At 35.3% G+C, this 288,358-nt stretch overlaps 14 protein-coding genes and 3 long non-coding RNA genes across 26 annotated transcripts; 4 read left to right on the top strand and 13 right to left on the bottom strand.

Annotated features, from left to right (window-relative positions):
- Window positions 1-5,606: 5,606 nt before the first annotated feature.
- On the bottom strand, window positions 5,607-9,488 carry LOC106158777 (uncharacterized). The gene is made up of 5 exons (XM_086996602.1): window positions 9,356-9,488; window positions 8,502-8,618; window positions 8,116-8,229; window positions 7,619-7,759; window positions 5,607-5,762 (listed from the first exon to the last, which is right to left on the bottom strand). Exons 1-5 carry the CDS (start codon window positions 9,438-9,440, stop codon window positions 5,749-5,751), a joined length of 471 nt encoding a protein of 156 aa, XP_086852728.1. The 5' UTR covers window positions 9,441-9,488; the 3' UTR covers window positions 5,607-5,748.
- A 19,754-nt stretch (window positions 9,489-29,242) lies between these two features.
- On the bottom strand, window positions 29,243-38,983 carry LOC147759349 (uncharacterized). The gene is made up of 5 exons (XM_086998236.1): window positions 38,779-38,983; window positions 33,031-33,161; window positions 32,598-32,711; window positions 32,102-32,242; window positions 29,243-29,469 (listed from the first exon to the last, which is right to left on the bottom strand). Exons 2-5 carry the CDS (start codon window positions 33,113-33,115, stop codon window positions 29,456-29,458), a joined length of 354 nt encoding a protein of 117 aa, XP_086854362.1. The 5' UTR covers window positions 33,116-33,161; window positions 38,779-38,983; the 3' UTR covers window positions 29,243-29,455.
- A 2,156-nt stretch (window positions 38,984-41,139) lies between these two features.
- On the bottom strand, window positions 41,140-44,001 carry LOC106158779 (uncharacterized). The gene is made up of 4 exons (XR_015331298.1): window positions 43,891-44,001; window positions 42,909-43,022; window positions 42,339-42,479; window positions 41,140-41,186 (listed from the first exon to the last, which is right to left on the bottom strand). It is a non-coding gene; the product is annotated as an uncharacterized LOC106158779 (long non-coding RNA).
- Window positions 44,002-44,226: 225 nt separating this feature from the next.
- LOC147759348 (uncharacterized) lies at window positions 44,227-48,744 on the bottom strand. Its single transcript, XR_015331265.1, has 5 exons — window positions 48,639-48,744; window positions 46,384-46,514; window positions 45,242-45,358; window positions 44,664-44,777; window positions 44,227-44,359 (listed from the first exon to the last, which is right to left on the bottom strand). It is a non-coding gene; the product is annotated as an uncharacterized LOC147759348 (long non-coding RNA).
- A 9,526-nt stretch (window positions 48,745-58,270) lies between these two features.
- On the bottom strand, window positions 58,271-72,692 carry LOC147759347 (protein eyes shut-like). The gene is made up of 6 exons (XM_086998146.1): window positions 72,537-72,692; window positions 69,783-69,906; window positions 62,070-62,186; window positions 61,657-61,770; window positions 61,086-61,226; window positions 58,271-58,443 (listed from the first exon to the last, which is right to left on the bottom strand). The coding sequence occupies exons 2-6, from the start codon at window positions 69,871-69,873 to the stop codon at window positions 58,430-58,432; spliced, it is 477 nt and encodes a 158-aa protein (XP_086854272.1). The 5' UTR covers window positions 69,874-69,906; window positions 72,537-72,692; the 3' UTR covers window positions 58,271-58,429.
- A 13,657-nt stretch (window positions 72,693-86,349) lies between these two features.
- LOC147759346 (uncharacterized) lies at window positions 86,350-92,323 on the bottom strand. The gene is made up of 5 exons (XM_086997395.1): window positions 92,246-92,323; window positions 88,138-88,268; window positions 87,284-87,400; window positions 86,858-86,971; window positions 86,350-86,501 (listed from the first exon to the last, which is right to left on the bottom strand). Exons 2-5 carry the CDS (start codon window positions 88,220-88,222, stop codon window positions 86,350-86,352), a joined length of 468 nt encoding a protein of 155 aa, XP_086853521.1. The 5' UTR covers window positions 88,223-88,268; window positions 92,246-92,323.
- A 4,251-nt stretch (window positions 92,324-96,574) lies between these two features.
- Window positions 96,575-101,066, bottom strand: LOC147759345 (uncharacterized). Its single transcript, XM_086998250.1, has 4 exons — window positions 100,761-101,066; window positions 100,293-100,406; window positions 99,805-99,945; window positions 96,575-96,754 (listed from the first exon to the last, which is right to left on the bottom strand). The coding sequence occupies exons 1-4, from the start codon at window positions 100,843-100,845 to the stop codon at window positions 96,741-96,743; spliced, it is 354 nt and encodes a 117-aa protein (XP_086854376.1). The 5' UTR covers window positions 100,846-101,066; the 3' UTR covers window positions 96,575-96,740.
- A 14,223-nt stretch (window positions 101,067-115,289) lies between these two features.
- Window positions 115,290-117,895, top strand: LOC106179456 (uncharacterized). 2 transcript variants are annotated; one of them, XM_086997790.1, is made up of 4 exons: window positions 115,290-115,877; window positions 116,266-116,413; window positions 116,884-117,016; window positions 117,701-117,895. In XM_086997790.1, exons 1-4 carry the CDS (start codon window positions 115,809-115,811, stop codon window positions 117,843-117,845), a joined length of 495 nt encoding a protein of 164 aa, XP_086853916.1. In that variant the 5' UTR covers window positions 115,290-115,808; the 3' UTR covers window positions 117,846-117,895. The 2 variants fall into 2 exon arrangements, with proteins under 2 accessions (XP_086853916.1, XP_086853917.1); XM_086997791.1 differs by having other exon boundaries at window positions 116,199-116,413.
- Window positions 117,896-118,010: 115 nt separating this feature from the next.
- Window positions 118,011-121,272, top strand: LOC106152980 (uncharacterized). The gene is made up of 6 exons (XM_013526735.2): window positions 118,011-118,077; window positions 118,437-118,534; window positions 118,801-118,895; window positions 119,099-119,238; window positions 119,986-120,072; window positions 120,297-121,272. Exons 1-6 carry the CDS (start codon window positions 118,011-118,013, stop codon window positions 120,365-120,367), a joined length of 558 nt encoding a protein of 185 aa, XP_013382189.2. The 3' UTR covers window positions 120,368-121,272.
- Window positions 121,273-121,491: 219 nt separating this feature from the next.
- Window positions 121,492-128,593, bottom strand: LOC106168584 (uncharacterized). Its single transcript, XM_086997981.1, has 8 exons — window positions 128,405-128,593; window positions 126,251-126,366; window positions 125,625-125,874; window positions 125,131-125,376; window positions 123,538-123,671; window positions 122,587-122,815; window positions 122,034-122,243; window positions 121,492-121,723 (listed from the first exon to the last, which is right to left on the bottom strand). Exons 1-8 carry the CDS (start codon window positions 128,445-128,447, stop codon window positions 121,545-121,547), a joined length of 1,407 nt encoding a protein of 468 aa, XP_086854107.1. The 5' UTR covers window positions 128,448-128,593; the 3' UTR covers window positions 121,492-121,544.
- Window positions 128,594-136,293: 7,700 nt separating this feature from the next.
- Window positions 136,294-143,270, top strand: LOC106179455 (F-box/SPRY domain-containing protein 1). Its single transcript, XM_013563082.2, has 3 exons — window positions 136,294-136,903; window positions 139,000-139,075; window positions 140,052-143,270. The coding sequence occupies exons 1-3, from the start codon at window positions 136,322-136,324 to the stop codon at window positions 140,159-140,161; spliced, it is 768 nt and encodes a 255-aa protein (XP_013418536.1). The 5' UTR covers window positions 136,294-136,321; the 3' UTR covers window positions 140,162-143,270.
- Window positions 143,271-144,173: 903 nt separating this feature from the next.
- LOC106152987 (integral membrane protein 2B) lies at window positions 144,174-155,845 on the bottom strand. Its single transcript, XM_086996892.1, has 10 exons — window positions 155,485-155,845; window positions 154,057-154,233; window positions 149,942-150,118; window positions 149,351-149,461; window positions 148,831-148,972; window positions 148,039-148,074; window positions 147,434-147,490; window positions 146,980-147,024; window positions 146,590-146,634; window positions 144,174-146,347 (listed from the first exon to the last, which is right to left on the bottom strand). Exons 1-10 carry the CDS (start codon window positions 155,563-155,565, stop codon window positions 146,262-146,264), a joined length of 957 nt encoding a protein of 318 aa, XP_086853018.1. The 5' UTR covers window positions 155,566-155,845; the 3' UTR covers window positions 144,174-146,261.
- A 171-nt stretch (window positions 155,846-156,016) lies between these two features.
- On the top strand, window positions 156,017-215,998 carry LOC106179461 (deoxyribodipyrimidine photo-lyase-like). 2 transcript variants are annotated; one of them, XM_086996891.1, is made up of 11 exons: window positions 156,017-156,206; window positions 156,609-156,799; window positions 157,249-157,422; window positions 157,862-158,007; window positions 158,505-158,687; window positions 159,268-159,426; window positions 159,799-159,997; window positions 160,918-161,070; window positions 161,429-161,550; window positions 162,237-162,396; window positions 215,807-215,998. In XM_086996891.1, the coding sequence occupies exons 1-11, from the start codon at window positions 156,175-156,177 to the stop codon at window positions 215,953-215,955; spliced, it is 1,668 nt and encodes a 555-aa protein (XP_086853017.1). In that variant the 5' UTR covers window positions 156,017-156,174; the 3' UTR covers window positions 215,956-215,998. The 2 variants fall into 2 exon arrangements, with proteins under 2 accessions (XP_086853017.1, XP_086853016.1); XM_086996890.1 differs by lacking the exon at window positions 215,807-215,998 and adding an exon at window positions 171,393-171,574 and having other exon boundaries at window positions 156,048-156,206.
- LOC106179460 (uncharacterized) lies at window positions 170,664-241,603 on the bottom strand. Its single transcript, XR_015331317.1, has 3 exons — window positions 241,546-241,603; window positions 241,033-241,191; window positions 170,664-170,714 (listed from the first exon to the last, which is right to left on the bottom strand). It is a non-coding gene; the product is annotated as an uncharacterized LOC106179460 (long non-coding RNA).
- LOC106161156 (uncharacterized) lies at window positions 217,221-222,748 on the bottom strand. The gene is made up of 4 exons (XM_086996677.1): window positions 222,172-222,748; window positions 220,342-220,962; window positions 218,524-219,579; window positions 217,221-217,267 (listed from the first exon to the last, which is right to left on the bottom strand). Exons 1-4 carry the CDS (start codon window positions 222,746-222,748, stop codon window positions 217,221-217,223), a joined length of 2,301 nt encoding a protein of 766 aa, XP_086852803.1.
- Window positions 241,604-255,047: 13,444 nt separating the features above from the next.
- LOC106179453 (ankyrin repeat and MYND domain-containing protein 1-like) lies at window positions 255,048-269,657 on the bottom strand. Of its 4 annotated transcripts, XM_086997582.1 has the most exons (19): window positions 269,509-269,657; window positions 268,715-268,934; window positions 268,034-268,128; window positions 267,576-267,722; window positions 266,980-267,258; window positions 266,199-266,609; window positions 264,928-265,899; window positions 264,395-264,535; window positions 264,041-264,142; window positions 263,411-263,518; window positions 262,835-262,966; window positions 262,388-262,495; window positions 262,014-262,179; window positions 261,415-261,574; window positions 260,634-260,723; window positions 258,222-258,376; window positions 257,683-257,810; window positions 257,025-257,140; window positions 255,048-255,619 (listed from the first exon to the last, which is right to left on the bottom strand). In XM_086997582.1, exons 2-19 carry the CDS (start codon window positions 268,905-268,907, stop codon window positions 255,616-255,618), a joined length of 3,507 nt encoding a protein of 1,168 aa, XP_086853708.1. In that variant the 5' UTR covers window positions 268,908-268,934; window positions 269,509-269,657; the 3' UTR covers window positions 255,048-255,615. The 4 variants fall into 4 exon arrangements, with proteins under 4 accessions (XP_086853708.1, XP_086853707.1, XP_086853709.1 ...); XM_086997581.1 differs by lacking the exon at window positions 255,048-255,619 and having other exon boundaries at window positions 255,631-257,140; XM_086997583.1 differs by lacking the exons at window positions 255,048-255,619; window positions 260,634-260,723 and adding an exon at window positions 259,621-259,659 and having other exon boundaries at window positions 255,631-257,140.
- Window positions 269,658-269,927: 270 nt separating this feature from the next.
- On the bottom strand, window positions 269,928-287,394 carry LOC106179463 (phospholipid scramblase 1). 5 transcript variants are annotated; one of them, XM_086996737.1, is made up of 9 exons: window positions 287,227-287,394; window positions 281,991-282,057; window positions 279,685-279,798; window positions 279,004-279,081; window positions 277,656-277,795; window positions 276,689-276,853; window positions 276,242-276,403; window positions 275,688-275,758; window positions 269,928-272,363 (listed from the first exon to the last, which is right to left on the bottom strand). In XM_086996737.1, exons 2-8 carry the CDS (start codon window positions 282,019-282,021, stop codon window positions 275,696-275,698), a joined length of 753 nt encoding a protein of 250 aa, XP_086852863.1. In that variant the 5' UTR covers window positions 282,022-282,057; window positions 287,227-287,394; the 3' UTR covers window positions 269,928-272,363; window positions 275,688-275,695. The 5 variants fall into 5 exon arrangements, with proteins under 5 accessions (XP_086852863.1, XP_086852866.1, XP_086852867.1 ...); XM_086996740.1 differs by lacking the exon at window positions 275,688-275,758 and adding an exon at window positions 274,786-274,867; XM_086996738.1 differs by lacking the exon at window positions 269,928-272,363 and adding an exon at window positions 273,591-274,202.
- Between the last annotated feature and the right edge of the window lie 964 nt (window positions 287,395-288,358).

The following is a 288,358-nucleotide window of genomic DNA, read 5'->3' as shown; positions in this document are numbered from 1 at the left end:
TAGTGAATGCAAAAAAAAAAAGACTCATCTTTTAGTCTGCAAACCCAAAACTATGTAACTTGAGGCAAACGGCAGATTTTTTTCCATTCTAAAACCATGTTATGGCAGCGATATGGTCGATCTGCAGCACCGATGGCGTTTTTTCACGTATTATTTTCCATAACAACTCTCACTATGACAGTGACTGACCTACATACTTCGCACTAAAATAGGGATTTCACAAAAAAGGACGGTTGTACAAATTTTTTATTCTTTTTGGCTCAATTCCAGCATATATAGTTGCATAAATTATATCAATATCAATAAAGTAAGTTTGTCCATTTTTTCTACAATCATTTCATTTTAGGGTACAAAATTAGACGATCTGCTTGAGAAAAATGCGTGTGCTATTTTTAGACATCTGATACAAGGTTTTCGTCGAAATTAAAATGTTCATTTTATATTGCGCGCTTACATCAAGTTCTAAATTTTATTCCTTGAAAGTTTTAAGCGAAATAATGAGTTGTTTACAGAGCTTCGTGGATTTACATAACAACTACGGATTTTTGAAAACATGGCGCGAAACACACGTTGCGGACTATTTTGTGCAAGCGCGTAGGTGTTTTTGTAATGATCACCGCTTACGCATTGATATGCCAGATCTGCGGACAGACTGCTACTGTTCTATTTTTCTTATATATATATATATATATATATATATATATATATATATATATATATATATATATATATATATATATATATATATACAAACGATTGTGTACTTCTCACTTTCAAATCAACTTAACGGGCGTTATTATATTATTTGGCTACATATTGGAATTATTTAGCCAATGGCTAAATTTAATCACTAGAATTTGGCACTTGCAGTATCACAATTACACAGAGAGGCACCTGATCTCGGACCATATAAGCTACTCTTGCATTATAATAACGGAACACTGGTTGACTACAGGTAAATGTGCAATCTGGAGGGGAGAGAACTCACCCACGCTGCATCTCAGTCCTTAAAAACCTTCGGGACATTGACACCGGAAGCAAAACAGGCCATATCTGTCCAGTACGCAGGTCCCGCGGTCGAAACATTTTCTAGAGTCGCACTCAACTGAAAAAAATACAAGGGGATTGAAATATTGAAGAGTGAAACATTTGGTTCATTGAGTGACATGGTTCAGTTAAACATCACCTTTAGACCTTATTAAGGAAAGTAGCACTAAAGACAAATATCTTCTGATACTTCGAGTAGAAGTTTTCATCACCAATTGTGCTACATAATATTATAAATTATCTCTCACAATTAACTAAAAATATTTTTTGTGTGATGCTCCTTAATTCCAAAGTACATTTATAAATAAAGAATTCTTACTGTAGCACGTTAATCCCTCCCTTTGTAGGCATCGTCGCTAGCACACCCATAGTTATCATCATTATACTTTATAGCTATCCTTTTACACATTTGATTCCGTTTTAATTGTTATCTGTAATTATTGAAAGTGTAAGCCATTTGCTTTACAACAGTTTGCCTTATAATCACAATGATGACTTCCATTTGGCGCTGGATTTGAAGACAACATATCATCCCTTGCTGTAAAAAAACTAAAAGATGACATAAAATGGCGTCCGATGCAGGGGATAATTGCAGTACGCAATAGACATACACGATGTTTTGACACGTGACCTTTAACAAGCACATCCCCATGCTATTTGTGTGTAAATTTGGTACTATCTGGTGGCGTCTTTTAAACAAAAGCACATAGAATTAGAGGTGGGACAACCTTTTTGACCAATGTTGTATATTTGAAATAAAAATGTTCGTAAACATGGAAAAAATGAAAGGATGAATGAATGAATAAATATGGGTTTCATCATCAGGGAATGCAAATCAATAAAATTATGACACAAATATCAAGGCAGATCATGTGAACAAGACACAAGGCACTTTTCAACTAGTGCATGTATACTACATATAGTTTTGCAAGAGATACAAGTAACAACTTTGATGAAATTTCAGGTTAGGCCAGGGACTACTTAAACTTTTTTATATAATTTTGATCTGGATCACCATATGCACCGAAAGTTTCTTAAAAGGACGTTTCACCATTGCAAGATATAGGGCCAATAATCTTGAGCCTTAAAATCATGAAATATGTTGTAATGTAGTCAAGCAGAGAGTTTGCTCACAACTGCACTTGCACCACAGTTTGGATACAATGCAATGTGGTATTTGTTAATGAAATATTAAAAAAAAAAAAATTAAAAATAATCCATTGACCATATCGTTTTGTCGTGCTAAAAACGACAAGGGTTCTATGTTAAGAATCATAAATGGTAAAACAAAAGAGATGTAAAAATTGCGGAGCAATAAAAATAATAAGATGCAATGCCCAAAATATTTTATTTTCAATACATATGCTTAATTGAGAATTTTCAATGAATGTCCAAATGAATATTTATTATAATTTTGGTTTTTAATATAATCAAATAAAGGTAGATCCCCTATTGCATATCCCGGGGTTTATCCCGTCACGTCTGAAAGAAAAGAAATATATTTCATGTACACCTAAATAAAACTATAGCTAGAGATAAAGATAATATATAACGGTTGGCTAGATTGTCGTTCACTTTTGCTTTGACTCTTTATTTAGCCCATCTTTTATTCACTTTAAAATATCTTTGTGAATTGGCTATCGGTTCCTTCAGATAGGAAGCAAATTATCTGGCGCATTCAATCCCAAAAGCTTCAACTTTTTCACTATAGTTCTAAGGGAAATAGCTCAATTTACAATCCAGGAAATTATAATTATCCATCCCCGGGGACAGGCCTATCAATAGGCACACTTAAATCCCAAAGCCCTAACGCACGTCCCTGATGATAGGTCTATCGTTTCCCTAAGTTTCATCTCTCTGATTCTAATGGCCAAGTAGAAAATTGTAGAATGCATTACAATGGGGATGGGTTCAATCTTAATTTTCACGCTGCAATTTTTGCCAACTCCTGCTAGACCATTAGAGCGAGATTTTAAAATTGGATATTGATGAAGTAGCAGCCCAATCTGTTAAGTGAAAATTCCGAAAATTCCGAATTGCCCGAAATGCCCGAACTTACCAACCCTAATAGTCTAAGAAAAGGTAGCAGAAATCATCAATGCACGGACGTACCGGCTCTCAGACGGGCGGGAAAACGTGATCTCTGACTTTTGTCACTAAACAGTAGGGAAAATAAATAGAATTGTGTACGTTGGCACTCACCCGAGACAGAATACTTCAAATTTAATACCACCTTAACGGGCATTATCAATTCCTTGTTTATAAAAGGTCCACCTAATCACTTGGGTTTGTTAGTTTTATTAAAATTTACAAATAGAGATAACAGGAAGAAATATCAGTCTATAGAGGTCAATTTAACATATCTCCTGGTATCAGTATTTGCGCTGATAAATTGCTTTGTAATTTCTTTGTCACTTTGTCACTAAAATGAGAGACGAAAGTCGATACTGTACAGTACATCAGAATTGTAAACTTGCAATTTTACATGTAGATGTATGTCACGCTGGTCTCTATACACTTACCGGTACTAGATTGACTCAGCTGAGTTTGACTGAGAAAGATGCACGTCATCAAGGCCAGAACAAGGCTCGGGCAGAACAACAATCACGTCACTGATTGGTTGATGTTAGATACAGTACTCTTTTATAGCACTTTTTTGCTGAAATAAAATAAAATAAACTATTCATAACAAAGTGGCATCATACAGGTTTAACATCATCCACGCTAATGGGAATACCATAACTGTCTTCAATGCTACATGTATCATTTGATGTACAAAAAAAAAAAAAAAAAAAAAAAAAAAAAAAAAAAAAAAAAAAAAAAAAAAAATTGCAAGGTTTCAAACTCCTCTGATATAAAACCAATATTTGGCCGAAAGTCAGGTTTAGCCTGCGGCCATAGCAACAAGCATTGATGGGTGTAAAAAAACTGGTTTTGGTGTTTTTGGACCAAGGTCTGCTGAAATATTTTCCTTGACAATGGTCACCTACATTTTTTCATACAGACAGTTGTCCTTTTCAGACAATTAGAATACATCGCCAGTGTCACAGTTTACCTTGTGATTATCATGACACATATGAAAACCCATCAAGTCGTGATACTGCTCATCTTTCAAGGTATTAAAATAACCGAATATTATTTAAAAAAAAAAAAACTTTACTAGTCATTTGCAGATTCTGTGAATACTCGCTGTTTTTCGTTTAGCAGAAATGCATATAATCCATTTGTCTCAGAAAACATACCTGCAGGACCGAAGAGCGTCCATTAGCAAGCCTGTACAATGGCAACGGCTTTCAAGTAAATTTTCTTGATAGTCTGTAGTCTGTATATATATATGGTTGAATTACTTGAAACAAAATTTTCACTATATTTGGTTGAATGTACGAAATAGTTTCAACAAATGGAGAGTGTCTATTCTCACACCTTCACTATCCATCTCTTAAAATTCTAAAGGCGGTTGTTAAAAGTGTGCTATCAGGCAACCATCTCCTTTATTAATCAGTATTTGGTATTTAAAGGTTAATTGGATTCCTGACCAAGCTTAAACTAAACATATTACAGAGGAAGCATTCCACTCCACCGGAAACACTGTCAGGGGAGGATTCAGATATATTTTCTGAGAGTCTTCCAAATTATTTTTATTGTTCCATCTAAGATTTTTGACCTTCTTGCAACAGCAAAAAAGTTAGATGCCCGTTAATATAAATTTGGAAAAAATCTGACCCAGAAGACAGTTTCCGTCCGCCCCTGGCTGAGATACATTCCACTGGCTATTTAGCAACGATCGGTGTACGCAGTGGATAAGATCACCACCAAGTTACAGAACTGCACTGATTACAATATTTCTCAGTTAACATAGAAATTACTTCGTTTTTCCTCGTTGATGTCAGCTCAGGAAATGCAAACTCTCCTCACTACTGATTATAATATACTGCAAGTACCGGTACATCAGTGTAGTTTTATATTTGACCTAGAAAATTTCCATACAGGTCGGGACTTCCATAAACACTCATGCAGCTTGACAAATATTAGTGTTGGGTAAAGCAGTAAAGGCAACTATTGCAAACTTTTGTTTTTGGTCTTTTTTATTACAATGATTCCCAACGAACTGACCCAATTGTTGCCATGATTATTTCTGATGAAATTCAGTCTCTCTCTCTCTCTCTCTCTCTCTCTCTCACACACACACATATGTGTTTAGTCTGTCCACCACCTAAACTGCTGGATGTGGACGAATTTGTAACAGGTAACCTAAAACATTCAACCAGAGTTTATGAAGGTCTATAACCAGATTGCGACATTATATTTGAATTGCTCAGTTGAATCAAATTTATGATAACCTTTTTCCGTGGCAGCGATCTAGCTGTCAGTTTTTTGTCCCTCCCTCTCTCTCTCTCTTTCTCTTCTATGTGCGTGTGTGTGTGTGCGCGCGTTATGGAATAACAGCCAAAATATTGCAACAAAGAGGCCTCTCTGTGATATTTTATTTGCATTACCCAGTTAATGAGAATAAAATGAGATGAGAAAATGAAAAAAGAACCAAATGCAATGCCCATATATCTATTTTCAATTGATATACTTAATTCATACAGAATTTTCAATGAATGTCCAAATTAATATTTTTAATAAACATGGGTGTTAATTTAATCAAATAACTGTGTATCCTCTCCTGCAATTTTTGGTATTTCATTTTCTGGTTGTTTATTCCGCCGATTCTGAAAGAAAAGAAATATATTTTATGGACACCTTGCCTCCGTTTTTATTTGAGCACATTGCGCATTCAGTAATATGTAATATATGTATGGTTATCGGTGACAAAACAACGTTGCACTTGACAAAATTGATTGCTTGTTATGCCCGCACCTTTTAGACAAAAGACGTTGCTTCTGATTCTCAATTCCTTTTACACTGTAATTTGTGCCATCCCCTCTTGTAGCACAAGAGTGAGATAATTTCGGTATTGATAGACTTTAATATTGTTTAATGAATCATGTGCATGGTTACTTTGGAATTTCATAGTGGATTGTGTGGCGGCATGTCCCTGGGAGTTGAATGATAACAAATTCTTTCTAACTTGAAATTTCAGCTAACTCCCCCTTGACCATAAGTGTGAGGTGAGGAAGTTTAAACTTTGGGAATAATTAGACCTGAGTTTCGCACATGGGGATTTTAGTACAGCTGGGATTTGATTTGTCAGTGTGGGTGGCGATTCTTAATTATATTTACATTGTGTTTTTGATAGCTTAAATTGTGTGCATGGGCATCCCTGCACAGAAATTTACTGCAACAGGGGGTTGGGCTGTCCCTGGGTGCGGTTAATCCTTCTTGTAATACCTTGTGTTTTTCCTTCGTCTCCTAGACTAACAGGCTGAGAAAATTCAAACATTGGTAATTAGAATATCTTTTATCAAGCATGTACATGAGCATTACGGGGTTTTAGTAACACCGGGGGTGATTGATATTATTATTTTTTTTCTTTTTCTGCGTCGTAATTTTTGCTTTTTCCTCCTGGATCATTAGAGTGAGAAAGATTTAACTTTAGGAATTTGGTAGACTTATCACTAGGGGTGTGCATGAGTCCTTGGGTTTTTTTGTGAAACAGTAGATTGGGCTGTCCACGAGGGGGGGGGGAGTCGATTCTAAGTTATTTCAGGCCCCCGTTTCACAAAGAATCTTAAATCCGTAGTTCACTAGCTCGAGCTGAACGGCCGATCTAGGTCGACTACGCCGCAGTCGACTAGGAGTATTTCACAAAGAATCTAAAGTCGTAGCTTGGTGTGCTTACCGTAGTCGACGCGCACGAGAAACTCTTCAAGAAAAGGAGGTGTAAAATTCCAAAAGTTTTACAAGACATGACGCTTCATGGCCTCTTTCGACCGGGAACGATCGTTTATCAACAATAAAAATCAGCCAAAACACAAACAAAGTTTGTTTTTGAACTTTATTGATTAGTTTAACTTCGATAAAAGTTCAAAGTAACAGTTAAACATTAGCTTGTCGTGGAACACTGCTGAAGGACGTCTAGTGGTCAAAAACATGAACAAACACGCGATCGGCTGGGTGAAGTGGCATTTTATTTTTAATTTCAATTTTTAATTCAAGGATATCATAACACAATATCTTGAAGGAGGTATGTTCTTTCCAAATTTTTGTTGTTTATGCTATCATTTACCGAGTTTTAGTTGAGCTTGCCGACTTAAGGCTCCTCCCGAGGAGGCTAGACATCGTCGACTAGCAGCTAAGAAAAAAACGACGTAAGCAGATTCTTTGTGAAACGGGACTTAGTGACGTAACGACTTAATTACGTTGGTAACCAAGCTCTTAGTCAGGGAAACCGACTTAAGTTTTTTTGTGAAACGGTTGCCAGGTTATGATTTCAGCTAACTTCTGCTATACCAAAATAACTGTTCAATCAGAAGAGTCGACTAACTATAGTCTAGGCGTCAAATAACGCAACCGTCCAATCCACTAATAGACACTGAGTAGATTAAGGGGAAATATTTAAGTGGGTCGGCCACATTTGACCGGTATACTAGTTAGTCCACTGTTCTGAATACGGCCTAAGACTTACTAGTGCAGTTGATTCCATCCCCGCTGTAACCCTCGTTGCAAACACAACCTTCATGATTTAATGCATTGCAGCTGTCATTTTTCCCAGGCAATGGAATTTTATGCGGCTTGTATTGGCAGTGGGCGTTTTCCCCACATTGTGCTGAAAACAAATAAAAAAATGTACCTTGACACTTGCCTGCAAAAATAAAAAATTAAACTTTTAAACCACCTTAATGGACGTCATTTCATGACGCATTTTCATAACGTCCACCTTATCACCTGAATATGTTAGTTGTATTGTAATTAACAAACAGAGATCTAGAGCCATATGGCTTAATATCAGTCTATAGAAGTTACTATTACTGGTTCTTGTTACTATCTTCTGGCATCAATTTTGCGCTGGTAAATTTGTTTTGTAATTTCTTTTGCTGCATGCTTCACAACTTAGTGCTATTAATTGTTATCCTTAAATACTCAGATACAGAATGCATGCAGTATTAGAAAGGCACGGTTTACCTATTTCGCACATTTTTCCATTACAACCCTCGGGACAAATACACAACTGTTTCGAATTTGTAGTATTTGTTGCACACGTTGCACCATTGAAGCAGTAACCCCATTTGCAATTACCTGAAATGAGGATATTACAATTAAGGTTTATAAAATGCTACGCATGCTATTTCAGTTTAGATATTTCAGTTTTTATATTTTAAGCATTGCACAGGTTACTAATCAGGGTAACTGATATTTATGGAATTCATTTTGTACAAAATGTCAAATGAAACATATATGTTGCCATCAATCGTTGCAAAAGTAAACTTGTTTTCTAATATTTTGCTATACATCACTACTCCCTGTTATCGACAAAGGAGGCTAGTAAACGTCACAAGGGCATTGCTTACGCAATTCGCATCTCTCTCCGAAATGCTTATCAAAGCAAATGCAATGAAAGCCAGACTGATCGTCAGGTTTATCGTCACAAAACCCACCATTATAGCAACTGTTAGACTCGCATCCGACTGAAAATAGATGTTATAAGGCAATTTAAATATCAGGCATGCTCTAATATTTCACACATATAGTTTAATTACTTTTTGAAATTCAAACAATTTGAATAGATAAATCATGCATATCTTATCGTTTTTACACTATAACGCCTTGAACGCCTGGACCACGTCTAAATGATTTACAGGTTTAAACTGTCCACACCATGGCCTGGTCATACCAAAGGCCATTATAATAATAATATCGGCTGTCTCCTCGCTTAGCACTCAGTATATTAAGATTGAAGTAAGGAAAATACCTAGTCATATGGCAGTGATGGTTATTGTGGATTCTTAACTACAAGAGGCGGATATACCGCAGCTTGGATTGCATTCTCCGCAGGAAGGTGGGAATGACTTAGAATTGAAAAGATCCATAAAAACAGGCATATGATTGTTGCAAACAAGCAATGTTGAGACCAAAATGCTGAAACGAAAATTGACATTGTATCTCAGAATTGCAAACATGCTACTGTACATGAACTCTCTTACGAAAATTTAGGATTTCCTATAGGATTTCCTATAAGATTTCCTATATAATTTCCTATAGGAAATTGTCCCATTTTCCTATAGGATCCTATAGGAAATCTTATAGAACCCTATAAGGAAATCTTATAATATCCTATAGGAAATCTTATGGGAAGGTGCCCTATAGGATCCTATAGGAAAGTTCCGTAAGGGCTTGGATGTCAAGCTGGTATCTATACACTTACATGTTAGACTCAGATGAGTTTGACTGAGAAAGACGCACGCTATCAAGGCCAGTACAAGACTCGGGCAGAACAACAATCCCATCATTGATTGGTTGATGTTCGATATAGTACTCTTTTATAGCACTTCTATGCTGGAATAGAATAAGATATTCAGATTTCAACATCATCATACAGGTGACAATATTTAAACTAAATCGGGCTCGCTTTCTTGAAAATATCACAGATTACGAGGCACGTAAACAATGCGATATGACAATATATTATCTTTTTTCAGGTGCATTGCAATTTGCAACCGAATGCTCATGGCAACATCGTTGCAGTTAACTGTGCGTGTGCGTGGTTCATCATTTTTACAGAGCGTCCAATGTAATTTAACATAGTATCAAGTGCTGGTTACGATAACATCCTGCTCAGCTTGGTAGCTTATATAAGATATGTTATCATTCTGTAAACCTGACAGAAAAGATGAAACTTAAACTCTGCCGTGGGATCTCAAGGCTTTTCGATCAGAATCTTTTTGTTTGCTGTAAATTTTCACGTGAAGAATACTTTGTTCATGGAATACTATTTAATAATAATAATAAGAAGAAGAAGAAAAAGACAAAAAATACACTGATGCACATTTTATAAAATCATGTTTTATCATATTATGCTTAACATTTTTCAACATTAAACATTTCAAAAAATAGCTAAGTCAATTGATCTGTGCAGTATATCGATAATAATAATAAGATTTACCTTTTCACTTTTTACACAAAATTGAAGCTAAACCTCACTCAGCATTCAGTTACACCGTTATCCCCCTCAGCGTGTTTTATCTTATGAGGCTGAGTACTACTCATCAATGTATCAGCAATAGCATCAGTCTCATGATAACAAGCATCGCGCATTGAATGGTGGGATTATAAAATATGTAACAACATAGATATATTACAAATAATATGATTTTGGAATTTTAGTGGTGTCAAACGCATAAAATGTCAATATTTGTAATTTTGATATCCCAAGAATGAAAGTACCTGTAATATATTGATTAGCTACACAATCAAATATAACTACATTATGTGTAATTGTGTAATGTCTTTTTCATTTTATGGCACGACTCAACTTTTGTCTAGTTTGAAGCTATAATTATACTTCCGTCTACGTAAATATTGCGTTGTGATTGCATAGATGTCAAGAAAGGAAGTGGAATTCATTGACATCGCAAATACTTGATTGCTATATTTGCAAGCAACAAACAAACAAACAATAAATAGGTCAATAAATAGGTAAATAAATAAATAAACTTTCATTAATAATCCAATGAAAACTGAAAGAAGGATGCCCCCCTTCATAAGGAAATAAATAAGCTGAAGTAAAAATAATGCTATGACACTGCTATTTGTGAAGCGTTTGTCTCTATAATAAATGGAAATAAAGTTAAAACATAATTATATAATAATAATTGATGACCGTACAATTGTAAACTGTTTTAGATAGTGCTCATATACAGAGCATATCTGTTCTCCTACTGACAGCACTAAAAAAATAAAAAATAAATAAAATAAATAAATAAATAAATAATAATAATAATAATGATAATAATAATAATAATAATAATAATAATAATAATTATAATCGCCCCTGTTTTAATGAAGTTGCACTTTTAACGTTTGCACATGCAGCATTTTATTAACTTGCACCCTTTTATTCAAATGAGCTTGTTTCACATTATACATCAGCAAGAAATCTTAGATCAGGTGAGTACCTTCTTTTTAAGGCGTGTAAGGCAAGATTGCATGGTGTCATACGGTGACAAGGCTTTTAAAATTACAGCACCTAGAGAATGGAATAATTTACCCATCAACCATAGACAAATTGTAGACCCTGGACATTTTAAAAAGGAACTTAAAACCTACCTTTTTATGCAATATTATTTTTGAATTCTTGTAAGAATTGTTTCTTAGTTCATAGTTTTAATTTTCACCTCTAAACCATTTTATATATCTATTTTATAACTTTAACAATTTTTCTTCTATCATTTTCCTTCTTTCATTTTATGACCATTAGTATCTTTTTTTCTTTTAATTGTGAATTTTATATATTCTGTAAAGTCTATTGAACATATGTTGGAGTTAAGACTATAAATAAATATTATTATTATTTATTTTTCCAGATACCAAAAATAACAAGACATATGGTTGTCAAAATACAAAGTACCTGTGAAGATACCAATATTTCACACCATTTTTACAAATTTAAAACATCAACCTCCTCAAAACTACCCTCATGACCAATAACATATTAAATTTTTTAATTGATTTGAGTCAGGCACTATAAAATATATACGAAAATTGGAAATATTGAGAAATTTCAATCTGGCCTCCTAAATGGATAAATGAACATAGTTGATAAAACGATAGAGGATTTGCTCTTCTTGCTATGAATAATCAAATCTTATTTTGATCCACGTATTAGGAATCTAAAACTTTACAAAGCACCACTTCTGGAACTCTTTCAGAAATAAAAAAAAAATGTTAACTTTAACAACATTTCGATCATTTAATTAAAAATTCTGAAAGTACGGCAAAAAAGTTAAAACTACGTTCTATATGAATCAGATTTTGAAAATAATGTATTTGGTTTAATGTTTTAAGAGTAAGGCTTCAATACCTACCAATTACAAGGTTTTCAACTCTCCCGATTTAAAAATAAATTGGCCAAAAATCAGGTTCTACCTGTAACTATAGCAACAAGCATTCTTGGGTGTAAATAAAGCTTCTTTTTTTATTGGTGCTTTTGGACCAAGGTCTGCTACAGGACAAAAAGTATGAATATCTTTTCCTTTACCTTAGCCACATCTATTTGTTTCTTACAGATATTATAACGCCGACGAGGTTCTGGAGTCTTCAATCATTTATTCACCACTTAATTTTCATACAATTTTACCCATATTTATACTCTAATTTTCCGTACTGATCACGCGTGTAATCATGTTCTTTTTATTGTTTATGGCGTGATTTCCAGAAACTTTCCATTGTCATGTTTACTTTACCATAGTACATTCCCTTATTAGGTAATGTCTAAGAACCTTGTTTTCAACTAAACTCATCCAAAATACTATTTGCATTACTCATACTTGAATCATGTCCAAAACTTAGTTATCATGTGATAAACAGTTGATCAAAATTAACATCTGTTATGAAATTGACCAATCACATTAAATGTTATTGCCTTGGACCTTTTCCATCTTCTTCTGACACTAAAAACATGTTCTACACTTGTTGACACTCGATTAAGCTTAACTTGCACTCAATATCACTCTAACTTTTCATCTATTTGATTTCCCTTTTATTACTAATTGTAATGAGTGTAAGGGTAAGTAATTAACTTTACAACATACACCCTTTCTTCAAAAGAATTCGTCCTCGAATTCTAAAACTTTACAACATACACTCCTTTTTGATTTTTTTTTTAAAGCAAAGCATATACTGAATAACATAAAATTCGCAAATCATTTAATCATAAACTCGTCATATTATCTTAATGAACTAAAAATATACTTGACATTAATTTGTTCCATGCATCAATGTTCAATGTATTTACAAACAGGACATTGTGTCATAACATTTATTGTAAGAACACAATTATTGTCATTTCTTGTTATCTTAATAATACGTCGTCTAAATCTATTATATGATATAACTTTATCCTTATTCAGTAGTAATTCAGTATAATATTTAACAGCAATATTTAAACGTCGTAGTAATAATATGCTAACTTTGACTAAATGAGTGACATTCCATGCATAATATATTGCTTGAATAATACATTTACCAATACCTGATGGTATTTGATGCAACATATAAACTATGTAATCTTCTGATATCATCATATAATGAGCAGAACCTATTAATTTTACAAAGTCCAACTGTTCATCTATAGAATTAAACTTTCCACAAAACATCAGTAAAATTGATTCGTTTATCACCTCAGAAGGAAATTTTATTTGAAAATTAGGTTCTCTTTTCTGTTTAAAATACAATTCATTTATGTATATTGAATGTTTACGTAAATTCTCAAAAAATTTAAAAGATAAGCTGACAATTCTGTCATCTATGTAAATATTATATACAAATTCGTCAGAATCTGAAAAAAAATAGAACATATTATAATTCATTCTAATTGATTAACAAATGTTTAATATCAATATTAAATACTTAACAATTGAAATAAAATATACTAATTATAATGACTACATTTTACATAATATATTATAGATAACTAAAATCAATATGTCAAAACTCAAATAAAATAGTGAATGATTTTAATAATAAGTATTATAATATTACATAATAGTAGTAATCTTCAAGAATCAAATTGAAAATAACTTTGTGCATTTCTCAAAGTCATTATCATGATAATAATACATATATCAGTGTTTGATATCAAATTAACAATCAAGAAAATTCAATCTTCAAGTCATGGAAATGTCATTTTATGTTTGTACACACATCTTCGTGTTATAACAGTTCACTCGCAAAAATCATTGTATTGTGTTGTATTATTAGACAAGAGTAGCAAGTCATGCCAAGTTTTGATCAAAATCATTCTATATTGTGCTCAAATGTCTCGAACTGAACATAGAAAAGTGCATTAGCATGTTTAATACACAAAAACGCATAATATTCGCTTTTAAGTAATCTCCTTAAGCGAAATGCTGTAAACGTTTTTAACGGGATAGCCTCTTCCAAAATAATGGTCTTTCGATTTATGAGGTTTGTAATTTGCAAACCATGCCAATTTATCATCAAATATGGTCTGTAAATTCCTTCAACTCTTAAAATATCAAACGAAAAATGATCACTTTGAAAAACCCAGTATTTTGGACAAAATGATAGATTTTTAATTGGAATTGATATACAATGTTCATTGTTAGAAATCTCTAAAACTAAAGTATTTCTTTTTGATTTGAAAAACCTTCTCCAGATTTGTTCTAAGATGAAAATCAAAACAATTATAATAATTACAATCTGCATTAATAAAATAATAAATGTTGTTGGATCTGTGGAATTTAGTTCCTTTGGTTTATAATTTGGCTTTGTTGTGGTATCTAATAACCAATGCGGAATAGTTGGAAAAACTTCATTACCACGTGTCTTTTTCATTAAAGCCACTATTAATGCCAATTGTCTGACTTTGATACTTAGGCCAATCGTTATCATGAACAATAAGCCCGATAATCCTAATGAAATCCAAATTTTTATCTCAGATGAATTATTTGTAGGAAATATTTCGTCTGCTAAAATAGCATCTGCCATTGAAGAATAGATTTGCTCTTGTCTTTTTGAAGCATGGGCCATTTTTTGTAGGCTCAAATGATCAATGGAATCTTTGGCGAGAAAACGGGAAAAGTTATGTTGAAATAATTGTAGAAGATTCGATTTCGAATTTAAGGGTTTATTAAATAAATCATTACTTCCAATTTTAGAAATTTGTTCTGGTGAATAAAAGTACTGTAATAAACCCAAATTAATAGGATGGAGCTTTGTTATTTCAGTATTGTTTTGACAACTTGATACTCGAGGTGGGAGATAAAAACTATCTAAATTCAAACTGCAAAAACAAGGGATTTGAATAACACAATAGTGACATCCGCTTAGTGAAGTTGTTGTTTTAGGACATCTGAGGGTAATGTCAGTTATGTTTATCAAAAGTAATTGGTTTGTCAAAACATCTTTTATCTGTGTTTTAACTGCATTATAAACAAATCGAAAATTACAGAGCAGCTGTATTTTATCTGAGATCTCTAAAAACAATGCAGCAGTGCAGTCTGGCTGAATAACAGACAAGAGTGGCATGTTATAACTGCAAAGTTTAAGATGACTACCTTTGCAATGTCTCCAAGTAAATTCATCAGGAATAGCATAATGTTGTCTATCTTTGGTGATGGCAAAATATTTAGGAAGATTCAGAATCTGGGATGCATGATTTGTGGATTGATTAAGTGGAACCGGAAACGTAATAACTTCGTACACTTCCAAAATATGTGCATTGGATACTACAGGGATTTGAAGATTTATAAACAATGAACGATTGAATAAACCGTATGTAAATTGTCCATGGTGGAAATAATATTTCGGGTCATAGTGAATTAATTCCATTGGGATTGGCATTGTACGTAACTCTTTTTTAATTCCGGTAAGTACTTTACTCAGTTCTTCAGGTGGAATTAAAAATGATGACAATTGTCCTTTTGTCAACTGAATGCATGCCATCAGTAGATTTTGAAATGAAAATAATAATTGAGAATTAGCCATTTCTTCGTGTGCAAACAATCTTGATATTACTGCTGCTAATTCACTATTTCTAGCATAAATGTTCAAATCAAAACTTAATTTCTGAGCAATTTCATGATTTTGAGCAATGGCAGATTTCATGTTTTCCATTCTGTCGTCTACCATATTTATGAATGAAGTCATTTTATGTGCTTGTTTAGTAAACAAGTTAATTGTACCCTTTTTAAACTTGTTAACATAATTTCGTAAATTTGTAACATCAGACTCACTAGAAACACCAAACAGCATTTTGAATAAATTACCTGTTGGTAACAATGATCTTTGACTTCTCGATCTAACATCATGCAAAGTAATTTGTGGCATCATATACAAAATTGTCTTCATGGTCAATCGTAAATCGTGTATTGTTTGATTTTTTAATGTTGATAATGTTCGTATTGCTTCGTCTATCCATATTTTACAACGTGGGTTTATCAATTTATTTTCCCCAACTTTACCATTAGGACATGGCGTTAACCTAGCTGGTATTACATCAATTCTAGGTAATTTTAACTCAAAAGAATGATACCAATGCCCTACGTTAAAAAAGTGCATCAGTAAATGGTCTAAACTCAATACCATAATTTATGCGTTGTTCCATCTTTGTCGAGGAAGCTGATGCAACGCTCATGATAGCGAGAATCCATAGAACCATTTCTTTGAAGGTCAATGCCATTGGCTTACAGCGAATACTGCTCAACTTAGCCTCATCTAAGAAAAAGAGAAGAAAAATAAAAGATAGGATAGATAGGAAATAGATATCCGGATATCATTTAGGGTTCGGTTAAGCTGTATGGCTGATATTTCCAAATTTTACATTTGACCTTGTGTACAGTATACCCTTTTTTTTTTTTTAAATGTGTGTGTATCTTTTTCTTTACCAGTGTATTGATTATCGAACTCACTCATGTTGAAGAGACTACTTTTTAATTTCTACGTTTTCTTCGTCTTCCTTGTAAAGTTTTATTAATATGATAATCTCTTTTTAATGCATCTGAAATATTTTCTTCGGGTTCCCAAGTAGGATTCTTATAACCCTTCCATTTTACTTTGTAATGTCTCTTTCTGTTTATATTCTTACAACATAACAATTTCTCTACTTCATAATATTCGTACGTATCTTGATTTTCGTCTGATGTTCGATCCAATTCTTTTGTTTCACGTTTATCTTTGTCTTGTGTTTCAATACTCGTTTGCTTCTTGTTCGTCTTGACTTGCTCAAGGTTACTGTCATTTAACCTAGTGTATTTATTATAGTCTTTAGGATCATAGTACATTTTTAATCTGTTTGCATGGACAGGTGATGTATGTTCTTTATGCGTTTTACAGTCTCTCAAATAATATGTGCAACCCGTAGATAAAATCTTCGTAATATAATACGGTCCTTTGTACTTGATGTACAATTTTGAACTTAACCCTTTAGGTGTCATTGGCGTATATATCCAAACTCTATCACCTATTTTATAAATCGGTTGCTTTGATTTAAGATCATACCTTGCTTTATATTGTTTCTGAGATGTTTCTCTATTCTTTGTTGCTATTTCTTTTGCTGTTGACAGAGTGTTTTTCAAATCCTTAATGTATTGATGTAGATTTTTGTTATCATTAAGTTCAGGAATTAAATCACTATCTAATGGTGTACGCATCTCTCGTCCAAATACTAAATAATAAGGAGAAAAATGTGTAGATTGTGTACAAGGAGTCATACGTAATGCCATCATTACACCTGGAAGAATATCAGGCCAATTAGTTTGATCTTTATCGCAATATGCTCTTAATGTTTGTGCAATTATTGAATTGGTTCTTTCACAGGCTGCGTTACTTTGTGGATGCCATGCGCTAGTATGATAGCGTTTAATGTGGAACAATTTACACAGTGATTGAATAATTTGGGACAAAAAATTCTTTCCGCGATCAGAAACGAGATATGACGGACAGCCATATCTTGTAAACACTTCTCTATAAAGAGCTTTAGCTATTTCTTCAGCTTCTTGAGTTTTTAAGGGTATTGCTTCAGCAAAATTGGAAAAAGAGCATGTTACTAACAGAATATACTTATATCCTTCTCTTGATTTTATCAAGGGTCCTAGAATGTCCATGTGCATTCTTTCAAACACACCTGCAATTGGTAAAGGGTTCAAAGGTGCTGGAGCATCTCTACGCAATTGTTTAACCTTTTGACACACTTCACATGATTTAACGTATTCCATGACATCTTTATAAAGTGATCTCCAAAAGTATTTATTTCTTATAGAGGCAAATGTTCTATCACAACCCTGATGACCACCGGCTGTTAATGAATCATGATATGCATGTAAAACATCACTTCTTAGTGTTACTGGAATTGCTAATTGTCTTATTATTCTCATCTTTTCTGGCATTCCCCGCGTACGAGGTTGATACAGATGATACAAAATACCATCTATCATTACATATTGTTCTGATTCTGCTATGATTTTACGCGCTTGTTTTAAGTCACTAGGTAAATAATTTTGTTCTAGGTAAAGTATTATATCTTGAAACTCAGGGCATTCGCGTTGATCTTTTTTTAATTTCTCTTTATCGTTTACATTTGTTACATCAACACTGTTCATGTTATTATATTGAGTTAAACTTTGCTCCATTCTTTTATCTGTTTGTTTTGGTAAGAAAAGTTTAGCTTGGGTCCAATGTTTAACTTGACGCATGTGACCTTTACTTAACTGACTATTGTTAACAGTATCTAAAACATGTACTGGTTCATAATCACGTCTTGATAATGCGTCAGCTGGGTTTGTTTTTCCAGGCCTGTGAATTATTTCAAAATCTAGGCCTTGTAATTTTAATGACCAACTGATAAGTCTGCCATTTGTATGTTTAACATTTTGTAACCAAGATATTGCTTTATTATCTGTATACACTTTGAAATGGTTGTTAGATAAATATTGTTCGAATTGCTTTATTCCTTCAATTACTGCCAAACATTCTAATTCATGAATTGTGTAGTTCTTTTCCGCGTTGTTCAAAGATCTTCCTCCATACGCAATAACTCTATCTTGATTGTTCTCATTCTTTTGACCTAAAATATAACCTATAGCGGAAGTAGATGCGTCCGTTGTCAATGTAAATTCTCGCGACATATCTGGATAAGCTAGTATAGGAGGTGAAATTAACGCTTCTTTTAATGTTTGAAATGATGCTTCACATTCAGGACTCCATAAAAATTGTACGTCTTTCCGTAAAAGTTTATTTAAGGGTTCTGCTATTTTACTGAAGCCTTTTATAAATTTTCTGTAGAAGTTACACAATCCTAGAAAACTTCTGACATCTTTTACAACTTTTGGTGTTGGAAACGATTTTATGGCTTCAAGATTTTTCTCGTCTGGTCTTATTCCATTTTTATCTATTACATGACCTAAATATTTAGCTTTTGGTGTTGCAAATTTACATTTTGATGGTTTAAGTGTAAGATTGGCAGATCTCAGTTTTTGAAATACTAACTCTAAATGTTTTAAATGATCATTAAATGTTTTACTCATGACCAAAATATCGTCAATGTATATAAGGATAGTTTTCCAATTCATGTCTTTAAAAATTTGGCTCATTAAAGCCTGGTAGCTAACACCGGCGTTACGAAGGCCGAATGCTAAACGCAAAAATTGAAAATGACCATGGTGTGTAATGAAAGCAGTCTTGTGTTTAGTTTCAGGATCAAGGGGTAATTGCCAATATGCACCTGCCATATCTAAACTAGAGAAATATCTAGCGCCTGATGTACCTATTGTTTCAAAAATATCATCTAAACGTGGTAGTGGCCAATGCATAGGTTTTGTAACTTTATTTAACTTCCGGTAATCTATTGCGAATCTATATTCACCGTTTTTCTTTTTTACAAGTACTACTGGACTACTATATTCACTCATGCTTTCTTCAATTATGCTATGTTTTAACATCTCGTCTACTTGTTTAACAATTTCCTCTTTCAGCTTTGGTGAAGTACGATAAAATGTTTGTTTAACAGGAACATCATTTATTGTGTCAATTCGATGTTTATACATATTTGCTGTGCCTAACTCTGAAAGGTTGATAGCAAAAACATCACGATTACGTCCTATCAACATTTTCAGCTGTTGTTTTTGATTTTCACTTATGTCTGAATCAGTAAACTTTATATTTAATTCTTCAGCTTTTTGTAACGCTTCATGATCTGATAACCTATGATCACCCTTTTGTATTTTATTCCCTTCTGACATTTCATTTAAAACAGCTATGCTGTCTAGATTAATTGAGCTTGCAGAAGCTAATATTGTTCTTTTAGGCAGAAAAATACTTTCATCACTAGGATTTAGTATTCTGTAGTAAGATTTGTTTTTATTAATGGAAACTAAACATTTTGCTCCAATAAGATTTTTCTTTGACTCAAGTTTTTGTACTGGTTCTAATAAAGCTACTGAGACAAATGAAGAATGTGATATTTTCACAGGAATTAAGCATTCGCATCTGGGTGGAATCAATTCTGATTTGAAGTTACGTACTAAACCTAATACATGTGGACTAAACATGGACAAGAGCAAATCATAATCAGGCAATGTCATGCTATTAGACGATAAATCAATTTTTACATTATGTTTTTTTAGAAAGTCTGTACCTAATATCAAACCTCTTGGCATCTGACTAAATACATGGAATTTATGTTTTATGATCACATTTTGAAAACATATAGGTAACTCTATTTTTCCTAGGACTTTAATCGCAGATCCATCAACAACCGTAACTTCTCTTAATGATGGCTTTTCATATAAGTTTCGATCTTTTCTTCCTAATTTTGATAAAAGTTCTTCTGATATACAAGATATGACAGCGCCTGTGTCAACTAAAGCATTAACTTGTAATTTGTCAATGCGAACTGATACTAAATTATTAGCTTGGTAATTAGACATAATCGCAATTGGTACTTTCCTATTTTCAGTCTTATTATAGAATTTTCTATATGTTCCTTTTCTTAGTCACTTGCTCACTCGCGCAGCATGACAAACTTTTGCTAAATGCCCTACTTTGCCACAATAAAAACAATTGAAATTGCGAGCGAAACACTTAGATCTTAGATGTGTGTACTCACCACATCCTTGACACATGGGCCATCCCTTCATTGAGCTTTGTTGCTGTTGATTTCTCGGACGACTTGTTGGCAGTGCTTTGTACCCGGGGCGTCGTAGTGGTAAGTTTCGTTGGTCGATGCGCCCGTGGCCGATGCCGTTGGTACCGAACCTTCTCATGTAAGTCAATGGACTTGGCCTTGGAGGTATGAGGTTTCGGACATTCTGGATCTGTCTCGGGACTGGTCTCGGGACTTGTCTCGGATTCTGTACCATTTGTACTTCAGGCTGCTTACTGGCCAAGACAACGTCATTGATGGAGCTTTTTAAGGCGTCGATTTTTTCTGTGATCATTTTGATATCGGACTGCTGATCTCTTCGTGTGGGTTGTACTGCATTCTCTGCAATCCGGGCATGGTGTACCAACGAGTCGAAGTCGGTGGGTTCCCTTTGCACCACGAAAGGTCTTATTTCCGGTAGTAAACCGTTCATTACTACGGTTAGAGCCGTACCTTCATCTAATCGAGCTCGTTTTGCATCATGCCTCATCGACGCTATATAATTTTGAACTGGTTCATCTTGCCTTTGGTTTCGTCGGAAAAACTCTGACGCCTTCGCCCAGGTTTCCCCATCTCTAAGCTGATATCTTTGTCGAAACTCGCCCTCAAGAGATTCCCAGTCTTTTTGTACTCTAGATGGCAAAGATTCGTACCAATCAAGAGCTGACTGCTTTAACAAGAGAGGAAAAATGGACGTTATCTGGTCTCCTTCTAGTTCTTTATAACTGACAAAGTTTCTAAAATGAGTCAACCATCTCTCTACATCTTCATCTCCATTTCCTCTGAATTTTTCAGGAGCCAACCCTAAATCTGACGACATTGTTTTCTTGCTAGTTTTTTCGATTGTTAATAAATTGTTCGTATGGCGATCTTGAACGTTCAGCGAATAATGCTCCTTATTCTTCGCTGAGATCAATGACGATTGGAGACTCTGAGCGGACTCTGTCGTTGTCGGAGTCGCTTGTGTTGTCGTCTTCGTCGTCGTCGCTAATAACAATGGGCTCGTTTTCGGTAAAGCTGATGACAGTTGAAGATTCGGAGTCGGTTGTGTCGTTGTCGTCGTCGTCGCTGATAATAATGGGTTCGTTTTCGGAAAAGCTGATGACAGTTGAAGATTCGGAGTCGGTTGTGTCGTTGTCGTCGTCGTCGCTAATAACAATGGGAGATTCTGGACGGTTTGAAATGGATTTTTGCTTAACGATGCATAACCCTTCAAATTCGATGATTTGGGAAATTTGGTTGTCGCTGTTGTTGGAATTGGTTTGGCCTCTTTCAAAAAATATGATGGTGATTTTTGCTCGACGACTTGATCTAACAAACTGCATTTCTGAACAACAGTCTGTTGGTGAGAATTTTCAGGTAGTGTTTCGTCTTCTTCGGACGACTCACTGCTAGATGATAGAATTTCAAAAGTTTGTTCACTTTCTTTAACGTATTTTGGAGCAAAAGTACATGTAAAACAAGGTGTTCCTGGAGATAAAGTTGGTGTTTTCTCCAGTCTTTGTGGTGATTTACCTTCGGTACCTGACTCTAGTTGTTTCTTCTGTACAGCTTTTCTAGTGTTTGCTGCTGGAGGACTCCAATTCTCTGGTTGTTCACTTTGCATCGGTAGAGTCGGGACCGGTTTCTTCCTCCACCATTTATTATAACGCCGACGAGGTTCTGGAGTCTTCAATCATTTATTCACCACTTAATTTTCATACAATTTTACCCATATTTATACTCTAATTTTCCGTACTGATCACGCGTGTAATCATGTTCTTTTTATTGTTTATGGCGTGATTTCCAGAAACTTTCCATTGTCATGTTTACTTTACCATAGTACATTCCCTTATTAGGTAATGTCTAAGAACCTTGTTTTCAACTAAACTCATCCAAAATACTATTTGCATTACTCATACTTGAATCATGTCCAAAACTTAGTTATCATGTGATAAACAGTTGATCAAAATTAACATCTGTTATGAAATTGACCAATCACATTAAATGTTATTGCCTTGGATCTTTTCCATCTTCTTCTGACACTAAAAACATGTTCTACACTTGTTGACACTCGATTAAGCTTAACTTGCACTCAATATCACTCTAACTTTTCATCTATTTGATTTCCCTTTTATTACTAATTGTAATGAGTGTAAGGGTAAGTAATTAACTTTACAACACAGATAACTGCCCTTTTAAAACTATTAGAATGCATCGCCAGTGTCACAGTGTACTTTGTGATAATCGTGACTCATATGGGGACCCATCAAGTCAAGACTGTGTTCATCTTAATAACCAAATATTGTTAAAACCAACTTTGCAACTCATTCGCAGGTTCTGTAAATACCCGTTGTTTTATGTTTAGCAGAAATGAGTATAATCCATTTTTCTCGGAAAACATATCTGCAGGATCGACGAGCGTCCATTAGCACGCCCGTAGAATGTCATTTAATTTCAAATCATTGGAATGAATTCAAAGAATTGGTCAAAATGTTAATTTTAACAACACTTCGCATACAAGCGACAAATGAGACATCAAACATCTAATAATGCAAAAAGTACCACAAAAAGTTAAAACTACGGTTTATCTGAATCGGCTTTCTAAAATAAACTACTTGGTTTAATGTCTTTAATTAGGCTTCGAAACCTAACAATTGTAAGATTTTCACAATATTGGCCAAAAATTAGCTATGTAACCATAGCAATAAAACTGGTTTTAGTGCTTTTGGACCAAGTTCTGACACAGGACAAAAAGGAAGGATATCTATTCCTTGACCGTGGTCACATACATTTGTTTCATTGAGACAACTACAATTTAAAACCATAAGAATGGATTGCCAGTGTCACAGTGTACTTTGTGATAATCGTGACACATATGGGGACCCATTAAGTCAAGAGTGTGTTCATCTTATAACCAAATATTGTTAAAACCATTTTTGCAACTCATTCGCAGGTTCTGTAAATACCAGCTGTTTTTCGTTTAGCAGAAATGCATATAATCCATTTATGTTGGAGAACATACCTGCAGGATCGACAAGCGTCCATTAGGACGCCAGTACAATGTCAATAAATTTCAAATCAATTTGTCTGATAATCTGTAGCGATAAATGTATGATGAAATCACTTGAAATAAAATTTGCACTTTATATGATTGAAATAGTTTCAACAAATGGAAAAAGACATTATTCCTTTCTTAGAATTCAAAAGGCGGTTGTTCAAAGTTTGAACCGAGGTAATCATCTCCTGTTTTAATCACTCTTTGTTCGTATTTAGGTTCATTGGATTCCTGGTCAAACATGAACAACACGTATTTGAGAGGAAGCCTCCAGAACCACAGAGAGAGTTGTCACTGCTTAGTTGCCAACAATTGGTGTGTGCAGGGGATTACCATAAATTTGCAGAATTACACCGATCAGAATATTTCACAGTTAACATAAAACTTACCTCCTTTTTCTCGTCGAAGTCGGGTCAGGAAATGCAACGTCTCCTCACTTCCTGGTTATAATACACAGCCAGCACCGGGACATCAGTGTATCTCGTGAATAACGTGGCACACGAGAAACTATCCAATCACGATAGTGATTATTTGACTATAGGGTCCCCAGTTTATTATCACACGCCATTTGTCGGTCTTTCATTGGCTTCTTTCGTTCAGCATGAAGCGTGTATTTTTATATTTGACCTAGAAAATCTTCATTCAGGTCGTGACTTCCATTAACACTCCCGTAGCTTGGCAAATATTATTATTGACGTAAAGCGGTAAAGGAGACTCTAGCCAACAATTTGTTTGTCTTTTTCATTATTATGTTGCCCGTTGAATTGGCCCAGTTCTTACGATTAAGGTTTCTGATGAAATTAAGTCTCTCTCTCTCTCGTGTGTTTGTGTCTGCGCGCCACAAAAACTACTGGATTGGGGCAAGATAGTGAGAGATAGCCAAAAAATATTCAACCAGAGTTCATAAGGTCTATAACAGCATTGCAATATTATATTTATATTGCTCAGTTAAATCAAATATTTGATATCCTTCTATCCGTGGCAGCCATCGATCAGTTTTTTATCCCCCTCTTTGCTAACTCAACTCTCTTTGTCGTGTGTGTGTAAGTGTGTGTGTGCGTGCTTGTGTATGTGTGCGTGCGTGTGTGACACAGTGATGGAATAACAGCCAAAATAACCAAAACATTAAACTAAAGAAGGCATCTCACACCAGTTAGCTATTTTATTTTAGCTGATTTCAGTGCTACTTTAATACAGGCCGTCCGAATTAAAAATAATGGAAACCCGTATGACGTTTGGATGATATGAAATTACTTCCAGCATATGACTATATGAAAAGCGATGCTCGTTAAGTCGCATTGCTTATTCTGGATGCGAATTTGGACTTTGTCATCAACGACGATTTAGTAAATAAAACAAACGAGTAAATAAACAAATCCTTCTATCCGTGGCATCGGTCTCTCTCTCTCTCTCTCTCTCTCTCTCTCTCTCGCTCGTGTGTGTGTGCTGTGCATCCCTAAACAGCTAGGTGTTGGCGAGAATTTGTTGGAATAATAGCCAAAAAATTAAACAAAAGTATTCTTCTAGCACCAGTGAGCTATTTTATTTGCATCTTCCAGTTATTTTAAGTGCTACTTTGATAAAGGACGTCATAGTCAAACGTAATGGAAACCGCATGACGTGTTGGATAATACGACTTTCTTCCAGTATCTGACTAAAGAAAAGGGGTATTTGTTTACGAACTCTGCTTAACCATACTTTTTGGCGACTATGTATTTCCACGAACCAAATCAACCCCCCCCCCAAAAAAAAAAAAAATGCTCACTTTTACTTTTGACAAAATGACAAAATGACAGTATCAGCAGATGCAGTAACAAAAGACACGATCATCAGAGTGACAATTGCTATTTTTTCCAAGATAATTTTTGGTTTATATGCTGTTGTTCAGATGACTTTGTCCCGTTGCAAATTGTCTTGTATTGAGCTCGTAACATGTAGGTTTTATGTTAATTGATTTTGGTAACGTGTCTCACTTTGTTTATTTCACTGTATTTCAGGCCTTCAGGCCAAATGTACATCGATTGAGTTCTATTTATAATAATACTGAGCTGACTACACAGAAATATATATCATAAACGACACAAATCACTTATCTAAAAAAACTCTCTTAATTTCTCAGCATGATATATGAAGGCCGCAAGTCTTTTTATAAAGTTAACATTATGCGATGACAGAACAGTCGCTAGTGACAATGTTGTAATCTCGGGAATATAGCGTTCCCTCAGACCGTTATATAAACTGCATGACTTTAACGCGTGTTCCTCATTCTCAATAATTGTTATGCCATCAGAAAGGCATGCAGCACATACTCTATCTTCCCCATCTACACTGGCATACCGTCCCTTCTCAATCTGTAAATTGTGGTTTGATATTCTGAACTTGCAGTAGGCCCTTCTATGCTCTGCTATGGACACAAAAGATAAGTATTCCTCAAATACCAAATCTAGTTTAAATGAGCTGTAGGTCCTTAGCTTGCCTGATTCGCGTACTGAGGAATGCCAATTCTGCCTGCTTATATCCATTAATCGTTGTCTAAACTGTTCTGTAAAAAGTTCCACATTTCCACATCCTTGGTTTTCCCATACTACTCCAAATCCATATGAATATAAAAGATGCTTGATGTCACTCGCCCATGTTTGCCTCCCACTACTATCTAAGTCAAACAGTAACTTGTAGCATGGTTTCGGTAGCCTACCGTCGTCCATACACAAAAGCTTGAACCAATACTTAATACATTTGACATGATAATCTATGTATAGAGGGTAACGACCACATTCCCCAAGAACTGCTTGTGTGCTTGCATTATCCGATACCATCAATAATCTTTTACAAAACTTAACTTGAACATTCTCTACTGATTCGGATATTTCATAACCCCATATTTCTGCTCCATATGTAAGTATGGGTTTTATCATTGAATCAAATATCTTAAAACATAAGACGTGAGGCAAAGATCCCACATTTTTAAATAACCTGAAACATCTTGCCATTGATTTCTTTGCTTGATTTGCTAAAGTTTGTTTTGCTTTGGACTAAGACAGCTTTGGAGTAAACATAATACCCAAATACTTATAATGCGATACAGTCTCTAACTCCACGCTGTCAAAAAACCACTTCTCGTAATGTCTAAGGTAACCACCATTTCTGAAAACTATTACTTTGGTTTTATCAAAATTCACATTCATTTTCCAGCGTTTACAGAACAATGCTACGTAATCTGAGAGTCTTTGCAGATTTCGCACAGTATCAGCACAGTTTGCTAAGTCATCTGCATATAAAAGCGAGGTAATGTTCATGAACTCCTGATTTATATAAATACCTTGGCAGGAGAATTCTTCATAAAGATAAATGAGATCAGTTATGAATAAGCAAAACAAAAACGGGCTGACCATGCATCCTTGCCTGGTACCAACACTACATGAGAACGTTGACGTGTAGCTTGATGTGTTTGATAGCCTTATACAAGCTTGCAATTGTGCATACATAGACTTGAGAACACTGAGTATATTGCCATGGATACCGTTTGCACATATTTTAAACCAGAGGTACTGGTGATCCACGCAATCAAAAGCATTTTGAAAGTCGACAAACATACAGAAAAATCTGCCTCCCCTTTTCGACAAATATTTTTGTATCATTGCTTGTAATGAAAATATTTGGTCCTGAGTGCAATACCCTTTCCTAAAACCAGCCTGGCATTCACTGATAATATCCTCCTGAGATGCCCAGGCATTTAATCTATTACTTAATAATTTAGTAAACACCTTGCCAACAACACTTAATAATGATATGCCTCTGAAGTTGTTTGGATCATTCGTGCTACCTTTTTTATGCAAAGGAAAAATGATGGCAACCGACCACGATTCAGGGAACTGTCCAGTGGCAAGAACACAATTAAATCGTTTGCATTTTTTAAGAATTCACATGGAATGGCGTCCAGACCTGCCGCTTTGCCATTCTTCATTTATCTGATTGCACTGCGAACTTCCTCAACTGTAATCACTTTATTCAAATCTGATGGTTTATTTTCGTCACAACAATCACAGTGTCCATCGTGCGCTCTCAGACCTTCCATAACGTCTTCATGAAAAACACCATAGCTGTGTTACCACTATTCAATAACTCCTTAAAGTTTTCATACCAGTTCGTGGCAGAGATTTGTGTCTTTTGGCGAGGTGTCCTAGATAACTGTGCCACATTTGCCCAGAATGCCCTTGTATCATCACAACTTTTTAACAATATGCTTCTTGCCAGTTGTTGTTTGATATCCTTTTTTTTCACGACACGTCTGTCTGAACACTTTTTTACTTTCTATGTAGTCTTTAACATTTGGCGCTGTTGGGATTTTACGCATTTGATTTAACTTTCGATTTTTTACAGATTTTTTTTTTATTTTGGCAGTCTGCAGCCCACCAATCGGGTTGAGTTCTGTCCGCCTGTCGTCCGGTTTTGCCCTTAACCTTCATAGCCTCCACAGCTCTGTAAAAGACTTGGTTAAGTAGCAATACAGACTCGTTTATGTTATTTTGCATTAAATCAGAACACTGTTCAAGCATGTCTTTAGATACATTGTCGTCGAGAATAGCTCTAAACTGGCGAGCTTTTGCAGCGTCCCATATAAACTGAAGCCCTTTTGTAACATTACTAGTCTCGGTCTCGGCCTCGTCCCCATCTGTGTGTGCCTCACATTGTATCACAAAAGACAAGGGGAAATGGTCCGAAAAGTCCATATCCAAAACATCAAAGTTAAGAATGCTATCAAATATCTCAAATATCTTAACCTATTAAGTAACATTGTAATTATCTTAAATCATGTCAAAAAAGTTTAACAAATATGTAAGTGGAATAGTACATCATTTTTAGTTTGACTTTTGTAGTGCAGTTGTAAATGGCGAAAAAAAAAAACAAATTAGTCATATAAAAACTTCGTCTTTACATATAATAAATATGTATCTAAAAGTTTTTAAAGTTATGTGTCGATATTGAAGGGCATTTAGTCGAAAAGAGAAGAAAATTACCAATGTGATATAATTATAAAGTTTTGTGAAATAATAATTCGGCAAAATGGTTTGGTTTGTTTGACAGTCGTTGTCAGAGTTGATCAGAACATGCAGATGCATAAACTACCTCTAGAACTACAATAAAGTAGATAGCTCCCTGCAATTGCTTTTTGACGAAGCATGTTCTGATACCCATAAAATAGACCAATAATTACAGCTGGCTGTGAGTCTGCTGTGGCTAACGGGTGAGTTTTGTAATGTGGTATTTGTTATTGAAATATTAAAAAACATGAAAAAAACTCAATAACCGTAAGGCGTCGTCAATGTCTATTTCTGTTCGTACTTAACCTAAGTACGACAGTTTTTTTTTTTTTTTTATGTTTAGAATCATAAATATCAAAACAAATGTGGAGCAGCAAAATGTGGAGCAGTATAAAGAACCAAATGCAATGCCCAAATTAGTTTATTTTCAATTAAAATACTTCATTCATATATAATTTTCAATGAATGTCCAAATGAATATTTATTATAAATTTGGTTCTTGAATTAATCAAATAACTGTATATCCTGTCTTGCATTTTTTGGGTTGTTATTTCATTTTCCCGGTGTTTATTTCGTCGATTCTGAAAGAAAAGAAATATGTTTAATGGACACCTTGACCCCGTTTTTTATCAGAGCACATTGTGCATTCAGTAATATACAAACACATTTATTCAGTCTTAAATGAAAATTATCAAACACAAGCCGAGAAAACGTTCATACTGTTAGCTTTCGTCAGACTGACATCAGACTGACGTGAGTACGTAGATGTTGATACTCACTGTCATCATTTTAAGTTTGACTTTATAGTATATAGAGGCCACGACCCTCTTATAAATGTCAGGTAGATCGACCTTCCCGACCCTATTCATGGGTGGCTGGTGACGGCTGATGTTGATAGCCTCTTGTATCTTACGTAGGATATCAGACGAGTCGGATTCAAGGATCTTGGTTGAATTCCAGTCAGTACTGTGGTCGGTGTTTATTACATGTTTAGAAATGACAGAGTTGGTATTGTCTATATCAGGAGCGGATTGAGGCCGTCTTCTGGGTCTTCCGGAAGACGGTCAGATTTCCAAGTTTATATTGATGGCTATAATTTTTTCTGTCGGAAGGCAGTCAAAAATGGACGATGAATCAGCAAATATACTTTGGAAGACTGTCAGAAAATATCTCTGGATCCGCCCCAGTAACCCTGGTCTTATATTGTCTACCTGCCCCACAACGGAAAGCTAACGGTTAGCCATTTTTCTAGGCTTGTGTTTGATAATTTTCATTTATGATCCAGCTACCAAGCTGATAAACATTTTTGCAAATTAATTCAGTATTTTTATTTTTTAATTAAAAATGATAAGATGAATGTGATGGTAAATATGATAGAAACATTGTTATTTTGGAGCTCCTTGTAACTTTTGACGTTTTAAGTACTTTCACATTTCTCCATATTAAATAAACAGACTTACATAAATCTTGTATGTTATGTACATATTTTAATGTTATGCATACATGTTTAGCCCTTTACTCAAATGTTTGATCAGATTCCGTTGATATAGGCATTATCTGACGCCAAATTTCTAAAGTTATTTTTATAAACCAAACTCGAAATAAAAAAAAAAAAAAAACCTATATCCATAAAGATGCTATATTGCAACTGGCTAGAGTGTTGTTATCTCTTGATTAGAATCTTCGACTCGCCCTTTTTTCTCTCACTCTAAAAAGTACCCTCGTGAATTGGCTATCGTTTTCTCCAGACAAGAAGCAAATTATCTGGGACGTGTTTCATACACAACTAGATGGCGACAGTGGGTAGCCATCACACATCCCCGCACCTCCCATACTGTTAAGAGTCGGCCTAGTTTAATTGGTTTTTCATTGACATCGTGTGAGATGTCTGGAGCAAAAAAAAAAAAAAAAAAAAAAATACTACTTATTAGCACTCTTAGGTTACTCAAAGGTTTTTGATCATCATAACACAGAACATGTTTTTATTTTTTTAAATTCAAGAATGCATCTATCATTTTGCCGATTAAAAACAATAAAAGTCCTCTCAAAAACATAAAATATCGGACGGGCGAGAAAATATATCTTTGAATTTTGTCACCAAAGAGCGGGGAAAATAAATGAATAAATAAATTAATCTTAACTCAATTGGCTAAGTTTAGTCTGCTAAAATCTGATTGCTGACTATGAAAAGTCGATTTAATTTGCCACAATGGACTTAAAGTGTTCCGGTCAAGGTAAGACGGCTATTTGTTAGACAAAATCGATTGCTTGTTATCCCCGCACCTTTTAGACAAAAGACGTCGCTTCTGATTCTCAGTTCCTTTTACATTGTAATTTTTGCCATCCCCTCTTGTAGCACAATAGTGAGGAAATTTCGATATTGATAGACTTCAATATTGTTTAATGAATCATGTGCATGGGGACTTTGGAATTTCATAGTGAATTGTGTGGTGGCATGTCCCTGGGAGTTGGATGATAACATTTTTTTTTACTTAAATTTCAGCTAACTCCTCCTTGACCATAAAAGAGAGGAAGTTTAAACTTTGGGAATAATTAGACCTGAGGATTTAAGTACAACTGGGATTTGATTTGTCAGTGTGGGTGGCGAATCTTAATTATATTAACATTGCGTTTTTGATAGCTTAAATTGTGTGCATGGGCGTGGACAGTCCCTGGGTGCGGTTGATTCTTCTTGTGTTTTTCCTTCGTCTCCTAGAGTAACAGGCTGAGAAATTTCAAATAGAATATCTTTTATCAAGGGTGTACATGAGCATTACGGATTTGTAGTTACACTTGGGATTGGACTTTCCCCGGGGGTGATTGATATTATTTTCTTTTTCTACGTCGTAATTTCTGCTTTCTCTTCCTGGATCATAAGAGTGAGTAAGTTAAAACTTTAGGAATTTGGTAGACTTATCACTAGGGGTGTGCATGAGCCCTTAGGGTGTTTGTGAAACTGTAGATTGGGCTGTCCATGAGGGGGGAGGTAGTCGATTCTAAATTATTTTCAGGTTATGATTTCAACTAACTTCTACTATACCAAAATAACTGATCTATCAGAAGAGTCGACTAACTAGTCTAGGGGTCAAATAACTCGACCTTCCAATCCACTAATAAATACTGAATAGATAAGGGGGGAATATTCAAGTGGGTTGGTCACATTTGAACGGCATACTAGTTAGTCCACTTTTCAGAATACGGCCTAACACTTACCAGTGCAGTTGATTCCATCCCCACTGTAACCCTCGTTGCAAACACAACGTTCAAGTAATAATGTATCGCAGTTGTCATTGTTCAAAGGCACTGGTTGATTACGCGGCGCGTAAATGCAGTGGGCGTTTTCCCCACATTTTGCTGAAAACAAATAAAAAATATAATTTGGCACTTGCCTGCGAAAAGAATACTTGAAATTTTTAAACCACCTTAATGGACGTCATTTCATGACGCATTTTCATAACTTCCACCTTATCATCTGAATATGTAAGTTGTATTATAATTAATAAACAGAGATCTAGAGTCATTTGACTTAATATCAGTCTATAGAAGTTACTATTACTGGTTCTTGTTACTATCTTCTGGCATCAATTTTGCGCTATTATGTTTGTTTTGTAATTTCTTTTGCTGCATGCTGCACAACTTAGTGCTATTAGTTGTTATCCTTTAATACTCAGATACAGAATGCATGCAGTATTAGAAAGGCACGGTTTACCTTTTTCGCACGCTGCTCCGCTATAACCCTTGGGACAAATGCACCAGATTTTCGAATTTGTAGTACTTTCTCTACACGTTCCACCATTGTAGCATTTTTCCATGAGGCACGAACCTGAAATGATGATATTGCAATTAAGGTTTATAAAATGCTAGGCATGCTCTTTCAGTTTTGATATTTCAATTTTTATATTTTAAGCATTTACTAATCAGGTTAACTGACATCTATGGAGTTCATTTTGTACAAAATGCCCACCTGTTAAAAGACACACTGATAATGGATACATTATATTAAATGAAACATATGTGCTGCCATCAATTGTTGCAATAGTAAACATGTTGTACACAAGTACGTTAGTTCAACACTGTTTCAACCGTGAAACAACATGATTTGCCCGCTGAGAACATGTTATTGTACATCACATGACACTTACCTGTGACACCCAGCTGAGTTTGACTGAGAAATACGCACGCCATTAAGGCCAGAACAAGACTCGGGCAGAACAACAATCCCATCATTGATTGGTTGATGTTGGAGATAGTATTCTTTTATAGCACTTCTATGCTGGAATAGAATAAGATGTTCAGAAAAAGAAAGTGGTAAAATTTCAACATCATCATACATGTATGTAAATCTTTAAACTAAATGGGGCTTGCTTCCTTGAAAATATCACAGATTACGAGGCACGTAAACAATGCGATATGGCAATATATAATCTTTTTCAGGTGCATTGCAATTTGCAACCGAATGCTCATGGCAACATCGTTGCAGTTAACTGTGCGTGTGCGTGGTTCATCATTTTTACAGAGCGTCCAATGTAATTTAACATAGTATCAAGTGCTGGTTACGATAACATCCTGCTCAGCTTGGTAGCTTATATAAGATATGTTATCATTCTGTAAACCTGACAGAAAAGATGAAACTTAAACTCTGCCGTGGGATCTCAAGGCTTTTCGATCAGAATCTTTTTGTTTGCTGTAAATTTTCACGTGAAGAATACTTTGTTCATGGAATACTATTTAATAATAATAATAATAAGAAGAAGAAAACAAAAACTACACTGATGCACATTTTATAAAATCATGTTTTATCATATTATGCATAACATTTTTCAACATTAAACATTTCAAAAACTAGCTAAGTCAATTGATCTGTGCTGTATATTGATAATAATCATAAGATTTACCTTTTCACTTTTTACACAAAATTGAAGCTTAACCTCTCTAAACATTCAGTTACACCGTGACCCCCCTCAGCGTGTTTTATCTTATGAGGCTGAGTACTACTCATCAATGTATCAGCAATAGCATCAGTTTCATGATAACAAGCATCGCGCATTGAATGGTGGGATAGTCGCAATTATAAAATGTGTAATGACATAGATATATTACAAATAATATGATTTTGCAATTTTAGTGGTGTCAAACGCATAAAATGTCAATATTTGTAATTTTGATATTCCAAGAATGAAAGTAATATCTTGATTAGCTAAACAATCAAATATAACTACATTATGTGTAATTGTGCAATGTCTTTTTCATTTTATGGCACGACCCAACTTTTGTCTAGTTTGATGCTATAATTATACTTCCGTCTACGTAAATATTGCGTTTTGATTGCACAGATGTCAAGAAAGGAAATGGAATTCATTGACATCGCAAATACTTGATTGCTATTTTTGCAAGCAGCAAACAAACAATAAATAAATAGGTCAATAAATAGGTAAATAAATAAATAAACTCTCATTAATAATCCAATGATAACTGAAAGAAGGATGCCCCCATTCCCCCTTCATAAGGAAATAAATAAGCTGAAGTAAAAATAATGCCACGGTACTGCTATATGTGGAGCGTTTGTCTCTATAATAAACGAAAATAATGTTAAAACGTAATTATGTAATAAAAATCGATGACCATACAATTGTAAACTGTTTTAGATAGTGCTCATGTACAGAACATATCTGCTCTCCTACTGACCCGCACTCAAAAAAAAAATCACAACTGTTTTAATGAAGTTCCACTTTTAACGTTTGCACATGCAGCATTTTATTAACTTGCACCCTTTTATTCAAATGAGCTTGTTTCACATTATACATCAGCAAGAAATCTTAGATCAGGTGAGTACCTTCTTTTTAAGGCTTGTAAGGCAAGATTGCATGGCGTCATACGGTGACAAGGCTTTTAAAATTACAGCACCTAGAGAATGGAATAATTTTCCCATCAACCATAGACAAATTGTAGACCCTGGACATTTTAAAAAGGAACTTAAAATCTACCTTTTTATGCAATATTATTTTTGAATTCTTGTAAGAATTGTTTCTTAGTTCATAGTTTTAATTTCCACCTCTAAACCATTTTATATATCTATTTTATAACTTTAACAATTTTTCTTCCATCATTTTCCTTGTTTCATTTTATGACCATTAGTATTTTTTCTTTTAATTGTGAATTTTATATATTCTGTAAAGTCTATTGAGCATATGTTGGAGTTAAGACTATAAATAAATATTATTATTTTTTGTATTTTTCCAGATAACAAGACATATGGTTGTCAAAATACAAAGTACCTGTGAAGATACCAATATTTCACACTATTTTTACAAATTTAAAACATCAACCTCCTCAAAACTACCATCATGACCAATAACATATCAAATTTTGTAAATTTGATTTGAGTTCAGGCACCATAAAATATATACGAAAATTGGAAATATGGAGAAATTCCAATCTGGCCTCCTAAAGGGATAAATGAATATAGTTGATAAAACGATAGAGGATTTGCTCTTCTTGCTATGAATAATCAAATCTTATTTTGATCCACGTATTAGGAATCTGAAACTTTACAAAGCACCACTTCTGGAACTCTTTCAGAAATAATAAAAAAAAAAAAACATGTTTACTTTAACAACATTTCGCATACAGGTGGCAAACAAGACATCGATCGTCTAATTAAAGATTCTGAAAGTATGGCAAAAAAGTTAAAACTACGTTCTATATCAATCAGATTTTTAAAATAATGTATTTGGTTTAATGTTTTAAGAGTAAGGCTTCGATACCTACCAATTACACACACTGGACAAAAGAAGTGTCACCCCCTAACTCAGAGTAATGAAAGTAGGCAGATCTTGGGTACTTATAATGCCTGGTCTACTTATAATGTGAATAATGAGTATAAAACCGCTATACCATGGAATTGTATTGTTGGTCTTGTACATGTACAGCAAATGTTATTCCTGTCTTCCTCCAGTATGGCAAGATACAGGTAATTATCTAACGGTTATAGGTGCAAGTTATTAACCTGAAGAGGCGGAATATAAGCAATGTCAGAATATCGATACAATTGAATTGTTCAGTCAGAACCGTGCAGAGGGTCTGGTCTCGGTATAGAAACACTGGATCAAGAGACAAATTGCCTCTGATGGGTCGTCCAAGAAAAAATACTGGCCGTGAAGACCGACGACTTATTTTGATGTCCAGGTTGCCAAAGTTCGACACTGCTTGTCAGTTGACAACACAGTGGAACAATTTCACACATAAGAATGTGTCTGTGAAAATTGCTAGGCGTCGGTTACATGCTCAGAGAGTGTACAGCAGGGTAGCAAGACTGAAACCTCTTAAATCGTTACAAAACAGGTAACGTAGAGTAAACTAGGGTCAACAGGATCTGGAACTGGACAGTTCATGACAATTGGTCCTATATATTTTTTCTGATGAGTGTCACTTTGCTCTGACCTCTGATGACAGACGGGTACTATACTGGCAAACTGCTGGTAAAGCATTTGAACCACATGCACTGAATTTTCCAACCCGGAGCAGCATATTCAACATGGTGTGGGGCTGCATCAGCATCCATGGCTTGGGCGAATTGATAGTGGTTAATGGAAACATGAATCACTAGAAATATATCGATGTTTTGGAGTCAGGCTTGCTACCATCTATTACTAACATATTTGGTGAAAGGAATAATCCATCTGTTCACCAGGATGACAATGCTCCTTGTCACAGGCCCAGAGCAGTTGATGATTGGTTTGACCAACAGTACATTCGCAGGGTGATGTGGCCTGCCCAGAGTCCGGATACAAACATAATAGAAAATGTGTGGAATGATATGTCAAAACTTTTTACAAATGCCCGTCTAACCAGCAGAGAAACTCTGTTATATTCAGTGTTTCATGCTTGGGCCAGCAATAGCCCTGAACGCATCAGACAATTAAATGAATCCTTGCTTCGTAGACTGGCACCTATTGTTAGGTCACGTGGCTATGCCACTAAGTACTAATTTTGGACTTGAAACTACATATTTTGGTAGAATGTATATTTTGTTCTCATTTTGTGATTTTTTGTGAAATTTGATGTTAATAAAATGATACTAGGAGCATATCATTCCACAGTCATTTATCTCCCCCATAGTATTGGCTCAGTAGGGGTGACACTTCTTTTGTCCAGTGTGTGTAGAAGGTTTTCAACTCTCCCGATTTAAAAATAAATTGGCCAAAAATCAGGTTCTACCTGTAACCATAGCAACAAGCATTGGTGTTTGTAAATGAAGCTTTTTTTGGTGCTTTTGGACCAAGGTCTGCTACAGGACAAAAAGTATGAATATCTATTCCTTTACCTTAGCCACATCCATTTGTTTCTTACAGATAACTGCCCTTTTAAAACTATTAGAATGCATCGCCAGTGTCACAGTGTACTTTGTGATAATCGTGACATATATGGGGACCCATCAAGTCAAGACTGTGTTCATCTTAATAACCAAATATTGTTTAAATCAACTTTGCAACTCATTCCCAGGTTCTGTAAATACCCGTTGTTTTTCGTTCAGCAGAAATGCATATAATCCATTTATCTTGGAGAACATACCTGCAGGATCGACAATCGTCCATTAGCACGCCCGTACAATGTCAATAAATTTCAAATAAATTTGCCTGATTATTCAAATTTAAAGCGTAAACCTCCTTAAAACTACTTTAAAGACAAATAAAATATAAATTTTGTAAATTTCATTGAGTTATATTGCACAATAAAATACATTCCAAAATTTAAAATGTGGAAAAAGTTAAATTTGGCCCTTTAAAACAATAAATAAGCATTGTTCACAAAACGTTAAATGATTTATTCTTCTTGCTATAAATAACAAAAAAGTTATTATGGCCCACTTATAAGGAAATCTGAAACTTCTGGGACCACTTCCGGGACTAAACTCTCTCAGAATTGGTCAAAATGTTAATTTTAACAACACTTCGCATACAAGTGACAAATGGGACATCGGACATCTAATAATGCAAAAAGTACCACAAAAAGTTAAAACTACTGTTTATCTGAATCGGCTTTTTAAAAATAATTACTTGGTTTAATGTCTTTAATAAGGCTTCGAAACCTAACAATTGTAAGATTTTCAAAATATAGGCCAAAAATTAGCTATGTAACCATAGCAATAAAACTGGTTTTGGTGCTTTTGGACCAAGTTCTGACACAGGACAAAAAGGAAGGATATCTATTCCTTGACCGTGGTCACATGCATTTGTTTCATACAGACAACTACATATTAAAACCATAAGAATGGATTACCAGTGTCACAGTGTACTTTGTGATAATCGTGACACATATGGGGACCCATTAAGTCAAGAGTGTGTTCATCTTATAACCAAATATTGTTAAAACCATTTTTGCAACTCATTCGCAGGTTCTGTAAATACCAGCTGTTTTTCGTTAAGCAGAAATGCATGTAATCCATTTATCTTGGAGAACATACCTGCAGGATCGACAAACGTCCATTAGGACGCCCGTACAATGTCAATAAATTTCAAATCAATTTGCCTGATAGTCTGTAGCGATAAACATATAATGAAATCACTTGAAATAAAATTTGCACTTTCTTTGTTTGAAATAGTTTCAACAAATGGAAAATGACACTATTCCTTTCTTAGAATTCAAAAGGCGGTTGTTCAAAGTTTGAACCAAGGTAAACATCGCCTGTTTTAATCACTCTTTGTTCGTATTTAGGTTCATTGGATTCCTGGTCAAACATGAACAACACATATTTGAGAGGAAGCACTACCTCCCACCAGAACCACATATATTTCACTGTTTAGTTGCCAACAATCGATGTGTGCAGGGGATCACCATAAATTTGCAGAATTGCACCGCTCAGAATATTTCACAGTTAACATAAAACTTACCTCCTTTTTTCTCGTCGAAGTCGGGTCACGAAATGCAACGTCTCCTCACTTCCTGGTTATAATAAACAGCCAGCACCGGGACATCAGTGTATCTCGTGAATAACGTGGCACACGAGAAACTATCCAATCACGATAGTGCTTATTTGACTATAGGGTCCCCAATTTATTATCACACGCCATTTGTCGGTCTTTCATTGGCTTCTTTCGTCCACCATGAAGCGTGTATTTTTATATTTGACCTAGAAAATCTTCATTCAGGTCGTGACTTCCATTAACACTCCCGTAGCTTGGCAAATATTATTATTGAGGTAAAGCGGTAAAGGAGACTCTAGCCAACAATTTGTTTGTCTTTTTCATTATTATGTTGCCCGTCGAATTGGCCCAGTTCTTACGATAAAGATTTCTGATGAAATTCAGTCTCTCTCTCTCTCTTGTGTTTGTGTCTGTGCGCCACAAAAAATACTGGATTGGGGCAAGATAGTGAGAGATAGCCAAAAAAAATTCTACCAGAGTTCATTAAGGTCTATAACAGCATTGCAATATTATATTTATATTGCTCAGTTAAATCAAATATTAGATATCCTTCTATCCGTGGCAGCCATCGATCAGTTTTTTATCCCCCTCTTTGCTAACTCAACTTTCTTTGTGTGTGTGTAAGTGTGTGTGTGCGTGCTTGTGTATGTGTTTATGTGTGCGTGCATGTGTGACACAGTGATGGAATAACAGCCAAAATAACCAAAACATTAAACTTAAGAAGGCATCTCACACCAGTTAGCTATTTTATTTTATTTGCGTCACCCAGCTGATTTCAGTGCTACTTTAATACAGGCCGTCCGAATTAAAAATAATGGAAACCCGTATGACGCTTTGGATGATATGAAATTACTTCCAGCATATGACTATATGAAAAGCGATGCTCGTTAGGTCGCATTGCTTATTCTGGATGCTAATTTGGACTTTGTCATCAAAGACGATTTAGTAAATAAAACAAACGACTAAATAAACAAATCCTTCTATCCGTGGCATCGGCCTCTCTCTCTCCCTCTCTCTCTCTCTCTCTCTCTCTCTCGCCCGTGTGTGTGTGCTGTGCATCCCTAAACAGCTAGGTGATGTCGAGAATTTGTTGGAATAATATCCAAAAAATTAAACAAAAGTATTCTTCTCACACCAGTGAGCTATTTTATTTGCATCACCCAGTTATTTTAAGTGCTACTTTGATAAAGGACGTCATAGTCAAACATAGTGGAAACCGCATGACGCGTTGGATACTTTCTTCCAGTATATAACTAAAGAAAAGGGATATTTGTTTACGAACTCTGCTTTACCATACTGTTTGGCGACTATTTCTTTCCACGAACCAAATCAAAACCAAAAAATGTTAACTTTTACTTTTGACAAAATTACAAAATTACAGTATCGGCAGATGCAGTAACAAAAGACAAGATAATTTTTGGTTTATGTGCTGTTGTCCAGATGACTTTGTCCCGTTGCAAATAGTCTTGTATTGAGCTCGTAACATGTAGGTTTTACGTAAATTGATTTTGGTAACGTGTCTCACTATCTTAACCTATTAAGTAACATTGTAATTATCTTAAATCATGTCAAAACAGTTTAACAAATATGTAAGTGGAATAGTACATCATTTTTAGTTTGACTTTTGTAGTGCAGTTATAAATGGCAAAAAAAAAAAAGCAAATTAATCATATAAAATCTTCGTCCTTACATATAATAAATATGTATCTAAAAGCTTTTTAAGCTATATCTCGATATTGAAGGGCATTAAGTCGAAAAGAGAAGAATTACCAATGTGATAAATTTATAAAGTTTTGTGAAATAATAATTCGGCAAAATGGTTTGGTTTGTTTGACAGTCATTGTCAGAGTTGATCCGAACATGCAGATGTATAAACTACCTCTAGAACTACAATAAAGTAGATAGCTCCCTGCAATCGCTTTTTGACGAAACATGTTCTGATACCCATAAAATAGACCAATAATTACAGCTGGCTGTGAGTCTGCTGTGGCTAACGGGTGAGTTTTGTAATGTGGTATTTGTTATTGAAATATTAAAAAAACATGAAAAAAACTCAATAACCGTAAGGCGTCGTCAATGTCCATTTCTGTTCGTACTTAACCTAAGTACGACAGTTATTTTTATGTTTAGAATCATAAATATCAAAACAAATGTGGAGCAGCAAAATGTGGAGCAGTATAAAGAACCAAATGCAATGCCCAAATTAGTTTATTTTCAATTGAAATACTTCATTCATATAATACATTCAATTTTCAATGAATGTCCAAATGAATATTTATTATAAATTTGCTTCTTAAATTAATCAAATAACTGTGTATCCTGTCTTGTATTTTTTTGGTTGTTATTTCATTTTCCCGGTGTTTATTTCGTCGATTCTGAAAGAAAAGAAATATATTTAATGGACACCTTGACACCGCTTTTATCAGAGCACATTGTGCATTCAGTAATATAGAAACACATTTATTCAGTCTTAAATGAAAATTATCAAACACAAACCGAGAAAACGTTCACACTGTTAGATTTTTGACGTTGGCCTTCATCAGACTGACGTGAGTACGTAGATGTTGATACTCACTGTCATCATTTTAAGTTTGACTTTATAGTATATAGAGGCCACGACCCTCTTATAAATGTCAGGTAGATCGACCTCCCCGACCCTATTCGTGGGTGGCTGCAGACGGTTGATGTTGATAGCCTCTTGTATCTTACGTAGGATATCAGATGACTTGGATCCAAGGACCTTGGTTGAATTCCAGGCAGTACTGTGGCCGTTGTCTATAACATGCTTAGAAATGGCAGAGCTGGTATATTGTCTATATACATTCACTGGTTTCCTGTGTTCACTAACCCTGGTCTTATAATATCTACCTGTCTCAATAAGTAAAAAAGAATTGCAGTCACGGCAGTTAATCTCACATATAGTCCCACCACGGTTGGCTAACAGTAAGACATTTTTCTCGGCTTGTGTTTGATAATGTTTATTTATGATCCAGCTACCAAGCTGATAAGCATTTTTTGCAAATTTATTAAGTGTTGATATTAAAAAATATATATATTTTTAATAAAAATAGTTTTGATAAAAACGCAGAATAGCAAAAGTATATGAACAGACCTGAATAAACAGGCCTGTATATATATATATATATATATATATATATATATATATATATATATATATATATAGTAAATGTCTCAATGTACTATGAATAGCCCTTTACTCAAATTTTTCCTTAGATTTCATTGTTGTAGACATTGCCTGACGTCAAATTGCTTAAGATATAATTTATAAACACAAATTTAAATTATTATTACAGGTGGCTAGAGTGTCGTTAGAGTGTCGTTATTTCTTGCTTAAACTCTTTAATTCGCCCATGTCTGTTTTTTCCTCACTCTGAATACAGTTTGGGGTAGGACTGTCTTATCCAATAAAGACACTGAATAGATTAGGGGGAATTATTCAAGTGAGTCAGCCATATTTGACCCGAGAACTAGTTAGTCCACTGTTCCGAATGCGACCTAGGACCTACCGGTGCAGTTGAATCCATCCCCGCTGTAACCCTCGTTGCAAATACAATGTTGGTAATATAATGAATTGCAGTTGTCATTGTTCTCGGGCAATGTACGATTACGCAGCGTGTCAGCGCATCGGGCGTTTTCCCCACATTGTGCTGAAAACAAAATTTAAAAAACGTACGTTGGCACTCGCCCGCGACTGAATACCTGAATATTTTAAATCACCTTAATGGGCGTTATTTTATGACGTGTTTTCATAAGTTCCACCTAATCATCTGAATATGTTAGTTGTATTATCATAAACAGAGATCTACAGCCATAGGACACGTTTTCGTAACAAAATCATTTGAATATGGTTTTATAGTTTTTAAAGAGAGATCTAGAGCCATATGACTTGATATCAGTCTGTAGAAGGTACTATTACTGTACTTGCTACATGTACATATTTTCTGGCAGCAATTTTTGCGCTGCTAAATTTGCTTTGTAATTTCTTTTGCTGCATGCTTCACAACTTAGATCTATCAGCTGCTATATGTTAATACTGAGATACACAAAGTATGCAGTATTAGAAAGGCACGGCTTACCTTTTTGACACAATGTTCCGAAATAACCATCGGGACAAATACACCACGATCGCAAAGTTATAGTATGAACTCCACACGTTCCACCATTCAAGCATCCATTATTGCGGCACGGACCTGAAATGAGGACACTGCAAGAATTATAAAATGCTCTCTCACCGTTAAGTTATTTCAATTCTTATAACTTAAGCATTTACTTAAAGGTACATACGAACCGAGCATCGGTGGAGCGTGGATTCCCAGTAATACATGTAAACCACTTCTACTAGATTCTTATATGACTCAAATAAATTCGACATGCTAAGGGATAAACTGAATAGATCACTCGAACAGCCATAAAAGACCTTTAGACTGCTCCTTTCTTTAAATTTATGGTTGTAAATTTAACCTACTTTTCTGACCTCCTTTCCTGCCCCATTGACATACAGCTTAGAATGCCAGCAGAAAAATCCGTTCAAACATCATTTTGGAGTAAAATTAAGCAATGCCTTTTGGTAATTCTCTTAGTTATACTACTTGAAACTATATGCTGGCATTTGGTTGGTTTTTGTGACAAAAAATTGACTTTGTATGCATTTTTAAGCAGGGTAACTAATATCAATGGAATTAATTGCGTACACCTGTCACTTTTTGCGTACTTTCCTAGGCCATTTTTCTTACTCTTCAGATGTAAAATCACTTAAACTAAATGTTGACAATGTGTTATATTAATTAACACTGGACCACCCCGCGCCATCAAGCGATAATGGAATACTGTTCATTTCACAGTAAAAAACTATAAAATAAATAATTAAATAAATGAATAACTCATTTAATTAACATATTTAGGAAGACACACCACCATAGAATTAATTATATAAAATGAAGCATATCTGGTGGTATCAGTTCTTGCTATAGTAAACATGTATTATGAGCTTGTGCTATACATAACTATTTCATATTATCCAGAAAAGTCGATAGTAAGCGTAACGAGGACATTGCTTACGCAATTCGCATCTCTCTCCGAAAAAGTCTAAGAAGCAAATACAGTGGATGCCAGACGATTCATCAATATGATCTGCGCAAAGCCCATCATTATGGCAACTGTCAGGCTCACATTCGTCTGAAAATAGATGTCAAGCCAATTTAAATGTTAGAGATGTTTAATCATTTCATTCATATACAGGGGGGTAGTTAAATTTTAAAATTGGCTAAAACTCTGGGGTCTATAAATTTATCCCCAAAACTGCCTGTTTAAAGGACTCCTGTACTTTCATCATGTCAAATTTCAATTTTCGGAATTGTTCAATAATCCAGTAAACTACAAAACTTACTGGAGCAGCTCAATCCGTCCCAAAGGTAACCCTTTTCGCAAACACAATATTGGTAAGATGCTGAATTGCAGCTGTCATTGTTCTCTGGCAATGGCTTGTTTAGCGGTATGTAAACGCACTGGGCGTTTTCCCCACACGTTGCTATCAACAAGTAAAAAGATATAAGCTGGCATTCGCCCGTGACAGAATACTTGACCTTTTTAAACCGCCTTAACGGGTGTTACAATAGGACGTGTTTTGTAAATTCCACCTAATCACTTGAATATGTTAGTTGTATTTTTAGTCAACAAACAGAGATCTAGTGTCATATGGCTTGATCTCAGGCTATAGAAGTTACTATTGCATATGTTCTGGTGTCAATATATGCGATGGTAAATTCTCTTTGTATTTTCTTTTGCTGCTTCAAATTACACATGGAATGCAATATAAGAAGGGTACGGCCTACCTTTATCGCAAAATTGTCCGTGATACCCCTCCGGACAAATGCACCACGAAAGCAAATTTGTAGTATTAACTGCACACTTTGCACCATTCCAGCAGTAATTAAGGCGGCACGGGCCTGAAATGAAATATTGCAAGGGTAATAAACTGCTACGCGTGCTCTTTAATTTGAGATATTTCAATTCTTATGATTTAAGCAGTTACTTAGACAGGGTAACTGATATCTATGGAATTCATTTCGTACAGAACTCTGATATTTTTGCGTACTTCTGCTGAGCCTTTTTTCTTATATTTAATAATAAAAGCATTTAAACTAGATGTCGTCAATATACATGGGACCATACCGCGCCATCAAGCGATGATGACATAATGGTCGTTTTGCAGAAAAAAATAATAAATAAATTAAAACTCCTACATATAGAGGAAGACACGTTGCTAATGGATAAATTGCATAAAATGAAGCATATCTGCTGGTATCAATTGTTGCGATATTAATCTTGCTTTCTAACATGTTTCTAACATGTTGTATAACTATTTCCTGTTATCCACAAAGGACAAATTTGTTATGAGGACACTGCTTACGCAATTCGCATCTTTTTCCAAAAAAGGCACCAGGGCAAATGCACTGAAAGCCAGAAGGATCCTCGACACTTTCTAAGCAAACTCCATCATTATAGCAACTGTTTGGCTCGCATCCGTCTGAAGATAGATATTGCCAGGCAATTTAAATGTTAGGCATGCTTTATCATTCTACATATAAATATATAGTTGAAACTTTTGAAATTCAAACAATTTGAATTGATTTGCCATGTATATCTTATTATTTTCAAAATGCCACGCCTTGTGCGCCATGTCCAAATGATTTTAAAACGTCCACGCATGGAGTTTTATTCCCCTGGCCTGCTCATACCAAAGACAATTAAACTATGTACGTGTTGTCTCCTCGCTTATAGCATTCAGCAAATAGAGGTTGGAGTAGGAAAAAGACCTGGCCATATAACGGTGCTGTTTATTGTGAATGCTCATTACGAGGGTCACATACGTCGCAGCTTGGATTGTATTTTCTGCGGGGAGATGGAATGATTCAGAACCGAAAAATTCCATAAAAGAGAATTAAAAAAAAAAAATCCCCGTAGATGTATTCGATTATGTACGCAATGCCTTTTTGTGCCCATTATTATTTCTTTTATTAAATAAAAATTGGAAAAACAGGTTTACCACACTTGAGTATACAAATAGGTAGTTCCAACCACCATACTTGGCTAAAGTGCTACTGAAAGATAATAATTAATAGTAACGATTTTCTTACGTAGTCTTTGCCTCAATAAAAACTACATTTAAATTTGGCCACAGCATGTTATAAACATCTTGCCAAAAGCAGTGATATTAGCCCCAATTTTTATTGGATAAAGTGAATTATATATAACAACGCATAGCAGGGCCCTCAGTGAAACACACTGCATGTGTACATCACACAGTGAAAGGACAGTGCGTTCGCACCCCCTACCAACTACGGGCCTGTTATCCAATGGGTCCCTCAGTCGTACTAAAACTCCCTCGGGTCCGGAAAATATATAGGTCTATTAATTCACGTATCTTTTATGGACTTAACTCCAGGAAAAAATGACAGAAATAACATGGACAAACAGTGTCAACTGAAGATGAAAATTGACAATGTATATCATAATTGCAGACAAGGTATTATAGTGTCCATATTCACTTACAGGTACTAGTATGGCTAAGCTGAGTTTGACTGAGTAAGGCCATCAAGGCCAAAACAAGGCTCGGGCAGAAGAACACTCCCATCATTGTTTGGTTGATGTTAGATACATTCCCTTTTTATAGCACTTCTATGCTGGAATAAAATAAGATGTTCAGAAGAAAAAAGTATTAAAATGCCAACACCATCAGACATGCAAGAAAATCTTTAAACTAAATAGGGCTCAACAAATTGCAACATGGTCGTTTGTTTCAAGGCCATAATAAGTCATTCCCGCAGCAGTTGCTTGTGAGAACGAGTGGTTCAGTGTCTCCAATCAAAATTTTGTAAAAAAATCTTGTATTGTGTTTTGTTTGCTGGATATTCCAGGTGTATAATACTTTGTATATGGAATATTATTTCCTCGAAGAACAAAAATGCACTAATTCACATTTTGTAAAGCCATGTTTTATCATTTTATACATAAAGTATTTCAACATTAAACATCTGAAATGCTATTTTAGACGATTCATCTGTGCAGTATAATTATAATAATCATACGTTTTTACTTTTCACTTTCTTCATAAAAATGAAACGTAACCTCACTAACCATCCAATTACACCGTGACCCCCCCCCCTCCCTCAGCGTGTTTTATTATGATGCTGAGCACTACTTATTAAAGATGCATACAAAGTCAATTTTTTGTCACAAAAACCAACCAAATGCCAGTATATAGTTTCAAATAGTATAACTAAGAGAATTACCAAAAGGCATTGTTTAATTTTACCCGAAAATGATGTTTGAACAGATTTTTCTGCTGGCATTCTAAGCTGTATGTCAATGGGGCAGGAAAGTAGGTCACGGAAGTAGGTTAAATTTACAACCATAAATTTAAAGAAAGAAGCAGTCTAAAGGTCTTTTATGGCTGATCGAGTGATCTATTCAGTTTATCCCTTGGCATGTCAAATTTATTTGAGGCATATAAGAATCTAGTAGAAGTGGTTTACATGTGTTACTGAGAATCCACGCTCCACCGATGCTCGGTTCGTATGTACCTTTAATGTATCAGCAATAGCAGTGTCATGATAACAAGCACCACTTATTAATATATGGGATAGATGCAATGATAAAATGTGACAATATGCATAGATTAAAGATGCATACAAAGTCAATTTTTTGTCACAGAAACCAACCAAATGCCAGCATATAGTTTCATGTAGTATAACTAAGAGATTTACCAAAAGGCATTGTATAATTTTACCCGAAAATGATGTTTGAACGGATTTTTCTGCTGGGATTCTAAGCTGTATGTCAATGGGGCAGGAAAGTAGGTCACGAAAGTAGGTTAAATTTACAACCATAAATTTAAAGAAAGGAGCAGTCTAAAGGTCTTTTATGGCTCATCGAGTGATCTATTCAGTTTTTCCCTTTGCATGTCGAATTTATTTGAGTCATATAAGAATCTAGTAGAAGTGGTTTACATGTGTTACTGGGAATCCAGGCTCCACCGATGCTCGGTTCGTATGTACCTTTAAGCCCCCGTCACACTTATTCGGAATCAGCAGGTATCAAGCAGAACCATTACCAGAACTCTTCGAGTATCCAGGAACGCACAAAGAATTGTCTTTCCGACGGCATTCTTGCTCATTCCGCCTCTATAGCGTGACGGGGATATAAGATAATGGCAAAACAGCTGGCTCTTGGACTGATTGTCGTAGCACGCGTCTGCATTGTTCCCAGCCACTTAAAGCTATCGGCTTAATTGTCACCGTAACAAACAATGGTGATCTTTAGGCTGATGCACCCTGCTGTAAATGACACCTAGCTACAGGGGATAGTCCCACTCCTAATAGACCACACATACCGGGCCATGGTGTTCACTCAGCAAAGCTATTGTGTTTTTCCATTTGAGTTACTGTGTTATTCCGTGTAGGATTTGACTGGATTGTTTAGTTGTCCATTGTTTGCCCACCCCTCTCTATTCACAAAAAAAGGCATTGAAATATTTTAAATGCTATGAAACGGAAAACAAAAGACACATTATTATGAACCCCACTGTAAGGTTATCGCCTCTTGTATAAATCAGCCTTTGGTAGTCTTCAAGTCCCCTGGATTCCCTGTCAAATGTAACAAATATTTGAGAGGAAGCACCACCCTCTACTAGAACCACCGGGATATATTTTACTGTTTATTTAGCAACAACCAGTGTGTGCAAGGGATCACCATCAAGTTGCAGGATTGCAGCAATCAAAATATTTCTCAGTTTACATAAAACTCACCTGGTTTTTCCTCATCTTTTCACCTACTCAATGTGAATTAATATACTGTCAGTACATCAGTGTATCTCATGAAAAACGTGGCACACTAGAAGCCATCCAACCACGAAAGTGGTTATATAAATAAATGATGCCCCGTTTACTGCCACACGCCGTTTGTAGGTCTTTCATCGGTTCCGTTCGTTCAGCATGAAAGGTGTATTTTTATATGGGATCTAGAAAACTTAGGTATAGGGACTTCCATAAACACACCTATATCTTGGCATATATAAGTAATTAGGTATGGCGGTTAAGGAAACTCTGGCCAAAACTACTTTTTGTTTGTAAATTTTATTTGCATCGATGAGTAAAATCAATTTTTTTTCTCCTATCCCTAACAGCAATCTAGCTGTAAGATTTTTTTCTCTCTCCCCCTCTCTTTCTTGTTCTTGTGTCTATGTGTCTTTGTATGTGTGTGTGTGTGTGCGTGTGCGTTGCGCATGCCTAAACAGTTAGGTAAGGGCGAGAAAGTGTTGGAATATCAGCCAAAAATGCATCCAAAGTAGGCCTCTCACACCAGTCACATATGTCATTTGCATCATACAGCCAATATCAAGACTACTGCGATACATAATGTAAACCAGTATGACGCGTCAGGTATTATGAATTTACTTTCAGTATATGACTAATGAAAAGCAATGCTTGTTTACTACCTCTATCTTGCCATACAGTTCGGTAAGAATGTCTTTCCCTGTCAAATTTAACATATATTTGAGAGAAAGCACCACCTCCACCAGAACCTCTGAGAGATATTTCACTGTTTAGTTACCAACGATCAGTGTGCGCAAGGGTCACCATAAAGTTGCAGGATTGCAGCAATAACTAATATATAGTTATTATCAAAATATTTCTCAGTTTACATAAAACTTACTTGGTTTTTCCTCGTCTTTTACCTACTCTTTTAACTCAATGCTACTTTGATACATAATTTAAACCCGCATTAGGTAATATGAAATTACTTTCAGTACATGACTAATGAAAAGCAATGCTGGTTTACTACCTCTATCTTGCCATTCGGTAAGCACGTCTTTCTACGAACCAAATCAAAACATGTTTACTTGTAAATTTGATAAACGACAAAATCACACTATGTACCGGAACGTGTGACATAAAAAGCCATTTATCTAATACTTGTATACATTGTCATTACTACACCTTTAAAAACAAACTTGACATTTAATATTGAATATTTGTTTCCAAATTATTTTGCATCAGTGTTTCCTATTTTGCTGACTGGCAAATGAAAATAATGATAAAAATCGTGTTTTAGTAACTTCTAAAGGCATAATAACTCTTCATTTTGGCCATACATTGGATTTTCCTGGAGTAAACGGCAATTTTCCCATACCAACCAATGGTTAATGACTCCGTTCCTGCATTCAAAGTTAGTCCAGGTTTTTTTCATTTTTAAAAGTTCTTTTTTTTTTTTTTGAACAGACGGAGCCCTCTCTGACATTGCATAGTCACGCGATATCGAGCAAGATTATGTGGTGACCTGCTTAAAACCGCGGGACAAGCAGACAGCAACAACACTATATAACAATAATATAAGATTCATAAGATATATTCGACTTATTACTCAAAATCCATTTATATCTACAATGTGAGCAGTACTGGACTTTTCGTTATCTAACGAACTGTACAAAAACTCGCAACTTACGTGTGAGGACTGCATCACGGGTCTGCTTTCTTCCTCGATTTCTTCCGCCATTTGTTGTTTTGATCTCGAATGAACGCGAATCCGCGTGCCATTCCTACGTCATTAGTAACGGATGGCTTGACGACCGAGAAATGGGCATCGAAAGCACAGATTTTAGTTTTACTACAATTACGGCCGTTTTAGTGATAAAATGCAATATGATATATTGCCATGCGTTGTTTACAATGTATTTCTTACGGAATTTTGAATCTCAAACAAACAATTATTATTACCTTAATTATCTCTTTGATGTCATTGTGACATCAGTTCATTAATTAAATTCGCCACTGAAGCAAACAAAAATACATGCCTATTCTAAGTCACTCGACAAGAATTAAAAGAGATAGTTGGGATATACATTTTTCCCCAAGTACCGTCCGTAAAAGGGTAAGACGCCCTACAAGGGACCCTCATGTCAGTGTCTAGTCAAAGCAACGGTTGCTGTTACGCCTGAACTCATCTGGGTGCTGTCAGGGCTCTCAAGCGGAAAAGTTTTCATTGGGATAGGTTTTTAGAGTTCAATCTGGAATAACATTTTAGGCATCGGTCACAATTCGTACAATTTGGTTCAGTTTTGTTGTAAGACATATAGACTGTTGATTGTATTGTCTACCCAAATATTGTCTATGTGGTTCAAAAATGGCAATTTTGATGACCAAGGTAGCTGCTCATTTCCTTGATTCTGTAAGGTATCCGATATTAAAAGTGTTGTGTCTGAACCGGCGATCTCATCGTGCAACCTAAAATTGTTCCCAAGGTGCCCGCTATCAAGTGATAGTCAAGTGGTTTCAAGATTATTCCTTTATTTGATCTGGTTCAGGTTTTCATTGATGACTACCATTAACGTTTTGGAACCAGTGTGGTATCCACTCCAAATACTGACGCTGTCAAGGACCTTAATCACTTTAGAGGCGAGACACGTTAGTCGTAGGCCTCTTCTGGATTTCTGTAAATTCTGTGTTGACTGGTTGAGTGGTGCAGGTGAAATATGACCTCAATAAAGAAAGTCACGCGGTTTCATTGTTCTACCCAGAAACGGTCATGGTCCCCAATTCATTTGAGAAACAGACGACGATGTTTTGCAGTTTAATAATAATAACATATATTTATTTATTTATAGGCTAAAATCCAACGTATATTCAATAGATTTTACAAAATAAACTTTATAAAATTCACAATTAAAAGGAAAAAATACAAATGGTCATAAGATGAAAAGAAGGAAAATAGTTATATAAAAAAGTTAAAGGTAAAAAAAAGATATAGGCCTACAAAAAAGAATAAGAGATGAAAATTAGGCCATGAACTAAGAACAATTATTCGTAAAATGTAATATTACAAGAATTCAAAAATAATATTGCTTAAAAAGGTAGGTTTTAAGTTCCTTTTTAAAATCTCCAGGGCCTACAATTTGACTAAGATTGATGGGCAGAGTATTCCATTCTCTCTCTCGTGCTGCAATTTTAAAAAAGCTTTTTCACTGAACAACACCAAACTTGCCTTACAAGCCTTAAAAAGATTGTGGTCACCTGATCTAAGATTTCGTGATGGCATATAATGTGGAACTAGCTCTTTTAAATAAGAGGGTGCAGGTTTATAAAATGCTGCATGTACAAATGTTAAAAGTTTAAAGGCACATACGAACCGAGCATCGGTGGAGCGTGGATTCCCAGTAACACATGTAAACCACTTCTACTAGTTTCTTATACGACTCTAATAAATTCGACATGCCAAGGGATAAACTGAATAAATCACCCGATCAGCCATAAAAGAGCTTTAGAGTGCTCCTTTCTTTAAATTTTTGGTTGTCAATTAAACCTACTTTCGTGACCTTCTTTTCTGCCCCATTGACATACAGCATAGAATGCTGGCAGAAAAATCTTTTCAAACATCACTTTCGGGTAAAATTAAACAATGCCTTTTGGTAATTCTCTTAGTTATACTACCTGAAACTATATGCTGGCATTTGGTTGGTTTTTATGACAAAAAATTGACTTTGTATGCATCTTTAAATAAAATGCGTGCTCGGACAGGGGAGCTGGTGCAACATCATTAACTCTAAAGAGTAACACTTCAAATCAAATTGGCAAACAATAAATCGGTCAGAGCTCCCTTTACAACTTTCAGTTTTAATAATAAATCAATATTAATAAAAAATAATTTGTCAAGCTGCGGACGCATTAACCTTAGTCCCTGTATGTACGTAATTGACCGAGAACTATGACAAGTGTCATTAAGCATCATACCAATTTTGTGTTTGCGACGGGGGTTACCGTGAAAACGGATTTACTGCATCAATACGTCTTGTAGTATATTTGGATTATTGAACAATTCTGAATTTTGAAATTGGAAGTGATGAAAGTACAGTAGTCGTTTCTGTAGTCAGTTAGGGGGCTTAATTTTTAGACCACTAGGGTGCATTTAGATGTGCTCAGTTTTCAAAATATAAAACTGAACTTAAATTCAAATCTTTTGTCTCTTTTTTACTGCATCTGTCGATATACCTGTACATGTACATACAATGGGAAGATATAAAACCCTGGCGAGTCATATATATAGGTACATGTATGTCGATATGTACGGTATGGCTTCCTTTTTTCATTTGACTTTGGTGGTCCTCGGGTCTTTCTTCTGTATCTGCTTTTTTAATCCCAGTTTGTATCAGTTGTCTTGGGTATTGTCTCCTTAATAGAAATCCTTCCAGCTCTTTGAGCCTTTGTTTTAATATGGTTTCATTTGAGACAATTGTGCATAGTCTTCGAGTTAGATTGTATGGTATGTTGTGCTTAATGTGTCTGGGATGACACGAGTTAAAAGGGATATATTGCTTTGTGTCTGTTGTTTTGTAATACACATCTGTCTCAATTTTTCCTTTTACACTCATTACCATAACATCATTACCATTACCACAAATATCCATTGTTAGAGACATCACACTGAGCCTTTATGACATCATATAGTAAGCAAAATAAACAAACCCCCTGAAGATGCAATGAAAACTGTCGGGGCAAAAAAGCTGCTGTTCTATTTTTCTTTTTAATATATATATACGCAAACGATTGTGTACTTCTCACTTTCAAATCAACTTAACGGGCGTTATTATATCATTTGGCTACATATTGGAATTATTTAGCCAATGGCTAAATTTAATCACTAGAATTTTGGCACTTGCAGTATCACAATTACACAGAGAGGCACCTGATCTCAGACCATATAAGCTACTCTTGCATCATAATAACGGAACACTGGTTGACTACAGGTAAATGTGCAGTCTGGAGGGGAGAGAACTCACCCACACTGCATCGCAGTCCTTAAAAACCTTCGAGACATTGACACCGGAAGCAAAACAGGCCATATCTGTGCAGTACGCAGGTCCCGCGGTCGAAACATTTTCTAGAGTCGCACTCGACTGAAAAAAAAATACAAGGGGATTGAAATATTGAAGAGTGAAACATTTGGTTCATTGAGTGACATGGTTCAGTTAAACATCACCTTTAGACCTTATTAAGGAAAGTAGCACTAAAGACAAATATCTTCTGATACTTCGAGTAGAAGTTTTCATCACCAATTGTGCTACATAATATTATAAATTATCTCTCACAATTAACTAAAAATATTTTTTGTGTGAAGCTCCTTAATTCCAAAGTACATTTATAAATAAAGAATTCTTACTGTAGCACGTTAATCCCTCCCTTTGTAGGCATCGTCACTATAGCACATCCATAGTTATCATTATACTTCATAGCTATCCTTTTACACATTTGATTCCGTTTTAATTGTTATCTGTAATTATTGAAAGTGTAAGTCATTTGCTTTACAACAGTTTGCCTTATAATCACAATGATGACTTCCATTTGGCACTGGATTTGAAGACAACATATCATCCCTTGCTGTAAAAAAACTAAAAGATGACATAAAATGGCGTCCGATGCAGGGGATAATTGCAGTACGCAATAGACATACACGATGTTTTGACACGTGACCTTTAACAAGCACATCCCCATGCTATTTGTGTGTAAATTTGGTACTATCTGGTGGCGTCTTTTAAACAAAAGCACATAGAATTAGAGGTGGGACAACCTTTTTGACCAATGTTGTATATTTGAAATAAAAATGTTCGTAAACATGGACAAATGAAAGGATGAATGAATGAATAAATATGGGTTTCATCATCAGGGAATGCAAATCAATAAAATTATGACACAAATATCAAGGCAGATCATGCGAACAAGACACAAGGCACTTTTCAACTAGTGCATGTATACTTCATATAGTTTTGCAAGAGATACAAGTAACAGCTTTGATGAAATTTCAGGTTAGGCCAGGGACTACTTAAACTTTTTTTATATAATTTTGATCTGGATCACCATATGCACCGAAAATTTCTTAAAAGGACGTTTCACCATTGCAAGATATAGGGCCAATAATCTTGAGCCTTAAAATCATGAAATATGTTGTAATGTAGTCAAGCAGAGAGTTTGCTCACAACTGCACTTGCACCACAGTTTGGATACAATGCAATGTGGTATTTGTTAATGAAATATAAAAAAAAAACTTTAAAAATAATCCATTGACCATATAGTTTTGTCAATGTCTATATATGTTCGTGCTAAAAACGACAAGGGTTCTATGTTAAGAATCATAAATGGTAAAACAAAAGAGATGTAAAAATTGCGGAGCAATAAAAATAATAAAATGCAATGCCCAAAATATTTTATTTTCAATACATATGCTTAATTGAGATAGAATTTTCAATGAATGTCCAAATGAATATTTATTATAATTTTGGTTTTTAATATAATCAAATAAAGGTAGATCCCCTATTGTATATCCCGGGGTTTATCCCGTCACGTCTGAAAGAAAAGAAATATATTTCATGTACACCTGAATAAAACTATATCTAGAGATAAAGATAATATATAACGGTTGGCTAGATTGTCGTTCACTCTTGCTTTGACTCTTTATTTAGCCCATCTTTTATTCACTTTAAAATATCTTTGTGAATTGGCTATCGGTTCCTTCAGATAGGAAGCAAATTATCTGGCGCATTCAATCCCAAAAGCTTCAACTTTTTCACTATAGTTCTAAGGGAAATAGCTCAATTTACAATCCAGGAAATTATAATTATCCATCCCCGGGGACAGGCCTATCAATAGGCACTTTTAAATCCCAAAGCCCTAACGCACGTCCCTGATGATAGGTCTATCGTTTCCCTAAGTTTCATCTCTCTGATTCTAATGGCCAAGTAGAAAATTGTAGAATGCATTACAATGGGGATGGGTTCAATCTTAATTTTCACGCTGCAATTTTTGCCAACTCCTGCTAGACCATTAGAACGAGATTTTAAAATTGGATATTGATGAAGTAGCAGCCCAATCTGTTAAGTGAAAATTGCCCGAAATGCCCGAACTTACCAACCCTAATAGTCTAAGAAAAGGTAGCAGAAATCATCAATGCACCGACGTACCGGCTCTCAGACGGGCGGGAAAACGTGATCTCTTACTTTTGTTACTAAACAGTAGGGAAAATAAATAAAATTGTGTACGTTGGCACTCACCCGAGACAGAATACTTCAAATTTAATACCACCTTAACGGGCATTATCAATTCCTTGTTTATAAAAGGTCCACCTAATCACTTGGGTTTGTTAGTTTTATTAAAATTTACAAATAGAGATAACAGGAAGAAATATCAGTCTATAGAGGTCAATTTAACATATCTCCTGGTATCAGTATTTGCGCTGATAAATTGCTTTGTAATTTCTTTGTCACTTTGTCACTAAAATGAGAGACGAAAGTCGATACTGTACAGTACATCAGAATTGCAAAATAAATATATATATATTTATGGTTGAATTACTTGAAACAAAATTTTCTCTATATGTGGTTGAATGTACGAAATTGTTTCAACAAATGGAGAGTGTCTATTCTCACACATTCACTATCCATCTCTTAAAATTCTAAAGGCGGTTGTTAAAAGTGTGATATCAGGCAACCATCTCCTTTATTAATCAGTATTTGGTATTTAAAGGTTAATTGGATTCCTGGCCAAGCTTAAACTAAATATATTACAGAGGAAGCATTCCACTCCACCGGAAACACTGTCAGGGGAGGATTCAGATATATTTTCTGAGAGTCTTCCAAATTATCTTTATTGTTCCATCTAAGATTTTTGACCTTCTTGCAACAGCAAAAAAGTTAGATGCCCGTTAATATAAATTTGGAAAAAATCTGACCCAGAAGACAGTTTCCGTCCGCCCCTGGCTGAGATACATTCCACTGGCTATTTAGCAACGATCAGTGTACGCAGTGGATAAGATCACCACCAAGTTACAGAATTGCACTGATCACAATATTTCTCAGTTAACATAGAAATTACCTCGTTTTTCCTCGTTGATGTCAGGTCAGGAAATGCAAACTCTCCTCACTACTGATTATAATATACTGCAAGTACCGGTACATCAGTGTAGTTTTATATTTGACCTAGAAAATGTCCATACAGGTCGGGACTTCCATAAACACTCATGCAGCTTGACAAATATTAGTGTTGGGTAAAGCAGTAAAGGCAACTCTTGCAAACTTTTTTTTGTCTTTTTTATTACAATGTTTCCCAACGAATTGACCCAATTGTTACGATGATTATTTCTGATGAAATTCAGTCTCTCTCTCTCTCTCTCACACACACATGTGTTTAGTCTGTCCACCACCTAAAATGCTGGATGTGGACGAATTTGTAACAGGTAACCTAAAACATTCAACCAGAGTTTATGAAGGTCTATAACTAGATTGCGACATTATATTTGAATTTCTCAGTTAAATCAAATTTATGATAACCTTTTTCCGTGGCAGCGATCTAGCTGTCAGTTTTTTGGCCCTCCCTCTCTCTCTCTCTTTCTCTTCTATGTGCGTGTGTGTGTGTGTGCGCGCGTTATGGAATAACAGCCAAAACATTGCAACAAAGAGGCCTCTCTGTTATATTTTATTTGCACTACCCAGTTAATTTCAGGACGTAGGGATTAAAACGAATGGAAACCCGTATGACGCTTTGGATGATATTGAATTATCCAGAATAAGCAATGTGACTAAACAAGCATCGCTTTTCATATACGACTATATGCAAATCGATGATTGTTAAGTCGACTTGCTTATTCTGAACGCGAAATTGGACTTTGTCGTCAGGCAAGATTTAGTCCGAGTAAATAAAACTTTAAAAAATCCTTCTATCCTTGGCATTGGTCCCTCTCTCTCTCTCTCTCGTTTGTGTGTGCTATGAATGCCGAAGCAGCTAGGTTAGGCTAGGTTAGTGTTGGAATATCAGCCAAATTATTCAACCAAAACAGGCCAAGAAAAGGGCAAATACATGTTAGTAATATACAAACTTCCTCCTTACAATAAATAAATATTTATCTAGAAATTTAAACGTTGATATTTGGCATTGGCATCACTGTTTTCCTGGTGGAACGGATCGGAATTACCAATGTGATAAATTTGTAAATTAATATGATACTATAGCTCGGCTAGATACACTGTTTGCTGTACACGACAGACCCCGTTAAACGTTTTTTTTTTTTTTTTTTTTTTTTTTTTTTTTTTTTTTTGACACAGAAACTGGTTGGAACTTCAAAAAATTAGAGATTTTCCTGCAATCACTCTTCCTTCAATCACTCATAAAATTGGCCTTTTATTACAGCTGGTTATGAGTCTGTTGTGGCCAATGCGGGAGTTAGGCAGTGTGGTACGTATTTGTTATTGAAATATTAAAAACATGAAAAATAATCCAGTGACCGTAGTGCGTTGTCAACTTTCATTTCTATTCGTACTTTAACCAAATACGACAAGGTTTTATGTTTAGAATCATAAACAGCAAAACAAATGAGAGGAGAAAATGGAAAAAGAACCAAATGCAATGCCCAAAATATCTATTTTCAATTGATATACTTAATTCATACATAATTTTCAATGAATGTCCAAATTAATATTTTTAATAAACATGGGTGTTAATTTCATCTTCAAAACTGTGTATCCTCTCCTGCGATTTTTGTTATTTCATTTTCTGGTTGTTTATTCCGCCGATTCTGAAAGAAAAGAAATTTATTTTATGGACACCTTGACCCCGTTTTTACTAGAGCACATTGCATAGTCAGTAATATACAAACACATTTATAAAGTAGTAAATGAATATTTTCAAACACAAGCCTAGAAAACTACTGGAAGCTTCCGGCCAACCTGGATGAAGGCCTTTATCAGAATGACTTGAGCAGATGTTGATACTCAGTGACCAATATGTGGCCACGGCCCTCTTATAAATGTCAGGTAGATTGTCCTTCCCGACCCTATTCATGGGTGGCTGGTGACGGCTGATGTTGATAACCTCTCGTATCTAACGTAGGATATCAGATGACTTGGATTCAAGGATCTTAGTTGAATTCCAGACAGTACTGTGACTGGTGTTTATTACACGTTTAGAAATGGCAGATCTGGTATTGCCAATATACAGTCATTGGTTTTCTGTGTTCATTCACCCTCCCAGCAGGCATAGTGACGTTGGATCAACGTTGAAAACAGGTAGATACGTTGAATTGCCGTTGATTTACCTAAATTCAACGTAAAATCAATGTTGCTCCAGCCACGTCAAAACACCGTTTTTTCATTTATCCGTATTATTGCCTAAAGATAGGACTTTCAAATGGCCGGACTTGTATTACCGTCATAGGAATGAAATAGGAATGAAAGTCCGACAGTAATACAAGTCCTACCTACTCTAATTCTGAGCCAGGAACCTAAGTCCCTGCAGGATCCCTAGTAATGTTAGTCCTACGGACAACCATTACCAGGAACCGAGGTCCGTAGGGGGCTTTTGATTACTGTTACACCGGTCAAGGTAAGACGGCTATTTGATTTCGTGATTTTATCAGGCTTATCATGACGTTAAATGGTTATCGGTGACAAAACAACATTGCACTTGACAAAATTGATTGCTTGTTATGCCCGCACCTTTTAGACAAAAGACGTCGCTTCTGATTCTCAATTCCTTTTACACTGTAATTTTTGCCATCCCCTCTTGTAGCACAAGAGTGAGATAATTTTGGTATTGATAGACTTTAATATTTTTAATGAATCATGTGCATGGTGACTTTGGAATTTCATAGTGGATTGTGTGGCGGCATGTCCCTGGGAGTTGGATGATAACAAATTCTTTTTAACTTGAAATTTCAGCTAACTCCCCCTTGACCATAAGCGTGAGGAAGCCTTGGGGATAATTAAACCTGAGTTTCGCACATGAGGATTTTAGTACAACTGGGATTTGATTTGTCAGTGTGGGTGGCGATTCTTAATTATATTTACATTGTGTTTTTGACAGCTTAAATTGTGTGCATAGGCATCCCTGCACAGAAATTTACTGCAACATGGGGTTGGGCTGTCCCTGGGTGCGGTTGATCCTTCTTGTAATACCTTGTGTTTTCCTTCGTCTCCTAGACTAACAGGCTGAGAAATTTCAAACATTGGTAATTAGAATATCTTTTATCAAGCATGTACATGAGCATTACGGGGTTTTAGTAACACTTGGGATTGGACTGTCACCGGGGGTGATTGATATTATTGTATTTTTTTCCTTTTTCTGCGTCGTAATTTCTGCTTTTTCTTCCTGGATCATTAGAGTGAGAAAGATTTAACTTTAGGAATTTGGTAGACTTATCACTAGGGGTGTGCATGAGCCCTTGGTTTTTTTTGTGAAACAGTAGATTGGGGTGTCCTCGAGGGGGGGGGGGGAGTCGATTCTAAGTTATTTCAGGCCCCCGTTTCACAAATAATCTTAAATCCGTAGTTGACTAGCTCGAACTGAATGGCCTAGCTGGGTCGACTACGCTGCAGTCTACTAGGAGTGTTTCACAAAGAATCTAAAGTCGTAGCTTGGTGTGCTTACCGTAGTCGACGCGCACGAGAAACTCTTCAAGAAAGGGAGGTTTAAAATTTCAAAAGTTTCACAAGACATGACATTTTATGGCCTCTTTCGACCGAGAACGATCGTTTATCAACAATAAAAATCAGCCAAAACACAAACAAAGTTTGTTTTTGAACTTTATTGATTAGTTTTACTAATCAGTTAAACATAAGCTTGTCGTGGAACACTGCTGAAGGATGTCTAGTGGTCAAAAACATAAACAAACACGCCATCGGCTGGGTGAAGTGGCATTTTATTTTTAATTTCAATATTCCATAAATTTCAGTGCTATTCAAGGATATCATAACACAATATCGTGAAGGAGGTATGTTCTTTCCAAAATTTTGTTGTTTATGCTCTCATTTACCGAGTTTTAGTTGAGCTTGCCGACTTAAGGCTCCTCCCGAGGAGGCTAGACATCGTCGACTAGCAGCTAAGAAAAAAACGACGTAAGCGACCTTTTAGATTCTTTGTGAAACGGGACTTAGTGCCGTAACGACTTAATTACGTTGGTAACCAAGCTCTTAGTCAGGGAAACCGACTTAAGTTTTTTTGTGAAACGGTTGCCAGGTTATGATTTCAGCTAACTTCTGCTATACCAAAATAACTATTCAATCAGAAGAGTCGACTAACTATAGTCTAGGCGTCAAATAACGCAACCGTCCAATCCACTAATAGACACTGAGTAGATTAAGGGGAAATATTTAAGTGGGTCGGCCACATTTGACCGGTATACTAGTTAGTCCACTGTTCTGAATACGGCCTAAGACTTACTAGTGCAGTTGATTCCATTCCCGATGTAATCGTCATTACAAACACATAATTCTTCAAATTCTGCATTGCAGTTTTCATTTTTCTCAGGCACTTGAATATTACGCTGCATGTTAGTGCATTGAGCGTTTTCCCCACAATGTGCTGAAAACAAATAAAAAATGTAATTTGGCACTTGCATGCGGAAAAATACTTGAAACTTTTAAACCGCCTCAAGGGACGTTATATCATGACTTGTTTTCATATCGTCCACCTAATCACCTGAATATGTTAGTTGTACCATAATTAATAAATAGAGATCTAGAGCCAAAGGACGTTTTTTCATGAGTTCCACATAATCGTTTGAATATGGTATTATAGTTTATAAAGAGAGATCTAGAGCCATATGACTTAATATCAGTCGATATAAGGTACTATTACTGATTCTTGCAACTATCTTCTGGCATCAATTTTTGCGCTGGTAAATTTGTTATGTAATTTTTTTTTCTGAATGCTTCACAACTTAGAGCTATTAGTTGTTATCCTTCAATACTGAGATACACAATATATACAGTATTAGAAAGGCACGGTTTACCTATTTCGCACGCTGTTCCGTTATAACCCTCGGGACAAATACACGACGTTTCCGAATTTGTAGTATTTTCTGCACAAGTCGCACCATTCTTGCAGTCACTCAATTGGCAAACACCTGAAATGAAGATATTGCAATTAAGGTTTATAAAATGTTATGCATGCTCTTTCAGTTTAGATATTTCAATTCCCCATAGCACTTACTTATCAGGGTAACTGATACCAATGGAATTCATTTTGTACAAAATGTCCACCTGTTAAAAGACACACTGATAATGGATACATTATATTAAATTAAACATATGTGCTGCCATCAATTGTTGCAATTGTAAACATGTTTTCCAATATTTTGTTGTACATAAGTATTTCCTGTTATCCACAACAGTCGATAGAAAGTGTAACAAGGATATTGCTTACGCAATTCGCATCTCTTTCCGAAAAAGTCATATGTGCAAATGCAGTGGAAGCCAGACGGATCGTCAGCATTATCTTTGCAAATCCCAAAATTATAGCAACTGCCAGCACTGCAGTTGACTGAAAATATATGTTGCAAGGCAATTTAAATATCAGGCATGTTTTATTATTTCACATATATAGCTTAATTAGATTTTTGCAATTCAAACAATTTAAATAGATAGATCATGCATATCTTTTCGTTTTCACACTGTCATGACTTGTACGCCTGGATTACGCATAAATAATGCATAAAGTGTCAACACAGAGTGTTCCATTCTGGTTCAGGAAGTAATGAGTTTGATCCCCATAGCACTCAGCATATTGAGATTGAAGTAAGGGAAAGACCTGGTCATATGGCATACGTTGTGCTGGTTATTGTGAATCCTAACTAGTCGGGTCGCCACTCACATAGGCCCAATAGTCAGGCCGAGAGAAGCAAAATTAGCTCGGTTGCTACTTCCGAGAAATTGAGAATTTTTCAATATGGCCGTCAATTTAAGAGGAAAAATAGGAAAACTACCAGAAATTTAGAGGTATTTTGAAAGTTTTTCCTATCAGCAGAACACAGCAGGTCTAGAAAAACACTTAAGTGCTTAACTTCCAGCAAAAAACCAAAACGGCCGTCCAAAATAAATAAATAAATAAATAAATAAATAAATAAATAAATAAATAAATAAATAAATAAATGCCAGAAGGTGATAAAAGCTGCAAATTAGTTGTTTTTTTCTTCTTATTTGTCCTATTAAAACCATATCCGCATTTTATATTTATGTTCATTATGATATTGTGTTAGGCATGAATCTAAGCTCTCAGGATAAGCTTATCTTAACATGTGGTTGAGGGCATCGCCCCAAGGAGTCTGTTTGCCACTTCCACGGGTCCCACAGTTGAATACTTCTTTGTTATTCCCCGTTATTTTAATTAAGAATTGAATTCCTTGGGCTATAAAAGCCAATTTAATTTAGTTTTCTTGCCAGTGGCTATATCTGGAACATTGATCAATTTTCAAAATTCAAGATGGCCGTCAAAATATAAATATTATTATATTATAAATAGATAATTACGTAGAATAGGAAAGATTCGGGTTCAAACTGCATGACACTCCACGTTTCAAATGACCGATATAGCATGTCCAAAAAGTTTAAAAAAAGAGCAGTAAAATTACGTTTTGAACTAATAATTTGCCATATAATATATATTTGACTCTTTATTTAATGACAAGGTGTACTACTTAGGTACAGTTATTCTTAGACTCTTCAAAAGAGAACTGGCAGTTACGTAAGTTCTCTTTTTAATACATGCCCAGTCTGAAGGACATTTTTGCAAGGCCCAACAGGGGTTGGGGCACAGGGAGATCTTAATGGTTATCTGCAATCGGGACCCGCATTTACAGGGAGTCTGATTCGTTGGCGCATGCGGAATCCTATTCCAGTCTTGTCACAGTACCTGAATCAGCTGCTGCCCTTGCCAACTGACGACCAAGATAGTACCACAAGTGTTCAGTTGGATTCATATTCGGAGAATAGGAAGGCCGAGGTAGGACATCCACCCCTGGGTCTCCAGATACGCTTGGACCATTTGTACCGAATGTAGACGGTGACATCATTTGCTGCTGCATGAACGAGGTCATGTCAGGTTGCAGATTCTGATCTATGTAGTGACAAACAGTTACTGGTATGGTGCCATGAACAACCACCAACGGTTGACCTCCCGCAAGCGTCGTCGAAAAGTGGGGCTGCTGCTCCGGTTGTTGCTCCTACCGGGTGATTTTTTTGTGCTGTGTGACTGGCATGGCGAAACCGGTCCAGCAGGTGATGCAACCTGATGTAGCGATCCTGGTTGGGACTTGACACTCTCTCGCCCTGGATGAGGTCTGGCGCCAACAGAGCCTGGTATGTCGTATCATTCAACCAGGTTCCTGATTGTGGGTTGGGAACAGTCCATAGGCCTACGCCTGACAATGACTTTTTTTCAAATCGGACCCCCATTCCCAGTGCCCAGAGACGTACGTTGTTCACATGATAGACGTGGCATGTTTCTCTTCACTGGACTAACAACAATGATGGCCTTTTTGGGCCTTGATATAGGTCTCCAAAACCAATCCTCAAAATGTGCAGATACCCAACGAGTATTGCTCAGTATGTATTTGATCAACTTTTTCAAAAAGACTAACCCATATGCAGTGAACCATGACAACATGACATCTCATCATTATCTCAATTTCCTGAGCACAAAGTCATCAATAAATCCACAATGAATAATAACAACCCCCCGACAAGTAGAAATGCACATTCCTACCTCAAAGCGTCCATTGACTGTCAGTATATATTGGCAAAAACAACGTTTCAACTGCATGATGTAGATGGGTAGCCATCGCACATCCCCGAACTATGCCACGTTGTCAAGAATAGCTGGATCTTGATTATTTATTACAAAATTCACAATTAAAATCAAAAATGCATTTACCCATAAAAGTATTAAAAGTACATAAAAAAAGTTAAGAATAATCCCAATTTATAGAATAATTTAATTTCAAAATGATGATATGGTTTACACATACTAAGATAACATAATCATCATCCACACTGTAATTTTTATTTAGAATAATTCATTGTCAGGACTGATCTATCTGCAACTGATATTTATTTCGATCACAGAGTAGCATTGACGGACACGTTGCTTTCCGTATTGTATTATTTAACCAAAGAATATGTTTTATTGTGTGGTATGTCTTGTCCGCAGGTATATTTTTTTTTACTTTATATATATTTATATTTGATTCATTTAAGGTCTATTTCAGTTATAAGACTTGTAGTCTTACAACTGTTTCTTTGCCCTTTCCATTGTGTTTTGAAGTCCATTTTTTGTTAAATGACTTGCAGAAATGTAATTAATGATCATAATTAGCATGGACGTATACATAAACATGCAATGATGAACAATGTGAAGAATACATTTTTTTATTTGAACGTATGGCTCTTGCTAATCGCATAACACACTGACGGCCATCTTGAATTCTGAAAAATCATCAATATCTCGTACGTGTCAACTGGTTAAGAAGGTCAAGTTTATAAGCTACTCTAAGTTTTGTAGGCCAGATGAAATAATTTCTTTTAAAAAAGCTTGCAAGATATAACATATCATGCTTCGACTATGGGGCTCGTGGGAGTGGCAGATGGACTCTCTAGAGATGTCACCGTCTGCCACCATCTGTAAAATGTCAAAAAGCAGTTTCTGAGAGTTTAGTATCATGGCTAACAAAATAGTATAATGAACATAAATGTAAAATGCGGATATGTTTTTAATAAGACTAAATGTGCAAAACCAGAATTTTTTGTAGCTTTTTTAAAATTTCTGCCATATTTTGCTGAAGGTTACGTGCTTACGTGTATTCACTAGAACTGTTGCGGGTTTCTGATAGGAATAGTCCCTCACTTGCGGTGGTCTATCGTTTCATTTCGCCAAAATATTCATAGGACCAGACAATTTTCACTGTTAATGCAGATAATCAGTAAAACTATTGCCACAAGATGTTTCTAACCATGAAAGATATGCCAACTTTGAGTAAATAGCGCTTAAACTTCGTTACGATTGTCGAAATGGATTTTCTTGTCGTTCGACCCTTTACACCAATCAAATCAGTGGAGACAGGGTCACGTGATCACCTGACCTACATCTGACAGATGTAAACAAGGGATTTCCACGCGAAGCTTGCATATTTTATAAAGGATTCCCGCGCGTTGTTTCAGTGAAAAAAATACGTTGTAGGTTTTAAAATCAATGTCAATAGTAAGAGCAAGGTTAAAGAATTTGGACAAACAGGTGTATTTATGTAACTTGCTAAATGATGTCAGAAATTCACGGCAAAAAGATATGCTGTTAAGCCCGTGTGTACCTACTACAATCTCATGTCACACACTACACTATGTAATGACCTTGCAGTTATCTGCGCTCTGTATTGTCAGATTGGATGCAGTTAAAATCCTCAGGTGTGTTAAAGTGCATATAATCACCAAAAAAGATAAGTTGACACTATATTTCATTTCATTTTTTCAAACAACACCAAATTCTTACAACCAAAAGTGAAGACGGAACGTTTTAAAAATTCCTTTATTAATTATTGCCTTTTTAACTTGTAGTAATTTATGAATGCCTTTTTAATGTGTAGTATTTTAAGAATAATTTATTGTTTTATAATTTAAAGTTTATTGTCAATTTTCTTTTAAACATTATTTGTACAACCTCAACCTTAGGGTTGCAATTTTATCTAATAAATTATTATTTTGGTAAATATAACAAAAATCCAAGTGTATAATTTTACAAACTATATATGTATCATAGAGGCTGTCTGTTTATGTAGCTGCTCAAAAAATTATTTCAAAAGTATTTAAGTGCTTGCACAAGGTCAAATAAGAGGTTTAATTTAAAGAAGTATGTTTATTGTTAATTAATTGTACCATTGTCTAGTTACAACAGCAAAGTAAAGTAAATTACAGCTAACAGTGAGCAAGGCTTTCATATTTTTATGTTGTGACCTAAAACTTCCTTGGTTTCTATCTCTAAGGTACTGGGTCAAAAGCCTCACTTCCCATAAAAACATGTTCTTTTTTCCCTTCAGCAAGTAATAATATTATAAAAATGAAAATACTTATATTATATACAATATGAAATATAACACATTTCTAAACTTGATTGTTTTATGTGTGAAAATAAAATTTTCTGTGTTGCTTGTGATTATTACTTACAAATATTAGTCAGAATCACTGTCATCCTTATCTTCTGATCCACTAGCAACCCTTTTTCTTTGAGTTTTGTTTGTGCAATTTTCGCAACCACAGACATCAGTACATGACAATTTATATGCACGACAAGAACACCTTTTGGAATTACATTTGGAAGCTAAATACACATGCAACTAATGGAAAGCAAAACACTTTCAGGTGCTGGGTGTGTCATCCACTTTACTTCAAGTTCATTGTTTTTGATTTCCCACCCATGTCTGTCACATTAATGGTCTTGTTTATGGGATGAAAAGGTAAAAAATTCATTTCACTTATTTTACAGAACTGTCATACTTATAATTTAATGCCATAAATGAATTTTCAGTTTTCTCAATTTTTCATTGAAATAGCAACTATAAATATGATCAATTCATTTACATTTAATCTAATTTCCAGAAGTTTATAAGGTTGTTATATAACATTATGTGTCCTGAATTATATAGATGTGTGGGTTAAATGTTTTCAGGATGTATACTTATATAATCAGTTTACAGGTCAATTTTAAAGAAGTCAGTTTGTTTAGAGTCACACTAGGTAACTCAATTAAACAAGAAGCCATATCTTTGATTAACAAATACATCCACCTCAAATGTATTTAGGAATGGTTCTCTGCCTTGTAACTATATTATTCACCTTGATCAATCAGTTTAAGTTATCAACCCAGTGTCCACTAGTAGCAGCCATTTAGTGCTCAGTCTGGAAGTCTTTTCTATCGCATGTGTAATTGAATTAAAGTGACCACTCTGGCAACCCACCTGGCTTGGAAGCCAATGTAATGTAATTATATATGTGAAGGTATATAAAGATAGAAAAAAAGGTAGAAGTCAGTAGTCAGTACTCAGAGAGAGGACACTGTATGCTGATCTCTAAAAAGCAAAACATGACGTTATGTTAGAACCATTAACCAGTAGTATGACCCTACCCAAAACACATGTACAAGGTTCATCTCAGAAGACATTGCGATCAGTGTCCATGCGTGGCATATCAAAACTTCCAGTGTTTTTTAACTATCTGCAACCCCTTTTTGGGGAAAGGAGAGAGGAAAGCTTTTGATATATACATGAATAATGGCAATAGTGACTTCATAGAGGCTTTCTCCTGTCTTTGATCAGTCTTTGCAGTTGCAGAAAGAAAATCAAAAGTGATGGAATAATTTGTGTGCAATCTTTTTAGCCAGAAGGAAGCTAGTAATGCAAATGAGGCCAGGTTCAACATTTTTTGCTTGTCAACCCCAAGTTAGCAGATAATGCCTCTTACCTAAGATGCTCTGAATTTGTATATTGAGAGATCAAGAGATCAGAAATCCACAGATCTGCTGCCAAGCAGTGGATTGTAGCACCACACCTCAATGAACGTGGGAGAGAAATAAAAAACAATTAACTTGAAGTAAAGTTCAACGGATAGCAAAACACTCTGGGGCTAGGTCCTGTGTCATCCACATGAGCTGCAAGTGTAAAGCTTCTAAAATGTGATTCGAAAAGGTGTTCAGGTCATGGATATTAATTGTCATGCACCGATGTCTCTGGTTGTAAAAATTGCACAAACAAAACTCAAAGGGTTGCTAGTGGATCATAAGATGAGGATGGCAGTGACAGTGACTAATGTTTGTATATGATATTAATAAGTTAATAAGTAACACAGAAAGGTACGTTTTCACAGGTAAAACAATCAAGTTGAGAAATTTTATATTATCTGTAATGTTATATTAGTATTTTAATTTTTTTATATTATTTGCTGAAGGGCAAAAAGAACATGAAAGCCTTGCTCACTGTGAGCTGTAATTTCTTTTAATATTTTGTTCCTAGACAATGGTGCAATTAATGACAATAAACAAACTTCTTTATATTCATTTTAATTCTTGATATAAAATACTTTATAATTCGATCTTTTGCAAGCACTTTAATTTTTTGACTTAATTTCCTGGGCACAGCTACACAAACAGACGGCATGTATGATATATACAGGTACTTTGTAAAATTCTACACATGAATTTTTGTTATATTTACCAATATGAAATATGGAGTCAACTAATTTTTGAGTAATTTAATACACTTTAACACATCTGAGAATTTATCTGCATTCAATCTAAGAATACAGATAACTGCACGATCATTACATACTGTAGTGTAGTGTGTGGCATGCGATTGAGGTGATACACACGGGCTGAACACCATATGATTTTGCCGTGAATTTCTGTCATCATTTAGCAAATTACGTAAATACACGTGTTTTTCCAACTTCTCTAACCTTGCTCTTACTATTGACATCGGTTTTGAAACCTCCAACGTATGTTTTTTTCACTAAAACAACGCGTGGGAATCCTCCATAAAATCTACAAGCTTAGCGTGGAAATCCATTGTTTACATCTGTAAGATGTAGGTCAAGTGATCACGTGACCCTGTTTCCACTGATTTGATTGGTGTAAAGGGTCGAACGGCAAGAAAATCCATTTCGACAATTGTAACGAAGTTTAAGCGCTATTTACTCAAATTTGGCACATCTTTCATGGTTAGAAACATCTTGTGGCAATAGTTTTACTGATTGTCTGCATTCACAGTGAAAATTGTCTGGCCCTATGAATCTTTTAATCAATCAAGCTAATTTTGCTTCCCTCGGCCGGAAGAATGCATTTCAGCATAAAAGTTTACAGGAAAAAACAATGCAGGGGTGGCAATTCGACTAAACAAAGAGAAGGGTATATCCCGCAGCTTTCTCCGCAGAAAGGTGGGAATGACTTATAATTAAAAAGATCTATAAAAACCAAGCATATAATTATTGCAAACAAGCAATGTTGAGATCAAAATGCTGAAACGAAAATAGATATCGTATCTCAGAATTGCAAACATTCTATTGTACATGTACATGGATGTCGAGTTGGTCTTTAAACACTTACCGGTACTAGTTTGACTCAGCTGAGTTTGACTGAGAAAGACGCACGCCATCAAGGCCAGTACAAGGCTCGGGCAGAACAACAATCCCGTCATTGATTGGTTGATGTTAGATGTTTTATAGCGCTTCTATGCTCGAATAGAATAAGATGTTCAGAATAAGAAAGTGGTAAAATATCAACATCATCATACAAGTATGACAATCTTTAAACTAAATTGGGCTTGCTTTTTTGAAAACATCACAGATTACGAGGCACGTATACAATGCCACACGGCAATATATTATCTTTTTCGGGTGCATTGCAATTTGCGACCGAGCGCTCATGGCAAAATCGTTGCAGTTACCTGTGCGTGCCAGCGATTTATCATTTAAACAGTGTCTCCAATGTAATCTAACATGGTTGCAGGGTGGGGTGCTGGTTACAGTAACATCGTATTCAGCTTAGAAGATTATATAAGCTGGAATCATTTGGTAAAGGTGACAGAAAAGATGAAACTGAAACTCTGCCATGAGATTTCAGGGCTTTTTGATCAGAAACTCTTTGTTTGCTGTAAGTTTTCACGTGAAGAATACTTTGTTCATGGAATATTATTTAATCAAAATGATAATAATAGTAAGACAAATAATATACTGATGCACATTTTAATCATAAGATTTACCTTTTCACTTTCTACACAATATTGATGCTTAACCTCACTAAGCATTTAGTTACACCGTGACCTCACTCAGCGTGTTTCATTATGGTGCTGAGCACAGCTCACCAATGTATCAGCAATAACATAAGTCTCATGATAACAAGCATCACTTATTGAAAAGTGGGACAGTCACAATGGTAAAATATGTAACAATATAATTTTTATTTATATATTTATTTATTTTATTTATATCTTTTTTTTGTGTTAAACGCTAAAAATGTCAGTTTTTGTCATTTTGATATTCCAAAAATGAAAACCATCCCCTGAATAGCTACACAATATAATATAATTATTTTATGTGTAATTGAGCAGTGCCTCCTTTACTTTATGGGGTGACCAAACTTTTGTGGATTTCGAGGCTATAATTGTACTTCCGTCAAGGCAAACATTGCCTTGTGATGGGATGGGAACCAAGAGAGGAGGGAGAAGGCATCGACCTTGTAAAAAAAGGTGATTGATCTCTTTTTTGCAGGCAACAAAGAAACAACCAATATGTAAGTCAATAATAAATAAATAAATAAATAAATAGATAAATAAATAAATAAATAAACTATCATTGAAAAATCCCAATGAAAAATTAAAGGACGCTGTATAAAAAAAAAGTTGAAGTAAAAAAGTGCGTTGTTACTGCTACTTGTGGAGCGTGTAAAATAATGTAAAACAATAATAATAATAATAATAATAATAATAATAATAATAATAATAATAATGATTGACCTTACAGTCCAGGCAAAACTTTATATTCCAGATGCCAAATCTAACAAGAACTATTGGTGAGAGAATACAAACTATCTGTGAATATATCAATATTTCATACCATTTAGACAAATTTAAAGCATAAACCTCCTCAAAACTACTTTAAAGTTAAATAAAATATAAATTTTGTAAATTTCATTGAGTTATATTGCACAATAAAATACATTACAAAATTTAAAATGTGGAAAAATTTAAATTCCGCCCTTTAAAAGAATAAATAAACATTGTTCACAAAACGTTAAATGATTTATTCTTCTAGCTATAAATAACAAAAAGTTATTATGGCCCACTTATGAGGAAATCTGAAACTTCTGGGACCACTTCCGGGACTAAACTCTCTGAGAATTGGTCAAAATGTTAATTTAACAACACTTCGTATACAAGTAACAACTGAGACATCGAACATCTAATAATGCAAAAAGTACCACAAAAAGGTAAAACTACGGTTTATCTTAATCGGCTTTATAAAAATAATTACTTGGTTTAATGTCTTTAATAAGGCCTCGAAACCTAAAAATTGTAAGATTTTCAAAACATTGGCCAAAAATTAGCTATGTAACCATAGCAATAAAACTGGTTTTGGTGCTTTTGGACCAAGTTCTGACACAGGACAAAAAGTAAGGATATCTTTTCCTTGACCGTGGTCACATGCATTTGTTTCATACAGACAACTACATTTTAAAACCATAAGAATGGATTACCAGTGTCACAGTGTACTTTGTGATAATCGTGACACATATGGGGACCCATTAAGTCAAGTGTGTTCATCTTATAACCAGATATTGTTAAAACCATTTTTGCAACTCATTCGCAGGTTCTGTAAATACCAGCTGTTTTTCGTTCAGCAGATATGCATATAATCCATTTAACTTGGAGAGCATACCTGCAGGATCGACAAGCGTCCATTAGGACGCCCGTACAATGTCAATAAATTTCAAATCAATTTGCCTGATAGTCTGTAGCGATAAATGTATGATGAAATCACTTGATATAAAATTTGCTCTTAATATGATTGAAATAGTTTCAACAAATGGGAAATGACATTATTCCTTTCTTAGAATTCAAAAGGCGGTCGTTCAAAGTTTGAACCAAGGTAATCATCTCCAGTTTTAATCACTCTTTGTTCGCGTCTAGGTTCATTAGATTCCTGGCCAAACATGAACACAACATATTTGAGAGGAAGTACCTCCAGAACCACAGAGAGAGTTGTCACAGCTTAGTTGCCAAAAATTGGTGTGTGCAGGAGATCACCATAAGTTTGCAGAATTGCACCGATCAGAACATTTCACAGTTAACATAAAACTTACCTCCTTTTTTCTCGTCGAAGTCGTGTCAGGAAATGCAACGTCTTCTCACTTCCTAGTAATAATATACAGCCAGCACAGGGACATCAGTGTATCTCGTGAATAACGTGGCACACGAGAAACTATCCAATCACGATAGTGCTTATTTGCCTATAGGATGCCCAGTTTATTATCAATCGCCATTTGTCGGTCTTTCATTGGCTTTTTTCGTTCAGCATGAAACGTGTACTTTATATTTGACCTAGAAAAAATTCATACAGGTCGTGACTTCCATTAACACTCCCGTAGCTTGGCAAATATTAGTATTCAGGTAAAGCGGTAAAGGAAACTCTAGCCAACAATATGTTTGTCTTTTTTATTATGATGTTACCCGTCGAATTGGCCCAGTTCTAACGATAAAGATTTCTAATGAAATTCTCTCTCTCGTGTGTTTGTGTCTGTGCGCCACATAAACTACTGGATTGGGGCAAGATATTGAGAGATAGCCAAAAATATTCAACCAGAGTTCATTAAGGTCTATAACAGCAATGTTATATTATATTTGTATTGCTAGGTTAAATCAAATAGTTGATATACTTCTTTCCGTGGCAGCCATCAATCATTTTTTTATTCCTCTGCTAGCTTAACTCTCTTTGCCGTGTGTGTGTGTGTGTGTGTGTGTGTGTGTGTATGTGTGACACAGTGATGGAATAACAGCCAAAATAACCAAAACATTACACTAAAGGAGGCATCTCACACCAGTTAGCTATTTTATTTTATTTTATTTGCGTCACCCAGTTGATTTCAGTGCTACTTTGATACAGGCCGTCGGAATTAAAAATAATGAAAACCCGTATGACGCTTTGGATGATATGAAATTACTTCCACCATATGACTATATGAAAAGCGATGCTCGTTAGTTCGCATTGCTTATTCTGGATGCGAATTTGGACTTTGTCATCAAACACGATTAAGTAAATAAAACGAACGAGTAAATAAACAAATTCTTCTATCCGTGGCATCGGTCTCTCTCTCCCTCTCTCTCGCTCGTGTGTGTGTGCTGTGCATCCCTAAACAGCTAGGTGATGGCGAGAATTTGTTGGAATAATAGCCAAAATATTAAACAAAAGTATTCTTCTCACACCAGTGAGCTATTTTATTTGCATCACCCAGTTATTTTAAGTGCTACTTTGATAAAGGCCGTCATAGACAAGCAAAATAAACAACAGTCTGTCCGCAGATTTCGAGCTGCGCGTGCACACTGGCTGAAGCGACGGCCATTTTCCCACTACTTTCAACAAAATCGAGTGAAAATGGACGACTTTTGAGCTCTTCGTATTTTCATGTGTATTTTTGTCAAAAGTTGGTGTGATTAAACAATAGATACATAAAAAGAAGCGGGAATATCTAAGGATTCGGAATTTTAAGGTTAGTTGTCATAAAAAATAGATTCAGAACGATAAAAGGGAAGATTTATCCACGAGGGTGATTGCAAATGGTGACCCGTTTCGTGTCCGACATTTTCTATTTAAAGATTTCTATAAGAAGTTTAAATTGTACAAATTTTTAAAAACTTAATCATGAAAGCTGGTTAAACTGGCTTTCTGGTAGTATATATATTTTGTGAATTCAGCTTTGTCCATTTTTTTAAGCGCGAGGTGAACGCGACGCCAAGCACTTGCATTTTTGAAGCGTATAACATTGGGGCGTTTAAATTATAACAAAATTGCTATAATGCTTATATCACCAGCGTTTTATATAAATTCTAAAAGCTAAACAAGTGGGCTTCGTGTTGTTACGAAATATATGTTGCGTTCGGCTCCCATCTGGTTGGCAAAGTGTTCATAATCCCGTGAAGTCGGTGTAAAAGTTGGCAAAACCGATTTTTTCAAGTGCAGTACATTGTAGGTTACTATGATTATGTATCGCAGGAAAAGCGAAATATTTTCAAACATTTACATTCTCCAGAAAGACGAAATCATAAACTTTCAAATGATATATCATAAGGTATGTCTCCTACAAATTTTACCCATTTTATGAGGGGAAATTAGTGCATCTCCAAAACGACGACAAAAATGGAACCCCATTTTCATCATAATTTATAGCGTCACGTGACCAACCTGCAGCACTGACCCGACTTAGCAAGACTACAAGTTTTCTTAAATATTCTGAATATAAGAGCAAACAAGTCATTATAAAATTAAAATACGAACATGTGCAGTACATCTAAAATCAGAAATATTCCAAGAGTTATATACTTCATTCTTAAAACATCAAAAATGGTATAATAGTTACGATCCAATCCACAAGAAATCCAGTGTGAATTTTGACCAATATAAAAAGATATTGCTAGAACTAGTTATGAATAAAACAAGATTTTTTAATTGAATAAATATTTACAAAGAAGTACTGGCCTATGACCAGGTTGTACTTTTTAAAGCCTGAAAGGGTTTTGATAAAAAAATCGTTCAACACCGGTTTAATCATTATATTAAGATCTGCCTTGTTCTCTTATTTTACTGCTCAAGATTTATTTCTAGGTACCAGTACTATTTTTGTCTCTTACATATAATTAAAAAAAAATATCCCTAATCTATTTTAAATTTACATTTCTGTTTTTAAAAGTGCAAAATATTGAAATCTGTGTGATAAACAAAACTAAGTAAACATTTAAAATTTATGTCCTTAAAGCACTGTTCCTGGGAAATGTTCATTCAGCCTCATGAACATGCACTGGACTTTTTAAAAGTTTTTGGAAGCTTTTTGCCTTTAAAATTAAAGCAGGTAACTAGGTTCCAATAAACTCGTTGGCCAACTTGATCTGTCTATTGACTCTATTCTGAGGGCAGGAGAAGCACCTGCCCCAGCAAGTTATGAATATTACTTAAGCCAAAACTGACATACATTAAGATCATCCCCGGCTTAAAATTCTTGAATATAATTTGTAATTAAATACATAACAAAGTAGAATGCATTAAAAATAAAAAAAGAAAACTTCAGTATACGAGTATGTTTCAATTTTTTAATTTCCTTAGAATCCTTAGAATGCTGGATATGACAATCAGAAAACTAAATCAATTTTCAAGTTCAAAATTGGGCCGTTTTCCCAGAGTGTCACCCTGCCACCCAGTGGTTGATAGATTCCTTCACTAAATGATCATGAAAACTTGGTCCCTATAAAACTGCTGTCAAAATTTGGTTAACTTAAGCATAATATTCCCCAAACTTGACCTTCAGTCAGATTTGATTCTTTTGAGAGCACTGTATCCTCTCTCCACGGTCCACCTGAGAAGTGGACAGGGTGAACAAGGCAATTTCAATTAGCATTATTGCATGTATTCTAATCTTTGTCTGGTCTCCTAGCCTTGAAACAAATCCATACACATATCTTTACTTTTATTCACTATAAACATGCCACCTATGTGCTCTTTAAAGGCAGGCCACTCTTAGTGGAAGTCTTTTGGGTCAAAGCCCATCCTGTTTAATACTTGAAGAAAGTATTGTTCCAGAACTTGTCTGCTATGAGAAAGGTTTCTAGGGTAAACAATATCCAAGACTCTACAAAACACCATCTCTTGTTCAGTCACACCTGCATCAACAGCACAGCACCATCACACAAAATTGTATGGAAATACATTTTCCCTTGTCTTGACTAGAACACCTCTTCCCTTATTGTCAGCTGATATGAAATTCGGGAATCTGTTAAAAATAAATATAATATAATGATAAAATCATACATGTATGTAGAAACAAGAAATTTATACAAAGCAGATAAAAAATGAAATTTAATGAAAAATCCATAGAAAAAAAAATCACCCGGTCAGTCTCACACCAGTTGTTTATCAAAGTAATTTCTTACTATACTCTATAGTATTAATAATTCCTTGGTCCTACTAGCAATTAGGCTAGTTAAAAAAATTATGAAGTATTTGCTTTTTTATATATAAACACTTAATTACTTTCTGCTTTGTCTAACTGGTATCTTTTCATCATTCCATGCCATCAAGTCCATTCTCATGCGATAGCTAAGGCAGGGGTAGGTATGCTGTCAACCTTCACTAAAACTGAAAAAGCACAATGCATAGGTCATAAATGTGTGTCTCTGCCTTGACAAACGATTTTTTTAACTTGTTAAATTTGAAGACTTTTTTTACTACCAACAATTTCAGATAAATTGAGATAATTTGTTTAAAAAATCACAATATTAAAACTTATAATATAAAACAACTTTGAAACCTGCCCAGGAAAAACCTTAAAATTAGTACACCTGTAATGCTGATTGCGCAATGTGCTAGTTAACAGGTGTGTATAGACACACACACCCTATTTCGAAAAGGTCTAGATTCCAACTCCATAAAGGAAATAGAACGGATAAAGGTATGCTAGTAGGCCTACACAAAGTACAACTAACTTTGCAACAAAATATAACATTTCACTGGTACTGAACGTCAACAAGTGCATCTAAACTATGCAAAGGGAGTTTACTCCAAAATCATTTCTATACATTTCGGCGCTTATATGAAACTTAGTGAATGCAAAAAAAAAAAGACTCATCTTTTAGTCTGCAAACCCAAAACTATGTAACTTGAGGCAAACGGCAGATTTTTTTCCATTCTAAAACCATGTTATGGCAGCGATATGGTCGATCTGCAGCACCGATGGCATTTTTTCACGTATTATTTTCCATAACAACTCTCACTATGACAGTGACTGACCTACATACTTCGCACTAAAATAGGGATTTCACAAAAAAGGACGGTTGTACAAATTTTTTATTCTTTTTGGCTCAATTCCAGCATATATAGTTGCATAAATTATATCAATATCAATAAAGTAAGTTTGTCCATTTTTTCTACAATCATTTCATTTTAGGGTACAAAATTACACGATCTGCTTGAGAAAAATGCGTGTGCTATTTTTAGACATCTGATACAAGGTTTTCGTCGAAATTAAAATGTTCATTTTATATTGCGCGCTTACATCAAGTTCAGAATTTTATTCCTTGAAAGTTTTAAGCGAAATAATGAGTTGTTTACAGAGCTTCGTGGATTTACATAACAACTACGGATTTGCGGACTATTTTGTGCAAGCGCGTAGGTGTTTTTGTAATGATCACCGCTTACGCATTGATATGCCAGATCTGCGGACAGACTGCAAACCCCCTGAAGATGCAATGAAACCGGTAGGGGCAAAATAGCTACTGTTCTATTTTTCTTTTATATATATATATATATATATATATATATATATATATATATATATATATATATATATATATATATATATATATATATGCAAACGATTGTGTACTTCTCACTTTCAAATCAACTTAACGGGCGTTATTATATTATTTGGCTACATATTGGAATTATTTAGCCAATGGCTAAATTTAATCACTAGAATTTGGCACTTGCAGTATCACAATTACACAGAGAGGCACCTGATCTCGGACCATATAAGCTACTCTTGCATTATAATAACGGAACACTGGTTGACTACAGGTAAATGTGCAATCTGGAGGGGAGAGAACTCACCCACGCTGCATCTCAGTCCTTAAAAACCTTCGGGACATTGACACCGGAAGCAAAACAGGCCATATCTGTCCAGTACGCAGGTCCCGCGGTCGAAACATTTTCTAGAGTCGCACTCAACTGAAAAAAAATACAAGGGGATTGAAATATTGAAGAGTGAAACATTTGGTTTATTGAGTGACATGGTTCAGTTAAACATCACCTTTAGACCTTATTAAGGAAAGTAGCACTAATGACAAATATCTTCTGATACTTCGAGTAGAAGTTTTCATCACCAATTGTACTACATAATATTATAAATTATCTCTCGCAATTAACTAAAAATATTTTTTGTTTGAAGCTCCTTAATTCCAAAGTACATTTATAAATAAAGAATTCTTACTGTAGCACGTTAATCCCTCCCTTTGTAAGCATCGTCGCTAGCACATCCATAGTTATCATTATACTTTATAGCTATCCTTTTACACATTTGATTCCGTTTTAATTGTTATCTGTAATTATTGAAAGTGTAAGCCATTTGCTTTACAACAGTTTGCCTTATAATCACAATGATGACTTCCATTTGGCGCTGGATTTGAAGACAACATATCATCCCTTGCTGTAAAAAAACTAAAAGATGACATAAAATGGCGCCCGATGCAGGGGATAATTGCAGTACGCAATAGACATACACGATGTTTTGACACGTGACCTTTAACAAGCACATCCCCATGCTATTTGTGTGTAAATTTGGTACTATCTGGAGGCGTCTTTTAAACGAAAGCACATAGAATTAGAGGTGGGACAACCTTTTTGACCAATGTTGTATATTTGAAATAAAAATGTTCGTAAACATGGACAAATGAAAGGATGAATGAATGGATAAATATGGGTTTCATTCATCATCATGTATACTTCATATAGTTTTGCAAGAGATACAAGTAACAACTTTTGATGAAATTTTCAGGTTAGGCCAGGGACTACTTAAACTTTTTTTATATAATTTTGATCTGGATCACCATATGCACCGAGAGTTTCTTAAAAGGACGTTTCACCATTGCAAGATATAGGGCCAATAATCTTGTGCCTTAAAATCATGAAATATGTTGTAATGTAGTCAAGCAGAGAGTTTGCTCACAACTGCACTTGCACCACAGTTTGGATACAATGCAATGTGGTATTTGTTAATGAAATATTAAAAAAAAATAATAATTAAAAATAATCCATTGACCATATCGTTTTGTCAATGTCTATATATGTTCGTGCTAAAAACGACAAGGGTTCTATGTTAAGAATCATAAATGGTAAAACAAAAGAGATGTAAAAATTGCGGAGCAATAAAAATAATAAGATGCAATGCCCAAAATATTTTATTTTCAATACATATGCTTAATTGAGATAGAATTTTCAATGAATGTCCAAATGAATATTTATTATAATTTTGGTTTTTAATATAATCAAATAAAGGTAGATCCCCTATTGCATATCCCGGGGTTTATCCCGTCACGTCTGAAAGAAAAGAAATATATTTCATGTACACCTGAATAAAACTATATCTAGAGATAAAGATAATATATAACGGTTGGCTAGATTGTCGTTCACTCTTGCTTTGACTCTTTATTTAGCCCATCTTTTATTCACTTTAAAATATCTTTGTGAATTGGCTATCGGTTCCTTCAGATAGGAAGCAAATTATCTGGCGCATTCAATCCCAAAAGCATCAACTTTTTCACTATAGTTCTAAGGGAAATAGCTCAATTTACAATCCAGGAAATTATAATTATCCATCCCCGGGGACAGGCCTATCAATAGGCACACTTAAATCCCAAAGCCCTAACGCACGTCCCTGATGATAGGTCTATCGTTTCCCTAAGTTTCATCTCTCTGATTCTAATGGCCAAGTAGAAAATTGTAGAATGCATTACAATGGGGATGGGTTCAATCTTAATTTTCACGCTGCAATTTTTGCCAACTCCTGCTAGACCATTAGAACGAGATTTTAAAATTGGATATTGATGAAGTAGCAGCCCAATCTGTTAAGTGAAAATTCCGAAAATTCCGAATTGCCCGAAATGCCCGAACTTACCAACCCTAATAGTCTAAGAAAAGGTAGCAGAAATCATCAATGCACCGACGTACCGGCTCTCAGACGGGCGGGAAAAAGTGATCTCTTACTTTTGTTACTAAACAGTAGGGAAAATAAATAAAATTGTGTACGTTGGCACTCACCCGAGACAGAATACTTCAAATTTAATACCACCTTAACGGGCATTATCAATTCCTTGTTTATAAAAGGTCCACCTAATCACTTGGGTTTGTTAGTTTTATTAAAATTTACAAATAGAGATAACAGGAAGAAATATCAGTCTATAGAGGTCAATTTAACATATCTCCTGGTATCAGTATTTGCGCTGATAAATTGCTTTGTAATTTCTTTGTCACTTTGTCACTAAAATGAGAGACGAAAGTCGATACTGTACAGTACATCAGAATTGCAAACTTGCAATTTTACATGTATATGTATGTCACGCTGGTCTCTATACACTTACCGGTACTAGATTGACTCAGCTGAGTTTGACTGAGAAAGATGCACGTCATCAAGGCCAGAACAAGGCTCGGGCAGAACAACAATCACGTCATTGATTGGTTGATGTTAGATACAGTACTGTTTTATAGCACTTTTTGCTGAAATAAAATAAAATAAACTATTCATAACAAAGTGGCAAAATTTTAACATCATACAGGTTTAACATCATCCACGCTAATGGGAATACCATAACTGTCTTCAATGCTACATGTATCATTTGCAGCGAGTCTACCATCTGATGTACAAAAAAAAAAAATTGCAAGGTTTCAAACTCCTCTGATGTAACACAAATATTTGGCCGAAAGTCAGGTTTAGCCTGCGGCCATAGCAACAAGCGTTGTTGGGTGTAAAAAAAACTGGTTTTGGTGTTTTTGGACCAAGGTCTGCGGCAGGTCAAAAAATAAATATTTTCCTTGACAATGGTCACCTACATTTTTTTCATACAGACAGTTGTCCTTTTAAGACAATTAGAATACATCGCCAGTGTCACAGTTTACTTTGTGATTATCATGACACATATGAAAACCCATCAAGTCGTGATACTGCTCATCTTTCAAGGTATTAAAATAACCGAATATTATTAAAAAAAAAAAAAAAAAAACAACTTTACTAGTCATTTGCAGATTCTGTGAATACCCGCTGTTTTTCGTTTAGCAGAAATGCATATAATCCATTTGTCTCAGAAAACATACCTGCAGGAACGAATAGCGTCCATTAGCAAGCCTGTACAATGGCAACGGCTTTCAAGTAAATTTTCTTGATAGTCTGTAGCGATATATATATATATATATATATATATATATATATATATATATATATATATATATATATATATATATATATTTATGGTTGAATTACTTGAAACAAAATTTTCTCTATATGTGGTTGAATGTACTAAATTGTTTCAACAAATGGAGAGTGTCTATTCTCACACATTCACTATCCATCTCTTAAAATTCTAAAGGCGGTTGTTAAAAGTGTGATATCAGGCAACCATCTCCTTTATTAATCAGTATTTGGTATTTAAAGGTTAATTGGATTCCTGACCAAGCTTAAACTAAATATATTACAGAGGAAGCATTCCACTCCACCGGAAACACTGTCAGGGGAGGATTCAGATATATTTTCTGAGAGTCTTCCAAATTATCTTTATTGTTCCATCTAAGATTTTTGACCTTCTTGCAACAGCAAAAAAGTTAGATGCCCGTTAATATAAATTTGGAAAAAATCTGACCCAGAAGACAGTTTCCGTCCGCCCCTGGCTGAGATACATTCCACTGGCTATTTAGCAACGATCGCTGTACGCAGTGGATAAGATCACCACCAATTTACAGAATTGCACTGATCACAATATTTCTCAGTTAACATAGAAATTACCTCGTTTTTCCTCGTTGATGTCAGGTCAGGAAATGCAAACTTTCCTCACTACTGATTATAATATACTGCAAGTACCGGTACATCAGTGTAGTTTTATATTTGACCTAGAAAATTTCCATACAGGTCGGGACTTCCATAAACACTCATGCAGCTTGACAAATATTAGTGTTGGGTAAAGCAGTAAAGGCAACTCTTGCAAACTTTTTTTTGTCTTTTTTATTACAATGTTTCCCAACGAATTGACCCAATTGTTACGATGATTATTTCTGATGAAATTCAGTCTCTCTCTCTCTCTCTCTCTCTCTCTCACACACACATGTGTTTAGTCTGTCCACCACCTAAAATGCTGGATGTGGACGAATTTGTAACAGGTAACCTAAAACATTCAACCAGAGTTTATGAAGGTCTATAACCAGATTGCGACATTATATTTGAATTGCTCAGTTAAATCAAATTTATGATAACCTTTTTCCGTGGCAGCGATCTAGCTGTCAGTTTTTTGGCCCTCCCTCTCTCTCTCTCTTTCTCTTCTATGTGCGTGTGTGTGTGTGTGCGCGCGTTATGGAATAACAGCCAAAACATTGCAACAAAGAGGCCTCTCTGTAATATTTTATTTGCACTACCCATTTAATTTCAGGACGTAGGGATTAAAACGAATGGAAACCCGTATGACGCTTTGGATGATATTGAATTATCCAGAATAAGCAATGTGACTAAACAAGCATCGCTTTTCATATACGACTATATGCAAATCGATGATTATTAAGTCGAATTGCTTATTCTGAACGCGAAATTGGACTTTGTCGTCAGGCAAGATTTAGTCCGAGTAAATAAAACTTTAAAAAATCCTTCTATCCTTGGCATTGGTCCCCCTCTCTCTCTCTCTCTCTCGTTTGTGTGTGTGCTACGAATGCCGAAGCAGCTAGGTTAGGGCGAGAAAGTGTTGGAATATCAGCCAAATTATTCAACCAAAACAGGCCAAGAAAAGGGCAAATACATGTTAGTAATATACAAACTTCCTCCTTACAATAAATAAATATTTATCTAGAAATTTAAACGTTGATATTTGGCATTGGCATCACTGTTTTCCTGGTGGAACGGATCGGAATTACCAATGTGATAAATTTGTAAATTAATATGATACTATAGCTCGGCTAGATACACTGTTTGCTGTACACGACAGACCCCGTTAAACGTTAGTTTTTTTTTTTTTTTTTTTTTTTTTTTTTTTTTTTTTTTTTTTTGACACAGAAACTGTTTGGAACTTCAAAAAATTAGAGATTTTCCTGCAATCACTCTTCCTTCAATCACTCATAAAATTGGCCTTTTATTACAGCTGGTTATGAGTCTGTTGTGGCCAATGCGGGAGTTAGGCAGTGTGGTACGTATTTGTTATTGAAATATTAAAAACATGAAAAATAATCCAGTAACCGTAGTGCGTTGTCAACTTTCATTTCTATTCGTACTTTAACCAAATACGACAAGGTTTTATGTTTAGAATCATAAACAGCAAAACAAATGAGATGAGAAAATGGAAAAAGAACCAAATGCAATGCCCAAAATATCTATTTTCAATTGATATACTTAATTCATACATAATTTTCAATGAATGTCCAAATTAATATTTTTGATAAACATGGGTGTTAATTTCATCTTCAAAACTGTGTATCCTCTCCTGCGATTTTTGTTATTTCATTTTCTGGTTGTTTATTCCGCCGATTCTGAAAGAAAAGAAATATATTTTATGGACACCTTGACCCCGTTTTTACTAGAGCACATTGCGTAGTCAGTAATATACAAACACATTTATAAAGTAGTAAATGAATATTTTCAAACACAAGCCTAGAAAACTACTGGAAGCTTCCGGCCAACCTGGATGAAGGCCTTTATCAGAATGACTTGAGCAGATGTTGATACTCAGTGACCAATATGTGGCCACGGCCCTCTTATAAATGTCAGGTAGATTGTCCTTCCCGACCCTATTCATGGGTGGCTGGTGACGGCTGATGTTGATAACCTCTCGTATCTAACGTAGGATATCAGATGACTTGGATTCAAGGATCTTAGTTGAATTCCAGACAGTACTGTGACTGGTATTTATTACACGTTTAGAAATGGCAGATCTGGTATTGCCAATATACAGTCATTGGTTTTCTGTGTTCATTCACCCTCCCAGCAGGCATAGTGACGTTGGATCAACGTTGAAAACAGGTAGATATGTTGAATTGCCGTTGATTTACCTAAATTCAACGTAAAATCAATGTTGCTCCAGCCACGTCAAAACACCGTTTTTTTCATTTATCCGTATTATTGCCTAAAGATAGGACTTTCAAATGGCCGGACTTGTATTACCGTCATAGGAATGAAATAGGAATGAAAGTCCGACAGTAATACAAGTCCTACCTACTCTAATTCTGAGCCAGGAACCTAAGTCCCTGCAGGACTATTATTCCCTAGTAATGTTAGTCCTACGGACAACCATTACCAGGAACCGAGGTCCGTAGGGGGCTTTTGATTACTGTTACACCGGTCAAGGTAAGACGGCTATTTGATTTCGTGATTTTATCAGGCTTATCATGACGTTAAATGGTTATCGGTGACAAAACAACATTGCACTTGACAAAATTGATTGCTTGTTATGCCCGCACCTTTTAGACAAAAGACGTCGCTTCTGATTCTCAATTCCTTTTACACTGTAATTTTTGCCATCCCCTCTTGTAGCACAAGAGTGAGATAATTTTGGTATTGATAGACTTTAATATTTTTAATGAATCATGTGCATGGTGACTTTGGAATTTCATAGTGGATTGTGTGGCGGCATGTCCCTGGGAGTTGAATGATAACAAATTCTTTTTAACTTGAAATTTCAGCTAACTCCCCCTTGACCATAAGCGTGAGGAAGTTTAAGCCTTGGGGATAATTAGACCTGAGTTTCGCACATGAGGATTTTAGTACAGCTGGGATTTGATTTGTCAGTGTGGGTGGCGATTCTTAATTATATTTACATTGTGTTTTTGACAGCTTAAATTGTGTGCATAGGCATCCCTGCACAGAAATTTACTGCAACATGGGGTTGGGCTGTCCCTGGGTGCGGTTGATCCTTCTTGTAATACCTTGTGTTTTCCTTCGTCTCCTAGACTAACAGGCTGAGAAATTTCAAACATTGGTAATTAGAATATCTTTTATCAAGCATGTACATGAGCATTACGGGGTTTTAGTAACACTTGGGATTGGACTGTCACCGGGGGTGATTGATATTATTGTATTTTTTTCCTTTTTCTGCGTCGTAATTTCTGCTTTTTCTTCCTGGATCATTAGAGTGAGAAAGATTTAACTTTAGGAATTTGGTAGACTTATCACTAGGGGTGTGCATGAGCCCTTGTTTTTCTTTTGTGAAACAGTAGATTGGGCTGTCCTCGAGGGGGGGGAGTCGATTCTAAGTTATTTCAGGCCCCCGTTTCACAAATAATATTAAATCCGTAGTTGACTAGCTCGAACTGAATGGCCTAGCTGGGTCGACTACGCTGCAGTCTACTAGGAGTGTTTCACAAAGAATCTAAAGTCGTAGCTTGGTGTGCTTACCGTAGTCGACGCGCACGAGAAACTCTTCAAGAAAAGGAGGTTTAAAATTTCAAAAGTTTCACAAGACATGACATTTTATGGCCTCTCTCGGCCGAGAACGATCGTTTATCAACAATAAAAATCAGCCAAAACACAAACAAAGTTTGTTTTTGAACTTTATTGATTAGTTTTACTAATCAGTTAAACATTAGCTTGTCGTGGAACACTGCTGAAGGATGTCTAGTGGTCAAAAACATAAACAAACACGCCATCGGCTGGGTGAAGTGGCATTTTATTTTTAATTTCAATATTCCATAAATTTCAGTGCTATTCAAGGATATCATAACACAATATCGTGAAGGAGGTATGTTCTTTCCAATTTTTTGTTGTTTATGCTCTCATTTACCGAGTTTTAGTTGAGCTTGCCGACTTAAGGCTCCTCCCGAGGAGGCTAGACATCGTCGACTAGCAGCTAAGAAAAAAACGACGTAAGCGACCTTTTAGATTCTTTGTGAAACGGGACTTAGTGCCGTAACGACTTAATTACGTTGGTAACCAAGCTCTTAGTCAGGGAAACCGACTTAAGTTTTTTTGTGAAACGGTTGCCAGGTTATGATTTCAGCTAACTTCTGCTATACCAAAATAACTATTCAATCAGAAGAGTCGACTAACTATAGCCTAGGCGTCAAATAACGCGACCGTCCAATCCACTAATAGACACTGAGTAGATTAAGGGGAAATATTTAAGTGGGTCGGCCACATTTGACCGGCATACTTGTTAGTCCACTGTTCTGAATACGGCCTAAGACTTACTAGTGCAGTTGATTCCATCCCCGCTGTAACCCTCGTTGCAAACACAACCTTCATGATTTGATGCATTGCAGCTGTCATTTTTCCCAGGCAATGGAATTTTATGCGGCTTGTATTGGCAGTGGGCGTTTTCCCCACATTGTGCTGAAAACAAATAAAAAAATGTACGTTGACACTTGCCTGCAAAAATAAAAAATTAAACTTTTAAACCACCTTAATGGACGTCATTTCATGACGCATTTTCATAACGTCCACCTTATCACCTGAATATGTTAGTTGTATTGTAATTAACAAACAGAGATCTAGAGCCATATGGCTTAATATCAGTCTATAGAAGTTACTATTACTGGTTCTTGTTACTATCTTCTGGCATCAATTTTGCGCTGGTAAATTTGTTTTGTAATTTCTTTTGCTGCATGCTTCACAACTTAGTGCTATTAATTGTTATCCTTAAATACTCAGATACAGAATGCATGCAGTATTAGAAAGGCACGGTTTACCTATTTCGCACATTTTTCCATTACAACCCTCGGGACAAATACACAACTGTTTCGAATTTGTAGTATTTGTTGCACACGTTGCACCATTGAAGCAGTAACCCCATTTGCAATTACCTGAAATGAGGATATTACAATTAAGGTTTATAAAATGCTACGCATGCTATTTCAGTTTAGATATTTCAGTTTTTATATTTTAAGCATTGCACAGGTTACTAATCAGGGTAACTGATATTTATGGAATTCATTTTGTACAAAATGTCCACCTGTTAAAAGACACACTGATAATGGATAAATGATATTAAATGAAACATATATGTTGCCATCAATCGTTGCAAAAGTAAACTTGTTTTCTAATATTTTGCTATACATAACTACTCCCTGTTATCGACAAAGGAGGCTAGTAAACGTCACAAGGGCATTGCTTACGCAATTCGCATCTCTCTCCGAAATGCTTATCAAAGCAAATGCAATGAAAGCCAGACGGATCGTCAGGTTTATCATCACAAAACCCACCATTATAGCAACTGTTAGACTCGCATCCGACTGAAAATAGATGTTATAAGGCAATTTAAATATCAGGCATGCTCTAATATTTCACACATATAGTTTAATTACTTTTTGAAATTCAAACAATTTGAATAGATAAATCATGCATATCTTATCGTTTTTACACTATAACGCCTTGAACGCCTGGACCACGTCTAAATGATTTACAGGTATAAAGTGTCCACACCATGGCCTGGTCATACCAAAGGCCATTATAATAATAATATCGGCTGTCTCCTCGCTTAGCACTCAGTATATTAAGATTGAAGTAAGGAAAATACCTAGTCATATGGCAGTGATGGTTATTGTGGATTCTTAACTACAAGAGGCGGATATACCGCAGCTTGGATTGCATTCTCCGCAGGAAGGTGGGAATGACTTAGAATTGAAAAGATCCATAAAAACAGGCATATGATTGTTGCAAACAAGCAATGTTGAGACCAAAATGCTGAAACGAAAATTGACATTGTATCTCAGAATTGCAAACATGCTACTGTACATGAACTCTCTTACGAAAATTTAGGATTTCCTATAGGATTTCCTATAAGATTTCCTATATAATTTCCTATAGGAAATTGTCCCATTTTCCTATAGGATCCTATAGGAAATCTTATAGAACCCTATAAGGAAATCTTATAATATCCTATAGGAAATCTTATGGGAAGGTGCCCTATAGGATCCTATAGGAAAGTTCCGTAAGGGCTTGGATGTCAAGCTGGTATCTATACACTTACATGTTAGACTCAGATGAGTTTGACTGAGAAAGACGCACGCTATCAAGGCCAGTACAAGACTCGGGCAGAACAACAATCCCATCATTGATTGGTTGATGTTCGATATAGTACTCTTTTATAGCACTTCTATGCTGGAATAGAATAAGATATTCAGATTTCAACATCATCATACAGGTGACAATCTTTAAACTAAATCGGGCTTGCTTTCTTGAAAATATCACAGATTACGAGGCACGTAAACAATGCGATATGACAATATATTATCTTTTTTCAGGTGCATTGCAATTTGCAACCGAATGCTCATGGCAACATCGTTGCAGTTAACTGTGCGTGTGCGTGATTCATCATTTTTACAGAGCGTCCAATGTAATTTAAGATGGCATCAAGTGCTGGTCACGATAACATATTGCTCAGCTTGGTAGCTTATATAAGATATGGTATCATTCTGTAAATCCGACAGAAAAGATGAAACTTAAACTCTGCCGTGGGATCTCAAGGCTTTTCGATCAGAATCTTTTTGTTTGCTGTAAATTTTCACGTGAAGAATACTTTGTTCATGGAATACTATTTAATAATAGTAATAATAAGAAGAAGAAAAAGACAAAAAATACACTGATGCACATTTTATAAAATCATGTTTTATCATATTATGCATAACATTTTTCAACATTAAACATTTAAAAAAATAGCTAAGTCAATTGATCTGTGCAGTATATCGATAATAATAATAAGATTTACCTTTTCACTTTTTACACAAAATTGAAGCTAAACCTCACTCAGCATTCAGTTACACCGTTATCCCCCTCAGCGTGTTTTATCTTATGAGGCTGAGTACTACTCATCAATGTATCAGCAATAGCATCAGTCTCATGATAACAAGCATCGCGCATTGAATGGTGGGATTATAAAATATGTAACAACATAGATATATTACAAATAATATGATTTTGGAATTTTAGTGGTGTCAAACGCATAAAATGTCAATATTTGTAATTTTGATATCCCAAGAATGAAAGTACCTGTAATATATTGATTAGCTACACAATCAAATATAACTACATTATGTGTAATTGTGCAATGTCTTTTTCATTTTATGGCACGACTCAACTTTTGTCTAGTTTGAAGCTATAATTATACTTCCGTCTACGTAAATATTGCGTTGTGATTGCAAAGATGTCAAGAAAGGAAGTGGAATTCATTGACATCGCAAATACTTGATTGCTATATTTGCAAGCAACAAACAAACAAACAATAAATAGGTCAATAAATAGGTAAATAAATAAATAAACTTTCATTAATAATCCAATGAAAACTGAAAGAAGGATGCCCCCCTTCATAAGGAAATGAATAAGCTGAAGTAAAAATAATGCTATGACACTGCTATTTGTGAAGCGTTTGTCTCTATAATAAATGGAAATAAAGTTAAAACATAATTATATAATAATAATTGATGACCGTACAATTGTAAACTGTTTTAGATAGTGCTCATGTACAGAGCATATCTGTTCTCCTACTGACAGCACTAAAAAAATAAAAAATAAATAAAATAAATAAATAAATAAATAATAATAATAATAATAATAATAATAATAATAATAATAATAATCGCCCCTGTTTTAATGAAGTTGCACTTTTAACGTTTGCACATGCAGCATTTTATTAACTTGCACCCTTTTATTCAAATGAGCTTGTTTCACATTATACATCAGCAAGAAATCTTAGATCAGGTGAGTACCTTCTTTTTAAGGCGTGTAAGGCAAGATTGCATGGTGTCATACGGTGACAAGGCTTTTAAAATTACAGCACCTAGAGAATGGAATAATTTACCCATCAACCATAGACAAATTGTAGACCCTGGACATTTTAAAAAGGAACTTAAAACCTACCTTTTTATGCAATATTATTTTTGAATTCTTGTAAGAATTGTTTCTTAGTTCATAGTTTTAATTTTCACCTCTAAACCATTTTATATATCTATTTTATAACTTAAACAATTTTTCTTCTATCATTTTCCTTCTTTCATTTTATGACCATTAGTATCTTTTTTTCTTTTAATTGTGAATTTTATATATTCTGTAAAGTCTATTGAACATATGTTGGAGTTAAGACTATAAATAAATATTATTATTATTTATTTTTCCAGATACCAAAAATAACAAGACATATGGTTGTCAAAATACAAAGTACCTGTGAAGATACCAATATTTCACACCATTTTTACAAATTTAAAACATCAACCTCCTCAAAACTACCCTCATGACCAATAACATATTAAATTTTTAAATTGATTTGAGTCAGGCACTATAAAATATATACGAAAATTGGAAATATTGAGAAATTTCAATCTGGCCTCCTAAATGGATAAATGAACATAGTTGATAAAACGATAGAGGATTTGCTCTTCTTGCTATGAATAATCAAATCTTATTTTGATCCACGTATTAGGAATCTAAAACTTTACAAAGCACCACTTCTGGAACTCTTTCAGAAATAAAAAAAAAATGTTAACTTTAACAACATTTCGATCATTTAATTAAAAATTCTGAAAGTACGGCAAAAAAGTTAAAACTACGTTCTATATGAATCAGATTTTGAAAATAATGTATTTGGTTTAATGTTTTAAGAGTAAGGCTTCAATACCTACCAATTACAAGGTTTTCAACTCTCCCGATTTAAAAATAAATTGGCCAAAAATCAGGTTCTGCCTGTAACTATAGCAACAAGCATTCTTGGGTGTAAATAAAGCTTCTTTTTTTATTGGTGCTTTTGGACCAAGGTCTGCTACAGGACAAAAAGTATGAATATCTTTTCCTTTACCTTAGCCACATCTATTTGTTTCTTACAGATAACTGCCCTTTTAAAACTATTAGAATGCATCGCCAGTGTCACAGTGTACTTTGTGATAATCGTGACTCATATGGGGACCCATCAAGTCAAGACTGTGTTCATCTTAATAACCAAATATTGTTAAAACCAACTTTGCAACTCATTCGCAGGTTCTGTAAATACCCGTTGTTTTATGTTTAGCAGAAATGAGTATAATCCATTTTTCTCGGAAAACATATCTGCAGGATCGACGAGCGTCCATTAGCACGCCCGTAGAATGTCATTTAATTTCAAATCATTGGAATGAATTCAAAGAATTGGTCAAAATGTTAATTTTAACAACACTTCGCATACAAGCGACAAATGAGACATCAAACATCTAATAATGCAAAAAGTACCACAAAAAGTTAAAACTACGGTTTATCTGAATCGGCTTTCTAAAATAAACTACTTGGTTTAATGTCTTTAATTAGGCTTCGAAACCTAACAATTGTAAGATTTTCACAATATTGGCCAAAAATTAGCTATGTAACCATAGCAATAAAACTGGTTTTGGTGCTTTTGGACCAAGTTCTGACACAGGACAAAAAGGAAGGATATCTATTCCTTGACCGTGGTCACATACATTTGTTTCATTGAGACAACTACATTTTAAAACCATAAGAATTGATTGCCAGTGTCACAGTGTACTTTGTGATAATCGTGACACATATGGGGACCCATTAAGTCAAGAGTGTGTTCATCTTATAACCAAATATTGTTAAAACCATTTTTGCAACTCATTCGCAGGTTCTGTAAATACCAGCTGTTTTTCGTTTAGCAGAAATGGATATAATCCATTTATGTTGGAGAACATACCTGCAGGATCGACAAGCGTCCATTAGGACGCCAGTACAATGTCAATAAATTTCAAATCAATTTGTCTGATAATCTGTAGCGATAAATGTATGATGAAATCACTTGAAATAAAATTTGCACTTTATATGATTGAAATAGTTTCAACAAATGGAAAATGACATTATTCCTTTCTTAGAATTCAAAAGGCGGTTGTTCAAAGTTTGAACCAAGGTAATCATCTCCTGTTTTAATCACTCTTTGTTCGTATTTAGGTTCATTGGATTCCTGGTCAAACATGAACAACACATATTTGAGAGGAAGCACCTCCAGAACCACAGAGAGAGTTGTCACTGCTTAGTTGCCAACAATTGGTGTGTGCAGGGGATCACCATAAATTTGCAGAATTACACCGATCAGAATATTTCACAGTTAACATAAAACTTACCTTCTTTTTTCTCGTCGAAGTCGGGTCAGGAAATGCAACGTCTCCTCACTCCTCACTTCCAGCACTGGGACATCAGCGTATCTCGTGAATAACGTGGCACATGAGAAACTATCCAATCACGATAGCGCTTATTTGACTATAGGATACCCAGTTTATTATCACACGCCATTTGCCGGTCTTTCATTGGCTTTTTTCGTTCAGCATGAAGCGTGTATTTTTATATTTGACCTAGAAAATCTTCATACAGGTCGTGATTTCCATTAACACTCCCGTAACTTGGCAAATATTAATATTGAGGTAAAGCGGTAAATGAGACTCTAGCCAACAATTTGTCTTTTTCATTGTTATGTTGCCCGTGGAATTGACCCAGTTCTTACGATAAAGATTTCTGATGAAATTAAGTCTCTCTCTCTCTCTCTCGTGTGTTTGTGTCTGTGCGCCACAAAAACTACTGGATTGGGGAAAGATAGTGAGAGATAGCCAAAAATATTCAACCAGAGTTCATTAAGGTCTATATTGCAATATTATATTTGTATTGCTCAGTTAAATCAAATATTATATATCCTTCTATCCGTGGCAGTCATCGATCAGTTCTTTTATTCTCATCTTTGCTAGCTCAACTCTCTTTGCCGTGTGTGTGTGTGTGTGTGTGCGTGTGTGACACAGTGATGGAATAACAGCCAAAATAATCAAAACATTAAACTAAAGAAGGCATCTCACACCAGTTAACTATTTTATTTTATTTGCGTCACCCAGCTGATTTCAGTGCTACTTTGATACAGGCCGTAGGAATTAAAAATAATGGAAACCCGTATGACGCTTTGGATGATATGAAATTACTTCCACCATATGACTATATGAAAAGCGATGCTTGTTAGGTCGCATTGCTTATTCTGAATGCAAATTTGGAATTTGTCATCAAACACGATTTAGTAAATAAAACAAACGAGTAAATAAACAAATAAACAAATCCTTCCATCCTTGGAATGGGTCTCTCTCTCTCTCTCTCTCTCTCTCTCTCTCTCTCTCTCTCTCGTGTGTGTGTGCTGTCAGCTGTTTCACAATCAGGGGTACAAAATAGGGGTCACATTGAGAGAAAAATGAACTCTGATGCATTTGTGTAATTTTGTAAAAGATAAAAAGAATAACATCTTAACTATGATATCTACAATTTTTAGAGCACAATATTAATTACTTTTTGTGCTACGCTCAAATTAACAGAACGCCCCTTAGACTATGATCTGGAGGTACGGACACTACACATTCAAGTAACTGATGCTTTTGTAACTGAAATATAATATTTTTTACCAGTTATTTTTGCCAAAATTCTAAAAAATATCAAACTAAAGATATAACAGCAGTACTTTAACCAAAAGGATACAAGTACATGTATTAATCAAAGAGTTTTTTAGAGAAACACCACAGCACGTTGTTCAGCGGATGCTGGAGCTTGGTTGTGTGTCATTCAGTGTGACTTTCATTCACCAGACTTTAATTTTAACTTTTCTTTCTGTTGCTTGACCTTTTTTAATTATTCATTTTTTTTTTTTCAGTCTTGATTCCTGTTTTTGAAGTCCTTTCTTCTTCTTCGTCTCTCATTAATTTGCACCTCTTGTTCTACTGTTTTCAGGATTGTTGGGTTTCTGCTTCTCCTTAACTCTCTGTCAGTATGCCCTAATTTCTTCTCTTTACTTTAGTCTTTTTTGCTGGGCCAGCCTAGGATGATTCTTCATTTTTTTCTTCTCTTCTATATTACGTGCATTTAACGTATAACGTCTTCCTTGCCTGCTACAGCAAGATTATCTTTACGGATATTAGCTCTTTGACGTCTTTTTTTTTTTCAAATTATTTTTTCTTTCCCTATTTGGCTTTTTGTTTATTGCCATCCATATTTGATACTTCATTCACTGAGAGTATAATAAATGTACTGTTAATTATGCATGTATTGAAGTGTTCATATCGCCTCAAAATATATTATATACATTAATCCATAGAATATTAATCCATATACAGTTTATTATTTTGCAATTAGCTATATTTGGCAATACATTCAAACCAATATTGTTAATTTTGAATGCAAAGAGTAGCATCTTTACTGATATTATTTCTTTGCAAAATCTCTTGCCTGACTCTAATTAATCAGTATCACTTTATCGAATATATATTTATATACAATGTTTTTTTTAAACATCACAAGACATGAATGCATTTTATATAGTCTAAAACAGTATTTTGCACCATATTTTGATGTTTTATCATCATTGATAAGTAGCTAGTTATCCAATGGTTAATGTATAACTTGGGGGTACGGACACTACAGTGGGGGTACGGACACTACATTTGGCACCAAATTATTGCATATCTTTTCATAATAAGGGGTTATGTGCTATTTATTTCCTGCAAAATAAATGTCAGTGTAGACATTATAGAATAATAAAATCAGACAGAATATGCTGTGATTCCTAAATAAAACAGATAGGGGGGGGGGGGGGGGGGTACGGACACTACAAAAAGTAGGAGACACCAAGGGGCTCATGATTATAAATACCATAGCATTAATAATAATGGTTACATATGCACAACTCCTTTATTATGTTTAAGGTAAATTTATCTTATTATCACGTAGGTGATTTCAAAGTAATATTTGACCTTATCAAATATGTTTTTCATTGCATTAACAAAAATAAGTGAAATGTGTATCAAAGCCCGTTTCTGCAAAATGGTTAAAATATTTCTTTTTCTCAGAACATATCTATGGATGAACCTGCTAGAATAGAAGACAGATGTTGTGGGAGTTATATACAAATATCATATTCACCATAAATCACTGACATAAAGAGCTAGTGCATCATCTTTATGACCTTAACTGCAAATGACCCACAGTAACAGCTAAAAACGGGTACTTTTTGAACACATAATTGGCTATATTTTTGTAAATTGTAATCTTGTTGTGAGTTCTGCTTTATTACATTCAAGATTCCCGCGTCAAGTCACATGGTACCAGGTGTCATGCGACACCTGGCGTGACGCGTAAACGATACATAGGCTAATACACTACAATCTGATTATTATAATTCTTTTTTTTTTATTTTGCTCCTATGAACAGTGTCTTTGATATTAGTCTATCAGCAATCTCCAATCATAAATTATTAATTTATCAGACACTTGTAACATTAACCACATTTTATTGTTCACCCTGATCCTGAAACAGCCGTGTGCATCCCTAAACAGCTAGGTGATGGCGAGAATTTGTTGGAATAATAGCCAAAAAATTAAACAAAAGTATTCTTCTCACACCAATGAGCTATTTTATTTGCAACAACCAGTTATTTTAAGTGCTACTGTGATAAAGGACGTCATAGTCAAACATAATGGAAACCGCATGACGCGTTGGATAATACGACTTTCTTCCAGTATATGACTAAAGAAAAGGGATATTTGTTTACGAACTCTGCTTTACCATACTGTTTGGCGACCATGTCTTTCCACGAACCAAATCAAAACCAAAAAAATGTTCACTTTTACATTTGACAAACTGACAAAATTACAGTATCGGCAGATGCAGTAACAAAAGACACGATCATCAGAGTGACAAATGCTATTTTTTTTCCAAGATGTAACATGTAGGTTTTATGTTAGTTGATTTTGGTAACGTGTCTCACTATCTTAACCTATTAAGTAACATTGTAATTATCTTAAATCATGTCGAAACAGTTAAACAAATATGTAAGTGGAATAGTACATCATTTTTAGTTAGACGTTTGTAGTGCAGTTGTAAATGGCAAAAAAAGCAAATTAGTCATATAAAAACTTCCTCATTACATATAATAAATATGTATCTAAAAGCTCTTTAAGCTATATCTCAATATTGAAGGGCATTTAGTCGAAAAGAGAAGAATTACCAATGTGAGAAGTTTATAAAGTTTTGTGAAATAATAATTCGGCAAAATGGTTTGGTTTGTTTGACAGTCGTTGTCAGAGTTGATCCGAACATGCAGATGTATAAACTACCTCTAGAACTACAATAAAATAGATAGCTCCCTGCAATCGCTTTTTGACGAAACATGTTCTGATACCCATAAAATAGACCAATAATTACAGCTGGCTGTGAGACTGCTGTGGCTAACGGGTGAGTTTGGTTATGTGGTATTTGTTATTGAAATATTAAAAAAAACATAAAAAAAAAACTCAGTAACCGTAAGGCGTCGTCAATGTCCATTTCTGTCTGTTTTTTTTTTTTTTTTTTTTTTTTTTTTTTTTAGAATCATAAATATCAAAACAAATGTGGAGCAGCAAAATGTGGAGCAGTATAAAGAACCAAATGCAATGCCCAAATTAGTTTATTATCAATTAAAATACTTCATGATTCATATATAATTTTCAATGAATGTCCAAATGAATATTTATTAAAATGTTGGTTCTTAAATTAATCAAATAACTGTGTATCCTGTCTTGCATTTTTTTTTTTTTGGTTGTTATTTCATTTTCCCGGTGTTTATTTCGTCGATTCTGAAAGAAAAGAAATATGTTTAATGGACACCTTGACCCCGTTTTTTATCAGAGCACATTGTGCATTCAGTAATATACAAACACATTTATTCAGTCTTAAATGAAAATTATCAAACACAAGCCGAGAAAACGTTCATACTGTTAGCTTTCGGCCAACGTGGACGTTGGCCTTCATCAGACTGACGTGAGTACGTAGATGTTGATACTCACTGTCATCATTTTAAGTTTGACTTTATAGTATATAGAGGCCACGACCCTCTTATAAATGTCAGGTAGATCGACCTTCCCGACCCTATTCATGGGTGGCTGGTGACGGCTGATGTTGATAGCCTCTTGTATCTTACGTAGGATATCAGACGAGTCGGATTCAAGGATCTTGGTTGAATTCCAGTCAGTACTGTGGTCGGTGTTTATTACATGTTTAGAAATGACAGAGCTGGTATTGTCTATATCAGGAGCGGATTGAGGCCGTCTTCTGGGTCTTCCGGAAGACGGTCAGATTTCCAAGTTTATATTGATGGCTATAATTTTTTCTGTCGGAAGGCGGTCAAAAATGGACGATGAATCAGCAAATATACTTTGGAAGACTGTCAGAAAATATCTCTGGATCCGCCCCACTAACCCTGGTCTTATATTGTCTACCTGTCCCACAACGGAAAGCTAACGGTTAGCCATTTTTCTAGGCTTGTGTTTGATAATTTTCATTTATGATCCAGCTACCAAGCTGATAAACATTTTTGCAAATTAATTCAGTGTTTATTTCTTAATTAAAAATGATAAGATGAATGTGATGATAAATATGATAGAAACAATGTTATTTTGGAGCTCCTTGTAACTTTTGACGTGTTAAAGTACTTTCACATTTTTCCATATTAAATGAACAGACTTACATAAATCTTGTATGTTATGTACATATTTTAATGTTATGCATGCATGTTTATTCCATTACTCAAATGTTTGATCAGATTCCGTTGATATAGGCATTATCTGACGTCAAATTTCTAAAGTTATTTTTATAAACCAAACTCAAAATAAAAAAAATATATATATATATATATATATATATATATATATATATATATATATATATATATATATATATATATATATATCCATAAAGATGCTATATTGCAACTGGCTAGAGTGTTGTTATCTCTTGATTAGAATCTTCAACTCGCCTTTTTTTCTCTCACTCTAAAAAGTACCCTTGTGAATTGGCTATCGTTTTCTCCAGACAAGAAGCAAATTATCTGGGACGTGTTTCATACACAACTAGATGGCGACAATGGGTAGCCATCACACATCCCCGCACTTCCCATACTGTTAAGAGTCGGCCTAGTTTAATTGGTTTTTCATTGACATCGTGTGAGATGTCTGGAGCAAAAAAAAATACTACCTATTAGCACTCTTAGGTTACTCAAAGGTTTTTGATCATCATAACACAGAACATGTTTTTATTATTTTTTTTTTTTTAATTCAAGAATGCATCTACCATTTTGCCGATTAAAAACAATAAAAGTCCTCTCAAAAACATAAAATATCGGACGGGCGGGAAAATATATCTTTGAATTTTGTCACCAAAGAGCGGGGAAAATAAATAAATGAATAAATAAATAAATAAATCTTAACGCAATGGGTCTAAGTTTAGACTCCTAAAGATCTGATTGCTGACTATGGGACCATTCCCACAGATATTTAGATCTATCTATCTCCCTAGAGAGTCTCACTAAAATACTGTCAACTTGGCCGGCTTAAATGTCTGTCACGCCTAGTAATGCTGTAAGGGGGTATTTATCCTTACCCCCTAGCTGATTTGGTAGGCATGACAGATATTTAAGTCGGTTATCCAGATGGATCGATCTATGTATGGGAACACAGTCTATGATAAGTCGATATAATTTACCACAATGGCCTAAAATTGTTACGGTCAGGGTAAGACTGCTTTTTTTAGATTTCATTATTTTTATCAGGCTTATCATTATGTTAAATAGTAATCAGTGACAAAACAACGTTGCATTTGACAAAATTGATTGCTTGTTATCCCCACACCTCTTAGACAAAAGAAGTTGCTTCTGATTCTTAATTCCCTTTACATTGTAATTTTTGCCATCCCCTCTTGTAGCACAAGAGTGAGGAAATTTCGGTAATGGTAGACCTTCCTATTGTTTTATGAAGCATGTGCATGGTGACTTTGGAATTTCATAGTGAATTGTGTGGTGGCATGTCCCTGGGAGTTGGATGATAACAAATTCTTTTTAACTTGAAATTTCAGCTAACTCCTCCTTGACCATAAGGGTAAGGAAGTTTAAACTTTGGGAATAATTAGACCTGAAGATTTAAGTTCAACTGGGATTTGATTTGTCAGTGTTGGTGGGGATTCTTATTTATATTTACATTGTATTCTTGATAGCTTAAATAGTGTGCATGGGCATCCCTGCACAGAAATTTACTGCAACAGGGGGTTGGGCTGTCCCTTGGTTCGGTTGTCCCTTGGTTCGGTTGTCTCCTAGACAAAAAGGCTGAGAAATTTCAAACATTGGTAATTAGAATATCTTTTGCCAAAGATGTACATGAGCATTACTGAGATTTAGTAACACTTGGGATTGGACTGTCCCCGGAGGTGATTGATATTATTATTTTTTCTTTTTCTATATCGTAATTTCTGCTTTTTCTTCCTCGATCATTAGATTGAGAAAGTTCAAACTTAAGGAATTTGGTATACTTATCACTAGGGGTGTGCATGAGCACTTAGAGCTTTTGTGAAACTGTAGATTGGGCTGTCCATGAGGGAGAGGGAGTCGATCCTAGGTTATTTTAAGGTTATGATTTCAGCTAACTTCTGCTGTACCAAAATAACTGGTGCATTTGTCCTGGTGCATTTGTCCCGAGGGACAAAGAAGAGTGGACTAATTAGTCTATGGTTCAAATAACGCTACCTTCCAATCCACTAATAGACACTGCGTAGATTAGGGGGAAGTATTCAAGTGGGTCGGCCACATTTGACCAGCAGACTAGTTATTCCACTGTTCTGAATACGGCCTAAGACTTACTAGTGCAGTTGATTCCATCCCCACTGTAACCGTCATTACAAACACAACGTTCATTACTTAATGAATCGCAGTTGTCATTGTGCCCAGGCATTGGAAAATCAATCAGCGCGTAAGTGCACTGGGCGTTTTCCCCACATTGTGCTGAAAACAAATAAATACTGTAATTTGAAAAGATACTTGAAATTTTAAACCGCCTTAATGGACGTTATTTCATGACGCATTTTCATAACGTCCACCGTATCACCTGAATATTTTAGTTGCATTATAATTAATAAACAGAAATCTAGAGCTATATGGCTTAGTATCAGTCTATCAGTCTATAGAAGTCTATTACTGATTCTTGCTACTATCTTCTGGTATCAATTTTTGCGCTGGTAAATTTGTTTTGTAATTTCTTTTGCTGCATGATTCACAACTTAGAGCTATTTGTTGTTATCTTTCAATACTGAGATACACAATATATACAGTATTAGAAAAGCACGGTTTACCTATTTCGCACGATGGTCCTTTATATCCCTCGGGACAAATGCACCGGGTTTTCGAATTTGTAGTATCTTCTGCACACGTTGCACCATTCAAGCAGTTACTGAATTCGCACAAACCTGAAATGAGGATATTACAATTAAGGTTTATAAAATGCTACGCATGCTATTTCAGTTTACATATTTCAATTTTTATATTTTAAGCATTTACTAATCAGGGTAACTGACATCTATGGAATTCATTTTGTACAAAATGCCCACCTGTTAAAAGACACACTGATAATGGAAACATTATATTAAATGAAACATATGTGCTGCCATCAATTGTTGCAATAGTAAACATGTTTTCCAATATTTGCTGTACACATGTACGGTAGTTCAACGCTGTTTCAACGTTGAAACAACATGATTTGCCCGCTGAGAACATGTTATTGTACATAAACTTGGATGTTGAGCTGGTCTCTTCACACTGACCAGTTTGACTCAGCTGAGGTTGACTGAGAAAGACGCACGCCATCAAGGCCAGAACAAGGCTCGGGCAGAACAACAATCCCATCATTGATTGGTTGATGTTGGATATAGTACTCTATATAGCACTTCTATGCTGAAATAGAATAAGATGTTCAGAAAAAGAAAGTGGTAAAATTTCAACATCATCATACAGGTATGACAATCTTAAAACTAATTCAGGAATGCTTTTTTGAAAACATCACAGATTATGAGGCACGCATACAATGCGACACGACAATATATTATCTTTTTTTGGGAGCATTGCAATTTACGACCGAACCCTTATGCCAAAATCGTTGCAGTTACCTGTGCGTGCCAGCGATTTATCAATTTTACAGTGTCTCCAATGTAATTTAACATGGTTGCGGAGTGGGGTGTTGGTTACAATAACATCGCATTCAGCTTAGAAGCTTATATAAGCTGGAATCATTAGGTAAAGGTGACAGAAAAGATGAAACTGAAACTCTGCCATGAGATTTCAGGGCTTTTTGATCAGAAACTCTTTGTTTGCTGTAAGTTTTCACGTGAAGAATACTTTGTTCATGGAATATTATTTAATCAAAATAATAATAATAGTAAGACAAATAATATACTGATGCACATTTTAATCATAAGATTTACCTTTTCACTTTCTACACAATATTGATGCTTAACTTCACAAAGCATTTAGTTACACCGTGACCTCACTCAGCGTGTTTTATTATGGAGCTGAGCACAGCTCACCAATGTATCAGTGATAGCGTCAGTCTCATGATAACAAGTATCACTTATTGAAAAGTACGATAGTCGCAATGGTAAAATATGTAACAACATAATTTGAGTATAAACATTTTATTTTTATTTATTTATCTATTTATTTATTTTATTTATTTATTTATTTTTTGTGTCAAACGCTAAAAATGTCAGTTTTTGTCATTTTGATATTCCAAGAATGAAAACCATCCCCTGAATAGCTACACAATCAAATATAATTATATTATGTGTAATTGTGCAGTGCCTCCTTCACTTTATGGGGTGACCAAACTTTTGTGGATTTCGAGGCTATAGTTGTACTTCCGTCAAGGCAAACATTGCGTTGTGATGGGATAGGATCCAAGAGAGGAGAGAGAAGGCATCGACCTTGTAAAAAAATGATTGATCTCTTTTTTGCAGGCAACAAATAAACAACCAATAAGTAAGTAAGTCAATAATAAATAAATAAATAAATAAATAAATAAATAAATAAATAAATAAATAAATAGATAAATAAACTGTCATTGAAAGAACCGAATGAAAAATTAAAGGACGCTGCCTCCCTTAAATAAAAACTAAATGAAAAAGTTGAAGTAAAAAGAGTGCTTTGATACTGCTAATTGCGGAGCGTGTGTCACTAAAACACACGAATATAATGTAGAAACATAATAATAATAATAATAATAATAATAATAATAATAATTGAAGACCTTACAGTACAGGCAGTAATTTGTATTCCAGATACCAAATCTAACAAGAACTATTGGTGAGAGAATACAAACTATCTGTGAAAATATCAGTATTTCATACCATTTATACAAATTTAAAGCATAAACTTCCTCAAAACTACTTTAAAGACAAATTAAATATATAATTTGTAAATTTAATTGAGTTATATTGCACAATAAAATACATTCCAAAATTTAAAATGTGGAAAAAGTTAAAATTGGCCCTTTAAAACAATAAATAAACATTGTTCACAAAACGTTAAATGATTTATTCATCTTGCTATAAATAAAAAGTTATTATGGCCCACTTATGAGGAAATCTGAAACTTCTGGGACCACTTCCGGGACTAAACTCTCTAAGAATTGGTCAAAATGTTAATTTTAACAACACTTCGCATACAAGTGACAAATGATACATCGGACATCTAATAATGCAAAAAGTACCACAAAAAGTTAAAACTACGGTTTATCTGAATCGGCTTTTTAAAAATAATTACTTGGTTTAATGTCTTTAATAAGGCTTCAAAACCTAACAATTGTAAGATTTTCAAAATATAGGCCAAAAATTAGCTATGTAACCATAGCAATAAAACTGGTTTTGGTGCTTTTGGACCAAGTTCTGACACAGGACAAAAAGTAAGGATATCTATTCCTTGAGCGTGGTTACATGCATTTGTTTCATACAGACAACTACATTTTAAAACCATAAGAATGGATTGCCAGTGTCACTGTGTACTTTGTGATAATCGTGACACACATGGGGACCTATCAAGTCAAGATTGTGTTCATCTTAGTGACCAAATATTGTTAAAACCAACTTTGCAACTCATTCGCAGGTTCTGTAAATACCAGCTGTTTTTCGTTCAGCAGATATGCATATAATCCATTTTACTTGGAGAGCATACCTGCAGGATCGACAAGCGTCCATTAGGACGCCCGTACAATGTCAATAAATTTCAAATCAATTTGCCTGATAGTCTGTAGCGATAAATGTATGATGAAATCACTTGATATAAAATTTGCTCTTAATATGATTGAAATAGTTTCAACAAATGGGAAATGACATTATTCCTTTCTTAGAATTCAAAAGGCGGTCGTTCAAAGTTTGAACCAAGGTAATCATCTCCTGTTTTAATCACTTTTTGTTCGTATTTAGGTTCATTGGATTCCTGGTCAAACATGAACACAACATATTTGAGAGGAAGCACCTCCAGAACCACAGGGAGAGTTGTCACTGCTTAGTTGCCAACAATTGGTGTGTGCAGGGGATTACCATAAATTTGCAGAATTGCACCGCTCAGAATATTTCACAGTTAACATAAAACTTACCTCCTTTTTTACTCGTCGAAGTCGGGTCAGGAAATGCAACGTCTCCTCACTTCCTGGTTATAATATACAGCCAGCACCGGGACATCAGTGTATCTCGTGAATTAAGTGGCACATGAGAAACTATCCAATCACGATAGTGCTTATTTGACTATAGGATGCCCAGTTTATTATGACACGCCATTTGTCGGTCTTTCATTGGCTTCTTTCGTTCAGCATGAAACGTGTACTTTATATTTGACCTAGAAAATATTCATACAGGTTGTGACTTCCATTAACACTCCCGTAGCTTGGCAAATATTAGTATTCAGGTAAAGCGGTAAAGGAGACTCTAGCCAACCATTTGTTTGTCTTTTTCATTATTATGTTGCCCGTCGAATTGACCCTTTTTCATTATTATGTTGCCCGTCGAATTGACCCAGTTCTTACGATAAAGATTTCTAATGAAATTCTCTCGTGTGTTTGTGACTGTGCGCCACAACAACTACTGGATTGGGGCAAAATAGTGAGAGATAGCCAAAAATATTCAACCAGAGTTCATTAAGGTCTATAACAGCATTGCAATATTATATGTATATTGCTCAGTTAAATCAAATATTTGATATCCTTCTATCCGTGGCAGCCATTGATCAGTTTTTTTACCCCCCTCTTTGCTAGCTTAACTCTCTTAGTCATGTGTGTGTAAAGTGTGTGTGCGTGCGTGTGTATGTGTGTATCTGTGTGTGTGACACAGTGATGGAATAACAGCCAAAATAATCAAAACATTAAACTAAAGAAGGCATCTCATACCAGTTAGCTATTTTATTTTATTTGCGTCACCCAGTTGATTTCAGTGCTACTTTAATACAGGCCGTCGGAATTAAAAATAATGGAAACCCGTATGACGCTTTGGATGATATGAAAAAATTACAATTGCTTGTTAAGCTGCATTGTTTATACTGGATGCGAATTTGGACTTTGTCATCAAACACGATTTAATCTGAGTAAATAAACAAATCCTTCTATCCGTGACATTGGTCTCTCTCTCCCTCTCTCTCCCTCTTTCTCGCTCGTAAGCGTGAGCTATTTTATTCGCATAACCCAGTTATTTTAAGTGCTACTTTGATAAAGGACGTCAAAGTCAAACATAAAGGAAACCCCATGACGCGTTGGATAATATGTACTTTCTTCCAGTATATGACTAAAAAAAGCGATTTTCTTGTTAACGACCTCTGATATACCATACTGTTTACGACTATGTCTTTCTACGAACCAAATCAAAACAATATGTTCACTTTTACATTTGCCAAAATGACAAAATTACAGTAGTGACAGTTGCAGTAACAAAAGACACTATCATTGGAGTGAAGACGTGGTTTATATCTTGACAATTGCTAATTTTTTTCCAAAATAAATTTTGGTTTATATGATGTTGTTCAGATAACATTGTCCATTTGCAGATATGAATTGTTTTGAACTCGTAACATGTAGGTTTTATGTTAATTCATTTTGGTAACGTGTCCCAGTATATTAACCGATTAAGTAAAATGGTAATTATCTTAAACCATGCCAAAACAGTTTAACACATGTGTTAGTGGAATCCCAGCAGGCATAGTTGCGTTGGATCAACGTTGAAAACAGGTTGATACGTTGAATTGCCGTTGATCTACCTAAATTCAACGTCAAATCAACGTTGATCCAGCCACGTCAAAACACCGTCATAATGTGACGTTGACTCAACGTTGTATTTTGGTCAATGACACAACCTTGCAGTTATGGATTGTAATTTAAAATATTAATTATTGAAAACGTGATACTTTGTTTATTAATATTGTAAATAAATTCATAAAAATAATAACAAAATGGTTTTAAAGTAAAATTGACAGTTGTTTTGTGTCTTTAGTTAACTATTGAATTTTCTTAACTTGTTATTCAGAAATGCATTCCAATAAACTGAATTGCTTGCAAGGTCAGCTAATACTAGGATGAATAAGTTGCTGTAAATGTGATGGAGTTAACAGTTCTTGGTAACATGTTATAGATTATAGATAGGTTAAGATGACTTATATATATATATATATATATATATATATATATATATATATATATATATATATATATATATAAGAAACGAACTATATATATTAATCTAAATCTTGGAAATTCTAACTTAAAGGCCATACATTTCACCCTGAGCTTCAGAGATAACTTGACACTAACCTCTTCACTATAGCCTATCTTCATCGTGTCAAGTTACCTCTGACGAAAATAGTTTGACCTAGTTTATATAAGCCAATCGAATCCATGTTTCAAAAATTTTCACCAAAGTTTGGTGAAAACGCTGATTGGTTGACCGTCAATCGGCAATCCTCGGCTGATTCCGCAAGCTCCATACTAACAACATAGTTATTGTCGAGTGCGGAGACATCCGAGTAGTTCCGAGTGCATAACCGTACACAAAGAAAGCATGGAATATATCGGAATTGAAACCAGAGCAGTTTGATGCCCTGCATAATTATCTACTGAGGGATGATGTATTTTGCGTGCTGCCCACAGGTTACGGCAAGTCCCTGATATTCAGCCTAATCTTTGATTGGTCCGGATTTGAACAAAGCGCGCTTTGACTCGTTCGCGTTCATTGGCTAGATCGTTCAATGAGTCATTAAGTGCGGGCTTTAAATTTGATTGGCGGGCGGCGGAGGCAATCGAATGTGGTCAGAGGTAATTTGACACGATGAAGATAGGCTATAGTGAAGAGGTTAGTGTCAAGTTATCTCTGAAGCTCAGGGTGATACATTTATACCCTACATATATTTAGCTATCAAACATGTCCTACTGCTAAACACATCCAGGCTAATGTCCCACTGGGTGGGGTTGATATAACATTGTTTTCTGACGTTGATACAACGTTGTTATCTGAGGTTGACACAACTTTCAAATCCAACGTTTATTCAATGTCTACTCAACGTTATGGTTCAACGTTGTTTCAACGTTAAAACAACATAATTTGCCTGCTGGGATAATACATCATTTTTGGTTTGACTTTTGAAGTGTAGTTGAAAATGTTGAAGGGATAACAACTATTCGGAAGATATCCATATTTCACCATAAATAAATTACAAACAACTCATAGCAATATAATAAATTCTATTTTACCACCAAAAAGTCCATTAATGGAGTTTATGCTTGTCATCACATCACGTGACCTACGTACATGTACAATGTAGATGGTTACATTTCGTAATAACTTCTTAAGAGAATATTCAAAAAAAAAAAAAAAAAAAGAAAAGAAAACAGTGACCAACTTTGAATTAGGGAATGGATTCATTTACCATTGGGAAATTTGGGAAAATTGCCCTTTACCCAAGGAAAATGCATTATTTGGCCAAAATGAATAGTTGTTATCCCTTTAAGAAAACCAAAAAAAAAGTCAATTAGAAAACTTCCTCCTTACATATAATAAATATTCATCTAAAAGTTTTTAAAGTTATATGTTGATATTGAAGGGCATTTAGTCGAAAAGAGAAAAATTACCAATGTGATATATTTGTAAAGTTATGTGACATTTAAACTCAGCAAGATGGTTTGGTTTGTACGACAGTAATTATCAGACTTGATCCGAACATAAAGATATATTTTTCCTAACACAGAAACTGGTTGGAACTTCAATAAAGTAAATAACTTCCTGCAATTCCTTTGACGAAGCATGTTCTGATACCCATAAAATAGACCTGTTATTGCAGCTGGCTATGAGTCTGTTGTGGCCAACACGAAGTTAGGCAATATGTTATTTGTTATTGAAATATTAAAAACATGAAAAATATTCCATTAACCGCAGCACGTCTTCAATATCCATTTCTGTTCATATTTTAAATAAGTACGACAAGGATTTATATTGTTTTAGATATATTTATTCTCCCAGAAAGAAAATTTTGTTACAAATTATGTAAATTGTTCTCTTGCTCACTCACTCACTCCTCATTCATTCTTCTTCTTTCTGAAACAAGTGTATTAATGATGCCCTTATCATTTTTTCCAATTCATTAAAATTTAACTTAGCTTCTTCACTTCTCTTCATATATATATATATTTTATATATTTTTTACAAAAAGTATTAATTGATTTAAAGCTATCTTATTAGAGCCGAATAATATAATGTCACGACTATTTAGTTCAATTATTGTTTTTTGTATATTCATTTAACCATCTTATTTTAATTGATTAAAATCTAGCCCATAGATACTGAACAAGCATACATTCACAAAAAAAGATGTTCAATACTTTCTACTTCTGTTTTACAAAAGGTACATACATTACTATCTTTAACCTTAATGCAATAGAAGTATCTGTTTGTTGCCAAAATTTGATGCACTATTCTATACTGAAACCATCTAAATTTTGTTTCCTCTGTACTTAAAAATATGTTTTTGTTAACAATTGTCCAATTGAAATTCTCTTCCAATTTAAGTTATTTTCCCATTTCACTGCATATGATGACTTGCATTGCATTTTCAGACTAGCCATAAGTAGAATATTGTAGATTGTCCCTGACCTTTTTTATCTTTAAGCCTTACTTCTATTAACTTTGGTCTATAGGGTCTAATAAGCATATCTTTTGACGTTATAATTTCAGGCCATTTTTTCTGGATAGCACATTTTATTCCTTTTCTTAAACTTTTGTACCTTTTTTATATTTGTTATTTCTAATTAGCACTGCTAAAATCTCAACACACAAATTTAAAAAAAACATAAGGTGATTGGGTCGCCTTGGCGGCATCCACGACCTATATTAAAATCTTGAGAAGAAACCATTTTGTGTAACACAAAGACTCCCACCAATATTTAATGTTTTCATATAGTGTTTAAAATTATGCCAAGAATTAATATAGTCTAACACTTTGTAGACAAATTCCCAGGAATCGAATGCCCGCTCAAAGTCGAGTAGTAACATCATACGTGGTATATTATTCGTTTTACAGGTTTCCATTAAATCACCTGTGTTCTCACCAAATGGTGCAGCAAATGGTGAAGCAGTAAAAATAACCAAACGCAATGCCCATATTAGTTTATTTTCAGAGATAAATTAGATGTGAAAACTGTGGAGAATTAAAAAGAACTAATTGTAATGCCCAAAATATTTTATTTTCAATTGATATCCTTAATTCAGATATAATTTTCAATGAATGTCCAAATGTATATTTATTATATATTTTTTTCTAACATTAGTCAAATAATTGTGCATCCTCTCCTGTATATTTTAGTTATTTCGTTTTTTGGGTGTTTATTTCGTTGATCCTGTAAGTGAAGAAATGTTTTATTTACACCTTGACGCCGTTTTCATATTAGAGCCTATTTTGATGCATTCAGTAATATACAGGTACAAACAAAATTCTTCAGTGTTTTCATTTTTACTAAAATGATGATTATTACAGAGAGATGAAATTGTTGGTAATTATGTGGAAATAATGGCTTTGAAAGCCCCTCGGAACTTTCAACGTTTTAAATACTTTTAGATATTGTCATGCATATCAAATGCTTAACAACGCACAATAATAAATACGTATGAACATGCAGACTTTCATTAACGTCGTATATATAAGTACATATCTTTATGTAATACATACTACCCTTTCCCCAAATATTTGATTAGTTCCCATTAATATAGACATTACCGGACGTTAAATTTCTGAATTTATCATTTATATTTATATCATTTATTTTTTCAACCACCAACTTATATGGTCCTTGCAACGGTCTTAAGTGTTAATTTTCGGTGCCGCCTAGCTATCAACGAGTGAAGTAATGATGACAGAGCATTTGAGTCAAAAACATAAAATGAACGTGATCGTGCAACAAAACGTGTTTGATTATATCTCTATAAAAAATAATGCCGTTGTTCTGTTTCATTAAGTATCCAAAATGTTGGCCTGCCTTACAATAGAAAGCTTAGAAAAAAAAACGGAACTATTCAAAAATCCAAATGTTTTATAATACTTACTAATGCAGTTAAATCCGTCCCCACTGTAACCCTCGTTGCAAACACAAAGTTGGTCATTTAATGAATCGCAGTTGTCATTGTTCCCAGGCAATGGGGCATTGAACGGACTGAAAGGACACTTGACGTTTTCCCCACATTTTGCTGAGATCAAATAAAATACATGTACGTTGGCACTTGGCTGATACTGAATACTTGAATATTTTAAACTAGTTTAATAGGACTATGGATAACACTACCCATGGTATAAATCTCTTATCTCTGGATAGTTATCATCTATATATATTTGTGTTTCACAAAGGCTGGATAAACAGCATGATACTGATCCAGTGGATAAGAAATTTATCCGATACCAAATTTGGAAAAAGCAGCCCCGTTATGTAACTGGTTGCTATAAACACTGTAAAAGTCATGATAGTTGCAAAAAGTGATCTATACCAAATTTGGGAAATAAATTACCCACAGAAAATATATTTCGAGATGGTGCATTCATTAAAATAATCGGAATAATATCTACAAGATATTTTAGTGTCAGTGTCAAAACAGCTGACATTGGATTAGTTGTGCCTCATGCAATGTTTACAATTTGCAGTGGAAGGGCAAGGTCGCGACATACTTTCTAACAAAATGGCTGACTTGGCACGTTTGGCAGATTCTGTCAATAGCAATGTAGAATTTTTAGTCGTTTTAAAAGGTATCTTTTAGTTAAATAAAACATTATTTGTCTAACGGAGATTGCATGGGTCCTTTTTTGTAGCAATTGTAGCAATTTGTCAATTTGATAAATTATGTTAAATAATCAATGGACTCAGTATCACTCAAAGCATCAATAGCAAACACACCTCTTCTGAAAGTTCTTTCTCCATCTCATAGGATTTACTGCCAAAACAAGCAGGGTCGCCTTTTTTTGATGATTTAACAGCATGATAGCACATTTCGGCTGTATTAGCTCTCAAATGCAACTCGAATGCAGGTGGAAAACTAGGAATATCGATAATGCTTTCAGAATGCAGTCAGAATATTTAGAATACACTTCAAATACCGTAGTGTAGTTCGATTCCTGGCTGAAATAGGATTTCGCCAGCCATGGAGATGCATTCGAGTTGCATTCCGGTGCATTCTAGCAGGATTTGCAGTGTCTTGCCATTTCTGTTCTCCCTCGAACGCGATCAGTATGTTTCGAATGCTGTCGGAATGCCCTAGGAATTTTTAGAATGACCAAAATGCTGAAACTAAAATTGATACCATATCTCAGAATTGGAAACATACTATTTACATGAACTTGGATGTCAAGTTGGTCTCTGTACACTTACAAGTTTCACTCAGCTGAGTTTGGCTGAGAAAGACGCACGTCACCAAGGCCAGAGCAAGATTCGGGCAGAACAACAATCCCATCATTGATTGGTTGATGTTGGATATAGTACTCTTTTAAAGCACTTCTATGCTGGAATAAAATAAGATATTCAGATTTCAGCATCATCATACAGGTATGACAATCTTTAAACTAAATCAGGCTTGTGTTAAGAAAACATTGCAGATTACGAGGCACGCAAATAAGGCGATATGGCAATATATTATCTTTTTCGGGAGCATTACAATTTGCAACCAATGCTCATGGCAAAATCGTTGCAGTTACCTGTGCGCGCGCGTGATTCATCATTTTAAAAAGCATCCAATATAATTTAATATGGCACCAAGTTTGGGTGCTGGTTACGATGACATCTTGATCAGCTTGGTAGCTTATAAAAGATGGTATCATTAGACGTAAACGTGACAGAAAAGATGAAACTGAAACTGTGCCATGGGATCGCAGGGCTTTTTGAATATTTTTTGTTTGCTGTAAATTTACACGTGAAGAATAATTTGTTTATGGGATATTATTTAATCAAAATAATAATAATAATAATACAAAAAATACGCTGATGCACATTTTTTCATGTTTTTTCACATAATGCAAAACAATTTTCAAAATTAAGTATTCCAAATGCTACTTTAGACATTTCATCTGTGCAATATATTTATAATAATATTGATAATAAGTTTTTAACTTTTCACTTTCAATACAAAATTGAAGCTTAACCTCACTGAACATTCTGTCACACAGTAACCTCACTCAGCGTGTTTTATTATTGTACTAAGCAAAGCTCACCAATGTATCAGCAATAACATCAGTCTCATGATAACAAGTATCATGAAAAGTGGGATAGTCGCAATGGTAAAATTTGTAACAACATAGATTGAGTATACTATTTTGATTCTTTTTTTTTTTTTTTTGTGTGTTAAACGCTAAAAATGTCAGTATTTGTTATTTTTATATTCCAAGAATAAAAATGATTCCCTGAATAGCTACACAATCAAATATAATTATATTATTTGTAATTGTGCAATACCTTCTTCACTTCCTAACGTTTGTGGAGTGCACAAAAAAAAATAAATTTCAGCAACAAACCAAAAACCAGATAAGAGCTCTAAACAAGTGTGGTCTTGAAGGAGCCTTAAGTTACGTCCACAGCCAACGCTTGCAAATGGAGTCAGATATCAGTTGTGAATGTTACTGCCCAAGAGATTACTGAAAAATCATTGAAGACTTCTTGCTATGACACCATAGCACCAATCAGTGTTACGAGTATATAAGCTGGTTGTGATGCATATGGACCAAGGTCTGGGAAAGGACAAAAAGAAAGGGATATATATTTTGACTGCATTCACATATATATATTTGTTTCATTCAGACGTCTGCCCTTTCAAGACCATTAAACTGCATTGCCAGTGTACCTTGTGATAATCGTGGCACATAAGAAGCCATCAAGTCACGATCATGCTCATCTTAATACCCAAATGTGGCTAAAAACTAACGTTACAAGACACCTGCAGGCTATGAAAATACCTGTCGTTTTTGTCTAGCAGATATGGATATAACACATTTGTCTCAGAGATCCTACCTGCAGGATCGACGGGCGTCTATTAACACGCCCGTAGCTTGGCAATAAGCTTTAATTCAATTTGCTTGATAGTCTGCATCCATAAATCTATGGTGAATTCCCTTGAAATAGCATATGCTCTATGATTGAGTTTCTATGGTTGAGTCTAAAAAAAGTAGTTTCAACAACTGGAAAATGCCTTTTCTCATACCTTCATTATCACTCTCTTAAAATTAGAAAAGCAGTTGTTCGAAGTCTGAACTATCCTGTAAGGCAGTCTTTGGACGCATTCAGTTTCTCGGCCAAACTGAACATATATTTGAAGAGAAGCACTACCTTCCACCAGGACCACTGAGAAACATTTCATTCTTTGTTTAGCAACAATCGGTGTGCGCCGGGGATCACCAACAACTTTCAGAATTGCACTGATCAACACATTTCTCAGATAACATAAAACGTACCTCGTTTTTCCTGGTTGATGTCAGGTCAGGCAATAAAATTCTCTTTCCTACTGGTTAATAATATACTGCAAATGATATCAGTGTAAAATACTTGGCACGTGGGGAGCCATCCAATCACAATAGTGCTTGTTTGAATATAGAATCGTCGGTCCTGCAGGTATGCTCTCTGGGTCAAATGGAGTCTTTCTGCTAAACGACTTGCAATGTTTAAAGTGGGCACGATCGAGACTTGGTGGGTTCTCATATGAGCCGCGATTACCACGAGGTACACTGTGACAGTGGCGATGCATTTTAATGGTCTTGAAAGACGTTTGTAGGAAACAAATATATGTGACAAGGGTCAAAAATATATCCCCTTCCTTTTTTGTCCTATACCAGACCTTGGCCCAAAGCAGCAATATCGGCTTTATTTACTCCCAACAATGCGTGTTGCTATGGTTACAAGAAAAGCCATATTTTTGGCCAATTGTATAAAATAGGGAGAGCTGAAACCTTGCAATTGGCAAATGTCGAAGCTTTATTTCTAAAACACGAAACCATGTACAGGTATATGAATGACAAAGTATAGACGTATTAGATTAATGGCACGCACAGGTTTGTATGAGACACATTCAGGTTCATACTTTAATTTTGTCATTATTCAAATATAAAAGTAATGATATTGTTTTGATATGATTCGTAGAAAGACATGGATACCAAACTGTATGGAAAGGTAGAGGCAGTAAACAAGCATCACTTTTCATTAGTCATATACTGAAAGTAATTTCATATTACCGAACACGTCATAGGGGTTTCCATTATGTTGAACTTCGACGTTCTGTATCAAAGTGGCATAGATATTGACTATATGTGATGCAAATGAAATACGAGTATCTCATTGGTGTGAGAGGCCTTCTCTGGTTGAACTTTTTGGAGGTTATTCCAATACCATCTCGCCCTTACCTAGCTGTTAAGGCGTGCGCAACACACACACACACACACACACAAACACACACACACACACACACACACACAGAAACACACGACCATGAAAGAGAGAGAGGGGGAGAGAGAAAAATTTGACAGTTAGACCGCTGTCACGGAAAAAAGAATATAATACATTTGATTTGACTGAACGATATTGCAAGTAAAAATTTACTAACAGAGTTTTCTTTGTCGCTTTACCTCAAAACTAATATTTGCCAAGCAACAAACGTGTTAATAGAAATCCCTATATGTAAGTGTTCTAGGTCAAATATAAAATACACCTTTCATGCTGAACAAACGAAGCCTATGAAAAAACTGCAAACAGTCTCTGACAGTAAACAGGGCATCGTTTATTGAAAACTTTTCAAATCGTTTCATCCCAGTCCAAGTTGCAGCATATGTGGCCCTCGTAATGAGCATTCACAATAACCAGCACTAACATATGACCAGGTCTATTTCCTTCTCCAACCTCTATTTGCTGAGTGCTCCACCAGAAGACAGCATATACTATTATAATGGTATTTGGTATGACCAGGTCATGGGGATCAAACACATGACCTCCTGCCCCAGATTGGAGTACTCTCTGCGGACGTTTTCAAATCATTTAGTGTTGAGGATCCGTCTGGCTTTCAGTGCTCTTGCCTTGGGGATTTTTTCGGAAGTAGATGCAAAATTTCGTAAGCAGTGTCCTGATAACAATTTCGTCCTTTGTGGATAACAGGAAATAGTTATACAAAATGTTAGAAATATGTTAGAATTTAGCAAGTTTCATATTGCAACAATTTATACCAACAGATATGCTTCATTTAATACAATTTATCCATTAGCAGTGGGTCTTCCTCTATATGTAACAGTTTTTCTTTCTTTATTTATTTATTTACTATGTCTTTCTTTCTTTCTTTCTTTATTTATTTTTAGTTTTTTTCTGCAAAATGATCAATGGGGAGAGCTGACATCATCTTTTGATTTGTTGATCGCGCAGGGTGGTCCTATGTATACGCACAATTGAAAACATCTATTTAAATGCTTTTTATTCTGAAGAAAATGAAAAAGGGCTGAGCAAAAGTACGCAAAAAAGTGTCAGGTGGATATTCTGTACAAAATGCATTCAATAGATATCAGTTACCCTGTCTTAGTAGCTGCTTAAATCATAAGAATTGAAATATATCAACTGAAAGAGCATGCGTAGAATTTTATGATCCTTCCAATATATCATTTCAGATCTGTACCGCATGAATGAATGCTGGAATGACGCAAAGTGTGCAGTTTAAAATGCCACACATTTGTCCCCTGGGTTATCACGGAAAATCGTGCGATAAAGGTAGGCCGTATCCTTCTTATATTGCCCTCAATGTGTAAGTTGTATCAGCAAAAGGAAATACAAAGAAAATTCACCTTCGCAAATGTTGATACCAAAAGATAGCAACAAGTCCCAGTAAGAGTAACTTCTATAGACTGATATCAAGTTATATGGCTCAAGGTCTCTGTTTATAAACTATAATATAGCAAGTGATATAACGGGTGATTAGGTGGAACACGCTCTATGGCTCTAGATCTCTGTTTATTAACTATAATACAAGTAACATATTCAGGCGATTAGGTGGAACTTATGAAACACGCCCTATGGCTCCAGATCTCTGTTTATAAATAGAAACATTTTATTTATAATCACATCCCACCGAAATCGCAAGAGGTAAATCGCCTCACTGGTGTACGTAGGCTATTTCATCATCGATCCAAAAGTCGGTAGATCTGCTGCATATTGTTATCGCATACAGTGGTTCTATCTGGGTCAAGTCAACAAACCTGCAAACATGTCACGATCTTCTGACCTATACACTCACCAGGCTGATAACTCACGATCGACTTAAAGTAGTGACCAGTACATTAGCAGTCTCAACGCGATGGCTCTACCTGCAGCGTTCGCCACTCTCCACGAGGAGTCGCAGGCGTTTCTCAAGGCAGCGCTACAAGTAAGGTCACACTTCACTCTCGTTGACTAATTGCGTCCCTGGGAGTCACCAAGCCAGGGTTTCAAATTCGTGCCAGTTACTTAATTTTCAAATCTCCTCATCAATATGCTACGCTAATCGGAAAGGTCGCAGTTTAACAGTAGCTATTAGAATCGTTTGCTCAGATTAAGGTGTATGAAATGTGAACTTATAATTGGTTTGTGTGTAAATATGTGTACGCGCAAGCGTGTAATTTGTGTGCGTGACAGAGCTTTTGCGTTTATGGGTGTCATTATTAGGGAATGCAATCAATTTAAACTAAACGTACGCCAAAATTACCAGGGCAGATCTTGAAAACATGGCACAAGATATTTTCCATGTCATCCACAATTACTCATTTTGACAACAGCGTGGAGGAAAGAGCTTTGAAGACATGGATACTGTCAAAGAGTCACGCGAATCATCAGAGGCGACGGTAGAATATTTCCACTCCGGTTTCAAATATGACTTCAAAGGTGAAAGAGATGACGTCACCATACCGTCTCCACATGACCCAGGTAAGTAATATATAGACTTTTTGCATGCTAAACCACATGTAACTCACGTGCCTAGCAAACTGCACAAGGCCGTAAACGACCGCTGAGGAGATCCTGTCAAAGGGATTCAAAAATTGCCAAAGGAGCGAGGCCGATGAATGGCCACTTTTTGACTGACGTTACGTAGAGAAAAACGGTGGAATAAAATATCAATAAAAAATAAGAAAAAAAACAGGTGTGATGTTTGAAATATACGTCTTTGCCTTGCTGATTTTATTGCTCAACGTTTTTCTAGTGATAAGAAACATGCTATATAGAAATATAATTTGTGTGATAATAAATTTAAGTATCTGAAAGTTTGATAATTTTTGCCCCTTGAAAAGGTCAAGTAATTACCATTAATGTTGTCTGTGATCCAGTAATTACTCTACAGAGTTATTTTTTAATCTATTACCACAGCGCCGTTTTCTTTCATTTTTGTATCTTTACAGCAGGAATACCGGCTTGGGTATACAAGCCGAAACCGTGCCCGCCAGATGTCGCTATAGTGGTGTTTTTCCACGGTGGAGGCTGGGTGATCTGCTCCAGAAAAACTCACGATCCTGCACTCAAACTTCTCACCGAGTGAGTAGCTTATAATAGAGTTATGAAACAGTTAAGGCATATATTGCTCCTTAAATGTGTTAACCTGATCAGAAATAAATCGATGAATAAATAAGAAAATATGGAAAATTAGTTCATAGAAGTAAAAAAACGTTTTATTTGTCATAAATTTACCACAATTTTACGATATGTCATATCATGGTGATGATGTTAAGAGGGTACAAATTTCCGGATATAATTCTAAAAGCTATTTATCGCTTTTCTTTTAATTTAAAACACGAATTTTCATGGTCTTTAAGGCCCCATTCCCATAGACACTATTGGTCTTCATAGACCAACCTACTTTGAGGGGAGTCTTGCTAAGTGCAATCAGCTTAACTGAAAGACTCGCCTCCTCCTGACGTTGAGAAGAATACGGAAAAACCGGTGATTATGAATCGATCGATATAAGTAATATATACACTTTTCGCATGCTACATCACATGCTACATCACGTGCCTAGCAAACTGCACAAGGCCGTAAACGACCGCTGAGGCGGTCCTGTCAAAGGAATTCAAAAATTGGCCAGAGAGCGAGGCCGATGATTGGCCACTTTTTGACTGACGTTACATAGAGAAAAACGGTAGAAAAACGATCTACTTAGACCGATGGTGCCGGTGGGAATGAGGTGTCATGTTTGAGTTATTACACTGGTATTTGTTGCAGCACCGTGGGTTGTATATTTGTAAGCGTGGAGTACCGTTTGGCGCCAGAGCACAAGTTTCCTGCCGCATTAGAGGACGCTGAGGTCGCCGTTAGGTGGTGCATGGAGAACAAGGAGAAAATAGGCGAGCAGCTTCAGGCCTCGTAAACGATAATTGCCGTATGGTAACACGAGCCTTACATTCTGAAGGACATATACACAAATTAAACACTCAAGTCACAAATTAAGAAACCCAATGTAAAATAAGCAGCCACGAGCACAGCGCTGACCACACAAACAATTTGACCAGCTTTCCTCTGCTCAATGACAGTAATGCGTTCTCCACAATCTTCGGCTCATTTGGCACGTACCGAACGTGTAGATCAGCGGAATCGCGATTGTGGGTCCTTGCACTGTGCTTGAGGTTACAGATTTTAAGTCGGGCTTCTTTATTTGTGAGTTGAGTCGTTAGTTTGGGGATTTGTGCTAACAAATTTGAGGCTCGCGTTCGAAAACACCTAACCCGTTTATAAAGCCTGAACGTTTTGATATTTAACTTCATAATTATGCGTGACGAATAAAACGGTTTTTTAAATATCTTTTCAAAACAAAGAAGATCAGGTCACATTTGGGAAAAATTGAAGCATTGATTAGATGAAGCCTGCTTCGTTAACCGTAACGGTATAGTTTACCAATATATTCAAGAACTTCAACTATTTATTTATTTATTTATTTATTTATTTATTTATTTATTTCCAGGTGGATCAGTCAGTAGCAAGATCGGTGTATGTGGTGACAGCGCAGGCGGACATTTAGCAGCGTCTGCGGCACATGATGTTCCTGGTGTCTCATTTCAGGTAAAATACTTAACGGATCTTAATGTATTCTAATAACCAAAAGTTCGCAGCATTTTATTAACTTATAATCATGGTCACATGGTGATGATTTCTCGTGGGCCAGTTTCAACAATAACTGAAACACATCAAGTAGACCGTTTTCTTTGAGCACACGCACACACACACACACACACACACACACACGGATATCTAACCCTACTTCTATAATACCAATGTCTAATGCAGAAGAAAGTGCGCGGTGCTATAACACAATCGTCTTTCTCCAGGTTTTAGTCTATCCTGTGTTCGACCTTCGCTGTAACACAGCATCCTACAAACTTTACTCAGATGGCTACTCGCTGACAGAGAAACAGATGCAGTGGTATGAAACCAAATGGTTCCATTCCGTTCCCATTCGCCTGCTCTTGCTGTGTTCACAGTAAAATGCAATTTCATTCTAATAAGTGACTACTTTCGAGGAAAGAAAATATGAAAACGAGTATAATAGTAAAATAGCAAATATCAAAACTTGCTGAAAGAAGTGTACTTTTATTACATTTATTATTATTATCATTATCGTTCCAGGTATGCTAATCACTTCTTAAATAACGAAGAAGAAAAGAGTGATCCGCGTGCCTCTCCATTGCTGCGACAGTCCTTCAGCCATCTTCCGCCTGCGTTGTGTATCGTGACAGGAAGTGACGTCTTGGTGGACGAAAACATGGGTTTGTATCTTTCGGGAAACCTCGGCGGTTTCCGTAGGCCGAATCTTAGACCCCATTCCCATACCTACTTCGATCTAGCGGAATCGGTCCTTCTCCGAGGGGATTCTCGCTAAATTGCTTTCAGCTTACGCCGCTCTGGTATCTGACACGCCTACTGAAGCTGTTAGGGGGTAATTAATCAATGCTGTGTTTTTAGTAATGTTCGACGTGGCAGGTCTTCATCTCCAGTTTCAGTACCAGGCTCCTTCATGACCATCAACCTTAGACCTCATTCCCATAGACATCATCGGTCTGCGTGGATCGACCCAGCTCTGCAGGGACTCTCGCTGACTGCAATCAGCTTAACCGATCATGCCTTCTCCTGTTGCCAACGTTCTTGTAAAATCACCACCTTTTCGGTATTCTTCACATGTACCCAGTGCCAGGATTGCAGATTGCACTCAGCGGGAGTTCCCGCAATGTCGGATCGATTTACGTAGACCCATGGTGTCTATGTGAATGGGGTCTTGATGAAACGGCCTCGGAGGGCGGCAAGAGATAGTCATCATTAGCATTTTGTACCTCAGGGTGAATATATGCCGAACAGATAAACTTTCTTAGTGTGGATAAAACAGTTTGTAGAGATTCATGTAGAATTGTGATTTAAAAAATTATTGGTGCTTCTTTATTAGACCATGAAATTATCAACGTACTGGTATTGTCAATTGCACCGTGTATTTGTAACTATATTTATTTTTCTCTTTTAAGAATATGTACAGAAATTAAAGGACGCAGGCGTGGAGACGGAGCTGGTCGTAATGAAGGGCGTGGTCCATTCATATTTCGTTCTACCAGGTGACTAGGCTGCCTTAGCTTTAACGACTTGTATCGGATAAAATAACGAGGAGTCTTTATAACTTGGCCATCGTAGATGGGGTAAAGTAAACATTTGGGTGGATACAGTGCATAAAAGGTGACACATTTTGGTCTGTTAATAAAAGTGTTAAGCTCCTCGGAAGTTTAACGGTATTTTGAAATATACCAGTTACTTTTTCTATTAAACAGTGATTTTTTTTCAGCATTCTTCAGGGAGAACATTGCTTTTTCGTATGCCAAAGTTGCAGACTTCATCAAGAAACATTCCACTTAGAGCAATCCACAGCCTTATTTACGTCCGTAGCAATGAGTGCCAAATGAGACAAGATGTCAGATAAGGCATCGCCCGAGGTGTCCATAATGACGTCAAGCTCTGACACTCCCGAATACTCAGTAAGACATGCGTCCCGCGGGTTAACACATTAGTACTTGTGATTTATGCGACGGTCAAAATATGCTCAGGATTTAAGTATTACAGGGGCGGATCCAGAGATATTCCCTGACAATATTCATACATGTAATTGTCTTTCTTGATCCATTCTCCATTTTAACCATCTGATAATAAATTGGATGCCTGTCAATGTAAACATAAACATTCTGACCGTTCGCTTCGTTTTAGAATGAACATAAATGAAATTCATAAACGTTTACCAGTTTACTTTTAATATTATCCAAATCCATCAGCAATGATAAGTAAAACCTACCAGTGAGATTACAATAAGCGTGCGAGCATTTTTATTTTCATGCTTTTTCCATTGCGCTTTACAACTAATTGACCTAGACAAGAATATGAAACTGGACTAAAAAGCATTACCTCAACTTTGCGTTCTTATTTACATTCGTATAACACTGAAATAATTGTAAACCTAGGCAATACGCAGCCTTGAGCCGATTCAATATGAATTTACATATACGCAAAACATGAATAAATAAATATAATATAATATAATAAGGTAAACGAACAATTTGATAAATACAAGAACCATGTCACAAGTACTGTATTTGTAACTGGTTAACATTCTATTTACATTATTTTTTGGGAGATCCCAAAACTTACGAACTAATCCAACTACTCCAATGGGCTGTTTCTTCTTAATCATACTTTTATTTGTTTATTTTTCTGGCTGGTTTATTTCTGTTTTTTTTTTTTCATAACCATTTAATCACGTGCTCACAGCCTTCTTCAAGGTTTACTTCTACCTATGCCCCGAAAGGCCATCCCGCTATCCAAAACACTTCTTATGAAATTGGCTGTTTCTTCGCTTTGTTGTAAAGCAAATTACTTACACTTTTGCTAATCACAGAAAACATTTAAAGCGGAATCAAATGAGTAAAAAGACAAAGAGTTATTAAGTGTAAGTTAAGTTTCTCCAAGAGTCAACAAGTGTAGAACTGACGCTTAGATGTGGTTGAAAACAGAACTCCAAAACATTCCAAAATCTGAAAGTTTATCACATGGATTGATACGACGACCTGGCCCTCTGGCGTTTGATCAAGAACACAGCGAGGAGGAGGAGAGCAGCGAGACCTACTACCAGAGCTATCACGACGTGAACTATTGCGTTACTATCTCCATTTTCAGCCCCACCGCTGCCGCCGCCGCCACCATTGTCGCTAGAGCATTCGTGAACTGAAAATGTACAAATAGCACAGTATTAATATATACTTTTTATTGGTCTAGTCCTGGAATTATTCTATTAGAATTATATTATTCCATCGCTGGTCCGAAAAATTCTAATATTGATAAATCACTATTGCATTAGCTGGCTTAAAAGAAGCCAAATGCTGGCTTAGCTATACTGCCTAAAGTTTTGTCTAAATCAGTATGTCAAAGGCATTTATTTCAAAATATATGGATTTATGCAATATTTTAACTCAATGTTAATGAATTACAATAGTAATTTAATGAAAAAAAGCAAAAAATGTGTATATAAACTCACAGTTTTGTGCATCGGAAAAATCGTTATCATCAGTCTCTTTAAACGCTTGGAAGTCGAATTTATAGGTGTCCAGCCTGGCACCGTTGCCATTCTCGTCCGCCAGAAGTAGCGTCTGTTCTTTCTGGCACTTGAAGTATTGTCCCAAGGCCGCCTGGAATGGGTCAAGAGTGGTCTGGTTCCCCAAGGACAGATGGACAGTGGCTGTGGTGTCTGGAAGAAAAGGTGCAGATTTTTGGATCAGAGTTTGACACGTAAAGTAACAAAACAAATTTAATGTCGAAATCGATATACTCAATAAAAATGTAAAAAAAGGGAGTGAAGAGAACTCTCCTTGTCTGTAGTCTTTGATGAAAATCAATAAATAAATGAATATATAAGTTGACACATGAAAATAACTAAATGAATGGATAAATAAAAACGATTAATTTTAACTTGATAGTTAGCCTATTAGGTGTTCACGTTTTTAATCAACTCACGGAGTCCTGCTTGTTGTATCTCTTGTGATTACTACAACTTTTACTTAGCTTCCTAGATAACGTAAGCTAATACTTACCGACAATACTCGGATGGGGATCCACGAATCTCTCATCACTGTAGGTGAAGGTCAGTGACAAATCGCTGACGTTGTAATTCCCCGATGACGTTATATCATCCTTCTCAAAGGAGGCGCTCAACACCCAGTCCTCGAAAAACGTCACGGAGACAGTCTGTCGCCTCTCGTCGCACTGACCGCTTACTGTGGTCTCATTTTGTGTCGGGAGATTGAACATTCCGTGTCCAGTCTAGAAAAAAAACGGAGGGTGACAAATAAGCGCTATTGGAATTAAGCTGAAACACTCTCGAAGAAATGGTGAGACAGGAATGGTAGTCCGCTATGAACCGTAGTCCCCCCCCCCCCCCCCACACACACACACACAGTTACTATGTACAGTTGACATTTGCCCCATGTCCTAAGCCCTATACCCCGTTTAATCCTTACCTGTACTAATCATATGGGACCCCTGACTTCCATTCCATAAACTACCATTCTTGTCACACCGGCATTTGCAACTGTGAAATTAACCTATCCGAATCCGACATGCGTCGTAATATTTGGGAGGTGGAATTCCATACGTCAGCATTTCATGCTAAACACATGACAACATTCATTTCTCACAGACAGGGTCCTTTAGGCATATTTTTTAGTACCATGAGGCAATTCATGTAGGAAATTTATGACATGTGAAAGATAACTTATGCGTTTCAAATATCCAGTTCCATCCACTGCTCTGTCACTTGTACAATACGCCGTTTGGAGTCTGAAACTACCGGTAAATAGCACCCGTCAAACATGAGCCGCGTGTGGCGCACGCACACCAATTATAGAGAAAATGTCTAAATTAATTTTTTATTATCACAACTGTCAATAAAGTCCATCAAAGTCTTTAACCTCCTCATTCCGACCAACCGGTGAAATTTGCTCTAGGGATTGTTATTTGAAATAACAAACATTTTTTCCACTCACCGAGTTATCATACATTTTATACGGGATAACGAACTTAGCGGCCATGTCCAGAATAATGCAGACCTCTCCGGCAGACCCGGTGACGAAAAAACGGTCTTCCGGGGCCTCTGCGATGTCCATCACACATTTGTTACCTGGGGGAAGTAGAATAAAAAAAAAACGACTTCCGTTATAATAAATGGTATACCGGTGTTACGGGAATGGACGTTCGCCAGGAACCGTTGCCCGCTTCCCATTTCTTTGTACAGGTGACTTTCGTCCCATATGCTAACCCCCAAACTCCGACTAACCCTAACCCGTACAAATCTTATGGGAGCCCTGACTTCCATTCCCATACATTTCCGTTCCTGCTACACCGGTGTCACTTGACAGACATCTTCCCCCCCCCCCCCCCAAGGGTAGAGAGTCCGCTTCCCATTCACTTGCACTGGTAAGCCTCGCCCTAGTTTTTGACCCACTTAGGTCGGGCTAACCCTAACCATTATAACTAATGCCCCATTCAGATCGAGAGGAGCCGAGTGCTAGCTAGGCTGCGACTTAAATATGGCGGACCTACATGAAAGGAAGACCGCTTAATCCTGTAATGGTTTCTCCGCCTCTCACACGGCTTCCCAAGCGTCCCCGCAAGAAAACGTAGTAGATACTCCAGCGCAGTAGACTACTGCAATCATACTGCAAACATGCCTCAAATCTGCTTCGATTAGGGAGCTAATTAGCATATTTGAAACATGCTTCTATCATGCTGCTAATCTACTGCATTAATGCTCCTCCTCTGTACAAACCTATGTACTTTTTGGAGTAGAATTGCAGTAGGCTATACTGCATTTCTACTGCAAATATGCTCCACACCACTACTGCGTTAATGCCTCTTTGCTATTTCGATACTACTGGATTTTCGTGCGGGTCGTCCCTCGGCCGGCTGTATTGAGCCGAGATTTAATTAGTGTGCCCCTGCAGGAACGACGCGTGGGGAGGCGTGTGAGAGGCGGAGAGACCATTACAGGATTAAGCGGTCTTCCTTTCATATAGGGCCGCCATATTAAGACTGCGGCCTAGCTAGCACTCGGCTCTTCTCGATCTGAATGGGACCTAAAGGGAGGGCGGATGTACTGTTAAACGGACCCCCAGTTTCGTTACACAAGTTTCGTGTACATGGCGTGCATGTTAGGAAAAGAGAAATCTTTTCGTCTAAACACCCGTCACATTAACATATCTTTCAAAGTTTAGACCTTATATTAGATAACATACCTTAAATAAAAGTACACGACATCTATATTTCCATAATATCTGTCACCAATACTATGGCGATCTACCGATAATCTGACCACTGCGTGTCTGTTGGATACGAAATCGCTCCAAGTCTCACAGGCGATATTATCCAAAACTAGTTTTTACAATGAACAAGAACCGGTGTGGCAGGAACGGTAGTCAGTTAGGAACAATAGTCCGTTACGCATTACTTTGCACAGGTGACATTCGCCCCATTCACTAACCCCAATACTCTGACTAACACCAACCTCTACTATAATAATAATCATATGGGACCTCGAACTTCCATTCTTGTCACACTTGCATAGACCCTCCTATACTTACATTCCCCACTGTCAGAAATATGGGTCGTCTCATCCTCCTTGAACGCGATGAACTGCACATCTGAGATCGTCAGTGTCACCAGCGTATCGTGGTAATGTTCAGCGTCCGTCCCGTGAGCCTCCAGGTCTTCAAAGACCTGCTCCGTGTTGCAGACCAGACATCGGGAAAGTCGGGTTGAGAACCCGGCAGGCGCCATTAGATTGCCGTCGTCGTCTACGTTCCTGACCACAAGAGTCTGGTTGGCCACTGTAGAGGATAATAATAATACTAATAATTAATTTATTATTATTATTATTATTATTATTATTATACACTGAACACCATTTTTGAAAGGAGAGAAAATTAAAATGAACATTCAAAACTCTAAATTATTTATAGGACATCATTGCTTTAGACAAATGGTATCTCTGGTACGACATTCTCCAAAGGGAGCTTTACTATTTTAGTAAAAAAACAATAATAATTCTGTTCGTTAATATGAGTGTAAAACTCACCGGCTGCTTCCACGTTGGGGAACAATTCTGGCATCATCGGGATATGGAGCGACACTTCCCCCAGTTGATACTTAGTGTACGTTTGCCCTCCGTCCTCCGAAACTTTGGTGAATTTGACGCTGAGACTGAACGTTGTGTCTTGCTTCTTCCACTCCAGAGTTAGCATGTTGGTGTTGGGGGAACTGGCGTCCTCGCAGAAACCGCCGATTCTGTCAAAGTTTTCGGGGAAATCAATTGTAGTGTTGAGTCTCTGAAACGTCAGGAAACTTGACATTATTTTTATATGATTATAATCTTTTCAAGGGGAGGGCAACCATTATTACGCAAAGGGATGCCCGTATTAAAATATGCATGGCTGAACGCACAACCACATGCACTAGTTCAAGCACGCGAAATAATGCACGTTTCCTCACAAGCGTCTGCACACCTACTCACAACCCATGTCAACACACACGTAAACGTACACAAGGGCCAAAACTCTTGTAAATTTTACAGATCTAGAAGTTGGAAAAATGGAAAACAAATAATTTATTATTTGTAAAGGGCTGAATGCACTAAGATGCACTAAGTTACTTGCATGAACATCTCTCTACTAAAAAAAAACACACACACACACACACACTTACCGCCCCGGTGTCGTCCAAGTAGGAAATCTTGATGTCCAGTTCCATTCGAGCTACGACACATACTGCTGTGGTGTTTGCGTCGCTGACAGTCCACGCCGAACTTTGGGCGCTAGATGCTGCAACATAATATTGACTTTGGATACTTTTCTACTTGGATATCAAAATAATGTACACGAATTCAATAACTGTGTGTGTGTGTGTGTGTGTGTTTGTTTGCACGCTAGGTTTTATGTGTGTGTTTGTGGCATGTGTACACGTATGTGTGATTTGATTTAATGAAATACACCCAATTAATTTAATAAATGGTCCAAATATTAATACCAAAGGATTTGTACTTGATTTCCGCTTATTTAGAAAATAATAGGGTCATAGATATGAAGCTGCAATTTAGAAATGTCTATCGATATAATTACCGAAGTAACAACCTAGAAAACAATACCACTAACAAAAGTCCTGAACACAATAACCCTCTCTGTACACAAAAGCACACTTCCAATTTACAGATCTAGAAGTTGGAAACATGGAAAACAAATAATTTATTATTCAATCCCCTCCCCCTTCCGTTTCCCCCATTATCATCATACAGAGCACGTGTCCAAAGTTACTGTCGTAAAAACGATGGATCTTTCACGAGACGGTACCAGTGATAATAGCACCAATATAGACTATCTCGCGGCCAAGAGCATGGACATGGGCTTGTCACCCTGGGCTAACCTACAACTTACAATCTATTGTCTCAGCTCACGAAAGTGTATGGCAGGGCATAGACTCAATCATTTATTACCATAAGTTAAAAAAAAACCACCTTCCCTTAGTTACTCTCAGATATTTTATATTCCAAAACTTAGAACTGTTAGCTGCAAAGACTTTTATCTCGCAAAAAATAATGTATAAACTTCATTACTTTCAACTATTAAGAAATTAGTTGATTTCATATTTTAAAAATTCAATACTTCTTTTATGTGATTGAGCAATTTTTAGAATCAAATTGATTTAATATTTTAATCAATTTGTTTATTATCTGGTTTTGGTGGGTAGTTTCATAATGTTTTTAAGTAACTTTTAACAGTCTTTTATAGCACTTGTGAAAGCCAACCTTTAGTTGCATGAATAAATAATGTTATTATTAAAACAAGCTTAGAGAAAGTGCTTTGGAAAAAAATTCGCCTGAGACTTGAGATCGAAGTTTTGATCTTCCTTAACAAAAGATTGTCCGTAGTAATGGACTAAAAGAAAGTAATCATTATTAATCGCGTTTTTTATTTATTTTTATTTATTTATTTATTTATATTTTGTTTTTCGTAAAATGGACATACTAGTTCATGTTACTGGCCTACTGCTGATTTTTACTTCAGCCAAGTTAGCTAGTTCAGTTGCGAGTTCTTTTGCGTAGACAAACCCTCACCCCAGGGGCTACAGGCCATAACTCACAGACTATAAATTAGACAGCAACGACAAGGAAAAACGATGAAAAACATTACCAATTTTTTTTTTAAATAACTGTACATCGGTTTTGCAATATGTTAAAAACAAAAGATCATATTTAGATGGTTTTTTAACCAAACTCTTAACTTCACAGTCTAATATAGTTACTTTTCTAAATAATTCATCATTTATGCATTTTATATGTAAAATTAGCTGTGTAGTGAGACTTTAAGCATTTTAGTCCTCAATATAGAGTTGATTTACATTAATTTTACTATCAGTATCAGTTAAATAACTTAGTCTATTCGTTAGAATTAAGCTATCCTGCCCCCCCCCCTTCTTTGGCACTAGAAAAAATAAAGGATGGCGGTGTTTTTCTTGATATTTTAGCAATAATTCAGCATAATACAGTTCTGAAAATAATTCAGTTCTAAACCGGATTGTTCTTAGATAGATCTGTGCTGTAATCCTATATCCCAAAGAGTGGCACAGTGAAAGCCAACAAAGAAGGACAATATATTCCTCGTAAAGACTCCAAGTAATATTTGTCAGATATTTTATTTTAAAGACGCAGTTGTAAAAAAATCGCCTTCCATTGCTACTCATGCTCAGCACAAATAACTGGCTTTAATAAGTGAGGGCGTGGTGACGAAGACTATTGAAAAAATCACACATGTACAACTGCTGATTATGGGAATTAACAAATGAATCTAAATAAATAATACTTACGAGTAACCGCCAAAATCAGCGCAGCTATCAAGATCCCCTTCATCTCAAGTCGACTGGCGATGCCCTTCTCTTCCACGGGTGGTAACGCTCTTCCTTCGAACTGCTGAACGTGTTGTTCCACTCCCGCTCTTTCGCCCAGTAATCTACAACATGGGTTCACGTGCTGAAATATACACGACAAGTCACGTGCCGTCACGAGGGAGATCACTTATCACTGTGCTGCATGGGGGGCCCCAAGGCGTAATGGCCGGCCGCTCTACCGAGTCTCACTCATGGTCATGAGGACGATCAAGTCATTATGTGGCACCCTGATTACGTGGTTAAACTTGGACGTGAACTTGGTAGAAGTGTTTTATCACATTTAGATTAAATCATCCACTGATTTTTTCCTTGTGCAGTGCAATCTCGTACTTTTAATGATGTTTGGAAGAACAGGTCTCAGTAGAACAATTTTCCTTTTTTTCGAACTGGGGCAAATATCCCGCAAAAACACGTTATGGTTTAATTACAATAGGCAAGTTGGGCTGTCATAAATACTAATTACCATATTACATGAGCTAATCACGCCTAACCCAAGGCGTGTCTCACTGTCTAACGCGCCTGATTTATTGAAGCAGACATTTATTTATATGTATGACATCATGAGACACGGTGAAGTTGACCTATGACCTCTCTTACGTGTTAAAAAAATACGGAAAATTATCTGTTTTGGGAAATTAAAATTGTTTTTTCTGTCATCACCATTTGCAAACGAAGAGAGGAAATTTTGCCAGAATAATGAACAAATTGGGAAATGTCACCAGGCATGGAAGGGGCTGAGATAGTTTGTCAATATTGTTGGGAGGGGGGGGCTGTCCACTTGGTCAAGATTCTCAATTAATTTTGTTTTTTAATTAATTAATTAATTAATTTATTAATTAATTTATTTATTTATTTATTTATTTATTTATTTATTTATGTGCCGTCCATTGGAGCCTGTGCTATATGTATGAGTACCTGATCTATTCTACGGATGGAAGCTACAAGAGGAATTTAATAAATGTTCAGCAAGCCCGTAGCTAAGGGGGGTCCGAGGTTCGAAAGAACCCTCCCCCTTTTATTTTTTTTCTGGGAAAGGTCCACTCTGGGTAAATTTGGTCTGGGTAACAAAGGTTTCATGACAGAAGGTCCATATTTTAAGAAAAAGACCCCAGCTTTCGCATTTGCTGGCTACGGGTCTGTATAGCCACCTTCCATGGTGTATTCACTAGACCAAATGTAAATTGTGTACAACGAATCAGGAACCGTTTGTATGTAGATGGGGTGGAATGGGGGGTAATTTTGGCGAGATTTATTTTGAGACTTTTCATATTTTTGTTAAACAATTAAATTTGTATTTTCTGTAAAAAGAAGTTGATATCCTGATATTACCCAAGGCAAGACACCAGAAACAGTACTGAGAAGAAAGATGATAGGCTGTCTATAACTTATATTGAACTCTTAATTTGCCATTCGTAGCTCTCATTTTTGTCATTCTTACATTAAATAATACCAAAGTTTCATTCTTAATGATGAGGCACATTGAGGTTTTAAACGCAATACACCACATAAAAATAAAACATTATTATTATCGTAATTAAATAAATAAATAAATAAATAAATAGCTTTGATTTTTTTTCAAAACTAAATGCATTATTGCATCAAGATAGATAGATAGCATTTGCAACTGGCAATCCAACAAACGTTACGCTTTTGTTGTAAAAACGTTACGTTTTCATGTGACGTCATAAGCTACAACTACGTCACGACACCGCTTGCCGTAACGTTAGTTACAATATCCAAGCCAATGGCGATGTTCGTAATTTATCAAACTGCGAGTTTTTATCAAGTTATTTTGATTTAATGGAAGAATCCGAAGAAAACGAAGGTAGATTTAGTCGCGCCCGTAAACGTGTTCGAAATGTAGCGTCTCGAGCTGTAAGCGCATTTCGCATACGCCGACGGAGCAGAAGGATTGCTCCATCCCCCGACTCCGCTCGAGCTGAAGAGCCGGAATCTGAGAAACCCAAGGCGCTCATCGAGGTACGTCACATACAAATACCTCCAACCTTTTATTTAGATGGGTAATGTTGGATAACAACCGAGAAGCTTAAATTAACTACTGTTTTACTTGTTTCTTTACTCAAGTGACCCTCGCAAGTAAAAAAGAATTAATGAACCGAACCATGAAAGCATATTGAATGCAAACAAAGATACTGAATTTTTAAAATTTTTCAAATTGTCAATTTCTTCAGTAAACATCATATAGTAACAATTATTAAGACATATAAATTGCTTTTAAACTTAAATTTAATTTCTGTTTATTTTGACAAATACCTAAGGACAGTCAAGGAAGACACATTCGGAAGCGCACTCCAACTTTTGTAGGGTAGGTTTCATTATTATTATTATTATACAGTTTGTTTTTTTACGTATATGTAAACTCTTATCAAATATTAATCTGTCTACCAATATGTCCAGCTATTATTCTATCTGAAGCGATATAAGGAAGAAATTAACTAAAAATGCAAGTAATGAAAATAATCTCACAATCTGATAATTTTAGGTGTGTGTTGGGAGGTGGGGGGTGAGTGACGGGGGGGGTGAGTGACGGGGGGGTGAGTGACGGGGGGGGTGAGTGAAGGGGGGGTGAGTGACGGGGGGTGAGTGACGGGGGGTGAATGAAGGGGGGGTGAGTGACGGGGGGGTGAGTGACGGGGTTGAGTGACGGGGGGGGTGAGTGACGGGGGGGGTGAGTGACGGGGGGGGGGTGAGTGACGGGGGGGTGAATGAAGGGGGGGTGAGTGACGGGGGGGTGAGTGACGGGGGGGGGGGTACATACTATCCCTTCTGCTTGCACAGATTATTGACGAGGTTAAAAAGTGTATGTGTGTTTGGGGTTGGGTTTAATGTATTTGCATGCCCATTTTCAATGGGCTAAATTTATCAAATTTATTTATTTATTTTGCACTCTACGCAGTGGCGAATTCAGAGGGGTGTCAGGGGGGCCTGTCCCCTCCCCCCTCCATTCGATTTTTGAAAATATCACACCAATGATTCTCTCTTGAAATTAGAATTTTGACTGGCTGAATCATAGTTCTAAACCGTACCATATGGCACCGTTCACCTTCAAAAATAGAAAAATTTTCGGAACCCTTCACCGCATGCCAAGGATGAGGGGGGGGAGGGTCGGCTTCGCATTCGAGGACCCCCTCTTTCCCCCCTCAAATAACCCTGGATCCGCCACTGCTACGCTCATGGTTCGGTAAAATTGATAATCCAAAATTTATGTCACATTTCAGGTACCTTTCTTTCGATCATTTCAATTCAAATTAATAACTTTTAATTGTTTCATTTTACCAAAAAGAGCCAAATCGACTGTCTTTGAGGAGCATAGTCTTGAGAAGACTAAAGCAAAACTGAGAGAGGCCCAAGAAAGATATGAGACAAAGCAGGATGAAGAAAGGGTGGAAGAGATACCCAAGGAGGTCTCAAGATGGCAGGCATTCCTCGCCGTTTTCTGTTGCTGCTTTCTGCAGGTGAGTTCTTTGATTTTTATTCGAATTAAAATTTCCCTTTTACTCACGATCATCAATTCACAATTAAAATTTATGTATATCTTCGAAGTAAATTGATATGAAAATCATCTATTTCAGCCAGACCCTGGCGTCTATCCCACCCCAGCCAATCCGGGGCCGGAACCAAGACCTGTAAACCTGTTCGACAAATGTTGTCCTCCGGATGACTGCCCAGTGGATGGGAAAGTTAGAGGGGAGTTAGTGGACAGAGTTCTCGTCCAAAGAAAGGTAGAGAAACAAAAGGAGAAACAGCGAAAGAAAGAAGAAAAGGAAATGGAGAAGGAAAGGAAGAAAGAGGAGAAAGAGAGAAAGGCAGAGGAAAAGAAAAAGGCCAAGATGGAGAAAAAGGGGAAGACCTATGTCCCGAAGCCAAAAAAGGAGAAGAAAGAGAAAAAGAAGAAGCCGGTTAAGATCTTGGACATCAACACCAAGTTCCCCGAGCCAGATAGAGAGACCGCCGAGCCCTCAGGTGTGCTGCCAGTCGCTGAGCTCAATCCTTCTTTAAGTTCGGAGTCCGTGCTCTCCAAAGGTGCCATCGCCGCTGCTCTGTCAGGAAGTGAACTTGGGGCTACAGGCGGCACCGAGGTTAACTACGGGGACGTTGAGGTTTGGGACGACTGGAGTGAGCAGAAACTGCAAGAGTTAATCATGGAAGATCTGGTGCTGCAACAGGTAATGGCTAGCGGCGGGAAAGGCAAAGGGAAGGGCAAGAGCAGCAAGAGAAAGGCCGAGGAGGAATAAAATACTATCAGTTACATAGTCAACAACAATATGCTAACTTTATTCATTTAATTTAATTTTTCATATGATTTTATTAGAAGATCACATTATTTTCTAAAACATATGGTTTTTGGTTTCGTATGAACATTTTGATTTTTTTTCTTTAATCAGTTGACGCATTGCGTAAAAATTTATTTACACATTCAAAGTCGCTAAAACTTTGCTAAAATTAAGTTGTAGGTGATACCAGTGTAAGTGTTAAATTTAAACTGGCGTATTTATTACAAACGCTATTCTTGCTCGTCGCTGGCAAAAAGAAAAGTAGATGGTTTAGGCATCGATGAAAGAGTAAGTGAGGATGGAGGTTAGGACGACAGGTGTTACCGGGTCGTCGACCCCTTGATGTACGGTGTTAGTAACTGAAGAATAAGAAAAAAAATGAAGGTGGAGGTTTTTGAACTGTGACAGCGAGTTACTATATATCTTTACATAGCAGACAAACGATGGACAAATGAATCAAAGCAATATAAGAAAAGATGGAGGAAAGAACGGCAGTTGCTGTCGGGCCGTCGACCTCTTGATGTTTAGTAACTGTAACAGCGAGATATTTTAAATGCACGGATGAGGACGGAAAGTGGGAGTGTACATGAAAACAGTACATGTGAGGCACGGAGGATGATTGGGTGTGGCTTAATTTCGGCCATTGACCCCTAGCTGTGCCAGTTACTATAAAATAAAATTATTTTCTTGGCACCGAAGACGACATGTGGAATAGAAGCAGGTGTCAGGGAAGAATGACAGAGTGAAGGTGGCGTTTAGAACGGCAGTAAAAGCTTAGTTGTCGACCGCTTGATGATATAATAAGTACAACATCGAGTTGTTACAAAAAAGAAGAGAAAACTAGTTTCTGCAAAAACCACCACTTACAGTGTGTTGGTATTTTTATATATAAGAAATAGTATGTAGACCTTCTTGTTACAACATGAATATTGAAAGGTCTAGTTAATTACAGTAATAAAAACATCGACCAAAGGTGACACGAAAAATGAAGAGGTGAACATCTATGCATTTTATATTTCAGAACGTTAAACTTCTAATTTAACCCTGGTCCTTAGAAAATTGATAGCAGGTTTGAGTGGGCTTTGGACTGTTTAGGCCCTTTATTTATGCCTTCTTACAATATTGTGTATTGGTCATTATATATTCATTAAAACATGTATATTTTTTTTAATTGATATAGGTCTAATTTTGTAAAAGAGCAACTTTGTTAAGGGGTTTGAGCCCTTAGCCTATCTTTTATATCATCAAAATAATAGGTTTATACATGAATATCGTTGAAGTGATGTTCAGACCTATTTATTTTAAGTATTGTAGGTCCGCCTTTTATGGTGTGTTTTTATACAATATGCGCACTGCTCTCGGGTTGAGTATAAGTTCATACAAAACAAATACGTATCTCAAACTTTCTACAACATAAGGCTAAAAGGCTGGTATACAGATCGCCTCAGAGAGTTGAGATTGGAGAGAAGTCAGCAATCCATTCAAGAATGGAAATAAACTTGGTTTATTTATTAGATGAAGCAACGTGGGTGATATAGATTCTGATTCTTATAAAGTAGATATATAGTCTTACAGTATTCAGATATCTACAGAATATGTTTACAGAAGTACTCTTATTAAAACATATTTTTTTAGAAAAGCGTAACCGATAGGTTGAAGTTTTAAATGTCTTTTGATAATAAGGTTATGAATAATTTTAGATACAATTTATTCAATGTAAGGGAAGTGTAGTTAACACTTATTAAATATGACAAGGCTGTTACACGACCGGGAATATATTTAAAAAAAAAAGTTTTTTAACGTAAAATACGTAAAACTCCCGCAATCTGTCTGTAACAAAAGATTCGCAACCGGTCGAACTTTTACATATAGGCCTACATTAAAAACCTTATCATTCCATTCAATGTGTAGAGAACAGTCGCTGAGCGTGAACTGTACACTGAGTGTCATAGCGAGGTTTAAACATTATTTATAACATTGCATGTAATGTTTACTGTCAAAGTTTTACATTGCGCATTATTGTTATTCACATGCACCGGTGTGTGTAGGCCTATATGGATATCCGAGTGCTTGAAAGGGAAACGCACATGAGTGATTTAACTGTACGTTTCTCTGAGGATTACAAAGGGTTTGTTAATGCGTTTTCCATTTGCACTCATTCAGAGTCGTGTCTCAGTTATTACGCCATATATACAGAGGACAGTGCACCATGTTAAGAGTGAGACATTGAGAGGTTTCCAGTTTTATATTTCATGTTGTGCCATAATCTGTTAATGGGGGTTTTAATGGTAATGCTGATAAATTGGTACTTTTATTTAAAAATGAAATGATAGTTGCGTGTGTATACAGGGACGTTATATAGTGGCGCTTTTCGTGATCTATAAAAGGTATTTATCTAAAAAAGGCGCAATTTTGATGCATGCTTTGGAAGGCATTTTTATTGGTTTGTCCCTGTGTCCATTATGTTAAGATAGATATATTGGAAACGCCTGTAGTAACTTAAATGTAAACGAAAGAACAGTCTATCATTGGGACTACATGTTATTGTTGCACCTTAGACAGAAATATTTCAGCACGTGAATTGGTGTATGTAACTGGTAGTTAGTGAAGTATTGATGCTAGAGCCGGAGATTATCAGCCGAAAACGTGTTAAAATATTTAGTGACGGCTGCTGGTTCACAGCTGTTGGTAGATTATTGGACCTAACAGAAAATCAAGGTCACGAGCAGTTGTATAAAATTTCGCATATAAATTAAAAGTATATACATTTTATTTAACATATTTATTTACTTAGAGAAAAACATCTGTAGAATATGTGAGATGTGAAATAAATTTATTAAACGGCACAGTTGCAATTTTCATTTTTTATTTCTATTATTAAGAATGTAAAATTTTGATGGTCCATAGAATTTTGATCTGTATACATACACCTCACACTCTTCAAAGTTCTTTTTAGCTTGAACTTTTTAAGGTAATATTCCAAAACATCTTTATTTCAATAAAAAAACATAGTCACAATTGTTAAAAATTAACATTTAAAAAAAAAATCACCAGCTTTCAATATAAAAAATAAATTAATTAATTAACGAATACATAAAATACAAAAAAAAAAAAAAAGTAACAATAAAAGATTTATAATAATGAACATACAATAATTGTGTAAAATAACAAGCACTGCGAGAGAATTGCTGCGCATTTATGTAGCCTACATATATATATATATATATATATATATATATAGGCCTATCGTTTCGACCTTTCCCAATCTTGCATTAAACCAATCTACTTCTATGATTAAACTAAGTAGGTCCTATGTCTAGTATTGGGAGGCGAATCCAGTAGCTGGCGATGGAATGTGAGAGAAAAAAGGTTCACACCAATATTTAAATTCAGGATCTTTCTGTATGTTGGTCTTTTATCATATCCGTGAAAAGAAATCGCAAAACGAAACCATGTTCTACTTCTATGGAAATACGGTTTCGAAACTACACCCCACTGACCTCATAGTCTCGCGAGACTTACGCGTGACTCATAAACCATCATGGCTGCCCCCAATTGGACGGGATTACCGGCCCTAGCCCTTGAAAATATCTTCTCATATTTAGACATCGAGGACCTACGGAACTGTTCTCTGGTGTGCAAGACCTGGTACAAGACTCTCAACGACGAAAACAATGACGTTTGGCGTTTACACTGCGTTCGAAAACTGGCGGAAGAGGCTTTAAAGTCTGACCTTCTTAGCAACGTCCCAACTTACAAAGCAAAACTGAGGGCATTCTATCACGCGTGGAATCCAAACGATTGCTCGAGAAACGTTTATATTAAACCCAACGGCTTTACGCTACATCGGAACCCCGTGGCGCAAAGCTCAGACGGTGCTCGGGGAAAAATCGGATTTAGGCACGGTAGACATTGTTGGGAAATATGGTGGGAAGGTCCACTTGGGACGGTTGCGGTTATCGGAATAGCCACCAAAAAAGCCAGCGTCCAGTGTCACGGTTATGTCCCCCTTTTGGGAGGGGATGACCAGAGCTGGGGCTGGAACCTAGTGGACAATGATTTATTGCACAATGGAGATAGTCAGGGCAACTTCCCTCACGTGAATAATGCACCTAAATATCAGGTAGCTGGAGAAATATCATGTGATGTTATTGGATGGAATTTGCTCTGTTGTTGGAATGAGGAAGTGGACATGTGAAACCATTAGAATGAAATCCATGTGCTTACACTCCTATTGAAGATTTGAATATCTACCCAGCTAGCATTGCTAGTATTTATCACAATCGTCAATAGGAGTGCTTGCGCATGATTTTTGTGCAGATGAGACCATAAAGGAATTTTCAGTTCTCACCTTCCCTCCCCCTTTATTATGTGCATGGGTCCAATGCATATGGCAGTCTTTTTGTTATCAATTAGCTTCAGAGTTCTCAAAAACACGTATTTTTCCAAAATGTTTTTCATTCATCACCAAGGTATATAATTACAAAAACTGTTGAGAAAATCGTGATCTCTTTTCCTGCTTTGGGGATTTTAATGCTTACCTGTCATTGTGCACCATAACAGTGAATAAAACGTAAGGAAAATTGAGTGATTCATTTAAAGCATTTCTGCTGATGTTCAAACACATTTTTGGCAAAACAATAGCCTTGTTCTTGCTGCAAGTTTTCAATGGCCAGTCATGTAATAGCAGATGTTCCAATGTTTACTTCATTATTTTGCTGTGAGTCATCTAATAAGATAGTATCCTCAATTAGGACCCTGCCAAATTAACTGATATCATTAGAGAATAACCTCAATTTTTCACTTATTAGTATGATGGCATCTCCTTCGAATTCTTTGATTAAAGGTGAAGTGAGCAGTAAGTTGACAAGAATTTATCCCAAATTAATCCTGTGATCCTTGAAGATTGATTTAAAATATTATTTGAGCTAGTTTCATATTTTCCTCCCCTTGAAAGGTAATCAGCTTTAAAGGTACATATGAACTGAATGTTTGTGCAGTAATGCATATACAGCCGTAAATAACTTCTACTTGTTTCTTATATGACTCAAATGAAGTCCACATGCCAAGGGATAACCAAATCAATCACCTGATCAGCCTTAAGAGAGCTCTAAACCGTTTTTGGTGGTAAATTTGACCTTCTTATGTGACCCTTTTATATACAGGAAAGCAAGCAGAAAAATTTTTTCAAATATTGTTTTGGAAATATAAAATGATGTCTTTTTGGTATTTCTCTAAGTTATGTTATTTGAAACTTATGGTGGCATTTTGTGGCTAAAAAAAAAAAAAAGACTTCAGATGCATCTTGAAAAGCCCAAATATAGACTGCAAGACCTTTATATCTATAGTGGTTATCTAGTTTTCTTGGAAAATTCAACACCCCCTACCCCCCTTAGTCATCAAGCTATTCTGTATCAGGAGCCAACTGCATAATTTATGATCCAATTTTAGTGATAAATTTCTGGATTTTGGGTCACTATCCATGAATAGAGACTGTCGCTTTAAAGCAAAGATCGTAAAATTAGAATTTTAAACTCAAAGATGTGTTTATAAATTGTATTTTTGGCACCATTTTTGGATGGTTATACATTGGTCATAAAAGAATAGGAAATTATGAAATTTCTAAAGAAATAATTTTTTTTTCTTTTTTTTTCCTTTTTTGGCTGTATAAATGTATTATGTGCACTGTAAGTTAAGTTTGATTTTGAGTAATAGTATGTGTGGAGTGGCTTGTTTGAGCAGTCTTGAATAAGACAGTTTTCTTATGTGGCCATATATCAGTATTTGCTGTCAATTAATCCAATGTAAATATGTCATGAAACAAATTGTTTTGAATTTCTATAGTGGGTGTCATTGGCAAAATTTTATTGTTTATATGTGTGTCATTTTATTTCAAAGTTGCAGTTATTTCAGTTTTTTGGTGTGTATATATAGGCGCTCAAGAATATTTCAGTTATTCTTCTCCTTTGTGTATTGGGGGGGGGGGGGGGGGGGGGCGCTTAGATATATCTGGATTTATTTGAGATATTCAAGAATGAAAGTTAAACAGAGCTTATTTATGTGAGGCCATTGAGAATGGGGAATTCCCCTTCTATTAATTTTATTTTAGCATTAACCATAAATTCTGTTCCCTGATACGGGACGGAATACCACATAAATAATGGGAAATTCCCCTTCTATTCATTTATTTGTTTATTCATTCATTTATTTATTTTCCAGGTAGGAGAAAGGATACGAGTTATACTAGATTGTGAAGACAACACCATAGCATTTGAAAAGAATTATGAATTTTTAGGTAAGTGAACTTTATCAAAGTACACAACCGAAATCATTTCTGGTCAGTTGATGGCTAAATGGCTGCCATTTCAGTATGACTAGTGTAACTTACTCCATGTGTAGGTCTCATAGAACTGCAGACCAAAAGTTCACCTTTTCTTTTGGACTCATTTTAATTGAAACAATAGGTCTTCGTAGATCGATCCATCTCCATTGGGACTCTTTTTGAATGCAATCAGCTTATCAGATAAAAGAGCCTCTTTTTGTTTGCAGTGTACTGGAAAAATCACCAATTTTATTGTATTTAATGCCAGTAGGAGGAACACTTATCTGTTAAAATTATTGCCTTCAGTGAAAGTTCGTACAGGGTTGGATCCATCTACCTAGACTGAATGTTTCATTGGGAATGGACCCTTAGGTTGCATTCCCAGAGATTTAGATCGAGCCAGAGATTAAGATTTAGATTGACCTAACTCCCTGGGGTTCACGCTAAATTGCAGTCAACCGAGCGCGCACCATACCTTACAGCTTTTAGTAGGCGGGACAGATGCTTAAGCCGGCTAAGCTGACAGTAATCTAGTGAGACTTCCCACAGGGATAGATCAATATAAAATCATTGGGAAGGGGCCCTTAGACCACAGTATTGGTTTGAATACTTTGTTCATAATTCCTAAGTAGCATAATTCTGCAGTAGTCCAATTAAAGATGCAAACTATTGGTTTATGGCATCAGCCATTTCTTTCTTGTTACAAAACAAATGTGATTTTTCATTCAGTCAGTCTACTTTTGATTTATCGTGCATCAGAATATTCTAAAATTATTGGTCCCAAAGCTCAAACCCACGTTTGGCCTCGAGTTCTCTCATGGAGCTGACTGTGCACTGAGAGGCCCCTTTGCTGCTAAGTTGTATGACCCAACAGAAAATCACTCTGTGTTCAGTTATACAAGAATACCAATAACACTTCCAACACTCATTGAAGTTCTTTATTTTTCAGGTGTAGCTTTTAGAGGACTACCAAGTCAGGAATTGTATCCGGCGGTATCAGCAGTGTACGGGAACACAGAGGTGTCGATGGTTTACTTAGGACAACCACTAGATGGATAACACATGCTGAACACAAAGAAAAACTTTGATTAGGAATTTTAGTGCCATTTCTTACTGAAATGGTAGATGTTGAAGTGCATGGCATGTTACTCAAAGATAGGTGGCAGATGTCCACAAGACAGGCCACACTGCATGTGTGTCTCTAAAGTAGGTGGACGTTGTCACAAGACAGGCCACATTGCTAGGAAAATGAACTGTGACTGTTGTGGATGTTGTACAGATGTGTGTTTAGGTTTTTTGTCCAGTAGGTGGCAGTCACACTCAAACCGAGCTGTTTTGGAAGTCTTATCATATGCTAAGGAAGGATGCAAGTACTGTAGATGGCAGTCATATTCACGACGAGCTGTTTGGGTAGGATTATGTGTTTGTGATTGGCATATATATATATACATGAGATATATAAGATTTAGCTGGGTTTTCGCTCAGACAGTGAAAGTCACACTTGGTGTTATGTATGTTGGCAGAATCTAGTGTTTGAAATGGTTCTGTACAGAAATGAATGGGCGATGTCCAAAGTCACCACTCATCAGACATTGAGAGACATTTACCTTTAGGAGAGGTATTCAGTTCCACAAAAATAAAAATACCAGGGATGGGAGAATTTCTTCCTTTTTATGAAGAAAAGAAAACCAAACAAGATACTCTCTTTTGGGAAACACATTCAAAAGTAGAATCACAGTGGAGGAAGTACAGTGCAATTCTAATTCAAAGCTGTTCTGTAGTCAGCAATTTCAAAAGGGGGGGAAGTGGAATGGTGTTTGTTTTTCTGAAAATGTGGACCTCAGAGCAGTTGATTTGAACACCCCTAATTTCCTATGGGCTTGAGAATATTTGACAGTTGCATGGTTTGAAATAAAAGGCAGTGATGAGAACTTTGTGTAGAGAAAACGAGGCAGACCATCATTTGAATAATAAGTACTGACAATATGTACACTGCAGGGTTTAAAGGCATCTAAAATTTCAGTGTTTGTTTTTAATCAACATTTTATAGAACTTAATGTTTGGTGTGTATCAAGAATATTCATGTATAAAAATCAAGTTCTGGAACTTGTGTTGTAAAAATTCAAGGAGATTTGGTCATCGATTTACAGGGGGTTCAACCCAGGCCCAATCAAAGAAAACCAAAAATCTTGCAAGCCATCTGTCTGCCTTTGAAAATATAAGCTGTCTTATGAAGCTATTGGTCGTCGAAATGGCAGCTGTATGGTTCTCTGGGAAGGCCTTGCTTGTCATCGATTTTACCACTGAAGTTTCACTGTTTGATTTATGTACCAGTAGATTCTTGATTGTAATTCCACTGTATAAGTCAGATCATTCACTCATTAATGGAGTATATCAATATCATAGTTAACTTAAATTTCAAAGTAGAAGTTGTCTTTAAACACAGTTTCTTCATAACGTGTTCTCTTTGATTTTGCATCATGTTTGGCTACTCTGCATATGAATCTGTTCACAAGTTTCATGTTTGCATTAGATATGTTTTCATCATGTTAAATATTAAATATTTAAAAAAAAATGTCAATTTGAGGTACTTTCACTCTTGTTGATAATATTAAAGAATTTAATATGATTTGGGGAGAAATTTGGTATTGTGTAATTGTCATATTTTATAGACTACAAAACAGGCATGCTTTGTTGTCACAGTTGTATTGGCAATACTGTAAAATTAATGTGTTTATCAAGACTCTGGGGTAGCGCTTACACTTGCCGATTCAGCCAAATGCTAAAACTGAATTAAGTTGGCTAAACAAAAACTAGTTGATGTGACTTGTTTTAGTCAAATTTAAACCATATGGAGAAAAGCAAGTGAAAAAACATATGAAAAAATAGAGATTTGGCTAAGAGAAAAAAAAAAAAATGCCAGCACTACCCCAGCAGGTGGTCAGTTCAAGTGTATAGAAGAAGAAAGCACACACTGTATCTGCCAAGTGGTCACTTCAACTGTGTTCAAGGCCATGTCATTATTGTTGGACCTTTTTATAGCAAAATGTCAAAAAAAAGTTCTCTAAATGTCAAAAGGTTTCCCCTTGCCAGCAATGAACGGCGCACCCAAATCCATGGAGAAAATCAAGGTCAAATGACTTGGTTTTAAGTCTCTTATTTTTGAGCCACTCCTGTTATTGATGCTGGAGACTGGGGGATTTCACTTGAAATTAAATAGTTATTTAGAAATTGAAGAGGGATTTATAAATCCTTATTTTCTCAACAGATTTGGATTATATGATATTATGCCTTTAAGCTGATGAAAATTGATGAAAACTCATTTTTTTCTGCTATTTGAAGGTCGTATGCATGTTGTTAACATTTTACATATAAAAGTTAGAACAACAGTCCACATCCAGTGACACTATTGATATAAATTATATATATTATCTGCGATTGGAACTTTATTAGAAAGTTTTATTGTTAGGCCATACAAGATAGTTGAGTTGGTTAATTAATGAGGCAGACCAAAAAAAAAATCATTTTATTTTATTTATTATTATTATTATTATTATTTGCATCAAGCATTGGCTTGGTAAGCTGGGGAATTTACTAGAGACTCGGAAAAGAATTTTAATGCTGTTGTTTTCATGTTAATAAAAGCACTCACAGTGCTATGCTTATAAAACAACTTTCAAAAACAAATAATAATAACAATAATAATAAATGTCACCTACCATCCCTGTTTACTAAAAGACCCTGCTCATTAACCAACTTATCAATATTGTATAGCCTTCCAATTACTTTAATTTTTTTCATCATCATTATTGTATACATTTATTTTAGCACAATCTTATTTTGGTCGAATATGTTAATTAAGTTGTATTTGCCAATATGATGGGTGGATTTTATCAGGTGAGAGTACTTCAAACCCACGCCCAATATTCTCCAGTGTATACTAGTTATATATAAATGATTTTTTTCTGGCTGTAAACTGATCCACGAAAACCTCTCTCATGAAATCGACTGCACACTGTCATATGTCTTCACGCTGCTGTATTTTTCACAATTATTGAGTATTTTAGTCTGTATATTTGAATGTGACTACTTATTCATTCATTCATTCTTTGGATTGATGCCTCAGTCCGTGTACTGTGGAGGATCAATAAATGAGCTCTTTATATAACTTGTTGTTTGTAGTTATATTGTAAATGAAGTGCATTTTACGTCCAGTTTTGACTATTACCAACTTTGCCATGTTCATTCAATCAGAAGTGTCTATTTTGGCAAGTTTTTACTCATATTTATTTATTTTTAATTTTGGATGTGTTGGCAGAGAATTATCAGCATTCCATTTTTAAATGTGTCATTCATTGTAGAAAAGAAAAAAAAAATTGTGTGCAATTTCAATTGATAGAACATATTAGCCACCAACTTAAAATTTTACATTAGGTACCAAGGCACAGTTCATGTTAACAATGTTGTTTTAAAACAGGCCAGTAGATGTTCAGTTTCACCTTGGCAACTTCTCAATTTTCAGCCTAACATGCTAGTTGCATATCGCGGAAAATAATTTAAGGATGTTGTATGTAGGGGAGCGTTCAGATTCAAGTTATCATACCAGCAAGATCGATCCATCTCTGCACAGATTCTCGCTAAAGTGCAGTAAATTACTCCCTAGCTGCTCGAGGTGGGAGGGGAGGGGAGGGGAGGGGAGATTAAGCTTATTACACTGACTGGCAATGCACATAAGTAAGAATCTAAGTGCTTCCCGGGTCCAAAATCCAGGGCGATTAAAATTTGAGTGTGCAGAATGAAAAATTTACATGCACCAAAAAACATTGTTTTTAATAAAAAATTAATAATAAAAATATTAAAATAAAATTGCAAAACATTAAGAAAACTCATAAATAAGAAAGCTGTCAATATTCTAGTTTGACACAAATTCTGATGCTATGATGGTTAGCTTAGAGATAACTATCAATTTATTGCATGAATGGTGATATACATGGCAATGGCAATGACGGCAAGCACAGCTGATAACTAATGCTCTGACACGGCATCTGTCCACAGAAAATCGACACAAATCTCACATCAGAAATCACTTTATTAGCTTGAAGAAGTTACAGAGTTGCACTGATGTTATTAACTAGAAAAATCCTGGATTATCAAAGCATACCAGTCGTAACTGGCAACAACTTGTATTTAATGTGAAGAAGAGAATCAAACAAATTGTAAAGAACATTTATGGCTTCCTGTATTATTATTAATATATATATTATTATATAATGCATTTGATATAGATATTATATGGATTTAGCTAATCAAATTTAAAACTGATTTCAGTAACTTAAACCTGGACTGAATTTTGAACCGAAAGAAAATGGTTACTTTCTTTAAGCGGTATCCAAATATTTCCACAAAGGAAATTTCTACTTTTCCCTTCTAAAATAGTTTTGAAAAATATTACATTTTTATTTTTCACATAAAAACTGCTAAATTGAGGCAATCCAAATACAACTATTTAGAACAGTTACTTGAAGTAATCAATAAATTTTCAAGTCTATGGATGTTGGAAAATTTACACTGAAATCATGACTTCAACACATATCATGAATGATACTGGAGTGAAAAAAGATCTAAAAATGTTAATATTACGTAAAGAGATAGACATTACAACAATCAAAAATCCGGGTATTAATATCATAAGTGGATTTATATACAAATTCACTGTGCAGAAGGGGCTGTTCTGATACAATTGCTATATTCTTAGGCAAGAAAACAATATCTGTCTTATATACCTGAATATTAATTTAACACTTAGAGCTTTGCTAAATTTGATGTCGAAATCATGTGATGCATATTTTGGCACCCATCATGTTCACTGCTTTTCCAAGCTCGCACTCACCTTTTAACTAGACGGCCACAGCGAGCTTTCGTACTTGCGCATTTAGAAAACACACCAGTGAGAATTGTTTAACTTACCGCCAAGATACAAACCCAGATATCAAGGTCACTGATTACTTTTAATTTACAAACCATACGTACCAAAATAATGACTTTAGACAGTATGAAAATGTCCTTAAATCAAGAGAACAATTACTGTTATTTCAAATGCTATGGCTATATAGATAAAAGACTAACAAGGTCACTGTTAAGACAATATTTAACTGTTGTTGTTCAAATTAATAAAATTTTGAATAAAAATGACAATTAAATGGCAACGCCAGACCTACAAATTCATATTTCACTGGTATACAAAGAGGGAGCGTAGATACCCTGTGCATTAGATTGAGCTGGCAAGCAGCCTTAAAATTTGAGACATCAACACTTGAACGTTGTTTTAAAAACAAGAAAAGAATGTTGTGTAGGCAAAATTATTTGATCAAGGGTTTTGTTGTATGGCCTGCTCTCCCTCTCTTACCCATGTTAAGATGGAAATATTCAGTTGTTTTGAAGAACTCAAGGCCTGATCATTTTTAGGGCAAACAACGGATCTTGCGGAGAAAAAAAAATCTGATTTTTTTTTTTTCAAAAACATGAGTGTGAACCTTGGAAATGTGAAAAGTGATCTGCTATGCCAACTATTCCAGCAAACAAAGCACTCTAAAGTATAAAATGTGAACCTTCTTAGAGAAATAATGCACTTCTATCTGAATGTTTGGAACAGCCCAACAACCTTGTGGTTTCCATAGCAATGACCCTATGACCATAGCGTCTCCATAACAACAGTTTTTCTATCCTGTAGTTTCCATAGCAATGACCCCATGGCCATAGAGTCTCCATAACGACAGTTTTTTTCTATCCTATCACAGTCAACCAGAATCAAGTGATGTAATAAAATATATAGTGACATTTACACAAAGAAGCTAGAGCTTTGATCGAATCTTAGTGGCACAAAATCGGAGAAATCATCATCAAATGTGTGCTTGGGATTATTTTGTCTCTGTATTCTTTTAACAATAATTGCAATATTCCAAGGAAAATTAAGCCTGTGCTTTTTTTTCTGTTCGAAATACATGTATCACTCCTCACCGAAAAATCATATAAAATGTTAAGGAATGACTTGAAGTTGCTGAGACCACTTCTACCTATTTTGTAGTCAGCTCTTAGAAATGTGCAAATGAGTTAGTAAATAGTTCTAGTAGAAGTACTTGATTCTAACTTCTCTTTTTGATTACTCAAATTTAAAAGTGTATTCTACCACTGCCTCCTTGCCTTCAATGACGGCCACCTTGAAGTCTTTCTTCACACTTCTCTTGTCTGAAATAGAAAGAGTATCCATCACAGAATTTTAAGTTTATGTCCTACTCCATTTTAAAAATAGTAAATCCGATATAAGCATCTGACAGAGCTATTATGTAATCTTTAAGATAAAAATTTAACTATCAACATCTTATCTTTATCACTTTGCAAACACTGTGTGCTAATAGTACTACTACTATATGTGTGTTTGAGCCTAAAATTCTGTTTTATTTTGTTGTGAAATCAATATGTGAACGTACTGCGCATTCCATGCATGTCGTGCCCATGTGGTCTTCTGTGTCCATCTGAAAGGTAGCACAACAGAGCAATTAGTTTTAACTATACAGAACAGACTACATTATGGTAATTACTCTATCTATTCAATGGGGGGAAATTGTGAATTAAGCAGATATTGTACTTTTTAAGTCACAATTTCTTAAAATGAGAACATTCCTATTGAGTGGCAACATCAAAATGGAAAATAAAGCTACTTTATTGTTCTATTCTATGCAGCAAAAGCACCACAAATGCTGTAGGTTAGCAATTTTTAAGTCACCACCAGTCCAATGTGGGTGTCACTTCTATGCCACTGCCAGTCACAGCCTTTGAAAGTGGATCTGCCAACAAGAGAGCGCAATAGCAACCCTTACCTCTGTCATGATGATGTCCTAGCCATGCTGGGCGGTGGCCGTCAGCTAGAAAAGATGAAGAAAAATATTCCAATATCCATTCATTAACAAGAAAATGATTTAATTCCAAAGCTGACAGCTCTTTTAGATGACATTAACAACAACGGAATTGGTCTATATACCAGTATGCACCTTCAAGTGTGCACCCACACAGGCATCCATTTAAAAATCATACCCCCCCACCCTCCTTTCATCAATGACATTTCTTCAATCACACATCTTGACTACTATCAACCAGGATGGCAGATTCTATAGGCAAAAATAGGAAAATCCAGAGTTAGTAAAATGACCGTCTATTTATCTAAAGAAATATCTGTAAACATCCTGTAAAAAGTCAATCTGTGGCCCTTGTACAGGGTACTTCTTGACTAGATTATATGTTCACTACAGAAGAGTGAAGTTAGTGTTAACTTACGTGCACCCAACAGGGGGCGTTTTGTAGTGGCCAGCCAAGAGGGTCTGTGTCCATCATCTACAAGAGAAACAAGTACAGATATTTTAAAACTTGATCATTATTCAATTTCACTAAGATATATTCATTTCTACTCTAAAGAGAATGACATCCTGAATAGTTGGTGCGAGTTAAGGCTCGACTGCTTGAAAAATTGACCTACAACAGAAACACTTGTCATCAACCTAATATGTTGACAACATTTCACTGATCACATGGTTCCAATTTGGCAACTTATATTTAGGTATTTGCCAAAACCTTTCTTCTTGTAATATGTAACTTTTTAAGTCATTGCAGTTCAGGCTAAAAATTTACAGTAATTTTGGTCACACTTATCTGGCATCTACAAACACACACATTTTATCAAAATAATTAATCAACAAATAACAATGGGCAAGGGCAAGTCTTCAAAAAATATTTAAATAAGCAAAAAAAAAAAAAAAAAAAAAAAAAAAAAAAAAAAAAAATCCAGTAATTATGGTGACAATTAACTGGCATACAAACACACACCCACACATTTAATTAAAATAATTAATCAACAAATAAAAACTGCTCAAACAGCATCTTACCTCCTCCCAACAGGGGGTGATGTGTCTGGGTCTCACCTGTAATATAATACAAAGTTATTACAGCAACACGTTAACTGCACTTTGGAAGTGAAGTACTGATAAGAACTAGACATTGCAAGAAATCTCTTCTCCTTATCAGTGTTACAGAGATGGCAGTAACAGGCGCTAAATGGAGTGTTATGCCAATGGTATATCACACAGTAAAATAAGAGTAGTATTTGCCCAAAAGTTTCTGCCTATTGGCTCTTTGATATACACCAGGCTTTCAGAATATACTTGGTATATCTCAGGGTAAAATAACTGTAGCCGGTGCCCAAAAAGTTTCTCCCTATTGGCTCTTTGCTAGGCTTTGAGAATACAATGTGGCCTTAAACAGACATAGTTGCCAGTAAATGAATACATAAACAACTTCTTATTGGCTTAGCTCCAATTTTTGCCTGCATTTGGCACTGGCCAGCGTTAACATTGCAGACTAATAGAGTTTTTAATCACTTCTTACATTTTTTTCTTCTCTCCTTTAAGGGAAATTAGTCTCAGTATGGTATTTGACGATACTGAGGGGAGCAGGGTCTTGTATCCAATAATATAATACAAGTAAATATTCTTTAAACACTTAACAATGATGTTCTTTAAAATAAAGATTAACTGAGTAAATAAATAAAAGAATTTGACCTACGAAATCATACTTTTTCCAAATGCTTACCACCCTCTGTTCATTTTACAAACTGAACTCGCCTCCAGAGCACAGTTCAACTAGGAAAGAAACTATATTTACTACATCACCCGTCTTACCAGAAGCCACAAGGCGGTATGTGTCATAAGAGAAGCACTGGTTCTGTATGTACCAGCCAAGGCGACTGAGGTCCTCCAGTTTGGGGTACTGGACCTGGTACTCACGGCGGATCTTGCGCACATTGGGGGTATAGGCACCATTCTACAGGTAGAAAAAGATACATTGGATAAACTCCAATATCTGTCTTAGTGAAATGATCAAAAGTGTTCTTTTTTCTCCTTTTTTGAATACTGCTCCTTTAATGCCACAGTCCATGAATTAAAATATTGTCTATTTGTTTTAATACATACATACATACATACATACATACATACATACATACACAGCCATCATCATTATTCTTTTACACTACACTGGTAATCATATATGGTGAAAAATTTTCAAATTTTTCAAAGAAATTGGCCATTTGGAATGACAGTTATGAAAAATTTGCTGGACTTCCAGACTATTTGTAAAACTGACTGTAATTTCAAAATGGCAACTCTTGAAATTGTTTCTGGTTTCTAGCTTCACACTCACCATGTACTTCAGCATGAGATCCAGGAAGTCACTTGGTGGGGACACCACACTGCGATCCAGGGGAAGAACGAAACAACGCTCTTCATTTACATCAACAATGGCTGTCAGATTCTGCAAGACAAAAAAATGGGTCATTTTCACTACAATAAATTAATTTTTATTTAGATTGTTGAAAACAGGATTTTCAGGCTGAAAATCCAAGTCATCAGCCATTAAAAACAGATATTTTCAGTCATCAAGAAAAGACTTTGAAAGAAAGTTGTTTTAATTCAATAGATTGAAAAACATGAGTTATCATTTAATTTAAGGAACACACAACAGTCAAGGGCAACATATATTCAAAAGTGAAAAAAAAAAAAAAACTTGAATTTCTTCCCTGATAGATTTTTTTTAATTCCATGTTTCTTTACAAAGCAGGAAGCATTAGTCAGCAGTTTTTCTTGCTTGTTTGTTGGCACTTTTTTTTAAACGTCCGTCTTTATCGAAACAACTTATCCAAGCATGGCATGACTTTGCCATGTTTTCACTGTAGGAATAAGACGGTAACAAATTAAGTAACAAAGAAATTATTGAAAAAAAAAAAAAACCTACCACTTCAAAATCGTGTAAGACAATCACATCCTCGACGCCTCCAATCTGAGGCACCTGAATCTTCTCCGTCTGCTTGTCAAGGTCAATGTCAACCTTCTCCTTCAGGAACTGCGGCTTACCGTTCTTGGGCTGCAGGTCGTCATCGTACATGCCCACACCACACCATCCAACATAGCGCTGGAAAAGAAAAGAAAAAAAAAATTACATACGGCATTATGACAAGTGCTTAGTTATACTGCTATTACCTGGGCTGCTATGCATCAGATGTTATCTAAGGTAGAAATCAATACCAGTACCACATCACGTATTAACCAGTATATTGAGCACAAAGCACATAAAGATCTTCAGTTTTTGTTGTTTTTTTTGTTGTTGTTTTTTTTTTTTTGTTCTGTTTTGTTCACAATGGTTAGCGTGAAAGGTTAAAGCTATGTGGTTGTTGAGAGGATATATACTGTGTGTGTGTGTGTGCGTGTGTGTGTGTGTGTGTGTGTGTGTCTGGGGTAGCGCTAGCAATTTTTTACGCTTAGCCAAATCACCACCACTGGTTATCCAAATGACTTTAATTTGACTAAAATTAACCCTTTTTGTTTAGCCAATTTAAGTCAGTTTTAGCATTTGACTAAATTGGTGAGTGTTAGCGCTACCCCAGTGTGTGTGTTGTCATTGTGATTTACTGAACTGCCCTATGTTAATTCCACCTTTTTCATTTACTACTATTCAGAAGACTTCATTATATTACTATCTGGATACATTTTGCACTAGCATATGAGATGGAGACATTTCTTAGCCTTGAAACCAACATTTGTCAACAGTCACATCATAAACATGCAAACACAAACTCTCACTGCAGACTGATTTGGCAAAAACCTTGGAGATACTGAAGGTCTGCCAGACAAGAATCATACAGGTCCTCCCAATTGAATTCTGTGCTGGTCTAACAAAGTTAGTCCATGTTTCCATGTGGTTTATTATTATAATGATTTATTGTATTTTCACTAAAGCTTTGCCATTTTAAAGGATCTGCAACATCAAAAATCTTGCAGGTCTATAACATTTCAAACAGTCATGACCTGTGAGGCAGGCAGTTTCACAATGTCTGCACACTTGCTTGCAATAATATTTACAGTATATAAACAGTATTTTTACATTGCACTCTAACTGTATGACATTTTCCTACCAGGCAAGTCTCTGCAGGTATATACCTATAACTGCAGAATAATTGATTTTCAATACAATAACAGGCACCTCCAGCTTCATATTGTATGTAACTCATCATCTGTTGAAACTAAGCATTACCATGGACACTGGTGTACTAGTACGGTAATGGCTTGATCATTTCAACTGGGAAAAATTCTCATTTTTTTTCAGATACATAATTTTGGAATCATTACAAATAAATTTGTGTGTAGCATTTTGGTGCTTTTATTGTACATAACAAAACAATTAGGTAGTCTGCTTTTCAATTTTGTTACTACCACTCAATAGGAATGATCTAATTTTAAGAATTTCTTAGTTGAAAAATTAGTTGTATCTGTTAAATTCACAACTTTCCTCACTGAAATGATCCAGCAAAGAGGAGGGGTCGACACAGGGAAAAGAGCGTCAATTCATCAGCTACTATTAGTTGAATGTTTCTACATAAACAAGGCAGCAAAGCTGTCAAATGTACAGACAAAAAAACAGAAAATAAAGATGCAAATAAGTGAAAAATTAAATTTTCACAAAAAACTGTTAAATTGCCAGAAAAATTTACCAAACAGACTGCGTTGCCTATTGAAGCTGTATGTTAGACCCATGTTTCCTTCCTGTAAGTTTGAGAACAGTAAGTGACATGATTTCCCTTAAATGGTCATCATAGGAGCAGTGCACAAAATAGGGGTTTCTTCAAATTTTGATGCAACATTACATAATGTTTAACAGCATAATGACAATCAAATGTTATTAATAAAATATTAGTAACATGGACATTCAGAAAATGTGACAAGCAAAAGTCTTCAGGATCATGGAACTTTAAAGTCACACCTTGAAAATGCCAATATGTGAAAAATTTAATTTTCACAAAAAAACTGTTAAACTGCCAAAAAAAAAAAAAAAAATACCAAACAGACTGCATTGCCTACTGAAGCTGTATTTTAGTCCCATGTTTCTTTCCTGTAAGTTTGAGAACAGTAAGTGACATGATTTTCCTTACATGGTCATCATGGAAGCAGTGCCCAAAATAGGGGTTTCTTCAAATTTTGATGCAATATTACATAATGTTTAACAGCTAAATGACATCAATTTTTAATTATAAAATATTTGTATCACAGATATTCAGAAAATGTGACTAGCAAAGGTCTTCAGGCCCATGGAACTTCAAAGTCACACCTTGAAAATGCCAAAATGTAAACAAGACAGCACTGTTCTGAAATGGGTTTATTTCCATTTTTAACACTTTTTTAACATAAAACAAAATAAACATTTTACTGCCATTTTTATATGACCAACTAAGAAAATTGATGAGATGGGAAAAGTATCAATAGAACAGTGTTAAATGTCCAATTTCCTCCATTCTGAGATTCTGAACATAGTGGATGATTGAATCTGACAAACTGCAATGATATGAGTTTATTTCCATTTTTGACACTTTATTACACAATACATGATAACAAGTTTACCATGTTTTTTACATAATCAACTAACAATGTTGTAAAGATGCAGGAAATATCAAACAAACACTTTTAGGCATCTTATTAGTTAAATAATGAGACTGTTAACATGCCTAATAATTGAATCTGAGGAAATGTGAAAAAACAGTATAACTTCCAAAATAATGGCCCGATTATGCTGATTTTTGAACTCAACCTGCGTTTTAGTAAGATTGACCACTCCTGTGAGTATAATTACAATTGGCCAATCCGTTTTCCTTATATTGTGTTATCAGTGTTGCATTTATATTGAAAATAGTGAAAAAACAGCATAAATTCCCTAAAAATGGCCCAATCATGCTGATTTTCGAACTTGACCTGCGTATTATGAATATTCATCAGTTCTGTAAGTTTCAAGTCAAAAGGTAAAATGGTTTTCCACTTATCGTGTTATCGGTGCTGCATATATGCTGAAAAAAGTGAAAAAACAGCATAAATTCCCTAAAAGTGACCCGATCATGCTGATTTTCGAACTTGACCTGCGTATTATGAATATTCATCAGTTCTGTAAGTTTCAAGTCAAAAGGTAAAATGGTTTTCCACTTATCGTGTTATCGGTGCTGCATATATGCTGAAAAAAGTGAAAAAACAGCATAAATTCCCTAAAAGTGACCCGATCATGCTGATTTTCGAACTTGACCTGCGTATTATGAATATTCATCAGTTCTGTAAGTTTCAAGTCAAAAGGTAAAATGGTTTTCCACTTATCGTGTTATCGGTGCTGCATATATGCTGAAAAAAGTGAAAAAACAGCATAAATTCCCTAAAAGTGACCCGATCATGCTGATTTTCGAACTTGACCTGCGTATTATGAATATTCATCAGTTCTGTAAGTTTCAAGTCAAAAGGTAAAATGGTTTTCCACTTATCGTGTTATCGGTGCTGCATATATGCTGAAAAAAGTGAAAAAACAGCATAAATTCCCTAAAAGTGACCTGATCATGCTGATTTTCGAACTTGACCTGCGTATTATGAATATTCATCAGTTCTGCAAGTTTCAAGTCAAAAGGTAAAATGGTTTTCCACTTATTGTGTTATCGGTAAAAGTGCACGGCGACGGCGACGGCGACGACGGCGACGACGACGGCGACGGCGACGACAGACGCAGATGATGGCTATATGTACAGACACATCTGTGTCTGTACATAAAAAGGACTTCCAAAGGGTGCATGTAATTTTATTACACATTCACATTATGAAATTGTGCCACATCACCTTTCCAGGACAAACATGAATTTTTTTCTGCCATATCTGTCCAGGTCGTGGTGATCATTTTATACCCACTCACCCCCCCCCCCCCCCCCCCCCCCCCCACATACACATATATCTGCCAATTAATTACTTTCACTCTTAAAAATAAGGGAAGACACAGTATCATATTTTCACTTGATTAAACCAAAAATTAACCAACACATTTTTTGTACTTACATTTTTGTGTGTGATGTGTTTGTACAGGAAAATCCCGCCAAGGATGCCGCCTGCCAGCACTATCAGCGCGGTGACACACACGCAGAGGTTAAGACAACAATTATTCTTTCTACGCCGATTAGAGGTAACGACAGGAACTGGGAGGCCTTTGCCTTCTGGTTTTCCTTTTTCTGTAGGCTAAAATAATAACAGATAAATAAATTTGTTAATAAAAATATCTTTTTGGCATCATTTTTTTTTTTTTTTTTTTGTAAGTAACCTGGCAATCGAACTCGAGTCATCAGCGGAAATCACCCAGTTTCCTTTAGCTGATTAACATATTTCAAACACTTTCATAAATTCAAACAAATTAAGATTTATGAAGTTTTGCAGGTGGAGCCAAAATTGCATTATGAAATTTTTTATGGTACACTGGCACTGGGTTCAGGGATAAAGTTTAAAAAAATTTACATCTGATATAGATACGCTTGTAGAGCTTTAAGTAACTCTGAACATCTGTTGTAATAGGATTAAAAACCTGTGTATATGAACAGATGAGACTTTTCTTTTTTTCCTTTTTATTTAATTCTTTTTTTTTTATGTAGCCCAATCTTGTACTGTATGCCACTTGTATTTGAAGCATGGAAGCACTTCATTATTATTATTTTATTATTTTTTTAATAACAGAGATGTAGACTGGTGAGCTTTATGAATTTTTTGACATTTTTTCTACAATTTAAGAAATTTTTTCTACAATTTACACTGTTATTATAAACAGGGATACGGCTGAAATTTTCACAACATTTAACATTAATTGTTATACATATTGCCTTTATGAAAATTTATGAAACACCTTATTCCATTTTTTTATTGCTATTCTGTCATAAAATATAATAACCCTTCTGGAAAAAGCAAAACCGAATTCTGTTTTTAACATACCAAAAACGAAACCAGGAAGGAAAATAAGGTTGAAAAGCTGCCAGCCTCCCCTTTACTAGTAACTCTGACTCAGCAAAACAAATACCAGAAGTATACAATTAATGTCGTTTTTCTTACATAAAGCAAAAGCTATTTGAAGGACAATTCAATTGTCTGCGTTTTTTTTTTTTTTTTTTTTTTTTTTTTTTTTTTTTTTTTTTTTTACAGTATTTTTGCATTCAGATCGATTTTAAACGGATACTAGCATGGAATCTTCAGTTAGCAGAACTATATTTATTCAGACACTTATATATCAATTGATGACCCAACTTCAGTAAGGACTAACAAAGCAAAATAACCACAAATTTAAGCAACCAAAAGGAAATGATATGTTATATTTTATTTCAACTGCATATATCACGATGTCAAAAAAATTACATAAGGTTTAAAAATCACAAAATGTCCTCTTCCGCAATCGCATTTGTTTACATTTTGTCAAAACGACGTAAATCTAGATTTATTGCCACTCACCAATGTGTCCAGGGAGACCTCAGTCATCGGCTGAGTATCATCTGGCTTCTTCTCGCCAGGAACCGTCTTGTAGATGGTCATTTTGAAAGCTTACGATCTCTTTCCCAAAGGTCAAAATTTTCGTTCCCTAAGACTTATTTTCGATACCGTGGTTTCTCCTTTTGATTAACTCAAACGCGCGACTAGATATATGTACAGCTTTTGGGATGACAAGACCCTCTATATCGAGTTATATGCATTTAAATATCAATTGTTTTGCTGACGTGTCAAGAGGAAAACTGTGTTATTTGCGGATCTTGGTTTTATCCAGTAAGATATCAATTTTTCTTCCGTGTTTAGTTACAATAAATCGCGACATTTTGACACCGCCTAAATAGAAGCTTTACCAATGGAACTGTCGTAAACGAAGACTCAGAATACGGATGTTTGATTTACACACAGCACTTATTTCCCTTAATAATACAAACTCTGATTTTATTTGATCAATTTTATAGATTTTTATTAAATGTTTTATAATTATTAACGGAAAATTCACAAAGACAAATATATTATGTAGCTTCGATCCACTTTGAAATCCATACTTTTGATAAAGCAAGAATAAACCAATAAGCGCGCAGTAAACACAAGAGAGGGAAGTTACGAGCCAAAGTTATGTAAACAAGTAGTGTCACGTTGTGGGAACAAAACTGAATGTGTATGCTTTTTTCCCTTAGGAATTATTGGTAAGTGGATCTCTCTCTCTCTCTCTCACTCTCTCTCTCTCTCTCTCTCTCTCTCTCTCTCTCTCTCAGAAACACACACACTGTCAGCACCCAATTTATTGCATTATTTTTTTTTATCTTGTAGGCAGTTAGTAGATAAATATATCTTACACTTTATTGGGATAATCTAGTAGTTGATGATGAACACCTGAATTTATACATATAAAGAGTACTATTAGATATCTAGCTAGTCAGTAGAATGATTTTTGGCTGAAATAATTAGAATGAAGCACAAACAGTGCACAGCTTGCAAACACTAAGAGCTGAATTGGAATTTATTAATGCCTTAAAAAGCATACTGCAGAATATTCAAGAAAACAGTGTATAATTAGTTATTGAATGATCCTCTTTTCATCATTGCAGTGCATTTCAACTAAAGTTTTATGTCAGAACAAGGCACATACATTTAGCATCAATAATGTCTGGCAAAGAAAACACGAGGAAACGTAAAGGAAATGAGGAAGGACCTGTCAGCAAAAAAATGAAAGTGAAAGTGGAAGATGACGCCGAGGCTGGACCGAGTTCTCAGAACTCGGCTGGTGTGAAGTTTACTGGTATGTATGGTTGAGATAGGGCTCTAAGACTGGGTTCCCATACATAGATCGATCCATCTGGATCGACCTAACTCCCTGGGGAGTCTTACTAAATTATCAACTAAACGGCTTAAATATCTGTCACGCCTACCAAAACAGCTAGGGGTAAAGGTAACTACCCCCTAACAGCTTTACAAGGTGGAGGGGGAGGGGTGGAGAGAGTGAAAGAGGGCTCGCAGACTTCACTCTGTCATGGAGGCCAACTGAATGATGGCATCAATTTTCTACAAAAAATTTTGCAGAAGAGAAAAATGTACAAAATAAACAGAGACATATTTTGTAAATATATATATAATGAAATTTTTATCCCAGCTCTCCACCCTCCCCCATTTCCACCACTTTCTAGTCAATTTCTACTGCTCAAATGTTACATGTCAGGCAACTAAAATCATTTCTTGTTCTGCTTTAAGATACATCCAAGGACTTTCTAGAACTGATAAACCATGCACGTGAAGCCAAGGCGCAGTCTGTGTCTGCTTTCAAGTTTAACAAGAAGAGGGTCCGGATGCTGTCCACAGCCAAAGAGTTCCCAGAGGAGTGTGACGGAGTTATTTACTGGATGTCACGTGATCAAAGAGTTCAAGGTACTAGCATATAGGGGAATCTATTTAAACTGTAAACAGTAATATAAATAGTAGTGTAATAATCAAATATTAAAGGTTAAACCTGCAACTATCGTTTTAAGTTTAAAACAAGGGTCTGAATCCTTCTCTTTGTTTGCTACTGTGTTAAAACATTAGTTAAATCACTTTTTTCATGCCTAAATTGACCACAAATCAATGCATATAAATACCTTACTCAGATATTCAATTAAACCTATGTAATGTGTGAGATAATACTCTGACACTGATAAAAGCTAATCGAGCATCAGCGTGAGGTTTTAAGGCATACATGTGTATATTGCAACAGGGTGGCACTGATGCAGTATTTGACATACACACTGAGAGAAAAAGCTCAAATTTCACACTCCTTAAAGCAAATGAAGTGTATAACACCATGGTCACATAACATCTCTATATTCAGATAACTGGGCCATGCTGTATGCCCAGAGACTGGCCCTGAAGATGGAGGTGCCTCTCCATGTGGTGTTCTGCCTTGTTCCCAAGTTTCTGGAGGCCACCATGAGACAATATGGCTTCATGTTAAAGGGACTGCAAGAAGTGGAACAGGTAAGTTGTTTTCTGTCTTGTTCCCAGGTTTCTGGAGGCCACTATAAGATAATATGGGTTCATGTTAAAGGGACTGCAAGAAGTGGAACAGGTAAGTTGTCTTTTAAAAGTTAAAAATTTGAAAAATTAGGTGTACAAGTGAACTATTTTCAAATTTAAAGATTTTAAATTTGTATTTTGATATTGTCAATATTCGGCTTATGCTGTAGCCTGTTGCGGATTATAAAAGACCTTAAACATGTGCATTACTGCCATTAGGTTTAAAGTTATAAAAACAGTGAGAATTGGAATGACTCTGATGGTAGAAAATAGTGCTTTGGATTGCTGGTAGAAAATTTTAACATTGATTATAAATTAGATTTAAGGATGTAGAGATATGATTTCAACCCTGCTCCAAGAAATTGTTTGGTTTTCTTTTATGAAATATCCTCAAGACAACAATTCATAGTTTAAAGGAAATAACAGTGATTTTTTTTTTATTCCGCTATTGTTTTCAGGAGTGTGGTAGACTCGGCATCACCTTCCACTTGTTGACTGGTTATGCCAAGGAAGTCCTGCCAGATTTTGTGAAATGTAACAATATTGGAGGCGTGGTGACGGACTTTTCTCCACTCAGAGTTCCAAAGCAATGGGTGAAGGACGTGACTGAGAACTTGCCTAAAAATATCCCTCTCTGTCAGGTAGGTGAATTTATTCTTCTTCTTCTTATTATTAGTTAGTTAGTTAGTTAGTAGTAGTAGTAGTAGTAGTAGCAGTAGTAGTAGTAGTAGTAGTAGTAGTAGTAGCAGTAGCAGTATGAGCATTATTATTATTATTATTATTATTATTGTATTTTAGAGTTGCTTTTCACTCTTAATGACATAGAGTTAACTTATTTGAGAGTGGTGGCTGGTTGAAAAACTCCATGTTAAAGTACATTCCTTTTTTGTCTTCAGAGAGCTAGAAAAAATGATTGCTATTTTAACTGAATCTAAGTTTCCCCTAACATTTTTAATTAAATATTTATATTGTTTTTGTCCTTAGTCTGAGCTCTTGAAGTGTTCTCTTGTTTTGACATAAAATGACATTTTACCAGTAAACAGTTAGGAATTTGACAGTCTGGTGTTTTAAGATGACTTTCCCAATAAATTCTGTTTCTCTGTTCTCCAAGGTGGATGCCCATAACATTGTTCCCTGTTTTACCAGTAAACAGTTAGGAATTTGACAGTCTAGTGTTTTAAGATGACTTTCCCAATAAATTCTGTTTCTCTGTTCTCCCAGGTGGATGCCCATAACATCGTGCCCTGTTGGGAAGCCTCTGATAAGAGAGAGTATGGTGCCAGAACAATCAGAAATAAAATACAGAGTAAACTGCCGGAGTACCTCACAGAGTTCCCTCCTGTCATACGGCACCCTTACGCTGCCAAGACCAAGGCTGAGGTAAGGCGTTTTCAAAAATTAGGTTTACAAGGTATGCCTGGTTTATGTAGATCTGTTAATTCTGGAATAAGCTCACCTCCCTGAGGAGCACAAAATCATGGCAGTAGCAAATGTGGTCATACTTATCATTCCTAGAGAGCATCCTCTATAATAATATATGCTGAGTGTATAGTTATCATTCACATTATCTGTCCTCTGTAATGTTATTACATGCTGAGTGCATAGGAAGGACAAAGTAGGTATTATTTTTATATTGAGGTGAGCACCCTGCAGGGCACCCTGGCAGTTAGACCATATGGTCAAGAGTTCCAGTGAAAATTTTCTAATAGATACTTAAGTAAAATGTATATGAATTCATTAATGATATTTCAGCCAGTTGACTGGTCGGCTGCCAAGGCATCGCTACAGATTGACCGGACGGTGACGGAGGTGAAGTGGGCGTCGCCGGGAACCACAGCAGGGCTGAGAACGCTGGAGACATTCTGCAAGGAGCGCCTGAAGTTCTTCAACGCGGACAGAAACAACCCCAATAAAAACGCCTGCAGTAATCTCTCCCCCTGGATTCACTTTGGTACGCAGGTGTTACAGGGTTCTTGTATGTTCATTGTTCAAATGTAGAAAAATGAAAGGATCTTAAATTTTTAGATTTATGATTTTATTCCGTGCTTATAGTATGTTCCCCTCTACCTAGAAGCCATTCATTTAAGCTTGTTGTTCAGGTAAGAGTGGCACACTGTACGAGAAGGCTAGAGACAAAAAATTCAAAAAACTCCATGATTGCCCATGTCATTCAATATGCTCTTGGCAAAACAAATTTCTATGCTAATACAATATAAATCTGTTATGACTTTATTTCATATTTATATATTTATCAGAAGAGTGCAATGCCTCCTATTACCAGGTTATAGTATATATTTATATAGAAGTATAGTAAAATAAAATGTTTATCAGAGAAGAAATTCCTCAGCTGTGTTATGTTATAAGAATATATTTTCTTCAGTCAACAGCTAAGACAATAGGTGTGTGTGTGTGTGTGTGTGTGTGGGGGGGGGGGAGTATATCTTCCAAGCAGTGGCTATTCACCTGGATAGCCTCTTTCCCTGATGGGGATGATCTGTTAGACATCGAAATATTTGAGTTAAAAACTATATCAATATATATTGGGGGGGGGGGGGGGCAGCATATCTTCCAAGCAGTGGCTATTCACCTGGATAGCCTCTTTCCCTGATGAAGATGATCTGTTAGACATCGAAATATTTGAGTTAAAAACTATATCAGTATATATTGGGGGGGGGGGGGGGGGGGGAGGGGGGGGCAGCATATCTTCCAAGCAGTGGCTATTCACCTGGATAGCCTCTTTCCCTGATGAAGATGATCTGTTAGACATCGAAATATTTGAGTTAAAAACTATATCAATATATATTATCTGTTGACTGAAGAAAAAAAAGTTCTAATCAGTATATTTATCAGTTTTAATATTCCTCTAACCAGGCCAGGTGTCAGCCCAGAGGTGTGCCCTGGTAGTCAAACAGTTCAAGTCCAAGTTCAAAGAGGGAGGAGATGCTTTCCTGGAGGAATCCATCATAAGGAGAGAATTGTCGGATAATTTTTGTTACTATGTGGAGAACTATGACTCCATAGAGTGTGAGTAAATGGGCCATTTTTGAACTCCGCAGGGATGAATTTATTGTAGATTTGTCAAAAATTGAATAATGTTATTTTTTCAGATGTGTTTGAAAGTAAGCATGGTTGATCCATTTTTCTGAGTTCTGAATTTATATTTTTTTGAAAAGTTTATAATTTTTGACTACATTAGTGAAATTAATCAGTCTGTGTATCCATTGCAAAAATGACCCAGAATCTTGACGCTAAAAAACACAAAAACTGGGTGATAGTTCTCAACTTTTGGTATGTTAAGGAATAGTGGAAGATTTAAAAAGATTTTATTTCAAAAATAAATAGTATAATGTTCGTTGCATGCCCTTGATTTTAATGCCATCAGGTGCATATGTCTGGGCCAAGGAGACGTTACGAAAACATGCCAGTGACAAGCGCGAGTACGTTTACACATGTAAACAGTTGGAGGAAGGGAAAACACATGACGATCTCTGGAATGCAGCACAGGTATAACTAGGTCACCCGGAAATATATTTTAAATTTCCCTTCATTTTGTTGATTCTGAAATTGTGCATGTTATGAAGATTACGTCTATAGATTTTTCATGGCATGCATGGGGGGGGGGGGGGGGGGGGACTTCCCTTTTAACCACCTGCTTCCTGAACAAATGATTAACATGGTTTAAACTTGTGTGTGTGTGTTGGGGGTGGAGTGGGAGGGGGGGGGGTTGCTGGAGGAAGGGGTTGATTTCTCCCCTTAGGCCATGCATAAATATAAAAATAAAATAAATCACATCTTAAACAGATTTACTTGTTTAAATATTTTGGTCACACTCAACTGCATACAAAGCAGGTGTATTTTTGCCTGGTGTGTGGTCACTGTGCTGAATATTACATAATATGCAGCTTGCAGAGCAAGCTATTATGATTCATTCAATGTGTTGTCTTATAATAAGCTATAATAAGTCAATTATTTTAATGAAAATTTTAGTTAACTAATGTTTTCTCCATTGTGAATCAAGTGTGATTCATTTTGGCATTTCAGATATTTAATATATAAATGTGGCAGTTCTATGGAAAAACTGTACAAATTCACTTAATGACGTCATTTTTCAAAAAATCTTTAATCATTTCAAGATGCTTTGTCACTATTATACTGCAAAAATAATAGTGAACCCCTCTTAATTTTCCCAGCTTCAAATGGTAAAAGAGGGCAAGATGCATGGATTCCTCAGAATGTACTGGGCAAAGAAAATCCTGGAGTGGACCAGCAGTCCTGAGGAGGCTTTGAAAATTAGTATTTATCTCAATGATAGGTATGAGCTGGACGGAAGGGATCCTAATGGATATGTAGGTAAGTTTAATTAGTACAAATGTGTATGTGTGTACGTGTGATTGTGTGTATGTATGTATGTGTGTGTGTGTGTGTTTGTGTGCATTTCCAATTCGTTTTTGCATGTGTACCATTTCTCTCTTAATGAGCAATGCAAATACATGCGTTATTTCTTATACATTGTGCCTCCATTGCCTTTGACATGGCTAGATAAACTAATGATGTATTAAAAGAGTACATTTGGCAGAGATATTGGTCCTAAGGGGAAGTTTTTCCTTTTATATGTAACACCACAAATGTTGATTCTGAGTCACATATTCAGTTCTGATTGACTTTTAACATAATGATTTTTTTATGTTTATTTTGATTAATATGTTAAAACATTAACAAACACTTGAGAGTAGTTAAAAGAAATACACCCTTGGATTTTTTGACAGTGATTAACATGAAGCAAACAGGGGAGAGTAATTTTAAGAAATACCCAACAACACTTTTGTTTTACTTTAAGAATTTATTATTAGTTTTATTACATCGCAATGTTAACAGTTGTCTAGTGCAACACTACCATAGTTCAGACCACTTATACTAGTAGATAATAACAGTACAATGAGGCTATAATAACTCATCATTAATGGCAATTTAACTTCCTACATCTAGTTACATCACATTATATACTGTATAATGGATTTCTCTCTTTATCACTCTCCAACTGACAGTAATAGAAAAATATCTTTTTAAAATATTCTGGAATACGCACTGTGAACAAATTAAAACATGTAACATGGGTTTTTGATATTTCCATGAATACATGCATAATAATTTGTCTCTTAATAATACCACAACCAGTTGTATTTGAGACATTATGATGACTATCCTTCAATATACACATCATAAAGACACCGTTATATGAATTATCTGATATACAATATATAAGATAATGGATTTCAAGTTGCAGCAAAGAGTTCTAAAGTCAGTTAACCCAAATGATGGGAAATAGCGATATAGTCCTTCACTATTTCAGTTCTTTGACAGAACGTGCTGCTAAAACTATGTAAAACTTCGTTGAAATCCAGAGTTCACTTATATGACAAACAATGCCTTTATGCTTTGAAAAAAAAACAAGTTTACATTTTACACTAGTTACTACATAGTCCTCCGCTGTATTCGACATATAAAAGTGTACGTATGCCAAGGCGCAGCCCAGATAAAATGTGTGCTTTTGTATGTCGTGTACAGTGGACAACCAGTAGTTGTATCTGACTTATCCCATGACTGGCACTTTGAACAAAAGGTTGAAAGCACAGAAGCTTATGAAAATACAGGTGAGCAAGTAATTGAAATACACATGCAATACATATTATCATCTTGTTCAAAGCACCAACTGTGGGAGAAATGATATATTTCTATGCTTTGAATAGTAAAATATTCATCAAATGCTACCCTAATTATTTCTGTACAGCTATTTGCTCTAAAATATATTGATATTCAGGAATGGAAAGTCATCAAAGCACTTGATCAATGTAACAAATTGTTCCCACCCCTTTGTTATTTTGATGAGACATGGTTTAAAATGGCAGTCTGATACAATTTTCCTTATCTTTCAGTAAAAAAAAAGGAATTACTCTTTCTTACACCCACAAACAAATGCACACACTCATACACATATTTACATATAATCAAGCTGGTATTGTACAGGTTCAGGGCTGTTAAACTGTTGAAAGCAGACATGAACATGTATACACATAACAAGGTATATGTATCTTAGCATAACTTCAGCTCAGTTATATGTTGATGTAACAGGTCATTTAAGGGATTTTCCCAGATGATTTCCATCAGATACATATTTTCTTTAACTGAATGTTTGTATATACATTATGCTTAAATATTTGATTCCTGCTTGGGTCCCTATTGTTTTTCATATATACATCATTCCAAATTCCACGTCGAGTTTAGGGTGAGGGTGGATAAAAGTACACGATTCTGTCAATGACAATGTTCCAGTTAATTTTTTCGAAATACTCAATTGCTTCTGCAAATTGACCCATCTGTATAAGAACGGCACCAATCTTTTTACATGTATCTATTGTACTGGGGTGAGTCAGACCAAGTAACTCTTCTTGAACTGATACACATTTCTTCAAATAAAGAACTCCATCTCTGTACAACCTCACAGCTACAAACGTTTTCCCAATAACTAGGTAACATGAAGCCGTTTTTTCATGCTTGACACCACAATGTGTTTCATATGTATCAAGTGCCTTCTTCATATATTTAAGAGACTCTGCATTCTCACCCATGTCAAGTAGTAAAATACTAAGGTTGAAGTATAACTGAGTAGTTTTAGTGTGTTTGGTGCCAAGCACCTCTTCAAGTACTTTAAGACCTTTCTTTTGATATGTCAATGCATCATCATACTTACCCATGTCATGTAGCACAATACCAATATTGCTGTGTGAACCAGCAGTTTCAGTGTGATTGGTGCCTAGCAGCTGTTCTTGAATTGCAAGACCTTTCATGTGATATGTCAATGCATCATCATACTTACCCATGCTACGTAGTACAAGACCAATACTATTGTATGAGCCAGCAGTTTTAGTGTGATTGTTGCCTAGCAGCTGTTCTTGAATTGCAAGACATTTCATATGATATGTCAATGCCTCATCATACTTACCCATGCTATGAAGCAGGACACCAATTCTGCCGTATAAGGCTGCAGTACGAGGGTGATTGGTACCTAGCAGCTGTTCTTGAATTGCAAGACCTTTCATGTGATATGTCAGAGCATCATTAAACTTGCCCATTTTACGTAGCAGAGCACCATAGTTGGTGTATGAGTCAGCAGTTTTAGGGTGATTGGTACCTAGTACCTTTTCATGTATTTCAAGACCTTTCATTTGATATGTTAATGCATCATCATACTTACCTATGTAACATAGTACACTAGCAATATTGCCGTATGAGTCAGCAGTTTTAGGGTGGTTGGTACCTAGCAACTTTTCATGTATTTCAAGACCTTTCATGTGATATGTCAATGCATCATCATACTTACCCATGGCATGTAGCACAAGACCAATATTGCTGTATGAGTCAGCAGTTTCAGGGTGGTTGGTACCTAGCACATTTTCTTGTATTTCAAGACCTTTCTTTTGATATGTTAATGCATCATTAAACTTACCCATGGCATATAGCACAAGACCAATATTGCTGTATGAGCCAGCAGTTTCAGTGTGATTGGTGCCCAGCAGCAGTTCTTGAATTGCAAGACCTTTCCAGTAATATGTCAATGCATCATCATACTTTCCCATGTCATGTAGCAGATTTCCATAGTTGCTGTATGGTAAAGCAGTACAAGGGTGGTTGGTACCGAGCACCTTTTCTTGTATTTCAAGACCTTTATTTTGATATGTTAATGCGTCATTAAACTTACCCATCTCATGTAGCACAAGACCAATATTGCTGTATGTTCCAGCGGTTTGAGTGTGCTGGGTGCCAAGCAGCTTTTTACATATTTCAAAACTTTTCTTGTGGTATTCCAATGCAGCGTCATACTTACCCATCACAAACAAAACTGTCCCAATACTGTGATATACTGAAGATAAGTGCATTCTGGTTTTTCTGTTAGGAAGCACGTTTTGTTTTGTTTTTAGAACATTTGCTAACTCTTTTAATAGGTACAGAGGCTCATTTAACAAATACATTTGTCTCAATACATTGGTTATGGCCAGAAGCCTTAGTATGAAATCATCATAATCTATGTCAACATCCTTGACTAGTGCAGTAGTGCTTGTTGATTCATTTTGAAGGTATTGGCTTAGATGTTTTAGCAAAAGTTTTCCACTGTACAACAAATGTGGAAGTATGATTTCTGCTCTTTCATTTGCAAATTTTGGAACTGTGGATTCAAATATTACTACCAGTAAAGCTGCCCTTTCACCATAATATTTGCAGTATGAAATTTCCATCTTTGGTATTTTATCTGGAATTTGTTTTGCTTGGGAATCAGAAAAAGCCTTTAACAGGGGATGTAGATCATAAACCTGATCACTCACTTGGTTTACAAGGGACTTGGATGTAAGACTATCAAGAATGTCTTCACATTCACCCTCTTCTTTTTGGAGAATGTTTGAAACATCAGTCAAATGAAACGACACTGGGAATATGTAAAGATTGCAGAACATATCTTTTTCACTACTAGACAATGCTTCAAATGATATTTCAAAAGTTGACTTCATTCCTTCAAATTCAGATGTATCTGCTACTTCAAGAACACCCTTTCTGTCTATTTTCTCTTGCATTCGCAAACCTCCTTTCTTTTTTATTTGAGGTGCTAGTAATTTCAAGGCAAGAGGACAGTACCCACATCTAGCAGCTACTTCTTCCAAGATTTTAGCCTGTTCTTCTGTTTGGGGGGCAGAAGCCCCACCTGATAGTAGCCAAGTTGATGATTTAACATCAAGATGGGATATTGCTTTTTCGTTTACTTTCACAGATGTGAGGTCAAATGATTGGCGACTTGTACAAACTAATGAGATGTGCTTTGATGCTTTCAACATATCCTGACATAATTGTAAAAACTGTTCTGCTTTCTTAGCTCTTATAAAATGATCAATGCTGTCAAAAATAACCACAGTTGACGAGTTTATCTCAGAAAGAGCCTTTTGAAATAAGTTTTGATAATCGCCATATATTTCTTTCAAAAACATCTTAGGATTGTAGTGTTGCACCAGTGATAACTGAAAAGAATCTAGATTTTTAACCTGCCTCATGTCTAGAAAGAAAACATCTCTACCTTCTTCACTCATGCGATGCCCCATCTCTACAGCAATGCTGGTCTTGCCAATACCACCCATCCCTGTCAGGAGCACAATCTCTGAGTTCTCTACATCTTGTTGGATCTCTGTCAGCAAATCCTCTCGTCCACAAAAGTTACTGTCTTTTCTAGGGAGGTTCATGGACATGAGCTGACAAGTGGTAGGTACTCCTGAAACAATGTATACAATATTTAACTTAATTTGAACGGAATAAGTATTTTGAATAAATAATATTGGAACATTGGTACTTATTTCAGCATAACAATATAAACAAGAAACATTTTATATACCATATTAGATTTCTTCTAGAATTCCTTTTTTCCAAAATTCATCCTGGCCAAAATAAGAGAACCAATTAAGCTTTCATCTGGTATTGAAATCATCCCCCCCCCCCCCCCCAAAAAAAAAAAAAAAAAAAATACTCGTCTTAATAATTCATTTGTTTTATTATTATTATTATTATTTTCATTGTGTGTAATCATTAATCAGTAATCATTTTCTTGATAGTTCTTGTGCTGGAAACAGTTAAACATTTTCTCTGTGGAAATAAATCACCTATGCTATGTATCAATTCATTAGCAAGAAAACTGAATATTTTTAATTAAAAATAAATGTAAGCAATTATATGCAGCCAATATAATTTAATCTTTGTAAAAGTTTTCTTTTTTAATTTCAAAATTGTATACCTGAGGTTTGTATTGGATCAATGAGTACCCTGTCATAGTCTTGGTCTGTATAAATGTTTGACAGGCGTAGCAGTACTGTCTTGAGACCCTCAAAGTCACTTTGAAATGTTGCTGCTGGAAGCCTGGCCACACTATGCATATGTTTGTTACGATATGTCTTCACTCGACCAATGTCAGCTTCTGTGGACAGGTCAGTGCTGAGAGGCTTGTCCCATTGGGCGCTTGGATTCAGTGTGGTTATATTGCGTAATAGCAGGACAGTCAAGGTAACATCAAAATCATTTGTTTTTGCAGTTGAGGAAGGGGCCCCAGCTGGATACAAAATCTGCTTTTGGCTTGCATTCAGAACATTTCTCCTACTTAACTGAAGTAAGTTTTTTGCTACAGCTGGGATGTTCAGAACATTATACAATATTCCTGTGGAAGGGTCAAAGTCCCCTGGATAAGCTTTTTGTAATTCGCTAGTCAGTACATCTCTAAGAACATCTGTAGCACGCTCCAGAAACACTCTCATGCGAAGATAATTCTCTTGTTCCTCATCCATTTGAGGTTTGAGGAAAGGTTTTGATAATGCCATTGTTTCGCCTCTGAAATCAATAATTATTGAAATATTTTATAAATAATATAAAAGTTATATGTGAATATGGTAATAAGAGACAATTAATAATATCAGACTACCATTTCAAGCATGTCTCATGAAAATAACAAGGAGAAAAACAAATGAGAGGTGGTAGAAACCTGTAACATATGGTAATATGCCAAACAATTCAACCAAGATTAATTAATTAATCTCAAAGAATCTAGTTGTGCACAAGTCCCTGTGCATATTAAAAAAAAAAACACTTATACAGCCTGAACCTAAAATAAGCATTTAATTGCCATAATTTTCACAAAACAGGTGCATTCATAATTTGTTAGAATCAGGCAAACACAAAAATGAGAGACTGTTCTGATCTGGTCTGCTCCAGTATGCCTAGTGCAAACCACATGTTATTGAAGACGGTCCTATTGGGGGAGAGGGGGTCACAGGAATGGGTATTTTTTCACGAATTACACTAAATAATATCAATATTTCATGCCTCTCTCACTGTCATATAGATAATTTTCTTAAAAGGAGACGAGGAAGACGTCATTTTTATGGTTGACAAATCAATTTTCCATGTAGGTGAAAAGCTCACACATGTTCATCAGAATTTGACAGCACATGGTGTTTGGCGCCAAGAAGTCTGGACGGTCAATCCTACCGATCTTTTGGTCGAATGATTGTAGTAAACATAGGATCTCGTGATATTTGACTTCAAGAACGTATCCCCATCTGCATATATTTCAATTGAACTTGAAATAGATTAGTTATTGTTCTCAAACTTTTTTATTGCTAGCAAATGCTATTAGGTCTATATGAAGGTGTTTTACGAAATATCCAACTGTGGACCCACTTTGGTTTAGCCGCGAGCAGACCTTTTTTATTCTTCAAAATGCACCACCACCCCACCCTGCCAAGTCACGGGCCAGACAAATCAATCAGCGCATGCAATTCTGCTAAATTAGGACAAACTGTACGTCCCACTTCCAGATAAGAGCGTCAGTTAATTGTTTCTTCCTCATTGACGAGAGCTGTTGAAAGCACAATAATTGACAAATGGCCGAGGCATGCAGCATCTATTCCACTGGCTTGAAAATGTACCAAGTCTTGGCTGCAATATGGTCGAACCATCAGAACAAGTAAAAAATCCTGTCTCATGAATTATGACGTTTGGTCTAAATGTTTGAGCCTAGACAAAAAAGTTATAGAAAATATATATTTTTTTAGTCGTATTGATTGCACTGGTCGAATTTTTTTAGGGTTCCATGGGGGAGTAGTGATCACAGTTCCTGGGAAATAAAATCATCAATTCACAAATCACAGTAAATAAACCTTTATTTATCTCAATGATAATGCATATCAATTTCCTGAAAATTACGAGTCATTGATGACTTCATTTCACAAAGGACAGAAAATTAAAACCCACATTCACTAGTCACAAAAATGCGGTGCTTCATAAATCACGCTTTATGAGGTGAAGGTTTCACGCCTCTCTGGGAAGTGAAAGTGGCTTTCATGGGTATTGAAAGTACACATTGGGACCCTCCTGAAACTATCTCTCAGACTATGTGGTATTATATCACTGATATGGCAAACCTAGCTATTGGTACATACCTAGGAAGTGACTGCCCCTCTCTGACCCTGTAGTCACAAAACCGTAAGGCAGTTAGTAAAGCAGACCAAACTCCAATGTCATATATTTAGGACGTTGGACACTCAGGCATTATTTCATATTTACTCACCTTGGAGCGAGTTTGTCTCTGCTTGATATTCAGATTTTTTATGAGGCAGTTTTTCAGGTGACCCAAGGTTGCTGCCTCTGAGATGTCCCAACTGACCTCCTCTGAGGTTTCAGGTGCCAGTGATCTTCATAATGACAAAGCTTTGTTCTGAAAATGATATAAAGGAATATTATGGATACATAGTAATTACCTCTTGTTAATTGATAAAGACTGCTCAACGTGCTTTTCTACTGGTGAGGAAGAATTCTCTTACCTGTAGAAATAATTGGTTAGCTGTGTACTAAGTAGATGTCATAAGTACATTGAGTAGCAGGTATACCTGTCCAGGTAAAAGACACTTTTGGCATTTAGAAAAAAAAAACTTAATACTGAGAATCTTCAGTTAGGTAAAAGTTTTAATGCTCCAAAAGTTTCCATGTATCCAGTAATCAACAATATATAATATTTTATATTTCTTTTACCTGTTTATGGATCGACTTCCTACTTCATGTGAGGAGAGGGCGTTAAGTCTAAAGTCCTGAAGTTGCAAAGCACTGTGCTAAACATAGCTTTATCTTTCTGTGTGGAGTTTATCATGGTTTTTGTTTACACAGTGAATGCTTAATGCAACCCTTGGAAAAGCAGACTGCTTTTGTTGTCATTATTGAGGTAAAAAATGTTAATTATTACATGTGCAGACTCTAGCCTGTTTTAGTAAATATTGTGACTGTCATGATCTCAGCAAGTGTCAGTGTGTTGTTGTTGTTGTTGTTGTGTGTGTCAGTGGGACTTTCTCAGTGAATATGTAAGTGCATATGTGTGTCAGTGTCTGTGTGTGTATGTGTGTGTGAATGGGTGTCAGTGAATTTGTTTGTGCGTGTGCATCAGTGTGTGTTTGTGTGTCTCTGTGTGAGTATGTGTAATGAATCTGGATAGATTAACACCCTCTCCCATCCTGTTGACCTGGATTTTGATTTTGGTTTACACAGCTAGCTCATTACTGGGTTCAATCACTACACGTTCACACTAAAAGAAAGTGGTGGTGGTGATGGTGGTGGGGGGATTTACACTTGTTGACCCATATGGTCATCATACTTATTCTTCATGTTATTTATATAGCCAATCAAGTTCATGACATAATGCTAATAATTTCATCTTAATGAATTACTGTATATCCTCAACAATTCAATTACAAATCTGATGTTGATTTTTGCAGGTTGTATGTGGAGCATATGTGGTATTCATGACCAGGGATGGGGAGAGAGACCTGTGTTTGGAAAGATACGCTTCATGAATTATCAAGGATGCAAAAGGAAATTTGATGTCCCAGCTTTCGTCAGAAAATATGAAGGAAAGAAGCACTGATATCTGTAGCCATGTTCATTTTTAAAGAACAGACATTTGGGTAACATATGATAAATATGGATCATGGAGTTCTCTGATACAAAAGGCAGTTGATCAATTTTGGGAAGTTTGAATATCAAGGATTCAAGACCTCATACCTTGTATATTAAAATTCTATCCCTTTCTGTAGGCTTATTTTTGATTGGAAGAAAACTTGATATTCTTGTTTTTATACATGAGAGAATCAAATGTAACTTCTTGATGAGGAGCCTACAGTTAGTTAAAAACAAACCAATTCAGTTTAGACAGTTTCATATTACTAGTATATAACCACTGCATGCCCATACCCTCTACCAGGGCGACTGATAGATTTTTACAGATATTCACAGATATGTCTCTAGCTAGATAGTTTGACCGCGGTCAAAAGTGCTAGTGTGAATGACTTATTAGACTGGACCTGCTAAGTGGCAGTGCCTGAGCAGTTATGCAAACAATTACCAGCCATGTAATCAGCCTTGAGATTTCTCAACAGGGTGAGTTGAGCCCTAAATGACCATCTATCTAGCTAGAGACATATCTGTGAATATCTGTAAAAATCTATCAGTCGCCCTGGTAGAGGGTAGCAATGCACATACAGTAGCAAGCAGACAAACCTTTTCAAAAAGCTTTGCAACTTAACTTTTAGAAAATAATTACTAGGAATATTTTCATAGTCATTTTTTATGTTATGATGACATATAGTGGAACATATATATGCTCTGTATATATATACTTTCTGTTAGTGGATTTTAATAAATATACTTTTATTCTCATTTAGTGTAATCACGTTGACTTATGTTACAGGGTATTTTGTAATTGTTCTTATCCGTAAAAATTAAAATGGAAACTCTTCTTATTTTTATTTCTTTCTTCAAAATACAGAAAATATAATGAATTCATAACATGCACACAGACAGATGGCATTACATAATATTACATAAACAGTGCTTTTTAATTTAAGCATGAGCTTTGCCGATGAAAGGAAAGGTGTACCAGACCTACCCAAGTACCAGACCCAACACCGAATGATTGCGAATTCAGATCGAACCACGCTTCCCATTTTCAAGGTGTGTTTGAGTACGCATTTCACAGAATCATACCCCTGAACAAATTTTGAGATGAGATCCACTACTTTCCAACCCCGCTGAGAATCATCACTATCACATCGAGTACTAGCCAAGAGTGCGGTCACATCTAATACTTGGAAGCACGTACTGATGCACCTTGAAAATGGATAGTGTGGTTTTATATACCGGTGAATTTAGGGTCATTTGGTGCCGAGTCTGGTACTTGGGTACTGTGTTGGCCTGATGTACCATCCTAGCCTAAAGTTTATCTTTACTTTCTCTTAATTGCTGGACCTTTTCGCTGAATATAGGAACCTAGGCTACATGTATTTAATTTTCTTTTTTGTTCGGGCATTAAACAAATTTCCCATTGATACACCAAATTTTAGATAAAGTAATAACAAATAAAATGAATTTATTGATAAACTATTTAAAATGCATACATCATTCTGTTTGAGGAAAAATCAAGAAATTAAAATATCGGCATTTTTATGAAAAGATTATGGAAGGAGTGCATTATAACATTTTAAACTGTATTTTGCAGGACATTTGCCTGGTTGGGCATTGCATGGAATACATATTTTCTTTAGTTGAGTGACTCAGTTGAAAAGTAAAATACAATTATAAAATCACTATCAATAATGAAGAGGGCTGAAAATCGACAATACGAATTATCCTTGATGTATTAACAGATGAATTCCCGAGTACTTGGTCTCATTTTCCTGGCTACAAATGGTAAAGGAGGGCAAGATGCATGGATTCCTCAGAATGTACTGGGCAAAGAAAATCCTGGAGTGGACCAGCAGTCCTGAGAAGGCTTTTAAAATTAGTATTTATATCAATGATAGGTTTGAGCTGTGTTAAGGATATTTTTGAAGATGAAAAAACAACAAGAGCGGAATGAAATTTAAAAAAAATAATTAATAATAATAATAATAATAATAAGATTCTTATATGGCGCCTTACATTCTATCTCAAGGCGCCTTACAATAGTGGCTAATATACTAAAATCATTAAAATGACTACAATATTTTAATCATAAACTCTCATTGGAAACCATTTAAAATTTACACTACTAAAAATCAATCTTATTAAAAAAAAAACATATATATATATTAAAATAAAATCTAAGAGATATAGACAGAATTAAAAAAGTGGGTCTTTAAAAGAGATTTAAAATTGTCAAAGTCTTCTGTTTTCCTAATAAAATTTGGTAGACCATTCCACACTTTTGGGGCGTAGATTATAAAAGCACGATCTCCATAACTTTTTAGGCACCCCTTCTCTAAAACAGAATGTTCTAAAATAAAATCATTCTCAGTATTAAAACGTGTGGACTGCCGTGGTAAGTTAAAACAGATAAGATCAGATAAATATAATGGTCCTTGTGAATGGATCGCCTTAAAAATAATACAGAGTACTTTAAAATCAATCCCCTGCTTGACAGGCAGCCAGTGTAATTCTTTCAGAATGGGAGTGATATGGTGTGTACTATTGTACTTAATTTGACAAACCAGTCTTGCAGCTGAGTTTTGAATAACTTGTAACTTTTTAATCTGATAGTCACAAATACCAAAGAGGAGACTATTGCAGTAATCTAATCTTGATGATATAAATGCATGTACTAATTTTTCAGTGGTTTTGTTATCTAACACTTTCCTTATTTTTCTAATGCGCCATAGTGCATAAGATGCTGATTTACACACTTCAGATGCACGCTTGCTTATAGTGCCATTTTCATCGAGGGTAACTCCCAGATCTTTTACAGAACTAGGTGGTTTTATAAGAACATCTCCTATGCAAATGTTGGCAATTGCTACATTTTTTCTATTTGCCTTGAACCTTGATGTAAACCATATCAACTCAGTCTTACTATCATTTAAAGCCAACATGTTCACTTTCATCCATTCTCGAATCTCTGCAAGACAAGTCTCCATAGAAGTGATTGTTGCAGACTGGCTGCTCTTGCATGTAATATATACTTGTGTGTCATCTGCAAAAATAACAGTGTTCAGACCATGCTTTAGTATGATATCTTCTACAGGTAACATGTATAATGAGAATAGGATCGGACCTAACACAGACCCTTGTGGGACACCGTACTCCAAGTTAACTGGCTGAGATAAAACCGACTCTATTGAAACCCTTTGTGTTCTGTTTTTCAGGTAAGAGGTAAACCAACTAAGTGCAAGTCCATTCACTCTAAAACGATGCTGCAACCTGTGAAGAAGAATATTATGATCTATGGTATCGGAAGCCACTGAGAGGTCTAGAAGAACTAAAATGACATCTCTTTGTTTATCCAGGGCAAGCATTATGTCGTTGTGGACTCGAAGTAGAGCTGTCTCAGTGCTGTGGCCTTCTCTATAGGCAGACTGGAATTTCCCAAAGAGTTTATTTTCAGATAGATAGCTGCTTAGTTGGGAACATGCCATTTTTTCAAGAAATTTACCTAAAAAGGGTAGATTTGATATTGGTCTATAGTTTTTCAGGACATTTTTACACAGCCCTTGCTTTTTAAGTAATGGTCTAACAATTGCAGTTTTGCAGTTTGATGGAAAGATACCTGTTGAGAAAGACAGATTTACTTATCTCAGGAGAACTGGAGATAACACACTAATACACTCTTTCACTATACCGTACTTGGATTAAGAATGTGTACATTTACCCCGTGGACCATTTGAAGATTACACTGCGATTAATGCGGTGGAAAATACAATAGAGAGAGTGTATAATGATAGGTCGCTAAACGATTGTTGACGGCATATAGTAACTAGCCTAATCCCCTGGTCGCCTGGGTAGCCACGCCCCCTTAGAGTACTTATGTAAACAAACGGTCTCCCGTAGCGAACTATCCTTTTGTTCAACAGCTTCGCGCGTGCAGCTGATTATGTATGTAGTGACACTATAGCTAACTGCATATAAATTTGTGCTAGCTGTTATTTGATTCATTCTGCTGTGTCGGATGTTGTGGATCAGCCCACTGGTTCGTCGACTTATGTTTTTCTGAAGTTTGGTGGTGCAGATTTTGAGTGCTTAATTATTTACCCTCCTTCTAACAAGAGAAAGGGGAAGGGAGATAAAAAGAGAGAGTGTCAAATAAAACGGGTAATGAGTAATACATTACATTAAATAAAGGAACTCGCGGTGGAAGAAACGATAGACTGTTTTGCATCAAGGTACATGTATGCCATTATAATCCGACATGGCCCATAACATGATCCATAACATTACTCATTGTTGTATGCCTTATATTTGTGCCGACTTATATTTTACTCTCGTTCATTTCGTGAAACTATTTCCTTGAATAAAGTTTTGCCTGTATAAATTAACTTTGTGACATGAAGTAATTAATAAAACGTGCCTGTTGAAAAGGGGGCTTTTCGTAACTAATAAAGGTTCACTATTCAGAAAAATATCGTCGCCGTTCGTCGCCGCTACCTTCAGGAAAGCGTACCCTCCGCGTGGATCACCGGCATTTTTGATTATCTGACAAATTAGCGCAATTTACGTTTTAGCTAATAAATCTGAATTTACTAATATTTTGGACTAAATTCGATGTCAGATTCATAGCAATGACGGAGAGCCGCCAGAGTAACTGTTTAATTTTCTAAACTAGAACGTGTGGCGATAAAATGTGTCGCTAGATCTTGTAAACACTCAGTGAAATGCACCTAGTGACTATATTCAATGTGCCGTCACTTAATTGCTTTCTCGATTTCATTAATTGACGATAGTAATTGCAGATAACAAGGAAGAGGAAATGCTGAAGACAAAACAACGTCGGGTCTTTGTGTGACTTTCTCCCTAAACACTTTTTATGTTGCTGTCAAAGAAAAAGGAGTCTAGATAGCGATTATTTAAACCACTGCTGCTGCTTTTGCAGGTAGACTTCCTCGTTTATCATTTAAATGCTCCCCTCCCCCAGCAGACCCAACTTGATGCATGTACGTCTTGGTAGCTATAGTACAGATCTTGCTTCAAGTAATGAAAGGTTTAAGCACAAAACGATAAATTGAGGCTATTTTTTCATTCAAGACAAAATAAAGTATCTATGGTGTGTGACAATAGGGACTTTACAAAGCTTAATTTGTCCTTAAATATATATTCCAGTAGCATAGGCGAGCGATGTAATTGTAACCTCAACTTGAGGTATCCTCGATGAAAGCGAAGTACAAAATTAACTTTTTTAAATATCGATTACAACATGCTGTACAATGATGTTGAGACTAAAGGGTTTAATGGACTTCTTTGCCTTAAAAGCAATTCATTTCAATATTAAAAGAAACAGTTTTTTCGGGGAGCGCGGGTAGACAGTTTACGTCAGGTGATTCGTTAAAGTCGAGGAGTGTTTCACTATCAAATGTGTAAATCATATATGTCATAAAACACTATAAGAAAGTTTTTTGTTACGATCTGCAACATTTGTTCATTTATATAGCAGGGCGAAGTTAAAGCCAGAGGTAAATAGAACCTAATACCGTAATCCTCCTCGTCCATTTATTTAAATCGTATCAAAACGTGTGATACACAATGTTCATTAAATTCATAATTTTGGCGATTTATTAAAACCATATTGGTACATAAAAGTTTAAGATTAGCATAAGTTAAGCAACAACCAGTATGAAGAACAACACCCTTTTTAAATGAGGCAAGACACCCTCTTCACACTGATTATAACCTTGAGAAAGACATAATGCAACTTAAGGCAAAGGAGTTATGCAAAGTTCTTTCAACTCGTGTGTGAATACAACACTTTCTTTGTCACTTTTACAAGACAATGGAGGCGAGCAAGTAGAGTAATTACAATATACAATAAAAAGGACATTAGTATAGAAAGCTTACTTCGGGTCAGCCCTTTGCTTGTTCGAATGAAAGAGATAGATATCGCGTCGCGACTCCCTTTATTAAACCTTCGTGTGATTGTGTAAAAGTGTGAAAGACAGACAACGGCCTTTAGTCGCTGTTGATATTGTTCGCGATTAATATTGAAGTTTAACTCCTTCGCCTGCATGTAAACGTGTTACTTTTCCTCATGTTCACTATATTTCTTTTAGGTGGTTAAGGCAATGGGATGAGATCGATAAAAGTAAAGGTTAATCTAAACAATATTAGATGCGATTTTTGTGAAATGACTTATTAAGTGATGTGCATGTACCAAGCATGTATAAATTCTTGAATTTCTAATTTGTTAAATCTTTCATACACGGCCTCATATATGTATTACTCTCAGGCCTTCGATATTATTGTGTTACACGGGACTCCTGGAAACCTGAAGAACAGGTCTACGGAGTCTTGTTATCCTTCATGCAGTTTTATGGCTGGGATGAACACTGCGAAGTAGAAACAGGCTTTACTTAGATTTACTTGATGCACGACAGTTTAAACAAAACCAGTCTGCAAGGCTTGCTTTGATTTTGCGTTAACCTTACACTGGGTTTAAAAGAACAAATATAAATATGTTCGATGGATTAAATGCCGGCTTCGTTATATTTTAACTAAATGCGTTCATTTGCACAGTTACACAGATAATATTTTTAAGTTGTCTGTCGTTCAGCACGCATTATAGGCGAGTAGCTAAATAGTGACGGTGATCAATCCAAGCTCAATCTTGGCAAGTATCGTTTACAAAATAGATCATGTTGAATAAACTTAATTACGCTTTAATATATAATCAACACACGGTTCGGTTATTGTCACTTGAAAGCTTTCGATCAAAGACGTTCAATGAAATCACAAATCATTTGACGATTAAAAAATGGACATGTTCAAGGGGCAGTTTTTGTTTCAGCTAAAGGGACTTCAGGTACAGGTAGAGGGTTCAGTTACGTGTTTCATCGGATGATAGCATCACGCCCTAGGTCTAAGCGAGTTGAATAGAAGCTTTTTATCCAAACATCCTATTCCTAACTACTGAGTTAGGACAAAGGTCTAGTAACATGCACTGTGCAATTACTATTAAAGGATCAGATGCATACTTGATTGTTTTTCCTCTGGTGTGGCACGTATGCATCCTTTCTTGAGTGATCTAAAACAAGTCGCTAGTGTACCATGTTTCTCACTGTAGCAAAATATGTTCGACATAGTGTTTCTGAACGGCAGCCGGAGACACAGTAATTGTATAGGCATGCTTTAAGCTTGTTCGAGAGATAATAACAGTCGGGTTTAACAATAGATAGCGAGCTATAGTAAGACCCCCTCCTCTTTAACTGATGATTTACACTTTTAATTGACCGTACTTTCGTATATTGTATGATCATACAGCCAGAATCCCCCTGTTGCACGTTGTAGTTGGATTGTCATTGCGCCTATGTCAATGAACCTCATTTAATTTCAATATTATAATATAAGCATAATATAAGTAATATGTTATTTCCTTATTCCTCTTTCATTATCATTCATGTTTTATAAATACTTGAACGCTTGAATGCAGATATTTCAAATTAAAACGTAAGTACATAAATGAATTATACATTTATAAATTAATGCAGTAGGAATTTTTTGAGACAGATTGATGCTGACGCTCATGCATTTCAACCAAACAAACAATAATTAGTTCAATTTTTGACTGCGGAAATTTCATATAGGATGAAATAACTGATAACAAATTTAGCTAGCAGTTTGTTAGCAACACTAAAAACCAGCTGTGCGTGCCAAACTAGTGAACAAAAGGACAGTTCGCTTCGCGTGGCACGCCTTAGCATGGGTTTAGCCTCTTCAAGCTATAATCCTATCGCCGCAACAAACAATAGGGACCTTCTGGCTGATGTATCCTGCTGTTGATTACACCTAGTTACAGCGTATTGTCACGCTCGCGCTGGGCCACAGAAACCGGCGTCATGGGGTTCACTCGTATTAAGTATTGTGTTATTCCACCTAAGCTATTGTGTTTGTGCGTTCGAATTTTGAAGGGATTTATACGGCCCTCCATTGTTTGTCCGCCCCCTTCTATTCACAAGATAGGGATTAAACCATTTCGAACGATGTTACACCGGTGTACAACGGAAACAAAATTATTCCGACCACTGTATATGTTGGCATGGGATCCAGAGCACAAAACTTAGAATTAATCCCCTTTATAACAGAGATAATATCCTTCTCTGAGACCGGTAGGAAATTGCTCAGTTGGGCCCCACCACCCTGACTGGCACACCTGTCTTGAAATTCACTTGGTAATGGATCTGATTCTGAGGATCCTGTGGTAGCATTTTGAGTTAAGTCCTTACGAATATCCTTGATCCGGTTTGTGAAGAAATCTGCAAAAACTAGAGGAAGTGTTGACATTTCCATGTCAGGAAGCACACTTAGCTGGCTTGACTTAGATTCTGAAATCTTGTCCACAATCCTAAAGAGTTCCCTTTGATCAGCACCTTCAATACAGGTCCGATGGTGTACAGTTTTTTGCTTTTCAAGGAGGGTGTGATAGTTAGCTCTGGCAGTTTTGAATAATTCCCGGTGTATTTCCAATTTTGAGTTGCACCACTGACGTTCAAGCTTCCTGATCTTTTTCCTTTCTTCGCTGAGTTCAGATGTAAACCATTCAGCCCTCTGTTTCACCAACTTGACTCTGGTCTGCATTGGTGCAATATCTTCCATGATCTTGGATATAGACGTATTATACAGATCTACTAAGGTACTTGGATCTGTGGTCTGTTCTGCATCCTCAAAAACATGTTTAAACGCATCATTTAGGATTACTGGATCACGTTTCGAGATATCTCTACGTTGGATGACTCTTTTTGAAGGTTCCGGGCGTACAAGGTCTGCCACGAAGTGGATTGCAGCATGGTCTGAAGGAAGGCTGTGGTCTAAAGTAAAACTTTGAAGGCAGAAGTCGGTGCGAGTCAGCACTAAGTCTAGGATATGACCCTTTGAGTGGGTGGCTGTTCTGATGTGTTGAGTCAAACCCATTGATTCAATCAGGTCCTTAAACCTCCTAACATCGCTGCATATCTCGTTATCCATGTGGATATTAAAAGCTTGGAAAATTCGTCTACGAAGCTAGATACGGTGTACTTGTGCCTCTTTGAGTAGGGTGGACGGTATATCAGAATCAAATGCAGCATATCTTTCCGGGTGGAGACATTCACATCAAGGAATTCAAAAGATTTAAACTCTGACGCTTTGTTTTTTACAACTTTCATGTTGGACCGTGTCATAATTATTCAATATGACGTAAAAAACTGTACAAAAATGTTGAATAAAAAAATGGAAAAATTGATGTTGTTAAGTCACTGAAATAGGAGTGGACTGAATAGTAAAACTGCCCAGCTTATATATGTGCTGCAGGTAAAAATCTGCTTCGGAAGAGTGCAACAGAAAAGGAGGGGGTGTAACAGTAATCCAAGTCCCCCAGGAACCTGGTAATGGTTGTCCGTAGGACTAACATTACTTAGGAATAGTAGTCCTACAGGGACTTAAGTTCCTGGCTCATAATTAGAGTAGGTAGGACTTGTATTACTGTTGGACTTTTATTCATGTTATGACAGAAATAAAAGTCTGGCCATTTGAAAGTCCTAGGCAATAATACTGTTAAATGATAAAACTATAAATGCATATGAAATCCTTCTGGTGAGCCATATGTCAGACAAAAAAATGAGGGGATTGCAATTTCAGCTCGTCTGTGTAGTGGTTAGCGTGCAAGACCACATGGTAAGATATCATAGGTCGTTCTATTGCATCTATGGGTTCGAGACCTACCTTTGACTTGACCTTACCCACCCACCCCTCTTACCCCGATATCTTACTTGTAGCAAAATGTTTAATGGTGTTTTAAATGTCTAATATGTGTTCGAAATTCCGTACTCATTACATTTACAACTGTTTTGTTTTGTTTTTTAAGTATCAAAGCCCCAAAATAGCAAAGGGTCATTACAGAACATTATATACATATTGCAATATATTTTTATATTGCAATTTTCAATTTCTAAACTGTCTTGATTTATCTTTATCTCAGCCCATACTTTCCAAGAGCAAATTTCCATCGAGTTTGAGGTTATTTTTCAATTTCAGCGAGTGTAAACCGAATTAAAAATCTAAGAACGGAAATCCCGCGTTTTGTGTAAAGTGATATTTCTCTTAGGAATAAGATTTTGAAAAAGAGAGAGAGGGAGAGAAAATAAGAATTTTGACACAAAAGGTACACCCCAGTAGAAAAGGACATGAAATAATATACACTGTACATATACCTCACAGGATGAAAATAAGGGATGCCTTTGGATGGTGACTTATTTTGTTTAAAAAAAAAATATCGGGCAAACCAGGCTCATACATATTGTGCACTGAGGGAGGAGTACGCCAAAAATATGCGTTAACACGTCAAATTTTGCGTATTCTTGATGTAAAATACACATAAAATAAATAAATTGTTTTTGTTTCTTCACTGCCTATCGGAAAACATTGTAAAATATAAAGATAAAATGTCATATTAATAGAATAAAGCAAACATTTATTATATCTTTAAAACTAGTATGTCTCTATATCTATTTATTCATGTAATTTCTTGGTGTAAACTATATAGGACATGCGTAACTAAAATGTCAGGAACGCACGTCCCATTAGGACGTGCATTACTACACGTAGGACTTAGATTACTTGGGAGCCTTTGTCCTACGGACATTAAATCCTAGTAACGTATGCCCTAGGACTTCCATTCCTAGCATTGCATGCCCTAGGACTTGCATTCCGGGCGGACTTGCGTTACTGGGACGTGCACTCCTGCCACAGGGGTAAGGTAAACTATCGCCGACAAGCTGGATGGAAGGGATCCTGATGGATATGTAGGTAAGTTTAATTAGTACTAACAGTGCGTTTGTGTGTGTGTACGTGCGCGCTTGTGTGTGTATGTGTGTGTACGTGGCAATTTTTTTCAAGTGTGACATTTCTCTTTTAATGAACAGTGAATACATGCATTACATCTTATTTATTGCACCACCCTTGCCTTTGTCATAGCTTAATAAGCTAATTATGTCTTAAAATTATACATTTGACATAGTAATTTGGTCTTAAAGGGAATTTACACCGCAGATATGCACAGATTCTATGATGACTGACTTAAACTGTGGATTTGATGACACTGATTAACAAGCAGGGGAGGGTAGTTTTAGAAAATGCACAACAACAACCCTTTTGTTTTACTTTATGAATTTATTATTAGTTTCATTACATCACAATGTTAACAAATGCCTAGTGCAACACTAACAATTGTTCACATCACTGATATTCAATAACAGTACAATGAGGATAAAATAACTCATCATTAGCTATTTAACTTGGTACATTCAATTCTGGCAAGTGCAATATTATGGAATTTATCTTTCAATCCAACAATATTTGATATGCTTTGTTAAGATATTCTGGAAGATACACTACAAACAAATTAAAAACATATAACATAGCGTTTTAATATTTCAGTGACATTATAATTTGCCTCTTAATAATACCACGTCCAGTAGTATTAAAGACATTGTGACTACCTTTAAAAGTAAACTTCATAAAGACCCTGGGTTATATCCAATAATGGTGCAATCTTTTCAATAGAGTAAAATGGTTAATGTTACAGATGCACAGTTTTTGGAATCATTAAAAAATAACTGTGTAGCATTTGAGATGCTTTTACTGTTTATAATAAAACTATCAGGGTGCCTGTGCCTCAATTTTGTTGCTACCACTCAAAGGATGTTTCAAGAATTTATGACTTAAAAAATGGAGTAACTGTAAAATTAACATTTTTTACCATTGAAAAGAATGAGTCATAACCGTAATTCATCTTTATATATATATATATATATATATATATATATATATATATATATATATATATATATATATATATATATATTGGAATTGTAAAATTTTAACTCACTATTATCATTATGTTCTTTGCTTGATTCATTTCAGGTAATACGGTCCATAATATAAATTTTCACACAATGCCAATACCAATATTATCTTAAATATACCAGTTATCCACTGTATGGAACATATAAAAGTATAATTACAAAGAGATGTGATATAGTTTGGTATTGTTAGTTTCATACAACTTCATTGTAACAGTTTAAACTGACTACCACGGTTGGCGCTAAAAACAATAGGATGAATGCACTTAATTATAAGAAAATACTGGCAACTGTATAAATGAAATACACGTTTAATATCCTATTTTTTAAACCGTGGGTTGTGGCATAATATCTCTAGTTTTAAAGAAAAAATATTCAATATACAACACACTTTATAATTGCCCTAGAATATATTGGTATTCAGGAATGGAAAGTCATCAAAGCACTTGAAATATGTTACAAAGTGTTCCCACCTCTCATGTATTTTTCTCTTTTTTTATTTTAGTGAGACGCTTTTTAAAACAGTAATCTGATATTGGTCTCTTTATCTTTCTGTAAAAAAAAGGAAATACTCTTTCAAACTCTTACAAACAAATGCACACACTCATGTACACGCCTGCATGTAACCAAACTGGTATTGTTAAAGTTAAGGGCAATCAATATGTTCATTGCTGTCATGAAAATATATACATAGAATTAGGTACATGTCTATTAACATTTTTGAACTCAACTTGATGTAACTTACCTTTTAAGGGATTTTCTCGGACAATTTCCATCAAATACGTATTTTCCTTCACATATTTTTATGTATATACACTATACACATGGTAGATATTTAATTTATGTTTGGCTGTAATTGTTTTTCATACAAACATTCCCAATTCCACGTGGGGTTTAGGGTGATAGTTTAGTACACAAAATACGTTTTAAAAAAGACCCTTTTTACAGTGGTATTTTAAGGGCTTAATGCCATTTTACAATCTGGGTCGAGGATTGTGTTCTTTTTGGGACCAAAAATATTACCAGGCTTGCCTGACAATAACCATGTCCCAGTTGATCTTATTGAAGTATGCAATTGCTTCTGCAAATTGTCCCATCAGTATTAGAACAGTACCAATCTTTTTACATGTATCTATTGTACTGGGGTGGGTGATACCAAGTAACTCTTCTTGAACTGATGCACATTTCGTCAAATACAAAACCCCATCTTTGTACGACTTGGTTTTTACCAAGATTTCTGCAAATGTTAGGTAGCATGACTGTGTTTTTTCATGCTTTACACCAAATTGAGTTTCATATATATCAAGAGCTTTCCTCAGATATGTAAGAGACTCTGCATACTTACCCATGCCACGTAGAACAACACTAATATTGTTATACGATTCAGCTGTTTTAATGTGTTTGGTGCCATACAACTTTTCACGTATTTCGAGACTTACCTTGTAATATGCTAGTGCACTCTCATAACTACCCTTTTCATGAAGTACATAAGCAACATCATTGTACGAGTTAGCAGTTCTAGAGTGATCGCTTCCTACCTCTTCACATATTGCCGTAACTTTCATAAGAAATGCCATTGAATCATCATAGTTACGCATCCGCATCAGCAGAAAACCAATTTTCATGTATAAGTCAACAGTTTTAGGATGTTTGATACTAAGCAGCTCTTCCAATATTGCAAGACTTTTCTTAAGATATTTCAGAGCATCATCATATTTACCCATGTCACGTAGGACAAGGCCAACATTGTTGTACGTGTCAGCAGTTCTAATGTCCTTGGTGCCAAGCAGCTTTTCACGTATTTCGAGACTTTTCTTGTGGTAGCTCAATGCATCATCATTCTTACCCATGCCATGCAGGACAATGCCAATATTGTTGTACGTGTCAGCAGTTTCAATATGCTTGGTGCCAAGCACCTTTTCACGTATTTCGAGACTTTTCTTGTGGTAACTCAATGCATTATCATACTTGCCCATGTCTTGTAGAACAATACCAACATTGTTGTACGAGTCAGCAGTTTTAGTGTGTTCGATGCCAAACAGCTCTTCCTGTATTTTAAGAGCTTTCTTACGATAAATCAGAGCATCGTCATACTTACCCATGCCATGTAGCAGGATTCCTAAATTGTTGTATAAGCCAGCAGTATGAGGATGTTCAGTACGAAGCAGCTCTTTCTGTATTGCAAAACTTTTCTCATAATAAGTAAGTGCATCATCGGGCTTGCCCATAGCGTACAGAACAACACCCAGATTGTTGTATGAGTCAGCCATTTGAGTGGTTTTTGTACTACACTGCTCTTCAGTTATAGCAAGACTTTTCTTTAAATATGTCAGAGCATCATCAAACCTACGCATATCATGATACAGGGTACCAAGATTGTTGTATGATTGTGCAGTGAGTAGGTGTTTGGAACCAACCAACTCTTCACGTATTTCAATACTTTTCATGTTATATTCCAGTGCATCATCATACTTTCCCAAAGCACGCAAAATACCCCCAATACTATCATATACTGAAGATAAGTGTATACTAGTTTGTTTTATTGCAAGCACATTGTATTGTTTTGTTTTTAGAGTATTTTCTAATTCTTTTAATAGGTGCAGAGCTTCATTAAACAAACACAATTGTTGCAAAAAAATGGCTATTTTCATAAGGCTTTGTATAAAATCATCATAGCCTGTGTCAACATCCATGCCCAGTGCAGTTGTGCTTGTTGATCTATTTTGAAGGTATTGGCTTAGGTTTTTTAACAAGAGCTTTCCACTGCACAACAAATGTGGAAGTATGATTGCTGCTATTTCATTTGCAAATTTTGTAAATGCGGATTCAAATATTACTGCCAATGTATGTGCCCTATCACTATAATATTTACAGTATGAAATTTCTATCGTTGATTTTTTATCAGGAAGTTGATTTGCTTGGGACTCAGAAAAGGCATTTAACAAAGGATGTAGATCATAAACCTGATCACTCACTTGGTTTACAAGGGACTTGGATGTGAGACTGTCAAGAAGATCTTCACATTCGCCCTCTTCTTTTTGGAGAATGTTTGAAACATCAGTCAAATGAAATGACACTGGGAATATATACAGACTGCAGAACATATCTTTTTCGCTATCAGACAACGCTTCATAGGATATTTCAAAAGTTGACTTCATTCTTTCAAATTCAGATGTATCTGTTACTTCAAAAATTCCCTTTCTGTCTATTTTCTCTTTCATTCGCACACCTCCTTTCTTTCCTATTTGAGGTGCTAGTAATTTCAAGGCAAGAGGACAGTACCCACATCTAGCAGCTATTTCTTCCAAGATTTCTGTCTCTTCTTCTGTTTGAGAGGTAGAACCCCCACCTGACAGGAGCTGAGTTGATGATTTAACATCAAGATGGGAGACTACTTTTTCGTTTACTTTCACAGATGTGAGGTCAAATGATTGACGGCTTGTACAAACTAAAGAGATGTGCTTTGATGCTTTCAACATATCCTGACATAATTGTAAAAACTGTTCTGCTTTCTTAGCTCTTAAAAAATGATCAATGCCGTCAAAGATAACCACAGTTGCCGAGTTTATCTCAGAAAGAGTCTTTTGAAATAAGTTTTGATAATCACCATATATTTCTTTCAAAAAAAATCTTAGGATTGTAGTGTTGCACTAGTGATAACTGAACAGAATCTAGATTTTCAACCTGCCTCATGTCTAGAAAGAAAACATCTCTACCTTCTTCACTCATGCGATGCCCCGTCTCTACAGCAATGCTGGTCTTGCCAATACCACCCATCCCTGTCAAGAGCACAATCTCTGAGTTGTTCTCAACATCTTGTTGGATCTCTGTCAACAATTCCTCTCGTCCACAAAAGTCTTTGTCTTTTCTAGGGAGGTTCACTGACATGAGTGGGCAAGCAGTAGGTACTCCTGAAACAATGCCTAAAATGTTCAACATAATTGGAACCAAGTATTATGTATTAGAATGAATGTTTGTACTGTAGCATTATTACATATTTATTTTAGTAGAGCACTAGAAATGAAAATCTTTTTTTTTTTTCAATTTTTTCTAGAATTCTTAAATATTCCAATGTTCATCCTAGCCAAATTAAAATGAAAAACAATTAAAATTATCTTTGACATGGAAACTTCACTTTCGACATAAAGGGTGCTCCTTCGCCATAATAATGCTTATCTTTTTTTCACTTGATGTTAAGTTTGCATTTTGTTATTATAAATAAATCATTTTCTTAAAAGTGTCCAGAAGTGGGGAAAGTAAAACATTTTTTCTAAAGAAACAACTATCATGCAATGTGTCAAATAGCCGGAAAACGTCTTTTTCTTTATACACACATTGGCAACTATATGCAGCCTATTTAGTTCAATCTTTGGACAGTTTTCCTTTTGTTAACAAGTAAATTTTGTTATATACGGACACTATAAGTGTCTCTATACATGCCTCGATCTGTCTGTCTGCCTCATCATCGTTATAGTCGCTCTGATACATGGCGTTTGCCCCATAACTGCCAACTTTACTTTAAATTTACTGGGTAGCTTTGTTTGGTAAAGAGACAGGTTGCTTTCAAAAATCGGCTTGGTTGGTTTACATTTACAGTAATTATTCTTTTTTTTTTTTTTTTTTTTGTGAAATTTTCATTTTCAAGGCATTTTCAGTGGCGTTTATATTCCATGGAACTGAATCACTTGCTAGTTTTCAGTTTCCATGTTACCTGTTGTATATAATATAAGATGGTAAGAGTGATAATGGGTCATTCCATATCAACTCATCCAGCGAGGGTACCCTCCGTCACAAAAAGTCGATGATTTTCACATATTTTGTAGATATTATAGGGAATAGAAAAAACCTTAAATTTTAGATTGAGATCTCAACTGGTTTCAGAGTTATGACACTCCAAAGTTGGAACCAGCTGAGGGCTTGCTGTGCCTCACATGAATCTAGGTCATGGTGACCTAGTTAAGAAAAACACTATAACAATATTTCTGCATATCCCATTGCTTTGTAGCTTTCATGACTTTATATTTTAACATTTCAGGAATCCAACTATCACACTGAAAATGGTCTGGCATATTTAAAAAGCACTTAATTTTTACTTTGAAAAATCCTTGTCATTTTTTCAAAATGATAGACACCCTACCATTTTAATCTAATTTTTCTCAATGTCTCCCAAGAGACAGGTGTTTTTGCTTTATCTCATATTAAAGAGGAGGCTTTGAACTTAAAAGTGAAAGTGTTAAATCAATGTGTATATTTTGGAGACAAAAGTAATAAAACATTATAAGAAAATATCTGATATGGGCTATTGCATGGTCACTGATCCAGAACAATGTACTATCAAACACCCAAATTTAGAAATATCTACATTAGTTTACATGTTATCTTTCAGAATAAATTTCCTATGATGTTGTTATACTATCAATTTTTTTGATGTGAATGAAATTGTTTTATGCAGATGTTCTTTTAATTATTGACATCCCAGCAATAGACCAGTTTCCATGTCTCCATCCATACGTACTTGTTGTCTCATGCCTTTTAAAAGATATTTAAAACCTAAATAAATAACCATATCATACATATGCCCAAAAACTTATTGTTTTATCATAATGTACATGTTTATCTATTTATTTATATGTCAAAATAATTATATGTATATACAAAATGCTACAACTTTGTACAAATGTAACAGGTAGTTTCAAGTTAACATTTTATCTTACATAACCTAAAATAATATGATTTTTCTATAATAACTATTTTTATTTTAGTTAAATATGGTTAAAAAATCTAACCTATGATACATAATATGAAAGGAACTTTTCATTTTCCTTTGGCCACCCTGCATTATATTATATAATCTGCCAGTGACAGGAACCGGGATGATAATTTTGCAAAGTATATCATTTAATGGCACCCAGCAAATGCTTGCTGACCAGAGAAAATTCTGGGTGAGTAGATTATGTTAGATAAAATGTTATCCTTAGAATACATTTAATGTAAATAGTTATACAAAGCATTCTGCATATTACCCCAACCTAATAGAGGTGAATTTCACATGCAGTAGTATAAAAAAATATTACTAATTGAATTTTGAAATTGTAATCAATTTTTATAACCTGTGTGTAGAACAAAAATGCATTGCTGTCTCAAATTTACTTCTACATGCAATATTTATCATGTGTGTACCATTATGTAAGAAGCCTAAATGAGCCTAAATGGTACTGCACACTCGACATGTACTGGTAATGGATGTTCCAAGTGATATAATATTTGTAGTGATCCAGTCATGGGAGATTGTGATGTAAAGCTGATGTAAAGTTGACATAAGGATGTCTTTCAAAATATTTTAACTGTAACTCAAGGGGGTTTGCCTCATGGTTAAAACATAGGTAACTTATGTTTCCCAGAAAAATGTAAAAAAAAAGGTTATTTTTGACCAAGTCCTTAGTGCAGTAGGTAACGAGGTGTTTTGCTATCAACTAAAACATATAATAAAATGCACAGTGTTTGGCATTTCTGACATAATTTTTGCACCACTAATAGAAAATAGTTCATTTTATGTTTCTTTTACTGTTAGCATGCTGCATTTGTATTTATAAAATTCAGTGACAAACAAACTAAAATTGCAGCAAAAATTATTGTTCTGTAGAGAAGAATGCTATGTTTTTAACAACTTTATACAAATTGTAAAGATTAGATGATGAAAAAAAAAAAAGAAATCAGCACTTATTGAGCTTGCAAAGTGAGCACAACACTTTCACAGTTGAAAATTTTCCATTTGTGACAGTAACATTTGGGGTTAGACTATGAATTAATTTTTATGACAAGTGGTTCCAGGACAATGAAACTTTGATACACACTTTTTCATGTGGGACCATAAAAATTACCAAACTTTGTTTCTAATCCATGCATTGAATATTTTTGAGAGCAATGCCTCTGACATTATTTGTAGCTTTAGATTGGGTTTGGACGAAAAACATGTAACTTTTCTGACCTACAAAAAGAAAACATGCATATTATAATAAAACAATAAATTTTTGGGCATATGTATGATATGGTTATTTATTTAGGTTTTAAATATCTTTTAAAAGGCATGAGACAACAAGTACGTATGGATGGAGACATGGAAACTGGTCTATTGCTGGGATGTCAATAATTAAAAGAATATCTGCATAAAACAATTTCATTCACATCAAAAGAAAATATTTTATAGTATAACAACATTATAGGAAATTTATTCTGAAAGATAACATGTAAACTAATGTAGATATTTCTAAAGTTGTGTGTTTGATAGCACATTGTTCTGGATCAGTGACCATGCAATAGCCCATATCAGATATTTTCTTATAATGTTTTATTACTTTTGTCTCCAAAATATACAAATTGATTTAACACTTTCACTTTTAAGTTCAAAGCCTCCCCTTTAATATGAGATAAAGCAAAAACACATGTCCCTTTGGAGACATTGAGAAAAATTAGATTAAAATGGTGGGGTGTCTATCATTTTGAAAAAAATGAAAAGGATTTTTCAAAGTAAAAATTAAGTGCATTTTAAATATGCCAGACCATTTTCAGTGTGATAGTTGGATTCCTGAAATGTTAAAATATAAAGTCATGAAAGCTACAAAGCAATGGGATATGCAGAACTATTGTTATAGTGTTTTTCTTAACTAGGTCACCATGACCTAGATTCATGTGAGGCACAGCAAGCCCTCAGCTGGGTCCAAATTTGGAGTGTCATAACTCTGAAACCAGTTGAGATCTCAATCTAAAATTTGCACAAATGTGCACTTTTGTCTGAGTAATGTAGGAACATTTGACGGGTTTGCTGCATCGTTTCCTGTATGGCGTCTGTATATTTGTCAACTTTGCTGTCTTGATAAAATTTCAAAATTGTATACCTGAGGTTTGTATTGGATTGATGAGTACTTTGTCATAGTCTTGATCTGTATAGATCTTTGACAGACGTAGCAGTACTGCCTTAAGACCTTCAAAGTCACTTTGAAATGTTGCTGTTGGAAGCCTGGCTGCACCATGCATATGGTTGTTACGATATGTCTTCACTCGTCCAATGTCAGCTTCTGTGGACAGGTCAGTGCTGGGAGGCCTGTCCCATTTGGCGTTTGGATCCAGTGTGGTTAAATTGCGTAAGAGCAGGACAGTTAAGGTGACATCAAAGTCATTTACTTTTGCAGTTGGGGAAGGGGCCCCAGCTGGATACAGAATCTGCTTTTGGCTTCCATTCAGAACATTTCTTCTACTTAATTGGAGCAATTTTTTTCTTACAGCTGGGATGTTCAGAACATTACACAATATGCCTGTGGACGGGTCAAAGTCCCCTGGATAAGCTTTCTGTAATTCTCTTGTTAATACATCTCTGAGAACATCTGTAGCACGCTCCAGAAACACTCTCATGCGAAGGTAGTTTTCCTGTTCCTCATCCATCTGAGGTGTGAGGGAAGGTTTTGATAATGCCATTGTTTCACCTCTGTAATTAAACAAAAAAAAATCAATTCACTCATTTTATGAATAATTTAAAGTTTATTTGTAATTTAAGGCTTTTTGAAAATAATATGTAATTAAAAGTATGAATAGAAACGTTCAATATAATCATAAGCCATTGCTTGGAAAGCTGTTTTACATTTTGGCTTAAAACTTCGAGAACTGATGAATATTTATAAGACGCAGATAAAGTTCTAAAATCAGCTTGATCAGACCACTGTTACAAAACTTATGCTATTTTTTCGCATTTTTTTCAGCATATATGCAATACTGATAACACATTTCAGGGAAAACCAATCAACCTACTGTCTTGCAACTGACAGGAGTGATCAGTCTGACTAATATCAAAACAAGTCTGAAAGTAACACCTATTTTGTATATACGGTAATGTGCCACGAATTTTGAAAGGCTCTTAAATTTCGAACGATCTTAAAACTGGCCGTCTGGAGTTTTTTATGGACAATGAATTTTGACAAGTAAGCAGCTTTGCACGATCTTGATTTCCGTGAATTTTAAACACGAAAACTGCCTTCTCATTTCGTTCGGATTACTGTTGATCTCCTGATGACGATCTTTCGCTAACGAAGTCCACTGAACATATATGAAAATTGATTTTTAGCATGGACAAAATGTCCAAGCAGTTAGGCTTGCTCGGATTGCTTACAATTTCCTGCAGACGAAGGCAGTAACGAAGTGCCTTGAACTAGTATGGAAATTGCCTTATCGTCTCTCTCATATTGCTCATGATCTCCCATTGACGATCTTTCAGTCCCGTGAACGAATATGAAACTGCCCTTGCTGTCTCACTCGGATTGCTAACGAATATGAAAATGTTCAGTTTCATATACATTACCGTACCTATCACTCACGGGTTTGTTTGATTATGGTTTAAATGACAAAAAGAACACAATTTTCAAATGTGTACATTGGTACAACTATGTGCCAGGAAATCTGTTGCATTGTCGAACAGCTGATGGTCAAGATTGGGTTGCCTGAGTGAAAAAAGGGGTTGCAAAACGCAATCGCACCACCGTGGATATTGAGCCCGGGACCCGGGGGTTAACCCCCCTGACCTCGTATGTTTGATTATAGACAACAATCAGTCATCTTGGCCGCAGTGCACGGCGGAGGGAGACCATAAGACACAGTTCTGCTGCCCTGGTGAAGTGCGCCGTACATAGGGGCCTACTGATCTACGGTTGAAGTGGCAGAGAGAGGACTGTGATGCCGATGCCGACTTCTGCAGTGAAGGCTACGTATGTGTCGAAGACACCAACTCGATATTCGAACGTTTGGAAGTTCTGAGCACCTCCATTTCAGGATTTTCGACAAAAACTATTTTCCCAAATTTAATTACTTTCTACAGTACGAAATTCATGGCACATTACCATAACTGTTTTTTCGTTAGATTTACTTCTGAGACATGTTAGCAGTTTCATTATTGAACTAATAAGATATGTGAAAATGTTTTTTTTTTTTTTTGACATTTTTTTAGACTCTTTTCAGTACAGTGACTTATTAAGCACTAACTCTTCTCAAAATACTTTTTTGTGAAGAATTCAATTTTCACATATCAGCATTTTCAAGGTGTGACTTTTAAACTTCCATGGACTTGAAGGCCTTTGCTAATCACATTTTCTGATTATCCATTATACTTTTATTTAAGCATTAAAATTGTTGGTCTTTATGCTGTAAGCATTATGCAATAGTGCATCAAAATTGAAGAAACCCCTATTTAAGGCAACGCCTCCATACTGAATAATACAGAAAAAAACGTCACTTACTCTTCTTAAACTTACAGGAAAAAGACGCAAGGCTAAAATACAGCCTAAGTTCGTAAAGCAGTATAATTGGCTTCTTTTTCTGTTATTCATTTTTGTAAATTTTATCTTTCATATATTGGCATCTTCAATATGGAATTTGGAACTCCCGCGGGCATGAAGTCCAGTGGTAGTAAAAATTTCTAAATGTCCAAGTTGTCAATAGAAAATTACTAAAAATTGGTGGTAATTATACAGTTAATTATTATGTAATTTCAATAAAAAAATGTCAATAAAAATTAATCAGTGATGATTATGCAGGTAAATGTTGTTTTATTTTGCACATAAGTTTACAAAAGAAAAAATTATTTTGCGTAATGCCAACATTAATGTTATAGATAAATAACAGTGCCTTATTATCCCCAAACTGAGTGGAGTAAGTCACATCATGTTAATACAGCTAGATTAAAAGTTTGAATAGCAGCTATATTGGAATACATTTTGTTATTTTTTCCTTTTTTAATTGTTTTAAACACAGGCATTTTCAAAATGTGACTTTTAAATCCCATCCACCTGTATTTCCACATAAGCGGTAGTATTGTGTTTATGTTCTTGAACATTATGTTATATTCTTTTATGCACTGTCATCATTGACAAATAGTGGGTTTTTCATTATGTGAATTTGAACTCTCATTGTTCTGAAACTTGTAATCCTATTGACCGTGTTACCTGTTGTGTGTTATTAAAATTCAGTGTTGATTGACTGTGCTGTTATTCTTTGATTATTTATTATTGCATCAAAATTGACAAAATGACCTATTTTCTGCATCTTTATTTTCTGTATTTGTGTGTACATTTTACAACTTTGCTGCCTTGTTATAATTGTGTATAATCGGATGTTCACATGCAATGTTTTACAATCAGATCGTGATATAGATGTTAAGTCATTATTTTTGCATTCTACAGCTCTAAGTCTGGAAATTTATAATATGTAGGTTTTACACACAAGTAACCATCAATAGCAAATTACAAATTTGCTGAACTGCCTAAAAGGAGGGTCCCATTGGGGGGGGGGGGTAGTGATCACGGAAATAAAATCATCAATCCACAAATCACAGTAAATGAATCTTTATTAATATCTCAATGGTCATGTCTGCCAAAATCCTGAAAATTACGAATGACCAGTTTAAATGACATGACCCTGCTTGGTTGCTATTTCCGAGACATTGGGCATTTTTCAATATTGCCATCTATCTATGAGGAAAATTAGAAAAACGACAAAATGTCGCCGGGTATACTTTATTAAGAGCTTTTCTGAATGTTTATCCTATCAGGAGAGCACAGCTACCCTGAGTGTCAGGGCACTGTAAAGCTAGTTTGTTCACTATACCTTTGCAGTGCCCTTGAAGAATAGCGGCAATGTTGAATATCAGACAATCAAAGGAACAGCTCTGCAGTGAATCTGCAGTTGAATGTCATTAGTCCAAAATGAAACGTAAAACAGATCTAATTTTGCTTTATTTAATTTAATTTTATTTACTGTATTTAAGATACTAATTGAAACATTAATAATATATTTTCAGAAGAAAAACATATTCCATATGTTTTTGTACTGCAGTATTTTATTGCTTATCAAAAACAATTGTTCCTGAAAAAATAAACAATATACACGTGCTTACAGTGTGTCAAGTTTGACAGCTACACTGTTTATCTGATACCACTACAAGGACCGCGCAAATTGCTACACTAAAATTCAGTTTTAAAGCAGAAAAATGCTTGTGTTGTGGCACTGATTTTCGATTGCAAGGTATTCTTTGTTCAAACTTTCAAACTCCGCGGCAGCCACTTTGCTTCTTTGTCTCGTCTGCACGAGATGACGTCAGCTCAAGGCGGGAACGGCAGCTCCAGGTGGGACAGAGCCGACATGTGACTTCTGGTTTCTAGAGTACATATTGCTGATATGGGTTAAATAAGAAATCAAGATTGAGCTGGCACTACACAAATTTAGAACCTAGGGTAAGCACAGCAGGACTAGTGTATACACTTAATAGGGTAACTTAAAGCAAAAAAAAAAAAAAAAAAAAAAAAAAAAAAAAAAAAAAAAAAAAAAAAAAAGCCAAAATAGCCATCAAAACATATAGGAGAAATTTAAAAAGGCTGTTAAACTAGCTCGTTTTTTTTTCATGTTTAGTCTAATTGAAAGCATATCTGCCTTTCCTATTTATGTTCATTGAGATTTTTTAGCTATCATCCTAAACTGTAAATAACTGCTTATTTGACATCCAACAGATGGTGACAGACGGTATCATCTCCCGGGAGATCAATTGCCACTCCCATGAGCCCCATAGTTGAAGCATGCTATACGTCTGTTACGCCTCTCTTCTGGTCCTCAAATCAAATTCGGTCCCTTGGTTCTAAACTGTTTACAAGAGACTCTGCTCTGGTCCTACACCTATAAATGTCCATCATGACGTATACAAACGTGTTCCCAAAACGTGTCCTTAGCTGGCTCTCTTTTAGGCCCGAAACTTTTTCTGCGGTATAGTCTTCATTTGCATCCTGCCAGTATGAAGTTCGGAGGAGGGGAGGGGGTTAATTATTTGCAGTTTAGCAACCCAATTAACGTCCATTTTGTTGATTTGCGAGATCAACGGGCTATAGTTGGATGATATTTCACAGTATAAATTGAAAGAGATTAATTGCAGAGTAACATTGTGTCCCAAGGATACTGCTCATAATTATTCATTCCCTTCATGCTCCACCCCACCCGAGCACTTGTAATTGATACTCTGATTCTTGATTAATGTGAGAGATCCGAAAGATGAAAAGAGCGCGCAGACTTGCTTTTGGCAGGTCAGGTCACAAAGTAATGGATACAATATCTCAGGCCACAAAAATATGGCTTCACAGGGCAGTGAGTTGAACTCGAGAAATATCCCTCTCCGACAAAACTCCGACCATATATGCTCACTCTGCTTCTTTCATGTCTTTATAACATTTTTTATATTCAAACATCTAATAAAATTTGATACTTTAAAAAATTATTGCAGGATTTTACTAGTATCACTACTTTCAGGCCTACTCAACTACCAGACTCATAATTATAATTATAGGTACATAATTATCCTGAATTAACCGGTATATTGGACCACACTACCCGTTTTCAAGGTGTGTGTCAGATCGCATTTCGGAGTATCATACCCTAGAACAAATCCTGTCGTTGTTCTAACTGATACTCTGAAATGGCTTACATTAGATAAATATATAGGGCATCATTTGCCACTAACATCAGGGCTCTGGGCCTTCCGGTTTTTGAGATCTCGGAAACAAACCTGTTTTGAGCCGGTTTGGCCATTGGCGACCTTAACCTACTTTCATAAAAGTAGGTCAATATCTGGGGATTTAGCTCAGTATCATTAGCCACAAGGCCCTTAGCCATATGGTTTATACTTTAGGCCAAATGGCTATAATAATAATAATAATAATAATAATATTAATAATAATAATAATAATAATAATAATAAGACCAAAAACAATAGTATTCCCCTAAGGGGAATCCTAATAATTGTTTTGCATTTCTTTCTAACATTCAATTACATATGTTTTTTGGTAGCCTCTAAAAGTTTTAAACCTGAAAAATTGGAGAACATAACAGAGTCAGCCAAGGACACGTTTGGGGAACACGTTTAAACACGTCATGATAGACATTTACAGGTGTAGGGCCAGAACAGAGCTTCTTGTAAACAGTTAAGAACCAAGGTACCGAATTTGATTTGAGGACCTAAAGAGAGGCTTAACATATGTCATTACGTCATTATGAGAGTTATATATCTTCTTAACCGACCAAGCTAGATAATCACAAAACATGATAAAGTATATCAAAAGAAAGACTCATCTTGAAATCTTTTTTTTTTTATTTCAGATCGTTATTTCATAACATAATAGTTGCATAAGAGATAAAAGGCGCAAAATAAAATATATGGGTTGAACCAAAAGCAACAGGAAAAACTCCTTATCTAAGGGTATTTGCCATATATGTAAACCTGCGCTGTCAATCGAATCCGCACATGGTCAACTGTGTCATGCTGTAGGAATTTGTGTGTTTATTGATGGCCTCTCTTTATATTTAACCTACAATTTTTAATAGTCATACTGTACCGAAACATACCCTTGGCTGTCTCTCTTTTGGCCTCTAAATTACTTTCTATGGTATATTGTTTTTATTCGGAAACATGCTAATATGACGTTCGGTGGGGTGGGGTGTGGGTTATTTAAGAAAACAATTTTTATTGGTTTAAACGGCCATGTTGAGCATGTTCAAAACAAGAGAGAACGCGATGGAGGATGCGTTACCTGAATGCGTTAACTGAAAACGGATTCAAAGATTCTATGTTGTGTCAGTCATACTTTATCGTTTTCGGTGCCTGGACATCCTTCTTCTTCGTTCTCTCTGCGCTTGTTTTGAACATGCTCAAAACTTCACGGCGTCCATGGTGTCATTGGCGATGCCTGAACGTTCTTTGTGCGATCTTAGCGATCACTGTGCGTTCTTGATACCCCCTTTACACTAGACGGCGTCCTTTCTGCGTCCTTTCTGCGACCATGAAATTTGGCATCGCTGTGGTCTTAATAAGGAGACACGAGCATTGATTTTGTAACAGAATGAATGTTCAATGATCGGCCAGTTGTCGGCACGTAAAGTATTATAATTTTTTAACTCTCAAATGGGACCGTACTGCAGAAAGGACGCCGTCCAGTGTAAAGGGGGTCTTAGAAACGATTTAATTGCTTTGGCAACCGTTGAGCGTCCTGGCCACATTTTTGATGGCAGAAAGGACGCAGGAAGGACGCCGTCCAGTGTAAAGCAGCCTTCACTCTTCTTAAACTTACAAAAAAGAAATATAGGACTAAGATGCAGCCTGAGCTAGAAAGGTAGTCTGAATCCTTTTTCTTTTGTACATTTTTGTGAATTTTTATCTTTCTTTCTCATGTTGGCAATGTGATAGTTCTGATGTCCTGAAACATTGAAACTGAAACACATCTAAAGTCAAATTAGCTTGTTACTGAGGTAATTCACTTCCTTAGCAACGGTTGCTAAGCAATGGTTTGAAATTTTTGGCACTGCCCTTGAAAATAATCAGCATAGTCCAAAGAACATTTGTGCAAAATTCATGCTTTTTCCACCTTCTGAGCAATTTTTGCACCAATCATCTTGACTAATGGAAATTGCGATCATATATTACATTTCAGTAAGACATTTTTATAAAAAAACAAAACTTAATGGAAAAGGCATTGAAACAGCTATAAGACTGCATTCCCATAAATTTTAGATTGATCTGTCCCCGTGGACAGTCTCACTAGATTATTGTCAGCTTAGCCCGCTTAAATGTCTGATTACTTAAAGCTGTGAGGGGGTAATTAACTTCCGTGCGCGCTCGGCTGACAGCAATTTAGCGTGAACCCCCAGGGAGTTAGGTCGATTAAAGATGGATCAATCTTAATCTGTGGGAATGCAGTCTAAGACTTCAAGTCTTTTAACTGAAACAAACCTTAGTGAATCATATATAAAAAGTATTCAACTTATTGGAAGGGGCAAATAGACTCTGCAACTCTCCGCCAGTTAATGAACTGTCAGAACGCTTATTATGAGTCTAAGGTAATGACTGACAATAATCATAATGAACATAAATATATAAAATAATAAAAAGCAGATATGATAAAAATGCAAAAAAAAAAAAAAAAAGAAATAATTTTGCAGCTTTTATCACTTTCTGTCAAATGTTTTGAAGGACATTTTTTCTAATTTTTTCTCACTTAAGTGTGTTCACTAGTCCTGCTGTGCTATTCTGAAAGGATAAAAGCTTTTAATAAAGAATACCCGGTGACTTCTGGTCGTTTTTCTGATTTTCCTCATAAATTGACGGCCATATTGAAAAATGTTAAATTCCTGTGAAGTAGCAACCATACTAATACTGCTTCTCACGGCCTAAGTAATGCATTTAAGCAATAAAAGTTTACACCAAAGAATATTGCAAGGTTTGTCTTTTGGGCCAATGGGAGTGGTGACTTTACTTTAGCTGTTGGTACATACTTAGGAAGAGGCTGCACCTCTCTGACCCTGTAGTCACAATACAGTATTGCACTGCTTGAAGAAAATGACTGTCAAGCATGAAAATACTAGTGAATTTAGTAAAGCAGACCAAGATAAAGTCCAAGTGTAGGATTGGCATATTTTTTCTCTTCTCACCAGAAATTCCTCTCTGCTTGAAATTCAGATTTTTTATAAGGCAGTTTTTCAGGAGACCCAAGTTTGCTGCCTCTGAGATGTCCCAACTGACCTCCGCTGAGGTTTCACTGATGACCTTCTTAATGACAGGGCTTTGATCTGAAAAGGAAATGTGAATTCAGATGGAATGCTCAAGTATTCTTTTAGAATAAAAGCATGGTATTGATTTTTATTGATTCAAGCATGAATATTAAAATATTCATGTTTAAGTAGCGATGAAATATGTGTCTGTATTTTTCAGAATCATCCACCCATTTTATTTCTATAAAACGCTGCGCCGGAAATTGGTTTGTTTCCTTATTTCGGGAATGTTTTTATTGTATGGAATGGGTGACCTCGATTTACAAGATGGTTTCAACTGTATACTATATAAGGTACACATAGTAATTATCACTAAATACTACAGACTACTAAATATGTTTATCTTTTGGTAAGGAAGAATTTACCTACATCTAGACAGTGACCAGTTATGTAAGTATAATTCCGTATGTACAGTGAGAAATGCAGGTACACTGTACTACATTGTAGAATTGGCACCTGTTTAGGTTAAAGACACTTTTTTGACGTAAAAAAAAGCTTCATAGTGAAACTCTTACTTGAGTAAGATTACGTTTTAATACTCCAATAATATTCCATATATCCAGCAATCAACAATGTATACAGTGTTTTTCTTTCACCTGTACAAACATCCAGTTCTTACTTCACGTTAAGATATGACCTTGGAGTGGACGTAAAAAACATCCCCGAGTCCTGTGCCAATTACAGATGTTTCGTTTTGTGTGGGTTTTCCATTATTGTTGTTTACATATTATTGAATGCTAAGTGGAAAGGCAAACTGCTTTTGTTGTTATCTTTGAGGATTAAAAGTGTAAATACGTGTGCAAACTCTGGGGAGTTACTGTCATGTCATCCAGTCATGACTGTCAGTAATCAAAATCTTATTATTAAAGAATACACCTGCAATTCTTAATTTAAGAATAGCTTATGCATGACGCTATTGTTAGAATATATATATATATATATATATATATATATATATATATATATATATATATATATATATATAATTTGGTTAAAGAAGTTAAATCTTTAATGTAATATCTTAGAAGTTAAATCTTTAATGTAATATCCTAGGGGCCTAGGATGTATTTTCAAATTGCTGTTTTGTTTTAATTTTAAACTGCTGCAACACTTTTACCACTCATTATGATATCAGATGCTTCTTAAATAGTATGGAAAATTTAATTACGGGGAATACAATTATTTTGTAACAGACTAAATTGTAACTACTAGATTACCTTGTGGTCAGAGAGTACATGCGTACTTCTACCATACCTCGATCCTCATTCATGAACGAAAGAATTGCAAACTCCTTGAAGACATCATTCCCTATTTTGGTTCAAAGTGTGTTTGTCAGTGCATGTCAGTACGTGTGCTTTGTACATGTCTGACAATGTGTTTCTAAATGCCTGGCAGCAGTATCGCCACTTTGGTTCTCTCATTAAAACTGCAATTGGAATTACATAACTGTTGCTCCATGACAGTCAATTCATAGACGTGGCTTTCTATCTACAAGTGATCATTAATAACAAATTACCAGTTAAATTTGCCACACTGGTCTAATATGACCAGTGTGGGGTAGTATGACACTAGTTTGCCTAACCTGGGTTTGGTACATACTTAGGCAGCGCCTCCCCTGCAGTCATTATTATTGCAGCATTGCATTGTTTGAAGAAAGTAGCTGTTTAGCGCGGAGAATACTCATATAAATATATAATATAGCAAGGGTGGATCCAGAGATATTTTCTGACAGCCTTTCATATTATCACTGTTGATCCAGTCTCTAAATTTTGACTTCTGACAGAAAAATGGAGGCACGCCAATGTAAAATACCCAGGACGGCCTCCATCCATCCATGCAGTAAGCAACATGTATGTGATGCAATTAAAATGACAAGCGTTAGGCATTATTTTATTTTACTCACCAAGAAGCAAATTCACATTTCCTTTACGATGTAGGTGTTGCTTTTCAGTTGACCCCAGCTTGTTGGCTTCAAGTTCTTAGATCTGAAAATTAAATGTCATTTTAAAATATATTGCACAAATATTTATTTAAAATATAGGCTTAACATTGGTTGATAATATTGACTTGATTTAAAATATGAACTTGTATTTGTTTGGACGTTTGTCATCCACCCCGTTTATAGCTGTTAAATCTGCACCCCACTTCCATTTTTTGCTTAGTTCTGAGTTTTGATATGTTCTAATGGAGTGGAATGGAGAACATCCATCATCATCATCTCTCTCTCTCTCTCTCTCTCTCTCTCTCTCTCTCTCTCTATATATATATATATATATATATATATATATATATATATATATATATACTAGTATTATACATGTATATGTTAGTAATTACCACTTATTTTTATAGACTGCTTCAGATGCATATCTGTGGAACAGGAAAACTTTACCTGCATTTAAACACTGATCAGTTGTTAAAGAAATACCACCTTAAGTACTATGAAAAACATAGGTCCACTGTACTACAGTGTAGGTTTGGCATCTGTCCAGGTAAAAGACACTTCTGATGTGCAAAAATCACCTTAATAGTGAAACCCTTGAGTTAAGTAAAATTTACAAAATGTTCCATATATCCAGTAATCAACAATGTATATCTATTTTTTCATTTACTTGTATATGCATCCACTTCTTACTTCAACATAACTAGAGTTTGTAAAATTAACTGAGTCCTGTGACAAATATAGATTTTTCTTTTTGTGTGGGGTTTTCTATTGTTGATGTTTCTGTTTCTCGGCATTGACAAAAGGTGTCTTGTTGTATCTCCAAAAATGTCATGGATTTGGTCTTTTGTTGTCTGTCTGCATGGGCATAGGTTTGGCACCTGTCCGGGTAAAACACACTTTTTTGATATGAAAAAAACCTGAATACTGAAAATCATGAGTTACCTAATTATAGGTTTTTTACGCTTTGAAATCTTCCATGTATCCAGTTATCAACATACCCTCATATTAACTTTATAAAATATGACCTTAGAGAGGAAGTAACAATTTCCATTAAGTCATGTGCCAAATATAAATCATTCTCCTCATGTAGGTTTTTCCATTGTGACTGTTTACATAGCAAACACTTAATAGAGCGACCCTGAAAAGGCAGTTTGCTTTTATTTGTTACTTTTGAGGTTTATAAGGTTTAAATTAAATAGCTACGGGGATACCGAACTTCAGGACAATCTCCCTGAAGCAACAACAGAACTCACTCTCTGGTCCCATGCTAATGAACTAACAATAAATACTACCAAGACCAAAGAGATCATATTTGATCTTTCCAAAAAAAAAAAAAAAAAACAAAACATAAAACTAAAACCTTATTAGTAGATAATCAAAGGATTGAGAGAGTGGGGTCCGCTGCCTTCTAAGGGGTAGGATTAATAGTGATATGAGCTTGGAAAGTCACATATGTGATATAGATGAGAGCATGTAAGATTATATTCCCAGATCTGTCATATGATGAGGCACTAGAAACGTGTGAACTTATCACTCTTGCTTGTAGAAGAGATGAACTATTTAAAACATTATTGCATAACATGTACTTTTAAGGACACAAAATCCATCATTTGTTATGACAGATGAAGACAAATGAAAGTTCCTATACTTTGCGCCGGTTTTATATGTACACTATGCCAAAAGGAGGACTGTCCGATCATCAAAAACTTTTATACAAAGTATATATAATTTTTTTTCTTTTACCTGAACATGCATCCACTTCTTACTTCACGTTAGCTAGAGTTTGTAAAAAAATGGCCTTGGAGCATACGTAAAAACATTCGCAGGGTCCTATGACAAATATATATATATATATATATATATATATATATATATATATATATATATATATATATGGGTTTTTCTATAGTTGATGTCTCCGTTTCTCGCCACTGACTAAACGTATCTTATTGGAATTCCAAAAATGTCAAGGAATATGTTTTTTGTTGTCTGCCTCGAGCACAAGTTTGGCACCTGTCCAGGTAAAACACACTTTTTTTGATGTGAAAAAAAAATCCTGAATACTGAAAATCATGAGTTACCTGTAATTATAGGTTTTTACGCTTTGAAATCTTCCATGTATCCAGATATCAAAATACATATCTTTTCTTTTATCTGGACATACATCCACTTTTTACCTCATGTTAACTTTATAAAATATGACCTTAGAGAGGAAGTAAAAATTTCCATTAAGTCATTTGCCAAATATAAATTATTCTCCTCATGTGGGTTTTTCCATTGTTACTGTTTACAAAGCATATACTGAATGACGCGGTCCTGGAAAGGCAGCTTACTTTAATTTTTTATTATTTGTGAGGTCCATGAAGTTAAAATATATGTACAAACTTTGGGTTTTTAATGTCAATCCACCTTGACGGCGGTTAGGCAACACCTTGACTAAGTCATGGTTGTCTGTCATCAAATTGTGTGTCTATATCTTCTTATTATACAATCCATCCATTCAGTGGTCAGTCTAAGAAAAGTTTATGCATGAGGCTATTGCTATCTAATCAGAATCCATATATATATATATATATATATATATATATATATATATATATATATATATATATATATTTTTTTTTTTTTTTTTTTTTTTTTTGGTGCAAAAAAGTTAACATGTTGTCCATGTAGCCTAAGATTTGTGAAAATAATTTCATTGGATCTTAGTTTTGATAGTCAGAAAAGTTTAATTTAAGCTAGATCCTGACATTTGATTTACCTGTTGACTGTTTCGTCTGTTCACTCTGACAGAAGGTGAACAGGTAATTATCTCAGTCTTGATAATAACGTGTTAGTTCCTCTCGCCCCCTCCCCCCAGGGTGGGTTTTAGAATGTCGTCATACACATGGTACAGCTTGTGTGCTCCTTCATCTCTGTTCATGGTGTGTTTCTTCCTTCTTATCTAGATTGATTCCAAAACTTTGCGTTTGCTGTAGTTGTTATCTGACATATGATCTGTGATGGCAGATTTGTGTAGAACTCCTGTCGACATAGAGTGTTTGGATTTAGTGTTAACTCCCTCACTTACATATTCCTTTACATCTTTCTTGTGTTCCGCTAGTCTTGTTTCTAATTTTCTTCCCGTCTTTCCCACATAAACTCTGTCACAGCTCCCACACCCGACTTGACATTATACTGCACACTTCTTCCTGTCGTCTACTCTAGTTTTTGGATGTACAAGAAAGTTTCTGAGTTTAATAAATTTTCGTTTTAAAAGCCCCAAGTGAAGGGGGCCCACTAGCCTCGTGTGCACATCTTTTATTTGAAAGGATGGCAGTCATTTATGGTGCTATAATGAGCAACGATGATACATCTCTGTAAATCTTGAAACAATGAGCTTCAGTTTGATGATTGTAACTTGTCCTTTGGGTCTTTCCACTTTCTGGTCTTTCTTATTTTTTGATATCTTACTTCCTGATCTTTTCCCTTTCATTTGATGTTTCACCTTCCTTATTGTCCATTTTGGGTAATTACATTGTTTCAATGCTTTTTTTTTTATGGCACCATGAACAGAGATGAAGGAGCACACAAGCTGTCCCATGTGTATGAAGAAATTCTCAAACCCACCCTGGGGGGAGGGGGCGAGAGGGACTAACAAGTCATCATCAAGACTGAGATAATTACCTGTTCACATTCACCTGAACAGGTGTGACCAAGTCTGTCAGAGTGAACAGACGAAACAGTCAACAGGTAAATTAAATTCCAGGATCTAGCATAAATGAATCCTTTTTGACTAGCCTAAGATTGATCTACACATTGTTGTGTTTTGTGTTAATTTTAACACAAATTCTGTAACACTTTTACCATGCACTTTAATATCAGGGGCTTCTTAAATAATGTGGGGCATTTAGTTATGAGGGATAGGCCTACAATTATTTTATAACAGACCACTAACTACTAGGGCACCTTGTGGCCAGAGAGTTCATGTGTACCTCTACCATTTTCGATCCTCATTCATAAACGAGAAATTTGCAAACTTTTTAAAGACATATAAATTGCTTCAAACTGCGTTTGTGAATGTCAGTGCAGTGCATGTCACTGCACTATTGCCTTTCTGATTCCCTAATCTGATATTGCAATTACATATGTGTGACTCCAAACCGAAAATTAATAGGCCTACACGTGGATCTGAAGCCACAAGTTACCATTAATAATAAATTGCCAATTAATTTAAAAATAGTTTAAAATGACCAGTGTGGGGTAGTAGGCCTATGTCACTGGTGTGCCTAACGTAGCTCTTGGTACCGTACATAGGCTACTTAAGGTAGATCGGTTGTTACCTTATTTGCCGATTTGCGCAATTTCAGCGCATCGCCAATCGTCTCTAATGACGCGCCAGCAGGCACACAACGTTGATTCAACGTTGAATCAACGTTGAATTTATGTTGAGACGTTGATAAACGTTGAATCAACGTTGATTCAACGACCATAATTCAATGTTGGCATTTCAACGTTGATTCAACATTGATTCAATGACAACAAATTCAACGTTGGCATTTCAACGTTGACTCAACATTGATTTAATGACAACAAATTCAACGTTGACATTTCAACTTTGATTCAACGTTGATTCAACGACAACAAATTCAACGTTGGCATATCAACATTGATTCAACTTTGATTCAACAACAACAAATTCAACGTTGACATTTCAACATTGATTCAACTTTGATTCAACGACAATAAATTCAACGTTGACATTTCAACATTGATTCAAGTTTGAAGTAAGATTGAGTTGATTTTCTGGTCAGCTTTTAACATTGATTCAACCTTGGCATTTCAATTTAATTAAATTAAATTAAATTAATTCAAGATGTTGATTCAACATGGATTCAGTTTTTGCATTTCAATTTGAGACAGTATGCATGCTGACCGCGACAACAAACTGCAGGTGACAGCTATTTGAAGCCTATACAGACAAATCTGTGTCTGTAAGAAAAAAAAAAAAAAAAAAAAAAATATATATATATATATATATATATATATATAGTATATATATATATACTGCCATCAAGCCAATATGTGGTGTTGTCATTTATTTTATTTTTTATTTATTTTATTATTTTAATTATTTAATTTTTGTCTATTTTTTTTTTTATTGAATGCATTAAACTAATGTCATTTGATCAATTTTGATTTATCTCTCTTTCTCTCTTTTCTTCAAAGTCCCCTCATCAGTGCACTATTTGTTAAATTGGACTTAATTGACATTTGAATGAACTGTTAACTTTTTAAAGTTACGTACTCGTTCCGCTATTTTAAAACTCCGCTTTTTATGATAAGCCGGTCAAGTACCCGGATGTAGCGTTTTTTAGAGTTATGGATATGAAAAAGCACAGGCGTATCAAACTGATACAATTCGTTGATTGATTTGATTCGTGATGCGATATAATTCGAAGGCATCAACACTGGAGACGAGGATTAACTCTAGTGCAAAACTGCGAGCCAACTTTCTTTGAGAAAATGGAGGAAAAACGTGAAATTACGAAATTCGAACCGTACAGAAGTCCGGAGAAATACGGGTCACGCTGGCTAGACAGACTATAGTTAAGACTAACAAGAAGCCGCTGACGGAAAAGGTTTGATCGTTTCAGAACCAACGGACGAAATGAATAATGAACAAAGACAGAAGATTAAAAAATACATGTCAGAAGAGACGCGCGCTGATGTTGCATTCATGTGTACAAGATATTTTCACGACTCTCCCAAACATACTGCAGTGTGAAACATGGATACACATAGACGCTTTAAATGAAAGTGTAACTCCAGAAACTGTGAGTATGTTAAAAACCGAAGTCATTTGACAAACCAACTCAGTCTAAACACCACGAGTTCAGACATGAAAAAACGAAGTAGAAACCACCCCGACTGAGAAAACATGGAACGTGCAACAAGTCTGCAAAACTGAAACTAATATTCATGTATATGACAGTTATGAACATGATATTCCAGGAGTGCATATACATTTGGTGTGGGGTAACCAATGCAATATACACTGAGACTTGGTGGAAATAGAGATAGGCGGCATTAATCTCAGTGTACTAGCTGTATTACCAGATTCAGGCGCATATTGTAATATCATTGATGAAAATACATGTGGAATGCTGCAATCCAAGAAAAAAAATGCATCTCAGGCTCTTGTGGAGGACCACAAAACAAACAGTATTATTCAGACACGTCTGAGAAACCTTTAAAGTGAAGGGAGCATTTGAATGTGACTTAAAGGGAGGCAAAGGAAGAGACCATGTGGAATTTGTAGTAGTGAAAGGGACATGGGGTTTGATATGAGACATGGGGTTTGATATGAGTTGATTAGATTTGAAAATTTTCAATGTGGTTAGAATAATTATAGTTGGAGTTCATATGTTATTCTGCAAATGTTTGAAAAGACAATTTAAAGACTGAACTGTCAATTAGCATATATTTGAAAGGACAGTTTCTCTTTAACAAAGGAAGGGATGTTGTGTTTTTACCTGACATTTAAATGAGCTGTTGTTAATTTGTTAGATGTACTTGTTGCATTGTTAATTCTTTTAATTATTATTATCTTGTCAAGGAGCCTGATGTATCATTTCTTAGTGATATGGATATGAAAAAGGCACAAGTGTTCCAAACTGGTTCAACTCATTGAGTGATTTTATTCATGATGTAATTTTATACAAAAGCATCAACAATATACTGTTTTTTTTTTTTTTTTTTTTTTTTTTTTTTTTTTTTTTTTTTTTTTTTTTGTGCACATGTAATTGTCTTTTTATTGTACATCTATATCTATGGGGTATACATAATTCATTTTTCAGAGTTTGCATGTATGTAGACAGCATGCAAGTTTAATTGAAACAGTTACTGCATGGTTATTTATAATTTTGTTATAATGAACTCTCCTTCATCTAAAAAACAATGTTTTTTCATTCATTATTCAAGATTTATTTATTACAGAACTATAGTGATTATGATTATTAATGATATGTTTGAATTATAATTTACTTAAAAAATAACAATGTATAGTATAATTTAGGTTAAGGTGTGCAAAAATCTCTTTCCCCCCCCCCCCCCCCCCCCCCCCCCCCCAATGTACATGCATAATTAATAACAATTTTTGTGTTAGTTCAGATTCGATGTGCAGCTTTGTTTTGTAAAAAAAAAAGTGTTGTTCTTAGTTTTTTATTTATTATTGCTTATTGTTGTAAACTATGTATATTTTAACTACTTAAATTAGCAGCATTTTTCCTTTTATGCAGTGACAAAATAAAGACATTGAAAATGCTATTTGTCTCAACTTTTATTTAATGTTAAATCAAGTTATAATCAATGCTAAATCAACATATAATCAACATTAATTGAGATTTCTAATGTTGAAACAATGTTGAACTATCAATCATGATTCAACGTTGAATTGCCAACGTTGATTCAACGTTGACTTTTCAAGGTTGATGTAATGTTGACTTTTCAACGTTGATTCAACGTTGACTTTTCAACGTTGACACAAACTTCCGTTTTCAAATATAAATTCAATGTTGAGAATCAACATTGATTCAACGTTGAATCAACGTTGTGTGCCTGCTGGACATTTCAGTCTGTTTTATCAATTTGAGGAAATAAAGTAATTATCTATAAGATAAACACACATTATCAACTTGTCTGTAACTCTGTACAGATTTCCGAGAACATAGACTTGCCCTTCAAGAAATCGGGGTCATGCCGATACTCCCCTGCACCGATAGGCGCCCTACTCCCCCTTAGTAAATTTTTGCATTATGCGCATCGATACGACCCCACACCGATAGAGCCCCGCATCGATAAATCCCCTCCAAAATTGCGATTATACGCGCACCGTTACTCCCCCGCATTGTTGTTTTCCCGCACCGTTACTCTCCCGCACCATATCGGTGCGGGACGTATAGGTACGTAACCAAGAAATGTCGGAATTGCTCCTTTGCTAATTTGAATGGGCACTGTAGAAAAAGTATGACAGCTAATGCTCACAAATTATGCACGTAGGTGCTATATCATGTACAGAATAAGTGTTGTAAATTCCTATCAAAGCGGCTACCTAAATTTTGAGGTAGAACGCCCTGAATGTGCTGCAAACCTTAGCTTAGATTTCGACGAAAACCGGAAGTGCGTCGTGACGTCACTCACTTGGATTTGGAGAAATTTGGACCGAGAAATATTCCGTGGCTTATACAAATGTTCAGAAAATGGCCATACAGCTTGAAGAGAATTCACTAATCAAAACTGAAACTGAGTAATATTATACAGAACAAAATGTGCACTTCTGACCTCGACTTGTCAGTTTAAACAAAGTGTACTGAACGAACCGGAAGCAAGCACGAGAATGCCCCGTTTGATACTTTGTATCAGACGCTTCATTTTACTTGACAACACAGTGTTTACGATGTCACATTCATGTTATATTCATTACTTAAATAAATAACAACGGCAATATACTATTTTCATTTGCATGACGTATTCCCCTTACAGGCCCGTAGCCAGGGGGAGTTCGGGGGGTTCGAAAGAACCGCCCCTTTTGTCAGGGAAAGGTCCATTTTGGGTAAAATTTGATCTAGGTACACATAAATTTCATTGTAAAAGGTCCACTTTTTCAGAAAAAGAACCCCCCTTTTGAATTTGCTGGCTACGGGCCTGCGGCCTTATTACTCTCTTCAATAATTTTGTTGTAAAGTTAATGGCTTACCCCTTCGCATTAATATGACAAATCTGAGAATAGCTGAGTATACTCGCTTCAACTGTTAAACATAATGAAAGTTTTTGATGTACTTGGATGTCTCTCCACACACACACACACACACACACACACACACACACAAAAAAAAAAAAAATACAAAATCATAAAAAATAACGATTTAGTGAAAAAACACCCATTTTCCCATTGATTTGAATGGGAACTTCCGACTTGTGCGTCATGCAGGTTGTAACGCACTTCAGCTTGGCGTAGTTCTCTTATTTGGTCGGTGACCCCCATTTTTTTTGGCAAAATTTCAATCTACTTGAATGCCTCTTTACACAAAAAGTTTTTTTAATTCAAATGTTAGAAAAATCATTAAAAAACGTTTTGTGAAAAACACCCATTTCCCATTGATTTGAATGGGGACTAGTGCATCACGCAGGGTGTAATGCACTTCAACTTGGCCTAGCTCTCTTATTTGGTCGGTGACCCCCACCTTTTTTGTCAAAATTTAAATGTACTTGGATGCCTCTTTACACAAATTAAAAAAAATTCAAACGTCAGAAAGTCATAAAAAAATAATGCTTTAGTGAAAAAGCACCCATTTTCCCATTGATTCGAATGGGGACTAGTGCGATATGCAGGGTGTAATATATTTGGGCCTAGTTCTCTTATTTGGTCATTGACCCCCAATTATTATTATTTTTTTATTTATTTGTTTATATATATATAATTTTTTTTGCTAATTTTTAATGTAATTGGGTGTCCCTTCAAACAATTTTTTTTAAATTCGAACGTTGGAACATGTAACGACCGATCTACCTTAACCCTCAAGTGACCGAGTGGTTTCATTTACGACCCCAGCAAAATGATTTAATGTGCCATCTCTTTATTTTTTTATTCGCATTTTCTTTCCTTGCATGAGTTTGTCAGTCTACTAATCCTACACTCTTTTACAGTTTTTTTGTAGGGATTAACCGATTAGTGTGGTGTATACATCAAAAACTCTTGTGGGGTCATTTATGACCCCAAAGAGAAGCACTGGTTTTTAAATATTAGTTTTTAAATTTTATTCAAATGTTTTGCCTACGCAGCACTGACAGGAAAATGTCACATGCATGTGCTTCATGCAACCAGCCAGTGTGCCCAAAACATAGGCACAAATAAGTGGTTTGTGAAGATTATGTTTGAAGTGTTACTAATAGTGCATCGCTATATATCTAATTTCAGAAGCTTTGTTGGAACGTGTTCTCATAACTGGGTCTCTCATTTTGACGGTTACAATTTTTGGGTATTTCGGAAATCTGGTTATTTCATGCAATAAAAGTATTATTACCAAATCCTTATTAAATTAGATCATTATTAAATAATTGTCTTAAATCCTGGTAGTAGTATGGGTCTGATAAACCCTCAAGAGCCTTTTATAATAAGGATCCCTGTACAGAACACAATGGGGTCATAGATGACCCCACTTGGTCTTTTCAGTCAGTAAAATAGCTTGGTCTCTTGAGGGTAAAGCAGCACCTCTCCTGCAGTCTCCATTATCACAATATTGCATTGTTTGGAGGAAGCAGCTCTCTAGCATGGAGAATACTTAATGTATAATTAGTCTATTATATTTAGTACATCAGACTTACTAAGCTACATGTATTTGAATTAATTAAGAGGACAAGTGTCAGGCATCATTTCATTTTACTCACCAGGAAGCAGATTGTTTAAATTTTCAGATTTTCTTTGCGATGCTGGTGTAGGCTTTTTAGGTGACCCAAGATTGTTGCCTCAGAGATCTTAATACTGATCTTGTAAATGACAATTTTTTATCTGAAAATGAAATGCCCATTTATTAAAGATTGTACAAATTTGTATTTACATCATTGGCTAAACATAAAGAAATAGTATTGATTTGATTAAACTATGCTCTAATGTGTTTAAAGTGTGTGCGTGTGTGTGTGTGTGTGTGTGCAGGCGTGTTTAATCCACTCCAATCTGTCCATTAAGGTAAAAGACACTTTTTTTTTTGGTGTTTTAAAAAATACCTTAGTAGTGAAACAAATGAATTACCTGTAAAATGCTAATGCTACAAAAAGTCCTATGTATCTAGTAATCAACATTCATATATTTTCTTTTTACCTGTACATGCATCCACGCCTTACTTCTTGTTAGCTTTGTAAGATGTAACCTTAGAGAGGATGTAAAGATCACAAAGCTTGTGCTAGATATATATTCTTCCTTTGTGTGGGTTTTTCCATTATCTGATTACATACTGAACACTTAGTGTCGTGATCCTTGAAAAGCAGGCTGCCTTTGTTGTTATTCTGTAGGTTTATAAAGTGTAAATACCAGTACAGATTGTGTGGTGTTAATGTCAAACCACATCGACAGCAGCTTGAAAACACCTTGATAAAGTCATGGCTGTCTATAACCAAAGTGTGCCTGTATGTTTATTTAAGAATACACCAGTCCTACAATGTGTTCATTTGAATAGATTATGCATGACGTTATTGCTAGCCAATGAAAATCCAATAAAGATTTGACCTGTAAAAGTAAACATATGGTCCAAGTAGATTGATCTCCTAGCTCATTGCTGTGTCATGCTCTTTAGAGAGAGGTATAAGGAGAGAGGGAGAGACTGCTTGTTGCACATTCGATTAGACCTCATGATAACTGCCCTCCGATCAAGACATACATAGAATTGATAAGCTGAAGTGAAAAATAATTTTTATTTTATTTTATTTTATTTATTTTTTTCTGTACATTTACTTCTGTATTTCTCATTTATGCACTGTGTTTATCAGTGCATGTCAGTGCGTGCCATTTTTGAGAGTGCTTCTTTTTCTGTGTGAGCAAGATGTGTCAGTACTCTTATATCAATCTTTTGAAACTGTAAATTAGCTAGCTCATTTTTTCAGTTATTCATGACAGACTACAGTAGATGGAAAATAATAAGCAGATTTGCATATGGCCTCTAAACTGATTGTCATATTTGTTCCTGCATTCAATTTGTTATATATATATATATATATATATATATATATATATATATATATATATATATATATATATATATATATATATATATATATCAAGATCTTATACATTTAGAATTGATCCCTTTCTGTAGACTTGTCTATCTTTGAAAAAAAAAAACTGATATTCCTTTTTTATGTGAGTGAAGAATCTAATGTAACTTTCCAATGAGAAGCCCACAGTTAGTTAAAAACGAACTAATTCAGTTCAGACAAAGCTTTATGTAACCAGTATATAATCAGTGCATGCACATTCAGTAACAAGCTGATAAACTTTTCCAGAAAACATTGATTTAAACTTTTAGGAAATAATTCATATTTTCATAGTCATGTGTTATGTGATAACATATAAAGGAACAGTTCTTAAAACTTTTGTCAGTCCTTTGGACCGACGAAGTAATTTTTATCAGTCCAGAGAAATTTTGTTAGTCATCACTTATCGGACAGAGTTTCAGCATGTCTACCCTGTAGTCAATATACAGTATTGCATTGTTTGAAGAAAGCGACTGTCAAGCATTTGGAGAAATTAAAAGGGGAAGGGAGTAGGGGTAGGACACTCAGTCTTAGTCATCTTTACCTGGTAGCGAATTTCCCTCTGCTTGAAATTCAGATGTTTTTTTAAGAGGCAGTTTTCAGGTGACCCAAGGTTTCTGCCTCTGAGATGTCCCAGCTGTCCTCCACTGAGGTTTTACAATTGATCTTCTTAATGACAAGGCTTTGATCTGAAAATGGAATGTAGATTGCACATATAAATTAAATAATAAAAAACAAAGCATAGTACTGATGACGTTTTATATTTGAGTAAAGATGAACTGTAAATTCGCACTCCCTTTGTTTGCTTAGTTCAGGAATTTTCGAATGGTGTGTAAAGGGTTAGCTATATATAGATGGCAGTTTCAAATACATTTATGTACTACATTAAGTATATATAGTAATACCATTAATTAATATAGACTGCTTAACATTATAATTATCTGTTAATGAGGACGAGTTCACCACATGTAGACATTGATCAGTTGTGAAAGTATACTGCCATAAGTATACAGTGAGAAACACAGGTGCTACACCGTACATGTAGGTGTGGCCCTGTCCAGGTTACAGACACATTTGTATCTCGCAAAAACAGCTTAATAGTGAAACTCTCGAGTTAAGTAAAAGTTTTAATACTCCAAAAGGTTTCATGTATCTATTAATCAACAATATATGATATCATATTATTCTTTTACCTGTTTATGTATCCACTTCACGTTAACTTTGTAAGATATGACCTAAAAGAGGAAGTATAACACACAACAAGCCCTGTGCCAAATATAGATTCTTTTCTTTGTTTGGGTTTTTTCATTGTTGGTACCTACTATATAGCTAGTGACTGCATAGTGAGGCTACCCTGCAAAAGGCAGACTGCTTTTTGTTGTTATTTGGGAGGTTTAAAAATGTAAATTATTGTCATGATCACAGCATGTGTCAGTGTGTTGTTGCGTGTGTGTGTGTGTATTGGGTGTGGTGGGGGGACTTTGTCTGTGGATATGTAAGTGCTTACAGTACGTGTGTGTATCAGAGTGCGTGTGTGTGTGTTTGTGTGTACATGTATATGTGTGTGTGTGTGCATGTGTTTGTGAATGTGTGTCAGTGAATTTGTCCATGGATGAGTAAGTGCATGTGCATCAGCGTGTTTGTGTACACGTGTGTGTGTGAGTGTGCCATTACGTTGAATCTGGATAGATCAACGCCCTTTTTCTGGATTTTGGTTTGCACAGCTAGCTTATTCCTGGGTTTAATCACAACTTGTTAAATTTACGTTTCCTGGGTGCTACAATATATATTCACAAAATATGATATTTACCCATGCTGACCAGTTTGATCATCATATTAATTCCTGCATGTTATTTATATAGCCAATCATTTTTTTTTTTTTTTTTGGGGGGGGGGGGTTCATGGCATGATGCTAAAAAATTATTTCTTGGTAAATTACCTTGCATCCTCACCAATTCAATTACATAACTGTTGTTTATTGTTCCAGGTTGTATGTGGAGCATATGTGGTATTCATGACCAGGGATGGGGAGAGAGACCCGTGTTTGGAAAGATACGCTTTATGAATTATCAAGGATGCAAAAGGAAATTTGACGTCCCAGCTTTTGTTAGAAAATATGGAGGAAAGAAACACTAATATCTGTAGCCATGTTTATTTTTAAGGAACGGACGTTTGATGTGATATATTTTACATATAAATATGGTACATGGAGTTCCTGTTGCAAAAGGCAGTGATACACCAGTGTCAGTACATTTTTATGATATCTGGACGGATGATTATCCTTAGCTTGTTAGAATTCCAAGGATTCATGGTTTCATAATTAAAGGATTGATTCTTAGTATGATGCACAGAATATGTAGACTTATCAGGTTTTGAAAAAATATGTATATATTAAAGAGGGAAGAATTTCATGTGACTATATGGTGAGAAGAGCATGCTTAGTGGGAATCTAACCAATTCAGTTAAGAGAAGGTTTCATATTTACCAGTGCATTCACATACTAAGCTGATAAACCTTTTTAGAAAACCATCATGCACTTTAAATTTAAGAAAATAATTGACATTTTCATAGTTATTTTGTCATGATTAAATGTAGAAGACAATATTTAGTTTGTTTGTGTACTTTTACCTGACAGAAAATATAATGTATTCATTATTTATCTCAATGATAGGTATGAGCTGGATGGAAGGGATCCTAATGGATACGTAGGTAAGTTTAAGTAGTACAAATGTGTGTGTGTGCGTGTGTGCACGCGGCTATGTTGTTTTTTCATGTGTGACGTTTCTCTTAAATAATTATGTATTAAAATTGTACATTTGACAGAGTGTTTGATCTTAAAGGGAACTTTTTTATCTTTCACCACAAATGTTCACAGATTCTATAATGATTGACTTAAACTGTGGATTTTTTTTTACAATGATTAACATAAAACATACAGGGAAGGGTAGTTTTAAAAATACACACAACAACACTTGTTTTACTTTAAAATATATTATTATTATTATTACATCACAATGTTAACAGTTGTCTAGTGCAACACTACCATAGTTCAGACCAGTTATAGATAATAACACTACAATGAGGTTGAAATAATCCATCAGAACTTCCTTCATCTAGTTATATCACATTATATACTGTATAATGGATTTCTCTCTTCACTATTTCAGTTCTTTGACAGAACGTGATGCTAAAACTATGTAAAAAAACTCAGTTTAGAGTTCAATTATATAACAAACAATATAAATATGCTTTGAAAAAAACAAGTTTAGATTATACACTAGTTACTACATAGTCATCCACTGTATTCGACATATAAAAGTTGTAAGTATGTGAAGGCATAGCCCAGATAAAATTTGCTTTTCTATGTCACGTACAGTGGACAACCAGTAGTTGTAACTGACTTATCCCATGACTGGCACTTTGAACAAAAGGTTGAAGTCACAAAAGCCTAGAAAACACAGGTAAGTGTAAAAGCAAAATACAAATGCAATAAATATTATCATCTTGTTCAAAGCACCACCTCTGACAAAAATGGCATATCTTTATGCTTTAAATAAAAATCATTAAATACTACCTTAATTATTTTCTGTACAATTATTTGTCCTAAATTATATTGGTATTCAGGAATGGAAAGTCATCAAAGCACTTGATCAATGCTACAAGTTGTTCCAACCTCTTTGTTATTTTGAAGAGGCAGGTTTTAATATGGTAGTCTGTTATTAGTTTCCTTATCTTTCAGTAAAAAGGAAATACTATTTTAAACATCCACAAACAAATGCACACAATCATGCACATATGCTTACATATAATCAAGCTGGTATAGTACAGGTTCAGGGCTATTAAACTGTTGAAAGCATACACGATCATATATACACATAACAAGGTACATGTATCTTAACATAACTGTAACTCAGTTATGTGTTGATGGAACGAGTCACTTAAAGGATTTTCAGTGAATATTTCCATCAGATACACATTTTCTTTTACAGAATGTTAGTATATGCATTATACTTAAATGTTTGATTTCTGTTTGGGTTCCTATTATTACATATATACATCATTCCCAATTCCACTTGGGGTTTAGGGTCAGTGTTTTGTATACAAAATAAGTTTAAAAAGATACATTTTTATGAGCTGCAATACTGTGATGTTCTTTTCATTTCACCAAAGTTAGTTTGCAGGCCATACCTGTGTACCGGTCAGTCCACCAACCTGTGTAACATATTATTGTCTGGTTTTGACCAGTTCCATTTCAAAGGGTTGAGTACCATTGTTACAACCTAGATTGAGGATCGTGTTTATATTGTGGCAACATACTTAATTTATTGTCTCGTCTCATCTAGTTATATTTCAAAGTCATGTCATATATTTCAAAATCTTAACATGCATGTTGGGCAATGGCAATGCCCCAGTTGATTTTTTTGAAGTACTTGATTGCTTCTGCAAATTGTCCCATCATTACAAGAACAGTACCAATTATTTTACATGTATCTATCGTATCTTGGTGGGTGACACCGAGTAACTCTTCTTGAACTGATGCACATTTCTTCAAATAAAGAACTCCATCTCTGTACAACTTCAGGTCTATCAAAATTTGTCCAGTTTTTTGGTAACATGAATATGTGTCTTCATGCTTGACACCAAAATGTGTTTCATATATATCAAGAGCTTTTTTTAAATATTTCAGAGATTCTGCACACTTACCCATGCCAAGTAGTGCAGCAGCAAAACCGTTGTATGCCTCAGCAGTTTTAGTGTGTTTGGTACCAAGAAGATCTTCACATATTTCAAGACTTTTCTTGTAATTTGTCAATGCATCTTCATACATTTCCATGTCACGAACCAGGTCACCTAAATCTCTGAATACTTCGGCTGTTTTAATGTGTTTGGTGCCAAAGAGCTCTTCATATATTGCAAGTTTTTTCTTAGCATATACAAGTGCATCATCATACTTACCCATGTCAAATAGTACACCACCAATATTGTTGTATGAGGCTGCAGTTGCAGTATGTTGGGTACCAAGCAGCTGCTCGTTAATTTCAAGACTTTTCTGAAGATATGCCAATGCATCATCATACTTACCCATGGTACGTAGCACAGCACCAATATTGAAGTATAAGGCAGCAGTTGCAGTATGTTGGGTACCAAGCAACTCTTCATATATTGCAAGACCTTTCTTACAATATGTCAATGCATCATCATACTTACCCATGTCATTTAGCACAGCACCAATATTGTTGTATAATCCAGCAGTGTCAAGATGTTTAGTATTACCAAGCTGCTCCTCACGCGTTTCTAAACTGTTCTTATAATATATCAGTGCATCAACATACTTACCCATTTTATGAAGCACAATACCAATATTGTTGTATAAGCCAGCAGTGTCAAGATGTTTAGTACCAAGCAGTTCTTTACGTATTGCAAGACACTTCTCATAATATGTCAGAGCATCATCATCCTTGCCCATGCCATGTAGTGCGAGACCAATATTGTTGTATGAATCGGCTATATCATTGTGTCTGGTACCATCTTTCTTACGTATTTCAAGAGCTTTTTTACTATATATCAATGATTCATCATTCTTACCTATGTGATGTAGCAGGAGACCAATATTGTTGTATGATATAGCAGTTGCAATGTTCTCGGTGCCAAGCAGTGTTTCACGTATTCCAAGACTTCTCTTGTTGTATTTCAATGCATCATCATACTTCCCCATAGCATGTAAAACTCTACCAACATCATCGTATACCACAGTTAAGTCTACAAGGGTTTGCGATAGCAGAAACGTATTGTTTTGTTTTGTTCGGAGTATGTTTTCTAATTCTTTTAATAGGTGCAGAGGCTTATCAAACAAATACACGTTTTGAAATACCTGGGCAGTGGCCCGAAGTCTTTGTATGAAATCATCATAGTCTGTGTCTACATCCTTGTCCAGTGCAGTAGTGCTTGTTGATTTATTTTGAAGGTATTTATTTAGATGTTTTAGCAAAAGCTTTCCACTGCACAACAAATGAGGAACTATGGTTACTGCTGTTTCATATGCATATTTTGGAGCTTTTGATTTAAATAAACTTGACAGTGAATCTGCCAAATCACCGTAATATTTGAAGTATGCAATTTCAGTACTTAATTTTTTATCCGAGATTTGATTAGCTTGGGCCTCAGAAAAGCTTTTTAACAGGGGGTGTAGATCATAAACCTGAGCACTTACTTGATTTACAAGAGACTTGGAAGTAAGACTATCAAGAATGTCTTCACATTCATCCTTGTTCATTTTAAGAATTTTTGAAACAGCAGTCAAATTAAACGACACTGGGAAAATGTAAAGACTGCAGAACATATCCTTTTCCCTATCAGACAATGCTTCAAAGGAAATTTCAAAAGTTGATTTCATTCCTTCAAACTCGGGTGTATCTACTACTTCAAGAACACCCTTTCTTTCTATTTTCTCACGTATTTGCACACTTCCTTTCTTTCTTATTTGAGGGGCTAGTAATTTCAAGGCAAGAGGGCAGTACCCACATCTAGCAGCTATTTCTTCAAAGATTTTTCCCCCTTCTGTTTGAGGGGCAGGACTCCCACCTGATAGTAGCCAAGTTGAGGATTTAACATCAAGATGGGATATTGCTTTTTCGTTTACTTTCACAGATGTGAGGTCAAATGATTGGCGGCTTGTACAAATAATAGAGATGTGCTTTGATGCTTTTAACATATCCTGACATAATTGTAAAAACTGTTCTGCTTTCTTAGCTCTTAAAAAATGATCAATGCAGTCAAAAATAAGCACTGTTGACGAGTTTATCTCAGAAAGAGCCTTTTGAAATAAGTTTTGATAATCACCATATATTTCTTTCAAAAACATCTTAGGATTGTAGTGTTGCACTAGTGATAACTGAACAGAATCTAGATTTTCAACCTGCCTCATGTCTAGAAAGAAAACATCTCTACCTTCTTCACTCATGCGATGCCCCATCTCTACAGCAATGCTGGTCTTGCCAATACCACCCATCCCTGTCAGGAGCACAATTCCTGCATTGTTCTCAACATCTTGCTGGATCTCTGTTAACAAATCCTCTCGTCCACAAAAGTTACTGTTTTTTCTAGGGAGGTTCATGGACATGAGTTGACAAGCAGTTGGTACTCCTGAAACAATATATATATATATACTACTGGCTTCATTGTGATGACGCACTTGCTCACAGCTCTCGTCTGGCAAACGATTTGTTGCAGAAACACAGGGCTCTGAGGATGGGACAACCGTCTTTGAGTCCTGATATTAATCCTACTGAGCACCTGTGGCATAAATTGGAATGTGCATTGCAGAGGAGAACCAATTCCTAAATAATCTTGACCAATTCCGCCACGCTCTTTAGGATGAATGGGACAATATCCCACATAACAGAATTGTTACCCATGTTGAAGGCTTGCGCGCCGTCTACAGGAGATAATTGCAGAACGCGGTAGACGCACACGCTGTTAGGCACATGATCTTTAACGAGCACAACCTAATGCTAATTGTGTGTGAATTTGGTGACATTTGATGGCACCTTTTCAATTTTATAGACATTTCTTTACATCTGTAGAAGTAACAGTGAAACAGTCGATTTGAGGGGGTACCTCTTATAAATTTTACTAAATGGTATAAAATATGTATATTTTCACCACTATTTTGTATTTTTTTAACCATTAATCATGTAAGACACGGTATCCGTGATAAAAAACGCTATTTCTAACAATTAACAGCTGTTAGGTGATCATTTGTAAATAAAAGTACATGGAAATGGGGGTGGGACAACCTTTTTGACCAATGCTGTATATATATATATATATATATATATATATATATATATATATATATATATATATATATATATATATATATATATATATATATACTGCTTGTATAATATTTCACTTAAATTGAACGAAATGAGTATTTTGAATGAATGATTTTGGAACACTGGTACTTATTTCTGCATAGCAATATAAATGAAAAAAAAACTTTATATATATATATTAGATTTCTTCTAGAATTCCTTTTTTTCTAAATTTCATCCTGCCTCCCCCCCCCCCCCAAAAAAAAAAAAAAGTGCTCTTTCGTCTTAATGATTCATTAATTTTATTAGAAGTTTGCATTTTGTGTAATCATTAATCAGTTTTCATTTTCTTGATAGTTCCTGGTACTGGAAACAGTTAAAGATTTTCTCTGTGGAAAACATCACCTATGCTATGTATCAATTCATTAGCAAGAAAACTGAATATTTTTTATCTAAAATAAACATAAGCAATTATATGCAGCCAATATAATTCAATCTTTGTAAAGTTTTCTTTTTTAATTTCAAAATTGTATACCTGAGGTTTGTATTGGATCAATGAGTACTTTGTCATAGTCCTTGTCTGTATAGATCTTTGACAAACGTAACAGCACTGTCTTGAGACCTTCAAAGTCACTTTGAAATATTGCTGCTGGAAGCCTGGCTGCACAATGCATATGTTTGTTACGATATGCCTTCACTCGACCAATGTCAGCTTCTGTGGACAGGTCAGTGCTGGGAGGCTTGTCCCATTTGGCGCTTGAATTCAATGTGGTTATATTGCGTAAGAGCAGGACAGTTAAGGTGACATCAAAACCATTTACTTTTGCAGTTGAGGAAGGGGCCCCAGCTGGATACAAAATCTGCTTTTGGCTTGCATTCAGAACATTTCTCCTACTTAACTGAAGCAAGTTTTTTCTTACATTTGGGTTGTTCAGAACATTACACAATATGCCTGTGGATGGGTCAAAGTCCCCTGGATAAGCTTTGTGTAATTCTCTCGTCAGGACATCTCTAAGAACATCTGTAGCACATTCCAGAAACACTCTCATGCGAAGATAATTCTCTTGTTCCTCATTCATTTGAGGTGTGAGGAAAGGTTTTGATAACGCCATTCTTTCAATTCTGAAAAAGTATTCAATTCAATCATTTTTTAAATGATTATAAGAGTTATTTGTAATTTAAGGCATTGACTAAACAATATGTTGTCGTCACCTGTTATATAATCATGTTTGACATAAATTCATTCTCTCTTTATAATTTCTGTTTATGAAATGATTGCGTATAATCTGGTGCTGACAGGTAATATTTTTATAATTGGATCACAGTATTGATGCAACCTACAGCCCCACTCAGTTTATTTATAATATGTAGATTTTTACCCACAAGTGACCATTAATAACAAATTACCCCTGGATAAGCTTTCTGTAATTCTCTCGTCAGGACATCTCTAAGAACATCTGTAGCACGTTCCAGAAACACTCTCATACGAAGATAATTTTCTAGCTCCTCATTCATTTGAGGTGTGCGCCATTGTTTTACACACTGAAAAGATTAAAGATGACTTTAAGAAATTGGTAATATGTTTTCAAAGAACTCAAAAAATCTTAAGACAGTCTGGATCACCCATTTACAGTAAATAAGCTAATTCAAGTCATCAAATTGAAAGTGATCTTTGCAAGTGACATTTGTACCAGCAATGATTCACATTAATTTAATGGCGTGTTCATGGTTCAGAAATTCCATACTTCCCTAATAGTGTTGTCACCTTGTCTCTAATCAGTGACTGACATAAAGGATAAAAAATAAGTCAATGTGCTACAGAAGTGGACATTACTTCTGTGACAGGTGGCAAGAATATTGAAGGTTACATTTTTGCAAGGTGACTTAATATGAAGAGCCTTCTTACATCATTTCATGATGCTTGATTGTTTGACACAATTTTGGTTAAATATTTTCTGCATTTTCATATACCATCCCCATACTACTAGTATACAGGTATGTGCTTGACAGCAGGCTAATTGTTAATCTCTCAGTGATCTACAGTATGGTCAGCCACATTTTGCAAAATACCTTTCAACATTTTAACAGACTACTAGCGCACCTTCTGGTAAGAGTGTGTGATATCATAAAGTGATATCATAATGTTAGTTGATTGTAGAGTGAACTTTTAACAGACATACAGACAGGAAGATTGATTATTATAAGTCATTAAGTTGGCTTTGTGAGTTACCTTAATCAAACACAGTTTTCACAGACCAATTGACCATTTCTGTTTATATGTACTTCCACACCGGTGTCATGTACCAGAAGGTCCCCCATGACAGAAAGTCCGGGACCCGTTATTTCAGAAACCAGGGGTCCTAAACTGTGCAAAACGTTCCTTTTATTTAGACTATACGCGTGACTTAGGCTACAATGACATAAATGTGTGACATAAATGTGTGACAGCTAGCGTTATACAGTGCATCAATGCCAAATTGTGCAAAATATGTATTTTCTGGAAACTGACGAAATTAATTAGTTATTAAATATAGATGCTTATGGAGTGTAATTGAAAATGTACTCATTTAATTTTGTTTACCAATTTATATAAAGTTTTAATTTAAGTTGTATACCCTAAATTAAAATGGAATCAACCCAAAAGGAATGTATTCCATGTTTCTCAGGGTATAAAATGGCTAGCTCTTCGCGATGTCTTACTCTGTCAGCATGGATTTTCAAGCAGTGCGACTTTATTTACAACATGGCAGGTACAGAAGACGAACAACCAACCATCAGAAAAGAGCAATAAGGAGAAGCGCTGCAAACCATTATAAATTAATTATAAGTTTTATACATTTATACTCGTTTAACTTCAAGACTGTTTAATAAAAGCGCAACTTACATGTACATTTAAGGTACATATTTATATTTCTGTTTAGCTTGAAAGCGGCTGCTTATATTACAGAGCTGTAAGAAAGATAGTGGAAGTAGAGAGGGAGAAGGGGAGATGGAGGAAAGTAGTAGAAAGCGAAGATAAGAAAACTGCCCTGTTACAAGAAATGCACGACAAAGAGAAAATGACATTGAGGAGAAAAAACAATTACTATACTGATTAATAAAATTAACTTTTTTTGTAAAATCAGGAAGTTCACCAAAGGCACTTATGTATTCTGAATAAATTTATATTTCTTAAGTGATGTTCTTTCTCAATTGCATACAAAAGATAATCCTGCAAATTAAAGTTTATGAAATGCGAACAATGCACATTTATACTACGCGTTACACTTTAACAGAGGTTAATAATGTTTATTTTACCTGTAATCCTTATAATTCTTCCCTCCATATCAGTTAACATCATGTCCAATGACATTTTTAAATTGCATGTTTTAAGTGTGAGATTTCATTATTGCTCTTCAATGCGGACTTTCAGTATTAAAACGTAGGGTCCTAGGACTTTCCGTACTGAAATAGTGTGTCTAGGGGGACTCTACATTTCAGAACATAGAGTCCGGGACCCGTTATTTCGAGACAGGGAGTCCGCCGGACTCTCAATTTTAAAACACCGGGTCCGCCAGACCCTAGAATGGTAGGACTCTGTGTTGCTTGACACCGGACACATGAGTAAAATTGCTTAAAATATATAAATGGGATAAAGTTAAGATAAAAAGCATTATTAATATCAATTGAAAGTAAGTTCTTGGATGCATTTAATTAAATAGTATTAATATATGGATAGGTACTGAAAACAAGTACTTGGGCATAATTAAGGTTTAAAATCATGTTTGATTTCATGTGCATCTTATTTACAAGTACCTTTAAGGTTTCATTCACATGCAATGTCTATTTTCTAAATTCTATTTTCTATTCGCGGTATGTCTTATGATCACGGTCTGTGCCCTGAATATCCCGCGGCGTAATTACTAGCAGCGCGAGCCAGTTACTATAAGTTACTATAAGTAACTGGCTCGCGCTGCCAGTAATTACGTGGAGGGATATTCAGGGCACAGACCGTGATCATAAGATAGCGCGAATAGAAAATAGCTTTTTAGAAAATAGACATTCCATGTGAACGAAGCCTAAGAGGTATAATTATCTTTGTAAATAATAATTGCAGACTTGACATTTAATATGGAAAATGTCTGTCTTGAAGGTATACCTAGGTAAAAACGCTCTCTTTTTTCAAAAAACTAAGATCTCAAATAAGATATCTGACTGGAGAAGTATGAACTCAGGTGTGTCGCTACCAATTAACTGACTACCAAGTCTGTTGCACTGCTGCATTGTGTAATGTGCAGTGATTTATTTGGCTAGTGCTACTTTGGGCTGGTCAAAGCTTGGCTTTGATAAAGCATGGTTCTGTCAAAAAAGTATCCATATATCGGCAACTACGAAGAATTTGAAACTTTGCACGCAAGCAGTCGACTTTTGCAGTGCATAAAATGAGTTAAGCAGTGTTTTATGAAATTGTTAAGCTGTGCCAGAATGGCACGAAAAAGACAGACATTGCCAGACAGATTATTGTGTCAAACGGAATGGTCTGCACAGTTTTATAGAGTTATGCCCAGACTGATGTACCTACACAGAGACCACGCCCAATGTATCGACATCTTACCACCAGGGTACAGGACTCACTGTCCTTCAGGATATGCTGCTGCATTTCAACCAAAAACACCCAGTCCGTTTCGAATGAGGGGCAAATTGTCACCAGAACGCGTTTTCAAGGCTCTTAGCTACCACCAAAATGGTTTCAGCAGGTTAGGATATAAGGCGACCTCTGAGGAAGCCACTCTAAGCTACACAACAGCGTTGTATGTGTCTCTAATGTTGTGGGAACCATGACCGTTTCTGGGTAGAACACTGAAACCGCATGGCTTTCTTCATTGAGGTCAGCACCCGTACCACTAAATTGGTCAAAACAGAGTTTACAGAAATTCTGAAAAGGCCTACGACAAGGCGTGTGCCACTTCTTAGGTGACCAGGGCATTATTTGGAGTAGATACCACATTGGTGCCAAAACACTTATGGAGGTCATCCATGAAAATCTGAACCAGATCAAATAAAGGAATACTCATGGAACCACTTGACCATCATTTGACAGGGGGCACCTTAGGAACAATTTAAGGTTGCACGATAAGATTGCCGGTTCACACAGAGGACTTTTAATATTAGATAACGTACAAAACCAAGGGAATGAGCAGCTACCTTAGTCATCAAAATCGCCATATTTAAACCACACAAACATTATGTGGGTAGGTCATTACTCGCTGCATCAACGGTCCTACAACAAATCTGAACCAAATTGGACAAGTTTTAACCCTTGACTTTAATTTAATTCCAGATTAAACTCTAAAAACCTATTCTTAGGAATGATTTGGAGAAAATACTCTGTGTATATAAATGTGTTAATTATCATTGTGCGGTATTATCATCTTACCTTAGTCATACCATCGTATTTGAAAATAATTTTTAACCTTGCGGTACCAGTGTTCTACCCAGAAACGGCCATGGTCCCCATTCCATTAAAGACACAGACTATGCTGTTGTGTAGTTTAGGATGGCAGATACTACTTATCATAGATCAGAAAGGCAAGTTTGTTACATTGATTAAAAATTCATCTTAGCGGGACTAGAAGTTTGTCATTCTCACCTTACCGTAAAGAACCTTCTAGTCTCGAAGTTGTTTTTCTCTCCAGTAATCCAGTCACCACAGTTGCCTGTGTGAGATAAAGGTATCGGATTGATGAACAAAGAAACAACTGATTAAATTTCAAAATGATGTTACCCTTTATTTTATTTGTTACCAAAATTGTCAACTACATGTAATTTGGTACATAAAGGTTTGATCATGTTGCAAAATGTCTAAAAAATAGGGCAGTTTGCTTTGAAGTACAGACAGTACATGAAATACAATTTATACATTAATTTAGGCCATATCATTACTACTAGAATATACTAAAGGACTATTTAATACAGTAAGAAGAGGTATTGTTGTCTTTGTTCTAAATTTTCATTACCTGTTATGTACCTGGAAGCGTCTCAACTTATTTAGGTGTAGATAACAGTCAGTTCAAAGGATAGCTCCATTACCACTGCAGATCTAATCATCAAGAGTAAACAATAAATATTTTTGATAAATTTAACTTTACAATTGTTCTCAAGCAGTCGGTTGTTTCCCAATCAGGGTGAACAATTAAATGTGGTTAATGTTACAAGTGTCTGATAAATTAGCAATTTATGATTGGAGATTGTTATAGACTGATGTCATAGCCACTGCTCATAGGAGCAAACAAAATAAAATAAAATAAGAATTATAGTAATCGGACTGCAATTTACACAAATATAGCCAATTTTGTGTTCGACAAGTATGCATTTTTAGCTGTTATGATGGGTCATTTGCAATTAAGGTCATAAATATTGTGCACTAGCTCTTTATATGTCAAGGATTTATGGTGAATATGATATTGATCTATAATTCCCACAACATATGTCTTCTATTTTAGCAGGTTCTTACAAAGATATATTCTGAGAAAAAATATATTTTAACCATTTTGCCGAAAAAGGCTTTGATACACATTTTATTTATTTTTGTGACAGCAATGAAAAACATATTTGACCAGGCCAAATATTACTCCTGCGTGAGAATTTGATCAATTTACCATGTCATGGCTTAAACAGAATAAAGGTGTTGTGCATATGTAACCATTAGTTATAACGCTGTGGTATTTATAATCATGAGCCCCTTGGTATTCTGTCTTATTTTATTATTTATGTATGTCCACACTGACATTTATTTTGCAGGAAGAAAAGAGCATATAATCCCTTATTATGAAAAAATATGCAAGAATTTTGGTGCCAAATGTCGTGTCCGTACCCCTACTGTAATGTCCGTACCCCCCCCCCCCCCCCCCAGTTATACATCAACCATTGGATAACTGGCTACGTATCAATGATGATAAAAATTAAAAATAGGTAATAAACTATTTTTCTAGATTATATAAAATGCATTCATATCTCATGACGTTTAGGGAAAAACATTTTATATAAATATATACGATAAGTGATAATAATTAATTACAGTCAGGCAAGAAATAATATCAGTAAAGATTCTCTTTGCATTCAAAATGAACAATAGGGCTTTGAATATTTTGCCAAATATAGCTTATTGCAAAACAATAAACTGTAAATGGATTAATATTTTATGGATAATATATACAATATATTTTGAGCGGGTATCGACATTGCAATGCATGCATAATTAATGTAAGTACATTTATAATTCTTTCAGGGAATGAAGTATCAAACATGGAAGATAATGGACAAAGGCCAAAACGGAAAAGACAAGGGGAGCCTGAAAATTTAACTGTAAGCAAATATACTTTGAAAAAAGATGTCAAAGGGCTAATATCCGTAAAGATGTTGATAGTCTTGCTGAAGCACGTAAGAAAGACGTTGAATGCAAGTGACAAAGCAGAGAAGCAAAAAAAAGAATTTTCCAAGGCTGGCCCAGCAAAAAAGACTAAAGAAAAGAGAAGAAATGAGGGCATACTAAGAGCGAGTCAAGGCTGAGCAACAATCCTGAATACCCAACAATCCTGAATACAGCAGAGCAAGAGGTGCAAATTAACGAGAGATGAAGAAAAAGGAAAGACTCCAAAAACAAGAATAAAGACTGAAGCAAAATAAAAGTTTAAATTAAAGTCTGGCGAATGAAAGTCAAACTGAATGACAGTGGATGTAACAAGAATAAAATGACTTCTCACACAACCAAACGCCAGCATCTACTGAAAAACGTGCTGTCAAAAAGGCTAGTTAGTCTTGCCAACAACTCCTAGGAGAAGAGCCAGAGTCCTTGAAAAGCCGATCAGTTCACCCAGACAAAGGCAAATCCCTGAAAAGAAGCACGAAGGAAACAGATGTTAGGAGATGAGGTATATAGTGAGGAAACAGGCGACAGTATGACAAGCAAGATGGTGGACCCAGCCTTCCTGGGGCAGCTGAGTCATAATGGCGTCTGAGAAGGGGTAATCAGTTCTGGCATATAATTACAGCATATATCAAGTATCAATTGTTTTATCCGGTTTAAATCTATTTGTGTGTGCACGTGCGTGAAAGATTTTTACTCTCTGCATTAACGCACTTAACTGTTTGTCTTCAATGTGATGTTTAAAAAAAAAACGTTTTGATTAATACATGTACTTGTATCCTGTTGGTCAAAGTACTGCTGTTATATCTTTACTTTGATATTTTTATGGAATCTTGGCACAAATAACTGGCAAACAAAATTAGTTATAAAAGCATCAGCTGCTTGAACGTGTAGTGTCCGTACCCCCAAATCAAAGCCTAAGGGGTGTTTTGTTGATTTGAACGAAGCACAAAAAGTAATTAATATTGTGTTCTAAAGAATTTGGATGTCATAGTTAAGATGTTATTCTTTTTGTCTGTTACAAAATAAAACAAATGCATCAGAGTTCATTTTTTTTCTCTCAATGTGACCCCTATTTTGTACCCCTGATAGTGAAACAGCCGAGCAGTACTGTTTACAAAGGTCCATTGAAAACGTTAAAATCTATACGGAAAATTGACGCACTGCCTTGTAGTACTTATGAAAAGTTTCTACTTGCCACTACATTTTTCTGATACAGTCCCATGTAATAGAGAACATAAAAATCAATAAAGAATATAGCACTTCCATCCCTAAAATATTGCTTTAAGGTCACCACCATACTGAACTTACCTAAAAGATACCCTTGCACATCAACAACTATCACATTAAGTCAACTGTACTGGTAGTGTAAGAGATATACCTGTGGCACTGGTACACTTAATACCCTTCCCGAATGATATGCAGCTGTTATCATTTTATTTTGCCTCTGTTCTTGGGCAATTCAACAATAATATAAAAATGATTGATCGATCTTTGCGTGAGGGTGCTTTTGTACGTTGTTTTTGTCCTTTTTTGAGTATAGATTGCATTGTTTTGTTGGAGTATAAAATATCAATTTCGCTTTCCGGTTGTACTTTAAATTATTAATTTTTTTCTTCTTGTTTTGGTTACAGCATTGTACATGAATATCGGAAACTATTAATCACTTTGATACATTTAACGTTTTCAACCAATGTACCCTAGTGATTAATCAGTTTCCAAATGTTTCTTTCTATTTCTTTATCACAATACGTTTTGTTGTATGTTCCAGCCATCAATAAATTCAGTGAATTATTTATATGCCTTTGTTATGTCGTTATTATAACGTATGTGCTCCTCTGACATTAGGCCCTTTATTTTCTAATTAAAATGTTTCCTGTGGTTGAAAAGGAACGTGAAGAATAATGTGATCAGTGAGGTGCTTCAGAAGACATTGTACAGCTATGAACCCATAACAAGCAAATTACTGTGCGAAGCAAGACCATTCAAAATCTCAGGCTTAATGTTTACAGTATATTATTGAAATATTAGCATTCATCTGTAGTTTCTTGTATCCATAAGCACTGACAGAAAAAAACATTAAAAATCGAAAATAACATTTTGATACTAAGGAAATAATTGTTTACTTAGTGCTGAAGAAAGTGAAGTCAATCACGGGCCACCCTGTAAATAGTCTATTTATGCCTTTGTCATCAAGTAGAGTACGGTCATTAAAGGCAACTTCCACACGCACTAAAATAGCTTTTACCTATCGGCAATATGCGTGTTTTTAATGAGCAAAATGGATTTTTATTATTCTAGTGAATTATATTGTATTGACAGAACATGTTGATTTTCATTTTATTCTGTTTATACTGTGCATAGATATGTTAATAAATCATTATTATTATTATTATTATTATTATTATTATTATTATTATTCTACATGTTACATTGAGACATTGGCCGTCTTTCACACTGCTCACTACACAACATTATCACAGTATGGCAGTATTATCACCACATTTGGCTTGTTTAAAAGGTCAAAAAACATATTGACTTATTCTTCGATATCCAAGTTAAACCTGCTAAATGTTTTCAATTCTTTATTGATCTGTATTCAGCCGAACCCTATGTCAACCCCAGTTTCTGCACATAAGGTACTTAAATTATCATTCACTGGTACAGGGACACACAATCGTTTATTTTACTAAATAATATGTTCACATCATGATGACAAGAATCATAATTTAAAGACCATTCCCAGAGGCTATGGCACTAACTTTGGAGTGAACTATCTTCAAGGGGGCTCTCACTGGATTGCTTTCAACTTTAGCGGTTTATGTCTCGCACGCCCACTAAAGCTGTGATAGGGTAATTGACTATTGTTTAGTATCTTTAGCAGGTGTGCCAGGCATATAAGCCATTTACACTAAAAGCAATTTAGCAAGAAAACCCTTAAGATGGGTCGATCAATTTAGATTGTTCTTTTTACAAAGCCTTGTAATTTAACTTTAGAAAATAATTAATATCTCCATGGTCACATTTTATGTCATGATGACATATAGCGGAACAGATATTGTGTCTGTATATACTTTCAGTTGCTGGATTTTAATAAATCTACTTTTATCCTCATTAAGTGTAATCACATTGACTGATGTTACAGGGTATTTTGTAATTGTTCTTATAAGTAAAGATCAGAATGGAAACTACTAACACGTCTTCTTATTTTTTATTCCTTTATTCAAAATACAGAAAATATAATGAATTCATAACATACACACAGGCAGATGACAATACATAATATTACATAAACAGTGCTTTTTAATTTAAGCATGAGCTTTGCCGATGAAAAGAAAGGTGTACCAGACCTACCCAAGTACCAGACTCACCAAATGATTGCGAATTCAGATCGGACCACACTACCCGTTTCCAAGGTGTGTTTGAGTACGCATTTCACAGTATCATACCCCTGAACAAATTTTGAGTAGAGATGGACTTCTTTCCAACCCCGCTGAGAATCATCACTATCACATCGTGTACTAGGCAAGAGTGGTGTCACATCTGATACTTGGAAGGGCATACTGATGCATTATTCGTGCCGAGTCTGGCAGTTGGGTACTATTTAAAATGCATACATAAATCTGTTTGAGGAAAAATCAAGAAAAAAATGTGTCGGCATTTTTATGAGAAGATTATGTAATGCATTATACTATTTATAAACTGTATTTTGCACGACATTTGCCTGGTTGGGCATTGCATGGAATATATATATCCTTTAGTTGAGTGACTCAGTTGAAAAGGAAAATACAATTAAAAAATCACAATCAATAAGGAAGAGGGATGAAAATCGACAACACGAATTATCTTTGATATATTAACAGATGAATTCCCGGGTACTTGGTCTCATTTTCCCAGCTTCAAATGGTAAAAGAGGGAAAGATTTATGGATTTCTCAGAATGTACTGGGCCAAGAAAATCCTGGAGTGGACCAGCAGACCTGAGAAGGCTTTGAAAATTAGTATTTATCTCAATGATAAGTATGAAGTGAATGGAAGGAACCCTAATGGATATCTAGGTATGCTTAAGTAGTACTAACTGTGTGTGTGTGTGTTTTTGTGTGGACGCAGATATGTTGTTTTTTATGTGTGACATCTCTCTAAAATAATTATGTATTAAAACTGTACATTTGACAGAGTAATTGATCTTAAAGGGAACTTTTTTCCTTTATTATCTTACACCACAAATGTTCACAGATTCCATAATGACTGACTTAAACTGTGGATTTTTTGACAGTGATTTACATAAAACATACATGGAAGGGTAGCTTTAAGAAACACACAACAACACTTGTTTTACTTTAAGAATGTATTATCATTTTTATTACATCACAATGTTAACAGTTGTCTAGTGCAACACTACCACAGTTCAGACCACTTATTGATAATAACGGTACAATGAGGTTGAAATAACTCATCATAACTTCCTACATCTAGGTACATCACATTATATACTGTATAATGGATTTCTCTCTTAATCAATCTCCATCTAACTGTAATAGAAAAATATCTTCTTAAGATATTCTGGAATACGCACTGTGAACAAATTAAAAACATGCAACATGGGATATTTCCATGACTACATGCATAATAATTTGTCTCTTAATAATGATACAACCAGTTGTATTTAAGACATTACGATGGCTATCCCTTAATATACACATCATAAAGTCACTCCGTTATGTGATTTATCTGATATACATTATATAAGAATTACAAAAACCAGTAATAATTGATATATAATGTTTGAACATCCTTATTAAGCACTTAATTCAGATTACATTTTTGATATGAATAAAACTAAAAAAATAATACTATTTGTCACTTGAAAACAATTTGAACACATGTACACACATTATTTAATAATTAATTAACATTGGAATTTTGGACCGGTCTGTTGCATATATCTCTTTTCAAAATATATTTTCTGTCAGTAAAACTCCATAACTTATATTATAGTAATTGTTATACTTTGTTGTAACTCATATTCAACAATGTTTTGGAAAGAATTCTACAGTCGGTTAACCCAATCTGATGGGAAATAATGTAATATAGTCCTTCACTATTTCAGTTCTTTAACAGAACCTGATGCTAAAACTATGTAAAAAAACTCAGTTTAGAGTTCAGTTATATAACAAACAATATATTTATGCAAGTTTAGATTATGTACTAGTTACTACATAGTGTTACGCTGTATTCGACATATAAAAGTTGTTAGTATGTCAAGGCACAGCCCAGATAAAATGTGCTTTTATATGTCACGTACAGTGGACGACAAGTAGTTGTATCTGACTTATCCCATGACTGGCACTTTGAACAAAAGGTTGAAGTCACAAAAGCCTAGAAAACACAGGTAAGTGTAAAAGCAAAATACAAATGCAATAAATATTATCATCTTGTTCAAAGCACCACCTGTGACAAAAATGGCATATCTTTATGTTTTAAATAAAAAAATCATTAAATACTACCTTAATTATTTTCTGTACAATTATTTGCCCTAAAATATATTGGTATTCAGGAATGGAAAGTCATCAAAGCACTTGATCAATGTTACAAGTTGTTCCCACCCCTTTGTTATTTTGATGAGATGTTTTAATATGGTAGTCTGATACAAGTTTTCTTATCTTTCAGTAAAAAAGGGAAATACTCTTTCTTACACCCACTCATGCACACATATGTAATCAAGCTGGTATTTTACAGGTTCAGGGCTAATAAACTGTTGAAAGCAGACATAAACATATATACAGATAACACGGTACATGTATCTTAGCATAACTTCAGCTCAGTTATATGTTGATGTAACAGGTCATTTAAGGGATTTTCTCAAATGATTTCCATCAGATACATATTTTCTTTTACTGAATGTTTGTATATACATTATACTTAAATATTTGATTCCTGCTTGGGTTCCTATTGTTTTTCATATATACATCATTCCAAATTCCACATCGAGTTTAGGGTGAGGGTGGCTAAAATACAGAATTTTGTCAATGACAAAGTTCCAGTTAATTTTTTCGAAATATTTGATTGCTTCTGTAAATTGTGACATCAGTATGAGAACAGTACCAATCATTTTACATGTATCTATTGTACTGGGGTGAGTCAGACCATGTAACTCTTCTTGAACTGATGCACATTTCTTCAAATAAAGAACTCCATCTCTGTACAACTTTACTTCAACCAAATTTTTTCCAATTTTCAGGTAACATGAAGCCGTTTTTTCATGCTTGACACTAAAATGTGTTTCATATATATCAAGTGCCTTCTTCATATTTTTAAGAGACTCTGCATTCTCACCCATGCTATGTAGTAAAATACTAAGGTTGTAGTATAACTGAGCAGTTTTAGTGTGTTTGGTGCCGAGCACCTCTTCAAGTATTTTAAGACCTTTCTTTTGATATGTCAATGCATTATCATACTTACCCATGTCATGTAGCACAATACCAATATTGCTGTATGAGCCAGCAGTTTCAGTGTGATTGGTGCCTAGCCGCTGTTCTTGAATTGCAAGACCTTTCTTTTGATATATTAATGCATCATCATACTTACCCATGCCACGTAGTACAAGACCAATATTGTTGTATAAGCCAGCAGTTTTAGTGTGATTGGTGCCTAGCAGCTGTTCTTGAATTGCAAGACCTTTCCGGTAATATGTCAATGCATCATCATACTTTCCCATGTCATGTAGCAGATTTCCATAGTTGGTGTATGAGCCAGCAGTACAAGGGTGGTTGGTACCTAGCACCTTTTCTTGTATTTCAAGACCTTTCTTTTAATATATTAATGCATCATCATACTTACCCATGTCACGTAGTACAATACCAATATTGTTGTATAAGCCAGCAGTTTTAGTGTGATTGGTGCCTAGCAGCTGTTCCTGAATTGCAAGACCTTTCATGTGATATGTCAGAGCATCATTAAACTTGCCCATTTTAAGTAGCAGAGTACCATAGTTGGTGTATGAGTCAGCACTTTTAGGGTGATTGGTACCTGGTACCTTTTCATGTATTTCAAGACCTTTCATTTGATGTGTTAATGCATCATCATAGTTACCTATGTAACATAGTACACGAGCAATATTGCCGTATGAGTCAGCAGTACGAGGGTGGTTAGTACCTAGCACCTTTTCATGTATTTCAAGACCTTTCATGTGATATGTCAATGCATCATCATACTTACCCATGGCATGTAGCACAAGACCAATATTGCTGTATGAGCCAGCAGTTTCAGGGTGGTTGGTACCTATCACATTTTCTTGTATTTCAAGAGCTTTCTTTTGATATGTTAATGCATTATCAAACTTACCCATCTCATATAGCACAAGACCAATATTGCTGTATGAGCCAGCAGTTTCAGTGTGATTGGTGCCTAGCAGCAGTTCTTGAATTGCAAGACCTTTCCGGTAATATGTCAATGCATCATCATACTTTCCCATGTCATGTAGCAGATTTCCATAGTTGCTGTATGGTCCAGCAATACAAGGGTGGTTGGTACCTAGCACCTTTTCTTGTATTTCAAGACCTTTCTTTTGATATGTTAATGCGTCATTAAACTTACCCAGCTCATGTAGCACAAGACCAATATTGCTGTATTTTCCAGCGGTTTGAGTGTGCTGGGTGCCAAACAGCTCTTTACATATTTCAAGACTTCTCTTGTGGTATTCCAATGCAGCGTCATACTTACCCATAACAAACAAAACTGTCCCAATACTGTGATATACTGAAGATAAGTGCATTTTGGTTTGTCTGTTACGAAGCACGTTTTGTTTTGTTTTTAGAACATTTGCTAACTCTTTTAATAGGTGCAGAGGCTCATTTAACAAATACATTTGTCTCAATACATTGGTTATGGCCAGAAGCCTTAGTATGAAATCATCATAGTCTGTGTCAGAATCCTTGACTAGTGCAGTAGTGCTTGTTGATTTATTTTGAAGGTATTGGCTTAGATGTTTTAGCAAAAGTTTTCCACTGTACAACAAATGTGGAAGTATGATTTCTGCTCTTTCATTTGCAAATTTTGGAACTGTGGATTCAAATATTACTACCAGTAAAGCTGCCCTTTCACCATAATATTTGCAGTATGAAATTTCCATCTTTGATATTTTATCTGGAATTTGTTTTGCTTGGGACTCAGAAAAAGCCTTTAACAGGAGATGTAGATCATAAACCTGATCACTCACTTGGTTTACAAGGGACTTGGATGTGAGACTATCAAGAATGTCTTCACACTCGTCCTCTTCTTTTTGGAGAATGTTTGAAACATCAGTCAAATGAAACGACACTGGGAATATGAACAGACTGCAGAACATATCTTTTTCGCTATCAGACAATGCTTCAAATGATATTTCAAATGTTGACTTCATTCCTTCAAATTCAGATGTATCTGCTACTTCAAGAACACCCTTTCTGTCTATTTTCTCTTGCATTCGCAAAACCCCTTTCTTTTTTATTTGAGGTGCTAGTAATTTCAAGGCAAGAGGACAGTACCCACATCTAGCAGCTATTTCTTCCAATATTTTAGCCTGTTCTTCTGTTTGGGGAGCAGAAGCCCCACCTGATAGTAGCCAAGTTGATGATTTAACATCAAGATGGGATATTGCTTTTTCGTTTACTTTCACAGATGTTAGGTCAAATGATTGGCGGCTTGTACAAACTAAAGACATGTGCTTTGATGCTTTCAACATATCCTGACATAATTGTAAAAACTGTTCTGCTTTCTTAGCTCTTATAAAATGATCAATGCTGTCAAAAATAACCACAGTTGACGAGTTTATCTCAGAAAGAACCTTTTGAAATAAGTTTTGATAATCACCATATATTTCTTTCAAAAACATCTTAGGATTGTAGTGTTGCACCAGTGATAACTGAAAAGAATCTAGATTTTTAACCTGCCTCATGTCTAGAAAGAAAACATCTCTACCTTCTTCACTCATGCGATGCCCCATCTCTACAGCAATGCTGGTCTTGCCAATACCACCCATCCCTGTCAGGAGCACAATCTCTGAGTTCTCAACATCTTGTTGGATCTCTTTCAGCAAATCCTCTCGTCCACAAAAGTTACTGTCTTTTCTAGGGAGGTTCATGGACATGAGTTGACAGGCAGTAGGTACTCCTGAAACAATGTATACAATATTTCACTTAATTTGAAAAAAATGAGTATTTTGAATAAATAATATTGGGGCATTGTAACTTATTTCAGCATAGCAATATAAGAATATAAGAAACATTTTATAAGAATATAAGAAACATTTTATATATTATATTTCATCTAGAATTCCTTTTTTCCAAAATTCTTCTTGGCCAAAATAAAAGGGAACCAATGTAGCTCTCATCTGGCATTCCAAATTCACATTTGACCAAAAAAATAAATAAAACAAAAATGTACTCTTTCGCCTTAATAATTCATTAATTTTATTAATAAAAGTTTTGCATTTTGTATAATCATTAAAATATTTTCGTGATAGTTCCTGGTACTAGGAACAGTTAAACATTTTATATGTAGAAAAAATCCTCCATGCTATGTATTAATTCATTAGCAAGAAAATTGAATATTTTTAATTAAAAATTATATACAATTATATGCCAATATAATTCAATCTTTGTAAAGTTTTCTTTTTTTAATTTCAAAATTGTATACCTGAGGTTTGTATTGGATCAATGAGTACTTTGTCATAGTCTTGATCTGTATAGATCTTTGACAAACGTAGCAGTACTGTCTTGAGACCGTCAAAGTCACTTTGAAATGTTGTTGCTGGAAGCCTGGCTGCACCATGCATATGTTTGTTACGATATGTCTTCACTCGACCAATGTCTGCTTCTGTGGACAGGTCAGTGCTGAGAGGCCTGTCCCATTTGGCGTTTGGATTCAATGTGGTGATATTACGTAAAAGCATGACAGTTAAAGTGACATCAAAATCATTTACTTTTGCAGTTGAGGAAGGGCTCCCAGCTGGATACAAAATCTGCTTTTGGCTTGCATTCAGAACATTTCTCCTACTTAACTGAAGCAAGTTTTTTCTTACAGTTGGGTTGTTCAAAACATTACACAATATGCCTGTGGATGGGTCAAAGTCCCGTGGATAAGTTTTCTGTAATTCTCTTGTCAATACATCTCTAAGAACATCCGTAGCACGTTCCAGAAACACTCTCATGCGAAGATAATTCTCTTGTTCCTCGTCCATTTGAGGTGTGAGGAAAGGTTTTGATAATGCCATTTTTTCAGTTCTGAAAAAGAATTCAATTCAATCATTTTTTAAATGATTATAAGAGTTATTTGTAATTTAAGGCATTGACTTAACAATATGTTGTTGTCACCTGTTATATAATCATGCTTGACATAAATTAATTCTCTATTTATAATTTCCATTTATTAAATGATTGTGTATAATGTGGTGCTCACAGGTAATATTTTTTATAATCGGATTACAACATTGATGCAATCTACATAACCCACTCAGTTAATTGATTATATGTAGATTTGTACCAACAAGTGACCATTAATAACAAATTACCAGTTTGCTGAACTGCTCTAAGTGAGCGTTTCATGGGGGGGGTGGGGGTAGGCAGGTAGTGATTATCAAATTCACAAATCAGAGTAAATAAATGTTAGTTAATATCACACTGTAGTGCATGTCGAAAATGCTGGAAATCACAAATCACCAGGTAAATTGACTTCATTTCAGAAAGGGCAGAAAATTAAAACCCAGGTTCACTAGTCACAGAAATGTGATGATTCATGAATCACGGTTCATAAGGTGAAGGTTTCATGAATTTCCTTGAAATAAAAAGTGGTTTTCACTGGTAATGAATGTACAGAATGGTACCCTCCTAAAACTCTTTTTTTTTTTGGTATTACACCACCAAATGTGGCAAATCTAGCCGTTGAGCTCAGAAAGAACGCTCCAGCTTGTTATCAGTTTGTTACATTTTGTTACCGAAAGCACCCATCTAGGTAACCGAGATACTTATAGGGTACTAGAGCTGACACTTCAATGGTCACAGGAGATAACATCCCATGCTGCAATTAATCACTTAAATATTGTCAGTTGATAATATAGTGAGCAAACATGCATTATGTACACAATCCATTCATAAAAGAGGGGAGGTGTTATAAAAAGTAACCAGTTAAGTTGTTAAAAATTGTTCCTTTCGGAAACATTCCGGAGCTCAACTGTAGCTGTTGGTACATACCAAGAAGGAGGCTGTGGCCATGTTTTGCACAGCCATTTTTCATGAAACACTGTCAGTTTTTCAAATCATGGCCCATGATGAAGCCGTGTGTTTACCATACATTTTTATTCATGATAAATAATACATAAAATTGTGTTTAAAACCCAGAAAAAGGCTTGTGTCTTGGGTAAACAAAAACGACCATATTTGGCTCAGTTCAGAAATAACATTGCTGCTCTGTCGTTATATGTCAACTTGCCACGGATAGTACACTACATGCATTTTAAAGTCAATTTAAATATTTAATTGTGTTTTAAGATCCAGATGAAAATGGTTTGACCTTAAAAACAGTTTAGTCAGCTAACTGGTGACAAAGATTACTCTAAATGGTTTAAAATGTAAAACTACGTGCATAAAATCAAAGGTGAATTTGTCTAGATATTGTGTTTTTGTTGTTTAATAGTTAAAGCAATATTTTTCAGATTGGAATATAATATGTAATTGCCATTACAATTATTCTTTGAAATTATGAAATATGATAAAACTTGATCAAACAATATTTTGATTTCAAAATGTCACCAGAATGCACCAAATGGCCTCAAAAAAATCATATATCCCCCCCCCGGACTCTGGCAGCATCTCGGTCCATTTGACCTCATTGCTATTACACTCCCAGAATTTATAATTACACTCCCAGTCTGTCCACTTCTGGCTAATTCTCTGAATTTAGGAGTAATTAAAATGTCAAGTGTAGGACACCCAGGCATCATATTGTCTTTACTCACCTGGGAGCGAATCTGTCCCTGGTTGATATTCAGATTTTTTCTTTTCTTTTTTTTTTTACGTGTTAATTTTTCAGGTGACCCAATGTTACTGCCTGTGAGATGTCCCAAATGACGTCCACTGAGGTTTCACTGTTGATCTTCTTAATGACAAGGCTTTGTCTGAAAATGAAGTGTTCAATCAACATAGATTGCATGGTTTTGATTTCATTTTATGTCTTAGTAAAGATGAACTATGTTTCAGCTTGTTTCAACTTTGCCCATGCAATTTGTTTCTCTAAAACTCTCTAGCCCACTTTGTTTGCTTAGTTCTGGAATGTTCTAATGTTCCATAAGTCCAGTGAGAAACATAAGCACTATACAGTACATGTAGGTTTGGCCCCTGTCCAAGTTAAAGACATATTTTCATCATGCCAAAACAGCTTAAAAGTAAACTGTTGAGTTAAGTTAATGATTTAATACTCCAAAAGGTTCCATGTATACAGTAATCAACAATATATTTTATAATTCTTTTACCTGTTTATGTACCCACTTCCTACTTCACGTTAGGAGAGGACGTAAAGTCTAAAGTCCTAAAGTCATAAAATACTGTGCTAATAGTCTTATCTTTCTGTGTGGGTTTTATCATGGTTTTTGTTTAATCAGCAAACGCTGAATGTGACCCTTGGAAAAGAAGACTGCTTTCGTTGTTATTATTGAGGTTAAAAATGTTAATTATTACATGTGCAGACTCTAGCCTGTTTTAGTACATATTGTGACTGTCATGATCGCAGCAAGTGTCAGTGTGTTGTTGGCATTGTTGTTGTTGTTGTTGTTGTTGTTTTTGAATGTGTATCAGTGAATTTGTCAGTGCATGTGCATCAGTGTGTCTGTGTCTGGCTTTGTGTGTGTGTGTGAGAGAGAGACAGAGAGACAGAGAGAGAAAGCTAGTATGCGAATGTGATGCATTTGGTTAGATCAACACCATTTCCCATCATTTCTAGATCAGTATTCTTCTCCATCATGCGATGGGTTTTGATTTTGGTTTACACAGCTAGCTCATTCCTGGGATTAATCACGACATGTTCACACTAAAAAATGGTGGCGGTGGCAGGGAGGAGGGGGGATTTACACTTGTTGACCAGTATGAACATATCATATTTATTCCTTTTAAATTATTGTTTTTCTTTTTATCAAGAGCTTACAAAATATGTGGGTATTACCTCCAATATTTCTGTGACTGTCAGTCACATATTTATTCCTGTATGTTATTTATATCGCCAATCAAGATGCTAAACAATTACTTCTCAGTAAATTATCTTATATCCTCAACAATTCAATTAGTAATACATAACTGTTGTTTATTGTTCCAGGTTGTATGTGGAGCATATGTGGTATTCATGACCAGGGATGGGGAGAGAGACCTGTGTTTGGAAAGATACGCTTCATGAATTATCAAGGATGCGAAAGGAAATTTGATGTCCCAGCTTTTGTTAGAAAATATGGAGGAAAGAAGCACTAATATCTGTAGTCATGTTTATTTTCAAGAACAGGCATTAGTTGTGACATATAATACATGTAAATATGGTTCATGGAGTTCCCTGTTGTAAAAGGCAGTGATGCACCAGTATCAGTACATTTTTATGATATCTGGACGAAGGATTATCCTTGGCAAGTTAGAATTTCAAGGATTCATGATTTCATAAATTGAGGATTGATCTGTAGTATGATGGACTGAATCTGTTGAATTATCAGGTTTTGAAAAAAAAATTAATACTCAGGAAAGAATTTCATGTGACTATTTTATAAGAAGAGCATGGGTAATTGGAATCTAACCAATTCAGTTAAGAAAAAGTTTCATGTTACCAGTGTATTTTATATAAAGCCAGTGCATGTACATACCAAGCTGATAAACCTTTGCAGAAAGCCATAATGTACTTTAAAATTTAGAAAATAATTAATATTTTCATAGTCTTCTAAAGTCTGATGATTAAATATACATGTAGAAGAACAATTGTAGTTTGGATATGTACTTTCACCTGATGGATTTTAATAAATATACCTTTATACTTAAACTCATTAAGTGTAATCACATTGACTGATGTCACAGGGTATTTAATGACCATTGGAGTCTATTATTATTATTTTTTTTTTTTTTTTTTTTTTTTTTGCAAATACAGAAAATATTATGGATGCATAATACACACAGCCTCAATAATATATTATAATATAACACATCATTACAAAAATCATGCTGCTTTTGAAATTATAAGTGAGCTTTGGTCGTGAAAGCAAACATGAATATTGGGTCATGAAAGTCATTCTTTGTTTCCTTTTACAGGACCCTTTGCAGAGTATAGTAAACTGGGTAATTTATTTTTATTTTTTATTCCGGGGGGAGGGGGGCATTAAACAAATTTCCAATTGGTAGACAGTTTTTGGATAAAATAATAACAGATAAAATGATACTAATTGATAAACTATTTTAAATTCATATATATGTAAATCTGCTTGAGGAAATATAAATTAAATGCTTGGGCATTTTTATGAGAAGATTTTGGAGGAAGGGATGTATTATAGTATTTCGAACTGTATTTTGCAGAACATTTGCCCGGTTTGGCATTGTATGGTACACATATTTCCTTTACTTGATTTACTCAGATTTTTTTAAACATCTTTATTCACAAGAAGGTTAATATTGTTGCAGTATAATTGAAGGTGGCAATTCGCCTAGGCATTACATCCTTACCATTTACTCAGAAGAAAAGAATAAAATTATAAGACCACACAGTTTGAAGAAAAAAATCCAATTCTAATTCATTGACAAATATATATCCGAAGGCTAAAATTTAATAAACCATTCAAGCACTGCAGGATGAATTATCTTGTAATAATAGATTAATCCCGGGTACTTGGTCTCATTTTCCAAGCTATAAATGGTAAAAGTGGGCAAGATGCTAGGATTCCTCAGAATGTGTTGGGCCAAGAAAATCCTGGAGGGGACCAGCAGTCTTAGGGAGGCTTTGAAAATTAGTATTTATCTCAATGAAAGGTATGAACGGCATGGAAGAGATCCAAATGGATACGTAGGTAAGTTAAGTAGTACTAACTGTGTGTGGGTGTGTGTGCATTTCCATCTTGTTTTTTCCATGTGTACCATTTCTCATTTAATAAACAGTGTGAAAACATGCATTGTTTCTTATACATACTACCACTATAGCCTTTGTCACAGCTGGATAAGCCAATAATGTATTAAAATAGTACATCCGGTAAAGTTGATTGTCTTGAAATACCATTTTTTTTTGCGTTGATTAACATGAAACTAATAGGGGAGTGTAGTTTTTAAGAAATACACAACAACAATTTTGTTTTACTTTTATAATTTATTATTAGTTTTATAATATCACAATGCAACAGTTGTCTAGTGCAACACTTTATAATTGTTTACATCACTGAGAGTTAATAACAGTACAATGAGATTGAAATAACTCATCATTATTAGGTGTTTAACTTGCCACATTTAATAATATCAGCATGTTATGTATAATGGCATTTATCTTTCAATAACGTGCCATCCAACAGTATTTGATATATTTTCTGAAGATATTGTGGAATATGCATCGTAAACTAATAAATTTTATCTTTCATATTTAAGAGAATATATAATTTGTCTCTAAACAATACTGCATCTAGTAGAAATTCAGACATTTCCGCTATCTTTTAATATATAATTCATAGAGCTGGGTTATATAGTATTATAATGACACTGGATTAATCACAAAAACAGTACTTGTGCATTCTTTTCAATAAAGTAAAAGTATGAATCTTTCAGATACACAATTTTGAAATCATTAAAAAATCTTTGTAGCATTTGTGATGTTTTACTGTTTAGAATAAAACTATAAAGTGGCCAGCTTTACAGTTTTGTTGCTACCACTCACTAGGAATGTTTTGAGTATTTATGACTTAAAGAAATGGAGTATCTGTAAACTTTCATATTTTTCCCTTTGAAAAGAACCAGTCATAACCGTAATTCATATTGGAATTGCAAAACTCATGACTTAATAATAATATTATCATGGTCCTCGGTCCATCTCAGGGAATATAATAAAATTAATTTTCACGGAATACCAATACCGTGCTATCAGTATTTCAAATATTTTAGATGTCTTTAGATATAAAATATATACAGAAATTATATAACATTGAGTATATCAATATAAATAATCCTTAATACAGCTTCATGACAAACAATACCTTGATGCTGTCAAAAATACAACATCCATTATTTATCAGTTACAACTGATGCACAAGTCATCCACCGTATGCAACATACAAGAACGTCATTGCTAAGTGGTGCAGCCAAGACATAGTTGATAAATGACGTAATTTGTTCTTGTACATGTATGTCATTTATGGTGGGCAACCATTAGTTGTGACTTATCCCAGGATTGGCACTTAGAGCAATAATTTGAACCACCAAAGCAAAGCAAAATACAGGCAAGTGTGTAAATGAAATTCAAGCTTATTGCAATTATCTCTTTGTTCAAAGTATGGGATTAATGTCATATATGTTATACTAGTAGTTTTTATAGCAAAAATATTCCAAATACAAACTAATTAATATTTTCTGTACAGCTATTTGTCCAAGATTACATTGATATTCAGGAAAGGAAAGCCATCAAAGCACTTGAAATAAGTTACAAGTTGATCCTACCTCTCAGGTTTTTTCTCTTTCTTATTTTAGTGAGACTTGTTTAAAATGGGAATATGATATTAATCTCTTATTCTTCCAGTAAAAAAGGGAACACTTCCAAACACCCATAAACAAATGCACACACGCACGCACACATGCTTACATGTAATGAAGCTGTCATTGTACAAGTTCAGGGTCATCAATCTCTTGAAAGCAGACATGGGCGTGTGTACGTAGAACTAGGTATATCTTCAACTCAGTTGTGTTGATGTCATTTATAAGATTTTCTTGGGCAATTTCCACCCAATATATAGATATATATTTTTTTACAGATTTGTTTATATTCACATTTTATTAAAATCTATATTTGAATCTTGTTTGGGCTTCTATAGCTTAATATATATGCATCGTTCCTAATTCCACATGGCGTTTAGGGGGGTGAAAAGTCTAAAAAATAATGGCAATGTTCCAGTTAATTTTTTGGAAGTACTTGGTTGCTTCTGAAAATTGCCCCATTATTATCAAAACAGAACCAACCATTTTACATGCTTCTATTGTATGTTGATGGGTGACACCAAGTAACTCTTCTTGAACTGATGCACATTTCTTCAAATAAAGAACTCCATCTCTGTACAACTTAACTTCTACCAAAATTGTTCCAATATATAGGTAACAAGAAGCTGTTTTAACATGCTTGACACCAAGTTGAGTTTCATATATATCAATACTTTTCTTCAAGTATTTAAGAGACTCTGAACACTTATGCAGGCTATGTAGTGCAGCACCAATATTGCAGTATGAGCGAGCAATGTCAGTGTATTCAAGCAGCTCTTCACATATTTCAAGACTTTTTTTGTGATATTTCAGTGCATCATCATACCTACCCAAGTCATGTAGTACAACACCAATTCTGTTGTATGAGTCAGCAGTTGTAGTGTGTTTGGTCCCAAGCAGCTCTTCACGTATTTCAAGACTTTTTTTGTGATACGTCAGTGCATCGTCATACCTTCCCATGTCACATAGTACAGCACCAACTTTATCATATGATTCAGCAGTTTCAGCGTGTTGGGTACCAAGCACCACTTCACGTAATTTAAGACTTTTTCTAAGATATACCATTGCATCATCAAACTTACCCATGTCATGTAGAAGGTGACCAATATTGTTGTTTGCGTCAGCAGTATCAGGGTGCTCAGTGCCAGGCAGCCCTTCACGTATTTCAAGACCTTTCTTGTGATATGTCAATGCATCATCATACTTACCCATGCCATTTAGGGTAGCACCAACATTGTTGTATGAGGTAGCAGTATCGATGTGCTCAGTGCCAAGCAGCTCTTCACATATTTCAAGACCTTTCTTGTGATATGTCAATGCATCATCATACTTACCCATGCCAGCTAGAAGATTACCAATACTGTTGTATGATCTAGCAGTTGTAGTGTGTTTGGTGCCTAGCAGCTTTTCTCGTATTTTAAGACTTTTCCTTTGAAATGTCAATGCATCTTTGTACTTACCCATGTCACGTAGCAGATTACCAATATTGTTGTATGAATCAGCAGTTATAGTGTGTTTGGTACCAAGCAGCTCTTCGCGTATTGCAAGACTTTTCTTATAATATGTCAGTGCGTCATCATACTTACCCATGGCATGTAGAATAAAGCCAATATTGTGGTATGAGTGAGCAGTTTTAGTGTGTTTGGTACCAAACAACTCTTCGTGTATTTCAAGACTTTTCTTTTGATATGTAAATGCATCAGAGAATTTACACATGTCACGTAGTACAAGGCTGATTTGGTTGTATGATGCAGCAGTTTCAATGTGCTCGGTGCCAAGCAGCTCTTCACGTATTTCAAGACTTTTATTGTAATATGTCATTGCATCATCATACTTACCCATGTCATTTAGTAGGAGACCAATATTGTTGTATGATGCAGCAGTTACAAGATGTTTAGTGCCAAGCAGAACTTTGCATATTTCAATACTTTTCTTATAATATGCCAATGCATCATCATACTTATGCATGTGATGTAGTGCACCACCAATATTGGTGTATAATCCAGCAGTCACAGTGTGTTTGGTGCCAAGCAACTTAAGTCTTATTTGAAGACTTTTCTTATGATATTTCAATGCATCATCATACTTACCTTTGTCAAGTAGCAGATTACCAACATTGATGTATGAGTCAGCAGTTTTAATGTGCTCGGTACCAAACATCTTTTCACGTATTTCAAGACCTTTCTTATGGTATGTCAATGCATCGTCATACTTACCCATGTCATGTAGTACAATACCAATACTGATGTAGGAGGTAGCGGTTGTAATGTGCTCGGTGCCAAGCAGCTCCTCGTGTATTGCAAGACTTTTCTTATGATATATCAATGCATCATCATACTTACCCATACAAACTAGTAAAGTCCCAATGCTGCTGTATGATCTAGCAGTTGTAGTGTGTTTGGTGCCAAACAGCTTTTCTTGTATTTCAAGACTTTTCCTTTGATATGTAAATGCATCATCGTACTTACCCATGTCACGTAGCAGATCACCAATACTGTTGTATGAGTCAGCAGTTTCATGGTGTTTAGTACCAAGCAGCTCTTCACGTATTCGAATACTTTTCATATGATATTCCAGAGCATCATCATACTTACCCATTCCATGAAATGCAAGACCAAAACTAATGTATGATACAGCAGATTCAGTGTGCTTGGTGCCAAACACCTTTTCACGTATTTCAAGACTTCTCTGATGATATGTCAATGCATCATCATACTTACCCATGTCATATAGCAGTAGACCAATACCGCAGTACGAATCAGCAGTTTCAGGGTGTTTAATACCAAGCAGCTCTTCACGTATTTCAAGACTTTTCATATAATATGTCAGAGCATCATCATAGTTACACATACCATGAAGTGCAAGACCAATATTTTTGTATGATACAGCAGATTCAGTGTGCTTGGTGCCATGCACCTCTTTACGAATTTCAAGACATTTCTTATGAAAAGTCAATGCATCTTCAATCTTACCCATATGTTGTAGCAGGCGACCAATTTTCCTGTATGAGTCAGCAGTTTTAGTGGGTTTCATACTAAAACACTTTTTATTTATTGCAAGACCTTTCTTAAAATATGTCAGAGCGTCATCATACTTACCCATTTCACGTAGCACGGCAGCAATATTGTTGTATGATTCAGCAGTTTCAGTGTGCTCCGTGCCAAAAAGCTCTTTACATATATCAAGACATTTCATGTAGCTTAGCACTGCATCATTAAACTGACCCATGCCTCTTAGTGTCATACCAATATTGTCGTATGATATAGCAGTGGTAATGTGCTTGGTTCCAAGCAGCTCTTCACGTATTTCCAGACTTTGCTTGTGATATATCAATGCATCATCATACTTACTCATACCAAGCAAAACATTCCCAATGCACTCGTATACTGAAGATAACTTACGGTGTATACTGGTTTGTTTTTTTAGAGGCACACTGTTTTGTGTAGTTTGGAGAATATTTTCTAATTTTTTTAATAGCTGCAGAGACTCATTAAACAAATACACTTCTATCATTACTTTGGCAATTGCCAGTAGTCTTTGTATGAAATCATCATAGTCTGTGTCAACATCACTGTACATTGCAGTAGTGCTTGTTGATCTTCCTTGAGGGTATTTGCTTAGATAATTTAATAAAATATTTCCACTGCACAGCAAATGTGGAAGTATGGCTTCTGTTTCATTTGAATATTTTGGAACTGAGAATTCAAATGTTACTGCCAGTGTAGCTGCCCTGTCAGAATAATATTTGCAGTATGAAATTTCCATATTTGATTTTTTGTCAGGAAATTGTATTGCTTGGGACTCAGAAAAAGCATTTAACAGAGGATGCAGATCATACACCTGGTCACTTACACGATTTACAACAGACTTGAATGTGAGACTATCAAAAATGTCTTCACATTCACCCTCATCCATTTTAAGAATGTTTGAAACATCACTCAAATGAAAAGACACTGGGAACAGATAGAGACTACAAAACAGGTCTTTTTCTCTGGCAGACATTGCCTCAAAAGATATTTCAAAACATGGCACTAGTCCTACAAATGAAGATCTATTTGCTACTTTAAGAACACCTTTTTTCTCCATTTTCTCTAGTACTCGCAAACTTCCTTTCTCTCTAATTTGCGGAGCTAGTAATTTCAAGGCAAGTGGACAGTACCCACACCTAGCGGCTATTTCTTTCAATATCCCTGCTTCCTTCTCAATTGGAGGAGCAGGTGTTACTGCAGAAAGGAGCTGTGTTGATGTATTATCATCAAGAGGTGGGACATGTATTTCAACCATTTTCACTGACATGAGGTCAAATGATTCACGGCTGGTACAGACTAAAGATATGTGCTTTGATGCTTTCAACATATCCTGAAGTAATATCAAGAACTGTTTCAGTGTCCGGTCTCTAAGTAAATTATCAATGTTGTCAAAAATAACTACAGTTGCTGATTTGATATCAGACAGAGTCTTTTGAAACAAATTCTGACAGTCAGCATATATGTCTTTCAGAAATATCTGAGGATTATATTGTTGAACTAGTGATAACTGAACAGAATCAAGATTTTCAACCTGCCTCATATCAAAAAACAGAACATTTCTACCTTCATCACTCATGCGATGCCCCATCTCTACAGCTATGCTAGTTTTACCAATGCCACCCATTCCTGTCAGAAGTAAAACATCTGAGTTGTTCTCAACATTTTGTTGGATCGCTGTTAACAAATCCTCTCGTCCACAAAAGTCACTGACTTTTCTAGGGAGGTTCACGGACATGAGTTGGCAAGCAGTAGGTACTCCTGAAACAATGGATGAAACATTTGCAATCAACTTATGTAAGTGGCCAATGAACATGACAACAAATATGAAGAAGCATGTCAACTTTCTTTTATTTTCATGTCCAATTCTTGCTAACCAAATTAAAATTACAAAGGCTTTATATATTCATCAAAAAAATATGTGGACGGTAGTGGTCGGTTGTAGACGGTAATTAGGTACACCCGAATGCGAACGCTCTGTGTACACACATTTTGCCGACGTCACCAAGAAAGTTTTTATATTTGAAAAAAAAAATCATATTCGAAAACATATTTGAAAACAAGTATTTATATTCCAAAATCTTCAAGTTATTAAATGCATGAAAATATTTTCAAGGTCATTTTTTTTTTCATGAATATATAAAGCCTTGGTAATGCATGAAATCTTATTCACATATATGTTTTGCTTCAAAATGAAAAATAATATTTATAAATACATATGATTATCTTTAGATATATATTTTCCGTTTCAAATTTTTGAAGCAAATGGAATGCCATAAATGGGGAATATTCAATTTCCTATATAAATAATCTTCAATTATCTATAGTAACTGTAATAATATATTAGTTACATGTCAAAAAGTAAATTCTTTATTGTTTGTAATTCTTAACAGTATACCTGACGATTGTATTGGTTTAATGAGAAGTTGGTCATAGTCTTGGTCTGTATAGATATTTGACAGACGTAGTAGTACTGTCTTGAGACCGTCAAAGTCACTTTGAAATGTTGCTGCTGGAAGCCTGGCCGTACTATGCATATGGTTGTTTCGATATGTCTTCACTCGACCAATGTCAGCTTCTGTGGACAGGTCAGTGCTGGGAGGCCTGTCCCATTTGGCGCTTGGATTCAGTGTGGTGATATTCCTTAACAACAGGACAGTTAAGGTGACATCAAAATCATGTACCTTTGCAGTTATGGAAGGGGCCCCAGCTGGATACAAAATCTGCTTTTGGCTTGCATTCAGAACATTTCTCCTACTTAACTGAAGCAAGTTTTTTCTTACAGCTGGAATGCTCAGAACATTATACAATATGCCTGTAGATGGGTCAAAGTCCCCTGGATAAGCTTTCTGTAATTCTCTAGTCAATACATCTCTAAGAACATCTGTAGCACGTTCCAGAAACACTCTCATGCGAAGATAATTCTCTTGCTCCACATCAATTTGAGGTGTGAGAAAAGGTTTTGATAATGCCATCGTTTCACCTCTGAAATTAATTAAAATTCTTGTCAATCATTTCATAAATAATAAAGAATTCATTGTTATTTATGACCTTGGGCAAGTAATATGTAAAGGTATACATATTCACTTTTAATATATTGTATATGACATGAATTCGTTTTTGATTTTTTGCTTTTACTCTTTTAATAATAATTATTTTTGTATAAACTTGTGCACATAGCAATATTTTTACAACCGGATTATAACATTGATGTATAAGTCAATAATTTTGCAATTTGTAGCTCCACGTCAATGAATTTTAATATGTTGATTGAAACCCACAAGTGACCGTGAATAATAAATTACCTAATTGCTGAACTGCCCCAAAGGAGAGTCCCGTTGGGGAGTAGGGGTAGTGATCACAGTTCATGGTAAATAGAATAATCAAATCACAAATCACAGTAAATAAATCTTTATATATCTCACTGATAATGCACACTAAAACCCTGAAAATTACGAATCAATGATGATTTAATTTCAAAAAGGGACAGAAAATGAAAACCCACGTTCACTAGTCACAGAAATGGGGTGTTTCAGAATTAGGCCTTATATGGTGAAGGGTCCGTTCCTTTCTGGGAAGTAAAAAGTGGTTTTCCCGGGTAATGAAAGAACAGAATTGGACCCTCCTTGAGTAACAATTTAAATATTTATAAAAACCTCCTTACGTCATGTCTAATCAACCATGACTGAGCCACCACAAAATATATTGGTACGCAGTATAAAAATTGAAATGCAATGACCTGGAACATACGTTACCGTACATTTTTAAAAAAACTATTTAGGACTCTTTGCTTAACGTAAAAGACATAATAAAAATTAAAATTTGAATTTAAATTGAGACAGTCGTAGATTTTTGTTCTATACACATATATCTTTTTTGAAAAATTGAATACAACTTTGAATTCATTCAATTTTATTTTTTTTGACACTTCAGCATGTGAAAAGCACCTCTATATTGGGTTTGGGTGTACTGCAGTGATTGAAGAAAGCGGCTGTCAAGCATGAAAATACTAGTGAATTTAGTAAAGCAGACCGAGCTCATGTTTTGGAGAAAGTAAAAGGGCAAGTGGAGGACAGGCATCATTTTGTCTTTACTCACCTGAAAGAAATTTGTCTCTGCTTGAAATTCAGATTTTATATGAGGCAGTTTTTCAGGTAACCCAAGGTTGCTGCCTCTGAGATGTCCCAACTGACCTAAACTGAGGTTTCACTGTTATCTTCTTAATGAAAGGCTATGATCTGAAATTGGAGTGTTATATCAAGATAGATAACACATATATATATTTTAGAATAAAATCATGGCACCTGTCTAGGTAAAAGACGCTTTTATGCGTGTAAAAATACACTCTGTATAGTTTAAATCTTAAGTAAAAGTTGGATTATACTAAAATTTCTATTTATCCAATATATTTTTCTGTTACCTGCACATTCATCCACCTCTTACTTAACGTTAACTTTGTATGACCTACGAGAGGACGTAAAAACATTCACTAAGTCCTGTGCCAAATACAAGTTTTACTCTTTGTGTGGGTTTTTCCACTGTTTTTTGTTTACATAGGTAGTGCTTAGTGACGCGACCTTGAAAAGCAGTCTGTCTTTGTTGTTATTTTGGAGGTTAATAAAGTGTAAATACGTGTACAGCCTGTGGGGTGTTAATGTCAAGCCATCTTAACAGCAGTGGCTTGAAAACACCTTGAAGAAGTCATGGCTGTCTTTAGTCAAGGTATGTGTCTGAAGTTCTTGTGAACTTTGTAAGATGTATATGACCTAAGAGAGGACGTAAAAACATTCACTGCGACAAATATAGTTTTTCTCTTTGTGTGGGTTTTTCCATTGTTGTTGTTGTTGTTTATGTAGATACTGGTGGTGCTTTGTGACGTGACACTTGAAAAGCAGACTGCCTTTGTTGTTATTTTGTAGGTTTATAAAGTGTAAGTACCAGCACCGACTGTGGGGTGTTAATGTCAAGCCACCCTGAAAGCGGCTTGAAAACACCTTATTTCATGGCTGCATCTGCATCTCCTAGCATGTTCACATTTGAAAAATAGACATTAATAAATCTGGTCAATTTTGTTCTCTTGTGAAAAAGGCAATTGCATAATTTTTATCAGTACATAATTTGTAAAGAAATCAGGACAAATGATTATTAGTGGCAAGTTTGAATTTGAAGGATATCAGCAGAAATTAGATTTTTTTTCTACTTCGAATTTCTGACATTTTGTAAACAAAATAATAATAATAATAATAATAATAATAATAAATATATTAGAGATCACTGCTGTGACCCCTTTACCCCCCTTTACCCCATTTAGTGGTTTTAGAATTTTTTCACTAAGTGGAAGGCTCATCCTTGTTTCATGTATTGTGTCTCATACCTAACTATGACTGACTGAATCTGTAGACTAATCAGGTTACAAAACATCATTCCTGTTATTATTATTATTATTATTATTATTATTATTATTATTATTTTATCTTTTTTTTTTTGGAGGGAAGAATCTTGGTAGGAATTTAACCAAATCAGTTTGGATATATATTATAGCCAGTGCAACCTGATGAACCTTTTCAGAAAGTCTTGCATTTACATTTTTTGATAAAATAATTGATATTTTGGCAGTTTAGTTCTTTCTAATGCCATGATTATTTGTAGAGAAATATCTGTACAGTTTGTATATATACCTTTTTCCCTATTGGCTTTAATAAAATTATATTTAATGCACCTTTAAATCTAAGCTCGTTCTATACTATTACCTCCACATTGACTGCAGGGAAAGTCATATTGTTTTAGTGGTACACGTAATTAGCGATGCCTGCTTTGGGGATGAGATTTTTTGCGACTATCAGCAGATTTCCAACTTTTTGCTCCCCATGCCATGCCATATTTTTTTCTACCTTTTCACTGCTACTTTGCATCGATTAGTTTACCGTGCAGAAGGATTATGTAATTGTCGTTCCATCGGCCCTTCAAGGACAGCGAGAATCTTCACCTTTGATCTCTTAATACTTTTTTTATTGTAAGTCATTCACGAACAATGAAAACAGCCTTGCCTGAATTTGGGTATGTGGAAAAATCTTGGTATATGGCGGTGACTTGGTATAATATTACAGCATAAACAGCTGTCATTATGGAATGGAATTTACTTAGTTCCGATACGTGGTATAGAATATTGTTCAAAACTCTCGTTGACTTTTCGTTATTTTATTTGTGGTGCAAAAAAAAAAAAAAAAAAGTTACCCGATAAGAAACATAGGTACACCAGTATGTGCAAGGGGAAATACATTTTATTTTCTGAGGTTACATCATTCAACAAACATTGAATGGTATCTTGTATTTTTCTGCAAAGCATGAAAGAAAAGCTACCAAATTTAAGTAAACAATCATAGATTCTTTGAGACAAAAAATCATTTCTTTTTTGTATTTTTCACACCTTTATCGATACATTTTATTACAGTTCAGAGACCAATGCAACATCACAATGTATAACAAAATTTAATATAACAATTCACGATATTTATTTCATTATTTTAATCACTGTAACAACATTATAGATTACCCTGTATCATAAGTGAAACAGCGAACAAATCAGTTGTGATTATACTGCGACTCTCATTGGCCGATCCCGAAGCCAAATCGGGTTTTTTCGTGTGAGACGGAATCACACGACTCGAATCAAACAGTCGGAGACCAATGCAACAATCACATTTGAATTGTGCTAGGTGTGACAGTCTCAACACAATGTGCTTCACCACAATAACAGCAGGATTTGTCACTATGGAATGCCTCCAAATCTTCAATGTTCTTTTCCACCAAGCTTGTGCAAGCTTCAATCCATTACCTTGTAAAATAAATTAACATTAATAAAAGAAAAGACTATAATTCATTTTCATCACTTCCTTAATTAGATGTACATGCAGTGATTGATTATTTGAACTCACTAGATAACAAAACTGACAAGTACTAATGTTGTTCAAGGCTCCTTAAAATAAGGGAAAAACACAGCATTTTGAAAAAGTATAGTACACAAGCTAAATTCTTACCAAAGTGCATATTTTTTGGGTACAATAAGTCAGAGAAAAAATTAATTGTGATTAAACAATGTTTTAAGCCATAGATAAACTTAGATTGTGCAATGCCAAATATTGTGCAAATTTCCAAACAAGCATTACATATCATTGCTATCTTGCTTTCTTATTCTTCATATTAAATCAACCTTCAGATATGACTACTAAAAAAATCTATTTTAGAGAGTATTTATACTGACATTCATGGTTTAAATACAGGGCTTATAAATAATAAAACATAAATATAACAATTACATTTTAATTTAATATTTACATTTTATAGAAAAAAAAAGTATTATTAACAATACAACACAGATAATCATCCACAATAGGTTTTGCTTAAAATAATTCAGTTAAGTGACACTGTACAAAAATCAACAGTATAGTTATTAATAACAAATTAAAGTCACAACAATAAAACAATCCATACCACAGTTATATTAAAATAGAAAAATAAGCCACGTCATTGTCACCGATACAAAAACAGTACTTCTAAAAATACTTAACAATGATGTTAAAGCAATAACCATGTTGCCGCTTACAATACTATTTCCAGTATTTAATAATGATAATAATAACAATGAACAATCATAGCTCCATTCACTTCGAATTCCTATATACCATACGTTATCATAAAAAAACTGTAAACTAGTTTTTGTGTCACCAAATACCAAGTTTTGCACCAAATTAACAAATGCAGTAGATTGTTACAGTGCAGAGAAGCAGTGCACGTGTGTTCCCAGTTCTACCCCCAATTTCACTCTGTTTACTGAGATACATATACATGTCATAAGCTGTGTACTTGGGTTACTTGCATTGCAAAAAATTCAGTTTAGACCAAATTAAGAATGAAGCAAAATACATGTAATTGCAGTGTAAAATAAGAATAAAATATCAAGTACAAATTAAAAAAAAAAAAAAAAAAAAAAAAACGTGGTCAACCTCCAAGCATGCAAGGTTATTGCTGATTTCCAGGTCAAAGTCAGTTAAGGTCAAGACCAATGTCAAGTTCAAAATTAAGAGCAAAGATAAGGTCTGGAATAAGGCTCCTGTTCAGTTCAAGGGTTAAAGTGAAAGCCAAGTCCAGGGTTATGACCAAGGTCAAAGGTCAAGGTCACTCAAGGTTGTTGAGCACTAGCACCACATCACTCAAAGCTATAGTTATCCACTTTCCCATACTTCTGTTTGAGGCGTTGAAGTTCATCCAGGGACCAGTTCCCCGTGGATTCCCCGTCCTTTCCTGCATGGACCTGTTGCCTGACCTTGGCACTGTGGCTGCGACCTTGCACAGGGACCTGGAGACAGATAGTGGGGTATATTACTGAGGAGAGTTTGACTCTTTAACCTTAGGCAGTTGAATATGATAATATCTTAAAATTATGTTTTTACACTATACCGGTATACCAGGGGCGGATCCACAGATATTTTCTGACAGTCTTCCAAATTATCTTTGTTGATCCAGCTTTTATTTTTGATCATCTTCCGAAAGAAAAAATTTGATACCCGTCAATGTAAACTTGAAAATCTGACCCTCTTCCAGAAGACCCAGAACAGGGCCTCATCCGCTCCTGTATACTGTTCCTATTGCTGGGGGTTAGTACATCAGTTGCACACCAGACAAGTCAAAGCAAAATATTCTTAAACAATGCAGTTCCCAGTTTATGTGCAGCATGCTGTCATAACAGAATATCCATGATTACATATTGTTTTATTTTTATCATTCTTATATGACATTTGTTGAACTCTATATTTCACTGAGTGTAGGATCCAATGACTATATTTTATTAATACAATTCAAATCAAAATCTACTCCTATACAAAGCATTTCCCCACTTACTTTAATCTTCTGTGCATCTTTATCCCTGGTTAGTTGATCCACGGTGACCGGGGCCCCTCTATCTGGGTTTGTGGCTGGGGTGGGGCTGTCGATACGACCTGCTTTGGTGGTGGGACTGGTGGCTGGACCTAGGTTATATGGAGAGAGAGTGATAGATCATATATATATATATATGAGATGAGCTGGACCTAGGTTACATAGAGGAGAAAATGATAGATCATAAACATATAGGAGGTTCCATGTAATGCGTAACCTTTATAATCTACCATAACATCAAATTATTGTTGACCTATCTTGTACAAGTTTTGTGGTCATTTTTACGATAAGCTGATACATTGTACACAAAGGGTATTACTGGGCAAATGTGTTAATCAAGGGAACCAAATTGAATTACCACTGACCACATTGGCAAAAGCTTGGCTTATTCTGTGATCTGTGTACAATGATAACATGGATGGATGCATGGAAGCTATATGTAACTATTATAAGAAGAGGGGCGTGCCAGTCGTTGGGTTGTGCATGTCCTCCTGTTTACTCACCTCCAACACGCACACACTCCTCTTTGTGTCGTGCATTCCACGCCTTCAGCTTGCACGCTTTGCTGCAGTAGTACACCTCCTTACACCGTGTGCACACGGACAGGCGCACACCTACTGATCGACCGCATTCGTAGCAGTACTTCAGTAAAGGTTTCCTAAATATTGAGAAAAAAAGAATCACAAATAAATTGACATTATTAACATAAAATATATGTTCTAGTAAGGGCATATTTAAAATGAAGAAACTTTTCTTTCAGACTGAGGTTATGTACTACAGTTATGTTACAACAATCAAACACTACATGTATGTAATATATATATCTTGTACACTTTTTTAAGTTGCTAAATGAACCCATCTCTTGTTTACGTGTATCACATCATTATATAAAAACAACTCTGTAACACCCAGTGGTAGTCTAGTGCGCTCTATTAACCTGTAATAATAATAGTCAATGGTTTTATGTTCTTATTCTATATGTGCTCATGATCACTCCTTGCTACAACAAACAACACTGCAATCTAAGGTGGATTTTGCTAGTACATGGGAGAAGGCGAAGTACAGGTATATTACCCCCCCCCCCCCCCAATAAAATTTGAAAAATTTTCTAGCTCTAAAACCCAATTCCTACCATCTGTAAGTAAAATCCATATTTATACCTTATGGGTCTTATTTTGTGCTCTGGCGATAAAACATGCATACCGTTTTGCATGTAGTTAAGCTTTCCAGTCACGGCTGGTTTGTGATATTGAGCCATCCTTATTTAATTACCCAGAATTATACCAAAAAAGCATTTAAAATTACACACAGGTTGTTTTGACTCTATGTATATTTCTACTGTCAAAGGTTCTGTGCAAACTACACCGTGTACATTGATTGTACTGGTATCTACAATGTCCTGCAGCATGTCGCAAATTAAAAAACAACACCATACATTGGGATCTAGCATACAAGTAGGTCTAGTATATATATTCAATACCGAAGTGCTAGCTTATTATCTAATCTGTGTTTGCTGTCAACCAACAGTGTGCTACATGTTGTACTAATGTGCATGACACTATAAGTATTACTCACAAATTTTTTAATTATTCAAGTTAGAAAAAAAAAAAAAAGATAGAAAGAGTTATATTTCATCATCTTTCTGAAATTTCTGAATCCCCATCAATTTCCTTTTTATTCATTTTTCCCACATAGTAACATCAAACCATCATCTTTAGAGATATTGATAATTTTGTGTAAATTTTGTGAGTAAACACCGTAACAGTGCCTCATATTGCAGTAGTTGTGCTGGAATCTCGTCATGGGTTACTGTAAAATGTCTGTATACATCTTATTACAGATAATTCACAGAGCGTGCTAGCAGTGCTATGCGTGCAATTATTACAATAAAGCAAGAATCACCTGACACGCATGCCCTTTATAAGTGAATTCTTCTTGTTCCTTCAGAAAATAAATCATTAATAATAAAAGCATTAGTTCATGGCAGACAAAAGCTAGGATTATTGGATTCAGACTGGTAATTAATCAAGTATGTTATACACATGGTGCATCACAATCATCATTCATCACTATTTATACAATGTATACAAAAGTATATAAAACATATGCAAATGCATAGATAATTTATACAATTGTATACAATATATACAAGTTTTATATACAATGTTGCAGCAGTATGAATAAAATCAGATTTCACTTTAAACTGCCCACTTCTCACTTAAAGTGAAGTACAGCAATACAAAATAAGAGGAACATATTATTATATATAATATATAATATTATAAATGATCTGCCTAAATAATAAATTTGTTCCTTTGGACCAAATGTGGCCCACCAGAAAATAATTTAAAAGTAAAGTGTGATATTATTCAAACTGCACTGCTGGGATGCTCTGAACACCCTGGGTTTATGACTTAACTGGAACAGCAAGAGATTCTTGAAAGAAGAGATCAGTTTCCAGTAAACTGTGAAACCCAGGATGGGCATGTTAAGCAAATATTTAATTATAACATATGGCAGAATCAACAGTCAGCTGATTACAGTGATACAGCATTGTTGTTCATCATGAACAATGACAGCAGCATTGTTGCAGTGACAATAGCAACAACATGTGTTGGCCAATCTTCAAGAACAATCACAACTCACGGTGATACAATGTTGCAATAGCAATATCAGTATACATGGACACAGCAGTAAAGCAATCATGAACGTATTGGTGGCTCAACAAAAACATTCACAACTGCAACAGTGATTCAACAACAAAAATATACAGCATATACAGCAGTGATACAATCATGCATTGCCTTTCATCAAAAACATTCACAGCAGTGATACAATGTTGCAGTGATATGAGGCGGCCCAGCAATAGTGATGGCAATAGCCTGGCAGCATGACAAGACTGAAAAGACCCGAACCTGACTTTAGTCTGCTGTGCTTTGCGTTTGGCTGGGGACAGAAGATGCCGTGCTTCACTCTCCTCAAGAGCCATAACCCCTGTAGCTACACTGAGAATTGAAAGATAACAGAGGAAAGGTTGAAGCATACTCCCCTTCTATAGCAAAATAAGGCAGAAACATTTGAGAGATTGTTAAGCAGCATACATTTCCCAAGGCACTATTGGGAGTATAAGGCTGGTTCCTTTTAGTTCTCTCTCTGTCTCTTTTCACACACACACACACACACACACACACACACACACACACACACACACACACTGTGACACACACACCTAAACAAACACGAATGCATGCGTACATGCACACACGGTCTCATCCACCCTTGTAAGAGCCAACATAATATTAGATAAAAAATTAAATAAAAATTAACAGTTATTAACTAGATAAGAATCAAACATAAAAAACACAGTTATTTCTTTATATACATGCTGTCATGTTCACTGCAAAGAGACTATCACACAATCCTACATCAACTCTTATAATATTTTATAAACATATTAAAATTTAATGACACCCAAACTAAATTGTGGCTGAAATCAAGTCTTGTATAAGATGGAATTCAAATATTGAAATCAATAAAACTATTTGGTCCAACAATAATTCAGTCACTCAAGCAGTCAATCAAGTCCAATCAATAATCTCACCACTCTATCAACAAAACAACTAGTACATAATCATTCAACCATTTAATCCGCACAATACAATAAACAAAGTCACCAGGTAAGAGGTCACTTCTCACCTGACGTGTCCCTGGTCCCTGTCCCCCTTCCGCCCAGTGTCCGCTGCATTGAACTTGACATGTCCGTCATCTGGGACAGCACGGCCTCCCTTGGCCTTGGTGCCTGGTGGCAGTTTTGACCCTGTCCCCGTGTAGACAAAACCTGAACTTGGACTTACACCTTAACAGAGATGAAAAGGCACAGGGTTAAATACTGTTAATTCAGAAGATTGCAGTAAAAATACAATTAATCGTTTCTGAGAAGACTTGACATGCTTTTACCTGTGACTGTGAGGCACAACACTTTGGTCCCTCTCCAACAGTCCCTGCTTACATAACAATAAACTTTTTGCAGAAGGTGCAAAAACATTATTTCACCATCTTTTCAGAAATGTTTTAATTTTTCACCATCTTAACACATAGGAAAATGAACAAGTTTGACAAGAGTTAAATGTTTTATGACTAGGCAACATGCCACCAATGTAGTTATAGTTTTATCATCAATCAGAATAATTGTAGCAGCCAAGGTTGTCTGAGCTAATCAACTTACACTAATTAGTCTACATCATCTACTTTCACTTTCATTTTACACTTCATGTCAATTACACATCATGACCTACTTCTCCTCCCCTCTCTCTCCTCCTCCTCTAGGCGCTGAGCCTCTTTCTCTACAGCCTTCACACGCATGATGTCACCCACATGCCCCAGCAGCTTACGCCGTGCATTGTATGTGTCACGCTCAGCATGCGTCAGTGCATGATAAGGCATGTGGGCTATCCTACGATCCTGAAAGGAGAAGGGATGGAATTGCAATAACATACAGTATACAGTGGTTGCAACAAAATGAATGGAAAATTCAAGTTATGCTGCAAGGGTTTGTGTTGGTCTAACTCAATTTCTTAGGGGAAAAAAATCATTAAATTAAACCCTAGTAGAAACGAAAAATAGAAACTTGTAGACAACAAAAATTACAATAAAAAGATATTCCACTCACCAGATTAAACATATGATATGCAAAGTCTACAGCAGTCCCAGAGATCCTCTTAATTCCTATAGGTATGGGAGCCAGGATGTCTGCACCAGCACGGATTAACTTGTCAATCTAGAAAAAAAAGAATGAGACCTTAATTTTTTTATCTATTTCACAGTCTGACAAATAATGTTTCCCTTGTTGTTTCATAGTAATCGTTTTCTACATGTGAATCTTTAAAAATATTTCTATTAACTAAGTACATTTAGGATAAGGATTGCGTTTTACAAATTTGATATTTTTAATATGTGTAATTGCAACTTCCATATGCACACAAGCACGTGCCACTGTGTAAAGCTAATAAATGGAAGAGTGACTTGCAAAATTCACAAATAAGAAAAGTTCACACACACACACACACACACACACACACACACACACACAAACACACACACACACACACAGCCTTACCAGCTGTATACGTCCTGTTGGGGATCTCCTGTGTTCAAACTCAGTAGAAGTGGACACACACAAAGCACTGCCAATGCCGTGAGTCAGGGAAAGTGATGGATTGGCGCCATAACATAGGAGCTCATCTATTGCCTAGAACAATATAATTATTATTATTATTGTTATTATTTTGAAACATGCAAAATATTTAGTGAATTTTACATTTATAATCAAATTAAAAGATACAGTTACTATTCAACTTATTGACCAACAAAAAAAAATAATCATGAATCAAATAGCGAGATTGTGACATCACATGATCTTGATAATATTGTGACATCACAGGATAGTGTGATACCATATGATAAAATTATCACATATCACAAAATTACTCTTAAACATTACGCAGAAAAGGGTAATATTGACATTTCATATCAAATATGAAAATATAAAATGCCATCAAATCTGCAACATCCAATTCAACTTACAGTTTTCATAAAGTAAATGCATGCTTTTTTCTTCAAAACTTAAATCCACTGTAATAATACATTTGTAAAAAGCTCTCAGTGAATAAAAAAGATAGGTGACAGCACTTACCAGGTCATTCCCACTGGCGATGGCGAGGGAGAGAGGAGAGTGTCCGTTACACAAGAGATTGGGATTGGCGTGGTGATCCAACAACAAGTGAACAACTTGACATGCAAACTGAAGTGAAGGAAATTATAATGTAGAGTGATACGAGTTGAAGATGTGGAAAAACAATCACAGGGTGGGTGAGACATGCTTATTTATTATATCGGTATATGTAGAAGTTTATCAGTGTTTCGCAGCAGTGTGAGTACATAACCAACCTGTATCTATAGCTAGCATATGCTCTTAGCCATTCCTTTACTAGTAAAAAATTGTAGGAGCATAGGTTACAAGAAGTGTAAAGTCAATAAATTAAAATAATATACTGTTTCAAAAAAGATTAATGTAATTATTCAATCTGAAAATGAATACAAAATTAAATCCCACAGCTAGTCCAAAGTTTCAATTGCAAATTAATTCTTTTTTTTTTTACTTTTTTTAAACTATAATTTTTGATCAAAGATTTTAGATGAAAATTTGATTATGGTGTATAGAGTTTTATTTCCTCTCACTGTGCAACACTGATCACTGTTTACAAGAAACTGAGCTCTATTTGTTTTATTATACCAATTATATACTGAGTATATGTATACATACCTTATAACTGTCATCCCTGGCACATGCAATATGAAGTGGAGTTCTACCCCCCAGCAACTCTTTACTTTCATCACTGATCACATCCTTTATCCACTCCTCCTCCTAGAACACACAGTTTAAATAATAATAATAATTTGTTAGATGCATTGTATTACTCAATTAAAAAAAGTATATCAATCATAAAGAGATCAAATATTTTTTCTACTTTGAGGAATGGCGTTTAAATCCTAGGGTCAAGCTAACTGACACCCATTTCATCGTACATGTACTAAGAGAAACCCACAACAGTGAAATATTTGCACTTGTATGAGACAATTGTCACACTCAACATAAAGAAAAGAGTGTCTTCCTTACCAAAGCTTTATTCAGGAAGGAGTCATCCTCGGTGGCTCTGACATCAGGGTCCGCCAGCGCATCCAGCAAGAGCTGTGAGATCTGAACTCCTTCCTCTCCAGGGATAGCACAGGCTATGTGGAGTGGTGCTAGTCCTCCTTTCTGAGCAAATGAAATAATAATAATAATAATAATGATAATAATAATAATAATAATAATACACTGTGAAAATTCTACATTCTAAAACTTGAGATTTAGGGAGTCTTGATGACACCATATAGCTCAATACCAGAAAAAATGTATGTACCATCACATAAGATGATGTGTGACTTCAACATAATAATAATAATAATAATAATAATAATAATAATAATAATAATAATAATAATGACAACAACAGCAGTCTATCTTGAACCATATTCATAATTCTGAGTTTTAGATCTTAACTACTGGTATTTTTTCAATTTCTCTCAATTTTTTTCCATCAAAACAAATGTTCTTTCTTTATATTTCTGATATTTCTAAGCAAAATGAAACAAAACTCATTGTCTCACCTGTTCTGAGAGCTTGGCACTGGTGCTGGCTCCCTTCAGTAACAATAACTTGACTGCCTCCACATCTGCCGCTTTTATAGCAAAAAACAACACCGGCATAGGCACACAAGACGCATTGGGATTGGCACCGCGTTTTAGCAGCAGCCGAATAGTGGATTCCATTTTGACATGTTCTGCCTTTTTAATAGCCAACAGTCTGGCCAAGTCTGTGGATTGTTCGCTTCTAGGGGATGACTTCCTGCTTACAATTTTCTCATTGATGCTCAACTGAGAGGCGCACTTTTCTATAAGCTGATCACTGACCTCTATACCATAATTTCTCATGGTGGTGTCAGAGGCAAAGTCGCTATCAGGTTGTTCTTTTTCTTGACTGGTTTGCAGCTTCTCTGCGTCTTCCAGGAGAGATTCCAAGTCCTGTTCTTTGCTCTCTTTTTCAGAATCACCTGAACGAACTTCTTCCTCTCCGTTGTATGAATTTTGTCCTTTCTCTTTGGCGATTTTCAGTTTTTCTTCCTCTTCCAGCCAATCAGTGACCCCCGATGCTCCCGACTGTGAGACTGAATCTTGAGGCTGTAAATTATCTTTTTGCGATCCCTTCAAGGAAACGGATCTACCACCCACACTGGATGCTCCATCTTCCATAATGGAAACCTTCACATCCAGGTCACCCTTACGGAGCTCGCTCTGTGGCAAGCCACTGTCGGTGCTCAATTCCCTTCCTCCAGGTGCTGCCACTCCTGCTGGTGTTTTTTCTGCATTTTTATTGGTTAAAATTCCTTTGAGTTCCAAGTCCGTACCCTCGACTTCAGGGGGTTTCTCCATATACCTCTCTGCTATGTTGTATTTGAAGGACTCGATGGGGTAGAAGAATACGTGGCAAGCTGCGAGCGCTGAGGTGCCTTCGTCGTTCAGTCTGTTGACATCGGCTCCATTGTTGAGCAGGTGGTTGATGATGTCTTGGTGCCAGTTGACCTGTGATTATAAAACAATTATACCTGAATTAATTCCTATTATGATACATTAGGCATAACAATGTGTAAGGTGTTTGTAAAGAGAAGTTTTATAAAAATAACATACCAGCTGACAACGAATGTCTTTTTCATAGATCTCAGGATGTCATACTACTGAAACCCCCTTTTTTAAACAGCAAGGATTTAACTACCAGCAGCCACATAAAATCTTTTTGTCCATCTTGAAATAATCTTATTAAAAATAATCATATGGAATTACGTATTATCATTCCAAAAAACTATAAGAATTAAACTACTCACAGCAGCACCTATGAGAGCAGTCTGTCCATTTTTATCAGCAACATCCACAAAGACTTTCCCTGTCACCAACAGCTTCATAACAGTATCAATGTCACCGTCCACGGCTGACAATATCAATCTCTCCGACAACTCCTCCAGGGGGCCCTTTGCCCCAAAACCCGTCCTTTCTCCCTTGAGTACTTTCTCCACATCAAATGACACCGTGCTCTGCGCATGCCTATGCCTGTGCACGTGTTTTTGCATGGTTATCCAGGTGGGTGTGTTGTTCCAGGCTTTTATTGTCTCTTTTGTGTCCTTATCAGTGTCCTTGTTTTCGTTTCCGAAAAATGCTTTCTCGTAGATGTCCCTCTCTGCTCCAAGGCTGCGGTGGTCAATGGCGGCACTGTACAGGCGCTGGGTTTTCTCTGGAACCTAGTCGAATAAATTAAAGATATATGCAAACTTAATTCTGAGTTATTGAGTCAACAGTGATGCTTAAAATTATGTGTTGACCAAGCTATATATAATAAAAACCTGGGTCATTACGGCTCCCAAATATGTACAATATCATTTGGATCTTAAAAAATACTGAATCACAAGATTTACATACTATTCATTGATTTTACGAATACCATTTATTGAATTATAAATTTTGTCAAATGAACATCAATATTTTTTTCTTCATTGCCATTCTATGATTAATTTAAATTTGACATAATAGCACTGATATATTCAAACGATCTATGTCCACCAATATACAACTCTTCTACACACTTCTTAATAAATTTTTGCATTAACTTACCTTTGTATTGGGCCCATTGTAATCAAACTGCTGTGGTGGACAGAGCACAGGAGTGACCACAGAACGGTCAGTGGAGTACTCTCTCCCGTCCACTACAATGTCCAGCTCATGCTCTGTAGGGTCGTAGTCAAACTCCTGATGGTCAGTCATGGTGAAGGCCCCAGGAAGGTCTGAGCAGAGTTTACAGATCTGTTCTCCTGACCACAGGCCGACGTCCTGGCGTCCATCTGGGTAGGTCAGCACGCCAGGACCAGACCGCTCGTCTCTGTGGTACAGACCCTGTGATGGTACAAAGTAAAATAAATAAATATAAATAAATAAATAAATAACAACAACAACAACAACAGCTGTTACAAAGAACAACCATAACAATGACAATAACAACAACAACAACATTAATAATAATTAAAAAGTTGTACATAATTATTTCAGTTCTTTTTTTTTTTTTTAGAATATTAGCAAAAACTAAAACAGTGAATAACTCATAGAAAAGTAGCTTAAACGCAAGCCATAAAGTGAAAAATATTCTTATCAAAATATTGTTTGAATGAAAATGTTTTCAAAACCCAAAATTATAATGAAATTTCAGAATGTACCTCAAACACCTCTCCATTGGCGAAAGAGAACTTCCCATAGCCTTCCTTCTGGTCGAGATAGAAGGTGCCTGTGTAAGATGACCCATCAGGCCAGGTGTATGTCCCCTTCCCATGGCGATGGTCAAAGAAAAACTGACCCTTGTAGTGCTGGAAACAACAACAGAATTATTTCATTTAAAGTTTAATATGAGCAAAAGTCATATTATCTATGAAAATATATTACGGAAAAAACTCACAGATCAAAAATATCTGCCTGCTGCCCACCTCCTATTACTTCAATAAATATTTATATTTTGGGTATACACCTTCATATTTAAAAGACACACAAATTCCATCCATCATTGAATTGTGTTTTACCCTGAATGTAAGATACCCGCTCATTTGGTGATTTTTTTTTTTTTCATAAATCATACAAATATTTTCCTTTAGTCTTGTTAGCTTCACCAAGTCAATTTTACCTCTCCGTTGCTCCATGTATGGTCCCCCTCTCCATGTCTGAGATCTTTTTGGAAATCTCCACTGTAACAGCTACCATCAGGCCACTGCTGAACACCTAAAAAGAAGCAAATTTCAAATTGATCATCAACAACATCCCTCTCAGATCAAAATCCCTCTCAGATCAAACATTTCACCCATTTTATTCGAACACCTTTCTTATACCAAATTCAAAATTCAATATCTTTTATTGTAATATAACAAGTATGAATATCAATTACATACAGCACCTTCAACTTTTGAAATTTTAATGGGACTATAATATAAATATCTCTTTAAAATTTCTATTTACTATCACTTTGTTTTTATTTTCAAATTTAATTTATGTATTTAATTTGGCTGCTAGAAATATTATGACTCAATACAAATATGTTATAAATATTTTAAGGCACATTTAACTTAATTGTTTCAAGATAAATTCTGATGGCATAAACAAGCGTGGATTCAGATCATCATTTGGGTCTTCTGGGAGATGGTCAGAATTTTTCAAGTTTACATTGACGGGTATTTAATTTTTCTGTCACGTACAAGACAGTAGAAAATTGAGGATGGATAAAAAAACAACTGGGAAGACTGTCAGAAAATATCACTGGATCTCCCCCCCCCCCCCCCCCCAATACAATATGTGCACACTGGTGACCTACCTGACCCAGTCCTCAGACCATCAGAGAAATCCCCCTCGTAGCGTGCCCCACTTGGCCACACAAACAGACCTCGCCCGACCTTCTTATTATTTTCTACATCTCCACTGTACGATGCTCCACTCTTGTAGCCTATACTGGATGACGTGTTCTCCCTGGCCGCAGAGATGAGCCGCGGAAGGGCGTAGCTGGACATGACTGGTGCTAAATGTCTCTATACTAGCTGAAATGAGGATTTAACATTACTATATTTTGTACGGGCTGCCTATAACTCCTCTTCTCAGACTAGAAAACCTCCCTTGTTTTAAATTTCAGGCATTAGATTGTTTTTCAAACCCTACATGTAATACTGGTACATAAATTATTTTTTACAATACTTTGAAGATGTAATTTATCAATACTCATGATTTCAGGAATAAATTCATTTTGTAGTAACACATGGATTTTTTTTTTCAATTTAATTTTGATTTTGAAATATGAAATATATCAGATCCAATATTGAAATCCCCGTTCTATCACAAACAATGCATGTAAATTCTGAAGGTTTTAATCAATATGATAATCAATTTTAGTAAATCAGTACCTCATAGAGGAAATAATATCGATATAAATACAGCCTTGTTTAATTCCAAAACATTTTTGATTCCCTGTCACTAAATAAATGCAGGAGACCGAAGGACAGGTGCTTGAGCAAACGGGCGAGCAAACGTCGTGTGATTGAAGAATCACTGGATAACAGCCAAAGTTTTGTCTAACAAGAGACTCAGTTTACATCTGTATCAACCTCACATTCTTACCTCGCCTTCCTGTTCATGATATTGATTCAAAGTTCCTTTAAAATCATTAATGCAATCTGTTTACAAGCTTCTCTCATGCTTCTGCTTTCCAGTAGTAAAAGAACATGGCGGCCATGCAGAACGCTGTTGCTAAGCGACATTGCGATAGTTGCGCCAATTTCACAACACGGGGATCCCTGATTGCGCCGAATCTGACAAATGGACATTCAGGCAATCTTTTTTCCCTTAATGTTTTCATATTAACGTATTGACGTCTGGTCATGTTTAATCGTTTATTTAAAATGGTATATGTAAGACATAACCATTTAGTTTAATTTAGCAATACTGTAGAATTTGTTGTTTGAGAGAGAGAGAGAGAGAGAGAGAGAGAGAGACTAAAAATAAACCGATGTTAGACCAATAAAAACAAGTTACACATATCTGTAGCAATGAATTTATTTATCCATTAGGTCTAATTTAACAAAGTACAGCTATACTTACATTAGATAATTTTTTATGTACAAGATGTAAAACAATTTTTAAACAATTAAGAAAGGCATTGCAATTTTTTTTCAGACCAATGATTATATCAAGTATTGTTACATCAAACAGGAGCATCAACTCAAAAAATCAACTACATGTAGACAAGAAAGCAGCTATCAACACAACATTAGCCACAATACCTCTGTAAATGATTTTTAAAAAATTCTGATACATGTTGTTTTCAAACGGCTAGAAAAAATATTAAGAATTTGCAATGTTGTGGAGAAAAAATATTCCAATAAAAACTATAAAACTTTTCTAATTGTAAGTATGAGTAGTTACCAGAAAATTAAAGTAATATTCTGGATGAACTGATACTTATAACTAATTGTATTTGTTATCATTTTAAGTTTTATATTTTATCAGTTTAAATATATTTCCATTTTATTCACTTTCATTTCAACAAAATATAAAGATAATTAATGCAAGAAAATATATATGCATGCAACTTGACTGGTTTGAAGGGTATAAAACAAACATACATATAATTAATATTATAATGAGAAACAAATATTTCATTCCACAAAAATCTGTATTGTTTTAAGGCAATAACTCCATAACTTGAGCAGGAGATTAATTATGATACAATAATGAACATTTCTTTCTTTTTAATTCTGGCCTTTCCTAAGAAATCAATCAAAATCCTTCCTTCCATATTGTTACTACAATTATTGAAAGAGACAGACAAATCAATACTGGCAAAAACATACGTTTTTTGGTGGAGGTAATAATAATAAACTATGTGAAGTCTGGATTGGACTACTTAAAGATCTAACAGATCGAGGGTGGAATGGGGACTTCTGTAGGTAGGATGCATGGAAATTCTGAAGATGGACCAATTTATGACTATTTTATATACGATCTGTTGAAGATATAATGTACTTTATGAACTAAGAATAGCACTTATTCTTACCTTAACACATTCCTTTTTACCCTCTTTACAAGAAAAGCTAAAAAATAAACAAACTTTGTACTTTTTTCACAGCTGTCACGCACCCCACATTGTATGGCTGGGACAGACTGCATTCCTATTTAAGACACGCAAAACACTCGATTCCAATTTTTTCTTATTAAATTTAATTATCTACCTCCTTTCCCTGCATTCAGCCTACAAGGCATCAGTTAGTTTTAATTTACAAGAAGTTTCTATATTTTTCCCACACTTCAGTTTGTTTATGTCGCAAACCATGCTTTTCTAAAATTTTTGAGATTTTTGTGGCTAAAATGGCAGCCTATAATAATCGTGAAGGCAGGGCCAAACTTCAAGTGTCCCAATGATTAAAAGTTACACATACAAAATAGAAAAGTGTTAGATTTCTGCTCCCTTTTTTCATAAAAATTATTTTAAAAATAAGCCTTGATATTTACATTGGAAGGCAAATGAGACAAACACACTGATATAGTTTTCAAAGCTATTAGGATAAAAACATTCATTATACACAAGCTGGATATGGATTATTCATTTTACATTGCCTTTCAATATTCCTATCTGTCCTTTATGCACTAAAACATTAATATTTTTCTTCTGTGCCCCGCTTCTCTCCAATTTTTCAGTGTGCAAAAACTGGTACAGTAACAAATATTTTCTTACTATTATAGAAATTATGTAAATTAAAATAACAGACAACTTAAACTTATAGCTTGACACCAACAGACTAAGTTATAAAGATCTGAATAACCTGATATTACATCATTTGTTACAGAAAACTCCTAGATTAGATATTAGAGAAAAATGCATATTAAGACTTCAAAATCAGTAATAATAATAATTAATCTATTCCTTTCCAGCATAATAAACAATATTTTACTTTTTGTTACAAATCATCAATCCAAATAATGCCCAAATAATTAACTTGGCACGCAACTGCAATATTCATGTTTTTTTTTTTAATATATAATAATTGTATTAAACTTTATGTGCCAAATCAAACTAAGAGACTGCAAATTAGTTCAACATTTTCATATTTCAATATAAAAATAAACAGACTTGAGAATATGGCATCATCTTTATTTTTAAAATAAAAGTTTTAAGTTATTGATTTAAAATAATAAGGCAACCTAGAGGGTATTTGGCATTTCAAAAGAAACTGCATTTTATTGACAACACCAAAAGTAGGTTTACCCCATGTTTCACAGAGTTTATTGTAGCAGCAAATAAGGTGAAAGGTCACAATGAGGCCTATGATTCTTAGGGTAAGCAACACTGCTGCCATCTAGTAGAACGTCTGAAGCCACCTAGTGTTTTGTATTTTCTTCACCATCAGAAGGAACATTTATGCCATTCCAACTTTAGCCTCTTCTTTATTCTGTGACTTCTCAAAGAACATGTAATCCTAGAAACAGAAAACAGAAAATGTCAACATATCAGCCCATTTTTTCCAACAAAATCATATGAAAAATATTATGAATGCAAAGCACAAAATCAACATCACTGTACACTGATTGTTGAAAAAATTTTATAACAGTTTCAGGAATAAAGTTATATGTACACTTAAAGAAAATTTAATAAAATTATGACACCTGAAAAGTTTTAATCAAATGAGCTGTAAAATCACAAAGTATCAATATTGTTAAATCTGAAATAAGTGTTAATGAATCTGAAATTGTTAGGTGGCATTAAGTTAAGTTGGATCTGAATTACTACACGTGAGATAAAAGTACATCAACTTTCAAAATGATATCCAGACAATTTTATGTCTACAGTTGATTAATATTCTGAAAAAGTGAGAAGACATTAAGAAACTGAATTACACCCTGAATAAAAGGCAACTGCAAAAGTGTTCAGATTTACTCAGTGCAAAACTGAAGCCAAACTGAAGCCAACACTGAAGTCAAAACTGGAATAGTGAAACTTAAGAAGACGAGAGAGAAAATTCAAGAACCTGAAGTAAAACTGTTAGTAGGAACAGAACTTATGAGGGCTATAATGGGAACATTTTGACCAACCCGTCCCACCCACAATGCAACACTGGAACAAACTTAAAATATTCCAAAAATGACTTATTTCATTATACACAAAAATGTGTTTTGACCACAAAAAAGGAAAAGATGATAATGAAACAGTGAGAGGTTATTTTGAAGTTAAGTGGAAATAAGAAGCTTAAAATGTATCAAATAAACAGAGAAAAGGGTAGACTGACTAAATTAGACTCTAGTACAAGCTCACACTGCATTTTATGATCACACAAGAGATTTGAATGTGAAGAACATTCAAATAGCTTCACTCTAATAATAAAGGCACACTTTATACTAACCTCATTTTTAGCAAGGCTCGATTTTCTTTTAATTTCAAACATATTTTTCTTAGTTGTTTACAAATCTCTTTAAATACAAAAGCATTCTTTGTATCTTAAGATTGTCAAATGAATAACTTTAATACTTTCAGATATATTCCAATTATAACTTGTGTATGGTGGTTCAAAAGTTGTTTTATTTAAATTGACCTAATAACAATATTTCTATTTTTTGAAAAATAACTTAATTTTGCGATTTGTAGGCTTACATTCATACAATGTAATATCAACATCTTGACCAAAGCAACAGACACTGCACTAATCCTATGTGGTGTTATTATCTATTTATTTCAATTTTAAATATTTAAAACATTTCAAGCATGTTGAACCCTGCCCATTTTCAGAAACTTTGAAGTTATAAAAGTATACAAACTAAGTAGTAACAGTAGTAAACCATTATAGACATAAAAGGCAATATAAAATTATTCATCATTTTTAATAATCCTGTTTTTGGCCAAATATGCAAGTTTCATCATTTCTTATGTGATTCTGTTCTTTGTTTAAAAAAATGACAAATGAGCAAAATTATAACTGGCCTCTTTTGCATTTAACTTTCTACAAATGTCCCACTGACAAAATTTACATGCTGCTTACTATTATATTTTCCTCGTGACTTTTTGAAATTTGATTACTGGCGCTAAATGATCACTTTGCATTTATTTAATGCTAGTCCATTAATAATTTGTTAAATGATGTACACAGATATCATTTATTTTATTTCTATTCTGACATATTTTTCTTTTCCATTAATCGCACAATTTTAACATTCATGCCTGCATTAATTTTGTTCCAAGTGGAAGCTCTCTGTAGAATCATTTAGATAACATTTCCAACACTGTCTTGCTTTTTGTCCCCTGCCTGTTCAAAGAACATATAGTCCTGAAAGGAAAAAAGGATGCAATAATTAGGTCAGGTCGGGTCATAGGTCATCACCTTTGACCTTTTAACCATGCTACAAATAAGTAGGTCACAATGGGGGTTGGAAATGAAAGGTGCCCATTGCTAAACATGTGTTAGCAGTTTGCCTGCAGGCAGGTTCAAAGTATTCCAATAAGGCTTACGGACAATTTTCATCCGTAGCTCTTCCTGTCAAGAAGGGGGTTTCTTTTCTATAAAAGTGCACTTTGGGCAATATTGCAATACCTCTGTGGGCCACTGAGGGCTTCAGAAATCTTAAAACCCTTTTGGACACTAGGGTATAAATATGCAATTCTGATCTAGAATAGAGGAGAGGCTCTATTGACATATGCATGTAGTTTATACCATACCCAATTTAATGAAGAGTGTGAAAGATGTGTGTGTGTGTATGTGTGTGTGTGTGTGTGGCAGGGAAGTGGAGGGGGGGAGGGGGGTGGAGGAGGGGAATCACCAGAGCATGATGCATATAAAAGTGCCATGCAATGCTGAATGCTTCAGAAACAGCTGTTATAACAGAGCTGCAGCATTCCTTGCCAGAAGGTACCTGACAGTGTCTTCTTGGCTTAGTGGTGATGGTGTCCCCCTCTTTTGGCCTTATCTGTATTCTGTTCAAAGTACATCATGTCCTATACAGCAGAAGAAAAGTTGAAAGGAAAAACACAGAAGATTTAGAATTGAGGAAAACAGTTGAAATATACAGCCAAGGGAAGCAATGATACAGAGAATAGAGAGGAGACTGAAATGATAATTATGGTGTCCAACTCTTTTAGCCGTTTCATATCCTGGATAAAGAAAAGTGTAGATGAGAGAAAAATACACAGGAGATGTAACATACTGAGAGAAAGTGAAATACAGAATGACCAAAGGTATGAAATGTGCTGCAAAAGGATAATGACATAACTGCTGCAAACATTATAATACCATTTGAGCACATATATCAGTTGAATATGTTGATGTACAAGCAAAAGAAAGCAAGTCTATAGACCACTGAAAAGAAGCATGAGAGATGAAAAGTCTTTCTTTTTTAAGAAGAGATAAAAAGATTTTTAAAGCAGTACCATCTGGAAGCAGAGAGCTGTGCAGCTACATTTTGAATATTATACAAACAACCCACCACATTTATTATGTTTCCTAGAAACTATAAAAGCGGAAGCATCAGTCAGATACCCAAAGAAGTTCCAGTTCCTAAGAAATAGTTGTGGTTATTAAGCTTTGCTAGTTTTTTGTGCACTGTGACATAATCAATATATAACGGCCATTAAAATAAAACAATGAAAAACATGCAAACCCCTATGTGCTGCAAAACAAACAATAATTACATATAAGCCATATTGCCCCATGCAAACAATAGCTATATAAATAAATAAACCATAAGTATATTTTAACAGTTAAAAGTAGGATCCATGGGAAGAGAATGTTGACCTTCACCTTCACCTTGACCTTTACCTGTGACACTAGAGCATTCCTACAGTTTGCTGCTCTTTATCACCTCCAGATTGTTCAAAAAACATGAAGTCCTAAACCAAAATGTAAATTCTAATCAACTCAAATAGGTAACAAATAAACTTTTAACAACAAAAAAACTAAAAATTTTAAATGAAAATGTCATTCATGACCCTAATTGACACGTGAGAACATGTTCACAAAGGCTAACAGGGATGGTAAAAAAAATAATTGACATGCATATAAAATCCCTTCTGAAGCTCCCATTTTGAAAAATTCCTTTTCAACATTTAGTTCTACATTCTTTTCACTAAAAATAAAGGATTAAATCTTTTTCCATACTAAAAAATATCCCCAAACTGAGGACACTACCCTTTCCTATAATGATTTCCAAATGTATGCAATGTACTATGTACCAAGTAGTGCTCTCATTTAAAAATATTTTTTTTAATTTCTCGTATTCGATAACAAAAACATTGGATTCATTTATCAGAAACATTTATGCTGGTAAGCTGATTATATGCACCACAGCGCCACCTATGGAGCAGAATACTCACAATTAGGAAAACGGCTCCCAACATGACTGCCTTCATCTTCACATCCAGATCCATGGGGAAAGACACGCCAAAGTTGTCAGCGTCCGTGAACATTTCCTTGACGATCCCTGACCACTGTTTTGAGATTTGACCCACCTGGGCGCTCCCGTCCTTGGACAGGACCTAGAAAATGCAAAGGGATAAAGGGATAAACCTAAACGGATACACCTATCAAAGGGATAAACCTATCTTACTAGCTGGATCGATCCAAATCTACGGGAGATTCTCCCTTACTGCAATCACTGTTATTACCCACTACAAAGCTTGCCATCTAATCCGCTATCGGCTAATAGACTCTGAATAGATATCCCATGGGGAAGTATTTAAGTGGGTCGGCCATATTTGACCCTTGGACTAGTTAGTCCCCTATGCTGAATGGGGCCAAATTCTCCGTATTAAATGTATTACCTGGAACTGCACGTCTCCACAGATGTTGCAAGTAAAGCAGGGGCCGTCAATTCTGAGGATGTCGTCTCCATGTTCATTCTGGATGTAAAACTTGGGTTTGCAGATACTCCAGGCTTGTTTTATATAGCCTATCACCTGGCCTGGGGGAGCCTCCACGGTGACTCTCTATGGGGAAATAAATAAATAAATAAATAAATAAATAAATAAATAGCAATACTAGGAAGAGATCATTACACGAAAAGCAAACAATTCAGTTAGAATGAGATATCAAATTGGGCTTTCGTTTCCCTTTGTTGTTCCTCTCTATAAAAGCTATAAAAATTATTCCAATTATCTTAAAAACTGATAATCAATTAGTAGAGCTTCGTGTAGATTTAATTTGCAATTCTACAGTGCATAGCTAGCAGATGCAATTCTCTTTTATAATATAATGACTGATCAGTCATAAAAATTCAAGCATATTTTAAACATAAGATTTTATGGTTATACTTTTTCAGTTATCTCTCTCCATTCAGTAGGTCCTGAATCATTAATATTACTTACATTATTTTTGATAGAATTTTGCAATAAAAGAAAAAGGCATTCTCATGAATTTGATACAAATCTACATTTCAATAAGAAGTATCCACTGCATCAATACACCCCAATAGACAAATACAAATTAAAAAATTAGGCAAAATAACACAGAAAAAATAAAACAGCAATCTTCAAATCAAATATGTTCAACTTTTTTAAGGGAAAGTTGAATTTTCTAAGAACAAACTATAAGTATTATGATTTGTTTGTTTGTTTGTTAGCTTTTCTTACCTGTAAACAAAAAAGAAACCAATACACGCTTATTGTATTTAAACACTAGGTTAAGTCCTCTTAAGTAATACAAAAATGTTTAACTTACTTACAAGGGCCTAGCCTTACTGCAAAAAGGTTCTGAAATATGCAGTCAAATAGCATTTTTGTTCATTTGTACCTGTAAACAACATGGAAACCAGCAAGTGCTGCATCTCAAGGGACGGGATAAATGGATGACCTCTTTACCGACATTGTCCATGATTTTCATGTCAAATGGTCGACCGTTTCCACAAATGTTCCGCGTGCAGCAATCAGTGTCTAAAAAATGTATACAAAACATCAATTATATAAATAAATAAATAAATAAATCGGGATGCGGCTTGTCTTGATACAAGTGACATCTGAAGAGTGGAGACTGCGGGGAGGCAAATAACATCTAGCAAATAAATAACTCTCTTCTGAAATTAAGACAATGCAATTAAATAAGTTCAAAACCAACACAACATAAGACCAAACCAAACAAAATACTCCACAACATCAACACAACATAATATGCAACATTACCACAGTGCTTTCCAACATCAAAGCAACACTCTTCAACATCAAGACAACACCTTGCAACATCAACAAAGCACTCAACGAAAAGCAACCACTACCTGTAAGCAACATGGACACCAACACGTGCTGCAGCGTAAGGGGCGTCTTAGATGGATGACCTCACGCCCGCTGGTGTCCACGATACGGATGTCAAACCCGCGTGCTGAGCCACAGCAGCTACGATTACAACACGAACAACATCCACCAGCTTTCAGGTGCAGACGGAAAACAAGCCATTACAGAGGTTAGTTTGTTACAAAGCACAAATAATACTTGACAATTTTCAGGACATCACAAGCAACATGAAAAATATGAATCAATCAATATGAAAAATCAAAGGGGTTTGCATTGATCAACGCAAATGATTGTATCTGGCAAAATGACATCCCCAAGTCCTTTTCTGTTAAGAAAACAAAGTAATAAATCTTTTGTTTTTAACTACATTAACAAAGAATACATTCACTCAACATGAACTTTCTCTAGACTAATGGGAGAGAATATTCAAACTACTATTCTTTGATTTCGGCTTGAAATATCCCAAAACTTTCTCTTCGCAAAGCATACACTTTACACTCCCTTATTCCTTTTAATTCTACAACACAGAACTAGAGCTCCTCCATATTCTCTCTAACTCTTGTAATCCAAATTCTAAATTTAACTTCCAGTCACACCTACTAGTGATCATCTCACCCACACATCTCACCTTCCGCAGCAAAATAGACCCTCTGTCCCATGCTTTTCGTCTCTCTCTCTCTCTCTCTCAAATTGAATTCAACTTCCAATCACACCCTCGCAAGTACTAGTGATTATCTCACCTTCTGCGGCAAAGTAGACCCTCTGTCCCATGCTGTTTGCCTCTCTCTCTCTCTCTCTCTCAAATTAGATTCAACTTCCAATCACACCCTGACAAGTACTAGTGACTATCTCACCTTCTGCGGCGAAGTAGACCCTCTGTCCCATGCTGTTCTTGATCTCGTACTTGTTGTTGGTCTCAAAACCAGTAAATGCTGCAACGACGAGGTTCAAAACACAATATTATATATATATATATATATATATATATATATATATATATATATATAAAGTTTGGGATTTACTTCTTGAATAACAATGTCTGCCAATGGATCATCATTAAATTAATATCAACAGTGCTGCATTCTCCCTTAACACTAGGTTGCAACTTGACCATAGAGTAATTTACAGAAACAGAGGTTCTTAAAAGTTGTGGAAGTAGTACTAGTACTTCATCCCAATAAATATATCATAAATTTACATCACATATGTGTAAGTGTGTGTAAGCTTTTATAATGTATTCATTGTGAAATGTGAATGTCATAAGAACAGTTGTAATCCTTTTTATAGGTTGTCTACAAAAACAAGAGCCTAAGCTTATATTCACAATCAGTTGATCTGTGGAGCAACTGATCTTTGCATCAAATATGGCATGCACTTCACAATGGATTCCCACCTTCCACACGCACCATCCCTACAGGCGTAGAGCAATAATTTATATCTTACTAATAGCATGCTTTCAAGTGGGTTGGGCCATATTTGAGCCATGGCTCAGTTAGGCCCGGCTCAAGTTGAATGTGAACAGAGCCTAGTCTTACCTTCCAGCAGCTCTGTCTGTTGATGGACTAGCACCTGGTCTACCTGAGTAAGGTACTCCAGACCAGGAGGACAGCCAACGGGGACCTGGGGCTGCACCATCCATCCCCCAGGGGCTGGCATGAAAATATAAATTATTAATTAATCAATTAATGGACTATCACAAAAATCTAACCATTTCCTACTTAGCCCATTTGTGGCCCATCCTGAAAATTTCATCAAAATTTATTCAAGACTTTTTGCATACTAGTAATGCTTTCTACAGACAAACAAATGACAAGCAAAACCTCGCATCCTTGTCAGAGGTAATAATATATATAAAACAAATTTCAATCTGTTGTGATATAAGATAGAAAAACAGAAAATATGACTAATGATGAAATCTCAGTACATTCACATCGACATCATGGCACCCTGTTTATTTTTATCAAGGAAAATATTTGACCTAGAACCAAAGGCAAATGAAATGATATATGAAATAATCTGCAATACCTTATCATCCACTGTGACTACAGAAAAAAACAGGAAAAACTAGAACTGATGAAATCTTAGTTCTAGTACATTAAGAATAGTATATAATGTATATTTGCTTATTCAGTATAAGGTTAAGCAAACCCAACCCTATTAAAGTACTCTAGGCCACAGTCACTAAATTTCATTCTGATATATAACATATTCTGAAAGAAAGTCTATTGTTCTAGTAATAATTAATGTTCACTCTAATGGTAAAAATTAGAAGCTAGTAAATTAAAACATGAAAATACATGTACATAAAAAAAGCCTTCACTTTAATCATATAAAGATGACCCAAAGGGAAGAAGATCGGGGAGGGTGGGAGGGGGGGGAAGGGGGCATGGCCCTTTAGCTACCGATGATAAATCTGTGATCAAGTTTCAAACAGGTTTGAGAGTACAAAATTCAAACAAAACTAGGTCAAGGAATGGATGTCCCTCTTTTGCCTTATGTAGCACATTGTTCAATAGGAAAAAAGTCTAGATAACAAAGACAGCTCATACTAGTATAATGTGTATTTTGAAAAGAGTTTTTATGATTGCAACTATTTAGGAAATTGTCATGGTCTTTCATGCAAAAGGGTGTGGCCGCTTTCCACCCTAGTGACTTTGATTACATGTCAGTAACATTATCCACATTTTGGTGTTCAAGAATAAGGTCTATTAAAAAAGAAAAGAAAAAAGATTGGAACATACTAGTTAATAGTACAGTGGCGGATTCTTCTGGGTCTTCCGGAAGACGGTCAGATTTTCAAGTTTTCATTGATGGGTATCTAATTTTTTCTCTCGGAAGACGGTCAAAAATGGAGGCTGGATCAACAAAGATAATTTGGAAGACTGTCAGAAAATATCTCTGGATCCACCCCTGCAGTAGGTCCTCTAGATTTATAACAAACTGCAAGAACAGTATGCAGCTCCCAAGCATTTTTACATAGTTACCAAGAGGAAGTCTTGGATTTTTTTTCTTACACATGAAAAACAAAACGTTCAAAGCAGGATGTATAAGAAATGGTCTTATCACACTCTTTAACTTCGCTTGAAAGCCACATCCTGGTCAAGAATATGATAAATTCACTTTAAAATGCTGATAAAGAAAAGAAAAGCAGCAAAGCAGGTGGATAGGATATCAAGGATAATGTTTCCGTGTTGAAATAACATAGACCTTGTGAAATTATTCTAGGTGTAACAGTCCACAGATCTATACAGTAGCTGTAATAAAGCCATAAAAAATCTAATAAATAAGAAATGAAATGCAGACTGACAAAAATTAATCTTATGGACATTGTAGGATGCTTAATATAAAGACCAATCTAAGCACAAAATCTGGAAAAAAAAGAGAGAGAGAGGGAGAGACTCTCTACTTACCATAAATTTCCACTTTTGAAAAAAAAAAATTCCCCTGGCATGAATTTCCCACTTTTGAAAAATAAGTTTGGGCTTCTTGGTTAAATCGGTGATTGGTAATGAAGATAAGTCTCTCTCACTGTCTCATCTACAACTCCCATTTAATTTTAAAAACTGTCCAATTTGACAAAACTGGGACAGCACTAGCAGTTTTTTTCACCTAGCCAAGTCACTACTAAATTACTTTTCTATCACAAGTACTTTCTTCTTCAAATGAATTAAATATGACTAAAACAAGTCAAATCACCCCCATTTTGTTTAGCCAAGGGTCACGTATATTGAATATATGTCCTCGGTTTAGCCAACTTAATTCAGTTTTAGCATTTGGCTACTAGTTAGTAAATTGACCAGTGTTAGTGCTATACCCGTACTATACTAGTACTAGTACTGACCTCCTGGCTGCTGCATCACTGGTTGCTGCATCCTGACTGCTCTTGTCCGCCTCGTATTGGTTACTACCTAAAAATATTAAACAGTGATCTAAAATAAACTGAAAAAATTTAGCTTAACCCTAAACAAAGCACATTTTAGACACCTGTGATGCTTATAAAAGATTAGGGGTTCTCTGCTCTTATTTTGTGTAGGTCATACATGGATCACATATCATGGATATATTCATTTTACTTTCAGCATTAACAAAAATGTTTCTTGGGTAACTAGTAGCAAAATGATTTTTTTTTTTCAAAGATATTTGAAGAAGATGAGTGTGCAAATTTTTTGAACAAAAAAATTACATGTATTTACTTTAAGTTAGGTACTAGTACATACAAATTTTATGAGGAAGTACCACAGAACAGTCTTTGATTTTCCAAGCTGACTGCCCAATGCAGCTCTTGTAACAGATATATATGTGATAAATATCTGAATGGCGCCAAATAGGAATACCTGGACTAACTATATGATACAGAACGGGTGCATTTATCTGGTATGTTAGGAATTAAATTACATAAGTGTTGGGCATAGGGCTGATAGGACATAACTAAGAGATCAAAAATTTCTAGTTGAAAGTGATACTGGTCAACAGAGTAACCAGCAGGGGGCCTTTATAACACATGGCTACTAGTACTAGTTTTTAAACAAGGCAGCAAAGCTGTCAAATGTACAGACAAAAACACAAAATAAAAATGCAGAAAATGGTTCATTTTGTCAATTTTGATGCCTACAATAGCACTGTCAATCAACGCTGAAATTTAATCATGCACAACAGGTGACATCATCAATAACAGGAGCTGATCCAGAGATATTTTCTGACAGTATTCCAAATTATCTTTGTTGATCCATCCTACATTTTTGATGGTCTTCCAACAGAAAAAAGAGATGCCCATCAATGTGAACTTTAAAATCTGAAAGACCCAGAAGATGGCCTCAATCCACCCCTGCAATAAGATTACAGTTTCAGGACCAAATTCACATAATGAAAATCCCAATATCTAAATAATGATGACAGTGCATAAAATAATATTACATAATGTTTAAAGACATAAAAACCAATGCAACTGCTTATGTGGAAATACAGAAAATGTGAAGAGCTTCAGGTGGATGGGAGCTGAAAATGCCAGTGTTTGAAAAAAAAAATTAAAAAGAAAACACAAAAATATCCCATTAAAGCTACTATTCAAACTTTTAATCTTGCTGTAATAACATGATATGAATAACCCCAATGTGTTTGAGGATAATAAGACACTGTTATTCATCTATTTTTTTGTTTTGTTTTGTTAACTTATTTGCAATATTAAACAACATTTACCTGCATAATTATCATAGATTCCTAATTATGTGACACAGTTAAGAGAGCTTAACCTATGGGACTTTACTGGGAAGTCTCAGCGTGTGTTTTATGTAATCTTATTTAATGGGCACTTGGAAATCAATTAGGCAAATGATTTTATAGCTCTGAATTTAGCTTGTGACTATCCCAAGGGGCAATTACCACCATCCATACACAGTAGCCCCATATAGCACTCTATAGAGCTACATTGCTTCCAAAACGGAAAACAATCACACTGATTTTCCAACACAAACTGCACATCAGTCTTACGAAACTTTTCAGTAAGTTTGAGTATCATAAGTAACATGGTTTTTCCTTAATGGTCATTCCGGCAGCCATTTCCAAAATTAGGGTTTTCTTCAACTTTTATGCAATATAATATAATGACCATTAATTTTTAATAATAAAATAAAAGTATCATGGATTTACAGAAAATGTGACATGGAAATGTCTTCAAGGCCATGGAAGTTCAGAGTCAAACTTTCAAAATGCTAAAATGTAAACAAAAGATAACTGTATTGAATTGATTTTCTTTCCATTTTCAACATCTTTTTTTCATATAACAAAATAATCAATTTACTGTCATTTTTAAATGAACAACTAAGAAAATTGCTGTCATAGGAAAAATATCAATAGAACAATTTTAAATTGCCATTTTGCTCCATTCTGAGATTCTGAACATGGTGAATGATTGAATCTGACAAACTGTAAAGATATGAGTTTATTATTATTTCCATTTTTGACACTTTCTTATATAATACACAATAACAGGTTAACCATCTTTTTTATATAATCAACTAACAATATTGTTAAGATGCAGAAAATGTCAAAAGAACACCTTTACATATTTAATTAGTTCACAGAGGAGATTCTTAACATGCCTAAGAATTAAATCAAAGGAAAAAAAAAACACTTATATACAAAAAAAGGCATAACTTCACCAAAACTGAACCATTTTCAAACTCCATCTGTATTTCAGTAAGACTGATCTCCCCTGTAAATTTCAAGACAATTGGCCAATTGATTTTTCTTGAAATGTGTTAGCGGTATTGCATACATGCTGAAAAAAGTGAAAAAAACAGCATAACTTCCATAAAATTGGTCCAATCACGCTGATTTTCAAACTTTGCCTATGTAATATGAATATTCATCAGTTCTGTAAGTTTCAAGCCAAAAGGTAAAACAGTTTTTCACTTATCGTGTATCAGTGTTGCATATATGCTAAAAAAATGAAAAAATAGCATAACTTCCATAAAAATGACCCGATAAAGCTGATTTTCAAACTTGACCTGCGTATTATAAATATTCATCAGTTCTGTAAGTTTCAAGCCAAAAGGTAAAATGGTTTTCCACTTATCGTGTTATCGGTGCTGCATATATGCTGAAAAAAGTGAAAAAACAGCATAAATTCCCTAAAAATGACCCAATCATGCTGTTTTTCGAACTTGACCTGCGTATTATGAATATTCATCAGTTCTGTAAGTTTCAAGCCAAAAGGTAAAATGGTTTTCCACTTATCGTGTTATCGGTGCTGCATATATGCTGAAAAAAGTGAAAAAACAGCATAAATTCCCTAAAAATGGCCCAATCATGCTGATTTTCGAACTTGACCTGCGTATTAAGAATTTTCATCAGTTCTGTAAGTTTCAAGCCAAAAGGTAAAATGGTTTTCCACTTACTGTGTTATCGGTGCTGCATATATGCTGAAAAAGTGAAAAAACAGCATAAATTCCCTAAAAATGGCCCAATCATGCCGATTTTCGAACTTGACCTGCATATTATGAATATTCATCAGTTCTGTAAGTTTCAAGCCAAAAGGTAAAATGGTTTTCCACTTACTGTGTTATCGGTGCTGCATATATGCTGAAAAAGTGAAAAAACAGCATAAATTCCCTAAAAATGGCCCAATCATGCCGATTTTCGAACTTGACCTGCATATTATGAATATTCATCAGTTCTGTAAGTTTCAAGCCAAAGGGTAAAATGGTTTTCCACTTATTGTGTTATCGGTGCTGCATATATGTTGAAAAAAGTGAAAAAACAGCATAAATTCCCTAAGAGTGACCCGATCATGCTGATTTTCGAACTTGACCTGCGTATTATGAATATTCATCAGTTCTGCAAGTTTCAAATCAAAAGGCAAAATGGTTTTCCACTTATCGTGTTATCGGTAAAAGTGCACGGCGACGGCGACGACGGCGACGACGGCGACAGCGACGACGGCGACGGCGACGACAGACGCAGATGATGGCTATATGTACAGACACATCTGTGTCTGTACATAAAAAGTAAATTACCAAAATAATCATTAAATTCAACAGCCTTTCTCATTTTGATGTCTAATTTTTTCACACAAACATTTGCAGTCTGCCACAAAAACATTTCGAGTTTAACTTGCATTTATACCCAAAGGAATCAACTTTCAAAATGTTTTACAGAAGATTCATTATTTGGAAAACATAAAATAAATCAAAGCTGTTCCTATGAAATCTGTCAACTCTTTAAATGTGTGTGTGTGTGTGTGTGTGTGTGTGTGTGTGTGTGTGTGTGAGAGAGAGAGAGAAAGAGAGAATGAGAGAAAGAGAATGAGAGAAAGAGAAAGAGAGAGAGAGAAAGAGAGAGAGAATGAGAGAAAGAGAAAGAGAGAGAGAGAGAGAGAATGAGAGAGAGAGAATGAGAGAAAGAGAGAGACAGAAAGAGAGAGAGAGAGAGAGAAAGAGAGAGAGAGAGAAGAGAGAGACAGAGAAAGAGAGAGAGAGAGAGAGAGGGAGAGGTGGGGGAGGGGATAACTCTGAATCTAGATAACTTATCAGATACTAGCAGCTCTCAGCAACTTGATAAAACTCACATCAGTAACATGTACTTCACATCGATAAATCAAGCTTATACTCTTAATGTTATTCACTGCTGCCACAATGACTAATAATCAAGATTAGGCTTAACCTCAATCAATATAAATATCATTAGCCAAGTATATTTGACAGCAATGATGCCACTGACATCAATATATCTGATCAAATATACTGAAACATCTGTTCAAAGAAGCTATGTTATCAAACAAATCCTATTTGACATATATAAACCAATATTGAAGATCTAACCTTGGCCACTTTATATGTCTAGAGGTTGTGATCTTTTCCTGTTTGTGATAAATATAAATCTGACAACAGGGGATTTCAGGGAGCATACAAATATTCCCAGTGCTTTTAAACATCCACAACACTGTTGTTTACATCAGGGGCAAAAACTAATGAAGACAGCTTCATTTTATTAAATCTATCGGCATGCTGAATTCAAGTTGAGAGTGAATATCACTTTCTTCTCATGTCCAGCCATCATAAAACAGAATGTACAGTAACTAAAATATAAGATACATGGCTAAGACACCCAGAGACAAATAAAGATAATAAATAAAATAAAATCAGTTTTCATTATTAAACAAATGCCATTTCCATTTCTAATCTAAACAAATGCTGATCTCCTCTGCTAGCGGTAGTATGAAAATTCATGAGTTAGTTTTAAGTGGGAGTGCTACTACATGAATTTGTCTTCCATGTACCGGGGTCTATTCTCTCCAGTTATATCCCCTACATGTTAAAGCCTACATCATATATGGTCTGGCACGATTCAGATTCTGACTACCTAAGACGACCCCACCCCACAAACCCAACCCACCCGTATGATCGAGAGAAATATTAGGGTATTTTAAACCATCATCACCATCACGATGCCTGCTCAGTAAACTCTGGCGCGTTAGTGGTTCACGATTCTTCAAGTTTACTTAGTTAAATACATTAGACACACAAGATTTACATTAAAATATAATATTGATATAATCAAAGCAGAATAGGTTCACTTACCTGTTTAAATTATTTCCTTTTGCAGGTGAAATGCGTAAGTTTCAGTGAGGATTAAACTAGTCTCGCTTTCAATTGACCTATATTTCTTCAATGCTGTTACTTCTTTCGTTTATCCTCCCTTTGCAATCTTTGAGCTTTGTCTGTACAGCTTTGTCTGTACGAATTTATCTAGGAAAGAGATAGTCAGAACATGTAGCATGTAGCAGTTAGAACTAAGAACAAAAATATCATTCAGTCAGAAAATTTTATCAACCCATTGCCTAAATATATGTAGAACTTTATGATAGACAACAATCGACGGAACACCGTAAACATCCATGGGCGTGGATTTGTCAACAAAGGTGGTTAAACATTGACAGAACGGCTAAACTCTAAATGTTTCACTTTAATAAAAATCATTACTTAAACAAATATAATAAAAAAGAAAGAAAAATGACTTCTCACCTGTGCTTACCTTAATCTTAATGACGACATGTCATTAGACAAATGCTTTTATAATTTAAGGGTCCCGCTTTAAATCTGACGTGTATCTACATGTACAAGTAAACATTAAGTGCACATGACGATGACGCATTGAATAATTTTTAAACTGACAGAAGACAGGGTAAGTTTGCTATTCTAAAGTGACGTTTAAATTACAATTCTCTCCTTCAAGATTACCCTAGCTTTAGTCTACGTGAGGCCCTGCAGAGGCCCGCTAGATGTTTCTATAGGGAGTTCATTTCCACATTTACACAGCATGTAGGCTAAATCTTTTATATGTCACTTCTTGAAGAACATTTGCAGAATTTCGCTTGAACGAGGCACACTTAGAGAAAAAGAGTAATAAAGTTTTTGATATGTCATTCATATATATAATATATAAATATCTGCATTGAACCATTATTATTATTATTATTATTATTATTATTATTATTATTATTATTATTATTATTATTATTATTATTATTATTATTATTATAACAATTAATTACAAAATGCAACACCCCAGTTAATTTTTAAATATATCTACATATTTAATCTCTATATTTTAAGGAAACGTAAGCTATAGTTAGATGACGACATTCCACATCCTGGTTTCAATCTAGTGAGCCAATTTAAGCCTACGTGTACTTTGTAGCACTGAAAAACA

The sequence above is a fragment of the Lingula anatina genome, chromosome 10 (genome assembly GCF_051362555.1).
Source record: "Lingula anatina isolate TDL-2025a chromosome 10, LinAna3.0, whole genome shotgun sequence".
Taxonomy (NCBI): Eukaryota; Metazoa; Brachiopoda; class Lingulata; order Lingulida; family Lingulidae; genus Lingula; species Lingula anatina.
This window is presented reverse-complemented; position numbering and strand designations above follow the sequence as displayed.

Excerpts from the sequence above, each read along its gene's own strand:
- LOC106158777 (XM_086996602.1), bottom strand. The coding sequence starts at position 9,440 with ATGATGGGATTGTTGTTCTGCCCGAGTCTTGTACTGGCCTTGATAGCG. Across the intron at positions 8,230-8,501 it reads CGGAGAGAGATGCGAATTGC|GTAATTGCAAATGGGGTTAC; the intron begins GTAAGCAATGCC and ends TCCTCATTTCAG. Across the intron at positions 7,760-8,115 it reads TGGAAAAATGTGCGAAATAG|CACAATGTGGGGAAAACGCC; the intron begins GTAAACCGTGCC and ends ATTTGTTTTCAG.
- LOC147759349 (XM_086998236.1), bottom strand. The coding sequence starts at position 33,115 with ATGATGGGATTGTTGTTCTGCCCGAGTCTTGTTCTGGCCTTAATGGCG. Across the intron at positions 32,712-33,030 it reads AACTCAGCTGGGTGTCACAG|GTTCGTGCCTCATGGAAAAA; the intron begins GTAAGTGTCATG and ends TCATCATTTCAG. Across the intron at positions 32,243-32,597 it reads CGGAGCAGCGTGCGAAAAAG|CAAAATGTGGGGAAAACGCC; the intron begins GTAAACCGTGCC and ends ATTTGTTTTCAG.
- LOC147759347 (XM_086998146.1), bottom strand. The coding sequence starts at position 69,873 with ATGACGGGATTGTTGTTCTGCCCGAGCCTTGTACTGGCCTTGATGGCG. Across the intron at positions 61,771-62,069 it reads CGGAAAGAGATGCGAATTGC|GTGTTTGCCAATTGAGTGAC; the intron begins GTAAGCAATATC and ends TCTTCATTTCAG. Across the intron at positions 61,227-61,656 it reads CGGAACAGCGTGCGAAATAG|CACATTGTGGGGAAAACGCT; the intron begins GTAAACCGTGCC and ends ATTTGTTTTCAG.
- LOC147759346 (XM_086997395.1), bottom strand. The coding sequence starts at position 88,222 with ATGATGGGATTGTTGTTCTGCCCGAGTCTTGTACTGGCCTTGATAGCG. Across the intron at positions 86,972-87,283 it reads CGGAGAGAGATGCGAATTGC|GTAATTGCAAATGGGGTTAC; the intron begins GTAAGCAATGCC and ends TCCTCATTTCAG. Across the intron at positions 86,502-86,857 it reads TGGAAAAATGTGCGAAATAG|CACAATGTGGGGAAAACGCC; the intron begins GTAAACCGTGCC and ends ATTTGTTTTCAG.
- LOC147759345 (XM_086998250.1), bottom strand. The coding sequence starts at position 100,845 with ATGATGGGATTGTTGTTCTGCCCGAGCCTTGTTCTGGCCTTGATGGCG. Across the intron at positions 100,407-100,760 it reads ACCTCAGCTGAGTCAAACTG|GTTTGTGCGAATTCAGTAAC; the intron begins GTCAGTGTGAAG and ends TCCTCATTTCAG. Across the intron at positions 99,946-100,292 it reads AGGACCATCGTGCGAAATAG|CACAATGTGGGGAAAACGCC; the intron begins GTAAACCGTGCT and ends ATTTGTTTTCAG.
- LOC106179456 (XM_086997790.1), top strand. The coding sequence starts at position 115,809 with ATGGCTCTACCTGCAGCGTTCGCCACTCTCCACGAGGAGTCGCAGGCG. Across the intron at positions 116,414-116,883 it reads ACCGTCTCCACATGACCCAG|CAGGAATACCGGCTTGGGTA; the intron begins GTAAGTAATATA and ends GTATCTTTACAG. Across the intron at positions 117,017-117,700 it reads GCACTCAAACTTCTCACCGA|CACCGTGGGTTGTATATTTG; the intron begins GTGAGTAGCTTA and ends TATTTGTTGCAG.
- LOC106152980 (XM_013526735.2), top strand. The coding sequence starts at position 118,011 with ATGCGTTCTCCACAATCTTCGGCTCATTTGGCACGTACCGAACGTGTA. Across the intron at positions 118,535-118,800 it reads TTCCTGGTGTCTCATTTCAG|GTTTTAGTCTATCCTGTGTT; the intron begins GTAAAATACTTA and ends GTCTTTCTCCAG. Across the intron at positions 118,896-119,098 it reads ACAGAGAAACAGATGCAGTG|GTATGCTAATCACTTCTTAA; the intron begins GTATGAAACCAA and ends TTATCGTTCCAG.
- LOC106168584 (XM_086997981.1), bottom strand. The coding sequence starts at position 128,447 with ATGAAGGGGATCTTGATAGCTGCGCTGATTTTGGCGGTTACTC. Across the intron at positions 123,672-125,130 it reads TATTTCTGACAGTGGGGAAT|GTAACAAATGTGTGATGGAC; the intron begins GTAAGTATAGGA and ends TACTTCCCCCAG. Across the intron at positions 122,244-122,586 it reads TCCCCATCCGAGTATTGTCG|ACACCACAGCCACTGTCCAT; the intron begins GTAAGTATTAGC and ends CTTTTCTTCCAG.
- LOC106179455 (XM_013563082.2), top strand. The coding sequence starts at position 136,322 with ATGGCTGCCCCCAATTGGACGGGATTACCGGCCCTAGCCCTTGAAAAT. Across the intron at positions 136,904-138,999 it reads ATAATGCACCTAAATATCAG|GTAGGAGAAAGGATACGAGT; the intron begins GTAGCTGGAGAA and ends TTTATTTTCCAG. Across the intron at positions 139,076-140,051 it reads AAAGAATTATGAATTTTTAG|GTGTAGCTTTTAGAGGACTA; the intron begins GTAAGTGAACTT and ends TTTATTTTTCAG.
- LOC106152987 (XM_086996892.1), bottom strand. The coding sequence starts at position 155,565 with ATGACCATCTACAAGACGGTTCCTGGCGAGAAGAAGCCAGATGATACT. Across the intron at positions 150,119-154,056 it reads AACACATCACACACAAAAAT|CGCTATGTTGGATGGTGTGG; the intron begins GTAAGTACAAAA and ends TTTCTTTTCCAG. Across the intron at positions 146,348-146,589 it reads CGACATGCATGGAATGCGCA|ACAAGAGAAGTGTGAAGAAA; the intron begins GTACGTTCACAT and ends TTTCTATTTCAG.
- LOC106179461 (XM_086996891.1), top strand. The coding sequence starts at position 156,175 with ATGTGTATGCTTTTTTCCCTTAGGAATTATTG. Across the intron at positions 157,423-157,861 it reads ACGTGATCAAAGAGTTCAAG|ATAACTGGGCCATGCTGTAT; the intron begins GTACTAGCATAT and ends CTCTATATTCAG. Across the intron at positions 162,397-215,806 it reads GGATCCTAATGGATATGTAG|GTTGTATGTGGAGCATATGT; the intron begins GTAAGTTTAATT and ends TTATTGTTCCAG.
- LOC106161156 (XM_086996677.1), bottom strand. The coding sequence starts at position 222,748 with ATGGCGTTATCAAAACCTTTCCTCACACCTCAAATGAATGAGGAACAA. Across the intron at positions 220,963-222,171 it reads TGATCCAATACAAACCTCAG|GAGTACCAACTGCTTGTCAA; the intron begins GTATACAATTTT and ends ATATTGTTTCAG. Across the intron at positions 219,580-220,341 it reads TGAAGAAATAGCTGCTAGAT|ACTTAACTGTGGTATACGAT; the intron begins GTGGGTACTGCC and ends AAACCCTTGTAG.
- LOC106179453 (XM_086997581.1), bottom strand. The coding sequence starts at position 268,907 with ATGTCCAGCTACGCCCTTCCGCGGCTCATCTCTGCGGCCAGGGAGAAC. Across the intron at positions 258,377-260,633 it reads GCACAGCAGACTAAAGTCAG|GAAACCTTTACTGAAGTACT; the intron begins GTTCGGGTCTTT and ends CTCAATATTTAG. Across the intron at positions 257,811-258,221 it reads GGAGTGTGTGCGTGTTGGAG|GTCCAGCCACCAGTCCCACC; the intron begins GTGAGTAAACAG and ends CATATAACCTAG.
- LOC106179463 (XM_086996737.1), bottom strand. The coding sequence starts at position 282,021 with ATGCAGCAACCAGTGATGCAGCAGCCAGGAG. Across the intron at positions 279,799-281,990 it reads AGTGATGCAGCAGCCAGGAG|CCCCTGGGGGATGGATGGTG; the intron begins GTCAGTACTAGT and ends TTTTCATGCCAG. Across the intron at positions 279,082-279,684 it reads ACAGACAGAGCTGCTGGAAG|CATTTACTGGTTTTGAGACC; the intron begins GTAAGACTAGGC and ends TCGTCGTTGCAG.